At 44.7% G+C, this 247,495-nt stretch overlaps 1 protein-coding gene across 1 annotated transcript; it reads left to right on the top strand.

Annotated features, from left to right (window-relative positions):
• The first annotated feature begins 35,482 nt into the window (after positions 1-35,482).
• Positions 35,483-213,611, top strand: LOC138675002 (WD repeat-containing protein 64-like). The gene is made up of 18 exons (XM_069762941.1): positions 35,483-35,510; positions 35,757-35,887; positions 36,033-36,138; positions 44,995-45,104; positions 48,925-49,035; positions 53,138-53,352; positions 53,746-53,880; positions 55,105-55,184; positions 85,800-85,939; positions 87,546-87,672; positions 91,294-91,442; positions 92,868-92,991; positions 94,006-94,178; positions 94,541-94,711; positions 133,832-133,941; positions 135,016-135,195; positions 137,233-137,308; positions 213,516-213,611. Exons 1-18 carry the CDS (start codon positions 35,483-35,485, stop codon positions 213,609-213,611), a joined length of 2,262 nt encoding a protein of 753 aa, XP_069619042.1.
• Positions 213,612-247,495: the final 33,884 nt, after the last annotated feature.

Below are 247,495 nucleotides of genomic sequence, written 5' to 3'. Positions count from 1 at the left end.
TCTGACATATAGAGCCCAGCAGAAGCCCCTCATAACACAGCCCAGCAGAAGCCTCTCATACATATACAGCCCAGCAGAAGCCTCTCATACATATACAGCCCAGTAGAAGCCTCTGACATATAGAGCCCAGCAGAAACCTCTGACATATAGAGCCCAGCAGAAACCTCTGACATATAGAGCCCAGCAGAAGCCTCTCATATATATACAGCCCAGCAGAAGCCTCTCATACATATACAGCCTAGCAGAAGCCTCTCATACATATAGAGCCCTGCAGAAGCCTCTGACATATAGAGCCCAGAAGAAGCCCCTCATAACACAGCCCAGCAGAAGCCTCTCATACATATACAGCCCAGCAGAAGCCTCTCATACATATATAGCCCAGCAGAAGCTCCTCATATATAAACAGCCCAGCAGAAGCCTCTCATACATATACAGCCCAGCAGAAGCCCCTCATATATATATACAGCCCAGCAGAAGCCCCTCATATATATATACAGCCCAGCAGAAGCCCCTCATAACACAGCCCAGCAGAAGCCTCTCATACATATACAGCCCAGCAGAAGCCTCTCATACATATACAGCCCAGCAGAAGCCTCTCATACATATACAGCCCAGCAGAAGCCTCTCATACATATACAGCCTAGCAGAAGCCTCTGACATATAGAGCCCAGCAGAAGCCCCTCATATATATACAGCCCAGCAGACGCCTCTCATACATATACAGCCCAGCACAAGCCTCTCATACATATACAGCCTAGCAGAAGCCTCTGAAATAAAGAGCCCAGCAGAAGCCCCTCATATATATACAGCCCAGCAGAAGCCTCTCATACATATACAGCCTAGCAGAAGCCTCTGACATATAGAGCCCAGCAGAAGCCCCTCATATATATACAGCCCAGCAGACGCCTCTCATACATATACAGCCCAGCACAAGCCTCTCATACATATAGAGCCCAGCAGAAGCCTCTGAAATAAAGAGCCCAGCAGAAGCCCCTCATATATATACAGCCCAGCAGAAGCTCCTCATATATAAACAGCCCAGCAGAAGCCTCATACATATACAGCCCAGTAGAAGCCTCTCATAAATATACAGCCCAGCAGAAGCCCCTCATATATATATACAGCCCAGCAGAAGCCTCTCATACATATACAGCCCAGCAGAAGCCTCTGACATATAGAGCCCAGCAGAAACCTCTGACATATAGAGCCCAGCAGAAACCTCTGACATATAGAGCCCAGCAGAAGCCCCTCATATATATATACAGCCCAGCAGAAGCCTTTCATACATATACAGCCCAGCACAAGCCTCTCATACATATACAGCCTAGCAGAAGCCTCATACATATAGAGCCCTGCAGAAGCCTCTGACATATAGAGCCCAGCAGAAGCCCCTCATAACACAGCCCAGCAGAAGCCTCTCATACATATACAGCCCAGCAGAAGCCTCTCATGCATATATAGCCCAGCAGAAGCTCCTCACATATAAACAGCCCAGCAGAAGCCTCTCATACATATACAGCCCAGTAGAAGCCTCTCATAAATATACATCCCAGCAGAAGCCCCTCATATATATATACAGCCCAGCTGAAGCCCCTCATATATATATACAGCCCAGCAGAAGCCCCTCATAACACAGCCCAGCAGAAGCCTCTCATACATGTACAGCCCAGCAGAAGCCTCTCATACATATACAGCCCAGCAGAAGCCTCTCATACATATACAGCCCAGCAGAAGCCTCTCATACATATACAGCCTAGCAGAAGCCTCTGACATATAGAGCCCAGCAGAAGCCCCTCATATATATACAGCCCAGCAGAAGCCTCTCATACATATACAGCCCAGCACAAGCCTCTCATACATATACAGCCTAGCAGAAGCCTCTCATACATATAGAGCCCAGCAGAAGCCCCTCATATATATACAGCCCAGCAGAAGCCTCTCATACATATACAGCCCAGCAGAAGCCTCTCATACATATACAGCCAGCACAGCAACAGCCTCTGATATATACAGGTAAATAGCCTCTGATATATACAGCCCAGCAGAAGCCCCTGATATATATACAGCCCAGCAGAAGCCCCTCATATATATACAGCCCAGCAGAAGCCCTTCATATATATACAGTCCAGCAGAAGCCTCTCATACATATTCAGCCCAGCAGACGCCTCTCACACATATAGAGCCCAGCTGAAGCCTCTGACATATAGAGCCCAGCAGAAGCCCCTCATATATATATACAGCCCAGCAGAAGCCTCTCATACATATACAGCCCAGCAGAAGCCTCTCATACATAAACAGCCCAGCAGAAGCCTCTCATACATATAGAGCCCAGCAGAAGCCCCTCATAACACAGCCCAGCAGAAGCCTCTCATACATATATAGCCCAGCAGAAGCTCCTCATATATATACAGTCCAGCAGAAGCCTCTCATACATATACAGCCCAGTAGAAGCCTCTCATACATATACAGCTTAGCAGAAGCCCCTCATATATATATATACAGCCCAGCAGAAGCCTCTCATACATATACAGCCCAGCAGAAGCCTCTGACATATAGAGCCCAGCAGAAACCTCTGACATATAGAGCCCAGCAGAAACCTCTGACATATAGAGCCCAGCAGAAGCCCCTCATATATATATACAGCCCAGCAGAAGCCTTTCATACATATACAGCCCAGCACAAGCCTCTCATACATATACAGCCTAGCAGAAGCCTCTCATACATATAGAGCCCTGCAGAAGCCTCTGACATATAGAGCCCAGCAGAAGCCCCTCATAACACAGCCCAGCAGAAGCCTCTCATACATATACAGCCCAGCAGAAGCCTCTCATACATATACAGCCCAGTAGAAGCCTCTGACATATAGAGCCCAGCAGAAACCTCTGACATATAGAGCCCAGCAGAAACCTCTGACATATAGAGCCCAGCAGAAGCCCCTCATATATATACAGCCCAGCAGAAGCCTCTCATACATATACAGCCTAGCAGAAGCCTCTCCTACATATAGAGCCCTGCAGAAGCCTCTGACATATAGAGCCCAGAAGAAGCCCCTCATAACACAGCCCAGCAGAAGCCTCTCATACATATACAGCCCAGCAGAAGCCTCTCATACATATATAGCCCAGCAGAAGCTCCTCATATATAAACAGCCCAGCAGAAGCCTCTCATACATATACAGCCCAGTAGAAGCCTCTCATAAATATACATCCCAGCAGAAGCCCCTCATATATATATACAGCCCAGCAGAAGCCCCTCATATATATATACAGCCCAGCAGAAGCCCCTCATAACACAGCCCAGCAGAAGCCTCTCATACATATACAGCCCAGCAGAAGCCTCTCATACATATACAGCCCAGCAGAAGCCTCTCATACATATACAGCCCAGCAGAAGCCTCTCATACATATACAGCCTAGCAGAAGCCTCTGACATATAGAGCCCAGCAGAAGCCCCTCATATATATACAGCCCAGCAGACGCCTCTCATACATATACAGCCCAGCACAAGCCTCTCATACATATACAGCCTAGCAGAAGCCTCTCATACATATAGAGCCCAGCAGAAGCCTCTGAAATAAAGAGCCCAGCAGAAGCCCCTCATATATATACAGCCCAGCAGAAGCTCCTCATATATAAACAGCCCAGCAGAAGCCTCTCATACATATACAGCCCAGTAGAAGCCTCTCATAAATATACAGCCCAGCAGAAGCCCCTCATATATATATACAGCCCAGCAGAAGCCTCTCATACATATACAGCCCAGCAGAAGCCTCTGACATATAGAGCCCAGCAGAAACCTCTGACATATAGAGCCCAGCAGAAACCTCTGACATATAGAGCCCAGCAGAAGCCCCTCATATATATATACAGCCCAGCAGAAGCCTTTCATACATATACAGCCCAGCACAAGCCTCTCATACATATACAGCCTAGCAGAAGCCTCATACATATAGAGCCCTGCAGAAGCCTCTGACATATAGAGCCCAGCAGAAGCCCCTCATAACACAGCCCAGCAGAAGCCTCTCATACATATACAGCCCAGCAGAAGCCTCTCATACATATATAGCCCATCAGAAGCTCCTCATATATAAACAGCCCAGCAGAAGCCTCTCATACATATACAGCCCAGTAGAAGCCTCTCATAAATATACATCCCAGCAGAAGCCCCTCATATATATATACAGCCCAGCTGAATCCCCTCATATATATATACAGCCCAGCAGAAGCCCCTCATAACAAAGCCCAGCAGAAGCCTCTCATACATATACAGCCCAGCAGAAGCCTCTCATACATATACAGCCCAGCAGAAGCCTCTCATACATATACAGCCCAGCAGAAGCCTCTCATACATATACAGCCTAGCAGAAGCCTCTGACATATAGAGCCCAGCAGAAGCCCCTCATATATATACAGCCCAGCAGAAGCCTCTCATACATATACAGCCCAGCACAAGCCTCTCATACATATACAGCCTAGCAGAAGCCTCTCATACATATAGAGCCCAGCAGAAGCCTCTGAAATATAGAGCCCAGCAGAAGCCCCTCATATATATACAGCCCAGCAGAAGCCTCTCATACATATACAGCCCAGCAGAAGCCTCTCATACATATACAGCCAGCACAGCAACAGCCTCTGATATATACAGGTAAATAGCCTCTGATATATACAGCCCAGCAGAAGCCCCTGATATATATACAGCCCAGCAGAAGCCCCTCATATATATACAGCCCAGCAGAAGCCCTTCATATATATACAGTCCAGCAGAAGCCTCTCATACATATTCAGCCCAGCAGAAGCCTCTCACACATATAGAACCCAGCTGAAGCCTCTGACATATAGAGCCCAGCAGAAGCCCCTCATATATATACAGCCCAGCAGACGCCTCTCATACATATACAGCCCAGCACAAGCCTCTCATACATATACAGCCTAGCAGAAGCCTCTCATACATATAGAGCCCAGCAGAAGCCTCTGAAATAAAGAGCCCAGCAGAAGCCCCTCATATATATACAGCCCAGCAGAAGCTCCTCATATATAAACAGCCCAGCAGAAGCCTCTCATACATATACAGCCCCGTAGAAGCCTCTCATAAATATACAGCCAAGCAGAAGCCCCTCATATATATATACAGCCCAGCAGAAGCCTCTCATACATATACAGCCCAGCAGAAGCCTCTGACATATAGAGCCCAGCAGAAACCTCTGACATATAGAGCCCAGCAGAAACCTCTGACATATAGAGCCCAGCAGAAGCCCCTCATATATATATACAGCCCAGCAGAAGCCTTTCATACATATACAGCCCAGCACAAGCCTCTCATACATATACAGCCTAGCAGAAGCCTCATACATATAGAGCCCTGCAGAAGCCTCTGACATATAGAGCCCAGCAGAAGCCCCTCATAACACAGCCCAGCAGAAGCCTCTCATACATATACAGCCCAGCAGAAGCCTCTCATACATATATAGCCCAGCAGAAGCTCCTCATATATAAACAGCCCAGCAGAAGCCTCTCATACATATACAGCCCAGTAGAAGCCTCTCATAAATATACATCCCAGCAGAAGCCCCTCATATATATATACAGCCCAGCTGAAGCCCCTCATATATATATACAGCCCAGCAGAAGCCCCTCATAACAAAGCCCAGCAGAAGCTTCTCATACATATACAGCCCAGTAGAAGCCTCTCATACATATACAGCCCAGCAGAAGCCTCTCATACATATACAGCCCAGCAGAAGCCTCTCATACATATACAGCCTAGCAGAAGCCTCTGACATATAGAGCCCAGCAGAAGCCCCTCATATATATACAGCCCAGCAGAAGCCTCTCATACATATACAGCCCAGCACAAGCCTCTCATACATATACAGCCTAGCAGAAGCCTCTCATACATATAGAGCCCAGCAGAAGCCTCTGAAATATAGAGCCCAGCAGAAGCCGCTCATATATATACAGCCCAGCAGAAGCCTCTCATACATATACAGCCCAGCAGAAGCCTCTCATACATATACAGCCAGCACAGCAACAGCCTCTGATATATACAGGTAAATAGCCTTTGATATATACAGCCCAGCAGAAGCCCCTGATATATATACAGCCCAGCAGAAGCCCCTCATATATATACAGCCCAGCAGAAGCCCTTCATATATATACAGTCCAGCAGAAGTCTCTCATACATATTCAGCCCAGCAGAAGCCTCTCACACATATAGAGCCCAGCTGAAGCCTCTGACATATAGAGCCCAGCAGAAGCCCCTCATATATATATACAGCCCAGCAGAAGCCTCTCATACATATACAGCCCAGCAGAAGCCTCTCATACATATACAGCCCAGCAGAAGCCTCTCATACATATAGAGCCCTGTAGAAGCCTCTGACATATAGAGCCCAGCAGAAGCCCCTCATAACACAGCCCAGCAGAAGCCTCTCATACGTATATAGCACAGCAGAAGCTCCTCATATATATACAGCCCAGCAGAAGCCTCTCATACATATACAGCCCAGTAGAAGCCTCTCATACATATACAGCTTAGCAGAAGCCCCTCATATATATATATACAGCCCAGCAGAAGCCTCTCATACATATACAGCCTAGCAGAAGCCTCTGACATATAGAGCCCAGCAAAAACCTCTGACATATAGAGCCCAGCAGAAGCCCCTCATATATATATATATATATACAGCCCAGCAGAAGCCTCTCATACATATACAGCCCAGCAGAAGCCTCTCATACATATACAGCCCAGCAGAAGCCTCTGACATATAGAGTCCAACAGAAACCTCTGACATATAGAGCCCAGCAGAAGCCCCTCATATATATACAGCCCAGCAGAAGCCTCTCATACATATACAGCCCAGTAGAAGCCTCTCATACATATACAGCCCAGCAGAAGCTCCTCATATATAAACAGCCCAGCAGAAGCCTCTCATACATTTACATCTCAGTAGAAGCCTCTCATAAATATACAGCCCAGCAGAAGCCCCTCATAAATATATACAGCCCAGCAGAAGCCTCTCATACATATACAGCCCAGCAGAAGCCTCTCATACATATACAGCCCAGCACAAGCCTCTCATACATATAGAGCCCTGCAGAAGTCTTTGACATATAGAGCCCAGCAGAAGCCCCTCATAACACAGCCCAGCAGAAGCCTCTCATACATATATAGCCCAGCAGAATCTCCTCATATATAAACAGCCCAGCAGAAGCCTCTCATACATATACAGCCCAGTAGAAGCCTCTCATAAATATACAGCCCAGCAGAAGCCCTTCATATATATATACAGCCCAGCAGAAGCCTCACATACATATACAGCCCAGCAGAAGCCTCTCATACATATATAGCCCAGCAGAAGCCTCTGACATATAGAGCCCAGCAGAAACCTCTGACATATAGAGCCCAGCAGAAGCCCCTCATATATATACAGCCCAGCAGAAGCCTCTCATACATATACAGCCCAGCACAAGCCTCTCATACATATACAACCTAGCAGAAGCATCTCATACATATAGAGCCCAGCAGAAGCCCCTCATATATATACAGCCCAGCAGAAGCCTCTCATACATATACAGCCCAGCAGAAGCCTCTCATACATATACAGCCCAGCAGAAGCCTCTCATACATATACAGCCCAGCAGAAGCCTCTCATACATATAGAGCCCTGTAGAAGCCTCTGACATATAGAGCCCAGCAGAAGCCCCTCATAACACAGCCCAGCAGAAGCCTCTCATACATATATAGCCCAGCAGAAGCTCCTCATATATATACAGCCCAGCAGAAGCCTCTTATACATATACAGCCCAGTAGAAGCCTCTCATACATATACAGCCCAGCAGAAATCCCTCATATATATATATATATATACAGCCCAGCAGAAGCCTCTCATACATATACAGCCCAGCGGAAGCCTCTGACATATAGAGCCCAGCAAAAACCTCTGACATATAGAGCCCAGCAGAAGCCCCTCATATATATATATATACAGCCCAGCAGAAGCCTCTCATACATATACAGCCCAGCAGAAGCCTCTCATACATATACAGCCAGCACAGCAACAGCCTCTGATATATGCAGGTAAACATCCTCTCATATATATATAGCCCAGCAGAAGCCCCTTATATATATACAGCTCAGCAGAAGCCTCTCATACATATTCAGCCCAGCAGAAGCCTCTGACATATAGAGCCCAGCAACAGTCTTTGATATAGACAGCCCAAATTTCTACAATATACATACATACATATGTACATATTTTAATCTTTAACGCCCTTCCAGGACTTCAAGGGTTGACAAGGTCAGATATACTGCGTGAATTGGCCTTTAATGACATCATTAGTGATTTTGCAGCACAAAAATCAAGGAAAGTGCCCGGATTGTAAAAAATGAATGATTTTACTTGAATTACTCTGCGTAAATGATTTTTGTAAATAAACTTGCGTTTGTTTTTTTGTGTTTTTGCATTACATATTGCAGCACCTTGAAAAATGGGCCTCCCTCCAAAATGGGCCCCGGGCCACCCACCTCCTTAATCCGGCCCTGTACAGAGATAGTGGTTACACGAAGGTTCTTCTGACCGAGGGGTAAAAGGCTGCCACATTGTCACACAGCGCCCCGAGATAAGGGGGTCCATTTCTACCTTCTCTTTCTATCTCTACCTATATAGACCATATAAGACACCATCGTTATAATTGGTGTATGGTAGGCTCTAAAAACAGCATTTACTTACAGACATAGTGGTAATCTGCAGGTAAATACTGTTTAAAATAATCAGTCTAAGGTCTGTGTCACTCATTTGCAAAACACGCATCATTCACTCTTAGGCCGGCGTCACACTTGCGAGTTTTACGGACGTAAGAGCGCAGAATCTACGTCCGTAAAACTCGCAAAAAATACGGCACAATTATTCTCTATGCCCCTGCTCCTATTTGCCGTATTTTACTGATCAGTATTATACGGCTTTCTACGGCCGTACAAAATCGCAGCATGCTGCGTTTGTCACCGTACTGCGCAAGAAATACGCCAATGAAAGTCTATGGAAGCGTGAAAAATACGGATTACACACGGACAAGCAGTGTGACTTGCGAGAAATACGCAGCGCTGTTAGAGAGAAAAGCCGGCAATTCAGTGCGGTGTACAGTAAAATCACACTGACAGCTTACAGTCCAATAGGTAGAATAAATGTGTACACATAGAATAGGTATATATATATATATATGTCAGTGAGACACATATATGTATATATATTAATATTTATTCCAGCGCTATACAGCTTGAAAGCCGGTAATTCAATTACCGGCTTTTTCTTTCTCCTTCCTAAAACCCGACATGATTTGAGACATGGTTTACATACAGTAAACCATGTCTTCTCTCCATTTTTTTTGCAGATTCCACACTACTAATGTCAGTAGTGTGTATCTGCAAAATTTGGCCGTTCTAGCTCTTAAAATAAAGGGTTAAATGGCGGAAAAAATTGGCGTGGGCTCCCGCGCAATTTTCTCCGCCAGAGTAGTAAAGCCAGTGACTGAGGGCAGATATTAATAGCCTGGAGAGGGTCCACGGTTATTGGCCCCCCCCTGGGTAAAAACACCTGCCCCCAGCCACCCCAGAAAAGGCACATCTGGAAGATGCGCCTATTCTGGCACTTGGCCACTCTCTTCCCATTCCCGTGTAGCGGTGGGATATGGGGTAATGAAGGGTTAATGCCACCTTGCTATTGTAAGGTGACATTAAGCCTAATTAATAATGGAGAGGCGTCAATTATGACACCTATCCATTATTAATCCAATTGTAGTGAAGGGTTAAATAAAACACAAACACATTATTTAAAATTATTTTAATGAAATAAAAACAATGGTTGTTGCAGTATTTTATTCAACGCCCAATCCAGTCACTGAAGACCCTCGTTCTGTGAGTAAAAAAACATAATAAACCAACAATATACTTACCCTCCGCAGATCTGTAACGTCCAACGATGTAAATCCTTCTGAAGGGGTTAAAACATTTTGCAGCAAGGAGCTGTGCTAATGCAGGCTGCTCCTCGCTGCAAAACCCCAGGGAATGAGGCTAAAAATAGATCAATGATCTATATTTAGCTTCATTTGCGGTGAGGCGCCCTCTGCTGGCTGTTCATAGATCGTGGGAAATTACCTAGAAAGCCAGGGAGCTTTCTAGGTAATTTCCCACGATCTATGAACAGCTGTATAGCGCTGGAAAAAATATTAATATATATACATATATGTGTCTACTGACATATATATATATATATATATATATAGACAGTATATATATATTTTTTTTTCTTTTTGGGACACATGGATCACTTCTATAGCGGTATGTTGGTTTTGCAAGCCTGCGAGAAAACCACGCAGTACGGATGCCATACGGATTACATACGGAGGATGCCATGCGCAAAAAACGCTGACACACCCTGCCTACGGAGGAGCTACGGACCACTATTTTCGGGACATTTCAGCGTATTACGGCCGTAATATACGGACCGTATTTTCATACGCTGAGTGTGAAGCCGGCCTTAAGGTACCGTTACACTAAACGACTTACCAACGATCACGACCAGCGATACGACCTGGCCGTGATCGTTGGTAAGTCGTTGTGTGGTCGCTGGGGAGCTGTCACACAGACAGCTCTCTCCAGCGACCAACGATCAGGGGAAAGACTTCAGCATCGTTGAAACTGTCTTCAACGATGCCGAAGTCCCCGGGTAACAAGGGTGAATATCGGGTTACTAAACGCAGGGCCGCGCTTAGTAACCCGATATTTACCCTGGTTACCATTGTAAAAGTTGAAAAAAAACAGTACATATTCACATTCCGATGTCTGTCACATCCCCCGCCGTCAGCTTCCCGCACTGACTGTGTCAGCGCTGGCCATAAACCAGAGCACAGCAGTGACGTCACCGCTGTGCTCTGCTTTATGGCCGGCGCTGACAGTCAGTGCAGGGAAGCTGATGGCGGGGAACGTGACAGACATCGTAATGTGAGTATGTACTGTTTTTTTTTTTTACTTTTACAATGGTAACCAGGGTAAATATCGGGTTACTCAGCGCGGCCCTGCGCTTAGTAACCCGATGTTTACCCTGGTTACAAGTGAACACATCGCTGGATCGGCGTCACACACGCCGATCCAGCGATGACAGCGGGTGATCAGCGACCGAAAAAAGGTCCTGATCATTCCCCAGCTTCCAACGATCTCCCAGCAGGGGCCTGATCGTTGGTCGCTGTCACACATAACGATTTCGTTAACGATATCGTTGCTATGTCACAAATAGCGTGACGTTGCAATGATATCGTTAATGAAATTGTTATGTGTGAAGGTACCTTTAGGAGAAGCCATCTCCACTGTCAGGTCTCCTACCCTGAGCTAACTGCTACTGCTGATATCAGTAGTTTCTAAGTCTAATCACTAATGGTTTTACTTGGCTTGCAAGTAAGGAATGAGCAATAGTGCCATAACGCAGATGTTATCTATAAAGGAAGAACCAAATAAATGTGATATACAGTATAAGCCTAGATAGTATTCCCCCTTCAAAAGTAATATTTTATCTGTCACCTACAGAGGCACCCCTCAGCCTCTGGCAGCTGTGGCTATTGCTGTACCGTTGCGTGAAGGGTGTTTTATACAGGTTTTTGGTCTTTTCAATAGTTGCATAACATTTGATTATGTAAATATTAAGATTTATTTAGATCAAATAAATTGTTTTGAGAAAGTATTTTCTCCTATAAAACAAGCATTTAATGCTAACCCCCCCATAATTGTCTGTCTATCTATCCCATATCTATCTATCTATCTATCTATCTCATCTCTATCTACCTATCTATCTATATCTATTTATGTCTATCTATCTATTCCATAGCTACAGCTCTGGCAAAAATTAAGAGACCACTGCAAAATCTTCAGTTTCTCTGATTTTTCTCTTTATGGATATATTTTTGAGTAAAATGTAAATTGTTCTTTTATTGTATAAACTTCTGACAACATGTCTCCGAATTTCCAAGCAATACATTTTGTATTTTTTTTCTGAAAAAGAAAAATTCTCAAAATTAAAAAAAAAACCCAGGGCTTTCAGACCTCAAATAATGCAAAGAAAACAAGCTCATAATCATTTAGAAACAACAATACTAATGTTTTATCTCAGGAAAAGTTCAGAAATCAATATTTTGTGGAATAACCATGATATTTAATCACAGCTTTCATGTGTCTTGGCATGCTTTCCACCAGTCTTTCACACTGCTTCTGGGGCAACAATGTAAGCAGTTCTTCTTTGTTTGATGGCTTGTGACTATCCATCATCCTCTTGATTATATTCCAGAGGTTTTCAATGGGGTTCAGGTCTGGAAATTGGGCTGCCCATGACAGGGTTTTTGTGTGGTGTCTCCTAATTTTTGACAGAGCTCTATCTATCTATCTATCTATCTATCTATCTATCTATCTATCTATCTATCTATCCAATATCTATCTATATCTATTTATGTCTATCTATCTATCTATCTATCTATCTCATATCTATCTATCTATCTATCTATCTATCTATCTATCTATCTATCTATCCCATATCTATCTATCTATCTATCTAACTATCTATCCCATATTTATCTATCTACAGTTGTGCTCAAAAGTTTACATACCCCGGCAGAATTTTTGCTTTCTTGGCCTTTTTTCAGAGAATATGAATGATAACACCAAAACTTTTTCTCCACTCATGGTTAGTAGGGTTGAGCGACTTTTCTTTTTATAGGATCGGGTCGGGTTTCACGAAACCTGACTTTTTCAAAAGTCGGGTCGAGTGAAATCGGCCGATCCTATAGAAAAGTCGGGATCGGGGTCGGCCGAAACACGAAACCCAATGCAGTGCATTGGGTTTCTAATGGTTCCCAGGGTCTGAAGGAGAGGAAACTCTCCTTCAGGCCCTGGGATCCATATTTAAGTGTAAAATAAAGAATCAAAATAAAAAATATTGATATACTTACCCTCGGACGCGCCCTGGTTCTCACCGGCAGCCTTCCTTCCTAAGAATGAGCGCCTGAAGGACCTTCGATGACGTCGCGGCTTGTGATTGGTCGCGTGAGCGGTCACGTGGGCGTCACACGACCAATCACAAGCCGCGACGTCATCTAAGGTCCTTCAGGCGCTGATTCTTAGGAAGGAAGGCTGCTGGTTAGAACCAGGGCGCGTCCGAGGGTGAGTATATCAATATTTTTTTATTTTTATTCTTTATTTTACACTTAAATATGAATTCCGATACCGATTCCCGATATCTTAAACATATCGGAACTCGGTATCGGAATTCCGATTCCAGATAAGAAGATCGCCGACCTCATGGCCGACCCCACACAGGGGTTGGGTCGGGTTTCATGAAACCCGACTTTGCCAAAAGTCGGCGACTTCTGAATCTGGCCGACCCGTTTCGCTTAACCCTAATGGTTAGTGGTTGGGTGAAGCCATTTATTGTCAAACTACTGTGTTTTCTCTTTTTAAATCATAATGACAACCCAAAACATCCAAATGACCCTGATCAAAAGTTTACATACCCTGCTGATTTTGGCCTGATAATATGCACAGAAGTTGACACAAATGGTAGCCAGCATAAGTACATGTGGGGATTGCCTGATTGCTAGGGAATCCCCACATCTAATCAAGCTGGCTAGTAGCTGTAAATCATCCAGCTGCGGCAAAAAAAACTAAATTTACGAGCACTAAAAAATACTCGGAGGACACCCGTGCTTGCTCGGCAAATCTCGAATAACGAGTATAGTCGCTCATCACTAGTAACATCCTCACCTGTGACCTGTTCGCTTTTAATAAGTGTGTGCAAAAAAGCTGAGTGAGTTTCTGGGATCCAGACAGACTCTTGCATCTTTCTTCCAGCCACTGACATTTCTGGATTGTATGTCATGGGGAAAGCAAATGAATTGTCAACGGATCTACAGGAAAAGGTAGTTGAACTGTATAAAACAGGAATGGGATACAAAAAGATATCCAAGGAATTGATAATACCATTCAGCAACGTTCAAACTGTGATTAACAAATGGAAAATCAGGGGCTCTGTAAAAACAAAACCACTATCAGGTAGACCAACAAAAATGTCATCCGCAACTGCCAGGAAAATTGTTATGGATGCAAAGGAAAACCCACAAATAACATCAGCTGAAATACAGGAATCTCTGAAAACTAGCGGTGTGGCTGTTTCAAGATGCACAATAAAGAGGCACTTTTAGAAAAATGGGCTGCATGGTCAAGTTGCAACACCCGCAAGGGCCGTGGGGTACTAGAAAACGGGTCGCACGGCTCTTAAAGGGGTGGTCATGGCAGCGGTGAACCAGTCCATGGCCCTGAGCGTGCAATTAAAGGGATGGAGAATAGAAAATGGATGATGGTGAAAATGGGAATAAAGTTTGTATAGGAGAAAGGGGGAATTGTTTGTGACACCACCTGTGGTGTTCAGCTATAAATGGCCGACGCTGCTTAACCCATTACTTGCCAAATTAGAAATTTTATGGATTTTTCAGAAAATGGCGTCCCAATATTCAATTAAAAATGACAATGACATGATTTCCTATTTTGAAAACATTCATTTTACAAACACAACACAAAAAATTGGACCTAATTATAAAAATTATAAAATCTTAGTTGCTAGAAGCAAAAGATTAGGCATCCCAAAAAAGGACATTGGTAGATAATGGGTTAAGAAGACTGCTTGGGCCGATGATGATGCAGCTGGGATGGTTCTGCTCAGTACAGGTGGAGTGGGGCCCCAGGGCTACCAGAACAGTATATGAGGGATGGTGGACGTTGGGGGCAGGAATGAGGGTGCAGGAAATGAGTGGAGGAAAAAAGGTCTGTAGTTTTTTTACCATTAATCTCAGGTTGAAGGTGCAGTCTGGGGCACAAGTCACAGTTGGTGATGGAGATCTGGGAAGCCTGGAAGCAATTCAGAGTCCCCCTAGCCAGGTGGGGTTGGAGGCCTTCCTATTGTGCTGTTCTTTGGGTGCTTGGTGCTTTTAGCTCTCCTCAAGTCCCTCTCTCAACCTGTTCACTAAGTGAAACACTATCCACATGGCAGGCAGCTTGAGCCTGTTCCAGGTGTCACTCCCTCGTGGTGGCTCCAGGCTCTCGTATGCTGCTGTGCCTTCAGGTGTCACTCCCTCGTGGTGGCTCCAGGCTCTCGTATGCTGCTGTGCCTTCAGGTGTCAGCTGGGGCCAGAAGACCTGCAATCTCCTGTCCTCCGGATTTGATTGCAGGGCCTGAAGTTCCCCCACAAACATGGACTCCGGTGTCCAGTCTTCGGCGCTTAGTCCTGGAGTGAGCTCAGTCGCAGCTCCTATCCCCCAGATTCTCCTCACTTCTTACCTCTTCCTCCTTCATTGTCTGCTCTTTCACACTGAACTCAGTAATCCCGCCTCCAGGCCAGAATTTATAGGGAAGTTCCCCTAAAACAGGTGTTAGAGCTCCCCCTTCTTGTCTGGAGTCAGGAAAGGTGTTGTATGCTGAAATTACCTGGAAAGGGGACTCCTCTTGCTTCCAGGCATGGGATTGCCCCCCTGAAGAAGGCAATGCCACTGTGGCAACCAGACTCCTGGGGTGCCACAGAGTCGCCGAAAGAAAACCATTACTGTGCAAATGCTACAAAGTGTTTTGCCTATAATATGCAAAACAGAACAGAGACAAGCTTCAAAACTTCTGTAACAAGGAAATTTGGAGTGTTGAGACCAAAATTAAACTTTTTTGCCACAACCATAAACATTACAGTTGGAGAGAGGTCAACAAGGCCTATGATGAAAGGAACACCATTCCTACTATAAAGCTCAGAGGTGGATCGCTGATGGTTTGGGGATGTGTGAGCGACAAAGGCACAGGAAACTTGGTCAAAGTTGAAGGAAAGATAAATGCAGCACGTTAATAGCAAATACAGGAGGCAAATTTGCACTTATCAGCCGGGAAGCTGCGCATGGGATGTACTTGGACGTTCCAACATGACAATGATCCAAAACTGTAGGCCAAGTTGACCTGTCATTGGCTGTAAAGTGAAGGTTCTGGCGTGACCATCTCAGTCTTCTGACCTCAATATCATTGTGCCACTCTGGGGAGATCTGAAGCGCCCAGGAATTTACAGGAACTGGAGGCTTTTTTGCTTTCTTGGCCTCTTTTCAGAGAATATGAATGATAACACCAAACCTGTTCTCCACTCATGATTAGTGGTTCGGTGAAACCATTTATTGTCAAACTACTGTGTTTTCTCTTTTTACATCATAATGACATCCCAAAACATCCAAATGAGCCTGATGAAAAGTTCACATAACCCATTTCTTAATACCGTGTATTGCCCTCTCTAACTTCAACGACAGCTTGAAGTATTTTGTGGTATTTGTGGATGAGGTTCTTTATTTCATGGTATTTAACCCATCATTCATTTGTGTGCAGTCTGACAAGGGTGATCAGAACCATATCTAGCAAGCTTTTTTCATGGTGTTTAACCCATTACTCCTGTGGTGGTTCTTTTTTTTCTCTCTCTCTCTTTTTAGTTCCTGCTTTAAAGTGTTCAAAGCTATTTTTTTCCACTGTTTTATGGCCTTGTTCAGCATTGGTTGTTTACCCTTCATAGTAATGCCTGCTCTGGCCTTGTGCTAATTGGTTAATTACTGATTGTGGCCATTTGGTGCCTGATGCTAGCAGACATTTCATTTCATATATATTTAGCTCTGGCTGGGATAGCACGCGTGCAGGGTCACACGTGCAACAGATATTAAGGGCATAGAAACAAAAACCTCAGTGACATGTTGTTAACATCACAATAGGGCTAAAAATAGCCTACTCAAGAGAAAAGAAAAAAAGGGGATACCCATTCCAAAAAACATGTATCAAAAAGGAGAAATAGGAGTAATCAGGTATATAAAAAACATATTTTATTTAAACTTCAATCAAGCAAATATCATAAGTAACACCATCAAAAAAGTATATAATAAAACATATGCAGGAAGGAGACACAGAAATCAGGGACCAGAACAATTGCACCTGCCCAGCTTATGCCAATAATTAAATAATGTAAAGTGCCTATTGCAGTAGTATATCACATTAAAATGGCAAGCCAGTTCCCCACAATGCAAGTGTCAAGTGACTATATAAAAAATAAAGTAAAAAAGAGGACATAGGCTTACCAAAGGCAGGAATTGAAGTGTCCTGAACCAGGTGTGAACGCCCCAAATACCCCGACGCGCGTTTCGCGTGTCTATTGCCCCTTGAGAAAGCGGTTAATCTATATACTGAAATTGATGAGTCCGTTGGGTCTCAATGAACAGTTGTCCTTCTCGAGCTTCATCTAGCCATCTGATGTGGTGTTTTTGGAAATCTATGTGATGCCATGTATATTAATACCGTTCATTTCTCATCTATTTATCTGACGATTTATGCATTTTTTTGACTCATTTTTTGGTTCTTTTTCATTTCTTATTTATTATTGTCCGTTGATTTCTTTTTTGTGTAGTTACTCACCTTTGAGACCTTAAATACACCCTAATGTGATGATATACGGAGTTAGCTGTTTTTCTCCTTTTGTCTATGATCTGCTATAGTCCTATTTTTCTGTTTGTATAATCTAGCACATATGCGCTCTGAAACATTGCTATGTGGGCGCTTGTACTAATTAGTATTAGGTGATCTTCCTAAAGTGCATACAGTTAGGTCCATATATATTTGGACAGAGACAACATTTTTCTAATTTTGGTTATAGACATTGCCACAATGTATTTTAAACAAAACAATTCAGATGCAGTTGAAGTTCAGACTTTCAGCTTTCATTTGAGGGTATCCACATTAAAATTGGATGAAGGGTTTAGGAGTTTCAGCTCCTTAACATGTGCCACCGTGTTTTTAAAGGGACCAAAAGTAATTGGACAGATTCGATAATTTTAAATTAAATGTTCATTTTTAGTACTTGGGTTGAAAACCCTTTGTTGGCAATGACTGCCTGAAGTGTTGAACTCATGGACATCACCAGATGCTGTGTTTCATCCTTTTTGAAGCTCTGCCAGGCCTTCACTGCGGTGGTTTTCAGTTGCTGTTTGTTCATGGGCCTTTCTGTCTGAAGTTTAGTTTAACAAGTGAAATGCATGCTCAATTGGGTTGAGATCAGGTGACTGACTTGGCCATTCAAGAATATTCCACTTCTTTGCTTTAATAAACTCCTTGGTTGCTTTGGCTTTATGTTTTGGGTCATTGTCCATCTGTAGTATGAAACGACGACCAAGCAGTTTGGCTGCATTTGGCTGGATCTGAGCACACAGTATGGCTCTGAATACCTCAGAATTCATTCGGCTACTTCTGTCCTGTGTCACATCATCAATAAACAAAAGTGACCAAGTGCCACTGGCAGCCATGCATGCCCAAGCCATCACACTGCCTCCGCCGTGTTTTACAGATGATGTGGTATGCTTTGGATCATGAGCTGTACCACGACTTCGCCATACTTTTCTCTTTCCATCACTCTGGTAGAGGTTGATGTTGGTTTCATCTGTCCAAAGAATGTTCTTCCAGAACTGTGCTGGCTTTTTTAGATGTTTTTTAGCAAAGTCCAGTCTAGCCTTCTTATTTTTGATGCTTATGAGTTGCTTGCACCGTGCAGTGAACCCTCTGTATTTACTTTCATGCAGTCTTCTCTTTATGGTAGATTTGGATATTGATACGCCGACCTCCTGGAGAGTGTTGGTCACTTGGTTGGCTGTTGTGAAGGGGTTTCTCTTCACCATGGAGATTATTCTGCGATCATCCACCACTGTTGTCTTCTGTGGGCACCCAGGTCTTTTTGCATTGATGAGTTCACCAGAGATTTCTTTCTTTCTCAGGATGTACCAAACTGTAGATTTTGCCACTCCTAATATTGCAGCAATTTCTCGGATGGGTTTTTTCTGTTTTCGCAGCTTAAGGATGGCTTGTTTCACCTGCATGGAGAGCTCCTTTGACCACATGTTTACTTCAAAGCAAAACCTTCCAAATGCGTGCACCACACCTCAAATCAACTCCTGGCCTTTTATCTGCTTAATTGAGAATTACATAACGAAGGGATTGCCCACACCTGTCCATGAAATAGCCCTGGAGTCAATTGTCCAATTACTTTTGGTCCCTTTAAAAACAGGGTGGCACATGTTAAGGAGCTGAAACTCCTAAACCCTTCATCCAATTTTAATGTGGATACCCTCAAATGAAAGCTGCAAGTCTGAACTTCAACTGCATCTGAACTGTTTTGTTTAAAATTCATTGTGGTAATGTCTATAATCAAAATTAGAAAAATGTTGTCTCTGTCCAAATATATATGGACCTAACTGTACTACTATTAATCATGACTGAGAGAATATATATTTTGTTCATTGACTATTTCACATGTATTAATAACAAACATTGTTATCGTCCTTTCCCTTATATTATCAATTAAGGAGCATTTGTGCCCGTTGCATTGGTTGTTTTTTTTTCAGATTGCATTGTTTCCATCTTTGTTTACGCTCCATAGTGGGGGAACACATGTGCGCTGTATTGCCGAATAATTTCCGGTGAGTCATTCGGAGTTGGAACACAGTGTGCGCTCCACACAGCCAGATGACATCATTTCCGGTAATTCCACATGGTGGGCGGCGTGCGCACTCATGGACGGCTCCATGATAAAAGGGTGGAGGTGAGTGTCTCTCTGCACAAGCTTTTCTATCTCATATGTGGCTGCTGAACCCCTGATGAACCCCCCACTATTCCCTTGGGGGGAGAAATGCATTGGGCATTGTGTTTCATCTTGTGACCGCTATACTTGGGCTTACCTGGACAATGGCATCTGACACCACAGCAAATAGATGAGTACAGCTACTGAGGATGTTACATTACTCTTTTTCTTTTTAAAAGGATCATTGTATCCTCATACTATGTATTATTGTGCTGTGGTACTATTTTTTGGATAATTCTTTGTGTCTGAGGAACGCTATATGGCTATTATTGCTTTCTTTTCTGAACTATATGGTGGGACACCACAACAAACAGATTGGTATGGAATGCTGCACTAACTATTTCATGTTTAAAGGGATGATTGTGTCCTTTCAATATGCATTTCTATGCTGTGATGTCTCCTACTAAATAACTTTTACTGTCTGGGGAACCCTCTAGAAACACTATTGCTTGGACAATGATGCATTATAGTGTACATCCGATCTACCAGCATATATTTTTTTGATTTACCGGTACTTCCATTGCTGGATCAGTCTATTGCAACTACAATTCTGATCTAATATATAATTGCCTAGAATACTACTTCCTGCAATTTGTGCCAACTTCCGTGGCTTTGTCCGGAGCTAATGTCCGGAGCTAATGTCCGGAGCTAATGTCCAGAGCTAATGTCCGGAGATTAATTGCCTAGAATACTACTTCCTGCAATTTGTGCCAACTTCCGTGGCTTTGTCCGGAGCTAATGTCCGGAGCTAATGTCCGGAGCTAATGTGCGGAGATAATGTCCGGAGCTAATGTCCGGAGCTAATGTCCGGAGCTAATGTCCGGAGATAAGTGACGTCAACAGTGTCCAGTGTCTGATTGGTTGCCGCCTGCTGCGAGCGACCAATCAGAAACGTGCCGTACTGTGACACACTCCGCCCGCCATTTTGGTGTGATTTTTGAATTTTTACCTCACAGCAAGTTTCTACTGCGTGGAGGCGGGCCCAGTGACGTTGCTCTTCAAGCTCCTGCCGAATTTCGTCAAAAAAATGATAATACCATTTACCAAAACTATATATATTTAGTTGTGAAGTGGTTCAGTGACATTTTCACACCAATTTTGAACTTTTGTTTGGTGTTTTATCCATATACTGCCTATTATTCACTGACTGTTATACTGAGAGACTGCCGTTTATTAACCTCTTCTTTGCCACATTGGGTATATTGGTATTATTCTTACATTTGAATAAATAAAGTATATATGGATTCTAGACTCCCGATTCTTTAGAATCGGGCTGCCATCTAGTAATCTATATTTTATTAAAAAAAAATCACTTTTTTGGATTTTGGTTTTAAAAGGGTATTAGGGTGTATTGGGACACTTTTTGTTTATTTTTTTGTCTCCATTGCAGGGACTGGCAGGGACCTTAGGGCTACCCATCGAGGAGTGGTGGCACCTACCGCTGAAAATTAGGGTGTCTACCTCCACTGCTAGGCAGATCTGTTTTTAGGTACTTTTCCTAGGGCTCACCAGGTTTCCGTTATTGTAGATATTATTAGGGGCCTTTAGGGTGAGCCGTCGAGGAGTAGGGGCGCCTACCACAGTAATTTAGGGTGCCAACCTCCATTGCCAGGTAGGGTTCATTATAGTGACCTTTTAGGGTCCAATAGGCACACATTTTTGTCCCTTTGTATAATACTGTTTTAACTCCTTTACCCCCAAGGGTGGTTTGCACGTTAATGACCGGGCCAATTTTTACAATTCTGACCACTGTCCCTTTGTGAGGTTATAACTCTGGAACGCTTCAACAGATCCCAGTGATTCTGACATTGTTTTCTCATGACATATTGTACTTCATGACAATGGTAAAAATTCTTTGATAGTACCTGCGTTTATTTGTGAAAAAAACGGAAATTTGGCGAAAATTATGAAAATTTCGCAATTTTCCAACTTTGAATTTTTATGCAATTAAATCACAGAGATATGTCACACAAAATACTTAACAAGTAACATTTCCCACATGTCTACTTTACATCACCACAATTTTGGAACCAGCATTTTTTTTTGTTAGGGAGTTATAAGGGTTAAAAGTTGACCAGCAATTTCTCATTTCTACAACACCATTTTTTTTAAGGGACCACATCTCATTTGAAGTCATTTTGAGGGGTCTATATGATAGAAAATACCCAAGTGTGACACCATTCTAAAAACTACACCCCTCAAGGTGCTCAAAACCATATTCAAGAAGTTTATTAACCCTTCTGGTGCTTCACAGGAATTTTTTGAATGTTTAAATAAAAATGAACATTTAACTTTTTTTCACAAAAAATTTAATTCAGCTCCAATTTGTTTTATTTTACCAAGGGTAACAGGAGAAAATGGACCCCAAACATTGTTGCACAATTTGTCCTGAGTACGCCAATACCCCACATGTGGGGGTAAACCACTGTTTGGGCGCATGGCAGAGCTCGGAAGCGAAGGAGCGCCATTTGACTTTTCAATGCAAAATTGACTGGAATTGAGATGGGATGCCATGTTTCGTTTGGAGAGCCCCTGATGTGCCTAAACATTGAAACCCCCACAAGTGACACCATTTTGGAAAGTAGACCCCCTAAGAACTTATCTAGATGTGTGGTGAGCACTTTGACCCACCAAGTGCTTCACAGAAGTTTATAATGTAGAACCGTAAAAAAAAAAATCATATTTTTTCACAAAAATTAACTTTCCGCCCCCAATTTTTTATTTTCCCAAGGGTAAGAGAAGAAATTGGACCCCAAAAGTTGTTGTACAATTTGTCCTGAGTACGCTGATACCCCATATGTGGGGGTAAACCACTGTTTGGGCGGATGGGAGAGCTCGGAAGGGAAGGAGCGTCGTTTGACTTTTCAATGCAAAATTGACAGGAATTGAGATGGGACGCCATGTTGCGTTTGGAGAGCCCCTGATGTGCCTAAACATTGAAAGCCCCGCAAGTGACACCATTTTGGAAAGTAGACCCCCTAAGGAACTTATCTAGAGCTGTGGTGAGCACTTTGACCCACCAAGTGCTTCACAGAAGTTTATAATGTAGAACCGTAAAAATAAAAAATCATATTTTTTCACAAAAATTATCTTTTCACCCCCAATTTTTTATTTTCCCAAGGGTAAGAGAAGAAATTGGACCCCAAAAGTTGTTGTACAATTTGTCCTGAGTACGCTGATACCCCATATGTGCGGGTAAACCACTGTTTGGGCGGATGGGAGAGCTCGGAAGGGAAGGAGCGCCGTTGGACTTTTCAATGCAAAATTGACAGGAATTGAGATAGGACGCCATGTTGCGTTTGGAGAGCCACTGATGTGCCTAAACATTGAAACCCCCCACAAGTTACACCATTTTGGAAAGTACACCCCCTAAGGAACTTATCTACATGTGTCGTGAGTGCTTTGACCCACCAAGGGCTTCACAGAAGTTTATAATGGAGAGCCGTAAAAATAAAACAAAAATTTTTTCCCACAAAAATTACTTTTTAGCCCCCAGGTTTGTATTTTCCCGAGGGTAACAGGAGAAACTGGACCCCAAAATTTGTTGTCCAATTTGTCCTGAGTGCGCTGATACCCCATATGTGGGGGGGAACCACTGTTTGGGCGCATGGGAGGGCTCGGAAGGGAAGGAGCTCCATTTGGAATGCAGACTTAGATGGAATGGTCTGCAGGTGTCACATTGCATTTGCAGAGCCGCTAATGTACCGAAACAGTAGAAACCCCCCACAAGTGACACCATTTTGGAAACTAGACCCCCTAAGGAACTCATCTAGATGTGTTGTGAGAGCTTTGAACCCCCAAGTGTTTCACTACAGTTTGTAACGCAGAGCCGTGAAAATTTAAAAAAAAAATCTTTCCCCCAAAAATTATTTTTTAGCCCCCAGTTTTGTATTTTCCCGAGGGTAAGAGGAGAAATTTGACCCCAAATGCTGTTGTCCAATTTGTCCTGAGTACGCTGATACCCCATATGTTGGGGGGAACCACCGTTTGGGCGCATGGGAGGGCTCGGAAGGGAAGGAGTGCCATTTGGAATGCAGACTTAGATGGAATGGTCTGCAGGCGTCACATTGCGTTTGCAGAACCCCTAATGTACCTAAACAGTAGAAATCCCCCACAAGTGACCCCATATTGGAAACTAGACCCCCCATGGAACTTATCTAGATGTGTTGTGAGAACTTTGAACCCCCAAGTGTTTCACTACAGTTTATAACTAAGAGCCGCGAAAATAAAAAATCCTTTTTTTTCCCACAAAAATTATTTTTTAGCCCCCAGTTTTGTATTTTCCCAAGGGTAACAGGAGAAATTGGACCCCAAAAGTTGTTGTCCTATTTGTCCTGAGTACACTGATACCCCATATGTTGGGGTAAACCCCTGTTTGGGCGCACGGGAGAGCTCGGAAGGGAAGAAGAACTGTTTTACTTTTTCAACGCAGAATTGGCTGGAATTGAGATCGGACGCCATGTCGCGTTTGGAGAACCCCTGATGTGCCTAAACAGTGGAAACCCCCCAAATATAACTGAAACCCTAATCCAAACACACCCCTAACCCTAATCCCAACAGTAACCCTAACCACACCTCTAACCCTGACACACCCCTAACCCTAATCCCAACCCTATTCCCAACTGTAAATGTAATCTAAACCCTAACCGTAACTTTAGCCCCAACCCTAACTGTAGCCTTAACCCTAGCCCTAACCCTAGCTCGAACCCTAGCCCTAGCCCTAGCCCTAACCCTAACCCTAGCCCTAACCCTAGCCCTAACCCTAGCCCTAACCCAAGCCCTAACCCTAACCCTAGCCCTAACCCTAACCCTAGCCCTAGCCCTAACCCTAACCCTAGCCCTAGCCCTAACCCTAGCCCTAACCCTAACCCTAGCCCTAACCCTAACCCTAGCCCTAACCCTAGCTCGAACCCTAGCCCTAGCCCTAACCCTAGCCCTAACCCTAGCCCTAACCCAAGCCCTAACCCTAACCCTAGCCCTAACCCTAACCCTAACCCTAGCCCTAACCCTAACCCTAGCCCTAACCCTAACCCTAGCCCTAACCCTAGCCCTAACCCTAACCCTAGCCCTAACCCTAGCCCTAACCCTAGCCCTAACCCTAACCCTAGCCCTAACCCTAACCCTAGCCCTAAGCCTAGCCCTATATAATAATAATAATAATTTTTATTTATATAGCGCCAACATATTCCGCAGCGCTTTACAAATTATAGAGGGGACTTGTACAGACAATAGACATTACAGCATAACAGAAATACAGTTCAAAACAGATACCAGGAGGAGTGAGGGCCCTGCTCGCAAGCTTACAAACTATGGGGAAAAGGGGAGACACGAGAGGTGGATGGTAACAATTGCTTTAGTTATTCGGACCAGCTATAGTGTAAGGCTCAGGTGTTCATGTAAAGCTGCATGAACCAGTTACCTGCCTAAGTATGTAGCAGTACAGACACAGAGGGCTAATACTGCATAAAGTGTATGAGAACATGATGCGAGGAACCTTTTTTTTTTTTTTTTTATTATAAATAGGCCACACAGGGATCGTTAGGTTAATGCATTGAGGCGGTAGGCCAGTCTGAACAAATGAGTTTTTAGGGCACGCTTAAAACTGGGGATTTGGGATTAATCGTATTAACCTAGGTAGTGCATTCCAAAGAATCGGCGCAGCACGTGTAAAGTCTTGGAGACGGGAGTGGGAGGTTCTGATTATTGAGGATGCTAACCTGAGGTCATTAGCGGAGCGGAGGGCACGGGTAGGGTGGTAGACTGATACCAGGGAGGAGATGTAGGGTGGTGCTGAGCCATGGAGTGCTTTGTGGATGAGGGTAGTAGTTTTGTACTGGATTCTGGAGTGGATGGGTAGCCAGTGTAATGACTGGCACAGGGTAGAGGCATCGGTGTAACGGTTGGTGAGGAATATGATCCTGGCTGCAGCATTCAGGACAGATTGGAGCGGGGAGAGTTTTGCAAGAGGGAGACCGATTAGTAGAGAGTTACAATAGTCCAGACGAGAATGAATAAGTGAAACAGTAAGAGTTTTTGCAGAGTCGAAAGTAAGAAAAGGGCGAATTCTAGAAATGTTTTTGAGATGCAGGTAAGAAGAGCGAGCCAATGATCGGATGTAGGGGGTGAATGAAAGGTCAGAATCAAGGATGACCCCAAGGCAGCGGGCATGTTGCTTTGGAGTAATGGTGGAACCGCACACGGAGATGGCAATGTCAGGCAAAGGTAGGTTAGTAGAGGGAGAGAACACGATGAGTTCAGTTTTTGACAGGTTTAGTTTCAGATAGAGGGAGGACATGATGTTAGAGACAGCGGTAAGACAATCACTGGTGTTTTCTAAAAAGGTCGGTGTGATATCGGGAGCAGAAGTGTATAATTGGGTGTCGTCAGCATAGAGATGGTACTGGAAACCAAATCTACTGATTGTTTGTCCAATAGGGGCAGTATACAACGAGAAGAGTAGGGGGCCTAGGACTGATCCTTGAGGAACCCCAACAGTAAGGGGAAGGTGAGAGGAGGAGGAACCAGCAAAACATACAGTGAAGGATCGGTCAGAGAGATAGGAGGAGAACCAGGAGAGAACGGTGTCCTTGAGGCCGATGGAGCGGAGCATAGTGAGCAGGAGCTGATGATCCACAGTGTCGAATGCTGCAGAGAGATCCAAGAGAATTAGCATGGAGTAGTGACCATTAGATTTAGCTGTTAGTAGGTCATTAGAGACTTTAATGAGGGCAGTTTCAGTAGAGTGTAAAGAGCGGAAGCCAGATTGAAGAGGGTCGAGAAGAGAGTTATCTGAGAGATAGCGGGTAAGACGGGAGTGGACCAGGCGTTCGAGGAGTTTAGAGATGAAGGGAAGATTAGAGACAGGTCTATAATTAGCGGCACAGTTTTGGTCGAGGGACCCTAGCCCTAACCCTAACCCTAGCCCTAACCCTAACCCTAACCCTAGTCCTAGCCCTAACCCTAGCCCTAACCCTAACCCTAACCCTAGCCCTAACCCTAGCCCTAACCCTAGCCCTAACCCTAACCCTAGCCCTAGCCCTAACCCTAACCCTAGCCCTAACCCTAGCCCTAATGGAAAAATGGAAATAAATTCATTTTTTTAATTTTTCCCTAACTAAGGGGGTGATGAAGGGGGGTTTAATTTACTTTTATAGCAGGTTTTTTAGCGGATTTTTATGATTGGCAGCCATCACACACTGAAAGACGCTTTTTATTGCAAAAAAATTTTTTGCGTTACCACATTTTGAGAGCTATAATTTTTCCATATTTTGGTTCACAGAGTCATGTGAGGTCTTGTTTTTTGCGGGACGAGTTGACGTTTTTATTGGTAACATTTTCAGGCAAGTTACATTGTTTAATCGCTTTTTATTCCGATTTTTGTGAGGCAGAATGACCAAAAACCAGCTATTCATGAATTTCTTTTGGGGGAGGCGTTTATACCGTTCCACGTTTGGTAAAATTGATAAATCAGTTTTATTCTTCGGGTCAGTACGATTACAGCGACACCTCATTTATATCTTTTTTTATGTTTTGGAACTTTTATACGATAAAAACTATTTTATAGAAAAAATAATTATTTTTGCATCGCTTTATTCTCAGGACTATAACTTTTTTTATTTTTTGCTGATGATGCTGTATGGCGGCTCGTTTTTTGCGGGACAAGATGATGCTTTCAGCAGTATCATGGTTATTTATATCTGTCTTTTTGATCGCGTGTTATTCCACTTTCTGTTCGGCGGTATGATAATAAAGCGTTGTTTTTTGCCTCGTTTTTTTTTTTTTTTTCTTACGGTGTTTACTGAAGGGGTTAACTAGTGGGCCAGTTTTATAGGTCGGGCCGTTACGGACGCGGCGATACTAAATATGTGTACTTTTCTTGTTTTTTTTAAAGTTTAGATAAACAAATGTATTTATGGGAATAATATATATATTTTTTTTCATTATTTAGGAATATTTTTTTTTTTTTTTTTTTTTTACACATTTTGAATTTTTTTTAAACTTTTTTACATTGTCCCAGGGGGGGACATCACAGATCGGTGACCTGACAGTTTGCACAGCACTCTGTCAGATCACCGATCTGAGAGCAGTGCAGGCTGCTTCACAGTGCCTGCTCTAAGCAGGCTCTGTGAAGCCACCTCCCTCCCTGCAGGACCCGGATCCGCGGCCATCTTGGATCCGGGTCTGGAGCAGGCAGGGAGGGAGGTAAGACCCTCGCAGCAACGCGATCACATCGCGTTGCTGCGGGGGGCTCAGGGAAGCCCGCAGGGAGCCCTCTCCCTGCGCGATGCTTCCCTGCACCGCCGGTACATCACGATCATGTTTGATCGCGGTGTGCCGGGGGTTAATGTGCCGGGAGCGGTCCGAGTTTGCATCTCGGCTTTGGGAAAATGGCCGCCGCGATCTCTTCTGCGCACGCGCGGCATCCCGCGGCCATTTTCCTGAAGCCCCGTGCAGCAGAACACTCCATCTGCGCACGCGCGGCCCCAGGAAGATGGCCGCCCCCACCGATGACAGGGATAACAGCGCAGATCGCGCGCTGTTTCTTCACGTGCGCGCAGGGAATTCGGAACTTGGACATGCGCACACCACTACGCCACCAACGGAAAGCTGGGGAAGAAAAGAGCGATGTCACCACGCCCACCTGACCAGACCAGCCTGATTGACAGGCGAAAACGGCGACTTTGGTAATGTATTTCGCAGCATAGGTGGGGAATCAGGGTACACTACATACACTATTGTAACAAGTAACAACCACAGGTATACCAATCACTGAATACCAATAAATGATAGTATCAATATAAAATAGAATATATATACTAGTGTCAGTGGCTAGTGTCCTGTGGAGAAAGAAGTGTGAGAGACACCAACGTACCAGAGGAGAACAACCACAACCGATATATGGAACAATCCAAGAAAAAGCCACCAGGCAGGGATATAAATATAAGGATGTCTTTATTATATATAGTTTGGCAAATATTTAACAATAATAAAAAATCAAAACATGTGCGCACAAGAGGACAATATTATTAATTATTAAAACAAAATAAAAGAATGGTATAGGCTGACCCACAAAAAGTATATAAATATAGAGTAACAGGTTCATACACCCCTAAAAATAATGTCAATAGCTAAAATCATATGGCCCAGAAATTGCATATACCTATCACGGACGTGTTGTAATATGTGCAAAATATAACAAAGAATACTTAATCACATTTACCAGATGTACCTGCAAGGCTAAAATATAAAGTGCAAAGATATAATTGTGCAAAAAAATAATAAATAAAAGTTTTGTATATCTAAAATTTATATTGATCTAGCATATTAAAATATAATATAATTAACCATATGGCCCAATATTTTACATATACCTATCAATGTGTGCAAAGAATTTACTTGATCACAATTACGTGCAATACTGCAATATAAGGTGCAAAAAAAGGGGGAAGGAATTAATGTGAAAAAATATATATATTAATATGGCATATTGTAATATGCCATAAGGTGTATAGTGCAAAAAAAGTGCAATGTGCAATATTATACAAGGACTATCTGAATTATAACTGCCTCAAAAAAGTGCATAAATCTACCACACACAGAATTAGTGGCAATGTACAACTAAGCTAAAATATGCAGGAAGTGCCAAGAGTGGTCATATGTGATTAACTGGGCGTTTGTGCAGTTGTATTGCATAAGATGTTAATGCTGTCAGAAGACAGGAGGAGGCTGCCACAGTCCGGCTTCAATTCAGCCCAAATGCCACAGCAAGAGCCAAATGCCAATATGGCCAATATAGCACAATGAGAAGGGAGTGTACGTAATATTTAGTATACCTGTAAATAATGGGTCAGCCAGGTCCCGGAAAGGCGCACCCCGACGCGCGTTTCGGATCTCAGTCTTTCGTCAGGGGAACACTTCCTGCATATTTTAGCTTAGTTGTACATTGCCACTAATTCTGTGTGTGGTAGATTTATGCACTTTTTTGAGGCAGTTATAATTCAGAGAGTCCTTGTATAATATTGCACATTGCACTTTTTTTGCACTATACACCTTATGGCATATTGCAATATGCCATATTAATATATATATTTTTTCACATTAATTCCTTCCCCCTTTTTTTGCACCTTATATTGCAGTATTGCACGTAATTGTGATCAAGTAAATTCTTTGCACACATTGATAGGTATATGTAAAATATTGGGCCATATGGTTAATTATATTATATTTTAATATGCTAGATCAATATAAATTTTAGATATACAAAACTTTTATTTATTATTTTTTTGCACAATTATATCTTTGCACTTTATATTTTAGCCTTGCAGGTACATCTGGTAAATGTGATTAAGTATTCTTTGTTATATTTTGCACATATTACAACACGTCCGTGATAGGTATATGCAATTTCTGGGCCATATGATTTTAGCTATTGACATTATTTTTAGGGGTGTATGAACCTGTTACTCTATATTTATATACTTTTTGTGGGTCAGCCTATACCATTCTTTTATTTTGTTTTAATAATTAATAATATTGTCCTCTTGTGCGCACATGTTTTGATTTTTTATTATTGTTAAATATTTGCCAAACTATATATAATAAAGACATCCTTATATTTATATCCCTGCCTGGTGGCTTTTTCTTGGATTGTTCTATATATCGGTTGTGGTTGTTCTCCTCTCATACACTATAGGAACACACAGCGCAGGCCCTATTTAACAGTATTTTTATCTCAATCTGAAAAAACGGGGTGACAGGTTCCCTTTAAAAAGAGAAAACTCATATTTCCACAATAAATAGCTTTACCCAACCACTAACCATGAGTGGAGAAAAAGTTTTGGTGTCATCATTCATATTCTCTGAAAAAAGACCAAGAAAGCAAACATTCTATTGGGGTTTTTAAACTTTTGAGCACAACTGTATCTATCTATCTATCTATCTATCTATCTATCTATCTATTATCTATCTGTTGTAGTGCTGTGGTAGCACACTGTGCAGTGATGAGGCAGTGACCCAACAAAGTTCCAACACAAAAGTATCTTTAATGTGTTACGCCACAGCATTAAATGTCCAATTCACACAAGTACATAGCAATTAATGTTCAGTTGACACCAGTGCATATCTTTAATGTCCGATTCATAGCTCTACATAGTACCCAGTATCCTACGGATAGCAGCCGGGCACATATACTCTGGGTTACACAGTAATACACATGTCGGTCTACCTTCATGACCTGTTGCCATGGGCAACTGCACCGCCTTGTCAATGTCTCTTTACTCACAGCTTTTCCACAATACACGATATCCCTCAGTTTGCAGCTGTTACACACGCCAGTTCACCTCTGGGCACAAGACTGTCCACCTCTGAGACAAGTTGCTGTGGGCAACTGCACCGCTGTGTAAGCTGTGGGGGCCAGGCTATTCAGTTGCCTTGGCCGATTTGGCTCCGTTGGCCTGTGTTACCTCACACAGGTGGAGCTCTGCAATGCTGACTGCTCTGCACACTATCAAGCACCAACTGACTCTGGTCCTGACACTGACACACCCATACCCTTTACTGCAGTGATTGTAACTGGGATCTGTGGCCTTCAGCCTCATGGAAAACCCGGGCCTGGCATGAAATGGACTGCACGACTATCATTCTGCAGTCTGTTTCAAAATACAAAACCCAGAGCAGGTTTTCCCTAAACCTACCTTGGACACTAGCATGCCCAAGACTAAAACTTATTTTAAGTCTGCATTGCAATCACAGCTACGCCTGTGACTGCAATGCACTCTCATGGCCTCCATACGCCTCTGTGTGCATCCTGGGGGGAACACACAGTGCCCCTACATGAAACATTGGTCACTGCCTCACCATTGCAATCATAGCTATGCCTGTGACTGCAATGCACCCCCAAGGCATCAATACGCCTTCGTGCGCTTCCTGGGGAGAACACACAGCGACCCCTACCTGTAACACTGGTCACTGCCTCAGGCTGTGTATATCTTATCTCTCTATCTATCTATCTATCTATCTATCTATCTATCTATCTATTAGAAAAATAGGGAAGCAGCACACCATTCATTTACTACAAAGAGACTATTTTAATGGCCCATACGTGCAATGTTTTGGTTCCGTGTGAGAAGAAGGCTCACACACGGAACCAAAACGTTGCACTTCTGGGCCATTAAAATAGTCTTTTTCTACTAAAGGAATGGTGTGCTGCTTCCTTATTTTTCTATTATAAGGACTGGTATGTACCTATGAAGCTTTGCACCTAATTGGAGTTTTTTTCAGGTGCTGTTTTCTCTTTTTTTTGTTTATATATCTATCTCATATCTATCATCTATCTATCTATCTCATATCTGTCTACGGTATCTATCTATCTATCTATCTATCTCATATCTATCTATCTATCTATATATCTATCTATCTATCTATCTATCTATCTATCTCATATCTATCTATCTATCTATCTCATATCTATCTATCTATCTATCTATCTATCTATCTATCTATCTATCTATCTATCTATCTATCTATCTATCTCATATCTATCTATCTATCTATCTATCTATCTAGCTATCTTTTTATACATTTATGGATACACCTAAACTGAAACCAGTGATTAAGAGATGTGTACGAAATGCTACATATGTTTATTGACTACTGTATGTCGATTGCATGTGGAATAATTACAGGCAGTTGAGAAAAAAACATTGTCCAATAATAATTTACTGTGCATTAAATGAACAAGATTTCCAACCATCCAAAAAGTGCTGCAAGGTAAGTAAAAATAGGGCTCTTTTTCCCCCATCTCTATAATAAATAAATAAATGATGTGTCGGTGATTATATACAAGTAGGAGGATCCTATACAGGTATTATCCCTGTAATTATAATTCTACCGCTTACAGTGAATACTGCCAATGTGTTTATATCAGAATTATGGGCTGTAGACACACATCCCTTAAAATCATAATGATTTATTATGGTTTTCCAATGTGTCCGTGAAATACGTTGGCTGTCCTTGATTTTTGAATAAATTGTCCTGGCAGTCTTGGGTATAACTAAGCGTCATTATGAGCATGCTGAGGTCACAATGTGTGTGAAATCTTACTTCATTCTAGACCCACAGGTGACATTCTAACTGCAAACTGACAGAATGGCATCTGAGGTAGATGGTCCATCTCAGCTCCTTGACAGACCCAACTTCAAATCCTCTTTGGAAGTTTTCAAACGTTTAGTAAGATCAATCATTGCCAAAAATAAACGGAATGATTCTGAAAATGCTAATGCACCAAAAGGTAAGTTCTTCAAGTGATTGTCAAGGATTAGAAAACAGGATCTTCTCTTGTGTATGGACTGTGCTAGTACGTCAAGTTATTCCCATGCAAGTGAATGAGCTGCTATACCAGACAAAGCTCAGAGACAAAAATAAGGCTGTTACTGGAAAAGTCTTCTGAAAAGCCTGGAAAAACTCCTCAAGCCCACAGAAACAAATGCAGAGGGAATCTGCATATTTTATTCACTTACATAGTATAATTAATTCCACAGCGCTTTACAGACATTGCCATCACTGTCCCCATTGGGGCTCACAATCGAAGGAAAATCTTACAAACAGGGGAAGAACATACAAACTCCTTGCCTATGTTGTACTTGGTGGGATTTTAACTCAGGGAGTCAGTGCTGCAATAACTACAGTGCTAAGCTAACCACTGAGCCACTGTGTATACACTTTCCTTAATTGTATAGAAAATCAAAGTTGACTGTGCCTTTTTATACAAAAAGGTTTCTTGAAGACAAAATGTATACCAGTAATATACAGGTGCTTCTCACAAAATTAGAATATCATCAAAAACTCATATATTATATAGTCATTACAAACAGAGTGATGTATTTCAAGTGTTTATTTCTGCTAATATTGATGATTATGACTTACAGCCAACGGAAACCGAAAAAAGCCATTATCTCAGTATAACACCAGCGTGAAAAATTATTTAAAAATTCAAAATGTTGGCCTACTGAAAGGTATGTTCAGTAAATGCACTCAATACTTGGTTTGGGCTCCTTTTGCATCAATTAGTGCATCAATGCGGTGTGGCATGGAGGCGATCAGCCTGTGGCACTGGTGAGGTGTTATGGAAGCCCAGGTTGCTTTGATAGCAGCCTTCAGCTCATCTGCATTGTTGGGACTGGTGTCCCTCTTGACAATACCCCATAGATTCTCTATAGGGTTAAGGTCAGGTGAGTTTGCTGGACAATCAAGCACAGTGATACTGTTGTTTTTAAACCAGGTATTGGTACTTTTGGCAGTGTGGACAGGTGCCAAGTCCTGCTGGAGAATTAAATTTCCATCTCCAAAAAGCTTGTCGGCAGAGGGAAGCATGAAGTGCTCTAAAATTTCCTGGTAGATGGCTGCACTGACTTTGATCTTGATAAAACACAGTGGACCTACACCAGCACATGACATGGCTCCCATCCATCACTGATTGTGGAAACTTCACATTCGATCTCAAGCAGCTTGGATTGTGTGCCTCTCCACTCTTCCTCCAGACTCTGGGACCTTGATTTCCAAATGAAATGCAAAATTTACTTTCCTTGTGTAGTGTGTCAATGACTGCCTTCTCTATATCTGTTAAGTCAGTCTTCCCCATGATTGAGGAACCTACTGAAACAGACTAAGGGACCTTTTTAACGCTTAGGAAGCCTTTGCAGGTGTTTTTTGTAAATTTTTCTATTTTACTGAGATAATGAATTTTGAGTTTTCATTGGCTGCAAGCCATAATCATCAACATTAACAGAAATAAACACTTGAAATAGGTCAGTCTGTTTGTAAAGACTCTATATAATGTATGAGTTTCACTTTTTCTATTGAAGAAGTGAAATAAATTAACTTTTTGATGATATTCTACTTTTGTGAGAATCACCTGTATCTTTCTTTTTTTTTAACATGGGAATCTATAGGCATTGTATGACACCAAATACATACAGGTAAGAGACTTCCATCAAAGGTATATGTCAGGATGGCTGAATATAGCTTCAATGAGAGGCAGAAATGCAAAATGAACAGAACCTTAGCTAAATATATGACGTTAGTTTTGAGGGAAGTCTTGAAGGAAATTTGGATCTGTTTATCAATTCTTGCAAGGCCCTTTCTTGTTGTGTGTGATCACCTCCAGTTCGCAGATAGAAGACATTAGTGCAGCTTCACATACTGTTTGTACAAGGTATATGGACATGAATCATAAATGTTCCCGACAGCTTCAATAAAACCCATGAGCTAGAACGAGGCTATCACACTTACAATGAGATCTTGTAATTGTTACCTCTGACTTCCGATCAGCCAGAAGTTACCATCACAAGATGACGGCTCGGGATGGAAGTGGTGCTGGGAAGAGCTGAAGACGGAGGCTGGTGAATATAGTACTAGGGCCAGGGATCTTAGCTTAGTAGCACTATTACAGAACTGCTATAAAAAAGCAACAACACTGGAGTGGTGCTTTAAATGTAAGCCCCCTGCTCCCTGTCTAATGCTTGCCTTCCAGCGTTTTCATCTGTTTTCGCCGTCGCTCCCATCGGTCTTAGGCGAAAAGTGACTTGCCTGCATCTGCAGTGTTTCATGGAGCGGCGCAGAGGTCACTTTTCAATACAAGTCTATGAGAGCCTCATTCTGGCCTCGTCCTGGCTCTTATAGGCTTGTATTGGGAGATAAAGACGTAGCTTCTGACTTCTGGGCGGTCAGAAGCTACTGTCACAAGATGGCACGGTGGGACCGGAGCGATGCCAAAAATGTTAAAGATGCCAGATGGTGAGTATATGAACAGAGGAAGGGGGCTTGCATTTAAAGCACCACTCCAGTACTGAAAAAAAAACACTGGAGTGGTGCTAAAACCAGATAAACATACCCCGTTATGTACTCCTCTACCTTTCTGTATGTATAGATCACATATAACAGCAAAACTATACATTTTAAAGATGATAGATATTTCCTTTCTTGAATCCATGTGTTAGTTGTACATCATTATGTTCTTCGATTTTTATGTACTTTTCCTAGAAAACATCAACTATAGCCAGTTTTATAATATTGTTACAAGACTTTTTGGACATAGCTTGAAAACTCCAGATATCAAAGATTTTTACAGGAGGATTACTAATCATCCAGATGCTCCAATTGACTGGACTGAGGTGATTAAATACATTTCTTTATTCTGAAAAAAGCTATCTTAACCCCTTCCCGACATTTGCAGTATATCATATCAGAGGGGAGGAGAAATGAATTATTTTTTTTTACCTACAAAAAGAATCTAACATTTCTTCTATGTCTTTTTAGCTCTTTGGCTGCTTGCAGAGAGATGAGGACATCATTGGGGCATATTTGGACCCAGAGAATACAATCTTTTTTCTGTCCAAAAGAGAAACATTTAAAAATGCAACAGGTAATAAAATGATCAGTAGTGAAATGTGCACCTGCCATAAAACATCACAGCAAAAGTGCTGCACTCCCTGGCGACATGGCTTGTTAGTTCATGTGGCTGGAATACAGGGAAGATAAAGTCTAGGGCATTTGTGAAACAAGTTGTACTGCAAATTGATATGATGGAATATGTGTAGTTTATTTTGTAATGAACACAAATCTCAAATAAACAGATGTACGGTCTATTGTATTCCCCACCTAAGGGTGCTTTCCCACAGGCATCTGTTCAGTGGCTCCGTCAGAGCTTGCGTCCGAAACACCCCCAAAACGGGATATGCGCTGATGGGGCCATAGACTATAATGGTACCGAAAGAGTGGGTTCTGACGTGCATCATTTTTGGGTGGGTATGCCTACTGTAGGCGTCCCCTCATACGTAGTTGACTGCATCTGGGTGCCTCTCTCCAATCAAAGTACCCACCCAAAAATAATGCACGTGAGAGCACACGTTTACTCTGCGGGTGCCATAATAGTCTATAGCGCCATTGGCGCATACACATGAATTCCGTTTTGCGGGGGGTTTGGACATAAACACCAACAGGGCCACTGAACAGCACCCTTAGGTGTGGGATGTACATGGAATGTGTGCAGATTACCAGGGAATTAATATATATCTCATATAAAACAGGTGTATATATTTTATTCCCAGTACTTATTTGATTGGGAAAGAGCATAAAAGTGAACTTGACAGCTGCTCCAAGCTGCCGATCCAGGGGAAGCATGTATCAGGCACTGGCTGTATGAACACAGCCAAATGTGTTTGACTCTTAAATGTGGCATTGTTTCAGAGGAAAATATACTTTAAAAGTAGCGGGGGACCGAGCTGTGGACTAGTCGGACAGGCAGGCACCCAGCGGCTTCTCTACACCCTCTGCACTGGAGTGACAGGTCTTTCTCTATACACGCACGTAGACAGAGACCTGTCAATCTAGGGCAGCGGTCAGGGACCCGCCTGTCCGACTAGTTTTCACAACAGCCTAGTTTCTGGTGGCTTTTAAAGTATGTCTTTCTCTGAAACACCGCAATGTTTAAGCCAGTGCCTGATACATGTTGTCCACAGCTGTCAGGTTCACTTTAAATATACAGTATATACAGGTGTGTCTCACAAAATTGGAATATCATCAAAAAGTTAATTTATTTTAGTTCTTCAATGCAAAAAGTGAAACTCATATATTATAGAGTCATTACAAACAGAGTGATCTATTTCAAGTGTATATTTCTGTTAATGTTGAAGATTACGGCTTACAGCCAATGAAAATCCAAGAGTCATTATCTCAGTAAATTAGAATAATTAAAAAAAAAAACTCCTACAAAGGCTTCCTAAGCATTTAAAAAGGTCTCTTAGTCTGTTTCAGTAACTCCACAATCATGGGGAAGACTGCTGACTTGATAGATGTCCAGAAGGCAGTCATTGACACACTCCACAAGGAGGGTAAGCCACAAAAGGTCATTGCTACAGAAGCTGGCTGTTCATGGAGTGCTGTATATCAGGACTAGGAAGTGGACCCTCTGGGTCATGACTTCAGAGCCCCCGAGGACGAGTGAACCAGATGGTGCCATCCCCTGTACAGGGAGTGTTAGGGACAGGCCCAAGGAGGGTGAAGCCACAACAGCCGAAGCCAAAGGGGCGACTGAAGATAGAACAGAGAGAGAACAGAGGACGGAGGGAAGATGGAGCTACTGAAGAGGCTAGAATGGTGGAGGCACTGGACAGATAGAGGTAGTAAAAGACAAAGTACTGACCGGAAAGATGAAAGCACACGTAGACGAAAACAACGGAGACTCAGAACTAGCAGGCACAGCAGGAATACAGGACCGGCAGGTATGGTAGGAACACGGGACTGGAACTCACAGCAGGAACACATAACTGAAGGCACAGCAGGAATACGGAACTGGAAGGCACCACAGGAACACGGGACTGGAAGGCACAGCAGGAACACGGAACTGGAAGGCACGGCAGGACCACGGGACTGGAAGGCACAGCAGGAATATGGAACTGGAAGGCACAGCAGGAAGACGGGACTGGAAGGCACAGCAGGAACACGGAACTGGAAGGCACGGCATGAACACGGGACTGGAAGGCACAGCAGGAATACGGAACTGGAAGGCACAGCAGGAAGACGGGACTGGAAGGCACAGCAGGAACACGGAACTGGAAGGCACAGCAGAAACACGGGACTGGAAGGCACAGCAGGAATACGGGACTGGAAGGCACAGCAGGAATACGGAACTGGAAGGCACAGCATGAACACGGGACTGGAAGGCACAGCAGGAATACGGAACTGGAAGGCACAGCAGAAACACGGGACTGAAAGGCACAGCAGGAATACAGAACTGGAAGGCAGGGCAGGAACACGGGACTGGAACGCACAGCAGGAACACAATCTAGAGACAAAGCAAGAGACGAACGGAGCCTAGGAACCTAATGTGATGCTGTTAATAATCAGCAAACGCAATAGACGCAAAGGCGTCTTACCCGGTCAGATGCAGGAGAGAAATACCCGATGGGCGCTGCCATATTGGGGGCAGAGCCAGCAGGTCACGACCTCCCAGAAGCCCCGGCGGTGAAAGGAGCACGTCTGCGCCAGAGGCGTAGCTAGAGCTTTTGCCGCCTGGGGCTGTTCCCGAGTTTGCCCCCCCGGCTCAATACACACAAAGGTTACCAAAAATAGTTTTCCTGTTTTGTAGAACTTAAACTGGGCCTAATGGTGTCACCCCCACATGCCAAACCTGTGACTTTTAATTAATATCAGAGAGAACAAATGACCGCCATACACAACACAAATAGCACATACAAGGGACAAATACCACAACACCATTTCCAGACCACATATTACCACCACATAGTGACTGAATACTACAATACTGATCAGTAATAAAAAAAAACAAAAAAACCCCACAATACTATCACCATAAGTGCCAGTATTCACCAGAGATCTGTACTTAGTATGCAGTGTCTGTGTAGAGGTAATACAAAGATCACTGGTGGTATTATACACAGGAGCTCGGTATATAATGTATAGGTAATACAGTGATCACTGGTGACATTGTACACAGGACCACTGTATATAGTATATAGTGTATAGTGTCAGTGTATAGGTAACACTGACTCACCAGTGACGTCTCTAGATGAAGTCCTTCATCTTTCATCCAGCACAGACCGCCATCATTTCTTCCAGTCAGGACTCGTTTCTGCAGGAAATAACACAGTTATCTCGAGCTCCGCTTGCAGAACACATTACTTAATTTTTAACAACTTCTACATTACACTACATGAAGAAAAAAAGGTGATATAGTGTCACTTTGCACAGTAACAGGACCACCCCCCCATTTAAAACAGTATACTCAAAAAATAAAATAAATACATCACTGCAGTAATAATATCCCTTAATGAGCCCCTATGGTAATACTATTCCCCACCCTGGCCCCGTTTATCTCATTCCTGGCTCCAGCCATATGTTCTCGCATTCTCCCTCATGAGTATCCATCCTGCCCCATGATCCAATCCTGCCCCATATCTTTCATTCTGCCCCATGTCTCCAATCATGCCCCGTTTCTACATTCTGCCCATGCCTCAAGTCCTGCCCCCAGTGTGTCCAGCAATCTGCCCCAGTGTGTCCAGCATATTACCCCCAGTGTGTCCAGCAACCTGCCCCAGTATGTCCAGCATATTGCCCCAGTATGTCAAGCATATTGCCCCAGTGTGTCCAGCATTGCCCCCAGACAGTGTGTCCAGCAATCTGCCCCAGTGTGTCCAGCATATTACCCCCAGTGTGTCCAGAAATCTGCCCCAGGGTGTCCAGCAATCTGCCCCAGGGTGTCCAGCAATCTGCCCCAGGGTGTCCAGCATTGCCCCCAGACAGTGTGTCCAGCAATCTGCCCCAATGTGTCCAGCATATTACCCCCAGTGTGTCCAGCAATCTGCCCCAGGGTGTCCAGCAATCTGCCCAGGGTGTCCAGCAATCTGCCCCAGGTGTCCAGCAATCTGCTCCAGGGTGTCCAGCAATCTGCCCCAGGGTGTCCAGCAATCTGCCCCAGGGTGTCCAGCAATCTGCCCCAGTGTGTCCAGCAATCTGCCCCAGTGTCCAGCAATCTGCCCCAGGGTGTCCAGCAATCTGCCCCAGTGTGTCCAGCAATCTGCCCCAGTGTCCAGCAATCTGCTCCAGGGTGTCCAGCAATCTGCCCCATTATGTCCAGAAATCTGCCCCAGTATGTCCAGAAATCAGCCCCAGTGTGTCCAGAAATCTGCCCCAGGGTCTCCAGCATTGCCCCAGCGTGTCCAGCATTGCCCCCAGACAGACAGTCAGACATAATGAAAAATAAAAAGGAAAATCCTCACCTCTCCTGTTCCCAGCGCAGGTCCGGTGCACTCTCCGGCTCTGCAACGCTCAGGACAGATGCTGAGCGCGCAGTGATGACGTCATCGCACCCTCTGCCCTGAGACGTCGCAGAGTCAGAGGGCGCTGAAGACGCTGCAGCTACTGCGCAGCCGCAAGAACCAGGAGAGGTGAGTATTAGCGCTGGCACCGGGGGGGTTAGTGGGGGGCGCCGCCCGAAGATTTAAAGGGCCCACGTCTTTTTTTTTTCCTTCTCCTGCAGCGCCGGCTGCGGCCCGGTGACCCGCCCCCCACAGTGTGCCGCCCAGGGCGGCCCGCCCCCCGCACCTCCCTTCTTACGCCACTGGTCTGCGCATGCTCAGACCGCCGAAGAGACGAACACCAGGGAATCCAGACGGAGAGGAGCGAGGAGGAGCGTCGGGAGCGCGCCGGCCGTAGAGGTAAGTATTGAGTGGTGTAACACTGTATCCAAGCATATTAATGGAAAGTTAAGTGGAAGCAAAAAGTGTGGTAGAAAAAGGTGCACAAGAAACTGGGATAACAATAGCCTTTAAAGGATTGTTAAGAAAAGGCCATTCAAAAATTTGGGGGAGATTCACAAGGAGTGGACTGCTGCTGGAGTCATTGCTACAAGAGCCACCAAACACAGATGTATCCAGGACATGGGCTACAAGTGTCGCATTCCTTGTGTCAAGCCACTCATGACCAATAGACAACGCTACAAGCGTCTTACCTGGGCCAAAAAGAAATAGACTTGTGCTCAGTGGTCCAAGGTGTTGTTTTCAGATGAAAGTAAATTTTGTATTTCATTTGGAAATCGAGGTCCCAGAGTCTGGAGAAAGAGTGGAGAGGCACACAATCCAAGCTGCTTGAGGTCTACTGTGAAGTTTCCACAATCAGTGATGGTTTCGAGAGCCATGTCATCTGCTAGTGTAGGTCTGCAGTGTTTTATTAAGACCATAGTCAGCACAGCTGTCTACCATGAAATTTTAGAGCACTTCTTGCTTCCCTCTACCGACAAGCTTTTTGGAGATGGAAATTTCATTCTCCAGCCGGACTTGGCACCTGTCTACACTGCTAAAAGTGATAATACCTGGTTTAAAAACAACAGTATCACTGTGCTTGATTGTCCAGCAAACTCACCTGATCTTAATGCCATAGAGAATCTATGGGGTGTTGTCAAGAGGAAGATGAGAGACACCAGACCCAACAATTCAGATGAGCTTAAGGCTGCTATCAAAGCAACCTGGGCTTCCATAACACCTCAGCAGTGCCACAGGCTGATTGCCTCCGTGCCACGTCGCATTGATGCAGTAATAGATGCAAAAGGAGCCCAGACCAAGTATTGAGTGCATTTCCTGAACATACATTTCAGTAGGCCAACATTTCGGATTCTAAAATAATTTTTCAAGCTGGTGTTATAAAGTATTCTAATTTACTGAGATACTGACATTTGGGTTTTCATTGGCTGTAAGCCTTAATCATCAACATTAACAGACATAAACACGTGAAATAGATCACTCTGTTTGTAATGACTCTGTATATAATATATGAGATTCACTTTTTTGTATTGAAGAACTGAAATAAATTAACTTTTTGATGATATTCTAATTTTGTGAAAGGCACCTGTAGATAATAGGGGAATGAGCACATTCCCCAAACAAACAGGTGTATATTGAATTTCATGTACTCTGTGCAGACTATAGTGGAATAAACACCCCATCATACTTACCGATCCTGCCGGGGTCCGTCCGTCTTCTCCCCGGGCGCCGCCATCTTCCAAAATGGCGGGCGCATGCGCAGTGCGCCCGCCGAATCTGCCGGCCGGCAGATTCGTTCCAAAGTGCATTTTGATCACTGAGATAGATTATATCTCAGTGATCAAAATAAAAAAAATAATAAATGACCCCCCTCCCTTTGTCACCCCCATAGGTAGGGACAATAAAAAAATAAAGAATTTTTTTTCCCCACTAATGTTAGAATAGGGTTAGGGGTAGGGTTAGGGTTAGGGCTAGGGGTAGGGTTAGGGGTAGGGTTAGGGCTAGGGTTAGGGCTAGGGCTAGGGTTAGGGCTAGGGGTAGGGTTAGGGTTAGGGGTAGGGTTAGGGTTAGGGGTAGGGTTAGGGCTAGGGTTAGGGCTAGGGTTAGGGTTAGGGCTAGAGTTAGGGTTTCGGTATGTGCACACGTATTCTGGTCCTCTGCGGATTTTTCTGCTGCGGATTTGATAAATCCGCAGTGCTAAACCGCTGCGGATTTATGGCGGATTTACTGTGTTTTTTCTGCGCATTTCACTGCGGTTTTACAACTGCGATTTTCTATTTGAGCAGTTGTAAAACCGCTGCGGAATCCGCACAAAGAAGTGACATGCTGCGGAATGTAAACCACTGCGTTTCCGTGCAGTTTTTCCGCAGCATGTGTACAGCGATTTTTGTTTCCCATAGGTTTACATTGAACTGTAAACTCATGGGAAACTGCTGCGGATCTGCAGCGTTTTCAGCAGCGTGTGCACATACCTTTAGAATTAGGCTATGTGCACACGGTGCGGATTTGGCTGCGGATCCGCAGCAGTGTTCCATCAGGTTTACAGTACCATGTAAACATATGGAAACCAAATCCGCTGTGCCCATGGTGCGGAAAATACCGCGCGGAAACGCTGCGTTGTATTTTCCGCAGCATGTCAATTCTTTGTGCGGATTCCGCAGCGTTTTACACCTGTTCCTCAATAGGAATCCGCAGGTGAAATCCGCACAAAAAACACTGGAAATCCGCGGAAAATCCACAGGTAAAACGCAGTGCCTTTTACCCGCGGATTTTTCAAAAATGAAAAATCTCACACGAATCCGCAACGTGGGCACATAGCCTTAGGGTTAGGGTTGGAATTAGGGTTGTGGTTAGGGTTGTGATTAGGGTTATGGCTACAGTTGGGATTAGAGTTAGGGGTGTGTTGGGGTTAGTGTTGGAGGTAGAATTGAGGGGTTACCACTGTTTAGGCACATCAGGGGTCTCCAAACGCAACATGGCGCCACCATTGATTCCAGCCAATCTCGTATTCAAAAAGTCAAATGGTGCTCCCTCAATTCCGAGCTCCGACGTGTGCCCAAACAGTGGTTTACCCCCACATATGGGGTACCAGCATACTCAGGATAAACTGCGCAACAATTACTGGGGTCCAATTTCTCCTGTTACCCTTGTGAAAATAAAAAAATGCTTGCTAAAACATCATTTTTGAGGAAAGAAAAATGATTTTTTATTTTCACGGCTCTGCGTTGTAAACGTCTGTGAAGCACTTGGGGGTTCAAAGTGCTCACCACATATCTAGATAAGTTCCTTGGGGGGTCTAGTTTCTAAAATGGGGTCACTTGTGGGGGGTTTCTACTGTTTAGGCACACCAGGGGCTCTGCAAACGCAACGTGACGCCCGCAGACCATTCCATCAAAGTCTGCATTTCAAAAGTCACTACTTCCCTTCTGAGCCCCGACGTGTGCCCAAACAGTGGTTTACCCCCACACATGGGGTATCAGCGTACTCAGGAGAAACTGGACAACAACTTTTGGGGTCCAATTTCTCCTGTAACCCTTGGGAAAATAAAAAATTCTGGGCTAAATAATTATTTTTGAGGAAAGAAAATGTATTTATTATTTTCACGGCTCTGCATTATAAATGTCTATGAAGCACTTGGGGGTTCAAAGCGCTCACCACACATCTAGATAAGTTCCTTTCGGGGTCTAGTTTCCAAAATGGGGTCACTTGTGGGGGGTTTCTACTGTTTAGCCACATCAGGGGCTCTGCAAACGCAACGTGACGCCCGCAGAGCATTCCATCAAAGTCTGCATTTCAAAACGTCACTACTTCAATTCCGAGCCCCGGCATGTGCCCAAACAGTAGTTTACCCCCACATATGGGGTATCACCGTACTCAGGAGAAACTGGACAACAAATATTGGGGTCAAATTTCAAAATAGGCTGGGTCATGAAGGGGTTAAAGGGAATCTATTAGCAGTTTTTCCTATGTAATCTGACAGCAGCATGATGTAGAAAAAGAGGAAAGAGACCCTGATTTCAGTGATGTGTCCGATTATTTACTGGGGTAGCAATTGTGATCAAATCACATATAGTTTTCTTTGCAGTAGATTTAGCAGACCTTGCAATGCTGAGCTTTGTATAGTGTCACTCACACCACCGATTAGCAGGTTTCTTTGCACATTGCATATTGACAGAAAACTGCATGGTGGGGCATGGTTGAAATGGGAAGCCTGAGACACCTAGTCCTCTCATCATACTCTACTGCTGATAAAACACTCATTTTATTTAAACAGCAAAACACAGCCCAGTATATAGAATCACTCAAAAGTTTGGACACACCTTTGTGTAATGGTTTTCCTTGTTCTTATTGGAATGGGCATATAGTACATTCAGATGGAAGGCAGCACAACCATGAATGACTACATATGCTCTTACACTAAAGTTCAGCTTTCTTACTAACAGGAGCAGGGAAAAAGAAGAGAGATACTATCCAATGTGTTGTGAAAGTGCCATTATTGGATGCTGTCTTGACCGTTTCACAACATGGAACCATTTCGCTTTTTAATAGCAAGGTATACTATTAATCTATCTCACACTGAGCCTTTCTCAAGCCAAGCCATCCATTCCTTTTTTCTTCTATCTATCCATCTATCTATCTATCTATCTATCTATCTATCTATCTATCTATCTATCTATCTATCTATCTATCTATCTATCTATCTATCTATCTATCTATCGTAGTGCCGAGGTGTTCACACCGTGCAGTAATGAGGCAGTGACCCAGGAAAGTTCACAGCAAATGTATTTATTTTCCAAACAAGTCACACAGTGAACAGCACATGGTTTCCGCTGAATCACAGCTGGGGTGTCACAACAATCTGTATCCGAGACGGTTGTCGATGGCGACTGCCCACCGTATAACGCTGTGGGATGTGAGGCATTTGCTGCTTTTGGCTCTGTCTTACTTCACACAGTCCGGCTGTTGCAGAGCCACCTGCTCTGTCACTTTGAAACAAACACTGACACACCCAAACCCTTTACTGCAGGGTTGTAACTGGAATCTATGGCCATAGGCCACTTGTAAGACCCGGCTGGAGACAGCGAACCACATCACTACCATCCTGTAGTTCGCTCCAAAAATAAAAGCCCATACCGGGTTTTCTAAAAATCTGCCTTGGGCAAATAGCTTTTCCAAGACCACACTTACTTTTATTCTGCATTGCAACCACAGCTATACCTGTGACTGCAATACACTCCAGCGGCCCTAAAACGCTTTTATGTGCATCCTGGGGCATACATAGTGTTCCTCTCATATAATACCCGTCACTGCCTCACACTATCTATCTGTCTCTCTGCTGCACATCTCATATCTTCACAACATAGAAGATGTGAAGCATGTGAAGATACCAGATGTGCAACATCTGTGCTAGCATTTCTTCTGCGGTGTTGCTATCAGTGTGTCAAGAGTGGGAGAAGAGGATTGCATTGACAATCCAACACAATGGGCAGTACTTAGAACACATTTGTTGTCATAAACTTGTAAATGACTCATGAAAGAATAAAGTTATGATAAAACCAAGCACACCATTGTTTTTCTTGTGAAATTCTCAATAAGTTTGATGTGTCACATGACCCTGTTCCCATTGAAAAAAATAAAGTTGGATTCAAAATGGCCACCTTCAAAATGGCCGCCATGGTCATCACCCATCTTGAAAAGTTTTTCCCCTCCCATATACTAATGTGCCACAAACAGGAAGTTGATATCACCAACCATTCCCATTTTTCCAGCTCTCTGCACTGTGATTGTTCAGGCAGAGGGTGCACCATACTGACATCATTGCACCCTCTGACATGAACGTCACAGCCAGAAGACGTGGATGATGCCGCAACAGAGGAATGGGGGAGGTAAGTATAGCAAGTTGCGGGGCCCTAAGCAAGCTGGGGGACGGCCCATTTGCAAGTGCCGGCACTGGCACAGACACCAGGCACCCATAGCGTGTCGGTGTCCCCGACGGTGAGTGGGCCCCTCCAACTGCTCAGGGCCCCGGCAGTTGCCCGGATGTACCGGGTGCTGACGCCGACACTGGATAATGTTTACTGGGTAATATTGTGGAGCAACCTGAAGACACGCCCTCTGTATGCAACACCCCCCTTAGTAAAGACCAGAAAAATTAGCACTGCATAAAAAGTCCCATATCTTTAAAATCATATAGCGGGTTTAAGAAAACAAAGAAACAAAAAACACAATATTCAGGGCATCAATGTTAATAAAATAAGAGCAAACACTGGCCAGTTTTGACCTGGTCACAGGTCTTTTTAAAGAAATGTTTTTTTTTATGTGGATGCTTTTAAAATAATATACAGGGGCATACTCACCTTCCTGCAGGCCCACAGATCCAGTGCAGGCCTCTCTGTTCAGAAGTGACAGGATCAGCAATGCCTGCGATTGGCTTTAGAGGTTAGGTGACTAGAAGACCAAGTCATCAATGAAATATCCGATGTTGCGCTTTTCTTCTGACCTGAATACTGTAGCAAGTAACAGGCTTCAAGCAAGCATACCTGAACTTTTTTTTGTGCTGGACAACCACTTTAAAACACCCATACACATTAGATAAAAAGCCATGTAAACTATATGGCTGTCTGTGGGCCTCCTGACTCTTCCCAGACAGGTAGATGGAGTTCGGTTGCCTGATCCCTCTTTTCTGCAGGCAGGCACAGTTCTGGCATTGGATTAATCCACTATCCCCACAGAGAACACAGGAATGCTCGGCCAAGCTGGGCTTTCTTGTGTATTGGCGTGTATGGATAGACAGATGTCAGCAGATTGATCATTCAGCCGATAGTTATCTTATGTGTACGGTTAGTTTAAAGGAGTTACCCCCTACTAGGTCAACCCCTTTATGTTCATCATGTTTGGCCTCGTCAAAATGAAAACACATACTCACATTATAAAGGAAATCACATTATGAATTGTGTTTTCCTTAAATTACATCCACCACAGATATTTTTTATAAGCATTAATATCTATGTTTTTTTTTACAGATGAGGCAATATTCCTGTATACATGCCGCTGTAAGTACAATATTTTACAATGTTATTCTTGTATTAGGCCATGTTCACACAGTGCGTTTTTTACCGCGGAACCGCGGCGGTTTTGCCGCTGCGGTTCCGCAGCTGTTTTCCATGCAGGGTACAGTACACTGTACCCTATGGAAAACAGGACACACTGTGCACATGGTCCGGAAATTGTAAAAAAAAAGACGCACTGAATAGCTCCCGGAAAAAAGAAGGAGCATGTCAATTCTTTTTCCGGAGCCGCAGCGGTTCTGCACCCATAGACCTCCATTGTGAGGTCCAAACCGCAGTAAAACCCGCAGATCAAAAATATATCTGCGGGTTTTACTGCGGTTTGATGTGCAGAACCGCTGCAGCAGGAAGTGCGGGGAGCGGGCGGAAGTGCGTGGGCGGAGTGTGGCTGCCCCCCCCGTGTTCCGATCCCGCCCCCCCGTGCTCCGATGCCCCCCCCCAGTGCTCCGATGCCCCCCCCCCAGTGCTCTGATGCCCCCCCCGTGCCCTAATCTCCCCCCCTTATACTCACCCGGCGTCCCGGTGTCCGTCCGGCCGTCTTCTCCCTGGGCGCCGCCATCTTGCAAAATGGCGGGCGCATGCGCAGTGCGCCCGCCGAATCTGCCGGCCGGCAGATTCGTTCCAAAGTGCATTTTGATCACTGAGATATAACCTATCTCAGTGATCAAAATAAAAAAATAGTAAATGACACCCCCCCCCTTTGTCACCCCCATAGGTAGGGACAATAAAAAAAATAAAGAATTTTTTTTTTTTTTCACTAAGGTTAGAATAGGGGTAGGGGTAGGGTTAGGGGTAGGGTTAGGGGTAGGGTTAGGGTTAGGGGTAGGGGTAGGGTTAGGGGTAGGGTTAGGGTTAGGGGTAGGGTTAGGGGTAGGGTTAGGGTTACGGGTAGGGTTAGGGGTAGGGTTAGGGGTAGGGTTAGGGGTAGGGTTAGGGGTAGGGGTAGGGTTAGGGTATTTTCAGCCATTTTAACCCTAAAAAAATTCCTAGAAAACACACAGACTCTGGCTAGAAAACTGCATCAAAAAAACGCATCAAAAAACGCATCAAAAAACGCATCAAAAATGGACCAAAAAAGGACCAAAAAAAGGACCTGCGTTTTCTGCCAAGAGCTGCAGTTTTTTAAAAAACAGTCAGGAAAAAAAAAGGATGGAAATCCTGAACGTGTGAACATACCCTTAGTTTTCTTGTTGTAACATATTTAATTATGTATAGAGGAAACATGGAATATTGTACTTTTATAATTATCACATTTTTTTGGATAAGATTGTTTATGGCAGTTAACTTCCTCTTTTTCTGTCTTAGGAGAGTTCCTGGTTTTCTGGATGTGACTTCCTGAATCAGCTTAATAAAGTGGTCGCTGTGACAGAGAGCAGCATTGTCATATGGGATTACAAGTGTCATGGAAAGAATGAGGTAGTGCATTTTGGCTTGATACTAGTTACGGTTTATGCACTAAGGCTTAAGGAGATGGACATATTTCCCACGTTCCCCCTTGAAGGACAAGTGTATTATTTATATTGGGTAATGAGAACTGTGACATGTGTTAGTAATGTTAGTATTGTGTGTTGCCTGACGGTAGGGAGAGTTAGAGTTAACGATTGGGACTAGACTAGAGTGGGGGGGGCTAAGGTGAAGGGACAGAGACAGGTTCTTGTCAGGACGTCAGACAGGGCCCAGCGTTTGTAAGGTCTAGACAGTTGTATTGCTGCATCATTTGGGTGACCCGAACATGAGAGGAGTCTCTGACAGAGGATAGTGAGATCCTAGCGGAAAGAAAGAGATAAGTGTCCTAAAGGCAGAGTGGTCAATCTAAGACAGGTCCAGGGAAAGGACGCCTATCAGTACTGCCCAGAGTTTATAACTCAGAGAGGTAACGGACCAAGATGGGACAGAGTACGTGAGACAAAGAGAGTGCCCCAGGTGGGAGAGCCAGAGCATCAGGTACAGAGAAGTTAAGTCCCAGCCATACTGGAAATATAGTTCCCTAGAGGGGAAAGAAGATACAGAACTGAGGGTTGAGAATATAGGATTCTTGCTAACTGGATTGTAGTTCTAAGCAGGGTTGTAGTGAAGTAGACTAGAACAAAGAAGATAAAGAATAACAAGTAAAGAGGAAAGAATTGGATCTGTGTGTGGAAAATGCTCCGTGTTGTGAAGGAAACGTTCATAAAGTTGTGTCCTCGCTATTTACTGTACATAATATTTTTTAGTAAAAAGTTTCTACTGACCTTGTCTCCTGCTCAGCATTGGCGGCTGGCTTTAATCTACTTTCCTCCAGTATTTACAACTGTCACCATAAGGGGGAGCTTAGGAACGTTCAGCATGGTCTTTAAGAATTAAACTCAATAAGATATTAGCATATTGTAAGTGCCTAAGATCTTTCTTGTGGTGGCTGTAGGTTTCTGGAATTATATCTTTTAAATAGAATCTGTCAATAGGACCAACCCTCCTAAGCCGACTATATGGGCATGTAGGTAATTGAAAGTTTTATAAAACGATACCAAGATATCTGCGATTAGTGATGGGCGAACCCCCCCAATGATCGGGATGGGCGGGTTCGCCTGAGTTTTTCTGTAAAGTTTGAGTTTGGGCTGGAGATGATGCAAACTTGCATCTGAACCATGAGCTTGGACTTTACAGATAAGGGATGGAGCGGGGGGGCTGTAAAAGAAAGCATAAAATTAATAATAAACATTATAATTATACTTACTTGTCCAGCGACGCGTCCTCCCGTCCCGCTGTCTCCCGGCCGCATATGCTTCTGGGGCTGCTTATTACCTTTTGGCGGTATTCACTGCACTCGGCAGTCTTCGGCTTTTTCCGGCAGAGTTCATGCGGTGGTAATGAGCGACCCCGGAAGCAGATGCGGCCGGGAGACAGCAGGACGGGAGGACACTTTGCTGGACAGGTAAGTATAATATTTATAATGTTTATTATTAATTTTATGCTTTCTTTTACAGGCCCTGGACCCGAACTGAACCTGAACTGTAAACCGGGTTTCCTATGGAAACCTGTGTTCGGGACCTTGTGACCAAATGCTATGTGTTCATTACGAGTCCCGAACTTTACAGTTCAGGTTCGCCCATCCCTATCTGTGATCCAATGTCTTACTCCAAAGAAATTTATGTTTTTCTTAATATGTAAATAAGCTGTTAAGATCTATGGACAGGACACTGCTCTGCATAAGAATCTGCCTCCAGAGCTTATTGTAAATGAAAGTGGGCGTAATGAATGTGAGACATGTAATGACTGACAGTCAGCTCCACCGATCTCACTACAGAGCTGTCTGTGAGTACAACTAACACACTATAGCAGAGCTGAGGTTTTTCTCGTTACAAACACATCTTTCAATTAAAAAAGCAAAGGAGGTCAGGTCAGCGTCCGGTCAGAGTCCTGAACAGCTCAATTACTTGTAAGAAAAATATGGATTTCTCTGGAATAAGACATCAGATTTCAAATATCAAAGTATCATTTTATTTAGCTTCCTATGACCTGCATGTCAATACAGACAGCTTAAGAGGTTTGATGCTACTGACAGGTTCCCTTTAAGTAAATAGTCATGCAAAAATAAAGCTCCAACTGCTATGAAAAACTATGACAAAATTCAGCAACACAGACTCGAGGAGGTAAAATTGATATTTACATGTGAACATATAGCAGCTCATTTTCCTAACGGGAAAAAAAATCTCTGGAGTTATTGTGGTTGAAGCTGCAGTTTTCACTTAACCCCTTCATGACGGGGTCAATTTCCTTTTTTTGCATTTTAATAATAATCTTAATAATAATCTTTATTTATATAGCGCCAACATATTCCGCAGCGCTTTACAGTTTAACAGTTTCAAACACAACAGTCATAGGTAACAATGTTAACAATACAGTAATAAAGCAAAATAAGACAAAATAAGACAACCCTGCTCGTGAGAGCTTACAATCTACAATGAGGTGGGGGAGATACAAAGTACAGGTGTGTATTTACAATTATGTATTTACAATGATGGTCCAGCCATCTTCATGGAGTGGGGGGTAGATGGAGATACTGAATGGGCTACACACACAAACATAAAATGAGTTTGATTAGGGAACGTGATAGGCCGCTCTGAACAAATGAGTTTTGAGCGAGCGCCTAAAACTATGCAAGTTGTGGATGGTCCTAATATCTTGGTGTAGAGCATTCCAGAGGATTGGCGCAGCACGGGAGAAGTCTTGGAGTCGGGAGTGGGAGGTACGGATTAGTGCAGAGGTTAGTCGAAAGTCGTTTGCAGAGCGCAGTGGTCGGCTAGGCCGATAGACAGAAATGAGGGAGGAGATGTAAGGGGGTGCGACACTGTGGAGAGCTTTGTGGGTGAGAACAAGTACTTTGAATTGTATCCTGTAATGAATGGGCAGCCAGTGTAACGACTGGCGAAGAGCGGACACGTCCGAGTAACGATTAGCCAGATGGACAACCCTGGCTGCTGCATTAAGGATAGACTGGAGAGGGGAAAGTCGAGTAAGGGGGAGGCCAATTAATAGAGCGTTACAGTAGTCCAGACGGGAGTGGATTAGGGCTACAGTGAGAGTTTTTGTTGTCTCCATGGTGAGAAAAGGGCGGATTCTAGAGATGTTCTTTAGGTGTAAGCGGCACGAGCGGGCAAGAGATTGTATGTGGGAGGTGAAGGAGAGATCAGATCATTTTCATTTTTTTCCCTCCCCTTCTTCCCAGATTAACAACTCTTTAATTCTCCTGTTAAAGAATTACGAGAGCTTGATTTTTGCAGGATGATTTGTGGTTTTGAATTACATCCTTAATTTTACCACATGGTATACTGGAAAACGGGAAACAATTTCCAAGTGAGGAGAAATTGTGAAAAAACACAATTCTGGCATTGTGGCTTTGGGAATTTTTACGGTGTACATTTTGCGGTAAAAATGATTTCACAGTAAGATTCCACTCATCAATATGATTATGGCGATACTAAACGTCCATTTTTTTAAATTATTTTAGTGACAAAAAAAATCAGAAGCTTGCAAAAAAGCTTTGAGTTGTGTCACTATTGTCCAATACCTGTAACGTTTTCATTTTTGGGTCAACAGGGCTGTGTGATGGCTTATTTTTTTGGGGGGGCAAAACATCATTTTTTCAGATATTTCTGAACATGGCGATACCACATATGTGTATTTTTTTTATTAGCTTTATTTTTAATGGGGGAAAAATGGTCTTTGTCTTTTTAGGAAACTTTGCATAGATGAATAGTTCAAGTATCATGGTTCAACTCTATGGAGAGGGAAGGGGAGGAGGAACAGGTGACAGGGTGAGAAGCAGAATATAAATAAAAGGCACATAGGCACACTTAAATGCTTGATACTGAAAAATTACCTAAAATGACATTTAGTCTGTGGTTATGCAGTATATAGGGATAGGCATTGCATGGTTAAAAACCTTATTCTAGCTTGGTATATAGCAAAATAAAACATGACACTGAAAATGCAAATTGACTTTTTTTGTTAATTTTTGTAACTGTTTTTACTCTCTAAGGATAACTATGTCTGCATTAAGCCAATGGAGCACTGCCTTCTTTGCGTTTGCACTGTGGTTTCACAAGGCCAGTACTTGCAGGATGATATATTGATAGGAGATGACGCTGGATTTGTAAGTCTGTATTCTATTTCAAATGATGAACTAAAGGTAGAAGATCTAAAGTCCACAAAGATGTCTCATCCAGGTGTCTTAGATGCCAGAAGATTCAGGAGGTGAGGCAGTTGCTTTATAACATAAATCTGTAGTTATCAGGGTAAGAAAGTAAATATGCTGCATTCTTGTGAGGTCATTGAATCTGTTTTTCATAAATGATAAAAATATCTACCTACATACTGAAGGCTTCCTGCTCCACCATTGCATTCATCTGTCTCTACGCTTTGGGGGCAAAGATACAGTCGAAATTGAGACATGCCGCGCCCTCATGGCACAGTTTCCAAAATCTATGAAGGATCCGCTGGCTCCAGGATGGTTGAAAGCATTAGATAGAAGCCATTGGGAGTATCGGTTTTGCACCCGCCCATACAAAATGAAATAGCTGAGAATTTAGTAAATGTATAAAATGGTTTCAAAAGATTAGACAGCAATGACTTTGTTTGCATTTTTAGGTTCAGAAGAAAGCTGCACCATGATTGGGTTGTTAAAATAAAGTATTTCCCAGAGATAAACCTCTTTGCTTCATCCTCTCCAGACAGCATTCATTCCTTTGTTCTAGATCACGTGAATAGGATAAAAGATGATGGGTATGTTCATTATTAGATTTTCCTATCATTATGACAAAATCAGTTTTAAAATATTAAAACAATATATTGTTACTTTGAAACTTTGTTATTCTCTCATTGTTCTAATTCAGATGACTTCCTATCGTCTCTGAAATCCCTTACATTGATTACATAATTCCATAAAATATAAAATGTGAAAGCTGAGATTGCCTGAATGGAAAGTGTATGAATATTGTAGCATACATTCAGCTAATAAATGAACAGATATCATTTAAGTATCGTATGGAAAGTCAAAAACATTTTAGCAGTTTGGGGAGCACTGTGTACTGTTTAACTTAGATCAGAACATAAAGGGGTTCACAGTTGTTTGTACGAGGAAACATAGTTCCCTGCCTGTCAGTTTTATCACAGGAGTGAGTTTTGCTGCCGCATCCACAGCCCTCTGAGCTAATCATAAATCAGGTCTGTGACATACAGTATAAGCTCAGTGGCCACTGGAGCTTCTACATCACTGACTTGATTAATGATAAGCTCAGAGGGCTGAGAACGTGAAAGCAAAACTCACTCCTGTGATAAAACAAACAGGGAAATTTTTGACCACACAAAACAGTAGCTGTGGGCCTTCACTTATTATAAGTGACTTATGCTTTCCCCTGGAGCAATGGTATGTGCCCTGACCTGGAAGAGCTCTGCATGATTTGACAAAGTCACTGGCAAAGTACTGGAGGGGAGGTATGTTTTGCTAAGGGTGTTAGCTTCATTGATAGCAACTAGAGATGGCTGGACACCTGGATGTTCGGGTTCGGCTGAAGAGTTACAAAAAGTTCGGATTCGGGTACCAGTACAGTACCCGAACCCGGACCCCATTCACTTGAATGGGGGGTCCGCACATCCAGTGTTTGCCAAGCTGTCATTTGAGCAATCAGTGAGGTCTCAGGAAACAAACTCCTACCAAATCTACTTAATTTAGTTACTCTTTAAACTACCAATGATCTCACAGTGATGCATAACATCAAATATGTTTTTAAAGAAGTCATATGTAATGTCACTTCAAAGAATAGATTGTTAAACGGCATAGTTAGAACTGAAGGTGGAACATCTGCTGAACGTGCCTTTCCTAAAAGACTAAATGGTGACTCAAAACAATCGTATAGTTGATGGCCATGGAAGTGTCAAAACAGTGAGGTCTTACTGCCCCTATCAGAAAAGCAAAATATAATGTACTGTGGTTTTTTTAATACACAGATCAGTCAATGTATTCTCGGTTCCTGAAGGGGTCACTACATTTGCCTACTGCGTGAAAGCAAATATTATCGCAACAGGAGGTAAGACTATTCTCAATAAGGCCTCTGAAATGCAAAAGGTGGAACCTGATTGGTGATGTAACTCATTTAGATACATCTCGACTTATGTTATAATAATACAGAAGTCAACTACCTGGAAAGTATTATATAAATACACAAAGTACAGGTGCTTCTCAAAAAAGTAGAATATCATCAAAAAGTTCATTTATTTCAGTTCTTCAATACAAAAAGTGAAACTCATATTTTATATAGAGTCATTACAGAGTGATCTCCTTCAAGTGTTTATTTTTGTTACTGTTGATGATTATGGCTTACAGCCAATGAAAACCTAAAAGTCATTATCTCAGTAAATTAGAATATTTTATATCACAAGCTTGAAAAATGATTTTAAAATCCGAAATGTTGGCCTACTGAAATATATGTTCAGTAAATGCACTCATTACTTAGTAGGGGCTCCTTTTGCATCAATTACTGCATCAATGCATCATGGCATGGATGCCATCAGCCTGTGACACTGCTGAGGTGTTATGGAAGCCCAGGTTGCTTTGATAGCAGCCTTCAGTTTGTTTGCATTGTTGGGACTGGTGTCTCTCATCTTCCTCTTGACAGAGATTCTCTATGGGGTTAAGGTCAGGTGAGTTTGCTGGCCGATCAAGTACAGTGATACTGTTGCTTTTAAGCCAGGTATTGGTACTTTTGGCAGTGTGGACAGGTGCCAAGTCCTGCTGGAGAATTACATTTTCATCTCCAGAAAGCTTGTCGGCAGAGGGAAGCCTGAAGTGCTCTAACATTTCCTGGTAGACGGCTGCGCTGACTTTGGTCTTGATAAAACATAGTGGACTTACACTAGCAGTTGACATGGCTCCCCAAATCATCACTGATTGTGGAAACTTCACATTAGACCTCAAGCAGCTTGGATTGTGTCAAGTCAGCAGTTTTCCCCATGAGTGTGGAGCCTACTGAAACAGACTAAGGGGCCTTTTTAAACACTTAGGAAGCCTTTGCAGGTGTTTTTGTTAATTATTCTAATTTATTGAGATAATGACTTTTGGGTATTCATTCTTAAACTTTTTCTGCTTTTCACAGTGGTTTGTTAAATAAATAATTAATTGTAAAAAATGGTGTATATTTTAAAACCAGCGTTGTTAAAGCAGACAGCTGCAGCCTTCTATTATAAGGTTGGGATGCTCCATGTTTATTGGGCCATTCCCTGACAAAAAATAGAAGCCTGTATCCACCCCTGAATTGGCGAATCACATTAGATGCACCAATTCTGGCACTCTTCCCAGCTCATCCCGATTGCGCTGGTGCGGTGACAATCGGGGGATATATGGGATAGATGACAACTGTGATTTGTCAAAAATCACAGTTGTCATCAAGCCCTGGCGTTAATAATGGAAACATGTCAGTCATACACCCCATTACTAACCATGTAATTAAATATTAATAAACACACACAGGAAAGTCCTTTATTTAAAAAAATAAAAACCTCAGATGCCCTCTTTCACACATTTATTTCATGAGGCGACACTGATGACAGTTATAGTCAGCCTGGAGTAGTTGGAAGTTTTCTGCTTTTCATAGGTTAAAAAATGGCGTGGGGTCCCCCCTTTTAAAACCAGCACAGATAAAGCAGACAGCTGCGGGCTTCTATAATCAGGCTGGCACGGTCCATGGTTATTGGGTCCTTCCCAGCCAAAAAGTAGAAGTCCGTAGCCACCCCAGAATTGTCGCATCACAGTTCCGGCGGCCGTGTTCAGAGGTAATGTTACTGATATCACCGTTCATCACAGCCTTCAGATGAAGCAGTGTTGGGGATTAGGGTTGAGCAAAACGGATCGGACAAATTCAAAAATCGCCGACTTTTGGCAAAGTCGGGTTTCATGAAACCCGACCAGATCCTAGTGTGGGATCGGCCATGAGGTCGCCGATCTCCATGCAAAAGTCACATTTCATATGAGTCGCGTTTCGTATGATGATTTCAGCGCCATTTTTCAGCCAATGAAGGAGGACGCAGAGTTTGGGCAGCGTGATGACATAGGTCTCGGTCCCCACCATCTTAGAGAAGGGCATGACAGTGATTGGCTTGCTTTCTGCGGCATATAAAGGGGCGTGCATGCCGACCGCCATCTTACTTCTGCCGATCTTAGCATAGGGAGAGGTTGCTGCAGCTTCATCAGAAAAAGGGATATAGTTAGGGAGGGAAGATTAACCCCCAAACTGCTTGTGCTCTAGCGATTTCCACTGTCCAACACCACCATTTTTTTGCAGGGACAGGCTATATTTTTGTGCATCAGCTCTGTAGCTTATTAGGCTGCCTTATAAGGCTCCCTGATAGCTGCATTGCTGTTTGCACGCTGCTGTGCAAACCAACTGCTTTTTTAAAAGCAAAAATCCTGTTGCTCCTTTCTGCACAGTTATCTTGTTTATTTGTCCACACTTTTGTGTGCAGCAGTCCTTTTTATTGCTGCCATACTTGTCCTGAGATCATTGTAGGGAGATTGAAATTGTACTACAGTCCTTGTATTTTTTCATATATCTTCCAGCCACTTTCTGCCACTTGCATTGTGTTGTTTTATACAGTGGGCCTGAGATTTGGTTCAGTCTCCCCCCAAAAAAGTGAGATTCAAATTCTCACAAAGTAGATATACTTCAGTCCTGTTAGTTTGTCGTATGTCAGCCAGCCACTTTCTGCCACTTAGATTGCGTTGTTATATACACTGGGCCTGAGTTTTGGTTCAGTCTCCCCCAAAAAAAGGGAGATTCAAATTCTCACAAAGTGGATATACTTCAGTCCTGTTAGTTTGTCGTATATACACTGGGCCTGAGTTTTGGTTCAGTCTCCCCCAAAAAAAGGGAGATTCAAATTCTCACAAAGTGGATATACTTCAGTCCTGTTAGTTTGTCGTATATCAGCCAGCCACTTTCTGCCACTTACATTGTGTTGTTTTATTCACAGGGCCTGAGTTTTTGTTCAGTGTCCCCCCAAAAAAGTGAGATTCAAATTCTCACAAAGTGGATATACATCAGTCCTGTTAATTTGTCGTATATCAGCCAGCCACTTTCTTCCACTTACATTGTGTTGTTTTATGCACAGGGCCCGAGTTTTGGTTCAGTCTCCCAAAAAAAGGGAGATTTAAATTCTCAACAAGTTTATATACACCTTCTACCTTGTTTTATAGTACCATATAACGGTTGTTATTTGGTTAGATTTTCCAAAAAATGAGGAAGTCTGGTGGAAGAGCCTGTGGGCAGTGGTTGCCAGCTGGTACTGATGGTGGTGGTGGTGGTGCATCTGGTGGTAGAGGCAAAAGCACAATAGCACCTAAGGCTGGAGGTGTTGAGCCAGCGTCATCGTCTGGCTACACAAGGCCTCAAAGACTCCCTTATCTGGGAGTAGGAAAACAGCTTTTAAAGCTGGAGCAGCAGGAAAAAGTTTTGGCTTTCCTTGCTGACTCAACCTCTAGCTCTTTCGCCTCCTCTTCAGAAAGTTCCAAATATAAAAGCAGCGAGTCGTCAGTGGATGCTCCCGGTAAGGAACAAGACGTTTCCTTGTGTCCTTCACCCAAACCAAAAGTGAAGGATGCGTCAGGTGACACTACAGGTTACTCCATGGAGCTCTTTACACATACCGTGCCTGGGTTAGAAAGGGAAATTGTTAACTGCCCATTACAAGAGGAATCAGCCATGGAGTGCACTGATGCACAGCCACAGCTAGATTATTATGCTATTCCATTGACTCAGATCACTACATTGCCCTCGCAGTTTACTGAGCCAGAATCTGACCCTGATGAGACTATGGTGCCCTGTCCCAAATGCTATAGCACCTTACACGGTGACACAGAGGAAGGTGCACATGACATTGAAGAGGAGGTGATAGATGACCCAGTTGTTGACCCAGGTTGGCAGCCATTGGGGGAAGAGGGTGCTGCTGCCAGTAGCTCAGAAGCGGAGGAGGATGATCCGCAGCAGCCATCTACATCGCAACCGCTGTCATCTGGCAGGCCCGTATAAGGCAAAAAACGTTTGTCAAAAACAAAAACAGTTTTAGGACAGTGTGTCCATCCAGTGAAAGTAGCACAGCGTGCAATGCCTGAAAAGGTATTCCATAGTAGGAAGAGTGTAGTGTGGCAATTTTTTAACCAAGATTCGAATGATCAGTCAAAAGTTATCTGTAAGAAATGCTCAAAGACCTTTAGCAGAGGGAAGAATCTTCAAAATTTAAATACAGCGTGCATGCTTAGACATTTAACCAGCATGCACTTGCAAGCCTGGACTAACTACCAAACGTCCCGTACCGTTGGTGCACCTGCACAGAATGAAGGTAGTCAGCAATGCTACATTGCTTCCCTCACTGTAATCCCACCGGTTAGGACACCACCAGCAGCAAATGTGGAGGTATCGTCGCAAGGCCAAAGCAGTCAGGGAATCACAAGTTTATTGGTAGGAAACACTGTATGTAGGCCAACATCAAGAATACCATCACCAACCCTCTCTCAATCCGCCATGTCCACCACCACCACCGCTAGTTCCACCATATGCAGCTCTCCAGTCCAGCTCACCCTACAAGAGACTCTCGTTAGGAAAAGAAAGTACTCATCCTCTCATCCGCGTACACAGGGTTTGAACGCCTACATTGCTATACTAATCTCGTTAGAGATGATGCCCTACCGGTTGGTTGAAAGCGAAGCTTTCAAAGACCTGATGGTCTACGCAGTACCACGCTATGACCTACCAAGTCGGCACTTCTTTGCGAGAAAAGCCATCCCAGCCCTCCACCAGCATCTCAAAGACCACATTGTCCATGCACTGAGGCAATCAGTCAGTGGAAAAGTGCACCTCACAACAGATACATGGACCATTAGGCATGGCCAGGGAAGTTACGTGTCCATCACAGTGCACTGGGTTAATGTGGTGGATGCAGAGTCCACAGGGGACAGCAATAGTGGGACAGTTCTGCCTAGCCCACGATCTAGGAAACAGTTGGCTGTAGGTGTTCTCCACCCCTCCTCCTCCAGAAGCGAAAGCTCGTCCCACAGAGCGCAGTCGCACAACCACTCCATCCGCAGCTGCCAGTGTTGCACACAAGGTGTCCCATTATCGAACAGCTAGTGGTAAGCGTCAGCAGGCTGTGTCGCAAATGAAGTGTTTGGGCGACAACAGACACACCGCGGAAGTACTGGCCGAGTACTTGCAGCAACAAACTCAGTCATGGCTGGGCAGTGTACATCTTGAGGCAGGCAAGGTAGTCAGTGATAACGGAAGGAATTTTATGGCTGCCAAAGCCCTTTCAGAACTTAAACACATACCTTGCCTGGCTCACACCTTGAACCTGGTGGTGCAGTGCTTCCTCAAAAATTATCTGGAGTTATCAGCCCCGCTCCTGAAGGTGCGAAGACTTTGCTCGCACATCCGCCGGTCGCCCGTACACTCCAGCCATATGCTGAATCATCAGCGATCGCTGAATCTTCCGAAGCACCGCCTAATAATCGACGTTGCAACAAAGTGGAACTCCACACTGCACATGGTTCAGAGGCTGTGCGAACAGAGGCGTGCTGTAATTAATTTGTGGGAGGATACACATACACAGGCAGGCACTTGGATGGCAGACATGGAGTTGTCTGGTGTGCAATGTTCGAAGCTAAAAGACCTCTGTCAAGTCCTTCAGTGTTTTGAGGAATGCACACGGCTGGTAAGTGCAGATGACGCCATCATAAGCATGAGCATCCCACTAATGCATCCGCTGATGCAAAGTTTGACACACATTAAGGAGCTGGCGTCTGCAGCCGAGGAGGAGGGAAGCCTTGATGACAGTCAGTCATTGTCTGCTCAGGGAACTCTCCTGGACAAGGTGGTGGACGAAGAGGAGGAGGATAATGGGGATGAATATTTATGGGAGGAGGATGCTTCTCAGGGGGCAATAGAAACTGGTGGCGTTGCAAGGTCAGGAACAGGGTTTTTGCGGGACACAAGTGATGTTGATTTGCAAGAAAGTGCTCCTCAACCCAGCACAAGCAGTGAATTGACACCTGGAACATTGGCCCACATGGCTGAGTATGCCTTGCGTATCCTAAAAAGGGACCCCCGCATTATCAAAATGATGACCGATGACGATTACTGGTTGGCCTGCCTCCTGAATCCACGATATAAAGGAAAATGACAAAATATCATGCCATATGAGAACCTTGAGCAACTATTGGCTACCAAACAAGCAACTCTTGTAGACTGTTTGGTTCAGGCATTCCCAGCAGACAGCGGCGGTGATGGTTCTCACACGAGCTGTAGGGGGCAACATGGCAGAGGTGTTAGACGTGCATAAATCCAAAGTGGCGTTGGACAGAGAGGTTTTATGACCAGGTTGTGGAGTGATTTCGCAATGACCGCTGACACGACAGGTACTGCTGCTTCGATTCAAAGTGACAGGAGACAGCATTTGTCCAGTATGGTTACGAACGACTTTTCCTCCCTTATCGATGTTCTCCCTCACAGGTCATTCCCCCTTGATTACTGGGCATCTAAAATAGACACCTGGCCTGAATTGGCAGAATATGCATTACAGGAGCTCGCTTGCCCTGCTGCTAGTGTGCTATCAGAAAGAGTCTTCAGTAGGGTTGAGCGACCTTGACCTTTTTAGAGTCGAGCCGTGTTTCGCGAAACCCGACTATCTTAGAAGTCGAGTCGAGTGGAATCGGCCGATTATCGCGAAAAGTCGGGTATCGCCCGAAACACGAAACCCAATGCAAGTCAATGGGGGAGCATAGTCGGCAGTGAGTGGAGGCCAGGAAAACACCTACACTGCCCATTTTAATGGCAAAAACATCCATTCTTGTTACAGAAGCTTGTCAATCGTAATTTACCTTATAATAATTGGAAGGCATTTGAAATTGGGGGTCATTTGGCTAAAGTTGTGGGGGGTAGGGCTAGTTCAAGTAATTAGTGGGCCCAGGAAATCTGGAACACGTCACAGCAGTGGAGCAGGGAGAGGTAAGTATTTAAACTTTGCAAGTGCTGTGATCCTGAGCAAGCAGGGGGGGCCCACTCGTTGGCATTGGCACAGGGCCCCTCAAAGTACAGCGGTGTGTTTGCACGGCGGGGGCGCCTCCCACCGGCAGCAACACTTTTGCGTACTATGAGAGGCCCTGTGCCAGTGACATCGCCAACTAGTATTCCTCTCCCCACCTGATGAAGGAACCTGCACTTTCATCTGCACCTTCCTCTTTGTCCCCGTGTAAGGTGGTATGGTATGCGGGAAGAGGAACCTGACTTTCAGCAGGGTCACAATCTTGCTGTGTAGCGTGCACGGGGAATGTTGCGTTATGGGTCAATGTACCAGCAGACTCATCTATCACTGGCTGGGCAATGGGCAGGATGAGGAGGAAACACAGATATAGGCCCAAAGAATAAAGTGGGCTAAATGCAGTTCAAAATTGGTAACACAGGACTAACCAGGGGGCATTGCAGTGGAGGACAACTGGAATGAGAGTCTGACACAGAGAGTAGGCCCAAATCAGTAAGTAGTCGAAATGCAGTTCAAAATTGGCAACCGTAGTAAACAGGCGGCACAGCTTTGTTCAGTGGAGGAGAACAGCAAGGAGTGGCAGACACCGATAGTAGGCCCCAACCCAACTAGTATGCCAAATGCAGTCTAACATTAACAACTACTTAACGAGAGCCTGAAAATGGAATTTCAGGACAGGAAACCAGGAGAACAGCAAGGAGCGGCAGACACTGTTAGTAGGCCCCAAACCAACTAGTACGCCAAATGCAGTTGATCCATTTAACCACTATTTAACAAGAGCCTGAAGATAGAAGCTCAGGAAAGGCAACCTGGAGAACACCTTGGAGTGGAAGACACCGTCTCTACACCCCATACCCAATTTGTAGGCCTAATGCAGTGTAGTTTCCAACAACTACTAAACGAGAGCATTAAGATCGAAGCAATGGCGAGGAAACCTGGGGAACACCTTGGAGTGGAACACACCGTCTCTACACCCCATACCCAATTTGTAGTCCTAATGCAGTGTAGTTTCCAACAACTACTAAACGAGAGCATTAAGATTGAAGCAATGGCGAGGAAACCTGGGGAACACCTTGGAGTGGAACACACCGTCTCTACACCCCATACCCAATTTGTAGGCCTAATGCAGTGTAGTTTCCAACAGCTACTAAACGAGAGCATTAAGATTGAAGCAATGGCGAGGAAACCTGGGGAACACCTTGGAGTGGAACACACCGTCTCTACACCCCATACCCAATTTGTAGGCCTAATGCAGTGTAGTTTTCTACAACTACTAAACGAGAGTCGGAAGACCGAAGCAATGTGGACGAAACCTGGGGAACACCTTGGAGTGGAACACACCGTCTCTACACCCCATACCCAATTTGTAGGCCTAATGCAGTGTAGTTTCCAACAACTACTAAACGAGAGCATTAAGATCAAAGCAATGGCGAGGAAACCTGGGGAACACCTTGGAGTGGAACACACCGTCTCTACACCCCATATCCAATTTGTAGGCCTAATGCAGTGTAGTTTCCAACAACTACTAAACGAGAGCATTAAGATTGAAGCAATGGCGAGGAAACCTGGGGAACACCTTGGAGTGGAACACACCGTTTCTACACCCCATACCCAATTTGTAGGCCTAATGCAGTGTAGTTTCCAACAACTACTAAACGAGAGCATTAAGATCGAAGCAATGGCGAGGAAACCTGGGGAACACCTTGGAGTGGAACACAACGTCTCTACACCCCATACCCAATTTGTAGGCCTAATGCAGTGTAGTTTCCAACAACTACTAAACGAGAGCATTAAGATTGAAGCAATGAAGAGGAAACCTGGGGAACACCTTGGAGTGGAACACACCGTCTCTACACCCCATACCCAATTTGTAGGCCTAATGCAGTGTAGTTTCCAACAACTACTAAACGAGAGCATTAAGATCGAAGCAATGTGGACGAAACCTGGGGAACACCTTGGAGTGTAACACACCATCTCTCTACACCCCATACCCAATTTGTAGGCCTAATGCAGTGTAGTTTCCAACAACTACTAAACGAGAGCATTAAGATTGAAGCAATGGAGAGGAAACCTGGGGAACACCTTGGAGTTGAACACACCGTCTCTACACCCCATACCAAATGTGTAGGCCTAATGCAGTGTAGGTTCCAACAACTAATAAACGAGAGCATTAAGATTGAAGCAATGGCGAGGAAACCTGGGGAACACCTTGGAGTAGAACACACCGTCTCTACACCCCATACCCAATTTGTAGGCCTAATGCAGTGTAGTTTCCAACAACTACTAAACGAGAGCCAGAAGATCAAAGCAATGGAGAGGAAACCTGGGGAACACCTTGGAGTTGAACACACCGTCTCTACACCCCATACCAAATGTGTAGGCCTAATGCAGTGTAGTTTCCAACAACTACAAAACGAGAGCATTAAGATTGAAGCAATGGAGAGGAAACCTGGGGAACACATTGGAGTGTAACACACCGTCTCTCTACACCCCATACCCAATTTGTAGGCCTAATGCAGTGTAGTTTCCAACAACTACTAAACGAGAGCATTAAGATTGAAGCAATGGCGAGGAAACCTGGGGAACACCTTGGATTGGAACACACCGTCTCTACACCCCATACCCAATTTGTAGGCCTAATGCAGTGTAGTTTTCTACAACTACTAAACGAGAGTCGGAAGACCGAAGCAATGTGGACGAAACCTGGGGAACACCTTGGAGTGGAACACACCGTCTCTACACCCCATACCCAATTTGTAGGCCTAATTCAGGGTAGTTTCCAACAACTACTAAACGAGAGCATTAAGATCGAAGCAATGGCGAGGAAACCTGGGGAACATGTTATGAAAGGCAATTCAGTACCACAATGGACATAGCGGTCAGAGCACATACAGTGATCTGACAATAACCCAAAATCATAGAACGAGCTCTGAGATGTGGGAACTCTGCAGACCGCAATCCCTAATCCTCTCCAAACAACACTAGAGGCAGCCGTGGTTTGCGCCTATCTCTGCCTATGCAACTCGGCACAGCCTGAGAAACTAACTAGCCTGAAGATAGAAAATAAGCCTACCTTGCCCCAGAGAAATACCCCAAAGGAAAAGGCAGCCCCCCACATATAATGACTGTGAGTTAAGATGAAAAGACAAACGTAGAGATGAAATAGATTCAGCAAAGTGAGGCCCGACTTTCTTAACAGAGCGAGGATAGAAAGGTAACTTTGCGGTCTACACAAAACCCTAAAGAAAACCACGCAAAGGGGGCAAAAAGACCCTCCGTACCGAACGGAGGTACACCCTTTGCGTCCCAGAGCTTCCAGCAACAAATTAGACAAGCTGGACAGAAAAAATAGCAAACAAATAGCAAAGAAGAACTTAGCTATGCTGAGCAGCAGGCCACAGGAATGATCCAGGGAAAAGCAAGTCCAACACTGGAACACTGACAGGAAGCCAGGATCAAAGCATTAGGTGGAGTTAAGTAGAGAAGCACCTAACGACCTCACCAGATCACCTGAGGGAGGAAACTCAGAAGCCGCAGTACCACTTCCCTCCACCAACAGAAGCTCACAGAGAGAATCAGCCGAAGTACCACTTGTGACCACAGGAGGGAGCTCTGCCACAGAATTCACAACAGTACCCCCACCTTGAGGAGGGGTCACCGAACCCTCACCAGAGCCCCCAGGCCGACCAGGATGAGCCACATGAAAGGCATGAACAAGATCGGGAGCATGGACATCAGAGGCAAAAACCCAGGAATTATCTTCCTGAGCATAACCCTTCCATTTAACCAGATACTGGAGTTTCCGTCTAGAAACACGAGAATCCAAAATCTTCTCCACAATATACTCCAATTCCCCCTCCACCAAAACCGGGGCAGGAGGATCAACAGATGGAACCATAGGTGCCACGTATCTCCGCAACAATGACCTATGGAATACGTTATGTATGGAAAAAGAATCCGGAAGGGTCAGACGAAAAGACACAGGATTAAGAACCTCAGAAATCCTATACGGACCAATGAAACGAGGTTTAAACTTAGGAGAGGAAACCTTCATAGGAATATGACGAGAAGATAACCAAACCAGATCCCCAACACGAAGTCGGGGACCCACACGGCGTCTGCGATTAGCGAAACGTTGAGCCTTCTCCTGGGACAAGGTCAAATTGTCCACTACATGAGTCCAAATCTGCTGCAACCTGTCCACCACAGTATCCACACCAGGACAGTCCGAAGACTCAACCTGTCCTGAAGAGAAACGAGGATGGAACCCAGAATTGCAGAAAAATGGCGAAACCAAGGTAGCCGAGCTGGCCCGATTATTAAGGGCGAACTCAGCCAAAGGGAAAAAGGACACCCAGTCATCCTGATCGGCAGAAACAAAGCATCTCAGATATGTTTCCAAGGTCTGATTGGTTCGTTCGGTCTGGCCATTAGTCTGAGGATGGAAAGCCGAGGAAAAAGACAAGTCAATGCCCATCCTACCACAAAAGGCTCGCCAAAACCTTGAAACAACCTGGGAACCTCTGTCAGAAACGATATTCTCTGGAATGCCATGTAAACGAACCACATGCTGGAAGAACAATGGCACCAAATCAGAGGAGGAAGGCAATTTAGACAAGGGTACCAGATGGACCATCTTAGAAAAGCGATCACAGACCACCCAAATGACTGACATCTTTTGAGAAACGGGAAGATCAGAAATAAAATCCATAGAGATATGTGTCCAAGGCCTCTTCGGGACCGGCAAGGGCAAAAGCAACCCACTGGCACGCGAACAGCAGGGCTTAGCCCGAGCACAAATCCCACAGGACTGCACAAAAGCACGCACATCCCGCGACAGAGACCGCCACCAAAAGGATTTAGCCACTAACTCTCTGGTACCAAAGATTCCAGGATGACCAGCCAACACCGAACAATGAACCTCAGAGATAACTTTATTGGTCCACTTATCAGGGACAAACAGTCTCTCCGCTGGACAACGATCAGGTTTATTAGCCTGAAATTTTTGCAGCACCCACCGCAAATCAGGGGAGATGGCAGACACAATTTCTCCTTCCTTGAGGATACCCGCTGGCTCAGACAAACCCGGAGAGTCGGCCACAAAACTCCTAGACAGAGCATCCGCCTTCACATTTTTAGAGCCCGGAAGGTACGAAATCACAAAGTCAAAACGGGCAAAAAACAGCGACCAACGAGCCTGTCTAGGATTCAACCGCTTAGCAGACTCAAGATAAGTCAAGTTCTTATGATCAGTCAATACCACCACGCGATGCTTAGCTCCTTCAAGCCAATGACGCCACTCCTCGAATGCCCACTTCATGGCCAGCAACTCTCGGTTGCCCACATCATAATTTCGCTCAGCAGGCGAAAACTTCCTGGAAAAAAAAGCGCATGGTTTCATCACTGAGCAATCAGAACCTCTCTGCGACAAAACAGCCCCTGCTCCAATCTCAGAAGCATCAACCTCGACCTGGAACGGAAGAGAAACATCTGGTTGACACAACACAGGGGCAGAAGAAAAACGACGCTTCAACTCTTGAAAAGCTTCCACAGCAGCAGAAGACCAATTGACCAAATCAGCACCCTTCTTGGTCAAATCGGTCAATGGTTTGGCAATACTAGAAAAATTGCAGATGAAGCGACGATAAAAATTAGCAAAGCCCAGGAACTTTTGCAGACTTTTCAGAGATGTCGGCTGAGTCCAATCATGGATGGCTTGGACCTTAACAGGATCCATCTCGATAGTAGAAGGGGAAAAGATGAACCCCAAAAATGAAACCTTCTGCACACCAAAGAGATACTTTGATCCCTTCACAAACAAAGAATTAGCACGCAGGACCTGAAAAACTGTTCTGACCTGCTTCACATGAGACTCCCAATCATCCGAGAAGATCAAAATGTCATCCAAGTACACAATCAGGAATTTATCCAGGTACTCTCGGAAGATGTCATGCATAAAGGACTGAAACACTGATGGAGCATTGGCAAGTCCGAATGGCATCACTAGATACTCAAAATGACCCTCGGGCGTATTAAATGCAGTTTTCCATTCATCTGCTCGCCTGATTCGCACCAGATTATACGCACCACGAAGATCTATCTTGGTGAACCAACTAGCCCACTTAATCCGAGCAAACAAATCAGATAACAATGGCAAGGGGTACTGAAATTTAACCGTGATCTTATTTAGAAGGCGGTAATCTATACAAGGTCTCAGCGAACCATCCTTCTTGGCTACAAAAAAGAACCCTGCTCCTAATGGTGACGATGACGGGCGAATATGCCCCTTCTCCAGGGATTCCTTCACATAACTGCGCATAGCGGCGTGCTCAGGCACGGACAAATTAAACAGTCGACCTCTTGGGAATTTACTACCAGGAATCAAATTGATAGCACAATCACAATCCCTATGCGGAGGTAGGGCATCGGACTTGGGCTCATCAAATACATCCCGGTAATCAGACAAGAACTCTGGAACCTCAGAAGGGGTGGATGACGAAATTGACAGAAATGGAACATCACCATGTACCCCCTGACAACCCCAGCTGGACACCGACATGGATTTCCAATCTAATACTGGATTATGGGCTTGTAGCCATGGCAACCCCAACACGACTACATCATGCAGATTATGCAACACCAGAAAGCAAATAACCTCCTGATGTGCAGGAGCCATGCACATGGTCAGCTGGGTCCAGTATTGAGGCTTATTCTTGGCCAAAGGCGTGGCATCAATTCCTCTCAATGGAATAGGACACTGCAAGGGCTCTAAGAGAAACCCACAACGCTTAGCATACTCCAAGTCCATCAAATTCAGGGCAGCGCCTGAATCCACAAATGCCATGACAGAATACGATGACAAAGAACAGATCAAGGTAACGGACAGAAGAAATTTTGACTGTACCGTACCAATGGTGGCAGACCTAGCGAACCGCTTAGTGCGCTTAGGACAATCAGAGATAGCATGAGTGGAATCACCACAGTAGAAACACAGCCCATTCAGACGTCTGTGTTCTTGCAGTTCAACTCTGATCAAAGTCCTATCGCACTGCATAGGCTCAGGTTTAAGCTCAGGTAATACCGCCAAATGGTGCACAGATTTACGCTCACGCAAGCGTCGACCGATCTGAATGGCCAAAGACATAGACTCATTCAAACCAGCAGGCATAGGAAATCCCACCATGACATCCTTAAGGGCTTCAGAGAGACCCTTTCTGAACATAGCTGCCAGCGCAGATTCATTCCATTGAGTGAGCACGGACCACTTTCTAAATTTCTGACAATATACCTCTATCTCATCCTGACCCTGACAAAGAGCCAGCAAATTTTTCTCTGCCTGATCCACTGAATTAGGTTCATCGTACAGCAATCCGAGCGCCAGGAAAAACGCATCGATATTACTCAATGCAGGATCTCCTGGCGCAAGAGAAAATGCCCAGTCCTGAGGGTCGCCGCGCAAAATAGAAATAACAATCAAAACCTGTTGAACTGGATCACCAGAGGAGCGAGGTTTCAAGGCCAGAAACAATTTACAATTATTTTTGAAACTCAGAAACTTAGTTCTATCTCCAAAAAACAAATCAGGAATAGGAATTCTTGGTTCTAACATAGATTTCTGATCAATAGTGTCTTGAATCTTTTGTACTCTTGCCGAGAGCTGATCCACAAATGAAGACAGACTTCTAATGTCCATCGCTACACCTGTGTACTGAACCACCCAAATGTCTAGGGGAAAAAAAAGGCAAAACACAGTGCAAAGAAAAAAAAATGGTCTCAGAACTTCTCCTTTCCCTCTATTGAGAATCATTAGTACTTTTGGCTTCCTGTACTGTTATGAAAGGCAATTCAGTACCACAATGGACATAGCGGTCAGAGCACATACAGTGATCTGACAATAACCCAAAATCATAGAACGAGCTCTGAGACGTGGGAACTCTGCAGACCGCAATCCCTAATCCTCTCCAAACAACACTAGAGACAGCCGTGGATTGCGCCTAACTCTGCCTATGCAACTCGGCACAGCCTGAGAAACTAACTAGCCTGAAGATAGAAAATAAGCCTACCTTGCCTCAGAGAAATACCCCAAAGGAAAAGGCAGCCCCCACATATAATGACTGTGAGTTAAGATGAAAAGACAAACGTAGAGATGAAATAGATTCAGCAAAGTGAGGCCCGACTTTCTTAACAGAGCGAGGATAGAAAGGTAACTTTGCGGTCTACACAAAACCCTAAAGAAAACCACGCAAAGGGGGCAAAAAGACCCTCCGTACCGAACTAACGGCACGGAGGTACACCCTTTGCATCCCAGAGCTTCCAGCAACAAATTAGACAAGCTGGACAGAAAAAATAGCAAACAAATAGCAAAGAAGAACTTAGCTATGCTGAGCAGCAGGCCACAGGAATGATCCAGGGAAAAGCAAGTCCAACACTGGAACATTGACAGGAAGCCAGGATCAAAGCATTAGGTGGAGTTAAGTAGAGAAGCACCTAACGACCTCACCAGATCACCTGAGGGAGGAAACTCAGAAGCCGCAGTACCACTTCCCTCCACCAACAGAAGCTCACAGAGAGAATCAGCCGAAGTACAACTTGTGACCACAGGAGGGAGCTCTGCCACAGAATTCACAACAGGAACACCTTGGAGTGGAACACACCGTCTCTACACCCCATACCCAATTTGTAGGCCTAATGCAGTGTAGTTTCCAACAACTACTAAACGAGAGCATTAAGATTGAAGCAATGGCGAGGAAACCTGGGGAACACCTTGGAGTGGAACACACCGTCTCTACACCCCATACCCAATTTGTAGGCCTAATGCAGTGTAGTTTCCAACAACTACTAAACGAGAGCCAGAAGATCGAAGCAATGGCGAGGAAACCTGGGGAACACCTTGGAGTGGAACACACCGTCTCTACACCCCATACCCAATTTGTAGGCCTAATGCAGTGTAGTTTCCAACAACTACTAAACGAGAGCATTAAGATTGAAGCAATGGATAGGAAACCTGGGGAACACCTTGGAGTGGAACACACCGTCTCTACACCCCATACCCAATTTGTAGGCCTAATGCAGTGTAGTTTCCAACAACTACTAAACGAGAGCATTAAGATCGAAGCAATGTGGACGAAACCTGGGGAACACCTTGGAGTGTAACACACCATCTCTCTACACCCCATACCCAATTTGTAGGCCTAATGCAGTGTAGTTTTCAACAACTACTAAACGAGAGCATTAAGATTGAAGCAATGGAGAGGAAACCTGGGGAACACCATGGAGTTGAACACACCGTCTCTACACCCCATACCCAATTTGTAGGCCTAATGCAGTGTAGTTTCCAACAACTACTAAACGAGAGCATTAAGATTAAAGCAATGGCGAGGAAACCTGGGGAACACCTTGGATTGGAACACACCGTCTCTACACCCCATACCCAATTTGTAGGCCTAATGCAGTGTAGTTTTCTACAACTACTAAACGAGAGTCGGAAGACCGAAGCAATGTGGACGAAACCTGGGGAACACCTTGGAGTGTAACACACCATCTCTCTACACCCCATACCCAATTTGTAGGCCTAATGCAGTGTAGTTTCCAACAACTACTAAACGAGAGCATTAAGATTGAAGCAATGGAGAGGAAACCTGGGGAACACCTTGGAGTTGAACACACCGTCTCTACACCCCATACCAAATGTGTAGGCCTAATGCAGTGTAGTTTCCAACAACTACTAAACGAGAGCATTAAGATTGAAGCAATGGCGAGGAAACCTGGGGAACACCTTGGAGTGGAACACACCATCTCTACACCCCATACCCAATTTGTAGGCCTAATGCAGTGTAGTTTCCAACAACTACTAAACGAGAGCCAGAAGATCGAAGCAATGGAGAGGAAACCTGGGGAACACCTTGGAGTTGAACACACCGTCTCTACACCCCATACCCAATTTGTAGGCCTTATGCAGTGTAGTTTTCACCAACTACTAAATGACAGTAGGAAGATCGAAGCAATGTGGACGAAACCTGGGGCACACCTTGTGGCGGCAGACACCGTTAGTAGGCCCTACCAAAGTTGTAGCCCCAATGCAGTTTTAAAATTCCTAGAGGCTGAAAACAAGACTATTGACGCATAGCTTTTTTCAAAGGAACACAGCTGAATTGAGTGGCGCAGACAGACACAGGTAGTAGGCCTTAAACCAAAAATGTGGCTCACTGCAGCTTAAAAAAGGTTACAGGGGTACACAGGCAGCATTGCTCTGGGCAGTGGAGGACAATTTCAATAGTGGACCGCAGACAGACTTTGTATGCCTACTATTAAAAAAAGGATGCTCTATGCAATAAAAAATAGGTTCCAGGGGTACACGGGCAGCAGTGGTATGGTCAGTGTAGGAGTAGTAGAAAGAACGGGCCGCAGACAGGCTTCGAAGGCCTAACATAAAAAATTATTGGACTGTAGGCACTTTAACATTGGTTCCAGGGGTACACGGGCAGCAGTAGACTGGTCAGTGTAGTAGTAGTAGAAAGAACGGGCTGCAGACAGGCTTCGAAGGCCTAACATAAAAAAATATTGGGCTGTAGGCACTTTAACATTGGTTCCAGGGGTACACAGGCAGCAGTAGACTGGTCAGTGTAGTAGTAGTAGAAAGAACGGGCTGCAGACAGGCTTCGAAGGCCTAACATAATAAAATTGGGCTGGCTGTAGGCAATTTAAAATTGGTTCCAGGGGTACACGGGCAGCAGTAGACAGGTCAGTGGAGGCCTAGTGGAAGGAGGGACCGCAGACAGGCTTCGAAGGCCTAACATAATAAAATGGGCTGGCTGTAGGCAATTTATGATTGGTTCCAGGGGTACACGGGCAGCAGTGGTCTGGTCAGTGCAGGCCTAGTGGAAGGAGGGACCGCAGACAGGCTTCGAAGGCCTAACATAATAAATTGTGCTGGCTGTAGGCAATTTAAAATTGGTTCCAGGGGTACACGGGCAGCATTACACAGGTCAGTGGAGGCCTAGTGGAAGGAGGGACCGCAGACAGGCTTCGAAGGCCTAACATAATAAAATGGGCTGGCTGTAGGCAATTTATGATTGGTTCCAGGGGTACACGGGCAGCAGTGGTCTGGTCAGTGGAGGCCTAGTGGAAGGAGGTACCGCAGACAGGCTTCGAAGGCCTAACATAATAAAATTGGACAGGCTGTAGGCACTTTATAATTGGTTCCAGGGGTACACGGGCAGCAGTAGACAGGTCAGTGGAGGCCTAGTGGAAGGAGGGATCGCAGACAGGCTTCGAAGGCCTAACATAATAAAATTGGACAGGCTGTAGGCACTCTATAATTGGTTCCAGGAGTACACGGGCAGCAGTAGACAGGTCAGTGTAGTAGTAGTTGAAAGAACGGGCCGCAGACAGGCTTCGAAGGCCTAACATAATTAAATTGGACAGGCTGTAGGCACTTTATAATTGGTTCCAGGAGTACACGGGCAGCAGTAGACAGGTCAATGGAGGCCTAGTGGAAGGAGGGACCGCAGACAGGCTTCGAAGGCCTAACATAATAAATTGGGCTGGCTGTAGGCAATTTAAAATTGGTTCCAGGGGTACACGGGCAGCAGTACACAGGTCAGTGGAGGCCTAGTGGAAGGAGGGACCGCAGACAGGCTTCGAAGGCCTAACATAATAAAATTGGACAGGCTGTAGGCACTTTATAATTGGTTCCAGGAGTACACGGGCAGCAGTAGACAGGTCAGTGTAGTAGTTGAAAGAACGGGCCGCAGACAGGCTTCGAAGGCCTAACATAATTAAATTGGGCTGGCTGTAGGCAATTTATGATTGGTTCCAGGGGTACACGGGCAGCAGTGGTCTGGTCAGTGGAGGCCTAGTGGAAGGAGGGACCGCAGACAGGCTTCGAAGGCCTAACATAATAAAATTGGACAGGCTGTAGGCACTTTATAATTTGTTCCAGGGGTACACGGGCAGCAGTAGACAGGTCAGTGTAGTAGTAGTTGAAAGAACGGGCCGCAGACAGGCTTCGAAGGCCTAACATAATAAAATGGGCTGGCTGTAGGCAATTTAAAATTGGTTCCAGGGGTACACGGGCAGCAGTGGTCTGGTCAGTGGAGGCCTAGTGGAAGGAGGGACCGCAGACAGGCTTCAAAGGCCTAATATAATTAAATTGGACAGGCTGTAGGCACTTTATAATTGGTTCCAGGAGTACACGGGCAGCAGTAGACAGGTCAGTGTAGTAGTAGTTGAAAGAACGGGCCGCAGACAGGCTTTGAAGGCCTAACATAATTAAATTGGACAGGCTGTAGGCACTTTATAATTGGTTCCAGGAGTACACGGGCAGCAGTAGACAGGTCAGTGGAGGCCTAGTGGAAGGAGGGACCGCAGACAGGCTTCGAAGGCCTAACATAATAAATTGGGCTGGCTGTAGGCAATTTAAAATTGGTTCCAGGGGTACACGGGCAGCAGTACACAGGTCAGTGGAGGCCTAGTGGAAGGAGGGACCGCAGACAGGCTTCGAAGGCCTAACATAATAAAATTGGACAGGCTGTAGGCACTTTATAATTGGTTCCAGGGGTACACGGGCAGCAGTAGACAGGTCAGTGTAGTAGTAGTTGAAAGAACGGGCCGCAGACAGGCTTTGAAGGCCTAACATAATTAAATTGGACAGGCTGTAGGCACTTTATAATTGGTTCCAGGAGTACACGGGCAGCAGTAGACAGGTCAGTGGAGGCCTAGTGGAAGGAGGGACCGCAGACAGGCTTCGAAGGCCTAACATAATTAAATTGGGCTGGCTGTAGCAAATTTAAAATTGGTTCCAGGGGTACACGGGCAGCAGTGGTCTGGTCAGCGGAGGCCGATTGTAATGAGTGTCTGCCAGTTAGTAGTCCAAAACAATAAATAAATGTGAATGTCTCGCATTAAAACAAAACGAAAACACTAAAGGGTGCAATCATTAGGTACAGGGGTGGGATCCTCTGCGTAGTTTCAGACCTACTAATTTAGTGCAAAGTATTTACTGTGGTAAATAGAGGACACTGCCCCTGACTATGTTAAGTACCATCATACATGTCAACACAATGGTATTGTCAGTGGCAGGAATGGAAGGATGTCAGCGCATAGACTAAACATTGGTGGAAGTGTGAGAGATAACTGTGGAAGTGGTAGAGCAATGTTTGACCTGGGGGTGGGTGAACTCTCTTGTGGCCGGCGGTACAGGCCCAGGGCCCCTCATGTTACAACAGTGTGTCTGACGTTGGGTGCGCACCACCACCGCCAGAGACACTTTATTGTACTATGAGGGACCCAGTGGCAGTGCCGTCGACCAAAAGCGGGCACACCCACCTCTTCAGACAAACAGCACTCTCACGGGTGCTTGCGCCAAGTCGCGATACCACGGCCCCGTGTGGGGAGTTTGGCCATTTAGGGAGGTGTAAACATGTCGTATGCTGGACAATCAGCTGCAGCAAATTAGGCATTAGAAAAGTAATTCACAGTAGTCCACAGGCAAGAGCTTTTCATAGCTAGGTGTCGGCCGGGCAAGGTGGGGCAAAAGAATTCGAAATCCAGTTGTGGTTCATTTTAATGAATGTTAGATCATCAACATTTTGGGTAGCCAGACGAGTCCTTTTTTCGGTTAATATTGAACCTGCAGCACTGAATACTCTTTCTGATAGGACACTAGCTGCCGGGCAAGCAAACTCCTGCAATGCATATTCTGCCAATTCTGGCCAGGTGTCTAATTTTGATGCCCAGTAATCAAATGGGAATGACGGTTGAGGGAGAACATCGATAAGGGATGAAAAATAGTTTGTAACCATACTGGACAAATGTTGTCTCCTGTCACTTTCAATTGATGCAGCAGTACCTGTCCTGTCTGCGGTCATAGCAAAATCACTCCACAACCTGGTCAGAAAACCCCTCTGTCCAACGCCAATTCTGATGTGTGCACCCCTAACACTCCTGGTCTGCTGCCCCCTGGAGCTCGTGTGAGAACGATCACGTGCGCTGTGTGCTGGGAATGCCTGAAGCAAACGGTCAACAAGAGTTGATTGTTTGGTTGCTAATATTAGTTCCAAGTTCTCATGTGGCATAATATTTTGCAATTTGCCTTTATAGCGTGGATCAAGGAGGCAGGCCAACCAGTAATCGTCATCGTTCATCATTTTAGTAATACGTGTGTCCCTTTTGAGGATACGTAAGGCATAATCCGCCATGTGGGCCAAAGTTCCAGTTGTCAAATCTTCGGTTGTGATTGGTTGAGGGGCAGTTTCAGGCAAATCTACGTCACTTGTGTCCCTCAAAAAACCAGAACCCGGCCTTGCCACGCAACCAATTTCCAGTGCCCCCGGGAAAGCTTCCTCATTAAAAATATACTCATCCCCATCATCCTCCTCGTCCTCCACCTCCTCTTCGCCCGCTACCTCGTCCTGTACACTGCCCTGACCAGACAATGGCTGACTGTCATCAAGGCTTTCCTCTTCCTCTGGTGCAGACGCCTGATCCTTTATGTGCGTCAAACTTTGCATCAGCAGACACATTAGGGGGATGCTCATGCTTATTATGGCATTGTCTGCACTAACCAGCCGTGTGCATTCCTCAAAACACTGAAGGACTTGACACATGTCTTGTATCTTTGACCACTGCACACCTGACAACTCCATGTCTGCCATCCTACTGCCTGCCCGTGTATGTGTATCCTCCCACAAAAACATAACAGCCCGCCTCTGTTGGCACAGTCTCTGAAGCATGTGCAGTGTTGAGTTCCACCTTGTTGCAACGTCTACGATTAGGCGATGCTGGGGAAGGTTCAAAGACCGCTGATAGGTCTGCATACGGCTGGAGTGTACAGGCGAACGTCGGATATGTGAGCAAAGTCCACGCACTTTGAGGAGCAGGTCGGAGAACCCAGGATAAGTTTTCAATAAGCACTGCACCACCAGGTTTAAGGTGTGAGCCAGGCAAGGAATGTGTTTCAGTTGGGAAAGGGAGATGGCAGCCATGAAATTCCTTCCGTTATCACTCACTACCTTGCCTGCCTCAAGATCTACTGTGCCCAGCCACGACTGCGTTTCTTGCTGCAAGAACTCGGACAGAACTTCCGCGGTGTGTCTGTTGTCGCCCAAACACTTCATAGCCAATACAGCCTGCTGACGCTTGCCAGTAGCTGGCCCATAATGGGACAACTGGTGTGCAACAGTGTCAGCTGCCGATGGAGTGGTTGGCCGACTGCGGTCTGTGGAAGAGCTGTCGCTTCTGCAGGAGGACAAGGAGGAGGAGGAGGGGGTGCGAACGCCTACAGCCAACTGTTTCCTAGACCGTGGGCTAGGCACAACTGTCCCGAAATTCATGTCCCCTGTGGACCCTGCATCCACCACATTCACCCAGTGTGCCGTGATGGACACATAACGTCCCTGGCCATGCCTACTGGTCCATGCATCTGTAGTCAGGTGCACCTTTGTACTCACAGATTGCCTGAGTGCATGGACGATGCGCTGTTTAACATGCTGGTGCAGGGCTGGGATGGCTTTTCTGGAAAAAAAGTGTTAACTGGGTAGCTCGTAGCGTGGTTCAGCGTACTCCATCAGGGCTTTGAAAGCTTCGCTTTCAACTAACCGGTAGGGCATCATCTCTAACGAGATTAGTCTAGCTATGTGGGCGTTGAAACCCTGTGTACGCGGATGCGAGGATAAGTACTTCCTTTTTCTAACCAGAGTCTCATGTAGGGTGAGCTGGACTGGAGAGCTGGAGATCGTGGAACTAGCGGGTGTGCCGGTGGACATGGCAGACTGAGAGACGGTATTGTTTCCGCCGGTGCACTAGATGCAATATTTCCTCCTACAAAACTGGTGATTCCCTGACCCTGACTGCTTTTGGCTGGCAAAGAAACCTGCACAGATACTGCCGGTGGTGCGGAAAATGGTGGCCTTACAGTGACGGAAGGGATGTTGCGTTGCTGACTTGCTTCATTGGCCGAGGGTGCTACAACCTTAAGGGACGTTTGGTAGTTAGTCCAGGCTTGAAAATGCATGGTGGTTAAATGTCTATGCATGCAACTTGTATTGAGACTTTTCAGATTCTGACCTCTGCTTAAGCTAGTTGAACATTTTTGACAGATGACTTTGCGCTGATCAATTGGATGTTGTTTAAAAAAATGCCAGACTGCATTCTTCCTAGCATCGGATCCCTTTTCAGGGATTGCAGACTGAGCTTTAACCGGATGGCCACGCTGTCGTCCAACAGGTTTTGGCTTTGCCACGCGTTTTGGGCCAGATACGGGCCCGGCAGATGGAACCTGTTGCGATGTTGATGCCTGCTGCGGCCCCTCCTCCACCTCCGCTTCTGAACTACTGCCGCCTGCACCCTGTTCCCCCAATGGCTGCCAATCGGGGTCAACAACTGGGTCATCTATTACCTCCTCTTCTAGCTCGTGTGCAACTTCGTCTGTGTCACCGTGTCGGTCGGTGGTATAGCATTCGTGACGGGGCAACATAGTCTCATCAGGGTCTGATTGTGGATCAGTACCCTGAGAGGGCAATGTTGTGGTCTGAGTCAAAGGACCAGCATAGTAGTCTGGCTGTGGCTGTGCATCAGTGCACTCCATGTCAGAATCTACTTGTAATGGGCATGGCCTGTTAAGTGTTTCACTTTCTAAGCCAGGGGCGGTATGTGTAAAGAGCTCCATGGAGTAACCCGTTGTGTCGCCTGCTGCATCCTTCTCTCTTGTTGTTGTTTTTGCTGAAGAGGACAAGGAAGCGACTTGTCCCTGACCGTGAACATCCACAAGCGACGCGCTGCTTTTACATTTACCAGTTTCAGAAGAGGAGGCAAAAGAGCTAGAGGCTGAGTCTGCAAGGTAAGCCAAAACTTGCTGTTGCTGCTCCGGCTTTAAAAGCGGTTTTCCTACTCCCAGAAAAGAGAGCGTTCGATGTCTTGTGTAGCCAGACGACGAACCTGGCTCCACAGCTCCAGACTTAGGTGGAATATTTTTTTTCCCACGACCACCTGATGCTCCACTACCACTACCATCATTACCAGCTGACAATGAACGCCCACGGCCACGACCTCTTGCACCAGACTTCCTCATTGTTTTAAAAACTTAACCAAAGTAACTTTATTTGTTGCTGTCAAACAACTTACACGGTGAGCTATAACTTCAGTATGATTTCAATATCCCTTTACAGGTTGGTGAGACCACAAGGAAAATCAGGCACAATGTTACACACTCTGTTTTCTGTGGCACCAAATCACAGAGATGCCACACACGCAGGACTGACACTCAAGCACAAATGTCAATATTAATCTCCCACTGATTTTTTTTTTTTTTTTTTCAGGGAGACTTTAGAAACAAAATAAAATGATTTTTTCAGGAAGAATTTAGAAACCAAATAAAATAAAATGATTTTTTCAGGGAGAATTTAGAAACCAAATAAAAAAAAAAATAGGCTTTCTATGGCCCACTGAGTGAGAGATGGCACACACAGGAGTCAGGAGTGGCACACAAGCCCAGAGGCCAATATTTATCTCCCACTGATTGATTTATTGATTTTTTCAGGTAGAATTTAGAACCGAAATCAAGCAAAAAAATAAATAGGCTATCTATGGCCCACAATTTGAGAGAGAGAGAGAGATGGCACACCCAGGAGTCAAGACTGGCACACAAGCAGAAAGGGCAATATTAATCTCCCACTGTTTTTTTTTTTGTTTTTTTCAGGGAGACTTTAGAAACAAAATAAAATAAAATGATTTTTTCAGGAAGAATTTAGAAACCAAATAAAATAAAATTATTTTTTCAGGGACAATTTAGAAACCAAATAAAAAAAAAAAGGCTTTCTATGGCCCACTGAGTGAGAGATGGCACACACAGGAGTCAGGAGTGGCACACAAGCACAGAGGCCAATATTTATCTCCCACTGAATGATTTATTGATTTTTTCAGGTAGAATTTAGAACCCAAATCAAGCAAAAAAATAAATAGGCTTTCTATGGCCCACAATTTGAGAGAGAGAGAGAGATGGCACACCCAGGAGTCAAGACTGGCACACAAGCAGAAAGGGCAATATTAATCTCCCACTGTTTGTTTGTTTTTGTTTTTTTTTTCAGGGAGACTTTAGAAACAAAATAAAATAAAATGATTTTTTCAGGAAGAATTTAGAAACCAAATAAAATAAAATGATTTTTTCAGGGACAATTTAGAAACCAAATAAAAAAAAAAAAAGGCTTTCTATGGCCCACTGAGTGAGAGATGGCACACACAGGAGTCAGGAGTGGCACACAAGCCCAGAGGCCAATATTTTTCTCCCACTGATTGATTTATTGATTTTTTCAGGTAGGATTTAGAACCCAAATCAAGCAAAAAAATAAATAGGCTTTCTATGGCCCACAATTTGAGAGAGAGAGAGAGAGAGAGAGAGATGGCACACCCAGGAGTCAAGACTGGCACACAAGCAGAAAGGGCAATATTAATCTCCCACTGTTTTTTTTTTTTTCAGGGAGACTTTAGAAACAAAATAAAATAAAATGATTTTTTCAGGAAGAATTTAGAAACCAAATAAAATAAAATGATTTTTTCAGGGAGAATTTAGAAACCAAATAAAAAAAATAAAGAGGCTTTCTATGGCCCACTGAGTGAGAGATGGCACACACAGGAGTCAGGAGTGGCACACAAGCCCAGAGGCCAATATTTTTCTCCCACTGATTGATGTAGTGATTTTTTCAGGTAGATTTTAGAACCCAAATCAAGCAAAAAAATAAATAGGCTTTCTATGGCCCACTGAGTGAGAGATGGCACACACAGGAGTCAGGAGTGGCACACAAGCCCAGAGGCCAATATTTATCTCCCACTGATTGATGTAGTGATTTTTTCAGGTAGATTTTAGAACCCAAATCAAGCAAAAAAATAAATCGGCTTTCTATGGCCCACTGAGTGAGAGATGGCACACACAGGAGTCAGGAGTGGCACACAAGCCCAGAGGCCAATATTTATCTCCCACTGATTGATGTAGTGATTTTTTCAGGTAGATTTTAGAACCCAAATCAAGCAAAAAAATAAATAGGCCTTCTATGGCCCACTGAGTGAGAGATGGCACACACAGGAGTCAGGAGTGGCACACAAGCCTAGAGGCCAATATTTTTCTCCCACTGATTGATGTAGTGATTTTTTCAGGTAGATTTTAGAACCCAAATCAAGCAAAAAAATAAATAGGCTTTCTATGGCCCACTGAGTGAGAGATGGCACTCTAGCAGAAATGCCAATCTTAATCTCCCACAAAAAAAAACAAAAAACAGGGACTGTCCTACAATTATTATCTCCCTGCAGTAATCTCAGCCAGGTATGGCAGGCAGCAATAAGGAGTGGACTGATGCACAAATTAAATAAAAAGTGTGGACAAACAAAAAAGATAGCTGTGCAGAAAGGAAGGAACAAGAGGATTTGTGCTTTGAAAAAAGCAGTTGGTTTGCACAGCGGCGTACACACAGCAATGCAGCTATCAGGGAGCCTTCTAGGGCAGCCCAATGAGCTACAGCTCTGAGAAAAAGAAAAAAAATGTAGCTTCCACTGTCCCTGCACACCGAAGGTGGTGTTGGACAGTGGAAATCGCTACAGCACAAGCGGTTTGGTGGTTAATGGACCCTGCCTAACACTAGCCCTGCTTCTGACGAAGCGGCAGCAACCTCTCCCTAAGCTCAGATCAGCAGCAGTAAGATGGCGGTCGGCGGGAACGCCCCTTTATAGCCCCTGTGACGCCTCAGACAGCAAGCCAATCACTGCAATGCCCTTCTCTAAGATGGTGGGCACCAGGACCTATGTCATCACGCTGCCCACACTCTGCGTTCACCTTCATTGGCTGAGAAATGGCGCTTTTTGCGTCATTGAAACGCGACTTTGGCGCGAAAGTCGCGTACTGCATGGCCGACCCCGCACAGGGGTCGGATCGGGTTTCATGAAACCCGACTTTGCCAAAAGTCGGCGACTTTTGAAAATGAACGACCCGTTTCGCTCAACCCTAGTCTTCAGTGCTGATGGTTCAATACTGACCGAAAAAAGGACGCGTCTGGCTACCCAGAATGTTGATGATCTAACCTTCATTAAAATGAACCAATCATGGATTTCAAATTATTTTGCCCCACCTTCCCCTGCTGACACGTAGCTTGCCTGAAAAATGTCTTGCTTTTGGCCTCCTCTTACTGACTTCTCCAATTCCTCCATTTGCAGCTGCTGAATATCCACCATAGGCCATGTTTATACCTCCCTAAATGGGCTGACTCCCCCCACAGGGCCGTGGTCACCACCTGGTGCAAGCACCCTTGCGAGTGCAGTTTGCCTGGACAGGTGGGTGGGCCCACTCTTGGGTGACGGCACTGGCACAGGATCCCTCATAGTACAATGAAGTGTCTCTGACGGTGGTGGTGCACAACCAACGTCAGACACACTGTCGTAATATGAGGAGCCTTATGCCAGTACCGCCGCCCACAAGAGAGTGTTCCCCCCCCCAGCTCGAACAGTGCTCTACCACTTGCAATACTTACCTCTCCCTGCTCCACCACTGTGTAGTCTGTGCTATTAAATCCTTCAATGGCACTGCCAATACAAATTTGTTGAAATGATAGATGATAGTTAAAATATACAGAGGCCCTGGCCTCCATTTAGACCAGTTAATACTTTGCGCCTACTACCACTGTCTGCAACTCAGCAGAGGAGCCCACCCCTGTACCTAGCTATGCCACCTGTTTATTTATGAACAATTTTTTGGCAGACATTTAGGCCACTTTACTATTTGGGCCTTCTAACTTAGTCTGTTACTCATTACAATTTTCCGACACTGAGCAAAGCAATGTCACCTGTTTATTTATAAACAATTTTTTGGCAGACATTTCGCCCACTTTCTTATTTGGGCCTACTAACTGTGTCTGCCACTCATTACAGTTTTCCTCCACTGAACAAAGCAATGCCGCCTGTTTAGTCCTGTTACCAATTTTGAACTGCATTTAGCCTACCGTACTTTATTATTTGGGCCTATATCTGTTTTTCCTCCTCATCCTGCCCATTGCCCAGCCACTGCTAGATGAGTCTGCTCGTACATTGACCCAGACCACTACATTCCCCTTGCACTAGAATCTGACCCTGCTGAAAGTCAGGTACCCCTTCCCACATACTATACCACCTTACACGGGGACAAAGAGGAAGGTGCAGATGAAAGTGCAGGTTCCTTCATCAGGTGGGGGGGCATACTCGTTGGCGACGTCACTGGCACAGGGCCCCTCATAGTACGCAAAAGTGTCTCTGCCAGTGGGAGGTGCCACCTGCCGTCAAACACACCGCTGTACTATGAGGGGCCCTGTGCCAGTGTCAACGAGTGGGCCCCCCTGTTTGCTCAGGATCACAGCACTTGCAAAGTTGAAATATTTACCTCTCCCTGCTCCACCGCCGTTACATATTCCTCATTTCCTGGGCCCATGAAAATCTTGAGCCAGCCCTACCCCCCACAACTTTAGCCAAATGACCCCCAGTTTTCAATGCCTAGCTATTATTATAAAGTAAATTAAGATTGACAATCTTAAGTAATAAGAATTGATGTTTTTGGCATTAAAATGGGCACTGTAGGTGTTTTCCTGTCCTCCACTCACTGCCGACTTTGATTTCCCATTGACTTACATTGGGTTTCGTGTTTCATTCGGCTCCCGACTTTTCGCAATAATAGTCCGATTTCACCCGACCTGACTTTTGACAAAGTCGGGTTTCGCGAAACCCGACTCGATCCAAAAAAAGTAAAAGTCACTCAACTCTATTGGGGATCATCGTGGGATATTGATGTGGATTCAAGTGGACCTGCGGGACTGTTTTTTGAGAAATAAATGGGTGAAAAAGGGTGTCTGGGTTTTTATTTTACAATAATGGACTTTTGTGTGTGTATTTATTGATGTTTACTTACAGGGTTAGTAATGGGGGTGTTTGACTGACACTTCTCCATTACTAACCCCAGGGCTTGATAGTAGATGTGCTTTTTGACAAATCACAGCTGTCATCAAACCGATATACTACCCGATTGCCACCGCACCAGGACAATCGGGATGAGCTGGGTAAAGTGCCAGAATTGGCGCATCTAATGTGATACTCCAATTCTGAGGTATCTGCAGTCTTCTATTTTTTAGCTGGGAAAGGTCCAATAAAAATGGAACGTCCCAGCCTGATAATAAAATCCCTCATATGCCTGCTTTATGTGCGCTAGTTTCAAAATATAGGAGGGACCCCATGCCATTTTTTAACTTATTTTTTTGTATTTAATACGTAAAAAAACCTCCAAAAACAGTGTATATCCAGCTCTCTATTGCTCTCCCTCTCTCTATCATCTATATTCCTCATCGCTATCTCTATTGCTCTCCCTCTCTCTATCATCTATATTCCTCATCGCTATCTCTATTGCTCTCCCTCTCTCTATCATCTATATTCCTCATCGCTATCTCTATCTTTGCACATGTTTAGTACATAACTCTTTAATTTCTGTGCTGCATTTCATTCAATATGTCTCACACAATACTGACAGCACACGGATACGGACAGCGCACAGACACACGGATGTCACACGGAGAGCACACACATACACATGGATTGCACACAGACAAGGACCACAGATCTCACTGCTTTTTCCAGTACCGAAAACATCAGGACATGTGAAGGAGGCCTTATGCAGTTGGAAACGGATAAAAAATATGAGGTGTAGTCAAATGCCACCCAGATCAGTAATTTAGCGCAACTTCTTTATCAATAGACAGAAAAAGGGATCACAAAACTCTGTTAAATATATATATTAATATAACAAATATATATAAATTAATTAACATGGAATTGTGGATTTATTCAGTTAATGTTCCTGTTTGAAACCTTTTTCCTTCAGCACATTGTGTTGTCTGCACAGGATGTAATACTGCTCAATATAAAACACAATTTCCACTAATACGTTTTATGCAGTACACTCCCTAAGACTGCATTCTTTGCTATTCCTGATGACTTCAGTAATAAATTGTATGAATCATTGTTGAACCGCATGGATGCAGTCCTTCAAGCTCATGGGAGTCACACAAAATATTAATTATGACTCTAATAGCACCGCAACGTCATTCACCAATGTTATGCAACATATATTTGTATTTTAAGTTAATTATTTGTTTGAATATCACATTACTGTCTGTGGGCGACAAAACTTTTGTCTTGCCAAAATCTGACCATTCTGTGTCCATTAACTGATCAATATTTCTACATTGATGCCAATTTACTTTCTTAACCTAAACCACATTTCGGAGGGTTTCAGCTTTCAAATGAATAATTTATACAACCAATGGATGAATTTAACGTCAGGTTATAAGCTTTTATTTACATAACATGGATAATCGACATAATTTCTGTCAGGGAGTGTAAATGCAACATGTATCTTTTTGATGTTTTTGCTAGTTTGCACAAATCACTATAACAGCTTTTAAAAAACAACTGGATAATTTCTTCAGTACATATGACATTGTGGATAATATTTAATTTAGTGACAAAATGTATAATTGGTGGAGAAAAGCTAATCTTTTTTCAACCTATGTAATTATGTAACTATGAATAAAAAGTATTCTTGTAAATTTACTTTATTACAGGAGCTGATAAAGTTATACGCCTGTGGCATCCAAATTTTATGAAGAAATCTATGGAAAAATTAGTTGGCCATTTGTACTCAATTGCAGATATCTCAGTCAATGAAAAAGACCAGCACATTATTAGTTTGTCAACTGCAAGGGTAATTAATTCTATATTAGATGAAATGCTTCTGCTAATATGGCTTATACGTTGAAAGTCATAGCTATTCAAATTAATATGTTAGAGCGTTTCATATGGACACCATAGAGTTATAATGGAGAAGTCAATTCCTCCCATCATGCAGTTCTGAGATAAGCATAAAGGTATTATGAGCAGATAAGGAGCCCCACTATTGTCAGCCTCATTGTTCCTGCTTTACAGGGAAAACTAAGCATTATAATGTGGTTTATACCAAAATAGGTTACTTAACCTCTTAATGTACAATGTCTCTGTAGGATATGCCATCATTGTATTATTGGGTTGGTTTAAAGGGACACTGTCACCTGAATTTGGAGGGAACAATTTTCAGCCATAGAGGCGGGGTTTTCGGGTGTTTGATTCACCCTTTCCTTACCCGCTGGCTGCATGCTGGCTGCAATATTGGATTGAAGTTCATTCTCTGTCCTCCGTAGTACACGCCTGCACAAGGCGTTCCTATCCTATTAGCCACTGGAGATCCGGTTGCTGTCCGGGTGCTGATTACCTTTTGCCTTTTCATCCACTTCTTTCTTATAGCTGGTGTTTAACATAGGCCAAATAGCAAATCATATCACTCTGTAGGGCCTTCTATTTAAACCTAACTGTTACCTCTGTTTCCTGCTGGTGATAGCTTACTACCCAGTTTGTTGGTGAAGGAGTAGTTCTTATTTGTGACAATTAGTTGGTGCTTTCTCTAGAAGATAGCTGCGTAGTTTTGGTAGCGTGTGTATTTCCTTATTCTCTACCATTTGGTTGGTTTCTCCTACCATTCCCTTGTTTTCTACTTTGTTGTTTCATGAGCGTTTTTTTATGATTGCAGTTTTCTTTAATCCCAAGCTGTTTTCTCTGTCTGTCCGGTTTGTGCTATCTGTTTGACGTCAGTCCCATACCTCCATGGGTGGGGGATGGAATAGTTTCAGTGTGCATTTAGCAGCATAGTAAAGTTGGAGACCCAGGCCTCTCTATTTTCAAGCGTACCCCTGGGATAGTGATAGTGAGGGCTCCAGGGACAGTGGCATGCCCCCTCTCATTTACTTCAGACCGACACATCTTGACAATGATGCAAGGAAGGGAAGAAAAAAGCTTCCTAAAAAGGGCTGCTTTAATGGCCTGAGAAAAGAAAATTTGTGTAATTTGCTTTTCAAGTATGCAGTATTTGTGAAACCTAGACTCCTGGTTGTTATATAGCCAGGGCATTCACAATTCTGCAGGTCTCAGAACCAAAATATCTTAAGACACTCAACTGTCTCAATGTCGGCATAGCCAGCTTTGATGATATGCAGGGCTCCCAACTATCATGAGTCTTTAATAGTATTGGTCTACATATATTGGCCAAAGGAACCTTTTGGTCCCCTAGGCTCCAGGACCTGAGTGTGACTGCACCCCTTGCACCCACTGTAGTTACACCCCTGCAGCAGACTCTACACCATAATCTGTACAGAGGTGAAAAAACAAATGAATGTATGGCTATATACACTACGGAAAATGTACCTATATACAGACTAAAGTGTTCAAGGTTGAAATTGAATAATCTAGAGCAAATATGTTTATCCTTTTTTGGACTGCAGGGATTCAGAGTATGGGATATATACACACTTTCATTACTGCAAGTCTTCTCTGATACCCAACAGGGACCTTGTGACATGCGAATAAACTCCATGATATTTGATAATAAGCATCTTAGACTTATCACCGGTAAGAGATGTATATTAAGTAAATGGATTGATGGAAATAAGTATCAGCAGTAGAGACCATAAGACTGTGTAAAGCCTAACTCTTTTTAATCCCTTTATTAATAACCTTGTGGATGGGATTGATGGTTAAGTATCAGGCTTTGCTGGTGACACAAAACTATGTAGGATATTAAAAACGGAGCATAACAGTATGAAGGGGGAACCTAAAAAAACGAGAATTACTTATTTAATTTTTTTTTATTCAAGCTAACGTCTTGAAAACATTAATCCCCTTTAGCACAAGTGCATATCATCTAATGGACAGTATTTTGAAGGGGATTAATGTTTTCAATATGTTATATTGAATTAAAAAAAAATTTAAATAAGTAATTCCCATTTTTTGGGGGTAATACCTCAAATAATTACAAAACTATCTGGATAAGATATTTACATGGGCAAACACTTGGCCAGTGAGGTTTAACCCCTTTCTGCCGTGTGACATACTATCCCATAGAGGGGACCTGGGACTTAATTCTGAAGGACAGGATAGTATGTCAGGGGCGATCAGCCACGTTCACGGGGGGAGCGCACCGATCGCCGCCGGGTGTCTGCTGATTATTACATCTGACATCCGGCACTATGTGCCAGGAGTGGTCACGGACCGCTCCCAGCACATTAACCCCCGGAACACTGCAATCAAACATGATCGCAGCGTTCCGGCGGCATAGGGTATCATCGCGCAGGGAGGGGCTCCCTACGTGCTTCCCTGAGACCCTCGGAACAATGCGATGTGATTGCATTGTTCCAAGCGTCTCCTCCCTGCAGGCCCCAGATCCAAAATGGCCGTGGGGCTTCTTCTGGGTCCTGCAGGGAGGTGGCTTGCAAGCTTCCTGCACTGCCTGTCAGATCGCTGATCTGACACAGTGCTTTGCAAAGTGTCAGATCAGAGATCTGACACTATAAAGTCATGTCCCCCCGGGACAAAGTAAAAAAGTAAAAAAAAATATTTACATGTGTTAAAAAAAAAAGAATTCCTAAATAAAGAAAAAAAAATATTGTTCCAATAAATACATTTCTTTATCTAAATAAAAAAAAAAATAAAAGTACACATTTTTAGTAGTATCGCCTGGTCCGTAACGACCCGACCTATAAAACTGTCACACTAGTTCATCCCTTCAGTGAACACAGTAAAAAAAAAACGAGCCAAAAAACAACACTTCATTGTCATACCGCCGAACAAAAAGTGGAATAACACGCGATCAAAAAGACGGATATTAATAAACATGGTACTGCTGAAAACGTCTTCTTGTCCCGCAAAAAAACGAGCCACCAAACAGCATCATGAGAGAAAGAGTAAAAAGTTATAGTCCTCAGAATAAAGCAATGCAACAATAATTATTTTTTATATAAAATAGTTTTATCGTATAAAAACTTGGGATTAGGGTTAGGGGTGTGTTTGGATTAGGGTTTCAGTTAGAATTGGGGGGTTTCAACTGTTTAGGCACATCAGGGGCTCTCCAAACGCGACATGGCGTCCGATCTTAATTCCAGCCAATTCTGCATTGAAAAAGTAAAACAGTGCTCCTTCCCTTCTGAGCTCTCCCGTGCACCTAAACAGGGGTTTACCCCACATATGGGGTATCAGCGTACTAAGAACAAGTTGTACAACAACTTTTGGCGTCCAATTTATTCTGTTACCCTTGGTAAAAAAACAAATTGGAGGTGAAAAGATCATTTTTGTGAAAAAATATGATTTTTTATTTCTAGGCTCTACATTATAAACTTCTGTGAAGCACTTGGTGGGTCAAAGTGCTCACCACACATCTAGATAAGTTCCTTAGGGGGTCTACTTTCCAAAATGATGTCACTTGTGGGGGGTTTCAATGTTTAGGCACATCAGGGGCTCTCCAAATGCGACATGGCGTCCTATCTCAATTCCAGTCAATTTTGCATTGAAAAGTCAAACAGTGCTCCTTTCTTTCCGTGCTCTGCCATGCGCCCAAACAGTGGTTTACCCCCACATATGGGGTATCAGCGTACTCAGGACAAATTTTACAACAACTTTTGCAATCCAATTTCTCCTGTTACCCTTGGTAAAATAAAACAAATTGGAGCTGAAGTTAATTTTTTGTGAAAAAAAGTTAAATGTTCATTTTTTTTTAAACATTCCAAAAATTCATGTGAAATACCTGAAGGGTTAATAAACTTCTTGATTGTGGTTTTGAGCACCTTGAAGGGTGCAGTTTTTAGAATGGTGTCACACTTGGGTATTTTCTATCATAAAGATACCTCAAAGTGACTTCAAATGTGATGTGGTCCCTACAAAAAATGGTGTTGTAAAAATGAGAAATTGCTGGTCAACTTTTAACCCTTATAACTCTCTAACAAAAAAAAACATTGGTTCCAAAATTGTGCTGATGTAAAGTAGACATGTGGGAAACGTTACTTATTAAGTATTTTGTGTGACATATCTCTGTGATTTAAGGGCATAAAAATTAAAAGTTGGAAAATTGCGAAATTTTCAAAATTTTTGCCAAATTTCCATTTTTTTACAAATAAATGCAGGTAATATCAAAATTTAGCGTTATAACCTCATAAAGGGACAGTTGTCAGAATTGTAAAAATTGGCCCGGTCATTAACGTGCAAACCACCCTTGGGGGTAAAGGGGTTAATGTAGACAAATACAGAGTAATGCATCTAGGCTGGAGTTCTATTACTGCACATACATTAAATGGAAATATAGTAGGAACTACATAAATGGAGAATGACTGGGGTATTCTGGTTACAAGTAAGCTGAGCAACAGTACTCAATGTCAAGCAGCAGCTGCTAAAGCAAACAGGATTTTAGGATGTATAAAAAAAGATCTAAAATCTTGTATTATTACCCCTCTATAAACTATTTGCAAGGCCACATCTTAAATATGGGATCCAGTTTGGGTTCCACATGTTTTTTTTTGTAAGGTTCTATGTCAGTAAAGAAAAAAATATATGCACTACTTTACAAATTATTATGCAATTTCTATTTTTCTCTGATTTCCATAAATGTTCCATGCAAATGAGTCCGTATAATGTTCAAGTCATTAACCGTTAGAGTATAAATCAAATTTTATTGGACAAACCTCCCAATGATAAGTGTTTTTTTTTTTCAAAACTAAAAAAACTCTTGCTTGAGGATACTCCAAAGGTTATCAATATGGTTGAGGTCAGGGGAGGATGGTGGTCACCAAAATGAGTTTGTCTTACGCTTAAGTTTACGTGAAGTTTCTAATGATTTCATACCTTGTCCAAAGTATTGCACTATTTGACACTTTTTGGAAGCAGAAATCCTTTTTCTTTCCCATATTGCTTGAAACCTGCGGCCTACTTATTAATGTGGAATATTCTTTGTAAGTACTTTTTCTTGTGCTCACTTGGCAAACTAATTATCACAGGTGACGGCGATTGATTTCATTGATCCAAACACACAATAGCATCCATGAGTTTATTTGACAAACCAAAAATTACCGTACATATTTATGACACATGTCCAATTTGCATAATAATTTGGCACGCGGTGTACATACAATTCATTCCTTAAAGGCATTATTCAGGTCTAGATATTGATGAATAATGTTCTTTTGTCATGCATTCCTATTTTTTCAGGTTCATGTACATTAGATGTTTGGCCCCTAACACGAATGATTCAGGATACAAGACAAATCCCGCATACTCATGATCAGTCAATAAATGTTGTTGTATATAACAAGGTCTTTCATCAAGTTCTCAGTATCTGTTCAGAATCAATTTTAAAGGTAACTCTGAATGGAAAGAATTTATTAAAATCTAAAATATACTGTAAATGTATTAATAATAATGTGTATGTCATTAGACTGAATTTCTGACAAGACAAGCACACACTAGGGCAGCTGTTGAAGGTAAAAATGAGACGCACTGTAAATAACTATACAAATGCATATATATATATATATATATATATATAATGCAGATAGCCTACGCACTTGCTACGGAGTCTATGAAGTGTGGAGTCCATCCCCGATTATTGTCCTCTCCACTCACTGGTAAAGTCAAATAATTTGCTCTCAACGAACTTTGCAAAGATTCCACTGTCCTAATCTCCTGCAAAGGATTAACAGAGACTACCTCTGCTGTAAATTGTGGATGGGGATATTGGTAGTAAACATGTGTCATGGATGTTTTATGTCTTTTTTTTATTCACTCTTGAGTAGGTATGACTCTTTCTAGTTTCGGCTTATTATGAAATGCAAAGGTTGGTAATGGTATTAAGGCAGAGGCACAGACTTAATGGCAGCTGACAAATGAAAAACAGTCTTTGTTCCAATTATCAGCACCTACTAGATCCCAGTATTGACGACTGTCTCGTGGGCCTGGGAGCGGCTGACGCAGGGCATAGTTATGTGCTCCCATGCTCAGTAGGAGGATCTGTAGGGCTCACAATGTGGTAATACCTTACCATCTAAAAACAGTGTTCGTTGAGGTGCTCCACTATCTTACCTTTGTTGGCCTGGAATAGACCGTCCTATAGCAACATGGCAATAAAGATTGCGTAGCGGGTTTTCACACTGCGTTCTCTTCCATGTTTAGTTGTCTTGTCATGGCTCACATAAGAATCGCCCACAAAATGATATTCGGGCATATGCTCCGATGGGGCCATTGACTAAAATGCTGTGAACAGAGTAACTGTGAGCTCTGTCTTGCATGGTTTGTTGAGCATATACACCTACTGAAGGACTGCATCTGGATATCTACCTCCTGTAAGCATACACGCCCGATGCACGACAGAGCACACGGTAACTCCGTCTGCACCATTATAGTCAATGACCCTATTGGTGCATATGCCCAAATCTAGTTTTGCGAGGGAGGTTCAGACAAAAGCCTCGACGGGACCACTTAACGGAAAGTGGGGAAGAAAGTACTTTCAAAGGGCCCCTAGAGAGAGAATCAAAGCAAAAACAAAATGTCATGCATATGTGGTGGAAAATAAATTAGTAGAACTTTATCTCTAAAGTCTTGGTGCTGCTACTTTTACATTTCCCCACCAAACCAAAATATACCCCTCAGGTGAGTGAACAACAGTTGGCCATCCTAACAACTGGTGGGAATATAATGGAAGGTAGTTCACAAACATTTTTTGTATATTCCTGGAAGTAGAGGGATACGTTTACAACTAACCTTGATGATTCTTCTATTTATTGTAGGTTTGGGAAATGGAGACAGGTCTTCAAATATATGAAATTAAAGAGGCTCATGGAGCAACAATTGAAGTGACTTCTGCTGATATTCATATAAATGGATTCCATTTTGCTACCGGAGCTTATAATGGTTTGTTTTTGTTTTAAAAAATAGCTAGCAAAATGTAGATTTACCACCTGTATAATTGAGGGAAGAGGGGATTGATGAAAACAATGACACTGTAGATCCAAAAATTAAATAAACCTTTTAATGAAATAAAGGAGATTCACTAAAACAAAGTACTATATCTAACTTTGTGAGGTGGATCCTCAAGAACCCTAGGTCTGGATTGGTAGCTAATATGCAACGTGGACAGGTGACGTTGGTGCAGCAGGGCAGCAGAAATTGAACTATAAAGACTCTAGTTGCAACACTAGTAGCCTAACTGGAATTATGGAAACCGATGATAGAGTTGAAGCAACAGACATAGCAAAGTTGTATCCAGAAGGAAGTAGTGAATACCGAATGATGTGGTTGAGCTCTGCAGCAGAATCTAATGCAGATCATATACAGCAGTATAGGAAAGTTGACTCAGTGGCAGAGCTGAGTTTGTCAGAATGTCTTTATGCAGAGCTGGCAGAGTGGAAAAGCAAAGTAAAGTAGACTGAGCTGCAGAGCAAAGTTTGTCAGAGAGTCCTTTATCAGAACTCGTAGAGCAATTTTGCACTGTAGAAGCATGTATGTCAACTAACGGAATTCTCAGGTGGCATCTAAACACTTGGTTACATGGCCCATGAGAGGGATGACACCAGAGTACATGGGGTTGCAATAGCAACCTATCTGTAGAAGAGCAGAAGAAGCTGTCTTCTGCAGAAGGATGATGAAGCACTCGGTGCTGGATTCAGAAGAAGGGAGTAACAGAATGAATCCACCCAATAATATGACCACATAGATGGTATTCACTTTTATATGTACATACATTTTATATGTTTCTGACCTATTCATCCCAAAGTCTGGAAATTGAAGTTATAACCTAACTGCTACAGAAGCTTAAAGTGGTCTTCTTTAAAAAGGGTCCATTGCAGTTACAGTATATGTAATTAGAAATCTTTATCAAAGCACAAATGTAAAATCAACTATAGAGAACTGTTTATTCTTATGTAGGGTCATTGAAGATCTGGGATTTTGGAAATGGCTATGAAATCAAGGCTCTGCATCCCAATAGAAGATATAAAGATGACGATCAATGCTTCTGTCAGCTAAGTTTCCTGAGATGCGATGATAATCAGCATGCAGTTATTGCACTGGATGTCAGCGGGAATATAAAAATGATTCAGGTTCTTAATACCTTTACTGTCTCTAAATGACTGTAGGACATTATACCTGGTGTAACAATTCTGGGGCACCGTTCCTTACATTGCTGTGTCCTTCCTCTGCTATTTCTCCTGGATATGTAGAATTTCTTTGACATTTTTGGCTTGGCCACAGTATGATTGTATATATTCTAACACTGGAAAATAAAGGAGGAATGACAAAATGCTGATAAAAAAAGATGTCTCCGAATTGTATTTTTACAGATAGATTGACATGAGTGACCAAGAAATATATATAATGATATAACTTAGTGGATGGTTTACCAGTATTTGATTCAATGATAGCATCAAGCCAGATGAGTAACACAATTATTTATTTTTCTAAGGGAAGGGAGGATGATCCTGCCTTATATGTAACCATGGAATTTAATGAAGATAATGGTCTTTGGTTTAAGATATTCGAACCAGCGCACAACAAACCCATGGGGGGTACCAAACATTTTCCAGCCATCAAAATCCCATTTTGTGCAAAGATCGCTGGATATAATGAGCAACAGGTATTTGTAGTATTGGTCAAACCTATGGTACATAGCTTTGAGAAAGACATATATCTTGGATTTCACAAAGTTTGCTGCTTCAGTGTTTTTATATATTTTAGTTGGATGTTTCTATGATTGTTGAAATACTATTCTAAGAATTTCATGAGTTTTAGACTTTTATTGACAAAGTCTAAATTATTTACAGAGTTAACACTGATTTTTCAAGACTTTTTCATTTCTCCCTAGGATGCTGGATATCAGCTTTTAGGCCAAATCCTGAGTGATGACAACCCATTCTTGTCTAATCAGTGCTTAGAGTTTATCACAATTTCTGAGATTTTGTTAGTCCACTCACTTTTTCAGGATTTGCTACATGTTCTCAATGGATTGAGATCTGCCATTCACTAAAAATATTAAGGTTTTATGCAATGATTCACTTAGTCATCACTTTTGTCTTGTGACATCTCCATTTTGCTGGAAAAAGCATTATTCACCACCAAATTGCATCATTGGGAGAAGTTAATCCTGTAGGATGTTTACATACAATTCGTTATTCATGGCAATATTCTTAGGCAAAATTGCAAGCAAGCCAACTAGCTTGTATGAAAAGCAACTACACACATGAATGGCTCCAGAATGCTTTACTATTGGCATGATACAGGACTGTCATCTGTAAAAAAGCTCTACCATCTACAACCATATCCCATTTCATATATATGTATCAAGATCATCTCTTCTGTACTATCAGATATTTGTTACTGTTTGTCAATGAATAATACCCAATAAAAGTAGGGTATTAAAATGCAATGGGACATTGAGCCAGTTTTTATAAATGGTCCTACAGTTTGGAATCTGGAGATCCTAGACTAGCCTCTTATCCTCTTATTCAGTCTTAAAGGGTTAGTCCATCTGGGAACTTTTTTTAACCTTATATGCATGCACTAGATGGTGGCCCGATTCTAACACATCGGGTATTCTAGAATATGTATGTATGTATGTTGCGCTGTGAGTGGTGTTTAAATCCCACACCAATATCGCTGATTGGTCGCGGCCAGCTGGCCGCGACCAATCAGCGATGCGTGGCTCAAATCCCATGCCAATTCGTGGGAGGACTGCGCCTGTCGGGGTTGGAGGTGCAGGATGTCGGGTGTTCAGGGTAACGGAATGTTGGAGGTTTGCACATGCTTGAGGTAGCCACAGCTCTGCTCCCTGTTCCCGGCGCCCCTGCTTGTCACTTGGGCGCCTCTGCTCCCTCTCCTGGGGGACCCTGCTCCTTCTCCCCGGGTGCCCCGGCTCTCCGCACATGCAGGACAGGATAGGTAGTCACAGGCAGGCGTCCTCGCAGCGCCCTCTGCCCTCCACTCTTTGCCCTCTCCCGGTCCCGGCTTCCTCACCGCCTCCCTCGCTCACCTGGGCCAGTACACACACTCTCCGGGGTACCCTGCTCCTTCTCCCCGATGCCCCGGCTCCTGCGCCCCTGATGTCCGCACACGCAGGACTCCAGGGGCCTGAACACAATAGGTAGTCACAGGCCGGTGTCCTCGCAGCCCCCTCTACCCTCCACTCTTTGCCCTCTCTTGGTCCCCGGCTTCCTCCCCACCTCCCTCGCTCATCTGGGATGGTACATGCACTGTCCAGACGCCTCCACGTTCCATCCTGGTCGGTACACTCTCCTGCTCCTCTCTCCTGTACACCGGCAGTGATGGTGGAGACCACACCCCTTCCCGGGAATCCTGCGTCACTGATTGGTCAGAGCCCAGCCGGCCGCGACCAATCAGCGATGCAGGATTTCTGGGACAGACAGACGGAAGTGCCCCTTAGACAATTATATATATAGATCTGGTGCTATAAAAAAAATCATTGGTTTCTTTAAAAAGGTTACACTATTTTGCTCTTACAAAATCTTTGTTTCCATGGACATTCAACTTTAATGTGGTCTATGATTATAATTTAGCTGATAGGATGTAAAAAGAATGCATAAAAAAGTTACAAACTCTTTCATTGGACCGTCAGAAAGCATTTACTGATGGATTGTCAGTTAACTCACTCTTCAGCCTACAATTGTGCAACACAGAGCCTTTAGTCGGCAAACGATGCCACATTTTTAATTAAGCCCAGTGCTAAAAATATTTTTCTTGCCAAAAACATATACATTTAGATAAGAAAAAAAATCTCCTCTGAGGGAAAGGGTAATGCTTTAATGAGTAGATGAAACTCATAGTTTAACTCAATTTTTCTAACATCAGAGAGAGAAAATTAAATGATGGTCTTTTCAAAGCTCGAATACCATAGCGCATCATTTACATATGAATTAAAACTAAGCGCTATGAACTTGACAGAGAACTTTTCTGGGCCTTCAGGGTTGCTTCCCTGCCCAGCACCAGCCTCTTTAGCTTGATTGAGAGCTCATTCCATCGCAACGTCACACTGACAATGAGCTATCAATCAAGCAAAAGAGGCCGGTTGCTAGAGTAGAGAAACAAGTTTGGAAGGCATCTGCCCAGAAAGTGCTCTATAACGCCCAAAGCACTACACTCCCTGACAGAAGTTATGTCGCTTTTCCATGTTATGTAAATAAAAGCTTATAACCTGACGTTAAATTCATCCATTGGTTGTATAAATTATTCTTTTGAAAGCTGAAACCCTCCGAAATGTGGTTTAGGTTAAGAAAATAAATTGGCATTAATGCAGAAATATTGATCAGTTAATGGACACAGAATGGTCAAATTTTTGCAAGACGAAAGTTTTGTCGCCTGGTCATATAATGCAATCCTAGTTTACATCCTCACCTGTGCTCAATAAATGATCGGTTAATTAGTGTGTGTGTATAAAAAGAAACCCAGCACCCCAGACCTTCACTTGAACTGCAACTTGAGCTCTGACAACATGCCAAAAATCCACCTTGTGACCAAAGCCTGGATTATCAAGAGGCTGAAGACCAAATCCACTGCAGAGGTGGCTGGCACTTTTAATGTGTCTTAGCTTCAAGTACAAAGAATTAAAAAAAGATTTGAAGAGACTGGAGATGTGTTTGACAAGCTCAGGTCCGGCAGACCCCGCAAGATAACTGCTCAGGAGGAACGTTTGTTGGTTAGAAAATCCAAAGCAAGCCCCTCTTCCACTGCAGCAGAGCTCCAAAAGGCCTGGTTACCTCAAGTCCATGTGTCAACTAGAACAGTTTGAAGGATTCTGTCTCGAAATGGCCTCCATGGTCGAATCAGTGCCCAGAAACCAGCACTAAACAATAGACAAATAAAAACCTGTGTGGTATTTGCAAAGTCACACAGCCTGCTAAACAGATGGAAGCTGGAAAAGTGGCAGAAGATGGATTTCTCTGATGAATCTTCAGTAGAATTACACCACAGCTGCCACAAATATTGCAGGAGACCTACTGGAGCCCGTATGGATCCAAAATACACCCAAAAAACTGTTAAATTTGGCGGTGGAAAGATCATGGTCTGGGGTTACATTCAGTATGGGGGTATGCGAAACATTTGCAAGGTGGAAGGCAATATCAATAGCCTAAAATATCAAGAACTATTAGCTACCTCTTATATTCCAAATCATAAAAGGGGTCAAATTCTGCAGCAGAATGGTGCTCCATCTCTTACATCCATCTCTACAACAAAGTTCCTCCAGGCAAAAAAGATCAAGGTGCTCAAGTACATGAACATCATTGAGCATATTTGGGGGAGGATGAAAGAGGAGGCTTGGAAGACAAAACCAAAGAATCTAGATGAACTCTAGGAGGAATGTAAGACTGCATTCTTTGCTATTCCTGATGACTTCATTAATAAATTGTATGAATCATTGTTGAACCACATGGATGCAGTCCTTCAAGCTCATGGAAGTCTTGCAAAATATTAATTATGACTCTAATAGCACCACATCTTCATTCACCAATGTTATGCAACATATATTTGTATTTTAAGGTAATTATTTGTTTGAATATGACATTACTTTCTGCGGGCGACAAAACTTTTGTCTTGCCAAAATCTGACCATTCTGTGTCCATTAACTGATCAATATTTCTGCATTGATGCCAATTTATTTTCTTAACATAAACCACATTTCGGAGGGTTCCAGCTTTCAAAAGAATAATTTATACAACCAATGGATGAATTTAACGTCATGTTATAAGCTTTTATTTATATAACATGGATAAGCAACATAACTTCTGTCAGGGAGTGTAAATGCTTCATTTGCATTTGAAATAAAATATTGATTTCTTGAGATTGCAAAAAACAGAAGATATAAAGGTGTTGATAGATTTGGCATTTGCAGACCTGCATACCCATGTGTTTTGTTTGGGTTGGGGGGGATATTGATCTTAATGACAGATTCTTTTAAATGCTTAAAGAAGCAAAAAAAATAACAAGTAAACCATGTTATGTCATAACAATATTTTCAGACTAAATCTCATCAAAGAATGATCACATGTTTCCATGCAGTCAAGATGGAGGATAATCTTATTATTGTAACCGGAAGTCTAAATGGAGAAATAAACATGTATTCATCAACTATTCAGCTTGGGTAAGTTCTTCAACCGCTGCCTTGAAGTGTGTTGGGTGTTTATTAAATCTTACAGCTTAGAGGCTGATTATTTGCTGGAATAATATATTCATATTCTACCAAATTATGGCAACATAAAAGAAAATACGGCTAATCTGTGCCAGGTAATGCCATTCCTTACCCAGATAAATAGTGCATTATACACATTAGTATATGTCATACCTGAAGTCACATAAGGTGTAACCTTTTGCAAATTTGAGCCACAAACGTACATTATTCTCTTGAAAATGAACTGTACCCTGTATTTGATACATTCGTATCCTGCCATTTGTCACTTGCAATATATATATTTTTGTAAATCCTCAGCTTTGGGATTTAGACAGGACATGGATACATTGAATAGTGTCTATATTCTGTCACCTTTACTACACTTGGGATGCTTTGATAAGATGTTTTTAAATTCTTTAGCTAAAAGAAACAATTAGGTGTTAAAATATATCCCAAAATGCATAGGGGTCTCTAAAGAGAGTGCACACTATGTGATTGTTTGAGAGGCATCACATAACAATGCCCATGACATCTTTCTTGCTACGGTACTGTGGATGAGGCCACGTGATCTCTCTTTGGCAAATCAGCCGAAAGCAGCTGCATCTGGCAAGGAGACCGTGACTGAGGGTCTTATCTGTGTCCTGCTACGCCACAGAAAAAGGGTATCCTGGCTGTGTGTGCTTTGACCTTAGCAATACACCACTGCAGACCGCATGCTTCTGCTTGTCATGGCATATCAGGACCGAAAAAAGTAGGGACAGATGAGAGATACCATAGTTCAAAAGCAGACTTCCTTTACTGAATAAACTGATACGAAGTATATACATCAGATAGCAGGCAACACCTAAAGAATACATCTTCTGCACAATCCAGAGACAGGAACTTCATGGTTACACAAGGCAGTACTTTACTTCTGTTACATGTTGCACTAGACCAGCAAACCACTATGGGACCCTCCATTTTCCCTTCATGTGAGGACTTCACTAGCTGAGGTGCATCACTACTTCAGCTCCTCACTATTATTCTCAGAGTCCAATTGATGTGGGTCACACACTCATTGGTGTGCCACTGTATCTTCAATTCCCTGTAGGAGAACACCTGTCCCAGCCTGGCCATCTTCCACTCTAACACCCTCTGGTCTGGCTACACTTTCGCTTCTTATCTTGTATAGAAAACATTTGCTGATGGCCCCCACTTGCATAAGCTAGAAAATCTTTCTGCCACTTAATCAATGTTTATTTATGAACATGCTATCCAAGTATGGTCTCCCTTCTTTACACACAACACTCTTTTCAATACAGGTCTGATAAAATTAGAACTATTGGTCAATCTCTTTTCAGCACTCTTCCCTATTTATCTCCCTCACAGGAAACCATTTCCTATGCCCACATAACTCCTCCCTTCTTGTGCTGACCCACAACAGTTAACCCTGTCCAATGAATAGCTACGTGCTGCTGGCCACAAAATAAATAAAACATTCAAAACATGGCAATGCATTATATAACCATAGGATCTTCAAGGAGAGTGTCAACAGCTTCTCCACTACTTTAGGCTACGTTCACATTGGCGTTCTGCCAATGTGCGTCGCTGTTGCGCCGGCGACGCAGCGGCGACGCGCCCCTATGTTTAACATAGGGGACGCGTGCGTTTTTAGGGTGGCGTTTTTCGACACTTGCGTCGTTTCCGACGCTCGCGTCGGACGCAAGAAAATGCAACAAGTTGCATTTTCTGTGCGTCCGATTTTGGTCAAAAAACGACTCACGCGTCGCAAAACGCGCGCGTTTTTGCGCGCGTTTGCGCGCGTTTTTTCGTGCGTCGCGCGTTGCGTCGCCGACGCAGGGCGGCGCAACGCTAGTGTGAACGTAGCCTTACACAGCCACACTCATAAGCACGCTGTTGATCCAAAATATACAGTAAGTGTGAGGGGAACACATTGGTACTGCACTGGAACACATTGTGCAAAGAATTGTACCCAGAATTGTTTTAGTTTTTTTTTATCATGATTACTGTAGAACATGCTATTGAATTCCATCAGTGTGAATAAATGTAATATAAATGTCTTAAAATGCACAGATTCTAACACTATTGTCTGAATGATATGTCTAAATCATGTTCATCATCTAGAGAAAGTACAATGCAAAGGTAATACAGTATGTTTTCTTGTTAGCTGCAGCCAAAATCTTGAAGATGATGCTACTACATCCAATACATTTTCAGGCAACGCAAAGGCACAGAGGCAGAGGATAAATTCTGTGTTAATTCTCTTACTGGCAAACTTTAAAGATTCAAACATGACAAGGTAAGTTATATTTTAATCAGTCTATGAATGCATATACTGTGTATTGCAATGGTAATATAACACTGGCCTGATAATAACAGAAATACAAGATAAGTAACTCGCATATATTCATTCTTTCATCACAGTGTATGATTAGATCACTTTCAGGTAACCCTTGTCTAGGAATCAAATTCATTTACAAATTCAGGATTTGCTGAGGATGCTCATCAAATTCACTCTCAAAAGTCTCTTTAGCCCCATAGCGACTGAGACAATTTTGACCTTAATGACCAGGCCAAATTTTTTCAAATCTGACCAGTGTCACTTTATGTAACATAGTAACATAGTTATTAAGGTTGAAGGAAGACTTTAAGTCCATCTAGTTCAACCCATAGTCTAACCTAACATGCCCTAACATGTTGATCCAGAGGAAGGCAAAAAAAACCATGTGGCAAACAGTAAGCTCCACATTGGGAAAAAAATTGCGTCCCGACTCCACATATGGCAATCAGACTAGTTCCCTGGATCAACGCCCTAACAAGGAGTCTAGTATATATACCCTGTAACATTATACTTTTCAAGAAAGGTATCCAATCCCCTCTTAAATTTAAGTAATGAATCACTCATTACTACATCATATGGCAGAGAGTTCCATAGTCTCACTGCTCTTACAGTAAAGAATCCGCATCTGTTATTATGCCTAAACCTTCTTTTCTCCAGACGTAAAGGATGCCCCCTTGTCCCCATCTCAGGTCTATGAGTAAAAAGATCATCAGAAAGGTCTCTGTACTGTCCCCTCATATATTTATGCATTAAAATAAGATCACCCCTTAGCCTTCGTTTTTCCAAACTAAATAACCCCATGTTAGGAGTCGAGATTCCTCTGCTGAACAGAGGGAATCTCGATCCGTGTCTGCTGCGGTCTCCCATTCTGCAACGGCCGCAGTGGAGCCTGCTCAGCGGAGACGTCGCTCCCAGCGTCTCACTGAGACTGATACTGTGCTAAGGGTTACTACTGCCTCTCCAGGCTCTGCTATTGTACCCTGCACTGGTCTGCGGCGAGCAGGCTTTTCTGGGACTGGGTCCTGCTTTGCACACACTGAGCATGCCAAGGGCAAGATCTCTCAGTGGAGATCTAGGGTCACATGCTCAGGTACTGCAGCAACTTCCATTAGTCCTTCTTGGAAGGTCCTGTAGGTGCTAGGACTAAGTCCTGCTTTGCACACACTGAGCATGCCCAGGGCAAGATCTCTCAGTAGAGATCTAGGGTCACATGCTCAGGTACTGCAGCAACTCCATTGGTCCTTCTTTGAAAGGTCCTGTATGTACTGCGGCTATTTAAGGCTCGCATGGCCGCATGGCCATGCGCTAGTATCTTCTTTTGCTATGTGCTTTGCGCCAGTGTGGTCATGTGTTTGCATGTGTTCAGGGACCCGGCTGAAATAAGCTCCTAGAATGCTGGCACGTCCGGCGAGGAGTTTGTGTTTATGTGTGTTCAGGGACCCGGCTGAAATAAGCCCCTAGAATGCTGGCACCTCCGGCGAGGAGTTTTGTGTGCATGCATGACCACTGAGTGCTCTCATTTGGGTGGTTAGCCTGTGCCTCTGTGAAAGTCTAACAGGGCACAGAGCCTTGACTTCTCAGCTGCTCTGTGAAGCTAACAAAGCCAGTTCATACCGCCATATAGTGCCGCTATTCACTTAGCAGCAGGTTCTTTCCTGCACGGTGGATCCCGGGTTGTGAATGCACCAATCTCACTTAATAAATATATTCGGTGCATTCCGCCAACCCTAACAGTATACTAGCGCCAGGATCTGGCTAAGTAATTGCGGATGAACAGCGATTGCAGGGGTACATCCATCTGCTGGAGGGCCGGTTGGCGTCTCTTGAGCGTGCAACCTCGCCGGTGGATGTTACCGCAATAGCTGTTCAGGCTGCTAGCGTGGCTGCAGCAGCTTTACTCACTGCCACTTCTGTTCTGACCCTATCTCACCTCCCTTTGCCTGAGAAATACTCTGGGGACAGTAAGGCTGGTTTCACACTTGCGTTTCAAAACGCATGCGTTTTTAAAAAAAACGCATGGTGAAAAAACGCATGTAAATGCGTGCAAACGCTGAGTTTTTTTGACGCATGCGTTTTTGCATGTGGTGAAAAAAACGCGGCGTTTTGACGCGTTTACATGTGTTTTTTCATGCGTTTGCATTTTTAAACGCATGCAGATAAATGTGTGACAGCTGCCAATCATCAAAATAAAGTAAAAAACCCACTATAAACAGAAAGAGCTAGGGTTAGGGTTAGGGGTAGGGGTAGGGATCCTAACCCTGACCCTAACCCTAAAGGGATCCTAACCCTACCCCTAACCCTAAAGGGATCCTAACCCTAACCCTAATCCTACCCCTAACCCTAAAGGGATCCTAACCCTAACCCTACCCCTAACCCTAACCCTAAAGGGATCCTAACCCTAACCCTACCCCTTAACCTACCCCTAACCCTAACCCTAAATAGATCATACCTGTTGTGAATTCCGCTCTTGGGCTCCCTCCGGTGGTTGTAAGTGGCACTTTTGTGAGTTCTGCTCTTGGGCTCCCTCCGGTGGTTTTAAGTGGTATGGCTGCTCCTTGGATTTAGCTGTCTGCAGCTGCTTCCACTGATTGTCTATTCTGCTCAGCTATTTAGCCTGGCTCTTTCCTTCAGCTGGTGCCACTTGTCAATGGTTCCTGGTTGGATTTTCATCTCTTTGGATTTCCCTGTTATCCTGACCAGTTCAGCAAAACTAAGTCCTTGCTTGCTCTTTTCTGTCCACAGGTTGTGGACTTATCCGTTCTGTGCTTTCTATCTTTGTCCAGCTTGTCAGTATGAATTAATTCTGTTATGCTGGAAGCTCTGGGAAGCAGATTGACCCTCCACACCTTTAGTCAGGTGTGGAGATTTTGTAAACTCTACGTGGATTTTTTGTAGTGTTTTATACTGACCGCACAGTATTCCATCCTGTCCTATCTGTCAAGCTAGACTGGCCTCCTGTGCTCATCCTGGTTTCATTCTGTGTATGTCTTTTCCCTCTCCACTCACAGTCATTATTTGTGGGGGGCTATCTATCCTTTGGGGATTTTCTCTGAGGCAAGAAAGTTTTCCTGTTTCTATCTTTAGGGGTAGTTAGTTCTCAGGCTGTGACGAGGTGCCTAGGGAGTGTTAGGAGCATCCCACGGCTACTTCTAGTGTTGTGTTGAGCTTAGGGACTGCGGTCAGTACAGATACCACTTCCTTCAGAGCTCGTCCCATGTTGCTCCTAAACCACCAGATCATAACAGTACAAGTGGCCAAAAATGAAATAAATGCATCTTAAAAGAAGGAAAAAATTCTGAGCCATTTTTTTTTCTGTGCTTTCTTTTGTCTTTTTTTTCCTCTTGATCTCTGGGTGGCTCTGGATTTATGCTCTGGCATGGATGTTCAGGGTTTGTTTTCTCGTGTGGATCAACTTGCTGCAACAGTACAGAGTATCCAAGATTATGTTGTCCAGACTCCGGCTTTGGAGCCTAGAATTCCTACTCCTGATTTGTTTTTTGGAGACAGATCCAAGTTTTTGAACTTTAAAAATAACTGCAAATTGTTTTTTGCTTTGAAACCCCGTTCTTCTGGTGATCCCATTCAGCAAGTTAAAATAATCATATCCTTGCTGCGTGGTGACCCTCAGGACTGGGCATTTTCCCTTGAATCAGGGGATCTGGCATTGCTGAATGTAGATGCATTTTTTCAAGCGCTCGGATTATTGTATGACGAACCTAATTCTGTGGATCATGCAGAAAAAACCCTGTTGGCCTTGTGTCAAGGTCAGGAAGCGGCAGAATTATACTACCAGAAATTTAGGAAATGGTCTGTGCTCACTAAATGGAATGAGGATGCTCTGGCTGCTATTTTCAGAAAAGGTCTTTCTGAAGCCCTTAAAGATGTTATGGTGGGCTTCCCTGCGCCTACTGGTTTGAGCGAATCTATGTCTCTAGCCATTCAGATTGATCGGCGTTTGCGCGAGCGCAAAGCTATGCACCATATGGCAGTGTCCTCTGAGCAGAGTCCTGAACCTATGCAATGTGATAGGATTTTGACTAGAACAGAACGGCAGGAATTCAGACGTCAGAATAAGCTGTGTTTTTACTGTGGTGATTCTGCTCATATTATTTCTGATTGCCCTAAACGTACTAGGAGGGTCGCTAAGTCTGTTACCATTAGTACTGTACAGCCTAAATTTCTTTTGTCTGTGACCCTGATTTGCTCATTGTCGTCCTTTTCTGTCATGGCGTTTGTGGATTCAGGCGCTGCCCTGAACTTAATGGACTTAGAATTCGCCAGGCGCTGTGGTTTTTCCTTGCAGCCTTTACAGAGCCCTATTCCTTTGAGGGGCATTGATGCTACTCCATTGGCCAAGGATAAACCTCAGTACTGGACGCAGATGACCATGCACATGGCTCCTGCACATCAGGAAAATTGCCGTTTTCTGGTGTTGCATAACCTGCATGATGTTGTTGTACTGGGTTTTCCATGGTTACAGGAACATAATCCGATGCTGGATTGGAAAACTATGTCTGTGACTAGTTGGGGTTGTCAATGGATACATAGTGACGTTCCTTTGATGTCAATTTCCTCTTCCCCCTCTTCTGAGGTCCCTGAGTTTTTGTCGGATTTCCAGGATGTATTTGATGAGCCCAAGTCCAGTTCCCTTCCTCCACATAGGGACTGTGATTGTGCTATTAACTTGATTCCTGGTTGTAAGTTCCCTAAGGGCCGACTTTTCAATCTGTCTGTGCCAGAGCATGCCGCCATGCGGAGCTATGTTAAGGAATCTTTGGAGAAAGGGCATATTCGGCCATCTTCGTCACCATTGGGAGCGGGTTTCTTTTTTGTTGCTAAGAAGGATGGCTCCTTGAGACCCTGTATAGATTATCGTCTTCTTAATAAGATCACGGTCACATTCCAATACCCCCTGCCTTTGCTTTCTGATTTGTTTCCTCAGATTAAGGGGGCTAGTTGGTTTACTAAGATTGACCTCAGAGGGGCATATAATCTTGTTCGTATTAAACAGGGTGACGAATGGAAAACTGCATTTAATACGCCCGAAGGCCATTTTGAATACCTTGTGATGCCATTCGGGCTCTCTAATCGTCCATCTGTGTTCCAATCATTCATGCATGATATTTTCCGCAATTATCTTGATAAATTCATGGTCGTATATTTGGATGATATTTTGATTTTTTCCGATGATTGGGAGTCTCATGTGAAGCAGGTCAGGATGGTGTTCCAGATCCTTCGTGATAATGCTTTATTTGTGAAGGGGTCTAAGTGCCTATTCGGAGTTCAGAAGGTCTCTTTTTTGGGTTTTATTTTTTCTCCCTCGTCTATGGAAATGGATCCTGTTAAGGTCCAAGCTATTCATGACTGGATTCAACCCACATCTGTGAAGAGCCTTCAAAAATTTTTGGGCTTTGCTAATTTCTATCGCCGTTTCATTGCCAACTTTTCCAGTGTGGTTAAGCCCCTTATTGATTTGACGAAGAAAGGCGCTGATGTGACGAATTGGTCCTCTGCGGCTGTTGAGGCCTTTCGGGAGCTTAAACGCCGATTTACTTCTGCCCCTGTCTTGCGTCAGCCGGATGTTTCTCTTCCTTTTCAGGTTGAGGTTGACGCTTCTGAGATTGGGGCAGGGGCCGTTTTGTCTCAGAGGGATTCTGATGGTTCTTTGATGAAACCGTGTGCTTTTTTTTTCCAGAAAGTTTTCACCTGTGGAACGCAATTATGATGTCGGCAATCGGGAGTTGTTGTCTATGAAGTGGGCGTTTGAGGAGTGGCGACATTGGCTTGAGGGAGCTAAGCACCGCGTTGTGGTCTTGACTGATCATAAGAATCTGATTTACCTTGAGTCGGCCAAGCGGCTGAATCCTAGACAGGCTCGATGGTCCCTGTTTTTCTCCCGTTTTGATTTTGTGGTCTCGTATCTTCCGGGATTTAAGAATGGCTGATGCCCTCTCTAGGAGTTTTTTGCCTGATTCTCCTGGAGTCCTTGAGCATTCTTAAGGAAGGGGTGATTCTTTCTGCCATCTCCCCTGATTTGCAGCGGGTGCTTTGGGAATTTCAGGCTGATAGGCCTGACCGCTGTCCAGTAGGGAAGCTGTTTGTTCCTGATGGATGGACCAGTAAGGTGATTTCTGACGTTCATTGTTCAGTGTTGGCTGGTCATCCTGGGATTTTTGGTACCAGAGATTTGGTTGCTAGGTCCTTTTGGTGGCCTTCCTTGTCGCGCGATGTGCGTGCTTTTGTGCAGTCCTGTGGGACTTGCGCCCGAGCCAAGCCTTGCTGTTCCCGCGCTAGTCGGTTGCTTTTGCCTTTGCTGGTCCCTGAGAGGGCCTGGACGCATATTTCCATGGATTTTATTTCAGATCTTCCTGTTTCCCAGAAGATGTCTGTTATCTGGGTTGTTTGTGACCGGTTCTCTAAAATGGTCCATCTGGTACCTTTGCCTAAGTTGCCTTCCTCCTCAGATTTGGTTCCATTGTTTTTTCAGCATGTGGTTCGTTTGCATGGCATTCCGGAGAATATTGTGTCTGACAGAGGTTCTCAGAGGTTCTCAGTTTGTCTCTAGGTTTAGGCAGGCCTTTTGTGCTAGGATGGGCATTGATTTGTCTTTTTCTTCGGCGTTTCATCCTCAGACTAATGGCCAAACTGAGCGAACTAATCAGACCTTGGAGACCTATTTGAGATGCTTTGTGTCTGCTGATCAGGATGATTGGGTGGCTTTCTTGCCGTTGGCCGAGTTTTCCCTTAATAATCGGGCTAGTTCAGCTACTTTGGTTTCACTTTTCTTTTGTAATTTTGGTTTTCATCCTCGTTTTTCTTCTGGGCAGGTTGAGCCTTCTGATTGTCCTGGTGTAGATTCTGTGGTGGACAGGCTGCAGCAGATTTGGACTCATGTGGTGGACAATTTGACGTTGTCTCAGGAAAGGGCTCAACGTTTTGCTAACCGCCGTCGGTGTGTTGGTCCCCGGCTTCGTGTGGGGGATTTGGTTTGGTTGTGTTCTCGTCATGTTCCTATGAAGGTTTCTTCCCATAAGTTTAAGCCTCGGTTTATTGGTCCTTATAAAATTTCTGAAATTATTAATCCGGTGTCTTTTCGTTTGGCTCTTCCAGCCTCTTTTGCCATTCATAATGTTTTCCATAGATCTTTGTTGCGGAGATATGTGGTGCCCGTTGTTCCCTCAGTTGATCCTCCTGCCCCGGTGTTGGTTGAGGGAGAGTTGGAATATGAGGTTGAGAATATTTTGGATTCTCGTTTTTCGAGGCGGAGGCTTCAGTATCTTGTCAAGTGGAAGGGTTATGGCCAGGAGGATAATTCTTGCGTTGCGTTGTTGCCTCCGATGTCCATGCCACCGATTTGGTTCGTGCTTTTCACTTGGCTCGTCCTGATCGGCCTGGGGGCTCTGGTGAGGGTTCGGTGACCCCTCCTCAAGGGGGGGGGGGGTACTGTTGTGAATTCCGCTCTTTGGCTCCCTCCGGTGGTTGTAAGTAGCACTTTTGTGAGTTCTGCTCTTGGGCTCCCTCCGGTGGTTTTAAGTGGTATGGCTGCTCCTTGGATTTAGCTGTCTGCATCTGCTACCACTGATTGTCTATTCTGCTCGGCTATTTAGCCTGGCTCTTTCCTTCAGCTGGTGCCACTTGTCAATGGTTCCTGGTTGGATTTTCATCTCTTTGGATTTCCCTGTTATCCTGACCAGTTCAGCAAAGCTAAGTCCTTGCTTGCTCTTTTCTGTCCACAGGTTGTGGACTTATCCGTTCTGTGCTTTCTATCTTTGTCCAGCTTGTCAGTATGAATTAATTCTGTTATGCTGGAAGCTCTGGGAAGCAGATTGACCCTCCACACCTTTAGTCAGGTGTGGAGATTTTTGTAAACTCTACGTGGATTTTTTGTAGTGTTTTATACTGACCGCACAGTATTCCATTCTGTCCTATCTATCAAGCTAGACTGGCCTCCTGTGCTCATCCTGGTTTCATTCTGTGTATGTCTTTTCCCTCTCCACTCACAGTCATTATTTGTGGGGGGCTATCTATCCTTTGGGGATTTTCTCTGAGGCAAGAAAGTTTTCCTGTTTCTATCTTTAGGGGTAGTTAGTTCTCAGGCTGTGACGAGGTGCCTAGGGAGTGTTAGGAGCATCCCACGGCTACTTCTAGTGTTGTGTTGAGCTTAGGGACTGCGGTCAGTACAGATACCACTTCCTTCAGAGCTCGTCCCATGTTGCTCTTAAACCACCAGATCATAACACCTACCCCTAACCCTACCCCTAACCCTACCCTTAAAGGGATTAGGGTTAGGGTTAGGGGTAGGGTTAGGGGTAGGGTTAGGGTTAGGGGTAGGGTTAGGGTTAGGGGTAGGGTTAGGGGTAGGGTTAGGGTTAGGGGTAGGATCCCTTTATCAATTTTTTGGTGTGGGGTGGTTTATCAGTGTGTTTTTATGTTTTTTTTTTAAAAAAACGCATGCGTTTTTAAGGCATGCAAACGCATGTGGTTAAAAATGCATGCGTTTACATAGACAGCAATGCAATTTTTTGCCGCCAAAAAACGCATGCGTTTTTTCGCGGCAAAAAAAACGCCGCTAAAAATACTACATGTTGCATTTCTGCAACACAACGCATGCAGAAAAACGCATGCGTTGAAAAAACGCGTCAAAACGCATACAAAAAAACGCATGCGTTTTTAATGTTAAATATAGGGAAAAAACGCATGCGTTTTTTTTGCGTTTTTTGCCGCAAAAACACACAAAAAAAAACACAAATGTGAAACCACCCTAAGTCCTGTAGGGGTTTCGTGAGCCAGTGTGGTATACACCTCGAGCTCCTGGCTGCACGTTTTCCCACAGAGCGGGCAAAGGTGGGATTCATATTATCTATCTTGTCAGACAGGGCGTTGGAGTGGGCTATGCCGCTGTGGGAGCACAATGATCATGTGGTGCAGAGTGTTTCTCGGTTTCTGGACACTCTGAAACAGGTCTTTGTAGGACCTCAAGTCACCCATGATACAGCGCTCCAACTGCTGGCTTTGACTCAGGGTTCAACCATGGTCAGCCATTTTGCTGTTCACTTTTGGACATTAGTGTCTGAGTTGGAATAGCCAGATGAAACCCTCATTCCCGTATTTTGGAGTGGGCTGGCTGACCATGTGAAGGACGCTTTGGCTACTTGGGAGATTCCCGCCATACTGGAGGAGCTCATAGCTGTATCAACTCGCATAGACCTTCATTTTCACGAGCGAAGGTTGGAGCGAGCCCAGTGTAGGCAGAGGTTTTGGCTGGCTCCCACCTTCGCCAAACCTTTGGAATCTCCAGTCCAGGTGTCCGAGTCACATGAGGCCATGGAGGTGACACGAGCGGGATTCAAGTCCCAGTCCGCTCGTGCACATAAGGTCTGTCATGTTTGCCGACAGTCAGGACATCTTGCCTCCAAGTGTCCTCAGCGGTCGGGGAAACGTCAGTGTCTAGTGGCAGTAGGAGGAGGTACACTAGACACGGCGACGTTTGCCCCAAAGTTGTCCTTCAAGGGGACAATTACATTAGGCCCATCCACTCTTATGGTTGAGCTATGCGTGGATTCTGGGGTGGAGGGTAATTTTATGTCATCCACTTTCGCCCAGCGTCACGCAATACCCCTGGTGATGCTCACCAAACCAGTAACTGTTCAAGTGGTAAATGGGTTGACATTACCCTCACAGATTACCCACCAAACCATTCCTATCACGCTTTCTGTGTCTCCATCACATCAGGAGATTATCTCCTTATTAGTCATTCCTGAGGGAATTGATGATGTCCTGTTGGGGATACCATGGCTACGCTATCATTCTCCTCATATAGAGTGGTCCTCAGGGAGAATTTTGGGATGGAGTAAATCCTGCGAGGGTAGATGTCAGAGGGAGTGCGTTCAGGTTGCTACAACACAGGTACCCGCAGATCAATCCTCTCTCCCCAAGCATTATTGGCCCTATGCAGATGTGTTCTCCAAAAGGGCTGCGGAGACTCTTCCGCCTCACCGCCCCTATGACTGTCCTATTGCCCTTTTGCCTGGTGCTGTGCCTCCCCGGGGTCGAGTCTATCCGTTATCTCTCCCGGAGACGGAGGCAATGTCTCAGTACATCCAAGAGAATCTGGCAAGAGGATTCATTAGGAAGTCAGTGTCACCTGCAGGGGCTGGGTTCTTCTTCGTACAGAAGAAGACTGGATACTTACGTCCATGCATAGACTACAGGGGTCTTAACGCCATCACCGTTAAGAACAAGTACCCTTTACCCCTGATATCTGAGCTTTTTGATAGGCTACGGGGAGCAAGCGTATTTACAAAATTAGATCTGCGGGGTGCCTAGAACCTGATTTGCATCCGTGAGGGGGATGAATGGAAGACGGCTTTTAACACCAGGGATGGGCACTATGAATATCTGGTGATGCCCTTCGGGCTCTGTAATGCTCCAGCCGTTTTCCAAGACTTTGTGAATGACATTTTCCGGGATATGCTCACCACCTTGGTCGTAGTCTATCTGGATGATATTCTCATCTACTCTCCAGATATTGACTCCCATCGGAGAGATGTTCGCAAAGTCTTCGACCTCTTACGGGCAAACTCCCTCTACGCCAAGTTGGAGAAGTGTGTGTTTGAGCAGGAGTCCTTGCTTTTCCTTGGTTATATCATCTCTGCCCAGGGTTTGGCTATGGATCCTGCCAAGCTACAGGCTGTGATGGACTGGCAGGAACCCCATTCTCTTAAAGCGGTGCAGCGCTTTATGGGGTTCATTAATTACTATCGTCAGTTCATTCCACACTTCTTAACTTTGGTAGCTCCCTTGGTTGCCCTCACAAAGAAGGGAGAAAATCCCAAGTTGTGGTCAGAGGAGGTCTCCAAGGCCTTTTGTCTCGATTAAGTCATACTTCGCTAGCGCTCCCATCCTACATCGCCCCGATGTAGATAAGCCATTTATCATGGAGGTGCCTCATCCGTTGGTGCTAGAGCAGTCCTTTTCCAAAAGGATGCTCAAGGTTGGAAGCATCCTTGCTTCTTCTTCTCCAAGACCTTCACACCAGCGGAGAGGAATTATTCCATCGGGGACAGGGAGTTGCTAGCTATGAAGTTGGCTTTTTCAGAGTGGAGACACCTCTTGGAGGTGCTTTCCCTTCCAAGTGTTCACTGACCACAAGAACTTGGTATATATACAGACGGCTCAGCGGCTGAATTCTTGCCAGGCTAGATGGTCCCTGTTCTTCTTCCGGTTCCATTTTACTCGTCATTTTCTCTCGGGGGAGAAGAACATTCGTGCCGACGCTCTCTCACGCTACGTAGTGTCATCTGAGGAGGAGCCTCGGCTTATTGTCCCTTCTGAGAGCCTGAGAACTGTAGCTCCAGTTTCGATAGTCTGTGCCCCCGGGCAAGACTTTCGTGCCAGCAAATTTGCGACTGGAGGTTCTCTCTTGGGCTCACTCGTCCAGAGTGGGTGGGCATTTTGGGACCAAAAGGACATCCGAGCTTTTGTCGAGAAGATACTGGTGGCTGCATATGGCCCGTGATGTCGGGACTATATTGGGGCGTGCGTTTCCTGCGCCCAGAATCGGTCTCCTCGACAACGGCCTGCTGGGTTGCTTTACCCTCTACCGGTGGCAGACAGGCCCTGGGAAATGGTTGGGATGGACTTCGTGGTGGGCTTACCCAAGTCTCGTAGCTGCACCGTTATCTGGGTTGTCACCGACCATTTCTCTAAGATGGTACACTTGGTGCCGCTTCCACGGTTACCTTCTGCACGGGCCTTGGCGGCGTTATTCATTAAGCACATTTTCCGATTACATGGTATGCCTGATAAAATTGTCAGCGATCGGGGTCCCCAGTTCGTGTCTCAGTTTTGGAGAGAGCTCTGCCGTTTACTCAGCATTGAGTTGAACCTCTCCTCTGTATACCATCCCGAGACGAATGGGTTGGTGGAGAGAACCAACCAGACTCTGGTGACATACTTGCGACATTTTGCCTCTGGTAGGCAGGATGCCTGGGCATCTTTGCTACCTTGGGCAGAATTTGCCTTGAACAACGCCGTAGCCGATTCCACTGGTCAGACTCCTTTTCTCCTTAATTATGGCCAGCATCCGCGTGTCCCTGTTCCCATGCCCGTATCATCCACCGATTCTAGGGTGGCAGACTGGGCGGTGGAGGCACGTGACATCTGGGACCGCACACAGGATGCCATCCGGGCCTCCAAGGAGAGAATGAGGTTTTCGGCTGATACACACCGGCGCCCCGCTCTGACCTTTGCTCCTGGCAACTAAGTGTGGCTCTCCACCCGTAACATCAGGCTGCGAGTTGAGTCCACTAAGTTTGCTCCTCGCTACATTGTCCCATTCAAGGTTCTGGAACAGGTCAACCCTGTGGTCTACCGTTTGGCTATTCCTCCACGCCTTGCTATCACCAATACTTTTCACGTTTTCCTCTTAAAGCCCGTTCATTTGTCCTGGTTTTCTGAGTCATCTGCCGGGACATCGGGTTCATCCACTGATGAGTTTGAGGTGAATGCTATCGTGGGGTGCAAGGTGGAACGTGGCAAGAAATTTTATCTGCTTCCCTCTTCTGTGTATGTCCTCCCTGAGTTCCCCCGTTTATTGTATGTCCTCCAACAGTTCCCCTGTTCTGTGTTGTATAGATCCTCCCACAGCTCCCCCAGTTTATTGTATGTCCTCCCACAGCTCCCCATATTCTGTGTATGTCCTCCCACAGCACCCCGTTCTGTCCATGCACTCCAACAGCTCCCCCATTCTGTGCATGCACTCCCATAGCTCCCCCGCTCTGTGTATGTCCTCCCACAGCTCCCCCTGTTCTGTGCGTGCCATCCCACAGCTCCCCCGTTCTGTGTATGTCCTTCCACAGCTCCTCCCATTCTGTGTATGTCCTCCCACAGCACCCTGGTCTGTGCATGCCCTCCCACAGCTCCCGCGTTCTGTGTATGTCCTCCCACAGCTCTCCCATTGTTTCTATGTCTTTCCCACTGATCCCTGACTGTTCTCTCACTTACAGTTTTGTTTGAGGAGACAGACTTACTGGAAAAGCTTTCCAAAGTTTAAAAGTGTCACCTTTTTTTAAAATAGCTACTATATAATCTTCTAATTCTGTTTGCTTGCCTGTAAAGTTGGGTATCGTCTTATACGCCAGGTGTCGTCATATAGGGCAGGTGCGGAGTAATCTGCGGTCGCCGCATATTGTGGGGGGAGCAACCCCAATGACAAGGAGAGGGGGCACCTCACCGGGAAGGTGTAAGTGAAGCAGAGGCAGAGAAGGAGATAATAGGATACAAGGGTGAGCCAGATGAGTGAAAGAGGAGTGTTTTTCTAGGCACAGCACCGCTCTCTCTCTTTTTTGCATAACCCTGGCATCCCAGACGCTGACAGTTTGCTTCACTTACACCTTCCTGGTGAGGCGCTCCATCACCTCGTCATCGGGACCACTCCCCCCCACTATATACGTCGACCGCAAATTGCTCCACACCCACCCTATAAGACGACACCCGGCATATAAGACAACCCCCGACTTTTGAGAAGATTTTATATTTTAACTGGAAAAGTTGGGGTTCGTCTTATACGCCCAGTCGTCTTATACGTCGGAAAATACGGTAGATATTCTTGTAATGGTTTATATATTTTGATGATCTGTTTAATAATTTCGTTCAGTTGTATTAAATTCTATGAACAATAAAATTTAATGATAATGTATATATTTTACCCGGAAAATCCTGTGTATTCATTGCATTATTCTTAAATCTTCATAAATAAACTACATACCATACATATTCTAGATTACCCGATGCGTTAGAATCGGGCCACCATCTAGTTAAAATATAATAAGCTATTTTTTTTTTATAAACTAATGTTATTATTAACTTTTCTACATACTTTTTCTAACCTTAACTAGGATTAAGACTAAGATTAGGGTTAGGGCTAAGAATAAGACTACGACGAGGGTTAGGACCGAGATTAGGACTAGGGTTAATAAATGAAATGAGATATAAATTATGATTAGGATGAAGATAAGGCCGGTGTCCCACTTGCGACTGCAATGCGAGAAACTCACGCGAGTCTCTCGCCTTAATTCCTGGCACTGCCACCTGCGGTTCGGACCGAAGCGTACAGCTGCATACAAATACATGCAGCCACACATTCTGGTCCTGAGTGCCGGCGGTAGTGCCCGGTATTGAGGCGAGTGACTCGCCCGAGTTTCTTGCATTACAGTTGCAAGTGGGACATCGGCTTAACGATTTGGGTTAGTGGCTGATAATCAGGAAACTAGCATTTCTAGGAGTGCTTGTTCCAGATTATCAGCTTGTCTAAATGTGCCCTTATGAGGTTGGGGGCACAAAATACTTGTCATGTCCTGAGTGCCAGCATCCCATTATATGCTATTATATAGAGGCATTTTTAATCCCTTCCCATTGCAACCAATTTTCATTTTTTGGTTTTCTTTTCCTCCCCTTCCAAGATGCATAACTTCTTTATTTTTCTGTCCACATAGACCTATGAGGGCTTGTTTTTTGCGGGACTAGTTGTACTTTTTGAATTACACAGTTGATTTTACTATATATTGTACCAGAAAGCAGAAAAAATACAAAGAACTTTGAAATTGTGAAAGAAAACGCAATGTTTTTGGGAATTATTTTTATGGTGTACATTGTGTTGTAAAAATGACTTCACAATATGATTCCTCTCATCATATTACTGTGAGACCAAATGTCTTTATTTTTTTAAGATTATTTTAGTGTTGCAAAGAAAATCTGAAATTTTGGGGGGGGGGGGGGGGGTGTCGCCATTTTTGAAGACCCATAGCATTTTAATTTTTTGGTCATTGTAGCCTTGTGAGGGTTTATTTTTTGCAGGGAGAGACAATTTTTTATTGATACCATTATGGAACACATATATAACATTTTTATTTCTTGTTACAGCATTTTTGTAGTATTGTTGCTACCAAAAATTTAGATTTTGTTTTTAAATGATATTTAGCAACTGAATTAAGTTTTTAAAATATTTTCTTTGACCGGAGTTTTCTGGAAGTGGTGATACCAAATGTGTATTTTTTTTAAATTTTCTTCATTGTTAATGTGGGAAAAGGGGGGTGATTTCAACTTTAAAATTTTCATTTTTTTTCATACTTTAAAAAAAATAATTCTTTGCACTCTGTATTCTATATTTATTAGTCCCTTTAGGCAGCCTTTCAAGGGAACCTCTGCAATGACAAGCAACCCATCGACTGTCATAGCAACCCCTTGGTGACCCGCAATCACACTATGGATGCGCAGATGCATGTGTAGAGTAACGCGTGCCCATACCGGTGCGCTCTTAATGCCGCTGTCAAAAGTTGATAGTGGAATTAAACAGGTTAACAATCATCGGTGGAGATCTACATCATGTGTGGTTGTAGGAGGCAGGTCGTGCCTATAACACATAGCCATTATAGGGTGATCTCACCCCGTGAGCCCACTCCAATACACCCACTTCCGACTTGCACCATATATGTACTGCAGATGTCAGTAAAGGGTTAATGCATAAAGCGTTTAACACAACTGATGATGCGGATTTTAAAATGTCAATTTACAAGTGATGAAGGGACCACAAGTGAATCAGAGAACATAGAAAAAACTTTAAACATTTTGTTATGAACATTTACGGTAGACCTGATTAGGAGCTTTTTTCAACAAAGTGTGTTGTGGCATAACCCCATTTAAACAGTTTTATGAGGGGTTTCACTTCCATAGTGTACATAATACTTATCTATATGGGTATATTTTTCTGTTTTCACCAAAATATGGTGTTAGGGTATATGTGCACACCAAGTTGTATCTAAGCTAATTAATACCGTCTATATGTTGATGCACTTAGATTTAATGGGCTTAAAAAAAATATTAAATAAACATTTTTTTAAAGATAATGTATGAAAATATATGGGTAATAGCCATTGTTTAGAAACCTCACTTTTACAATTTTATATGATTGTAGTTGTCTCTAAAAATACTGTGTGATTGGATGATAGCTTGAAGCGTCTTAATTGGCAAGATCAAATGTCCAGTACATACTGCTTTTATATATTTGATAGTTTCTAATTACAGCGGTTATCAGAAATGTAATAAATCATATGTATAAATTATGTCCATTCTCCGTTTCTTTGTTTCATCTACAGTATAAATACTCCAATCTCAGATGTTTCAAAATGGAATGTAAGTAAGGAGTTAACAATATGTCATTAAACTTTAATTAGAAAAATCTTTAGCTTTCATATTTGGCTTTGAAGCCTTGAAGCAAAGCTCTTAAGCCTGTGACTCCAGTTTTTGCAAAACTACAACTTCCAGCATGCATTGGCAGATACAGGCTGCATATACAGCACTGGCAAAAGTTAAGAGACCACCACATGAAAACCCTGTCATGGGCAGCCCAATCTCCAGACCTGAACCCCATTGAAAACCTCTGGAATGTAATCAAGAGGATGATGGATAGTCACAAGCCATCAAACAAAGAAGAACTGCTTACATTTTTGTGCCAGAAGCAGTGTGAGAGACTGGTGGAAACCATGCCAAGACGCATGAAAGCTGTGATTAAAAATCATGGTTATTCCACAAAATATTGATTTCTGATCTATTCCTGAGTAAAAACATTAGTATTGTTGTTTCTAAATGATTATGAACTTGTTGTCTTTGCATTATTTGAGGTCTGAAAGCCCTGGGGTTTTATTTTTAATTTTGACCATTTCTCCTTTTCAGAAAAAAAATACAAAATGTATTGCTTGGAAATTTTGAGACATGTTTTCAGTTTATAGAATAAAAGAACAATTAACATTTTACTCAAGAGTATACCTATAAAAAGAAAAATCAGACAAACTGAACATTTGCAGTGGTCTCTTAATTTTTGCCAGAGCTGTAGATGTAGTTGTGTAACAGCGGGAGAGCCAAAGGTTGGAAACCACTGTTCCTCGTGGCTACAGTTGTGGTCACATGTTTGAGACTGACACAACTTTTTGTTTTCACAAAGTTTGCTGCTTTGTGTTTTTAGATCTTTTAGATATTTCCATGGTTAGCTTTTGTGTTAAGTTTTTACACTTTTGACAAATACATCAAGTTTATGTAATGACGGAATATTTACAGTGTTGATGCTTATTTGTGAAGACTTCTGTAATTCTCCTTAGGATGCTGGATATCAGCTTCTAGGCCGCATCATGGCTGATGACAACAAATTCTTGTCTAATCAATGTGTGGAGTTCACCCAATGTCTGTGTTATTGTTTGTACAATCGCTTTTTGAGAATTGACTATAGATTTTCAATGGGATTGAGATCTGGGGAGTTTCCTGGCCGTGGACCTAAAATTTCAATATTTTGTCCACTGAGCCATTTGTTTATTTCTTTTGCCTGGTGACACGATCCTCCTCTGAAAGCCAGTTCGTGGTTGATGTTCATAAAAGATTGTGATTTTCTTTAAATATTGCAGTGTTGACGATCGCAGCTTTAAGTCCCCGAAGGGGACTAGTAAATACAGTATAAAGTGGGAAAAAAAAAGTTTTAAAAAATATACAAAAAAATCCCAAACACAGAAGTTCAAATCACCCCTTATTGCCCCAGTAAAAATAAAACAATTAAAAAAATATGCATATTTGGCCTCACTGGGTTCAGAAATGTCCGATCTATCAAAATATAAAATAAATTAATCCAATCTATAAAAGGCATAATGATAAAAAAAAAATCAAAATGCCAGAATTACGTTTTTTGGCCCCCACAACATTGCAACAAAATGCAATAAGAAGTGAGCAGAACATTGTATCTACCCCAGGGCGGGGACGATGCGGGGGGGCGGCACCTGAGCAAGGTTTTTTTTTTTTTTTTTTTAAAGTCCCGGGTCACCTCCCGACCGACCGTTACGCGGCAGATGCAGAAAAACTGCCCGATCTGCTTCAAAAGGCTACTTTCACATCAGTGATTCTTGCCAAAGTCACTGCCGATAGTGTCATACTCACCAATGGGGGAGGCAGCGCTAAAAGTGCCTAGGGCAGCAGAAACTCTAAATACGGCCCTGATCTACCCTACCCCCAATGTTGTCATTAAAATTTCGGCTCAGGGCGCAAACAATCCTGAAATATGAGAATCGGAATAAAGCTATTTTTTTTTTCATACAAATTTACATATTTTGTTTCACCACTTAAATAAAAAAAAAAAACTATACATGTTTAGTATCTGCATACTTGTACTGACCTAGAGAATAATATTGCCAGGTCAGATTTACCATATAGTGAACATGGTAAATAAAAAAAACAAAAACAAACACTATTGTGTAATTGTACTTTTTTTGCAATTTCAACACCCTTGAACATTTTTTACTGTTTTCCAGTACACTATGTGGTAAAATCAACGGTGTCATTCAAAAGTAAAACTCATCCTGCAATAAACAAGCCATCATACAGCTATATTGACAGAAAAATAAAAAGTTATGGTTTTTGGAAGGATAAAAAAACAAAAACAATAAAATGGAAAATGGCATGAAGGAGTTAAAATACTCCTTTACTACAGACACTAACTTATGTTTCCTTATTTTATAGCATTATTGTACGGTGGAAATATATTGCACAGTTTGTTGCTTTGGTTGCTTTCCGTGGTTCTTACTTTAGTGTTAAACTATAACCCATACTTCTTATTTTCTTGTAGAAGGATGAGAAGAACTCAGAAATACCCTCAGGTCACTAAACATTTTCTTACATTAATAATTGCTGGTTATGAGTTTGGATTTATAAAATACAATAATTTGTGACTTTTTCATTTCTATTTAAACGTTCTTTTTCTTAATTCTGTTTTATATTTCTTCTGTACATACTCTGCACTATGGTGCTCCCGGCAAATTACTTGCAAAGGAAAAATTGGAATCTTGTCTCTTGACTCGTTACTGTTAATGGAGGAAAGTTTCTTTGATCACTTACAGGCAAAGCGTTCTTTAATTTAATATGTATAATTAATGTATACAATTTCTACAATATTTGCATGTGTTGAGTTGTATCTAACCGCTTAGCAATAAATATTGTATCCACTAAATTGCAATCACTTATTAGCAGAACATGTTGAGGAACCACATGGCAAAGATTCTCACTCACTGAATGACAGCTTTGAGACTTCGCTCATAGTCTCAGGTCATGAGAATGGACACCTCTGTTTGTGGAACGCTAAGGTAATGGTATTTTATTCTCAAGTTGTCTTACATTTCATCTCACTACCTGATATTACACATACCTGATAAATATTACATGGAAATCTTGGTTTACACTAATTAACCAAACATGAACTCTTCCATCCCTGTACGGTCTATACATGGCATGGGTTGGAGGACATTACATGAACCAGCCTATATGCACAACCCTTGCATGGCTCAAGCTCCTGCTCTGTAACATCTGCTTCATTTGTAGCTATCAACGATTGCAAATGGTTTACCCTTTATATGTTGTGGTCAATAACAAATGCAACATCAAGGAAGTTTGTTCCCTCTGTCAGCCCATTAGTGCCACTGTTATAACTTGCCTAGATGGCAGGCATGGTCGTTAATTTCTAGACAATCTCTAAAAATATTTTTAGGAAGTTGGAGAGGCTTGAATAAAATATTATGATTGCAATCATAATCATTTTATGATTCAGGATAAATGCTGCCAATGAGTTAATATTAGTATTCTTTGCTTACTAGTTGTTGTATCCAAAGTTTGTAAGTGTACTTTAGTAGTTCGGGTATCTAAAATTTAAAGACATTTTAATGAGCCGGTGTGTGCAATGGCAACGTTTCGAGTAAACATAGCCATCGTCGGCTGATTAAAACATCTTTCAATTTTACAAGTGCTGCCTACGCTTCCAAAGTTTAGATGGACAGGTTGCAATCTATCTATCTACCTATCTATCTATCTATCTATCTATCTATCTATCTATCTACCTATCTATCTATCTATCTATCATTTTTTGGCATGTTTAAGTTGACTAACATACAGTAGTTATTCTTGCAGGGAGAATTGATACGCAAAGAGCTACCTTATACAAAGCAGCCTCCTATTTCCCTGACAGTACTCTGTACAAATAAATCCAGTAATATTATCATAGCTGGTAACAAGGGTAAGTGCATATTATGGTTTTATAAGTTGCAATATATATTCCAAAAATGTTACATGTATGTCTGTAACTAGACTTCATAGTTCAATCCCCGAACTGAGCTTTCAATATGCAACTTGTTTTAATCAGCTGTCATGTGCCCCTGACAGCGATGAGTGGAATCGTAATCCACCCATGGCTATTAGCAAGGTAAATGACGCTGTCAATTAATAACAGCGTCATTTAACTTGCGCTAACAGGAAGCGCGTCACAAGCACCGCCCATTGCCACCACTGACACAAAATCGCTGTGCGTCGATGGGTTGGCATTACAACTGGGGGTCTGCAGAAGACCCCCTTTGCCATTGCAGGTCTGCTATGAATGCTGGCCCGTGTCAGGTGCTTATAGCAGTTCTATTACACATAGCAGGGCTTTAGCTCTGCTATGTATAGAACAAGCGATCAGAAGTTCCCAGCTTCATGTCTCCTAAAGGGACTATTGAAGCAAGTAGAAAAAAAAATGTTTTTAAAAATATTCTAAAATTAAAAAAAAATAAAAGCTCAAATCACGGTGCTTAGAAATGCCTATTAAAATATAAAAACAATTAATCCGACTGGAAAACTGTGTAATGAGAAAGAAGACTTTGGTGTTGATAACACACAGTGGACCTACACCAGCAGATGACATAGCTCCCCAAACCATTTCTGATTGTGCAAACTTCACACTGGACCTCAAGCAGCTTGGATTGTCTATCTCTACACTCTTCCTCCAGACTCTGGGACCTTGATTTCCAATCCAATCCACAATCAATGATGGTTTTGGGAGACATGTCATCTGCTGGTGTAGGTCCACTGTGTTTTATCAAGACCAAAGTCAGCGCAAGCCATCTACCAGGAAATTTTAGAGCACTTCATGATAAAAATTGGCCTGGTCATTAATGTGCAAACCACCTTTGGGGTTAAAGGGGTTAATTGTTTTTTTGGAAATTACAGTAAGGTTGTAAATTTTGCTAATAAAACTCATATACAATGGGGGTTGAATAATTTTGATTGTGTCAGATTCATTACCTATATTCATTATAGTCCTTGTTATGATATTGGAAAATGTATAGATTTGTTAGATAAGCAATTCACTATAACATAAATCTGGAGTTATTGTCCTTTCAATAAGCATAGATACAATGTTTAATATTTTTTAGAATGTAATTTATATTATGTTTCTGATTGCGCGAATTCCATTTATAAATAGAGGGTTACATTATAATATGGAGGTTCATCAACTGTGAAGATTACCATCAACTACAATCTGAGGTAAGACAGCAATCGTGCATTGTAATTTACATACATTCTGATTGGGAATGTCTGCCTGCAAATGAATGGTCATGTAAATCATGTAAGGAAACGGCCAACAAACAGTATAATGCCCCCCACATAGCCCTCCAAACAGTATATTGGCCCCCCTCATAGCCCTGCAAACAGTATAATACCCCCCTACATAGCACTGCAAAAAGAGTATAATGCAAAAGGGTATAAAGGCCCCCCCATAGCCTTGCAAACAGTATAATGGCTCCCATATAGCCCTGCAAACAGTATGATAGCCCTCACATAGCACTACAAACAGTATATTAGCCCCCACATAGCCTTGCAAACAGTATATAAGGCCCCACCATAGCCCTCAATATAATATAATGGCTCCACATGGCCTTCCACATAATATGATAACATAATATAATGGATTTCAAAAACCTGACCTGCACATCCAAACATAGACTAAGTGTGAACAGGTGCTGAACCTAGAGTCGCCAACTCGTATATAGTTAAATAAATAAGGCAGCACACTGCAGCGCTAGAACATACAAACTTGAAATACGAAATTTGAACTGCATTACTGCACTAGAAATATGAAAAATGAGAGCGTTTAGCGCATAAAAATGGCCAATTTTATGTGTACCTGGTAGCCACTTTACGGCATCTCTCTTATACCAGGTCCTACGCTTGCCCTACCTCGCTGAGAATAAACGTCTCCATCTGAATGGGTACATGTGAAACCTCTTCCTAGACTAAAATTCTCTCTCTCTATGGAGGGGTATTGGACCTGCTGTAATTAAAACACCTGTGGCTAGAAGGCGGAGTGCACGATCAGAAGGCTAGAGAATACATTTCAAAAACCTGACCTGCACATCCAAACATAGACTAAGTGTGAACAGGTGCTGAACCTAGAGTCGCCAACTCGTATATAGTTAAATAAATAAGGCAGCACACTGCAGCGCTAGAACATACAAACTTGAAATACGAAATTTGAACTGCATTACTGCACTAGAAATATGAAAAATGAGAGCGTTTAGCGCATAAAAATGGCCAATTTTATGTGTACCTGGTAGCCACTTTACGGCATCTCTCTTATACCAGGTCCTACGCTTGCCCTACCTCGCTGAGAATAAACGTCTCCATCTGAATGGGTACATGTGAAACCTCTTCCTAGACTAAAATTCTCTCTCTCTATGGAGGGGTATTGGACCTGCTGTAATTAAAACACCTGTGGCTAGAAGGCGGAGTGCACGATCAGAAGGCTAGAGAATACATTTCAAAAACCTGACCTGCACATCCAAACATAGACTAAGTGTGAACAGGTGCTGAACCTAGAGTCGCCAACTCGTATATAGTTAAATAAATAAGGCAGCACACTGCAGCGCTAGAACATACAAACTTGAAATACGAAATTTGAACTGCATTACTGCACTAGAAATATGAAAAATGAGAGCGTTTAGCGCATAAAAATGGCCAATTTTATGTGTACCTGGTAGCCACTTTACGGCATCTCTCTTATACCAGGTCCTACGCTTGCCCTACCTCGCTGAGAATAAACGTCTCCATCTGAATGGGTACATGTGAAACCTCTTCCTAGACTAAAATTCTCTCTCTCTATGGAGGGGTATTGGACCTGCTGTAATTAAAACACCTGTGGCTAGAAGGCGGAGTGCACGATCAGAAGGCTAGAGAATACATTTCAAAAACCTGACCTGCACATCCAAACATAGACTAAGTGTGAACAGGTGCTGAACCTAGAGTCGCCAACTCGTATATAGTTAAATAAATAAGGCAGCACACTGCAGCGCTAGAACATACAAACTTGAAATACGAAATTTGAACTGCATTACTGCACTAGAAATATGAAAAATGAGAGCGTTTAGCGCATAAAAATGGCCAATTTTATGTGTACCTGGTAGCCACTTTACGGCATCTCTCTTATACCAGGTCCTACGCTTGCCCTACCTCGCTGAGAATAAACGTCTCCATCTGAATGGGTACATGTGAAACCTCTTCCTAGACTAAAATTCTCTCTCTCTATGGAGGGGTATTGGACCTGCTGTAATTAAAACACCTGTGGCTAGAAGGCGGAGTGCACGATCAGAAGGCTAGAGAATACATTTCAAAAACCTGACCTGCACATCCAAACATAGACTAAGTGTGAACAGGTGCTGAACCTAGAGTCGCCAACTCGTATATAGTTAAATAAATAAGGCAGCACACTGCAGCGCTAGAACATACAAACTTGAAATACAAAATTTGAACTGCATTACTGCACTAGAAATATGAAAAATGAGAGCGTTTAGCGCATAAAAATGGCCAATTTTATGTGTACCTGGTAGCCACTTTACGGCATCTCTCTTATACCAGGTCCTACGCTTGCCCTACCTCGCTGAGAATAAACGTCTCCATCTGAATGGGTATATGTGAAACCTCTTCCTAGACTAAAATTCTCTCTCTCTATGGAGGGGTATTGGACCTGCTGTAATTAAAACACCTGTGGCTAGAAGGCGGAGTGCACGATCAGAAGGCTAGAGAATACATTTCAAAAACCTGACCTGCACATCCAAACATAGACTAAGTGTGAACAGGTGCTGAACCTAGAGTCGCCAACTCGTATATAGTTAAATAAATAAGGCAGCACACTGCAGCGCTAGAACATACAAACTTGAAATACGAAATTTGAACTGCATTACTGCACTAGAAATATGAAAAATGAGAGCGTTTAGCGCATAAAAATGGCCAATTTTATGTGTACCTGGTAGCCACTTTACGGCATCTCTCTTATACCAGGTCCTACGCTTGCCCTACCTCGCTGAGAATAAACGTCTCCATCTGAATGGGTACATGTGAAACCTCTTCCTAGACTAAAATTCTCTCTCTCTATGGAGGGGTATTGGACCTGCTGTAATTAAAACACCTGTGGCTAGAAGGCGGAGTGCACGATCAGAAGGCTAGAGAATACATTTCAAAAACCTGACCTGCACATCCAAACATAGACTAAGTGTGAACAGGTGCTGAACCTAGAGTCGCCAACTCGTATATAGTTAAATAAATAAGGCAGCACACTGCAGCGCTAGAACATACAAACTTGAAATACGAAATTTGAACTGCATTACTGCACTAGAAATATGAAAAATGAGAGCGTTTAGCGCATAAAAATGGCCAATTTTATGTGTACCTGGTAGCCACTTTATGGCATCTCTCTTATACCAGGTCCTACGCTTGCCCTACCTCGCTGAGAATAAACGTCCCCATCTGAATGGGTACATGTGAAACCTCTTCCTAGACTAAAATTCTCTCTCTCTATGGAGGGGTATTGGACCTGCTGTAATTAAAACACCTGTGGCTAGAAGGCGGAGTGCACGATCAGAAGGCTAGAGAATACATTTCAAAAACCTGACCTGCACATCCAAACATAGACTAAGTGTGAACAGGTGCTGAACCTAGAGTCGCCAACTCGTATATAGTTAAATAAATAAGGCAGCACACTGCAGCGCTAGAACATACAAACTTGAAATACAAAATTTGAACTGCATTACTGCACTAGAAATATGAAAAATGAGAGCGTTTAGCGCATAAAAATGGCCAATTTTATGTGTACCTGGTAGCCACTTTACGGCATCTCTCTTATACCAGGTCCTACGCTTGCCCTACCTCGCTGAGAATAAACGTCTCCATCTGAATGGGTACATGTGAAACCTCTTCCTAGACTAAAATTCTCTCTCTCTATGGAGGGGTATTGGACCTGCTGTAATTAAAACACCTGTGGCTAGAAGGCGGAGTGCACGATCAGAAGGCTAGAGAATACATTTCAAAAACCTGACCTGCACATCCAAACATAGACTAAGTGTGAACAGGTGCTGAACCTAGAGTCGCCAACTCGTATATAGTTAAATAAATAAGGCAGCACACTGCAGCGCTAGAACATACAAACTTGAAATACAAAATTTGAACTGCATTACTGCACTAGAAATATGAAAAATGAGAGCGTTTAGCGCATAAAAATGGCCAATTTTATGTGTACCTGGTAGCCACTTTACGGCATCTCTCTTATACCAGGTCCTACGCTTGCCCTACCTCGCTGAGAATAAACGTCTCCATCTGAATGGGTACATGTGAAACCTCTTCCTAGACTAAAATTCTCTCTCTCTATGGAGGGGTATTGGACCTGCTGTAATTAAAACACCTGTGGCTAGAAGGCGGAGTGCATGATCAGAAGGCTAGAGAATACATTTCAAAAACCTGACCTGCACATCCAAACATAGACTAAGTGTGAACAGGTGCTGAACCTAGAGTCGCCAACTCGTATATAGTTAAATAAATAAGGCAGCACACTGCAGCGCTAGAACATACAAACTTGAAATACGAAATTTGAACTGCATTACTGCACTAGAAATATGAAAAATGAGAGCGTTTAGCGCATAAAAATGGCCAATTTTATGTGTACCTGGTAGCCACTTTACGGCATCTCTCTTATACCAGGTCCTACGCTTGCCCTACCTCGCTGAGAATAAACGTCTCCATCTGAATGGGTACATGTGAAACCTCTTCCTAGACTAAAATTCTCTCTCTCTATGGAGGGGTATTGGACCTGCTGTAATTAAAACACCTGTGGCTAGAAGGCGGAGTGCACGATCAGAAGGCTAGAGAATACATTTCAAAAACCTGACCTGCACATCCAAACATAGACTAAGTGTGAACAGGTGCTGAACCTAGAGTCGCCAACTCGTATATCGTTAAATAAATAAGGCAGCACACTGCAGCGCTAGAACATACAAACTTGAAATACGAAATTTGAACTGCATTACTGCACTAGAAATATGAAAAATGAGAGCGTTTAGCGCATAAAAATGGCCAATTTTAGGTGTACCTGGTAGCCACTTTACGGCATCTCTCTTATACCAGGTCCTACGCTTGCCCTACCTCGCTGAGAATAAACGTCTCCATCTGAATGGGTACATGTGAAACCTCTTCCTAGACTAAAATTCTCTCTCTCTATGGAGGGGTATTGGACCTGCTGTAATTAAAACACCTGTGGCTAGAAGGCGGAGTGCACGATCAGAAGGCTAGAGAATACATTTCAAAAACCTGACCTGCACATCCAAACATAGACTAAGTGTGAACAGGTGCTGAACCTAGAGTCGCCAACTCGTATATAGTTAAATAAATAAGGCAGCACACTGCAGCGCTAGAACATACAAACTTGAAATACGAAATTTGAACTGCATTACTGCACTAGAAATATGAAAAATGAGAGTGTTTAGCGCATAAAAATGGCCAATTTTATGTGTACCTGGTAGCCACTTTACGGCATCTCTCTTATACCAGGTCCTACGCTTGCCCTATCATTTTTATGCGCTAAACGCTCTCATTTTTCATATTTCTAGTGCAGTAATGCAGTTCAAATTTCGTATTTCAAGTTTGTATGTTCTAGCGCTGCAGTGTGCTGCCTTATTTATTTAACTATATACGAGTTGGCGACTCTAGGTTCAGCACCTGTTCACACTTAGTCTATGTTTGGATGTGCAGGTCAGGTTTTTGAAATGTATTCTCTAGCCTTCTGATCGTGCACTTCGCCTTCTAGCCACAGGTGTTTTAATTACAGCAGGTCCAGTACCCCTCCACAGAGAGAGAGAATTTTAGTCTAGGAAGAGGTTTCACATGTACCCATTCAGATGGAGACGTTTATTCTCAGCGAGGTAGGGCAAGCGTAGGACCTGGTATAAGAGAGATGCCGTAAAGTGGCTACCAGGTACACATAAAATTGGCCATTTTTATGCGCTAAACGCTCTCATTTTTCATATTTCTAGTGCAGTAATGCAGTTCAAATTTCGTATTTCAAGTTTGTATGTTCTAGCGCTGCAGTGTGCTGCCTTATTTATTTAACTATATACGAGTTGGCGACTCTAGGTTCAGCACCTGTTCACACTTAGTCTATGTTTGGATGTGCAGGTCAGGTTTTTGAAATGTATTCTCTAGCCTTCTGATCGTGCACTCCGCCTTCTAGCCACAGGTGTTTTAATTACAGCAGGTCCAATACCCCTCCATAGAGAGAGAGAATTTTAGTCTAGGAAGAGGTTTCACATGTACCGATTCAGATGGAGACGTTTATACTCAGCGAGGTAGGGCAAGCGTAGGACCTGGTATAAGAGAGATGCCGTAAAGTGGCTACCAGGTACACATAAAATTGGCCATTTTTATGCGCTAAACGCTCTCATTTTTCATATTTCTAGTGCAGTAATGCAGTTCAAATTTCGTATTTCAAGTTTGTATGTTCTAGCGCTGCAGTGTGCTGCCTTATTTATTTAACTATATACGAGTTGGCGACTCTAGGTTCAGCACCTGTTCACACTTAGTCTATGTTTGGATGTGCAGGTCAGGTTTTTGAAATGTATTCTCTAGCCTTCTGATCGTGCACTCCGCCTTCTAGCCACAGGTGTTTTAATTACAGCAGGTCCAATACCCCTCCATAGAGAGAGAGAATTTTAGTCTAGGAAGAGGTTTCACATGTACCCATTCAGATGGAGACGTTTATTCTCAGCGAGGTAGGGCAAGCGTAGGACCTGGTATAAGAGAGATGCCGTAAAGTGGCTACCAGGTACACATAAAATTGGCCATTTTTATGCGCTAAACGCTCTCATTTTTCATATTTCTAGTGCAGTAATGCAGTTCAAATTTCGTATTTCAAGTTTGTATGTTCTAGCGCTGCAGTGTGCTGCCTTATTTATTTAACTATATACGAGTTGGCGACTCTAGGTTCAGCACCTGTTCACACTTAGTCTATGTTTGGATGTGCAGGTCAGGTTTTTGAAATGTATTCTCTAGCCTTCTGATCGTGCACTCCGCCTTCTAGCCACAGGTGTTTTAATTACAGCAGGTCCAATACCCCTCCATAGAGAGAGAGAATTTTAGTCTAGGAAGAGGTTTCACATGTACCCATTCAGATGGAGACGTTTATTCTCAGCGAGGTAGGGCAAGCGTAGGACCTGGTATAAGAGAGATGCCGTAAAGTGGCTACCAGGTACACATAAAATTGGCCATTTTTATGCGCTAAACGCTCTCATTTTTCATATTTCTAGTGCAGTAATGCAGTTCAAATTTCGTATTTCAAGTTTGTATGTTCTAGCGCTGCAGTGTGCTGCCTTATTTATTTAACTATATACGAGTTGGCGACTCTAGGTTCAGCACCTGTTCACACTTAGTCTATGTTTGGATGTGCAGGTCAGGTTTTTGAAATGTATTCTCTAGCCTTCTGATCGTGCACTCCGCCTTCTAGCCACAGGTGTTTTAATTACAGCAGGTCCAATACCCCTCCATAGAGAGAGAGAATTTTAGTCTAGGAAGAGGTTTCACATGTACCCATTCAGATGGAGACGTTTATTCTCAGCGAGGTAGGGCAAGCGTAGGACCTGGTATAAGAGAGATGCCGTAAAGTGGCTACCAGGTACACATAAAATTGGCCATTTTTATGCGCTAAACGCTCTCATTTTTCATATTTCTAGTGCAGTAATGCAGTTCAAATTTCGTATTTCAAGTTTGTATGTTCTAGCGCTGCAGTGTGCTGCCTTATTTATTTAACTATATACGAGTTGGCGACTCTAGGTTCAGCACCTGTTCACACTTAGTCTATGTTTGGATGTGCAGGTCAGGTTTTTGAAATGTATTCTCTAGCCTTCTGATCGTGCACTCCGCCTTCTAGCCACAGGTGTTTTAATTACAGCAGGTCCAATACCCCTCCATAGAGAGAGAGAATTTTAGTCTAGGAAGAGGTTTCACATGTACCCATTCAGATGGAGACGTTTATTCTCAGCGAGGTAGGGCAAGCGTAGGACCTGGTATAAGAGAGATGCCGTAAAGTGGCTACCAGGTACACATAAAATTGGCCATTTTTATGCGCTAAACGCTCTCATTTTTCATATTTCTAGTGCAGTAATGCAGTTCAAATTTCGTATTTCAAGTTTGTATGTTCTAGCGCTGCAGTGTGCTGCCTTATTTATTTAACTATATACGAGTTGGCGACTCTAGGTTCAGCACCTGTTCACACTTAGTCTATGTTTGGATGTGCAGGTCAGGTTTTTGAAATGTATTCTCTAGCCTTCTGATCGTGCACTCCGCCTTCTAGCCACAGGTGTTTTAATTACAGCAGGTCCAATACCCCTCCATAGAGAGAGAGAATTTTAGTCTAGGAAGAGGTTTCACATGTACCCATTCAGATGGAGACGTTTATTCTCAGCGAGGTAGGGGAAGCGTAGGACCTGGTATAAGAGAGATGCCGTAAAGTGGCTACCAGGTACACATAAAATTGGCCATTTTTATGCGCTAAACGCTCTCATTTTTCATATTTCTAGTGCAGTAATGCAGTTCAAATTTCGTATTTCAAGTTTGTATGTTCTAGCGCTGCAGTGTGCTGCCTTATTTATTTAACTATATACGAGTTGGCGACTCTAGGTTCAGCACCTGTTCACACTTAGTCTATGTTTGGATGTGCAGGTCAGGTTTTTGAAATGTATTCTCTAGCCTTCTGATCGTGCACTCCGCCTTCTAGCCACAGGTGTTTTAATTACAGCAGGTCCAATACCCCTCCATAGAGAGAGAGAATTTTAGTCTAGGAAGAGGTTTCACATGTACCCATTCAGATGGAGACGTTTATTCTCAGCGAGGTAGGGCAAGCGTAGGACCTGGTATAAGAGAGATGCCGTAAAGTGGCTACCAGGTACACATAAAATTGGCCATTTTTATGCGCTAAACGCTCTCATTTTTCATATTTCTAGTGCAGTAATGCAGTTCAAATTTCGTATTTCAAGTTTGTATGTTCTAGCGCTGCAGTGTGCTGCCTTATTTATTTAACTATATACGAGTTGGCGACTCTAGGTTCAGCACCTGTTCACACTTAGTCTATGTTTGGATGTGCAGGTCAGGTTTTTGAAATGTATTCTCTAGCCTTCTGATCGTGCACTCCGCCTTCTAGCCACAGGTGTTTTAATTACAGCAGGTCCAATACCCCTCCATAGAGAGAGAGAATTTTAGTCTAGGAAGAGGTTTCACATGTACCCATTCAGATGGAGACATTTATTCTCAGCGAGGTATGGCAAGCGTAGGACCTGGTATAAGAGAGATGCCGTAAAGTGGCTACCAGGTACACATAAAATTGGCCATTTTTATGCGCTAAACGCTCTCATTTTTCATATTTCTAGTGCAGTAATGCAGTTCAAATTTCGTATTTCAAGTTTGTATGTTCTAGCGCTGCAGTGTGCTGCCTTATTTATTTAACTGTATACGAGTTGGCGACTCTAGGTTCAGCACCTGTTCACACTTAGTCTATGTTTGGATGTGCAGGTCAGGTTTTTGAAATGTATTCTCTAGCCTTCTGATCGTGCACTCCGCCTTCTAGCCACAGGTGTTTTAATTACAGCAGGTCCAATACCCCTCCATAGAGAGAGAGAATTTTAGTCTAGGAAGAGGTTTCACATGTACCCATTCAGATGGAGACGTTTATTCTCAGCGAGGTAGGGCAAGCGTAGGACCTGGTATAAGAGAGATGCCGTAAAGTGGCTACCAGGTACACATAAAATTGGCCATTTTTATGCGCTAAACGCTCTCATTTTTCATATTTCTAGTGCAGTAATGCAGTTCAAATTTCGTATTTCAAGTTTGTATGTTCTAGCGCTGCAGTGTGCTGCCTTATTTATTTAACATAATATAATGGGTCCCGCAAGCACCCATTAATCTAAAAAATAAATTAAGTACTCACCTCTCCCTGGTCCGTTGCTGCTCTGGTCTGCTTAGCATGTCTCGGCACAGCAGGCACCTTGTAATGACGTCAACGTTCTCGCTGCATTTAGCCGTCAGATGAAAATGGAGAATGATGGAGGTGGGAGAATCACCTGACGCTCACTCCTCCATCATTGCCTTAAACTATATCGGCATCCTGGATGCCGATACGAGGTGGGTGCTGGCACTAGCAGGCTCGCAGGTCCCGTAGAGGCTGCATGGTACCCCACTGCCACCAGTTTAATGCTAAAAAATGCATATCTCATGCTAAATGCACTTATGTGGATATAGTGGAGATTATGATGTTTTAGGGCCTTGTGTTTTATATGGGGGATACTGAAGAAGCTAATATTGGGGTGCTGATATTTTATTTAACACTTCAATTTTCCACATGTCTATAGTGTTGAAGGGCTTTCAGACAATGGTCACAAGCAGTATAGAATAAAACTCCTCAGAGTGAGTGGGAACATTGTATGGGATTTGGTGCATTCACTGCTGGACCATAGTTGTTATTTCATCATCATCTTCATCCCAATGTACATATTTTGGCCAGAATTCCCAGAAATGGTAGCACCCCCACCATAGTAAGAGGTACCACTGCAGTGACCTCCAAGTCAGATTGCATCTCCAAGTACAATGAGTACATGAGGGCTTTGATAGCTTTAATCTAAATTGCTGGAGTCATACAGTGCCAAAAGCATAGAACAAAAAGCTTTCTCTACACATCGAATAGATGGCACTGTCTAACGATTACCGTCAATGATAGCTGAAAATACTCTTTGGTAATGTTTTTATTAATTAAAAAAACAAATAGAAAATCTGATGCATTGTGAAGTGATTCCCAATCGTTCTTTGTTACAAATGAAAACAACCAATCAGAAAATAAGATTCCACAATTTTTTTTTCTCTAAATGGTAATGGGTAGCTCAGTGCAACTCATAATCAGATTGCCACTTTTCGAATGGATGAGCCATTCTAGCTGCTTTTTTTTCTCATTTTTTCACTTTATGGATAAGAATTGCGCAGTTAAAGCTAGACAGTTTACATATGCGATTTCTACCTAAATTATATTATTCCTGCAGACATTAAAGCAGCAGCTTTGCTGGAAGGCCCATACTCTGAAAATAACCAGCATATATTATGAGGACAGCACGAGTATTGTGATATCTGCATCTGTTGATGGATCTATTAGGTAGCTGAGTTTATTTTATAGCTGATCGATTTTCCTTAAAGGAGTTGTCTCATCTTTTGATAAAAATCTGTAGTCAATCCTTGTGAGTGCAGACTTTTGACTTCTTACTGTGTGCACATTGCAAAAGTGGCGGTCGCAAGAGCTGGTGATAACTTGACTATACAAGTATGTAATTTATTATAATTCTTACTTTTTGGCTATGTTCACACGTTGCATTTTTTCTTATTATTTTTGTGTTAATTTTAATGTGCATTTTACAGTACCAGCAAACGCTATCAGGCTTCAGAAATCTCATGCATACACATTGTTTTTTTTTTCCTGACTGATTTGGAAATCTGCTGCACTTCTGCAAATTACAGAATGTCAATTCTTTCAGCATTTTTCACCCATAGAAAGCAATGGGTAAGCATAAAAATGCAGCAAAAACTCAAAAAGACTTGATTTTTGTACTCAGCTTCTTTACTGCTAAGAGAACAGGTTTTACCTGCAGAAAAAAACACAACATGTGAACAGAACCTTATAGCATCAACATTTTCTGCAGCGCTTTACAGACATCATCCTCACTGTCCCCATATGAGCTTACTATCTGAATTCCCTATCAGTATGTCTTTGGAGAGTGGGAGGAAACTGGAGAACCCAGAGGAAACCCATGCAAACACAGGGAGAACATACAAACTCCTTACAGATGTTGTCCTTGGTGGGATTGAACCCAAGACCTCAGCACTGGAAACCAACAGTGCTAACCACTGAGCCATCATGCTGCCCAATTTGCATACTTCTGGCCACATTCTGACTAGACATGCTCAGACTCACTAATCACTTGCATTGAGCAAGACCGAGCAAGGCTGAGCACGTCTAGTTAGCATGTGACCCCATACATTAAAATAGTATACTTTCGGTCATGTGAACCCTTACTTTTGATGTCAACACCAGAGAATCATAAGAGCATGCTACCTATAGAATTCTGCAGGCACGTAAAGTGGCTGAAGACTTTAATCGCAATACTGGACAACCCTTTGAACTATTAAGTTGTACACCTATATCTTACAAAACGTGTAAATGTTTTATCTGCAGACTGTGGCATGCTTCAAATGGGCATTACATTGGATACTTTGGGCAGAGAAGAGCTTATGTATTAACTGATCCCAAGGAATTAATTCTACCATTCGATATACATGAGATGCCTGCTCAAAGTGAATCCGAAATAGTTAAGAAGAAAAACTATGAATTGCCACTTGTCTTTGTCAATGAAAGGTACGGTACATTGTTTGCAAGTAATATGAAAAAAAATCTTTCTTGCATTTATAATTAATTACGGTATATGATCATATGGTATTGTACAAATGATACTTGAAATGTTGTAACTAACATTCTCTAAGAGTTTGCCATACCTGACCCCAGATCATAGGTTTTTATGGCTATGGGTGTGTATGTTTAAACATGCATACAATTCTATGAACCGTTGTTTTAATATTATTACATCTTGGGGCCAGGAGATTTTCTTTTTCTTTTAGGGAACATTATGTCTCCTGTTACCCTTGTGAAAGTAAAAAGTAAAAAAGTTACCGTAGGTCTAAAGGAAAATTTTAGTGAAAGAAAAGCAAATGTTTATTTTTTACTTCCACATTCCAAAAATTCCTGTGAATCACTTGAAGGGTTAATAAACTTCTTGAATGTTGTTTTGAGTACCTTGAGGGGTGCAGTTTTTAGAATCTTGTCATTTTTGGGTATTTTCTGTCATATAGGTCACTTCAAAGTCACTTCAAATTTAAGGTGGTCCCTAAAAAATGGTTCTGCAAATTTTGTTGTAAATATGAGAAATCGCTGGTCAACTTTTAACCCTTTTAACTTCCTAACAAAAAAAATTGTTTCCAAAATTGTGCTGATGTAAAATAGACATGTGTTATTTATTAACTATTTTGTGCGATATGACTCTTTGATTTAAGGGCATAAAATCTAAAAGTTTGAAAATTGCGAAATTTTCAAAATTTTCACCAAATTTCAGTTTTTTTCACAAATAAATGCAAGATATATCCAAAAAATGTTATCACTATCATAAAGTACAATATGTGACAAGAAAACTTTCTCAGAATCATCAGGATCCATTGAAGAGTTCCAGAGTTATGACCTCATAAAGTGACAGTGGTCAAAATTGTAAAAATTGGCCTGGTCAGGAAGGTGAAGACAGGCTTTGGGGCGAAGGGGTTAAACCCTATGCTGAATCCAGACAGTACTGTACGTGGTAAACCATTGTGGAAACTAGACCCCATTTGGAATTTATCTAGATGTGTATTGAGCACCTTGAACCCCCAGGTGCTTCACAGAAGTTTATAACGTTAAGCCGTGAAAATAAAAATACCACATTTTTCTTGCAAAAATCTTTTTTTAGCTTTACATTTTGTATTTTCACAAGGGTAACAGAAGAAAATGGACCCTAAAAACTGTTTTTCCATTTCTCTTGAGTTCACTGATACCCATATGTGGTCGAAAACTACTTTTGAGGCACAGTGCAAAGCTCAGAAGGGAAGTAGCGCCAAATTACAGTGCAAATTTTGCTGCACTGGTTTGAGGCTGCCATTTTACATTGGCAGAGCCCCTGAGGTGCCAGGACAGTAGTACACCCCTAAATGACCCCATTTTACAAACTAAATCTCTCAATGAATTAATGTAGGGGTGCAGTGATTATATTGACAACACAGGTGTGTCACAGTCTTTTATACGATTGGGCAGTGAAGAAAGAATAATTTACATTTTTACCACCAAATTTGCTTGTTAGCCCCAAATTTTACATTTTCATCCTGGGAAAACGGTAAAATGGCACCAAAATTTGTCCCACAATTTCTGCTGAATGTAGAAATACGCCATATGTGCACTGCAGAGTATTAGATCAGCATCTGACAGGCCAACTTGCGACAGGGGGTCTCCGTGGAGACAATCAGGACGTGATCGTGATCTGATTCCCTGTGCAATGCTCCTCTATGCCGCCGTCACTGACAGCGATATCGGAGGGGATAAATGCGCACAATTGGTGCTAACATTGATCATGGATGTTGCTGCGGGGTGTCAGCTCTCACACAGAGCTGACACCCGCAACAGATCATCAAGGTGCTCAGCATGAGGCCACGTAGTTGGTGCGCCATACCTGTACTGCTGTTTGCAGAAAAGCAGCTCCCACAGAGCAGTATATGTACAGCGCATGTCGAGAAGGGGTTACCGTAGTTATTTTGTGGCCTGGCAGTCTTTTAATAGAAATGTCTAAGATATAACAATTTGTTTAAAAAAAAATTTTAGATTCAAGTCAACAAGAAAATTTGATCCAGTACTGAACAAGGACTTGAAATATTTTGAAGCTCTTTCTCATCCCAAGGTAGGTGTAAAAACCTAAAATATGGAGTATATTGAGTATGTGAAAAGATTGACCTAAATTACTTGATGAATGTACTATATAACTGTACCTTTTTGTATGCTTTACTACCGTATAAATGTATATTGAGTTAACAAATCTGTCAAACACTGATAGCAAATTTGGTGCAAATCATATCCTGTGTTTTTTGGGCAATTAAGCTAGGTTCCCACAATGAGCTTTTGGTGAGTTTTTCCTGTTGCAGAATTTTTGCACATATTATTTAAATTGGGTAACTTTTGTTTTTTCATTGTGTTTTGTGTGCGTTTTTTTAACATGTATTTTTATTGCGGTTTTGATGCAGCAGTCTGTCTGTTTGGTGTGTTATTCTACCCTGCTTTGTTTTTTAAACTTTCTGGTATTTTGACTTCACTGAACTTAAACTGAACCTGCCATCGGAATTTTGCTATCTAAAGTACCGGCATTGTCAGGTTGGCGCTGTTACACTGATTAAAATGATAACTATCTTGAAGAAATCCGTCTTGTGGTTGTTGTTTAGTCTTTGTTTGCAGTTTTCAGTTAAAGGGAAAAGGAGGTTGTGTCAGTGCTGGTTCATTCACTCTCTGGGTATACAGAGCGGCGGCTGTAACTGCGCACCTGGCCCTGACTGATACTGGCTCAGCTGTCAGTCAGGACCGGCGGTGTTGTTACGGTGGCTGCTCTGTATACTCAGATAGTGACTGAACCGGCGCCACCCCGTCCCTACGGTTGAATACTCAATGCTGACAGGAAGAAAGAAGTTAATTTACTCCCAGCTGCATTCTGCTATGTGAATGCACTGGACAGCATTATAACGCTGATAATGTGCAGTTTAACCCCATATCTGCAGGTTAACAATGTTTTTCATGGTGACAGGTTCCCTTTAATGAGATTCTGGTGCTTCGGGGCGGGCCAGTGGGCAGGTCTTTTTTTTGGTGCTCTGACCTCATCGTTTCGTTATCCTTGTGGACTTAAATGACAAGTCACTGGACCTTCGCTTCAGGATAGATTATACTGCACATGCGCCACTGCCGGTGCCATTTTGCTGGAGACCAATTGTCTTTGCTCCAACAAAATGGCACCAGCGGCGCCTGCAGTAGCATCTGTTGGCAAGCGATGCTATCAGTCAGTGGGCAGGGCTTGCGCGGATTAAGGGAATCGCTTGCAGATAGATGCTACTGCTCATGTGCCACCACCAATGCCATTTTTGTTGGAGCAAAAAAAAAAAAATTAGTGCCAGCAAAAGGGCGGTGGTGCATGCGCAGTAACATCTATCAGCAAGCGATAGATGTTAGCGCCGCATCACCATTTTGGAGTTACATTTTTTTAAAGACCACAATATTAACAGCACACGCTTAGTATTTAAAATAGAAGGCAAGTCACTGAAGGCCCACAAGTATTAAGATGAGGCCAGAGCATCAAAATAAACCCTCCCCCACAGGCCCGCCCCAAAGTACGAGAATCTCATTAACTGAAAACTGCAAAGATTAAACAACAACCACAAGATGGATATTATAAACCAAGGTATCATTTTAATCAGTGTAACAGTGCCAACGCCTGTAGTTTATGACAGGATCACTTTAATTTACATACATATGTGCAGAATACACATGCGTTTCCGCAGCTGAAAAGCATTCAAAAATGTGTGTTTTTTATCTGCGGATTTTCTGCATCTAAAGTAAGTCTAGGGAAAATCTGCACATAAAACTCAGCATACCCACAAGAGAAACTGACATGCTGCAGATTTGAAACACGCACCACAGGTCAGTTTATGCTGAGTAAATAAGAAGCACAGTGGGCAGGAGTTTTCTATGAGATTTCTATAAATCCCATCCATTTGCTGGAACTGTAAAATGCTGCATTTTTGACCCAAGGAAAACACGTAGTGTGAAGAAAAGCGATAAAGGCTCATCGGTGGAGCATTATATACGGTCATCATTTAAGAATTTGTATGCATTTTTGATGCATGTTTACTGGCGTTTTTCCCCCAGTTCATTTGAATGGGAGACAAAACGCTGAAAGAATTGACACGCTGCATGAGATTTCAGAAATTACATTCGCTTTGTTGGTAATGTAAACTGCTGCCCATTTTTTTACCTTTTGAAAGATGAGTAGAAAAAAACCCATAGCAAAAGCACATCCCTAAGGCTACGTTCACATTGGCGTTCCGCCAATGTGAATCGCTGTTGCGCCGGCGACGCAGCGGTGACGCAGCGGCGACGCGCCCCTATGTTTAACATAGGGGACGCGTGCGTTTTTTGGGTGGCGTTTTTTGACATTTGCGTCGTTTACGACGCTAGCGTCGGACGCAAGAAAATGCAACAAGTTGCATTTTCTGTGCGTCCAATTCTCGTCAAAAAACGATGCACGCGTCGCAAAACGCGCGCGTTTTTGCGTGCGTTTGTGCGCGTTTTTTCGCGCGTTGCGTCGCCGACGCAGGGCGGCGCAACGCTAGTGTGAACGTAGCCTTAGAGCATAACAATATCATGAGAGCAGTTGGAGACCTGGAGCCGACATCATCCCAGCACTGCTGGCACCGTTCCAACGAGGGGTTGGCAGAGTAGGCACCTAGATTGCAATTGCTGTGTGTGCTGCTCGGGAAAGGAAAAGAGGAGCTGACATCTCCCCTGCTCCGGCGGGATCTCTAGCAAAGCGCAGGCCACTTCTGGCACGCGTCTTGTTGGAGAAGACGCATGCAGGGGACGTTGGATGGCGCGGTGCAGTGATATTATTGCACCATCCAGCATTCACTTCGGCACTTCACAGAAGAAGAGAAGTCAACAAGAGCCGGGATTCAGAGAGTATGAGGTTTTTTTTAAATATATTACTGTGCAGTGGGGCGTAAAATGAGGGTCTGTGCAGACGGGGGAATAAAATGAGGGGAGGGGCTGTGCTGATGTTGGGGAAATAAAATGAGGTTATGGGCTGTGCTGATGGGGGGATAAAATGATGGGCTGTGCAGATGGGGAATAAAGTGAGGGGAGGGCTGTGCTGATGGGGGGTCTAAAGTGAGGTGAGGGACTGTGCAGATGGGGTTAAAAAGAGGAGCTGTGCAGAGGGGAAGGAATAAAATGAGGGGCTGTGCAGAGGGCATGAAATGAGGGGCTGTGAAGAGGGGACAGCAAAATATATGAGGAGCTGTGGTGAGCATACTGTATATGGGGCTGTGGAGATCATTATACTGGGGGCTGTTGTGATTATCCTGTATAGAGGGCTGTGGTGAATATCATACTGTTTGGGATGTTGTTTGTGGGCCATAATACTGTATGGGGTGTTGTGGGAACCATCATAGTATACATGTAGGCTGTTTTGGACATCATACTTATATGGAGGGCTGTGGTGGTGACCATACTATATATGGAGGTACAATATGAAGAGGGTTTAGCATAGTGGTGGGACAGTGTGGAAATGTAGAAAGTATAATAGAAAATTAGAGAGTCGACAGCCATGGTATAGATCATGGTTCATAAGGACGGATGGTGTGGCGGTTATAGCTGATAATAGTAGATAATGTGGAGGTTATATACCATTGGAGACATATTTAGGGTCATAATATGGACAGATATTTTTAAGCAGAGGGCATTTTAATAACACTTTTATTGTTAAGGGCACTGTGTCGGAATGTGCTGCAAAAGACTGAAGAAGAGAAAGGTCTGAATAGAACAGCTGTGAATATGAAAAGTCATTATGGTATCTAGACTAGATTGAGATGAAAAGAAGAGACAAATCCAGAGAAGATGTAATTTATAAAGTACCTGGATGTAAATGTTTATTTGTGATACTGACTACCGTATATACTCGAGTATAAGCCGACCCGAGTATAAGCCGACCCCCCTAATTCTGCCACAAAAAACTGGGAAAACTTATTGACTCGAGTATAAGCCTAGGGTAGAAAATGCAGCAGCTACCGGTGAATTTCAAAAATAAAAATAGATGCTCCATACCGTTCATTATTGCCCCATAGCTGTGCCATATAGTGCTCTGCACCGTTCATTATTGCCCCATAGATGCTCCATATACAACTGTGCTATATAGAATGCTCTGCACCGTTCATTATTGCCCCACAGATGCTCCATATACAACTGTGCTATATAGAATGCTCTGCACCGTTCATTATTGCCCCATAGATGCTCCATATACAACTGTGCTATATAGAATGATCTGCACCGTTCATTATTGCCCCATAGATGCTCCATATACAACTGTGCTATATAGAATGCTCTGCACCGTTCATTATTGCCCCATAGATGCTCCATATACAACTGTGCTATATAGAATGCTCTGCACCGTTCATTATTGCCCCATAGATGCTCCATATACAACTGTGCTATATAGAATGCTCTGCACCGTTCATTATTGCCCCATAGATGCTCCTTATAATGCTGTGCCATATAGGCTCTGCACCTTTGATTATGGCCCCATAGGTGCTCCTTATAATGCTGTGCCATATATGCTCTGCACCTTTGATTATGGCCCCATAGGTGCCCCTTATAATGCTGTGCCATATATGCTCTGCACCTTTGATTATGGCCCCATAGGTGCCCCTTATAATGCTGTGCCATATATGCTCTGCACCTTTGATTATGGCCCCATAGATGCTCCTTATAATGCTGTGCCATATATGCTCTGCACCTTTGATTATGGCCCCATAGATGCTCCTTATAATGCTGTGCCATATATACTCTGCACCTTTGATTATGGCCCCATAGATGCCCCTTATAATGCTGTGCCATATATGCTCTGCACCTTTGATTATGGCCCCATAGATGCTCCTTATAATGCTGTGCCATATAAAATGTCCTGCACCTTTGATTATGGCCCCATAGATGCCCCTTATAATGCTGTGCCATATATGCTCTGCACCTTTGATTATGGCCACATAGATGCTCCTTATAATGCTGTGCCATATATGCTCTGCACCTTTGATTATGGCCCCATAGATGCCCCTTATAATGTTGTGCCATATATGCTCTGCACCTTTGATTATGGCCCCATAGGTGCTCCTTATAATGCTGTGCCATATATACTCTGCACCTTTGATTATGGCCCCATAGATGCTCCTTATAATGCTGTGCCATATATGCTCTGCACCTTTGATTATGGCCCCATAGATGCTCCTTATAATGCTGTGCCATATATACTCTGCACCTTTGATTATGGCCCCATAGATGCTCCTTATAATGCTGTGCCATATATGCTCTGCACCTTTGATTATGGCCCCATAGGTGCTCCTTATAATGCTGTGCCATATATGCTCTGCACCTTTGATTATGGCCCCATAGATGCCCCTTATAATGTTGTGCCATATATGCTCTGCACCTTTGATTATGGCCCCATAGGTGCTCCTTATAATGCTGTGCCATATATACTCTGCACCTTTGATTATGGCCCCATAGATGCTCCTTATAATGCTGTGCCATATATGCTCTGCACCTTTGATTATGGCCCCATAGATGCTCCTTATAATGCTGTGCCATATATGCTCTGCACCTTTGATTATGGCCCCATAGATGCTCCTTATAATGCTGTGCCATATATAATGCTCTGCACCTTTGATTATGGCCCCATAGCTGCCCCTTATAAAGCTGTGCCATATATGCTCTGCACCTTTGATTATGGCCCCATAGATGCTCCTTATAATGCTGTGCCATATATGCTCTGCACCTTTGATTATGGCCCCATAGGTGCTCCTTATAATGCTGTGCCATATATGCTCTGCACCTTTGATTATGGCCCCATAGATGCCCCTTATAAAGCTGTGCCATATATGCTCTGCACCTTTGATTATGGCCCCATAGATGCTCCTTATAATGCTGTGCCATATATGCTCTGCACCTTTGATTATGGCCCCATAGGTGCTCCTTATAATGCTGTGCCATATATGCTCTGCACCTTTGATTATGGCCCCATAGATGCTCCTTATAATGTTGTGCCATATATGCTCTGCACCTTTGATTATGGCCCCATAGATGCCTCTTATAATGCTGTGCCATATATGCTCTGCACCTTTGATTATGGCCCCATAGATGCCCCTTGTAATGTTGTGCCATATATGCTCTGCACCTTTGATTATGGCCCCATAGATGCTCCTTATAATGTTGTGCCGTATATGCTCTGCACCTTTGATTATGGCCCCATAGATGCCCCTTATAAAGCTGTGCCATAAATGCTCTGCACCTTTGATTATGGCCCCATAGATGCTCCTTATAATGCTGTGCCATATATAATGCTCTGCACCTTTGATTATGGCCCCATAGATGCTCCTTATAATGCTGTGCCATATATGCTCTGCACCTTTGATTATGGCCCCATAGATGCCCCTTATAATGTTGTGCCATATATGCTCTGCACCTTTGATTATGGCCCCATAGATGCCCCTTATAATGTTGTGCCATATATGCTCTGCACCTTTGATTATGGCCCCATAGATGCTCCTTATAATGCTGTGCCATATATGCTCTGCACCTTTGATTATGGCCCCATAAATGCTCCTTATAATGCTGTGCCATATATGCTCTGCACCTTTGATTATGGCCCCATAGATGCCCCTTATAATGCTGTGCCATATATGCTCTGCACCTTTGATTATGGCCCCATAGATGCTCCTTATAATGCTGTGCCATATATGCTCTGCACCTTTGATTATGGCCACATAGATGCCCCTTATAATGTTGTGCCATATATGCTCTGCACCTTTGATTATGGCCCCATAGATGCTCCTTATAATGTTGTGCCATATATGCTCTGCACCTTTGATTATGGCCCCATAGATGCTCCTTATAATGTTGTGCCATATATGCTCTGCACCTTTGATTATGGCCCCATAGATGCCCCTTATAATGTTGTGCCATATATGCTCTGCACCTTTGATTATGGCCCCATAGATGCCCCTTATAATGTTGTGCCATATATGCTCTGCACCTTTGATTATGGCCCCATAGATGCTCCTTATAATGCTGTGCCATATATGCTCTGCACCTTTGATTATGGCCCCATAGGTGCTCCTTATAATGCTGTGCCATATATGCTCTGCACCTTTGATTATGGCCCCATAGATGCTCCTTATAATGTTGTGCCATATATGCTCTGCACCTTTGATTATGGCCCCATAGATGCTCCTTATAATGCTGTGCCATATATGCTCTGCACCTTTGATTATGGCCCCATAGATGCCCCTTATAATGTTGTGCCATATATGCTCTGCACCTTTGATTATGGCCCCATAGATGCTCCTTATAATGCTGTGCCATATATACTCTGCACCTTTGATTATGGCCCCATAGATGCCCCTTATAAAGCTGTTCCATATATGCTCTGCACCTTTGATTATGGCCCCATAGGTGCTCCTTATAATGCTGTGCCATATATGCTCTGCACCTTTGATTATGGCCCCATAGGTGCTCCTTATAATGCTGTGCCATATATGCTCTGCACCTTTGATTATGGCCCCATAGATGCTCCTTATAATGCTGTGCCATATATGCTCTGCACCTTTGATTATGGCCCCATAGATGCTCCTTATAAAGCTGTGGCATATATGCTCTGCACCTTTGATTATGGCCCCATAGATGCCCCTTATAAAGCTGTGCCATATATGCTCTGCACCTTTGATTATGGCCCCATAGGTGCTCCTTATAATGCTGTGCCATATATGCTCTGCACCTTTGATTATGGCCCCATAGATGCTCCTTATAAAGCTGTGCCATATATGCTCTGCACCTTTGATTATGGCCCCATAGATGCCCCTTATAAAGCTGTGCCATATATGCTCTGCACCTTTGATTATGGCCCCATAGGTGCTCCTTATAATGCTGTGCCATATATGCTCTGCACCTTTGATTATGGCCCCATAGATGCTCCTTATAAAGCTGTGGCATATATGCTCTGCACCTTTGATTATGGCCCCATAGATGCCCCTTATAAAGCTGTGCCATATATGCTCTGCACCTTTGATTATGGCCCCATAGGTGCTCCTTATAATGCAGTGCCATATATGCTCTGCACCTTTGATTATGGCCCCATAGATGCTCCATATAAAGCTGTGCCATATATGCTCTGCACCTTTGATTATGGCCCCATAGATGCTCCTTATAATGCTGTGCCATATATGCTCTGCACCTTTGATTATGGCCCCATAAATGCTCCTTATAATGCTGTGCCATATATGCTCTGCACCTTTGATTATGGCCCCATAGATGCCCCTTATAATGCTGTGCCATATATGCTCTGCACCTTTGATTATGGCCCCATAGATGCTCCTTATAATGCTGTGCCATATATGCTCTGCACCTTTGATTATGGCCCCATAGATGCCCCTTATAATGTTGTGCCATATATGCTCTGCACCTTTGATTATGGCCCCATAGATGCTCCTTATAATGTTGTGCCATATATGCTCTGCACCTTTGATTATGGCCCCATAGATGCTCCTTATAATGTTGTGCCATATATGCTCTGCAACTTTGATTATGGCCCCATAGATGCCCCTTATAATGTTGTGCCATATATGCTCTGCACCTTTGATTATGGCCCCATAGATGCCCCTTATAATGTTGTGCCATATATGCTCTGCACCTTTGATTATGGCCCCATAGATGCTCCTTATAATGCTGTGCCATATATGCTCTGCACCTTTGATTATGGCCCCATAGGTGCTCCTTATAATGCTGTGCCATATATGCTCTGCACCTTTGATTATGGCCCCATAGATGCTCCTTATAATGTTGTGCCATATATGCTCTGCACCTTTGATTATGGCCCCATAGATGCTCCTTATAATGCTGTGCCATATATGCTCTGCACCTTTGATTATGGCCCCATAGATGCCCCTTATAATGCTGTGCTATATATGCTCTGCACCTTTGATTATGGCCCCATAGATGCTCCTTATAATGTTGTGCCATATATGCTCTGCACCTTTGATTATGGCCCCATAGATGCTCCTTATAATGTTGTGCCATATATGCTCTGCACCTTTGATTATGGCCCCATAGGTGCTCCTTATAATGCTGTGCCATATATGCTCTGCACCTTTGATTATGGCCCCATAGATGCTCCTTATAATGCTGTGCCATATATGCTCTGCACCTTTGATTATGGCCCCATAGATGCCCCTTATAATGTTGTGCCATATATGCTCTGCACCTTTGATTATGGCCCCATAGATGCTCCTTATAATGCTGTGCCATATATACTCTGCACCTTTGATTATGGCCCCATAGATGCCCCTTATAAAGCTGTTCCATATATGCTCTGCACCTTTGATTATGGCCCCATAGGTGCTCCTTATAATGCTGTGCCATATATGCTCTGCACCTTTGATTATGGCCCCATAGGTGCTCCTTATAATGCTGTGCCATATATGCTCTGCACCTTTGATTATGGCCCCATAGATGCTCCTTATAATGCTGTGCCATATATGCTCTGCACCTTTGATTATGGCCCCATAGATGCCCCTTATAAAGCTGTGCCATATATGCTCTGCACCTTTGATTATGGCCCCATAGGTGCTCCTTATAATGCTGTGCCATATATGCTCTGCACCTTTGATTATGGCCCCATAGATGCCCCTTATAATGTTGTGCCATATATGCTCTGCACCTTTGATTATGGCCCCATAGATGCCCCTTATAAAGCTGTGCCATATATGCTCTGCACCTTTGATTATGGCCCCATAGGTGCTCCTTATAATGCTGTGCCATATATGCTCTGCACCTTTGATTATGGCCCCATAGATGCCCCTTATAAAGCTGTGCCATATATGCTCTGCACCTTTGATTATGGCCCCATAGATGCTCCTTATAATGCTGTGCCATATATGCTCTGCACCTTTGATTATGGCCCCATAGATGCCCCTTATAATGTTGTGCCATATATGCTCTGCACCTTTGATTATGGCCCCATAGGTGCTCCTTATAATGCTGTGCCCCATATATGCTCTGCACCTTTGATTATGGCCCCATAGGTGCTCCTTATAAAGCTGTGCCATATATACTCTGCACCTTTGATTATGGCCCCATAGATGCTCCTTATAATGTTGTGCCATATATGCTCTGCACCGTTGATTATGGCCCCATAGGTGCTCCTTATAATGCTGTGCCATATATGCTCTGCACCTTTGATTATGGCCCCATAGATGCTCCTTATAATGTTGTGCCATATATGCTCTGCACCGTTGATTATGGCCCCATAGGTGCTCCTTATAATGCTGTGCCATATATGCTCTGCACCTTTGATTATGGCCCCATAGATGCTCCTTATAATGTTGTGCCATATATGCTCTGCACCTTTGATTATGGCCCCATAGATGCTCCTTATAATGCTGTGCCATATATGCTCTGCACCTTTGATTATGGCCCCATAGATGCTCCTTATAATGCTGTGCCATATATACTCTGCACCTTTGATTATGGCCCCATAGATGCCCCTTATAAAGCTGTGCCATATATGCTCTGCACCTTTGATTATGGCCCCATAGATGCCCCTTATAATGCTGTGCTATATATGCTCTGCACCTTTGATTATGGCCCCATAGATGCTCCTTATAATGCTGTGCCATATATGCTCTGCACCTTTGATTATGGCCCCATAAATGCCCCTTATAATGCTGTGCCATAAATGCTCTGCACCTTTGATTATGGCCCCATAGGTGCTCCTTATAATGCTGTGCCATATATGCTCTGCACCTTTGATTATGGCCCCATAAATGCCCCTTATAAAGCTGTGCCATAAATGCTCTGCACCTTTGATTATGGCCCCATAGGTGCTCCTTATAATGCTGTGCCATATATGCTCTGCACCTTTGATTATGGCCCCATAGATGCCCCTTATAAAGCTGTGCCATAAATGCTCTGCACCTTTGATTATGGCCCCATAGATGCTCCTTATAATGCTGTGCCATATATAATGCTCTGCACCTTTGATTATGGCCCCATAGATGCTCCTTATAATGCTGTGCCATATATGCTCTGCACCTTTGATTATGGCCCCATAGATGCCCCTTATAATGTTGTGCCATATATGCTCTGCACCTTTGATTATGGCCCCATAGATGCCCCTTATAAAGCTGTGCCATATATGCTCTGCACCTTTGATTATGGCCCCATAGATGCTCCTTATAATGCTGTGCCATATATGCTCTGCACCTTTGATTATGGCCCCATAGATGCTCCTTATAATGCTGTGCCATATATGCTCTGCACCTTTGATTATGGCCCCATAGATGCTCCTTATAATGCTGTGCCATATATGCTCTGCACCTTTGATTATGGCCCCATAGATGCTCCTTATAATGCTGTGCCATATATGCTCTGCACCTTTGATTATGGCCCCATAGATGCTCCTTATAATGCTGTGCCATATATGCTCTGCACCTTTGATTATGGCCCCATAGATGCTCCTTATAATGCTGTGCCATATATGCTCTGCACCTTTGATTATGGCCCCATAGATGCCCCTTATAATGCTGTGCCATATATGCTCTGCACCTTTGATTATGGCCCCATAGATGCTCCTTATAATGTTGTGCCATATATGCTCTGCAACTTTGATTATGGCCCCATAGATGCCCCTTATAATGTTGTGCCATATATGCTCTGCACCTTTGATTATGGCCCCATAGATGCTCCTTATAATGTTGTGCCATATATGCTCTGCACCTTTGATTATGGCCCCATAGATGCTCCTTATAATGCTGTGCCATATATGCTCTGCACCTTTGATTATGGCCCCATAGATGCCCCTTATAATGTTGTGCCATATATGCTCTGCACCTTTGATTATGGCCCCATAGGTGCTCCTTATAATGCTGTGCCATATATGCTCTGCACCTTTGATTATGGCCCCATAGATGCTCCTTATAATGCTGTGCCATATATGCTCTGCACCTTTGATTATGGCCCCATAGATGCCCCTTATAAAGCTGTTCCATATATGCTCTGCACCTTTGATTATGGCCCCATAGGTGCTCCTTATAATGCTGTGCCATATATGCTCTGCACCTTTGATTATGGCCCCATAGATGCTCCTTATAATGCTGTGCCATATATGCTCTGCACCTTTGATTATGGCCCCATAGATGCTCCTTATAATGCTCTGCCATATATGCTCTGCACCTTTGATTATGGCCCCATAGATGCTCCTTATAATGCTGTGCCATATATGCTCTGCAACTTTGATTATGGCCCCATAGATGCTCCTTATAATGCTGTGCCATATATGCTCTGCACCTTTGATTATGGCCCCATAGATGCCCCTTATAAAGCTGTGCCATATATGCTCTGCACCTTTGATTATGGCCCCATAGATGCCCCTTATAATGTTGTGCCATATATGCTCTGCACCTTTGATTATGGCCCCATAGATGCTCCTTATAATGCTGTGCCATATATGCTCTGCACCTTTGATTATGGCCCCATAGATGCCCCTTATAAAGCTGTGCCATATATGCTCTGCACCTTTGATTATGGCCCCATAGGTGCTCCTTATCATGCTGTGCCATATATGCTCTGCACCTTTGATTATGGCCCCATAGATGCCCCTTATAATGTTGTGCCATATATGCTCTGCACCTTTGATTATGGCCCCATAGGTGCTCCTTATAATGCTGTGCCCCATATATGCTCTGCACCTTTGATTATGGCCCCATAGGTGCTCCTTATAAAGCTGTGCCATATATACTCTGCACCTTTGATTATGGCCCCATAGATGCTCCTTATAATGTTGTGCCATATATGCTCTGCACCGTTGATTATGGCCCCATAGGTGCTCCTTATAATGCTGTGCCATATATGCTCTGCACCTTTGATTATGGCCCCATAGATGCTCCTTATAATGTTGTGCCATATATGCTCTGCACCGTTGATTATGGCCCCATAGGTGCTCCTTATAATGCTGTGCCATATATGCTCTGCACCTTTGATTATGGCCCCATAGATGCTCCTTATAATGTTGTGCCATATATGCTCTGCACCTTTGATTATGGCCCCATAGATGCTCCTTATAATGCTGTGCCATATATGCTCTGCACCTTTGATTATGGCCCCATAGATGCCCCTTATAATGCTGTGCCATTTATGCTCTGCACCTTTGATTATGGCCCCATAGATGCTCCTTATAATGCTGTGCCATATATGCTCTGCACCTTTGATTATGGCCCCATAGATGCTCCTTATAATGCTGTGCCATATATGCTCTGCACCTTTGATTATGGCCCCATAGATGCTCCTTATAATGCTGTGCCATATATGCTCTGCACCTTTGATTATGGCCCCATAAATGCCCCTTATAATGCTGTGCCATAAATGCTCTGCACCTTTGATTATGGCCCCATAGGTGCTCCTTATAATGCTGTGCCATATATGCTCTGCACCTTTGATTATGGCCCCATAAATGCCCCTTATAAAGCTGTGCCATAAATGCTCTGCACCTTTGATTATGGCCCCATAGGTGCTCCTTATAATGCTGTGCCATATATGCTCTGCACCTTTGATTATGGCCCCATAGATGCCCCTTATAAAGCTGTGCCATAAATGCTCTGCACCTTTGATTATGGCCCCATAGATGCTCCTTATAATGCTGTGCCATATATAATGCTCTGCACCTTTGATTATGGCCCCATAGATGCTCCTTATAATGCTGTGCCATATATGCTCTGCACCTTTGATTATGGCCCCATAGATGCCCCTTATAATGTTGTGCCATATATGCTCTGCACCTTTGATTATGGCCCCATAGATGCCCCTTATAAAGCTGTGCCATATATGCTCTGCACCTTTGATTATGGCCCCATAGATGCTCCTTATAATGCTGTGCCATATATGCTCTGCACCTTTGATTATGGCCCCATAGATGCCCCTTATAAAGCTGTGCCATATATGCTCTGCACCTTTGATTATGGCCCCATAGATGCTCCTTATAATGCTGTGCCATATATGCTCTGCACCTTTGATTATGGCCCCATAGATGCTCCTTATAATGCTGTGCCATATATGCTCTGCACCTTTGATTATGGCCCCATAGATGCTCCTTATAATGCTGTGCCATATATGCTCTGCACCTTTGATTATGGCCCCATAGATGCTCCTTATAATGCTGTGCCATATATGCTCTGCACCTTTGATTATGGCCCCATAGATGCTCCTTATAATGCTGTGCCATATATGCTCTGCACCTTTGATTATGGCCCCATAGATGCTCCTTATAATGCTGTGCCATATATGCTCTGCACCTTTGATTATGGCCCCATAGATGCCCCTTATAATGCTGTGCCATATATGCTCTGCACCTTTGATTATGGCCCCATAGATGCTCCTTATAATGTTGTGCCATATATGCTCTGCAACTTTGATTATGGCCCCATAGATGCCCCTTATAATGTTGTGCCATATATGCTCTGCACCTTTGATTATGGCCCCATAGATGCTCCTTATAATGCTGTGCCATATATGCTCTGCACCTTTGATTATGGCCCCATAGATGCCCCTTATAAAGCTGTGCCATATATGCTCTGCACCTTTGATTATGGCCCCATAGATGCTCCTTATAATGCTGTGGCATATATGCTCTGCACCTTTGATTATGGCCCCATAGGTGCTCCTTATAATGCTGTGCTATATATACTCTGCACCTTTGATTATGGCCCCATAGGTGCTCCTTATAATGCTGTGCCATATATGCTCTGCACCTTTGATTATGGCCCCATAAATGCTCCTTATAATGCTGTGCCATATATGCTCTGCACCTTTGATTATGGCCCCATAGGTGCTCCTTATAATGCTGTGCCATATATGCTCTGCACCTTTGATTATGGCCCCATAGATGCTCCTTATAATGTTGTGCCATATATGCTCTGCACCTTTGATTATGGCCCCATAGATGCTCCTTATAATGCTGTGCCATATATGCTCTGCACCTTTGATTATGGCCCCATAGATGCCCCTTATAATGTTGTGCCATATATGCTCTGCACCTTTGATTATGGCCCCATAGGTGCTCCTTATAATGCTGTGCCATATATGCTCTGCACCTTTGATTATGGCCCCATAGATGCTCCTTATAATGCTGTGCCATATATGCTCTGCACCTTTGATTATGGCCCCATAGATGCCCCTTATAAAGCTGTTCCATATATGCTCTGCACCTTTGATTATGGCCCCATAGGTGCTCCTTATAATGCTGTGCCATATATGCTCTGCACCTTTGATTATGGCCCCATAGATGCTCCTTATAATGCTGTGCCATATATGCTCTGCACCTTTGATTATGGCCCCATAGATGCTCCTTATAATGCTCTGCCATATATGCTCTGCACCTTTGATTATGGCCCCATAGATGCTCCTTATAATGCTGTGCCATATATGCTCTGCAACTTTGATTATGGCCCCATAGATGCTCCTTATAATGCTGTGCCATATATGCTCTGCACCTTTGATTATGGCCCCATAGATGCCCCTTATAAAGCTGTGCCATATATGCTCTGCACCTTTGATTATGGCCCCATAGATGCTCCTTATAATGCTGTGCCATATATGCTCTGCACCTTTGATTATGGCCCCATAGATGCCCCTTATAATGTTGTGCCATATATGCTCTGCACCTTTGATTATGGCCCCATAGATGCTCCTTATAATGCTGTGCCATATATGCTCTGCACCTTTGATTATGGCCCCATAGATGCCCCTTATAATGCTGTGCCATATATGCTCTGCACCTTTGATTATGGCCCCATAGATGCTCCTTATAATGCTGTGCCATATATGCTCTGCACCTTTGATTATGGCCCCATAGATGCCCCTTATAAAGCTGTGCCATATATGCTCTGCACCTTTGATTATGGCCCCATAGATGCTCCTTAGAATGCTGTGCCATATATGCTCTGCACCTTTGATTATGGCCCCATAGGTGCTCCTTATAATGCTGTGCCATATATGCTCTGCACCTTTGATTATGGCCCCATAGATGCCCCTTATAAAGCTGTGCCATATATGCTCTGCACCTTTGATTATGGCCCCATAGGTGCTCCTTATAAAGCTGTGCCATATATGCTCTGCACCTTTGATTATGGCCCCATAGATGCCCCTTATAATGTTGTGCCATATATGCTCTGCACCTTTGATTATGGCCCCATAGATGCTCCTTATAATGCTGTGCCATATATGCTCTGCACCTTTGATTATGGCCCCATAGGTGCTCCTTATAAAGCTGTGCCATATATACTCTGCACCTTTGATTATGGCCCCATAGATGCTCCTTATAATGTTGTGCCATATATGCTCTGCACCGTTGATTATGGCCCCATAGGTGCTCCTTATAATGCTGTGCCATATATGCTCTGCACCTTTGATTATGGCCCCATAGATGCCCCTTATAATGCTGTGCCATATATGCTCTGCACCTTTGATTATGGCCCCATAGATGCTCCTTATAATGCTGTGCCATATATGCTCTGCACCGTTGATTATGGCCCCATAGATGCTCCTTATAATGCTGTGCCATATATGCTCTGCACCTTTGATTATGGCCCCATAGATGCTCCTTATAATGCTGTGCCATATATGCTCTGCACCTTTGATTATGGCCCCATAGATGCTCCTTATAATGTTGTGCCATATATGCTCTGCAACTTTGATTATGGCCCCATAGATGCCCCTTATAATGCTGTGCCATATATGCTCTGCACCTTTGATTATGGCCCCATAGGTGCTCCTTATAATATTGTGCCATATATGCTCTGCAACTTTGATTATGGCCCCATAGATGCCCCTTATAATGCTGTGCCATATATGCTCTGCACCTTTGATTATGGCCCCATAGGTGCTCCTTATAATGCTGTGCCATATATGCTCTGCACCTTTGATTATGGCCACATAGGTGCTCCTTATAATGTTGTGCCATATATGCTCTGCAACTTTGATTATGGCCCCATAGATGCCCCATATAATGTTGTGCCATATATGCTCTGCACCTTTGATTATGGCCCCATAGATGCTCCTTATAATGCTGTGCCATATATGCTCTGCACCTTTGATTATGGCCCCATAGATGCCCCTTATAATGCTGTGCCATATATGCTCTGCACCTTTGATTATGGCCCCATAGATGCTCCTTATAATGCTGTGCCATATATGCTCTGCACCTTTGATTATGGCCCCATAGATGCCCCTTATAATGATGTGCCATATATGCTCTGCACCTTTGATTATGGCCCCATAGATGCCCCTTATAAAGCTGTGCCATATATGCTCTGCACCTTTGATTATGGCCCCATAGATGCCCCTTATAATGCTGTGCCATATATGCTCTGCACCTTTGATTATGGCCCCATAGATGCTCCTTATAATGTTGTGCCATATATGCTCTGCACCTTTGATTATGGCCCCATAGATGCTCCTTATAATGCTGTGCCATATATGCTCTGCACCTTTGATTATGGCCCCATAGATGCTCCTTATAATGTTGTGCCATATATGCTCTGCACCTTTGATTATGGCCCCATAGATGCTCCTTATAATGCTGTGCCATATATGCTCTGCACCTTTGATTATGGCCCCATAGATGCTCCTTATAATGTTGTGCCATATATGCTCTGCACCTTTGATTATGGCCCCATAGATGCTCCTTATAATGCTGTGCCATATATGCTCTGCACCTTTGATTATGGCCCCATAGATGCTCCTTATAATGTTGTGCCATATATGCTCTGCACCTTTGATTATGGCCCCATAGATGCTCCTTATACTGCTGTGCCATATATGCTCTGCACCTTTGATTATGGCCCCATAGATGCCCCTTATAAAGCTGTGCCATATATGCTCTGCACCTTTGATTATGGCCCCATAGATGCTCCTTATAATGTCGTGCCATATATGCTCTGCACCTTTGATTATGGCCCCATAGATGCTCCTTATAATGCTGTGCCATATATGCTCTGCACCTTTGATTATGGCCCCATAGATGCTCCTTATAATGCTGTGCCATATATGCTCTGCACCTTTGATTATGGCCCCATAGATGCTCCTTATAATGCTGTGCCATATATGCTCTGCACCTTTGATTATGGCCCCATAGATGCCCCTTATAAAGCTGTGCCATATATGCTCTGCACCTTTGATTATGGCCCCATAGATGCTCCTTATAATGTTGTGCCATATATGCTCTGCACCTTTGATTATGGCCCCATAGATGCCCCTTATAATGCTGTGCCATATATGCTCTGCACCTTTGATTATGGCCCCATAGATGCCCCTTATAAAGCTGTGCCATAAATGCTCTGCACCTTTGATTATGGCCCCATAGATGCTCCTTATAATGCTGTGCCATATATGCTCTGCACCTTTGATTATGGCCCCATAGATAGTGTTGAGCGATACCTTCCGATATCGGAAAGTATCGGTATCGGTTTGGATCGGCCGATATTCAAAAAATATCGGATATCGCCGATACCGATACCCGATCCCAATGCAAGTCAATGGGACCAAAATATCGGAATTAAAATAAACCCTTTCTTTCCTTGTAGGTTCATTCTACATGAAGGAAAACAACTAAGAATAATGTAGGATGTATTGTGGGAGGTGGCGGAGACATTAAAGGCAATGAGGTTTAGCCCAATCAAATAGAATAGCATGTTTTTTGTTTTTTTTAAGACGTTCGGAGTGAAAAAGATATTGAGTATGTAAATTTTTTTTTATTTTGTCAGATATTGATGTTTCACTATTCCACGCCCTTCCCCTTCTTTTTTTTTCTTTTTTTTTTTTACTTTTCCCACACTTTCATCTTCATCATCATCAGCATCTTTGACATCAACTTCTTCTTCACCTTATTCATCTTCTTCTTCATCTTCTACCTATTTTTTTTTTTATTACATTCTTCATATTCATTTTATTCAACTATTATTATTCTTCCTATTCTACATATTCTTTTTATTCCACTGTTATTATTCTTCCTATTCTACTTCTTCATCATATTCTCATTTGTGACAGGCATTCCCGTAGTTGTTATCTATAAAAGTTGGAAGATTACACCTTCCGTTCTGCCAGTCACAAAAGTTACATTTGTCCGCGTTCAGTTTGGCCTGCAGCATCAGGCTTTATCCAGGGGCACCACGAGGAGGAACGGACTCACCCCCATACACTGCTTAGTCTTCTTCTGCATATAATTTAGATAATATCTTTTGCTCTGATATTAAGTCTTATGCTTAATGTTCTTCTGCTCTTTGTTCTGCAGCCTCTTGTTCTTCTGCTTCTCGGTCTTCCATGTCGTCGTCTCCAGGGTCGTCGTCTCCAGTGTCGTCATCTCCGCCGTCGTCGTCTCAGCCGTCGTCGTCTCCGCCGTCGTCGTCGTCGTCATCGGGGTGGTCTTCCGGGTCGTCGTCATCGGGGTGGTCTTCCGGGTTGTCGACGTTAGGGTCTTCAACTTGGAAATGTAGCAGAAGGTACAAGAAGGCTGAGAAAATGCCAAGAACCAGCTGATGGAACTGGAACTCGGATGGCTACCCGAAGGTTCAAGAACCTATGGAACTACCGAGGACCAGCTGACGTTACTGGAACCCGGTTACTAAGCAGGAGGTACCCGTGCTAAAAAGCACTACCAAGGACCGCCTGACGTTGGCGGAACTCGGATACCCAGAAGGAGGCACCTAAGCCAAAGGCTCTGCCCGGAACCAGCTGACGTTACTGGAACCAGGATGGGGAGCAGAAGGTACAAGAGCAAAAGACACTGCCGAGAACCAGCTGACGGTACTGGAACCCGGATGGGTAGCCGAAGGTCCAAGAGCCAATGGAACTACCAAGGACCAGCTGACGTTACTGGAACCCGGTTACTAAGCAGGAGGTACCCGTGCCTGAAAGCACTACCAAGGACCACCTGACGTTGGTGGAACTTGGATACCCAGAAGGAGGCACCTAAGCCAAAGGCTCTGCCCGGAACCAGCTGACGGTACTGGAACCAGGATGGGGAGCAGAAGGTACAAGAGCAAAAGACACTGCCGAGAACCAGCTGACGGTGCTGGAACCAGGTGGTGGACCCGAAGGCCCACAGGAGAGGAGAGAACAGCTAGGCCGCGAGGCAGCCGCAGTTACCGAACCCCAACAGTCCTACAGGGGGAGCTGGGCCTACTGGCACTACAGAACCAGCCTTGACTACCAGTTCACGCAGCCCACATAGGAAGCTCCTAAACTGGAGGCACCCTGGAGTTGGCTAACTCGACCGCACCACGACGGGGCAAGCATAGGCGTCTCAGTGAAGTTGACACAACCCGGAAACAGCTGACGGTGCTGAAACCAGGCTTGGCACGAGGGAGTACCTGTGACAAGAACACTGCCGAGAACCAGCTGGCGGTGCTGGAACCCGGATGCGTTGCCCCAGTGTGCAAGAGCCAATGGCACGACCGAGGACCAGCTGACGGTGCTGGAACCCGGTTACTAAGCTGTAGGTGCCCGCGCTTAAAAGCACTACCAAGGACCGCCTGGCGTTGGCGGAACTCGGATACCCAGGAGGAGGCACCTAAGCCAAAGGCTCGGCCCGGAACCAGCTGACGGTGCTGGAACCAGGTGGTGGACCCCAAGGCCCACAGGAGAGGAGAGAACAGCTAGGCCGCGAGGCAGCCGCAGTTACCGAACCCCAACAGTCCTACAGGGGGAGCTGGGCCTACTGGCACTACAGAACCAGCCTTGACTACCAGTTCACGCAGCCCACATAGGAAGCTCCTAAACTGGAGGCACCCTGGAGTTGGCTAACCCGACCGCACCACGACGAGGCAAGCATAGGTGTCTCAGTGAGCTTGACACAACCCGGAAACAGCTGACGGTGCTGAAACCAGGCTTGGCACGAGGGAGTACCTGTGACAAGAACACTGCCGAGAACCAGCTGGCGGTGCTGGAACCCGGATGCGTTGCCCCAGTGTGCAAGAGCCAATGGCACGACCGAGGACCAGCTGACGGTGCTGGAACCCGGTTACTAAGCTGTAGGTGCCCGCGCTTAAAAGCACTACCAAGGACCGCCTGGCGTTGGCGGAACTCGGATACCCAGGAGGAGGCACCTAAGCCAAAGGCTCGGCCCGGAACCAGCTGACGGTGCTGGAACCAGGTGGTGGACCCCAAGGCCCACAGGAGAGGAGAGAACAGCTAGGCCGCGAGGCAGCCGCAGTTACCGAACCCCAACAGTCCTACAGGGGGAGCTGGGCCTACTGGCACTACAGAACCAGCCTTGACTACCAGTTCACGCAGCCCACATAGGAAGCTCCTAAACTGGAGGCACCCTGGAGTTGGCTAACCCGACCGCACCACGACGAGGCAAGCATTGGTGTCTCAGTGAGCTTGACACAACCCGGAAACAGCTGACGGTGCTGAAACCAGGCTTGGCACGAGGGAGTACCTGTGACAAGAACACTGCCGAGAACCAGCTGGCGGTGCTGGAACCCGGATGCGTTGCCCCAGTGTGCAAGAGCCAATGGCACGACCGAGGACCAGCTGACGGTGCTGGAACCCGGTTACTAAGCTGTAGGTGCCCGCGCTTAAAAGCACTACCAAGGACCGCCTGGCGTTGGCGGAACTCGGATACCCAGGAGGAGGCACCTAAGCCAAAGGCTCGGCCCGGAACCAGCTGACGGTGCTGGAACCAGGTGGTGGACCCCAAGGCCCACAGGAGAGGAGAGAACAGCTAGGCCGCGAGGCAGCCGCAGTTACCGAACCCCAACAGTCCTACAGGGGGAGCTGGGCCTACTGGCACTACAGAACCAGCCTTGACTACCAGTTCACGCAGCCCACATAGGAAGCTCCTAAACTGGAGGCACCCTGGAGTTGGCTAACTCGACCGCACCACGACGGGGCAAGCATAGGCGTCTCAGTGAAGTTGACACAACCCGGAAACAGCTGACGGTGCTGAAACCAGGCTTGGCACGAGGGAGTACCTGTGACAAGAACACTGCCGAGAACCAGCTGGCGGTGCTGGAACCCGGATGCGTTGCCCCAGTGTGCAAGAGCCAATGGCACGACCGAGGACCAGCTGACGGTGCTGGAACCCGGTTACTAAGCTGTAGGTGCCCGCGCTTAAAAGCACTACCAAGGACCGCCTGGCGTTGGCGGAACTCGGATACCCAGGAGGAGGCACCTAAGCCAAAGGCTCGGCCCGGAACCAGCTGACGGTGCTGGAACCAGGTGGTGGACCCCAAGGCCCACAGGAGAGGAGAGAACAGCTAGGCCGCGAGGCAGCCGCAGTTACCGAACCCCAACAGTCCTACAGGGGGAGCTGGGCCTACTGGCACTACAGAACCAGCCTTGACTACCAGTTCACGCAGCCCACATAGGAAGCTCCTAAACTGGAGGCACCCTGGAGTTGGCTAACCCGACCGCACCACGACGAGGCAAGCATAGGTGTCTCAGTGAGCTTGACACAACCCGGAAACAGCTGACGGTGCTGAAACCAGGCTTGGCACGAGGGAGTACCTGTGACAAGAACACTGCCGAGAACCAGCTGGCGGTGCTGGAACCCGGATGCGTTGCCCCAGTGTGCAAGAGCCAATGGCACGACCGAGGACCAGCTGACGGTGCTGGAACCCGGTTACTAAGCTGTAGGTGCCCGCGCTTAAAAGCACTACCAAGGACCGCCTGGCGTTGGCGGAACTCGGATACCCAGGAGGAGGCACCTAAGCCAAAGGCTCGGCCCGGAACCAGCTGACGGTGCTGGAACCAGATGGTGGACCCCAAGGCCCACAGGAGAGGAGAGAACAGCTAGGCCGCGAGGCAGCCGCAGTTACCGAACCCCAACAGTCCTACAGGGGGAGCTGGGCCTACTGGCACTACAGAACCAGCCTTGACTACCAGTTCACGCAGCCCACATAGGAAGCTCCTAAACTGGAGGCACCCTGGAGTTGGCTAACCCGACCGCACCACGACGAGGCAAGCATAGGTGTCTCAGTGAGCTTGACAGAACCCGGAAACAGCTGACGGTGCTGAAACCAGGCTTGGCACGAGGGAGTACCTGTGACAAGAACACTGCCGAGAACCAGCTGGCGGTGCTGGAACCCGGATGCGTTGCCCCAGTGTGCAAGAGCCAATGGCACGACCGAGGACCAGCTGACGGTGCTGGAACCCGGTTACTAAGCTGTAGGTGCCCGCGCTTAAAAGCACTACCAAGGACCGCCTGGCGTTGGCGGAACTCGGATACCCAGGAGGAGGCACCTAAGCCAAAGGCTCGGCCCGGAACCAGCTGACGGTGCTGGAACCAGGTGGTGGACCCCAAGGCCCACAGGAGAGGAGAGAACAGCTAGGCCGCGAGGCAGCCGCAGTTACCGAACCCCAACAGTCCTACAGGGGGAGCTGGGCCTACTGGCACTACAGAACCAGCCTTGACTACCAGTTCACGCAGCCCACATAGGAAGCTCCTAAACTGGAGGCACCCTGTAGTTGGCTAACCCGACCGCACCACGACGAGGCAAGCATAGGTGTCTCAGTGAGCTTGACACAACCCGGAAACAGCTGACGGTGCTGAAACCAGGCTTGGCACGAGGGAGTACCTGTGACAAGAACACTGCCGAGAACCAGCTGGCGGTGCTGGAACCCGGATGCGTTGCCCCAGTGTGCAAGAGCCAATGGCACGACCGAGGACCAGCTGACGGTGCTGGAACCCGGTTACTAAGCTGTAGGTGCCCGCGCTTAAAAGCACTACCAAGGACCGCCTGGCGTTGGCGGAACTCGGATACCCAGGAGGAGGCACCTAAGCCAAAGGCTCGGCCCGGAACCAGCTGACGGTGCTGGAACCAGGTGGTGGACCCCAAGGCCCACAGGAGAGGAGAGAACAGCTAGGCCGCGAGGCAGCCGCAGTTACCGAACCCCAACAGTCCTACAGGGGGAGCTGGGCCTACTGGCACTACAGAACCAGCCTTGACTACCAGTTCACGCAGCCCACATAGGAAGCTCCTAAACTGGAGGCACCCTGGAGTTGGCTAACCCGACCGCACCACGACGAGGCAAGCATAGGTGTCTCAGTGAGCTTGACACAACCCGGAAACAGCTGACGGTGCTGAAACCAGGCTTGGCACGAGGGAGTACCTGTGACAAGAACACTGCCGAGAACCAGCTGGCGGTGCTGGAACCCGGATGTGTTGCCCCAGTGTGCAAGAGCCAATGGCACGACCGAGGACCAGCTGACGGTGCTGGAACCCGGTTACTAAGCTGTAGGTGCCCGCGCTTAAAAGCACTACCAAGGACCGCCTGGCGTTGGCGGAACTCGGATACCCAGGAGGAGGCACCTAAGCCAAAGGCTCGGCCCGGAACCAGCTGACGGTGCTGGAACCAGGTGGTGGACCCCAAGGCCCACAGGAGAGGAGAGAACAGCTAGGCCGCGAGGCAGCCGCAGTTACCGAACCCCAACAGTCCTACAGGGGGAGCTGGGCCTACTGGCACTACAGAACCAGCCTTGACTACCAGTTCACGCAGCCCACATAGGAAGCTCCTAAACTGGAGGCACCCTGGAGTTGGCTAACCCGACCGCACCACGACGAGGCAAGCATAGGTGTCTCAGTGAGCTTGACACAACCCGGAAACAGCTGACGGTGCTGAAACCAGGCTTGGCACGAGGGAGTACCTGTGACAAGAACACTGCCGAGAACCAGCTGGCGGTGCTGGAACTCGAATGCTTTGCCTTGCCTATTAAAGATTGTCTTCCTAGAGCCCCAACTAGCGGTGTTGGAGCAAAGGGTAAGCAGGGGGAGATGAGTGTAGGCCGAAGCCTGCACTGGAGGCAGCTTTGTGTCTGCGTTGCGTTTGCAGGACACTTTGCCGGCTACACACTGGGGGAACATCTGGCGTTGCTGAACCCCACTAACACAATGGCGTGTGTTTTTCTCTGTGCAGCTAGCACTTGCGGGCAAAATCTAGCGATGTTAGAGCCCGTGTTGAAGCAGGAGGAGGAGGAGAGGAGCAGAGTGTAGGCCGAAGCCTAGTTGAACCAATTTCAAAGGAAACCTTTAACCCCCCCCTCAGGTGTTACAAAGTACAAGAGACACACCTTGTGCAGTATTAATGCTGCACAAGTGAAAGGTTGCTCTATTAATTTGTCTACTTGCACACGCTGAATGAAAGACATACACAATTTACCCCATTCTACAGTCAAACTGTAGTGGATGCGTGACTTGGTTTTTTGATGAGACGCAGCACAGGTGTCCAAAATAACGCCTTGGTGCTTGGCGCAGCTTCCTGAGCGTTGTTATTTGCTGTACAGGAGTCTGCGCTCTTGTGTTATCCCTTGGCAATGCCCTGTTAGCGCTGCCCATCTTATGACATCATTTCATGTTGGCCGGTGCGGTTAACGATGGCCATAAATCCCAGACCCACAGTGTCTTTTCATAAAGCCACACTGCGGTGCTGGGATTCGTGGCCTTGAGCAGTAAATATTTTGGCCGCTCACACACGTCCTTACACCTGCTTCAGACTGGGCGGCCTCTGCTGATCCCTTCTCGCATGCCGCGGCCATGAGGCTGCACAGTCTGAAGAAGGGGGAAGGAGATGAGTTAAGACAGGCGAAGATATGCACTGCTCGTGCCCATCAATCACACCCTCGCAGTCAAAATAATTAAGACAACGAGGAGCATTTTATTCAGGCAGGGCGGACGAACAGGCGCAAGTAGCCAACCAATGATGTCAGAAGACGGGAAGTGCTACCAAGGGGGGTGCTGCGTATCATTAGAAAGGAAAGTCACACCTCAGGGACAGTGGAATGGTCTCAAAGAGACACATTTTGTACGTGTTGAGTTCCACGTGGGCAAGGAGAAAACATCAGCCACCTTGTACAAATGCAGCAGTACTGCTGTACAAGGTGGCTGTTATACATATAAACACCTGGGAGTGGGGGCCAGGCTCCCTTCAATTTCAGTTCATGTGCCTGCGTGGCGTTTGCAGGTCACGTTGCAAGCTGCACAGCAGGGGAACAGCTGGCGGTGCTGAACCCCACTGACACATTGACTGGTGTTTTTCTCTGTGCAGATTGCATGTCCGGGCAAAAACTAGCGGTGTTAGAGCCCAGGGTCAGCAGGAGGAGGAGGAGAGGAGCAAAGTGTAGGCCGAAGCCTGCACTGGTGGCAGCTTTTGGTCGGTTGTGCCAGCGTGGCTTGTGCTGGACACGATGCCGGCTACACAGCGGGGGAACAGCTGGCGGTGCTGAACCCCACTAACACATTGGCTGGTGTTTTTCTCTGTGCAGCTGGCATTTCCGGGCAAAAACTAGCGTTGTTAGAGCCCAGGGTCAGCAGGAGGAGGAGAGGAGCAGAGTGTAGGCCGAAGCCTAGTTGAACCAATTTCAAAGGTTACCTTTAACCCCCCCTCAGGTGTTACAAAGTACAAGAGCCACACCTTGTGCAGCATTAATGCTGCACAAGTAAAAGGTTGCTCTATTAATTTTTCTACTTACACAAGCTGAATGCAACACGTAGACTATTTAGCCCATTATACTGTTAATCAGTAGTGGAGGCGTGACTTGTCTTTTTAAAGAAAAGCAGCACAGGTGTCGAAAACAACATCTTTTTGCATGGGCGCAGCTTCCTGAGCGTTGTTAGTTGCTGTACAGGAGTCTGCGCTCTTGTGATCCTTTGGCCATGCGCTGTGAGCGCTTCCTGTCTTATGACCTCATTTCATGTTGGCCGTTGCGGTTAGCGATGGACATGAATCCCAGACCCACAGTGTGTTTTTAAAAAATCACACTGCGGTGCTGGGATTCGTGCCCTGGTGCACTAAATATGTTTGCCGCTCACACATGTCCTTACACCTGCTTCAGACTGGGCGGCCTCATCTGATCCCTTATCGCCTGCCGCGGCCATGAGGACACCCAGTCTGAAGAAGGCGGAAGGAGATGAGTGAACACAGGCAAACATATGCACTGCACATGCCCATCAATCACACCCTCGCTGTCCAAAAAAATAAGACACCGAGGGCCGTTGTTTCGAGCGGGGGAGATGCACAGGCGCAGCCAGCTAACCAATGATGTCAAAAGACGGGCAGCGCTAACAAGGGTGGTGCTGCGTGTCATTACAAAGGAAAGTCACACCTCAGGGACATTGTAATGGTCTCTAATGAGACACATTTTGTACGTGTTGAGTCCCACATGGGCAAGGAGAAAAAGTCAGCCACCTTGTACAAATGCAGCAGTACTGCTGTACAAGGTGGCTGTTATACATAGAAACACCTGTGGGTGGGGGGCAGGCTCCCTTCAATTTCAGTTCATGTGCCTGCGTGGCGTTTGCAGGTCACGTTGCAAGCTACACAGCAGGGGAACAGCTGGCGTTGCTGAACCCCACTGACACATTGACTGGTGTTTTTCTCTGTGCAGATTGCATGTCCGGGCAAAAACTAGCGGTGTTAGAGCCCAGGGTCAGCAGGAGGAGGAGGAGAGGAGCAAAGTGTAGGCCGAAGCCTGCACTGGTGGCAGCTTTTGGTCAGTTGTGCCAGCGTGGCTTGTGCTGGACACGATGCCGACTACACAGCAGAGGAACAGCTGGCGGTGCTGAACCCCACTAACACATTGGCTGGTGTTTTTCTCTGTGCAGATAGCATGTCCGGGCAGAAACTGGCGTTGTTTGAGCCCAGGGTCAGCAGGAGGAGGAGAGGAGCAAAGTGTAGGCCGAAGCCTGCACTGGTGGCAGCTTTTGTTCTCTTGTGCCAGCGTGGCTTGTGCTGGACACGTTGCCGACTACACAGCAGGGGAACAGCTGGCGTTGCTGAACCCCACTAACACATTGGCTGGTGTTTTTCTCTGTGCAGCTAGCATTTCCGGGCAAAAACTAGCGGTGTTTGAGCCCAGGGTCAGCAGGAGGAGTAGAGGAGCAGAGTGTAGGCCAAAGCCTAGTTGAACCAATTTCAAAGGTTACCTTTAACCCCCCCCTCAGGTGTTGCAAGGTACAAGAGCCACACCTTGAACAGCATTAATGATGCACAAGTCAAAGGTTGCTCTATTTAATTTTGCTCCTTGCACACGCTGAATTAAACACGTACACTATTTAGCCCATTATACTGTCAAACAGTAGTGGAGGCGTGACTACTAGTCTTTTTAAGGAGACGCAGCACAGGTGTACAAATTTACACCTAGGTGCTGTGCGCAGATTCCTTACCGTTGTTATTTGCAGTACAGGAAACTGCGCTCTTGTGTTATCCCTTGGCAATACCCTGTTAGTGCAGGCCGTCTCATGACCTCATTTCATGTTGGCCGGTGCGGTTAACGATGGCCATAAATCCCAGACCCACAGTGGCTTTTCCTAAAGTCACACTGCGGTGCTGGGATTCGTGGCCTTGTGCAGTAAATATGTTCGCCGCTCACACATGTCCTTACACCTGCTTCAGACTGGGCGGCCTCGGCTGATCCCTTATCGCATGCCGCGGCCATGAGGCCGCACAGTCAGAAGAAGGCGGAAGGAGGGGAGTGAAAACAGGGGAACATATGCACTGCTCGTGCCCATCAATCACACCCTCGCAGTCAAAATATATGAGACAACGGGGGGCGTTGTGTCGGGCAGGGGGGACGCACAGGCACAGCCAGCCAACCAATGATGTCAGGAGACGGGCAGCGCTAACAATGGGGGTGCTGCGTGTCATTAAAAAGGAAAGTCACACCTCAGGGACATTGTAATGGTCTGTAATGAGACACATTTTGTACTTGTTGAGTTCCACGTGTGCAAGGAGAAAAAGTCAGCCACCTTGTACAAATGCAGCAGTACTGCTGTACAAGGTGGCTGTTATACATAGAAACACCTGGGGGGGTGGGGGGCAGGCTCCCTTCAATTTCAGTTCATGTTCCTGCGTGGCGTTTGCAGGAAACGTTGCAAGCTACACAGCAGGGGAACAGCTGGCGGTGCTGAACCCCACTAACACATTGGCTGGTGTTTTTCTCTGTGCAGCTAGCATGTCCGGGCAGAAACTGGCGTTGTTTTAGCCCAGGGTCAGCAGGAGGAGGAGAGGAGCAAAGTGTAGGCCGAAGCCTGCACTGGTGGCAGCTTTTGGTCAGTTGTGCCAGCGTGGCTTGTGCTGGACACGATGCCGACTACACAGCAGAGGAACAGCTGGCGGTGCTGAACCCCACTAACACATTGGCTGGTGTTTTTCTCTGTGCAGCTAGCATGTCCGGGCAGAAACTGGCGTTGTTTGAGCCCAGGGTCAGCAGGAGGAGGAGAGGAGCAAAGTGTAGGCCGAAGCCTGCACTGGTGGCAGCTTTTGTTCTCTTGTGCCAGCGTGGCTTGTGCTGGACACGTTGCCGACTACACAGCAGGGGAACAGCTGGCGTTGCTGAACCCCACTAACACATTGGCTGGTGTTTTTCTCTGTGCAGCTAGCATTTCCGGGCAAAAACTAGCGGTGTTTGAGCCCAGGGTCAGCAGGAGGAGTAGAGGAGCAGAGTGTAGGCCGAAGCCTAGTTGAACCAATTTCAAAGGTTACCTTTAACCCCCCCTCAGGTGTTGCAAGATACAAGAGCCACACCTTGAACAGCATTAATGATGCACAAGTCAAAGGTTGCTCTATTTAATTTTGCTCCTTGCACACGCTGAATTAAACACGTACACTATTTAGCCCATTATACTGTCAAACAGTAGTGGAGGCGTGACTACTAGTCTTTTTAAGGAGACGCAGCACAGGTGTACAAATTTACACCTAGGTGCTGTGCGCAGATTCCTTACCGTTGTTATTTGCAGTACAGGAAACTGCGCTCTTGTGTTATCCCTTGGCAATACCCTGTTAGTGCAGGCCGTCTCATGACCTCATTTCATGTTGGCCGGTGCGGTTAACGATGGCCATAAATCCCAGACCCACAGTGGCTTTTCCTAAAGTCACACTGCGGTGCTGGGATTCGTGGCCTTGTGCAGTAAATATGTTCGCCGCTCACACATGTCCTTACACCTGCTTCAGACTGGGCGGCCTCAGCTGATCCCTTATCGCATGCCGCGGCCATGAGGCCGCACAGTCAGAAGAAGGCGGAAGGAGGGGAGTGAAAACAGGGGAACATATGCACTGCTCGTGCCCATCAATCACACCCTCGCAGTCAAAATATATGAGACAACGGGGGGCGTTGTGTCGGGCAGGGGGGACGCACAGGCACAGCCAGCCAACCAATGATGTCAGGAGACGGGCAGCGCTAACAATGGGGGTGCTGCGTGTCATTAAAAAGGAAAGTCACACCTCAGGGACATTGTAATGGTCTGTAATGAGACACATTTTGTACTTGTTGAGTTCCACGTGTGCAAGGAGAAAAAGTCAGCCACCTTGTACAAATGCAGCAGTACTGCTGTACAAGGTGGCTGTTATACATAGAAACACCTGGGGGGGTGGGGGGCAGGCTCCCTTCAATTTCAGTTCATGTTCCTGCGTGGCGTTTGCAGGAAACGTTGCAAGCTACACAGCAGGGGAACAGCTGGCGGTGCTGAACCCCACTAACACATTGGCTGGTGTTTTTCTCTGTGCAGCTAGCATGTCCGGGCAGAAACTGGCGTTGTTTTAGCCCAGGGTCAGCAGGAGGAGGAGAGGAGCAAAGTGTAGGCCGAAGCCTGCACTGGTGGCAGCTTTTGGTCAGTTGTGCCAGCGTGGCTTGTGCTGGACACGATGCCGACTACACAGCAGAGGAACAGCTGGCGGTGCTGAACCCCACTAACACATTGGCTGGTGTTTTTCTCTGTGCAGCTAGCATGTCCGGGCAGAAACTGGCGTTGTTTGAGCCCAGGGTCAGCAGGAGGAGGAGAGGAGCAAAGTGTAGGCCGAAGCCTGCACTGGTGGCAGCTTTTGTTCTCTTGTGCCAGCGTGGCTTGTGCTGGACACGTTGCCGACTACACAGCAGGGGAACAGCTGGCGTTGCTGAACCCCACTAACACATTGGCTGGTGTTTTTCTCTGTGCAGCTAGCATTTCCGGGCAAAAACTAGCGGTGTTTGAGCCCAGGGTCAGCAGGAGGAGTAGAGGAGCAGAGTGTAGGCCGAAGCCTAGTTGAACCAATTTCAAAGGTTACCTTTAACCCCCCCCTCAGGTGTTGCAAGGTACAAGAGCCACACCTTGAACAGCATTAATGATGCACAAGTCAAAGGTTGCTCTATTTAATTTTGCTCCTTGCACACGCTGAATTAAACACGTACACTATTTAGCCCATTATACTGTCAAACAGTAGTGGAGGCGTGACTACTAGTCTTTTTAAGGAGACGCAGCACAGGTGTACAAATTTACACCTAGGTGCTGTGCGCAGATTCCTTACCGTTGTTATTTGCAGTACAGGAAACTGCGCTCTTGTGTTATCCCTTGGCAATACCCTGTTAGTGCAGGCCGTCTCATGACCTCATTTCATGTTGGCCGGTGCGGTTAACGATGGCCATAAATCCCAGACCCACAGTGGCTTTTCCTAAAGTCACACTGCGGTGCTGGGATTCGTGGCCTCGTGCAGTAAATATGTTCGCCGCTCACACATGTCCTTACACCTGCTTCAGACTGGGCGGCCTCAGCTGATCCCTTATCGCATGCCGCGGCCATGAGGCCGCACAGTCAGAAGAAGGCGGAAGGAGGGGAGTGAAAACAGGGGAACATATGCACTGCTCGTGCCCATCAATCACACCCTCGCAGTCAAAATATATGAGACAACGGGGGGCGTTGTGTCGGGCAGGGGGGACGCACAGGCACAGCCAGCCAACCAATGATGTCAGGAGACGGGCAGCGCTAACAATGGGGGTGCTGCGTGTCATTAAAAAGGAAAGTCACACCTCAGGGACATTGTAATGGTCTGTAATGAGACACATTTTGTACTTGTTGAGTTCCACGTGTGCAAGGAGAAAAAGTCAGCCACCTTGTACAAATGCAGCAGTACTGCTGTACAAGGTGGCTGTTATACATAGAAACACCTGGGGGGGTGGGGGGCAGGCTCCCTTCAATTTCAGTTCATGTTCCTGCGTGGCGTTTGCAGGAAACGTTGCAAGCTACACAGCAGGGGAACAGCTGGCGGTGCTGAACCCCACTAACACATTGGCTGGTGTTTTTCTCTGTGCAGCTAGCATGTCCGGGCAGAAACTGGCGTTGTTTTAGCCCAGGGTCAGCAGGAGGAGGAGAGGAGCAAAGTGTAGGCCGAAGCCTGCACTGGTGGCAGATTTTGGTCAGTTGTGCCAGCGTGGCTTGTGCTGGACACGATGCCGACTACACAGCAGAGGAACAGCTGGCGGTGCTGAACCCCACTAACACATTGGCTGGTGTTTTTCTCTGTGCAGCTAGCATGTCCGGGCAGAAACTGGCGTTGTTTTAGCCCAGGGTCAGCAGGAGGAGGAGAGGAGCAAAGTGTAGGCCGAAGCCTGCACTGGTGGCAGCTTTTGGTCAGTTGTGCCAGCGTGGCTTGTGCTGGACACGATGCCGACTACACAGCAGAGGAACAGCTGGCGGTGCTGAACCCCACTAACACATTGGCTGGTGTTTTTCTCTGTGCAGCTAGCATGTCCGGGCAGAAACTGGCGTTGTTTTAGCCCAGGGTCAGCAGGAGGAGGAGAGGAGCAGAGTGTAGGCCGAAGCCTAGTTGAACCAATTTCAAAGGTTACCTTAACCCCCCCCTCAGGTGTTACAAAGTACAAGAGCCACTCCTTCTGCAGCATTAATGCTGCACAAGTAAAAGGTTGCTCTATTAATTTTTCTACTTGCACAAGCTGAATGCAACACGTAGACTATTTAGCCCATTATACTGTTAATCAGTAGTGGAGGCGTGACTTGTCTTTTTAAAGAAAAGCAGCACAGGTGTCGAAAACAACACCTTTTTGCATGGGCGCAGCTTCCTGAGCGTTGTTAGTTGCTGTACAGGAGTCTGCGCTCTTGTGATCCTTTGGCCATGCGCTGTGAGCGCTTCCTGTCTTATGACCTCATTTCATGTTGGCCGTTGCGGTTAGCGATGGACATGAATCCCAGACCCACAGTGTGTTTTTAAAAAATCACACTGCGGTGCTGGGATTCGTGCCCTGGTGCACTAAATATGTTTGCCGCTCACACATGTCCTTACACCTGCTTCAGACTGGGCGGCCTCATCTGATCCCTTATCGCCTGCCGCGGCCATGAGGACACCCAGTCTGAAGAAGGCGGAAGGAGATGAGTGAACACAGGCAAACATATGCACTGCACATGCCCATCAATCACACCCTCGCTGTCCAAAAAAAAAAGACACCGAGGGCCGTTGTTTCGAGCAGGGGAGATGCACAGGCGCAGCCAGCTAACCAATGATGTCAAAAGACGGGCAGCGCTAACAAGGGTGGTGCTGCGTGTCATTACAAAGGAAAGTCACACCTCAGGGACATTGTAATGGTCTCTAATGAGACACATTTTGTACGTGTTGAGTTCCACGTGGGCAAGGAGAAAAAGTCAGCCACCTTGTACAAATGCAGCAGTACTGCTGTACAAGGTGGCTGATATACATAGAAACACCTGTGGGTGGGGGGCAGGCTCCCTTCAATTTCAGTTCATGTGCCTGCGTGGCGTTTGCAGGTCACGTTGCAAGCTACACAGCAGGGGAACAGCTGGCGTTGCTGAACCCCACTGACACATTGACTGGTGTTTTTCTCTGTGCAGATTGCATGTCCGGGCAAAAACTAGCGGTGTTAGAGCCCAGGGTCAGCAGGAGGAGGAGGAGAGGAGCAAAGTGTAGGCCGAAGCCTGCACTGGTGGCAGCTTTTGGTCGTTTGTGCCAGCGTGGCTTGTGCTGGACACGATGCCGGCTACACAGCGGGGGAACAGCTGGCGGTGCTGAACCCCACTAACACATTGGCTGGTGTTTTTCTCTGTGCAGCTAGCATGTCCGGGCAAAAACTAGCGGTGTTTGAGCCCAGGGTCAGCAGGAGGAGTAGAGGAGCAGAGTGTAGGCCGAAGCCTAGTTGAACCAATTTCAAAGGTTACCTTTAACCCCCCCCTCAGGTGTTGCAAGGTACAAGAGCCACACCTTGTGCAGCATTAATGCTGCACAAGTAAAAGGTTGCTCTATTTGTTTTGCTCCTTGCACACGCTGACTAAAACACGTACACTATTTAGCCCATTATACTGTCAAACAGTTGTGGAGGCGTGACTTGTCTTTTTAACGAGACGCAGCACAGGTGTCAAAATTTGCACCTAGGTACTGGGCGCAGATTCCTGAGCGTTGTTATTTGCTGTACAGGAGTCTGCGCTATTGTGATCCCTTGGCCATGCGCTGTGAGCGCTTCCTGTCTTCTGACCTCATTTCATGTCGGCCGTTGCGGTTAGCGATGGACATGAATCCCAGACCCACAGTGTGTTTTCAAAAAATCACACTGCGTGGCTGGGATTCGTGGCCTTGTGCAGTAAATAGGTTTGCCGCTTACACATGTCCTTACACCTGCTCCAGACTGGGCGGCCTCAGCTGATCCCTTATCGCCTACCACGGCCAGGAGGCCGCACAGTCTGAAGAAGGCGGAAGGAGATGAGTTAAGACAGGCGAACATATGCACTGCTCGTGCCCATAAACCACACCCTCGCTGACAAAATAAATATGACAACGAGGGGCGTTGTTTCTAGCAGGGCGGATGCACAGGCGCAGCCAGCTAACCATGATGACAAAAGACGGGAAACGCTACCAAGGGGGGTGCTGCGTATCATTACAAAGGAAAGTCACACCTCAGGGACAGTGGAATGGTCTCAATGAGACACATTTTGTACGTGTTGAGTTCCACGTGGGCAAGGAGAAAAAGTCAGCCACCTTGTACAAATGCAGCAGTACTGCTGTACTAGGTGGCTGTTATACATAGAAACACCTTGGGGGGTGGGGCCAGGTTCCCTTTTAATTTCAGTTCCTGTGCCTGCATGGCGTTTGCAGGTCACGTTGCCGGCTACACAGCAGGGGAACAGCTGGCGTTGCTGAACCCCACTAACACATTGGCTGGTGTTTTTCTCTGTGCAGCTAGCACTTCCGGGCAAAAACTAGCGGTGTTTGAGCCCAGGGTCAGCAGGAGGAGGAGAGGAGCAGAGTGTAGGCCGAAGCCTGCACTGGTGGCAGCTTTTGTTCTGTTGTGCCAGCGTGGCTTGTGCTGGACACGTTGCCGACTACACAGCAGGGGAACAGCTGGCGGTGCTGAACCCCACTGACACATCACCTAGTGTTTTTTCTGTGTAGACAACACTTCCAGGTGGCAACTGACAGTGTTGAAACCCAGGGAATCAAAGAGGAGCAGAGTGTAGGCCGAAGCCTGCAGTGGAGCAAGTTGAAAGGGAACCTTTAACCCCCCCCCCCAGGCATTTGTTGCTGAAAGAGCCATCTTGTACAGCAGTAATACTGCACATGGAAAATGGTGGCTCCGAAAATTATGCTCCTTGCAAACGCTGAAGTACACACTCATATAATGTGTCCCCTCACACCGTCAAACCATCCCGGAAGTGGGACTTTCCTTTGTAATGTGACACAGCACAGCCGTCATTCCAACCCCCTTGGTGCCGGGCGCCACCTCCTCAACGTTGTTTGGTTCTGTCACAGAGCCCGCGCTGTAATGTTATCCCTTGGCCATGCACAGTTAGCGGTGCCCGTCTTCTGACATCATGTAGGTGTCAGGCTGGCAGTGCCTGTGCGTCCAAGCTGCCCGAGATCCAACCTTGCAGTGTCATCTAATGTAGTCCCACTGCGGGCCAGGGATCCATGGGCATGCGCAGTGCATATCATCGCCTCTCACTCACCTCCTTCCTGCTTCTTCAGACTGTGCGGCGTCACGGCCGTGGCATGCTATTAGGGATCAGCTGACGCCGCCTAGTCTGAAGAAGCGTGAAGAAGGGGAGTGAGAGGCTAGTATATGCACTGCGCATGGCCATGGATACCAGGCCCACTGTGGGATCACATTAGACGACACTGCGAGGTGTGATTTCGGGCAGCGTGGACGCACAGGCGCAGCCAGGACGACAACAAATGATGTCAGAGGACGGGCAGCGCAAACTGTGCATGGCCAAGGGATAACATAACAGCGCAGGGTCCATGACGGAATCAAACAACGCTAAGGAGGCAGCGCACGGTGCCAAGGGGGTAGCAATGACGGCTGTGCTGCGTCACATTACAAAGGAAAGTCCCACCTCCGGGACGGTTGGACGGTGTGAGGGGACACATTACATGAGTGTATAGTTCAGCGTTTGCAAGGAGCATAATTTCAAGAGCGACCTTTCCCTTGTGCAGTATTAGTGCTGCACATGGTGGCTCTTTCAGTAACAAACGCCTAGGGGGGGGGGGGACAGGTCCCCTTACATTTTAGTTGTGCCAGCGTGGCGGTCGCATGACACGTTGCCGGATACACAGCTGGGGATCAGCTGACGTTACTGAACCCCAATAACAGAGGAGCGACTGTTGACTGTGCACACAGCACTTCCAGGCACCAACTGGCGGTGTTAGAGCCCAGGGACAGCAGGAGGAGCAGATTGGAGGTATTGCCGCACACACAGCTGGGGATCAGCTGACGTTACTGAACCCCAATAACAGAGGAGCGACTGTTGACTGTGCACACAGCACTTCCAGGCACCAACTGGCGGTGTTAGAGCCCAGGGACAGCAGGAGGAGCAGATTGGAGGTATTGCCGCACACACAGCTGGGGATCAGCTGACGTTACTGAACCCCAATAACAGAGGAGCGACTGTTGACTGTGCACACAGCACTTCCAGGCACCAACTGGCGGTGTTAGAGCCCAGGGACAGCAGGAGGAGCAGAGGAACAGAGTGTAGGCCGAAGCCTGATTGGAGCAAGTTGAAAGGAAACCTTTAACCCCCCCCCCCCAAGACGTTTGTAGCTGAAAGAGCCATGTTGTGCAGCACTAAGGATGCAAAAGGAAAAGGTTGCTCTTTTAATTATGCTCCTTGCAAACACCGAAGTAAACACTAAAAATGTGTCCCTTTATACCGTTAAACCGTTCCGGAGGTGCGAATTTCCTTCGTAATGGGACACAGCACAGCTGTCATTCCTATCCCCTTGATGCCGTGCGCTGCCTCCTCAGCGTTGTTTTAAGCTGTCACGGAGCCTGCGCTGTTCTGTTAGCCCTTGGCCATGCCCAATTAGCGCTGCCTGTCTTCTGACATAATTTGGTGTCAGGCTGTCAGTGCCTGTGCGTCCACGCTGCTCCAGATCCCACCTCGCAGTCTCATCTAACGTAATCCCACTGCGGGCCTTGGAACCATGGGCATGCACAGTGCATAACCTCGACTCTCACTCCCCTCCTTCCCTCTTCTTCAGACTGTGCGGTGTCACGGCTGTGGCATGCTAGGGATCAGCTGACGGCGCACAGTCTAAAGAAGGCGGAGGGAAATGAGCGAGAGCCCGAGGGGAAGATATGCACTGCGCATGCCCATGGATCCCAGGCCCGCAGTGTGACTCAATCAGAAGACACTGCGAGGCGGGATCTCGGGCACCGCGGCCGCACAGGCGCAGCCAGCCTGACACCAAATTATGTCAGAAGACAGGCAGCGCAAATAGGGCATGCCCAAGGGATAACAGAACAGCGCAGGCTCCGTGACAGCTTAAAACAACGCTGAGGAGGCAGCGCATGGCACCAAGGGGGTAGGAATGACGGCTGTGCTGCGTCACATTACGAAGGAAAGTCCCAGCTCCGGGACGGTATAACGGTATCAGTGAACACATTTTATAAGTGTTAAGTTCTGCGTGTGCAAAGAGCTAAAAAAAAAGAGCTACCTTTTCCTTGTGCAGCATTACTGCTGCACAAGATGGCTCTTTCAGTAACAAACGACGGGGGGGGGGGGGGGGGACAGGTTCCCTTACATTTAGGTTGTTGTGCCAGCGTGGCGGTCGCAGGACACATTGCCGGCTACACAGCTGGGGATCAGCTGACGTTACTGAAACCCAATAACACTGGGTCGTATGTTTTTACTGTGCAGCCTGCACTTCTGAGCCGCAACTGGCGGTGTTGGAGCCCAGGAATAGCAGTTCAGGTGGTAGAAAGATGAACACAGCAGGAGACCTGGATGACACCCAATTACTTAATCAGGCAGAGGAGTGGCAAATTCCTGCGAGATCCAGGCCTGGTTCATTTTCAGGAAAGTAAGCCGGTCAACGTTATCGGAGGATAGTCGCATGCGACGGTCTGTTAGTACACCACCTGCGGCACTAAAGACACGTTCCGATAAGACACTAGCCGCAGGGCAAGCCAGCACCTCCAATGCATACTGGCTTAGCTCTGGCCATGTATCCAGCTTAGAGACCCAAAACTTGAACGGGGAAGAGCCGTCTGGGAGTACAGTAAGAGGGCAAGCCATGTAGTCTGTCACCATCTGACGGAACCGTTGCCTCCTGCTGACTGGAGCCGCCGGTGATGGTGTAGACATTTGGGGCGGGCACACAAAAGTGTGCCAGAGTTGTGCCATACTGGGCTTGCCTTGGGCAGAGGCACTGCTTCTGCTCCCTCTTTGGGCAGAGCCTCCCCCACTGCCTCGACGCACTGAGCTGCTTTGTAAAGCACTAGCAGCACTCCTCTCAGTTGGACAGGAGAAGATGATGGAATTCACCAGTGTGTCGTGGTACTCCCGCAATTTACGCTCCCGGGTCAACGCAGGGATGAGGTTTTGGACGTTGTCCCGGTAGCGAGGATCGAGGAGGGTGAACACCCAATAATCAGGCATGTTGAGAATGTGGTCGATGCGGCGGTCGTTTCTCAGGCACTGCAGCATGAAATCCACCATGTGCTGCAGAGTGCCAACCGGCCCAGAAACGCTGTCCCCTGCTTGAGACATGATCTCTGCCCGCTCGTCATCACCCCACCCTCGCTGTACACACTGACCACTGGACAATTGTGTCGCTCCCTCCTCTGGACGGAGCTCTTCCTCCTCCATTGACTCCTCCTCATCCTCCTCACAAATTGGCCCCTGCGTACCCCTTTGTGAGGAACCACGTGGCGCTGACTCTCCAGAAGCTGATGGAAAAGGTGACTCCTCATCCTCCACCTCTTCCACCACATCATCCCTTAACCCTTGCAAAGTTTGCTGAAGCAGGCAGATAAGGGGGACAGTCATGCTGACTAGTGCATCATCTGCACTTGCCATCCGCGTGGAATAATCAAAAGGACGCAAAACCTGGCAGACGTCCTTCATAGTGGCCCACTCTGTGGTTGTGAAGTCTGATCGGCGCTGACTGCGACTTCTTTGCGCCTGATGCAGCTGGTACTCCATAACTGCTTGCTGCTGCTCACACAACCGCTCCAACATATGTAACGTGGAATTCCACCGGGTAGGTAGGTCACATATGATGCGGTGTTCCGGAAGGCGGAATCGGCGCTGCAGAGCAGCAATGCGGGATCTGGCCAAGCTGGAACGCCGCAAGTGAGCACACTCTAGGCGGACCTTGTGCAGCAGGGCATCAAGATCCGGATAGTCCCTCAGAAAACTCTGCACAACCAAATTGAGCACATGTGCCAGACATGGGATGTGAGTGAGGTTGCCAAGGGCCAAAGCTGCCACCAGATTTCGGCCATTGTCACACACTACCATGCCTGGCTGGAGATTCGCTGGCAGTAACCACACATCGCTCTCCTGCTTTATGGCATTCCAGAGCTCCTGCGCTGTGTGGCTTCGATGCCCCAATGAAACTAGTTTCAAGACGGCCTGCTGACGTTTGGCCACGGCTGTGCTCATGTCGGTCATAGGTAAACGTTCACGGGTCCATGTGGGGGTGGACTGTGACGGATCCTGCAGAGAGGAATCAGAGGAACTGGTGTAAGAGGAGGAGTCGATGCGTACAGACTGGATTCCTGCAATCCTTGGAGTGGGCAGGACACGTCCTGCGCCACTCGCACGATCTGTACCTGGCTCAACAACATTAACCCAATGGGCAGTGAGGGAAACATATCGCCCCTGTCCATGCTGACTGGTCCACGCATCGGTGGTGAGGTGGACCTTGCTACTGACGGCGTTCAGTAGCGCATGTTTTATGTTTGCCTCAACATGCCTGTGCAGGGCAGGGACAGCCTGCCTGCTGAAGTAAAAGCGGCTGGGCACCTTGTACTGTGGGACTGCCAATGCCATCAAGTCACGGAAGCTGTCAGTCTCCACCAGCCTGAACGAGAGCATTTCCAGGGACAACAGTTTGGCAATGCCTGCATTCAGAGCCTGTGCTCGGGGGTGGTTGGCCGAGAATGCCCGCCTTTTCTCCCATGCCTGTACTACCGATGGCTGTAGAGTAGACTGGGAGTGTGAGGATGACTGGGAAGGTGGTGCTGTGGGTGGAATTACACAAGGTCTCTGGGAGGAAGCCAAACCAGCTGTGCGTGAGCTGGAGGAAGAGGCAACACGAGCTGAAGAGGTGGTAGCTGCCGCTGTTGGTTGGCCTACATCTTCAGTGTGTTTCTGTAACTCCACCGCGTGCCTGGTCCGCACATGTTTCCACATATTTGTGGTATTGAGGTTGCTGACATTTTTCCCTCTTTTTACTTTATGATGACACAGCTTGCATTTGACAAAACAAATGTCATCTGCAACTGTGTCAAAAAAGGACCAGGCACTGCAAGTCTTGGGAGCGCCCTTTTTGGCTTTGGAAAGAGACAGGCTCCTAACTGGTGCCAAAGTGGAGGCTACAGGCTCCGCAGTCTTCCCCCTCCCTCTCCCTCTTTGGCCCGTAAGAGGAAGCTCTTCCTCTGAGCTGCTCCCACCACCTTCCTGTTCCTCACGCCACGATGGGTCAAGGACCTCATCATCTCCACTACCCTCTGCCACCAACTGCTCCTCCTGGGTAGTCTCAGCAGCACAGTACGCACGAGAAAGCGGCACCTGAGTTTCATCATCAGATGCGTACTGCGCTGTGGTCACCGGAGGCACTGGCCCACCTGCCTCTTCAGAGTCAGAGAGAAAAAGGTGTTGGGCATCACTGCACACTGCCTCTTCTTCCATTTCTCCAATGCTGCTTGGCTGGCCCCCTGTTTCCAAGCCAAGAGATTCAGAGAACAGAAGTAGAGACAGCTCCTGTCCTGGGCTCTCTGACTGCCTGGCCAATTTGGCAGGTGGTGAAGAGACAGATGGCTGCTCTCCAGTGCTCTGTGCCTGAGAGGATGTGGCACTAACTGAAGTCGATGCCGAGGCGTTAGCTGCCATCCACCCGACAACGGCTTCAATTTGGTCTTCACGCAGCAGCGGTGCACGGCGCTCTCCGACAAAGCTGCGCATGAAGGACTGTTCCCTGCTGAAACTGAGTGACGACGAGTCACCGGCGCCCGCAGCAGGCACAGAATCACCACGTCCTCTCCCTGCTCCTCTCCCTGCTCCGCGCCCACGCCCACGTGCCTTACTCCCTGCCCTCTTCATCTTGGTTGACAGATAAAGATAAGCAGAAAAGTACTAAGGCCTTAGTGTGCTTATTCCTGTAATGCTCCTCCTAACAGGTGTAAGAAACACTAATGTTGTAAATTGTGGACTAAACTTTATTATTTTTCAAATGTGGCCTACACAAGTGTTAAGTTGTGTTTGGTGAACTTAACCTTTTTTTTGGTGCAGATCGGGCTACAGAGCTAGTTTAAATCACACGGAGACCGTGCAGACAGCCGTAAACGGCGCTGCAAGGCCAAAAAACCCTCCTCTAGGTTATCCTATATAGTGTTTTTCCACTATTTAGCTGGATACAAGTGGAAAGACACTAATAGGAATTTTTTTTTTCAAATTTTAAACTGGCTGCACTATTTGAAAAAAAGGAAATTGTTTTTCAAGGTATGAGGCAGTAACGCACCCTGAGCTGAATCCAACCGGCTATGGCTGCACACAGACTACAGGGCGAGCTGCGCTCACACAGAGACCGTGCAGACAGCCGTAAACGGCGCTGCAAGGCCCCAAAAAAACCCTCTAGGTTATCCTATGTAGTGTTTTTCCACAATTGAGCTGGAGACTGGTGGAAAGACACTAATAGGAATTTTTTTTTTTTTCAAATTTTAAACAGGCTGCACTATTTGAAAAAAAGGAAAATTTTTCTCAAGGTATGAGCCAGTAACGAACCCTGAGCTGAATCCAACCGGCTATGGCTGCACACAGACTACAGGGCGAGCTGGGCTCACACGGAGACCGTGCAGACAGCCGTAAACGGCGCTGCAAGGCCAAAAAACCCTCCTCTAGGTTATCCTATATAGTGTTTTTCCACTATTTAGCTGGATACGAGTGGAAAGACACTAATAGGAATTTTTTTTTTTCAAATTTTAAACAGGCTGCACTATTTGAAAAAAAGGAAAATTTTTCTCAAGGTATGAGCCAGTAACGAACCCTGAGCTGAATCCAACCGGCTATGGCTGCACACAGACTACAGGGCGAGCTGGGCTCACACGGAGACCGTGCAGACAGCCGTAAACGGCGCTGCAAGGCCCAAAAACCCCCCTCTAGGTTATCCTATGTAGTGTTTTTCCACAATAGAGCTGGAGACTGGTGGAAAAACACTAATAGGAAATTTGAGAAAAAATGTGCAGCAGGCTGCACTAAGAGCAAAAAAGAACAACTGTGTGAGGCAGTGTGAACCCCCCCTGAGCTGAATACAACCGGGTATATGGCTGCACACAGACTACAGAGTGAGCTGCACACACACACACACACACAGAGACCTTGCAGAACGCTGTTAAAACAGCGCTGCAAGGCAAGAGCAAGGTGAACAGTGAAGAACACACAGCGTTTTGCTAAATTAGCCTTTGGAAAGGAAAATAAAGCAATTAGCTAGCTCGACTGGCCCTCAGTTAGAACACAGCGTCCTGTCCCTAACTGAAATCACAGCAGAGTGAGCGCAAAATGGCGGCAGCGCTTTTTTATAGTGCAGAGTGACATCATTTCAGCAGCCAATCACAGCCTTGCTAGTACTTACATGCCCACCATGCTAAACAGGATGTGCCCACACTTTCATTCATTCCTCATTGGCTGCTGCGTTCAATTTGAATTCTGGGAACTTCCGATTCCGGTATCCGATACGCGGGAAGTATCGGAATTCAGTATCGGAATTCCGATACCGCAAATATCGGCCGATACCCGATACTTGCGGTATCGGAATGCTCAACACTACCCATAGATGCTCCTTATAATGCTGTGTCATATATGCTCTGCACCTTTGACTATGGCTCCATAGGTGCTCCTTATAATGCTGTGCCATATATGCTCTGCACCTTTGATTATGGCCCCATAGATGCTCCTTATAATGCTGTGCCATATATGCTCTGCACCTTTGATTATGGCCCCATAGATGCCCCTTATAATGCTGTGCCATATATGCTCTGCACCTTTGATTATGGCCCCATAAATGCCCCTTATAATGCTGTGCCATATATGCTCTGCACCTTTGATTATGGCCCCATAGGTGCTCCTTATAATGCTGTGCCATATATGCTCTGCACCTTTGATTATGGCCCCGTAGATGCTCCTTATAATGCTGTGCCATATATGCTCTGCACCTTTGATTATGGCCCCATAGATGCCCCTTATAATGCTGTGCCATATATGCTCTGCACCTTTGATTATGGCCCCATAGATGCTCCTTATAATGCTGTGCCATATATGCTCTGCACCTTTGATTATGGCCCCATAGGTGCTCCTTATAATGCTGTGCCATATATGCTCTGCATCTTTGATTATGGCCCCATAGGTGCTCATTATAATGCTGTGCCATATATGCTCTGCACCTTTGATTATGGCCCCATAGGTGCTCCTTATAATGCTGTGCCATATATGCTCTGCACCTTTGATTATGGCCCCATAGGTGCCCCTTATAATGCTGTGCCATATATGCTCTGCACCTTTGATTATGGCCCCATAGGTGCTCCTTATAATTCTGTGCCATATATGCTCTGCAACTTTGATTATGGCCCCATAGATGCTCCTTATAATGCTGTGCCATATATGCTCTGCACCTTTGATTATGGCCCCATAGGTGCTCCTTATAATGTTGTGCCCTATATACTCTGCACCTTTGATTATGGCCCCATAGATGCCCCTTATAATGCTGTGCCATATATGCTCTGCACCTTTGATTATGGCCCCATAGATGCCCTTTATAAAGCTGTTTCATATATGCTCTGCACCTTTGATTATGGCCCCATAGATGCTCCTTATAATGTTGTGCCATATATACTCTGCACCTTTGATTATGGCCCCATAGATGCCCCTTATAAAGCTGTGCCATATATGCTCTGCACCTTTGATTATGGCCCCATAGGTGCTCCTTATAATGTTGTGCCATATATACTCTGCACCTTTGATTATGGCCCCATAGATGCCCCTTATAAAGCTGTGCCATATATGCTCTGCACCTTTGATTATGGCCCCATAGGTGCTCCTTATAATGCTGTGCCATATATGCTCTGCACCTTTGATTATGGCCCCATAGTTGCTCCTTAGAATGCTGTGCCATATATGCTCTGCACCTTTGATTATGGCCCCATAGGTGCTCCTTATAATGCTGTGCCATATATGCTCTGCACCTTTGATTATGGCCCCATAGATGCTCCTTATAAAGCTGTGCCATATATGCTCTGCACCTTTGATTATGGCCCCATAGATGCTCCTTATAATGCTGTGCCATATATGCTCTGCACCTTTGATTATGGCCCCATAGATGCCCCTTATAATGTTGTGCCATATATGCTCTGCACCTTTGATTATGGCCCCATAGATGCTCCTTATAATGCTGTGCCATATATGCTCTGCACCTTTGATTATGGCCCCATAGATGCTCCTTATAATGCTGTGCCATATATGCTCTGCACCTTTGATTATGGCCCCATAGATGCTCCTTATAAAGCTGTGCCATATATGCTCTGCACCTTTGATTATGGCCCCATAGATGCTCCTTATAAAGCTGTGCCATATATGCTCTGCACCTTTGATTATGGCCCCATAGATGCCCCTTATAATGCTGTGCCATATATGCTCTGCACCTTTGATTATGGCCCCATAGGTGCTCCTTATTATGCTGTGCCATATATGCTCTGCACCTTTGATTATGGCCCCATAGGTGCTCCTTATAATGCTGTGCCATATATGCTCTGCACCTTTGATTATGGCCCCATAGGTGCTCCTTATAATGCTGTGCCATATATGCTCTGCACCTTTGATTATGGCCCCATAGATGCCCCTTATAATGCTGTGCCATATATGCTCTGCACCTTTGATTATGGCCCCATAGATGCTCCTTATAATGCTGTGCCATATATGCTCTGCACCTTTGATTATGGCCCCATAGATGCCCCTTATAAAGCTGTGCCATATATGCTCTGCACCTTTGATTATGGCCCCATAGATGCTCCTTATAATGTTGTGCCCTATATACTCTGCACCTTTGATTATGGCCCCATATATGCCCCTTATAATGCTGTGCCATATATGCTCTGCACCTTTGATTATGGCCCCATAGATGCCCCTTATAAAGCTGTTTCATATATGCTCTGCACCTTTGATTATGGCCCCATAGATGCTCCTTATAATGCTGTGCCATATATACTCTGCACCTTTGATTATGGCCCCATAGATGCCCCTTATAAAGCTGTGCCATATATGCTCTGCACCTTTGATTATGGCCCCATAGGTGCTCCTTATAATGTTGTGCCATATATACTCTGCACCTTTGATTATGGCCCCATAGATGCCCCTTATAAAGCTGTGCCATATATGCTCTGCACCTTTGATTATGGCCCCATAGGTGCTCCTTATAATGCTGTGCCATATATGCTCTGCACCTTTGATTATGGCCCCATAGTTGCTCCTTAGAATGCTGTGCCATATATGCTCTGCACCTTTGATTATGGCCCCATAGATGCTCCTTATAAAGCTGTGCCATATATGCTCTGCACCTTTGATTATGGCCCCATAGATGCCCCTTATAATGCTGTGCCATATATGCTCTGCACCTTTGATTATGGCCCCATAGTTGCTCCTTAGAATGCTGTGCCATATATGCTCTGCACCTTTGATTATGGCCCCATAGGTGCTCCTTATAATGCTGTGCCATATATGCTCTGCACCTTTGATTATGGCCCCATAGATGCTCCTTATAATGCTGTGCCATATATGCTCTGCACCTTTGATTATGGCCCCATAGGTGCTCCTTATAATGCTGTGCCATATATGCTCTGCACCTTTGATTATGGCCCCATAGATGCCCCTTATAATGCTGTGCCATATATGCTCTGCACCTTTGATTATGGCCCCATAGGTGCTCCTTATAATGCTGTGCCATATATGCTCTGCACCTTTGATTATGGCCCCATAGATGCTCCTTATAAAGCTGTGCCATATATGCTCTGCACCTTTGATTATGGCCCCATAGATGCTCCTTATAATGCTGTGCCATATATGCTCTGCACCTTTGATTATGGCCCCATAGATGCTCCTTATAATGCTGTGCCATATATGCTCTGCACCTTTGATTATGGCCCCATAGGTGCTCCTTATAATGCTGTGCCATATATGTTCTGCACCTTTGATTATGGCCCCATAGATGCCCCTTATAATGTTGTGCCATATATGCTCTGCACCTTTGATTATGGCCCCATAGATGCCCCTTATAATGTTGTGCCATATATGCTCTGCACCTTTGATTATGGCCCCATAGGTGCTCCTTATAATGCTGTGCCATATATGCTCTGCACCTTTGATTATGGCCCCATAGGTGCTCCTTATAATGTTGTGCCATATATGCTCTGCACCTTTGATTATGGCCCCATAGATGCTCCTTATAATGCTGTGCCATATGTGCTCTGCACCTTTGATTATGGCCCCATAGATGCTCCTTATAATGCTGTGCCATATATGCTCTGCACCTTTGATTATGGCCCCATAGATGCCCCTTATAATGCTGTGCCATATATGCTCTGCACCTTTGATTATGGCCCCATAGATGCTCCTTATAATGCTGTGCCATATATGCTCTGCACCTTTGATTATGGCCCCATAGATGCTCCTTATAATGCTGTGCCATATATGCTCTGCACCTTTGATTATGGCCCCATAGTTGCCCCTTATAATGCTCTGCCATATATGCTCTGCACCTTTGATTATGGCCCCATAGGTGCTCATTATAATGCTGTGCCATATATGCTCTGCACCTTTGATTATGGCCCCATAGATGCCCCTTATAATGCTGTGCCATATATGCTCTGCACATTTGATTATGGCCCCATAGATGCTCCTTATAAAGCTGTGCCATATATGCTCTGCACCTTTGATTATGGCCCCATAGATGCTCCTTATAATGCTGTGCCATATATGCTCTGCACCTTTGATTATGGCCCCATAGGTGCTCATTATAATGCTGTGCCATATATGCTCTGCACATTTGATTATGGCCCCATAGATGCTCCTTATAAAGCTGTGCCATATATGCTCTGCACCTTTGATTATGGCCCCATAGATGCCCCTTATAATGTTGTGCCATATATGCTCTGCACCTTTGATTATGGCCCCATAGGTGCCCCTTATAATGCTGTGCCATATATGCTCTGCACCTTTGATTATGGCCCCATAGGTGCTCCTTATAATGTTGTGCCATATATGCTCTGCACCTTTGATTATGGCCCCATAGATGCTCCTTATAATGCTGTGCCATATATGCTCTGCACCTTTGATTATGGCCCCATAGGTGCCCCTTATAATGCTGTGCCATATATGCTCTGCACCTTTGATTATGGCCCCATAGATGCTCCTTATAATGCTGTGCCATATATGCTCTGCACCTTTGAATATGGCCCCATAGATGCTCCTTATAATGTTGTGCCATATATGCTCTGCACCTTTGATTATGGCCCCATAGATGCTCCTTATAATGCTGTGCCATATATGCTCTGCACCTTTGATTATGGCCCCATAGGTGCCCCTTATAATGCTGTGCCATATATGCTCTGCACCTTTGATTATGGCCCCATAGATGCTCCTTATAATGCTGTGCCATATATGCTCTGCACCTTTATGGCCCCATAGGTGCTCCTTATAATGCTGTGCCATATATGCTCTGCACCTTTATGGCCCCATAGGTGCTCCTTATAATGCTGTGCCATATATGCTCTGCACCTTTGATTATGGCCCCATAGATGCCCCTTATAATGCTGTGCCATATATAATGCTCTGCACCTTTGATTATGGCCCCATAGATGCTCCTTATAATATTGTGCCATATATGCTCTGCACCTTTGATTATGGCCCCATAGGTGCTCCTTATAATGCTGTGCCATATATGCTCTGCACCTTTGATTGTGGCCCCATAAATGCTCCTTATAATGTTGTGCCATATATGCTCTGCACCTTTGATTATGGCCCCATAGGTGTTCATTATAATGCTGTGCCATATATGCTCTGCACCTTTGATTATGGCCCCATAGATGCTCCTTATAATGCTGTGCCATATATGCTCTGCACCTTTGATTATGGCCCCATAGATGCTCCTTATAATGCTGTGCCATATATGCTCTGCACCTTTGATTATGGCCCCATAGATGCTCCTTATAATGCTGTGCCCCATATATGCTCTGCACCTTTGATTATGGCCCCATAGGTGCTCCTTATAATGCTGTGCCCCATATATGCTCTGCACCTTTGATTATGGCCCCATAGATGCTCCTTATAATGCTGTGCCATATATGCTCTGCACCTTTGATTATGGCCCCATAGATGCTCCTTATAATGTTGTGCCATATATGCTCTGCACCTTTGATTATGGCCCCATAGATGCTCCTTATAATGCTGTGCCATATATGCTCTGCACCTTTGATTATGGCCCCATAGGTGCTCCTTATAAAGCTGTGCCATATATACTCTGCACCTTTGATTATGGCCCCATAGGTGCTCCTTATAATGCTGTGCCATATATGCTCTGCACCTTTGATTATGGCCCCATAGATGCTCCTTATAATGCTGTGCCATATATACTCTGCACCTTTGATTATGGCCCCATAGGTGCTCCTTATAATGCTGTGCCATATATGCTCTGCACCTTTGATTATGGCCCCATAGGTGCTCCTTATAATGCTGTGCCATATATGCTCTGCACCTTTGATTATGGCCCCATAGGTGCTCCTTATAATGCTGTGCCATATATGCTCTGCACCTTTGATTATGGCCCCATAGGTGCCCCTTATAATGTTGTGCCATATATGCTCTGCACCTTTGATTATGGCCCCATAGATGCTCCTTATAATGCTGTGCCATATATGCTCTGCACCTTTGATTATGGCCCCATAGGTGCTCCTTATAATGCTGTGCCATATATGCTCTGCACCTTTGATTATGGCCCCATAGGTGCTCCTTATAATGCTGTGCCATATATGCTCTGCACCTTTGATTATGGCCCCATAGGTGCCCCTTATAATGCTGTGCCATATATGCTCTGCACCTTTGATTATGGCCCCATAGATGCTCCTTATAATGCGGTGCCATATATGCTTTGCACCTTTGATTATGGCCTCATAGGTGTTCCTTATAATGCTGTGCCATATATGCTCTGCACCTTTGATTATGGCCCCATAGATGCTCCTTATAATGCTGTGCCATATATGCTCTGCACCTTTGATTATGGCCTCATAGGTGTTCCTTATAATGCTGTGCCATATATGCTCTGCACCTTTGATTATGGCCCCATAGATGCTCCTTATAATGCTGTGCCATATATGCTTTGCACCTTTGATTATGGCCTCATAGGTGCTCCTTATAATGTTGTGCCATATATGCTCTGCACCTTTGATTATGGCCCCATAGATGCTCCTTATAATGCTGTGCCATATATGCTCTGCACCTTTGATTATGGCCCCATAGATGCTCCTTATAATGCTGTGCCATATATACTCTGCACCTTTGATTATGGCCCCATAGATGCCCCTTATAATGCTGTGCCATATATGCTCTGCACCTTTGATTATGGCCCCATAGATGCTCCTTATAATGCTGTGCCATATATGCTTTGCACCTTTGATTATGGCCCCATAGGTGCTCCTTATAATGCTGTGCCATATATACTCTGCACCTTTGATTATGGCCCCATAGATGCCCCTTATAATGCTGTGCCATATATGCTCTGCACCTTTGATTATGGCCCCATAGATGCTCCTTATAATGCTGTGCCATATATACTCTGCACCTTTGATTATGGCCCCATAGATGCCCCTTATAATGCTGTGCCATATATGCTCTGCACCTTTGATTATGGCCCCATAGATGCTCCTTATAATGCTGTGCCATATATACTCTGCACCTTTGATTATGGCCCCATAGATGCCCCTTATAATGCTGTGCCATATATGCTCTGCACCTTTGATTATGGCCCCATAGATGCCCCTTATAATGCTGTGCCATATATGCTCTGCACCTTTGATTATGGCCTCATAGGTGTTCCTTATAATGCTGTGCCATATATGCTCTGCACCTTTGATTATGGCCCCATAGGTGCTCCTTATAATGCTGTGCCATATATGCTCTGCACCTTTGATTATGGCCCCATAGGTGCTCCTTATAATGCTGTGCCATATATGCTCTGCACCTTTGATTATGGCCCCATAGGTGCTCCTTATAATGCTGTGCCATATATGCTCTGCACCTTTGATTATGGCCCCATAGGTGCTCCTTATAATGCTGTGCCATATATGCTCTGCACCTTTGATTATGGTCCCATAGGTGCTCCTTATAATGCTGTGCCATATATGCTCTGCACCTTTGATTATGGCCCCATAGATGCTCCTTATAATGCTGTGCCATATATGCTCTGCACCTTTGATTATGGCCCCATAGGTGCCCCTTATAATGCTGTGCCATATATGCTCTGCACCTTTGATTATGGCCCCATAGATGCTCATTATAATGCGGTGCCATATATGCTCTGCACCTTTGATTATGGCCCCATAGATGCCCCTTATAATGCTGTGCCATATATGCTCTGCACCTTTGATTATGGCCCCATAGGTGCTCCTTATAATGCTGTGCCATATATGCTCTGCACCTTTGATTATGGCCCCATAGATGCTCCTTATAATGCTGTGCCATATATGCTCTGCACCTTTGATTATGGCCCCATAGATGCCCCTTATAATGCTGTGCCATATATGCTCTGCACCTTTATGGCCCCATAGGTGCTCCTTATAATGTTGTGCCATATATGCTCTGCACCTTTGATTATGGCCCCATAGATGCCCCTTATAATGCTGTGCCATATATGCTCTGCACCTTTATGGCCCCATAGGTGCTCCTTATAATGCTGTGCCATATATGCTCTGCACCTTTGATTATGGCCCCATAGATGCCCCTTATAATGTTGTGCCATATATGCTCTGCACCTTTGATTATGGCCCCATAGATGCTCTTTATAATGCTGTGCCATATATGCTCTGCACCTTTGATTATGGCCCCATAGATGCTCCTTATAATGCTGTGCCATATATACTCTGCACCTTTGATTATGGCCCCATAGATGCTCCTTATAATGCTGTGCCATATATGCTCTGCACCTTTATGGCCCCATAGGTGCTCCTTATAATGCTGTGCCATATATGCTCTGCACGTTTGATTATGGCCCCATAGGTGCTCCTTATAATGTTGTGCCATATATGCTCTGCACCTTTGATTATGGCCCCATAAATGCTCCTTATAATGCTGTGCCATATATAATGCTCTGCACCTTTGATTATGGCCCCATAGATGCTCCTTATAATGCTGTGCCATTTATGCTCTGCACCTTTGATTATGGCCCCATAAATGCTCCTTATAATGCTGTGCCATTTATGCTCTGCACCTTTGATTATGGCCCCATAGATGCTCCTTATAATGCTGTGCCGTATATGCTCTGCACCTTTGATTATGGCCCCATAGATGCTCCTTATAATGCTGTGCCATTTATGCTCTGCACCTTTGATTATGGCCCCATAGATGCTCCTTATAATGCTGTGCCATATATCCTCTGCACCTTTGATTATGGCCCCATAGATGCTCCTTATAATGCTGTGCCATATATGCTCTGCACCTTTGATTATGGCCCCATAGATGCCCCTTATAATGCTGTGCCATATATGCTCTGCACCTTTGATTATGGCCCCATAAATGCCCCTTATAATGCTGTGCCATATATGCTCTGCACCTTTGATTATGGCCCCATAGATGCTCCTTATAATGCTGTGCCATATATGCTCTGCACCTTTGATTATGGCCCCATAGATGCTCCTTATAATGCTGTGCCATATATGCTCTGCACCTTTGATTATGGCCCCATAGGTGCTCCTTATAATGCTGTGCCATATATGCTCTGCACCTTTGATTATGGCCCCATAGGTGCTCCTTATAATGCTGTGCCATATATGCTCTGCACCTTTGATTATGGCCCCATAGGTGCTCCTTATAATGCTGTGCCATATATGCTCTGCACCTTTGATTATGGCCCCATAAATGCTCCTTATAATGCTGTGCCATATATGCTCTGCACCTTTGATTATGGCCCCATAGATGCTCCTTATAATGCTGTGCCATATATGCTCTGCACCATTCATTAAGGCCCCATAGATGCTCCTTATAATGCTGTGCCATATATGCTCTGCACCTTTGATTATGGCCCCATAGATGCCCCTTATAATGCTGTGCCATATATGCTCTGCACCTTTGATTATGGCCCCATAAATGCCCCTTATAATGCTGTGCCATATATGCTCTGCACCTTTGATTATGGCCCCATAGGTGCTCCTTATAATGCTGTGCCATATATGCTCTGCACCTTTGATTATGGCCCCATAGGTGCTCCTTATAATGCTGTGCCATATATACTCTGCACCTTTGATTATGGCCCCATAGATGCTCCTTATAATGCTGTGCCATATATGCTCTGCACCTTTGATTATGGCCCCATAGATGCCCCTTATAATGCTGTGCCATATATGCTCTGCACCTTTGATTATGGCCCCATAGATGCTCCTTATAATGCTGTGCCATATATGCTCTGCACCTTTGATTATGGCCCCATAGATGCTCCTTATAATGCTGTGCCATATATGCTCTGCACCTTTGATTATGGCCCCATAGGTGCTCCTTATAATGCTGTGCCATATATGCTCTGCATCTTTGATTATGGCCCCATAGGTGCTCCTTATAATGCTGTGCCATATATGCTCTGCACCTTTGATTATTGCCCCATAGGTGCTCCTTATAATGCTGTGCCATATATGCTCTGCACCTTTGATTATGGCCCCATAGGTGCTCATTATAATGCTGTGCCATATATGCTCTGCACCTTTGATTATGGCCCCATAGGTGCTCCTTATAATGCTGTGCCATATATGCTCTGCACCTTTGATTATGGCCCCATAGATGCTCCTTATAATGCTGTGCCATATATGCTTTGCACCTTTGATTATGGCCCCATAGATGCCCCTTATAATGCTGTGCCATATATGCTCTGCATCTTTGATTATGGCCCCATAGGTGCTCATTATAATGCTGTGCCATATATGCTCTGCACCTTTGATTATGGCTCCATAGATGCTCCTTATAATGCTGTGCCATATATGCTCTGCACCTTTGATTATGGCCCCATAGGTGCTCCTTATAATGCTGTGCCATATATGCTCTGCAACTTTGATTATGGCCCCATAGATGCTCCTTATAATGCTGTGCCATATATGCTCTGCACCTTTGATTATGGCTCCATAGATGCTCCTTATAATGCTGTGCCATATATGCTCTGCACCTTTGATTATGGCCCCATAGATGCCCCTTATAATGCTGTGCCATATATGCTCTGCATCTTTGATTATGGCCCCATAGGTGCTCATTATAATGCTGTGCCATATATGCTCTGCACCTTTGATTATGGCCCCATAGGTGCTCCTTATAATGCTGTGCCATATATGCTCTGCACCTTTGATTATGGCCCCATAGATGCTCATTATAATGCTGTGCCATATATACTCTGCACCTTTGATTATGGCCTCATAGGTGCTCCTTATAATGCTGTGCCATATATGCTCTGCACCTTTGATTATGGCCCCATAGATGCTCCTTATAATGCTGTGCCATATATGCTCTGCACGTTTGATTATGGCCCCATAGGTGCTCCTTATAATGCTGTGCCATATATGCTCTGCACGTTTGATTATGGCCCCATAGGTGCTCCTTATAATGCTGTGCCATATATGCTCTGCACCTTTGATTATGGCCCCATAGGTGCTCCTTATAATGCTGTGTCATATATGCTCTGCACCTTTGATTATGGCCCCATAGTTGCTCCTTATAATGCTGTGCCATATATGCTCTGCACCTTTGATTATGGCCCCATAGATGCTCCTTATAATGCTGTGCCATATATGCTCTGCACCTTTGATTATGGCCCCATAGATGCCCCTTATAAAGCTGTGCCATATATGCTCTGCACCTTTGATTATGGCCCCATAGGTGCTCCTTATAATGCAGTGCCATATATGCTCTGCACCTTTGATTATGGCCCCCTAGTTGCTCCTTATAATGCTGTGCCATATATGCTCTGCACCTTTGATTATGGCCCCATAGATGCTCCTTATAATGCTGTGCCATATATGCTCTGCACCTTTGATTATGGCCCCATAGGTGCTCCTTATAATGCTGTGCCATATATGCTCTGCACCTTTGATTATGGCCCCATAGATGCTCCTTATAATGCAGTGCCATATATGCTCTGCACCTTTGATTATGGCCCCATAGGTGCTCCTTATAATGCTGTGCCATATATGCTCTGCACCTTTGATTATGGCCCCATAGGTGCTCCTTATAATGCTGTGCCATATATGCTCTGCACCTTTGATTATGGCCCCATAGGTGCTCCTTATAATGCTGTGCCATATATGCTCTGCACCTTTGATTATGGCCCCATAGATGCCCCTTATAATGCTGTGCCATATATACTCTGCACCTTTGATTATGGCCCCATAGGTGTTCCTTATAATGCTGTGCCATATATGCTCTGCACCTTTGATTATGGCCCCATAGGTGCTCCTTATAATGCTGTGCCATATATGCTCTGCACCTTTGATTATGGCCCCATAGGTGCTCCTTATAATGCTGTGCCATATATGCTCTGCACCTTTGATTATGGCCCCATAGATGCCCCTTATAATGCTGTGCCCCATATATGCTCTGCACCTTTGATTATGGCCCCATAAATGCTCCTTATAATGTTGTGCCATATATGCTCTGTACCTTTGATTATGGCCCCATAGGTGCTCCTTATAATGCTGTGCCATATATGCTCTGCACCTTTGATTATGGCCCCATAGATGCTCCTTATAATGCTGTGCCATATATGCTCTGCACCTTTGATTATGGCCCCATAAATGCTCCTTATAATGCTGTGCCATATATGCTCTGCACCTTTGATTATGGCCCCATAAATGCTCCTTATAATGCTGTGCCATATATGCTCTGCACCTTTGATTATGGCCCCATAAATGCTCCTTATAATGCTGTGCCGTATATCCTCTGCAACTTTGATTATGGCCCCATAGATGCTCCTTATAATGCTGTGCCGTATATGCTCTGCACCTTTGATTATGGCCCCATAGGTGCTCCTTATAATGTTGTGCCATATATGCTCTGCACCTTTGATTATGGCCCCATAGATGCTCCTTATAATGCTGTGCCATATATGCTCTGCACCTTTGATTATGGCCCCATAGGTGCCCCTTATAATGCTGTGCCATATATGCTCTGCACCTTTGATTATGGCCCCATAGGTGCCCCTTATAATGCTGTGCCATATATGCTCTGCACCTTTGATTATGGCCCCATAAATGCTCCTTATAATGCTGTGCCATATATGCTCTGCACCTTTGATTATGGCCCCATAAATGCTCCTTATAATGCTGTGCCGTATATCCTCTGCAACTTTGATTATGGCCCCATAGATGCTCCTTATAATGCTGTGCCGTATATGCTCTGCACCTTTGATTATGGCCCCATAGGTGCTCCTTATAATGTTGTGCCATATATGCTCTGCACCTTTGATTATGGCCCCATAGATGCTCCTTATAATGCTGTGCCATATATGCTCTGCACCTTTGATTATGGCCCCATAGGTGCCCCTTATAATGCTGTGCCATATATTCTCTGCACCTTTGATTATGGCCCCATAGGTGCCCCTTATAATGCTGTGCCATATATGCTCTGCACCTTTGATTATGGCCCCATAGATGCTCCTTATAATGCTGTGCCATATATGCTCTGCACCTTTGATTATGGCCCCATAGATGCTCCTTATAATGCTGTGCCATATATGCTCTGCACCTTTGATTATGGCCCCATAGATGCTCCTTATAATGCTGTGCCATATATGCTCTGCACCTTTGATTATGGCCCCATAGATGCCCCTTATAAAGCTGTGCCATATATGCTCTGCACCTTTGATTATGGCCCCATAGGTGCTCCTTATAATGCAGTGCCATATATGCTCTGCACCTTTGATTATGGCCCCATAGTTGCTCCTTATAATGCTGTGCCATATATGCTCTGCACCTTTGATTATGGCCCCATAGATGCTCCTTATAATGCTGTGCCATATATGCTCTGCACCTTTGATTATGGCCCCATAGGTGCTCCTTATAATGCTGTGCCATATATGCTCTGCACCTTTGATTATGGCCCCATAGATGCTCCTTATAATGCAGTGCCATATATGCTCTGCACCTTTGATTATGGCCCCATAGGTGCTCCTTATAATGCTGTGCCATATATGCTCTGCACGTTTGATTATGGCCCCATAGGTGCTCCTTATAATGCTGTGCCATATATGCTCTGCACCTTTGATTATGGCCCCATAGGTGCTCCTTATAATGCTGTGCCATATATGCTCTGCACCTTTGATTATGGCCCCATAGATGCCCCTTATAATGCTGTGCCATATATACTCTGCACCTTTGATTATGGCCCCATAGGTGTTCCTTATAATGCTGTGCCATATATGCTCTGCACCTTTGATTATGGCCCCATAGATGCTCCTTATAATGCTGTGCCATATATGCTCTGCACCTTTGATTATGGCCCCATAGATGCCCCTTATAATGCTGTGCCCCATATATGCTCTGCACCTTTGATTATGGCCCCATAAATGCTCCTTATAATGTTGTGCCATATATGCTCTGCACCTTTGATTATGGCCCCATAGGTGCTCCTTATAAAGCTGTGCCATATATGCTCTGCACCTTTGATTATGGCCCCATAGATGCTCCTTATAATGCTGTGCCATATATGCTCTGCACCTTTGATTATGGCCCCATAGATGCTCCTTATAATGCTGTGCCATATATGCTCTGCACCTTTGATTATGGCCCCATAAATGCTCCTTATAATGCTGTGCCGTATATGCTCTGCAACTTTGATTATGGCCCCATAGATGCTCCTTATAATGCTGTGCCGTATATGCTCTGCACCTTTGATTATGGCCCCATAAATGCTCCTTATAATGCTGTGCCATATATGCTCTGCACCTTTGATTATGGCCCCATAAATGCTCCTTATAATGCTGTGCCGTATATCCTCTGCAACTTTGATTATGGCCCCATAGATGCTCCTTATAATGCTGTGCCGTATATGCTCTGCACCTTTGATTATGGCCCCATAGGTGCTCCTTATAATGTTGTGCCATATATGCTCTGCACCTTTGATTATGGCCCCATAGATGCTCCTTATAATGCTGTGCCATATATGCTCTGCACCTTTGATTATGGCCCCATAGGTGCCCCTTATAATGCTGTGCCATATATGCTCTGCACCTTTGATTATGGCCCCATAGGTGCCCCTTATAATGCTGTGCCATATATGCTCTGCACCTTTGATTATGGCCCCATAAATGCTCCTTATAATGCTGTGCCATATATGCTCTGCACCTTTGATTATGGCCCCATAAATGCTCCTTATAATGCTGTGCCGTATATCCTCTGCAACTTTGATTATGGCCCCATAGATGCTCCTTATAATGCTGTGCCGTATATGCTCTGCACCTTTGATTATGGCCCCATAGGTGCTCCTTATAATGTTGTGCCATATATGCTCTGCACCTTTGATTATGGCCCCATAGATGCTCCTTATAATGCTGTGCCATATATGCTCTGCACCTTTGATTATGGCCCCATAGGTGCCCCTTATAATGCTGTGCCATATATGCTCTGCACCTTTGATTATGGCCCCATAGATGCTCCTTATAATGCTGTGCCATATATTCTCTGCACCTTTGATTATGGCCCCATAGGTGCCCCTTATAATGCTGTGCCATATATGCTCTGCACCTTTGATTATGGCCCCATAGATGCTCCTTATAATGCTGTGCCATATATGCTCTGCACCTTTGATTATGGCCCCATAGATGTTCCTTACAAAGCTGTGCCATATAAAATGCGGCTGCAATAAAAAAAAAAATCACATTCTCACCTCTCTTCTCAGGACGCCGGCGCTTTCAATAATTACCTGCTCCTCTGCGGCTCCGTCTCCAGCACTGACGCTCAGCAGAGGGCGCGCACTGACTACGTCACAGCGCCCTCTAACCTGAGCGTCACTGCTAGAGGACGCTGCAGACGGAGCCGCACCGGAGCGAGGAGCAGGTAATTATAGCGCTGCGCTCCCTTTACCTGCTGCGGCGCGGTCCCTGCAGTCCCTGGCTTCTCCGGCGCTGCAGCTTCTTCCTGTAATTGAGCGGTCACATGGCACCGATCATTTACATCAATGAATATGCGGCTCCTCCCCTATGGGGGTGGAGCCGCCTATTCATTTCTGTAATGAGCGGTGCCATGTGACCGCTCAGTACAGGAAGAATCTGCAGCGCCGGGGAAGCCAGGGACTGCAGGGACCGCGCCGCAGCAGGTAAGTATGACTACACAGCCCCCGCACCCCCTCCCCTGCCGACACCCGGGTATATGACTCGAGTATAAGCCGAGAGGGGGACTTTCAGCCCAAAAAAATGGGCTGAAAATCTCGGCTTATACTCGAGTATATACGGTAATTCTTATCAGTACTGTGCTTCCTGTGTGGTCCACAGTCTGATGATGGCTGTTAATAACAACTCCCAGTGTCTCCTGACTTTATATTACAACTAGCTGAAGAGCCCGGCGTTGCCTGGGCATAGTAAATATCTGTGGTTAGTTATAGCACCTCACTTCTCTTATTTTCCCATCATGCCTCTCATTTTCTCCCTTACACCTCTCATTTTCTCCCTTACACCTCTCATTTTTCCCCTCACTCCTTATTTCCCCCCTCACTCCTCTCATTTCCCCCTAACACTTGTCATTTCGACCTCACATCTGTCATTTTCCGATCACTCCACTATTTTCCCTCACTCCTCTCATTTTGCACTCACACCTTTTCATTTTCACCTCAGTATATACATGTTTGTCATCTCTCTTATATATAGTATACACCTGTATGTCTTCTCTTGTATATAGTATATACCTGTATGTCATCTCCCCTGTAAATAGTATATACCTGCTGTATGTCATCTCCTCCTGTATATTGTGTATACCCATGTGTCATTTCCTCTATTATATACCTGTATGTCATCTCTTCTGTATATACTATATACCTGTATGTCATCTCCTACTATATATAGAATATACCTGTATGTCATCTCCTGTATATAGTATATACCTGTATGTCATCTCCCCTGTATATAGTATATACCTTGCTGTATGTCATCTCCTTTATATACCTATGTCATCTCATCTTTTATATAGTATATACCTGTATGTCATCTCCTCCTGTATATAGTACATACGTGTGTCATCTCCTTCTGTATATAGTATGTACCTGTAAGTCATCTCCTCCTGTATATAATATATACCTGTGTATCATCTGCTCCTGTATATAGTATATACCTGTGTCATCTCCAGTATATAGTATATACCTGTATGTCATCTCCTCCTGTATATAGTATATACCTGTGTGTCATCTCCACTCTATATAGTATATACCTGTGTGTCATCGCCCCTATATATAGTATGTACCTGTATGTCATCTCCTCCTGTATATAGTATATACCTGTGTGTCATGTCCCCTGTATATAGTATATATGTGTGTGTCATCTCCTCCTGTATATAGTATATACCTGTGTGTCACCTCCTCCTGTATATAGTATATACCTGTATGTCATCTCCTCCTATATATAGTATATACCTGTATGTCATCTCCTGTATATAGTATATACCTGTATGTCATCTCCCCTGTATATAGTATATACCTGCTGTATGTCATCTCCTCTATATACCTATGTCATCTCATCTTTTATATAGTATATACCTGTATGTCATCTCCTCCTGTATATAGTATATACGTGTGTCATCTCCTTCTGTATATAGTATGTACCTGTAAGTCATCTCCTCCTGTATATAGTATATACCTGTGTATCATCTGCTCCTGTATATAGTATATACCTGTGTGTCATCTCCTCCAGTACATAGTATATACCTGTATGTCATCTCCTCCTGTATATAGTATATACCTGTGTGTCATCTCCACTGTATATAGTATATACCTGTGTGTCATTGCCCCTGTATATAGTATGTACCTGTATGTCATCTCCCCTGTATATAGTATATACCAGGTTGTCATCTCCTCTTGTATATAGTATATATCTGTATGTCATCTCCTGTATATAGTATATACCTGTGTGTCATGTCCCCTGTACATAGTATATATGTGTGTGTCATCTCCTCCTGTATATAGTATATACCTGTGTGTCACCTCCTCCTGTATATAGTATATACCTGTATGTCATCTCCTCCTGTATATAGTATATACCTGTGTGTCATCTGCTCCTGTATATAGTATATACCTGTGTGTCATCTGCTCCTGTATATAGTATACACCTGTGTGTCATCTCCTCCTGTATATAGTATATACCTGTGTGTCATCTCCTCCTGTATATAGTATATACCTGTGTGTCATCTCTCCTGTATATAGTATATACCTATGTGTAATCTCCTGTATATAGTATATATCTGTGTGTCATCTCCTCCTGTATTAGACCGCATTCCCACATTATTTGGTCAGTATTTTTACCTCAGTATTTGTAAGCTAAATTGGCAGTCTGATAAATCCCCAGCCAACAGGAAGCCCTCCCCCCTGGCAGTATATATTAGCTCACACATACACATAATAGACAGGTCATGTGACTGACAGCTGCCATATTTCCTATATGGTACATTTGTTGCTCTTGTAGTTTGTCTGCTTATTAATCAGATTTTTATTTTTGAAGGATAATACCAGATTTGTGTGTGTTTTAGGGCGAGTTTCATGTGTCAAGTTGTGTGTGTTGAGTTGCATGTGGCGACATGCATGTAGCGACTTTTGTGAGATGAGTTTTGTGTGGCAACATGCGTGTAGCAACTTTTTGTGTGTCGAGTTGCATGTGACAGGTTAGTGTAGCAAGTTGTGTGCAGCAAGTTTTGCGCATGGCAAGTTTTGCGCGTGGCGAGACTTATGTGTGGTGCCTTTTGAGTATGTGCAAGTTTTGTGTGAGGCAACTTTTGCATGTGTTGCAACTTTTGTGCATGTGGCAATTTTTCCGTGTGTGCTAGCTTTGCGTGTGGCGAGTTTTCCATGAGGTGAGTTTTGCACTTGTGGCGAGTTTTGCGTGAGCCTAGTTTTTGCATGTGGCGAGTTTTGCGCGTGGTGAGTTTTGAGCGGCGACTTTTGTGTTTCGACTTTTATGTGGCGAGGTTGGTGTATGTGTGGTGAAATGTGTCCTGAGGGTGGTATATGTGTTCAAGCACGTGGTAGTTTGTGGCGCATTTTGTGTGTGTGTTCATATCCCCGTGTTTGATGAGTATCCCATGTCGGGGCCCCACCTTAGCAACTGTATGGTATGTACTCTTTGGCGCCATCTCTCTCACTCTTTAAGTCCCCCTTGTTCACATCTGGCAGCTGTCAATTTGCCTCCAACACTTTTCCTTTCACTTTTCCCCATTATGTAGATAGGGGCAAAATTGTTTGGTGAATTGGAAAGCGCGGGGTAAAAATTTCACCTCACAACATAGCCTATGATGCTCTCGGGGTCCAGACGTGTGACTGTGCAAAATTTTGTGGCTGTAGCTGCGACGCCTCCAACACTTTTCCTTTCACTTTTTCCCCATTATGTAGATAGGGGCAAAGTTGTTTGGTGAATTGGAAAGCGCGGGGTTAAAATTTCACCTCACAACATAGCCCATGATGCTCTCAGGGTCCAGACGTGTGACTGTGCAAAATTTTGTGGCTGTAGCTGCGACGCCTCCAACACTTTTCCTTTCACTTTTTTCCCCATTATGTGGATAGGGGCAAAATTGTTTGGTGAATTGGAACGCGCGGGGTTAAAATTTCACCTCACAACATAGCCTATGACGCTCTCGGGGTCCAGACGTATGACTGTGCAAAATTTTGTGGCTGTAGCTGCGACAGTGCAGATGCCAATCCCGGACATACATACATACATACATACACACACACACACACACATTCAGCTTTATATATTAGATTGATTGTTGTGCTAAGCTTGGTTCTTGTATTCAAGTACTCTTGGTTCTAGTGATGTATTCATGTACTGATGAATGTTCTGGTGACGTAGTCAAGTACTGATGGTGGGTCTGTTGATGTATTCATGTACTGACTGTTAATCTAGTGATGCATTCATATACTAATGGTGGTTCTTTTGACTTGTATATCTACTAAAAGTGGTTCTGGTGATGTATTTATTTACTTCAACTCTGACTCCACAGCACTGCCTCACTACTGAACATGTACATAAAGTGCAGCACAGATGCATCTCAACTAAAAGCCTAGATCTTTAGATCAGGAATAGAACAGACATTTATAGGACATTTTATAACTTTCCTATATTATTCTGAAAACATTTACAGCACATTCAGCACTGAACAACTGAACCAAATTTATTAGATATTTTAATAGTCGGAGTCGGTCCAAAATGGACACCGACTCCACATCTATAGCACTGGTTTCTGATGCTAAATTCATGTACTATTGATGGCCCTTGTGCTCTAATTATGTACTGATGAGGATTTTGGCTTCATATTCATGTATGGATGATGGTTCTGGTGATGAATGTATCACCAGAATCATCATCGCTACATGAATGCAGCACCAGAACAACTAGCACTACATGAGTATGTCACCAAAACCGGAATACATCACTAGAACCACCTTCAGTTTTGTGCAAGCTGTATTTGCTGTATGATGGACGCAAAAACCATCAGACATATCCTTTTATTTATAAAAAGGGTCTGTTTATTTTCCATTAGGGTATTTGCCAAAAGCTGGACACGTTAATTTAAACCAAACGGCCTTGATTATAGTCACGCTTTGTTAGCTTCCATAACTATCCTTGGGTTCTACATTTAAAATATAGGACGTCAGGGATGAATATCGCTATTTTACTTCTGTATTGTGTAAATGGTCAGCAAAAAATGATTCATTCTTTATTTAACTTTAAAATTGCACCACCTGTTAAGTCACATTCCTAAAGTGCAACACTTTTGTTTTTTTGCTAAAAAATTTTTGTGAAAAGGTAACAGTTCTAGTGGAAGAGGTCATCAGCGTTTGCTAGCTAACCTATCTGAGGGGATGTGCATTAGGGGTCATATTATATTAGTCTCTGAGCCAATCGTTTGCTTTGGGGTGGCACCATTGTCTTCATCTACTTAGGGCATCAAAATACTTTGTCACTGCCCGGGGTGCCAGTGTGGGAGATAAGTATCTCTTATTTTTATTTTACACTGGGGAATACAGTAACTAAGAAGGGGTTGCCCCAGTAGTGGTCAGCTTTTTATTCTGGATTGTCATGTATCAAATAACCAAAAAGTGGCCACAAGTAGTAGCTGTGGAGTACTTAAAACTATAGCATTACATAGATAGCCCATTGATTTTAATAAACACATGTGTAATGCTTCATTTTCCCTGCAGCTTATTATATGATAACATGCTTCTAATTTCATCAAATGATTACCGCTAAGGCTGGGTATACATTGGGACAAGTGTCATGTGATCCTGACATCACAGTGTCGCATTGTGACATTGCAACAAAAGATTTCCTATAGTGTGGCTCAGAGTCGCATATATTTACAAATATGTTGGATTTTCTGTTGCAAGTCAGATGAAGCTAAGTTACCAAAGTCTTAATTGCAATGCCACTGCAACTTAAGTGCAACTTATCTATGATTTGACTATGTAACAGCAAAATTACAGTCATGCAGCCGAAAGTCAAAGACAAGTTGTACAAGTGTTTTTGATCATGCAACTTGTCTGAGAATTGGTGTTATGCCTAATTGCAGAAGGTTTGAGCAGTTAGACACCATGTGATCAGATTAGTTGTCAAGGGACAACAAATTCCAACACAAAGGGATAGTACAAAGTTGAAAATTTCTTTAGATGAAATGTATTACCTACTGTTTATTTTTTTAATAAATAAAACCAGGCAAGATGCATACGTTCTCTAGATGGTTTAAATTTTCTGATTGTAGACTTTTTATTCTACTTTCTGCACATGATTATGGTGGTAGACCTCTTGTTTGAGCAGCTGTTAACATAAATTCAAAGATCTACTTTTACAGTCACATGGATGAGGCCAGATATGCCATCTGCTAATTCTGGCAAATGCTAGATAGGACGGTCTGGCTCGTAAATGCCAGATAGGCCAGTTACATTTTTATCAGTATTGGTGTCCTCAGTATGTTGAAACTGTTAAAAAATTTGGTGGAGCTGAGACCCATTGACTCACTGCTCCCCTGCTTAGTTAAGCAGGCCGAAGCGAAATTCCAGCCTGCAGCTTGAAAGAGGCCACAGCGCCACACACAGAGGACATCAGGTGGCACGATGGCATAACATTGCACCACCTGTGCCGGCCCATAGACTGCATTGGAGGAGCATGTGACTACTTGGTGTGAGCAGGGTTAGGTTAGTTTGAGTTGATTTTTATTCTGTAAGAAATCACAGGGAGGCTTTATAATTTATAACAGTGGATTACTAGAGGTCATTATCACAAGAAAACAACACATGCAAAGTTGTTATCAAAAGGGGGTATTTATCAAAAGGCAGGGAGTCACATAGGGGTGCATTATCAAAAGAGACACACTGGATGGGTCATAATTAGAGATGGGCAAATCCGAACAGTAAAGTTTGGGATCCGTACCATCAGGAAGTTTGTGTTAGGCTGGAGTCACTCTAGCGTATGGCACGCAATGCGAGAGCATCGGATGCGATATGCAAATGACCCTTGGCTCCTGCTCTGCTGCGAACGGGAGCCGAGTGTCATGCATCTATGCTCTGAGCCTCTCGCACAAAGAAGATCGAAGCACAGCTATGGAGGAGGCGGAGAAATGAATTTCTCCATCTCCTCCATTGCCGGGGTCAGTGTATAACGCACATCACTCGGATGAGATCCATGTGATGTGCGTTGTCTCTCTTGCACCCATAAACTTATATGGATGTGAGTGAGCCGAGACTCGGCCAAGTGTCGGTGACAATCACAGCATGCTGCAATTTCACTCGCACACTGAAAATGGCTGAGAAAAAATACCACAGGACAGAGCACTGGGGCTCCCACACTGTCAGATAACAGCATGAGCCCACAGCTGTGATCGAAGGTAAAATGTTTACCTACGGTCACAGGCGTCGGCTGCTGGCACTACTACTCTCATCAACTTATGTCTGCTACCACTAATAATAGTGAGAGCGGGCATCGGCTGATGGGAGTAATCATTAGCCAGTCCCTGTGCTATAAATAATACAAACAATAGCGTGGGTTCCCCTGTATTTTTGATAACAAGTCAGGCAAAACTCACAGCAGCGGGCTGCAACGCTCAGCTGTCAGTTTTAGCAAGGCTTGTTATCAAGAATAGAGGGGTCCCAATGCCATTTTTTAAAATTATTTAAATAAATAATAAAAAAACAGCATGCAGTTCCCCCCATTTTTGACAACCAGCCAAGCTAAAGCAGACAGCTGGGGGTTGGTATTCTCAGGCAGGTAAGGGGCCATGGATATTGATGCCCCCCAGCCAAACATTAGCAACTGGCAGCAGCTTCAGAAAAGGCATATATATTACAGCTTTGCCTGGCCTTTTTTAACTGTTTGGCTGAACCCGCCGGACCCGAACATCCAGGGGTTTACCAATAACTAGTTATTGTTAAAAGGAGGGGTGGCACTCTGTTTGATTATTATTAAATGATGGGGAGCTACATGTGGGTGCTTATCCAAAGGCGAGGGAGGCACACAGAGGGTCATTATCAAAAGAAGGCACACTGGGGGAGCTGTTGTGAATTCTGCTTTTGGGCTCCCTCCGGTGGTTGTAAGTGGTAATGCAGTTGTCCCAGAAGTGCAGTCTTGGTCAGGTGTTTCTGCTGATTGCAGTTCTGACTGGGGTATTTAGGTGTGCAGGATTCATTAGTCCTTGCCAGTTGTCCATGGTTCAGGGATGTTTTGGATCTTGGTCTGGTTCCTCCTGCCTTGCTGCCAATTCAGCAAAGATAAGTGTTTTTTTTTTTTCTGTGGCACACTTGCTGTGTGCTGAATGATTTTGTGCTGTTCATTTGTTTTCTCTTGTCCAGCTTAGATTGGGTCAGTGTTTTCTCAGTCTTGTTGGGTTCTCAGGAGTTGCAGATATACGCTCCACATCTTTAGTTAGATGGTGGAATTTTTTGTATCATCTGCTGTGGATATTTTTGGAAGGGTTTTAATACTGACCGCTTAGTATTCCGTCCTATCCTTTCCTATTTATTTAGAAGTGGCCTCTTTTGCTAAAACCTGTTTCCTGCCTGTGTGTGTCTTTCCTCTACCACTCACAGTCAATATTTGTGGGGGGCTGCCTATCCTTTGGGGTTCTGCTCTGAGGCAAGATAGAATTCCTACTTCCATCTATCATTTAGTCCTCCGGCTGTGTCGAGGTGTCTAGGTTTTGTTAGGCACACCCCACGGCTACTTCTAGTTGCGGTGTTAAGTTCAGGATTTGTGGTCAGTATAGTTTCCACCAACTCCAGAGAAAGTTCCATGCAGCTCCATGGCCACCAGGTCATAACAGTACAACTGGCCAATAATGAGGTAAATGCATCTCAGAAGAAGGGAAGAAAGGTGTTGAGCCATTTTTTTTTCTGTAGTCTGCTTTTTCTACTCTTCCCTCTTAATCTCTGGGTGGCTGAGGAGTCTTGTGCTAACATGGATGTTCAGGAATTAGCTTCTCGTGTAGACCAGCTTGCTGCTAGGGTACAGGGTATTTCTGATTATATTGTTCAGACTCCTGCTTTAGAGCCGAAGATTCCTACTCCTGATTTGTTTTTTGGGGACTGGTCCAAATTTTTGAGTTTTAAAAACAACTGTAAACTGTTTTTTGCTCTGAGACCTCGATCCTCTGGTGATTCCATTCAGCAGGTTAAAATCATCATCTCCCTGCTGCGTGGCGATCCACAGGATTGGGCATTTTCCCTGGAATCTGGGAATCCAGCTTTGCTTAATGTTCACTCCTTTTTTCAGGCTTTAGGATTATTATATGATGAACCTAATTCTGTGGATCAAGCGGAGAAGACCTTGTTGGCCCTGTCTCAGGGTCAGGAGGCGGCAGAATTGTATTGTCAGAAATTTAGAAAATGGTCTGTGTTGACTAAATGGAATGATGATGCTTTGGCGGCAATTTTCAGAAAGGGTCTTTCTGAATCCGTTAAAGATGTTATGGTGGGGTTTCCCACACCTTTCGGTCTGAGTGATTCTATGTCTCTGGCCATTCAGATTGACTGGCGCTTGCGGGAGCGCAGAACTGTGCGCGCTGTGGCGTTGTCCTCAGAGCAAATTCCTGAGCCTATGCAGTGTGATAGGATTCTGTCTAGAACGGAACGACAAGGATTCAGACGTCAGAATAAGTTGTGTTATTATTGTGGCGACGCTTCTCATGTCATTTCAGTCTGCCCTAAGCGTACACAGAGGATCGCTAGTTCATTTACCATCAGTACTGTACAACCTAAATTTCTGTTATCTATGTCCTTGATCTGCTCATTGTCATCATTTTCTGTCATGGTGTTTGTGGATTCAGGCGCCGCCTTGAACTTAATGGACTTTGAGTTTGCCAGGCGTTGTGGTTTTCCCTTGCAGCCTTTGCAGAACCCTATTCCTTTAAGGGGCATTGATGCTACACCTTTGGCTAAAAATAAGCCCCAGTTTTGGGCACAGGTGACCATGCGCATGGCGCCAGCCCATCAGGAAGATTGTCGATTTCTGGTGTTGCATAATTTGCATGATGCTATCGTACTGGGTTTTCCGTGGTTGCAGGTACATAATCTGTGTTGGACTGGAAGTCTATGTCTGTGACTAGTTGGGGTTGTCAGGGGATTCATAATGATGTTCCTTTGATGTCAATCTCCTCTTCTTCCTCTTCTGAAATTCCTAAGTTTTTGTCTGATTTTCAGGATGTATTCGATGAGTCCAGTTCCCTTCCACCGCACAGGGACTGTGATTGTGCTATTGACTTGATTCCAGGCTGTAAGTTTCCTAAGGGCCGACTTTTCAATCTGTCTGTGCCTGAACATACCACCATGCGGAGTTATATTAAGGAGTCTTTGGAGAAAGGGCATATTCGGCCATCTTCTTCACAGCTGGGAGCGGGATTTTTTTTTGTTGCTTAGAAGGATGGCTCCTTGAGACCCTGTATTGATTATCGCCTCTTGAATAAGATCACTTTCAAGTTTCAATACCCTTTACCTTTGCTTTCTGATTTGTTTGCTAGGATTAAGGGGGCTAGTTGGTTTACGAAGATTGACCTTCGGGGGGCATATAATCTTGTTCGTATTAAGCAGGGTGATGAATGGAAAACTGCATTTAATACGCCCAAAGGCCATTTTGAATACCTTGTGATGCCATTCGGGCTCTCTAATGCTCCATCTGTTTTTCAGTCCTTCATGCATGATATCTTCCGGACTTATCTTGATAAATTCTTGATTGTATATTTGGATGATATTTTGATTTTTTCAGATGATTGGGAGTCTCATGTGGAACAGGTCAGGATGGTATTTCAGATCCTTTGTGACAATGCTTTGTTTGTGAAGGGGTCTAAGTGTCTCTTTGGGGTGCAGAAGGTTTCTTATTTGGGCTTCATTTTTTCTCCCTCATCTATGGAGATGGATCCGGTTAAGGTTCAGGCCATTCATGATTGGATTCAACCCACGTCCGTGAAGAGCCTTCAGAAATTTTTGGGTTTTGCAAATTTTTATCGCCGTTTCATTGCTATCTTCTCCAGTGTGGTTAAACCCTTGACCGATTTGACTAAGAAAGGCGCTGATGTGGCGAATTGGTCCTCTGCGGCTGTCTCTGCCTTTCAGGAGCTTAAACGCCGATTTACTTCTGCTCCTGTGTTGCGCCAACCGGATGTTTCGCTTCCGTTTCAGGTTGAGATTGCCGCTTCTGAGATGGGGGCAGGGGCCGTTTTGTCTCAGAGGGATTTTGTTGGTTCCGTGTTGAAACCGTGTGCCTTCTTTTCCCGTAAGTTTTCGCCTGCTGAACGCAATTATGATGTTGGCAATCGGGAGTTGTTGGCTATGAAGTGGGCGTTTGAGGAGTGGCGACATTGGCTTGAGGGAGCTAAGCACCGTATTATGGTCTTGACCGATCATAAGAATCTGATTTACCTCGAGTCTGCCAAACGGCTGAACCCTAGACAGGCTCGATGGTCCTTATTTTTTTCCCGTTTTGATTTCGTGGTTTCGTATCTTCTGGGTTCTAAGAATATTAAGGCTGATGCAATCTCTAGGAGTTTTTTGCCTGATTCTCCTGAGGTCCTTGAACCGGTCGGCATTCTGAAAGAAGGGGTGGTCCTTTCTGCCATTTCCCCTGATTTACGACGGGTCCTTCAGGAATTTCAGGCTGACAGACCTGACCGGTGTCCAGTGGGGAAACTGTTTGTTCCTGACAGATGGACTAGTAGAGTGATTTCTGAGGTTCACTGTTCTGTGTTGGCTGTTCATCCTGGTATTTTTGGTACCAGAGATTTGGTTGCTAGGTCCTTTTGGTGGCCTTCTTTGTCACGTGATGTGCGTTTTTTTGTGCAGTCCTGTGGGACTTGTGCACGGGCCAAGCCTTGTTGTTCCCATGCTAGTGGGTTGCTTTTGCCATTGCCGGTCCCTGAGAGGCCCTGGACGCATATTTCTATAGATTTTATTTCTGATCTTCCGGTTTCCCAGAAGATGTCTGTTATCTGGGTTGTTTGTGACCGGTTCTCTAAAGGTACCTTCACACATAACGATATTGTTAACGATATCGTTGCTATTTGTGACGTAGCAACGATATCGTTAATGAAATCGTTCTGTGTGACAGCGACCAACGATCAGGCCCCTGCTGGGAGATCGTTGGTCGCTGAACAAAGTCCAGAACTTTATTTCGTCGCTGGACTCCCTGGAGACATCGCTGGATCGGCGTGTGTGACACCGATCCAGCGATGTCTTCACTGGTAACCAGGGTAAACATCGGGTAACTAAGCGCAGGGCCGCGCTTAGTAACCCGATGTTTACCCTGGTTACCATCCTAAAAGTAAAAAAAAACAAACACTAGATACTTACCTACCGCTGTCTGTCCCCGGCGCTGTGCTCTGCACTCCTCCTGTACTGTCTGTGAGCCGGAAAGCAGAGCGGTGACGTCACCGCTCTGCTTTCCGGCTCACAGACAGTACAGAAGGAGAGCAGAGAAGCAGAGCACAGCGCTGGAGGACAGACAGCGGTAGGTAAGTATCTAGTGTTTGTTTTTTTTTACTTTTAGCATGGTAACCAGGGTAAACATCGGGTTACTAAGCGCGGCCCTGCGCTTAGTTACCCGATGTTTACCCTGGTTACCGGCATCGTTGGTCGCTGGAGAGCGGTCTGTGTGACAGCTCTCCAGCGACCAAACAGCGACGCTGCAGCGATCCGGATCGTTGTCGGTATCGCTGCAGCGTCGCTTAATGTGAAGGGGCCTTAAGATGGTTCATTTGGTGCCTTTGCCTAAATTGCCTTCCTCTTCAGATTTGGTTCTGTTGTTTTTTCAGCATGTGGTTCGTTTGCATGGTATTCCGGAGAATATTGTGTCCGACAGAGGTTCCCAGTTTGTTTCTAGGTTCTGCCGGGCCTTTTGTGCTAGGCTGGGCATTGATTTGTCTTTTTCTTCTGCATTTCATCCTCAGACAAATGGCCAGACCGAACGAACTAATCAGACTTTGGAGACTTATTTGAGATGCTTTGTGTCTGCTGATCAGGATGATTGGGTGGCCTTCTTGCCATTGGCCGAGTTTGCCCTTAATAATCGGGCTAGTTCGGCTACTTTGGTTTCGCCTTTCTTTTGTAATTTTGGTTTTCATCATCGTTTTTCTTCTGGGCAGGTTGAGCCTTCTGACTGTCCTGGTGTGGATTCTGTGGTTGACAGGTTGCAGCAGATTTGGGCTCATGTGGTGGACAATTTGATGTTGTCTCAGGAGGAGGCTCAACGTTTTGCTAACCGTCGTCGGTGTGTTGGTTCCCGGCTTCGGGTTGGGGATCTGGTCTGGTTGTCTTCCCGTCATGTTCCTATGAAGGTTTCTTCCCCTAAGTTTAAGCCTCGGTTTATAGGATTTCTGAGATTATTAATCCGGTGTCTTTTCGATTGGTGCTTCCGGCCTCTTTTGCTATCCATAATGTCTTCCATAGATCTTTATTGCGGAAATATGTGGTGCCCGTTGTTCCCTCTGTTGATCCTCCGGCCCCTGTGTTGGTTGATGGAGAGTTGGAGTATGTGGTTGAGAAGATTTTGGATTCTTGTTTTTCGAGGCGGAGGCTTCAGTACCTTGTCAAATGGAAGGGTTATGGCCAGGAGGATAATTCTTGGGTTTTTGCCTCTGATGTCCATGCTGCTGATTTGGTCCGTGCCTTTCATCTGGCTCGTCCTGATCGTCCTGGGGGCTCTGGTAAGGGTTCGGTGACCCCTCCTCAAGGGGGGATACTGTTGTGAATTCTGCTTTTGGGCTCCCTCCGGTGGTTGTAAGTGGTAATGCAGTTGTCCCAGAAGTGCAGTCTTGGTCAGGTGTTTCTGCTGATTGCAGTTCTGACTGGGGTATTTAGGTGTGCAGGATTCATTAGTCCTTGCCAGTTGTCCATGGTTCAGGGATGTTTTGGATCTTGGTCTGGTTCCTCCTGCCTTACTGCCAATTCAGCAAAGATAAGTGTTTGTTTGTTTTTTTCTGTGGCACACTTGCTGTGTGCTGAATGATTTTGTGCTGTTCATTTGTTTTCTCTTGTCCAGCTTTGATTGGGTCAGTGTTTTCTCAGTCTTGTTGGGTTCTCAGGAGTTGCAGATATACGCTCCACATCTTTAGTTAGATGGTGGAATTTTTTGTATCATCTGCTGTGGATATTTTTGGAAGGGTTTTAATACTGACCGCTTAGTATTCCATCCTATCCTTTCCTATTTAGCTAGAAGTGGCCTCTTTTGCTAAAACCTGTTTCCTGCCTGCGTGTGTCTTTCCTCTACCACTCACAGTCAATATTTGTGGGAGGCTGCCTATCCATTGGGGTTCTGCTCTGAGGCAAGATAGAATTCCTACTTCCATCTATAGGGGTATTTAGTCCTCCGGCTGTGTCGAGGTGTCTAGGTTATGTTAGGCACACCCCACGGCTACTTCTAGTTGCGGTGTTAAGTTCAGGATTTGCGGTCAGTATAGTTTCCACTAACTCCAGATAAAGTTCCATGCGGCTCCAAGGCCACCAGATCATAACAGGGAGCCATGATCAAAAGGAGTGGAGGCACACATGATCATTTATAAAAGGCAGGGTCAAATACAGAAGGTCATTATGAAAAGGAAACTCCCTGGGGGATGTCTTTTCAAAAGGAGGAGAGGCACATAGAGGCAGCATTATTAGAAAGAGATTCACCAAGAGGGCTATTATCATAAGAAAACACACTGTGGAGTCATCAAAAGGGACACACTGGGGGTTATTATCAAAAAGAGGAAAACTTGAGGAGTTGAGTAATTAATAAAGGGAGGGGCAGTATAATTAATAATAATATTTTCATTATTATTATTAGGAGGCACAGAGGGACAGTATTATTTGTTGTTTTTATATTGCATATTTGATAAAATCATAGAATGTTAAAGTTGGAAGAGACCTCAAGGGTCATCGTGTCCAACCCCCTGCTTTATGCTGGATTCACTAAACCATCTCAGATGTCTGTCCAGCCTCTGCTTGAAGACATTCATTGAAGGAGAACTCATTACCTCTCGGGAAAGCCTGTTCCACTCATTGACCACTCTCACTGTCAAAAAGTTTTTTTCTAATATCTAATCTATATCTTCGCCCTTTCAGTTTCATTCCATTGCTTCTCGTGTTTCCATGAGCAAATGAGAATGATGATGCCTCTACACTGTGACATCTCTTCAGATATTTGTAGACAGCTATTAAGTCTCCCCATAGCCTTCTTTTTTTGAAATCTAAACATTCCCAGATCCTTTAGCAGTTCCTTGTAGGACATACTTTGCAGTCCACTCACCATTCTGGTCACTCATTATTCTGGTCACTCTTCTCTGAACTTGCTCCAGTTTTTCAATGTCTTTTTTAATATGTGATGCCCAGAACTGGACACAGTATTTCCGATAAGGCCTGACCAAGGATGAGTACAGGAGGATAATTACTTCAAGTGATCTAGGAAATGCTTCTCTTAATACATCCTAGAACTGTGTTTGCCTTATTTGCTTCTGAATCACATTGTTGAGTCATGTACAGTCTGAGATCTATTAGTGTACCCAAGACTTTTTCACGCATGCTGTTGCTTAGTTCTATTCCTCCCATTCTATAGATGTAATTTTCATTTTTCTTGCCCAGATGTAGAATCTTGCATTTCTCCATGTTAAATACCATTCTATTAGTTGCTGCCCATTGTTCAATCTTATCTAGATCCTTCTGAATCCTTTTTCTGTCTTCTCTAGTGTTAGCTATCCCTCCTAGCTGTGCGTCATCTGCAGATTTGATTAGTTTACCTTTAGCTCCCTTATCTAGATAATTTATAAAAATGTGGAACGACACTAGGACCAGGACAGAGCCTTGTGGTACCCCACTTGAAAGACTTTTCCAATTGGATATGAAACCATTTATTACCACTCTTTGAGTACGATCACTAAGCAAGCTATGAATTAATCTAACCATAGCCTTGTTAATCCCATACTTTGTAATTTTTTCTATAAGGATAGTATAAGATACTTTACCAAATGCTTTGCTGAAGGCGATGAAGTATGATGGTGATATTAGTTTTGGTACAGAGGTGCTTTGTTAGCGATCAGTCTGGTGGCAATATTCCATCATTATGTTATGGTATAATAAGGCCATTGCAGGGTCGTATTATTTAGTTTAATTTTGCATAGCAGTATTATTGCTACTAATGGTCTTGCATTACATCTTTATTTTCTTTAGGATCAGACAGCGTCACACTTGTAATAGACAACCTCCATGAAGGGAAGTGTGTGTCTATGTACAGTTAGGGCCAGAAATATTTGGACAGTGACACAAGTTTTGTTATTTTAGCTGTTTACAAAAACATGTTCAGAAATACAATTATATATATAATATGGGCTGAAAGTGCACACTCCCAGCTGCAATATGATAGTTTCCACATCCAAATCGGAGAAAGGGTTTAGGAATCATAGCTCTGTAATGCATAGCGTCCTCTTTTTCAAGGGACCAAAAGTAATTGGACAATGGACTCTAAGGGCTGCAATTAACTCTGAAGGCGTCTCCCTCGTTAACCTGTAATCAATGAGGTAGTTAAAAGGTCAGGGGTGGATTCCAGGTGTGTGGTTTTGCATTTGGAAGCTGTTGCTGTGAGCAGACAACATGCGGTCAAAGGAACTCTCAATTGAGGTGAAGCAGAACATCCTGAGGCTGAAAAAAAAAGAAAAAATCCATCAGAGAGATAGCAGACATGCTTGGAGTAGCAAAATCAACAGTTGGGTACATTCTGAGAAAAAAGGAATTGACTGGTGAGCTTGGGAACTCAAAAAGGCCTGGGCGTCCACGGATGACAACAGTGGTGGATGATCGCCGCATACTTAATTTGGTGAAGAAGAACCCGTTCACAACATCAACTGAAGTCCAGAACACTCTCAGTGAAGTAGGTGTATGTCTCTAAGTCAACAGTAAAGAGAAGACTCCATGACAATAAATACAAAGGGTTCACATCTAGATGCAAACCATTCATCAATACCAAAAATAGACAGGCCAGAGTTAAATTTGCAGAAAAACACCTCAAGAAGCCAGCTCAGTTCTGGAAAAGTATTCTATGGACAGATGAGACAAAGATCAACCTGTACCAGAATGATGGGAAGAAAAAAGTTTGGAGAAGAAAGGGAACGGCACATGATCCAAGGCACACCACATCCTCTGTAAAACATGGTGGAGGCAACGTGATGGCATGGGCATGCATGGCTTTCAATGGCACTGGGTCACTTGTGTTTATTGATGACATAAGAGCAGACAAGAGTAGCCGGATGAATTCTGAAGTGTACCAGGATATACTTTCAGCCCAGATTCAGCCAAATGCTGCAAAGTTGATTGGACGGCGCTTCATAGTACAGATGGACAATGACCCCAAGCATACATCCAAAGCTACCCAGGAGTTCATGAGTGCCAAAAAGTGGAACATTCTGCAATGGCCAAGTCAATCTCCAGATCTAAACCCAATTGAGCATGCATTTCACTTGCTCAAATCCAGACTTAAGACGGAAAGACCCACAAACAAGCAAGACCTGAAGGCTGCTGCTGTAAAGGCCTGGCAAAGCATTAAGAAGGAGGAAACCCAGCGTTTGGTGATGTCCATGGGTTCCAGACTTAAGGCAGTGATTGCCTCCAAAGGATTTGCAACAAAATATTGAAAATAAAAATATTTTGTTTGGGTTATGTTTATTTGTCCAATTACTTTTGACCTCCTAAAATGTGGAGTGTTTGTAAAGAAATGTGTACAATTCCTACATTTTCTATCAGATATTTTTGTTCAACCCTTCAAATTAAACGTTACAATCTGCACTTGAATTCTGTTGTAGAGGTTTCATTTCAAATCCAATGTGGTGGCATGCAGAGCCCAACTCGCGAAAATTGTGTCACTGTCCAAATATTTCTGGCCCTAACTGTATGTGTAGTGGGGTGACGGCATTGGCCTGTGTGCTTTTAAATGCTAATGTTAAATTTCAGTTGTTGTCCATTCCTGCACATAACCAAAGGAAACAATATACTGGAGATGTTTCTATAGGATAGTATTCCATAGAATGTAGGATGAACTAAAAATAAACTTTAATTTTTTTTCGTAAACAGTTTAAACGAAGACCAATGGAGAAGGAAATTCATACATTAAGAGAAAAAGAATCTAATGCATTTTTCAAAACAATTCCCATCTACAAGGCAAGCTAAAGAAGAAAATATGTTTCTTATGTAGTTTTGGTAAAAATGAAAAGCTCTAGCATACAAGCATTAAAGCTACTGCTATAAAAGACCAAATTTGCCAAAATACGATTTGTCCGATTCACATCAAATTAAGTACTGGTAAATGCCATTTATATTGCTCTGAGGTCTCTCAGGACCCAGAGCATAGTAAGTGGAGGTGGCAGGGAGTTGTCCTAGTGCCGTAAATTCCCATCAGGATCTCCACTTCCTAATTTTCTCTCTCCACGTCCAATCATCTTTTCCATCTTCACTGACTTGTTCACTTGTTGGCACCTTAATGCCTGACTACCAGGCCTCACATGATTTCAATACATGTGTTGGAGGTAGAAAAAAGAATGCTCTCAGTGGGAAAAACGAGATAACTATAAGATTATACCTTTTAATGGCTAACAAAAGTGAAATAATTGATGATATAAAGCAAGCTTTTGAGATTTCTTAGGTCCCTTTTTATTATTATTATTATTATTATTACGAGCAGCCATTTTGCTTGATTTGAGCTTATTGAAGTGCAAGAAATCTGGGTTCTAGCAAATGCAAATGTTTGGTGAAATTTTATTGACCTCAAATCAATTTACTAATCTCTATCCACTACACATTTACTTTAAGATACAGGTAACGTTCACATAGAAAAATTTGAAAACGTTTTCTATGGAAAGAAATCTTCATAAAAAAGGATATGAATAAAAACTAACTGCATTTTTATTTATTCTTCATATGACATCAATAGCATTTATTACTTATTAACACTATAGCTTATAAATGTATGCTCTGCCAGTCTGGCAGCTGAAGTTCCCATTGATTCCGAGAAGTGAAGGCCCAAAGCCCCCTGCATTGATGTAGTAAGAAGGCATCACCTCTTTTACAGCATGATTTTCTTTACCATTGACTTCACTCAAACCAATCAAAAATGCAGGACAAAAAAGTGTGTTTTTGCTACTGCGTTTTTCCTGCCAAGAGGTGCAGAAATGGTGCAGAAATATCTGCATCCATTTACTCAATGCGTGCACACATCCTAAAGATCAATGAATGGAGCAGTGGTCACACATACTCACAATCTCTCCATTTGCACAGGGGAATTTTGGACCCCTATTCTCCTGACTGGTGGGGGGTCCCAGCAGTGGGATCTCTAGCAATTATACATTTGAGTATCCTGTGGAAAGATGGATAAATGTGGTTTCTGGGATAACCCCTTATCCATTGATAACCCCTTGTCCATTGTATGAGCATTCCTTGCATGTTCATATGCTTGAACGGCATTTAATTTATACATTGCCACAAAAATCACCTAAATGTAAATGGTGTTAGAATTTCGATTGATTCACATCAGGAAATCATATACCACAGGAGTTTAGCATACGGTTTAATATACAGATAGGAGCCAGAGAGTAATTTTCTATTTTTTTTAGACTCATTTTCTTGAAAAATGTGTAATAAACCACACAGCATACCGCATTGTCAGAGCATTATATAATTATTCCAGAGGTATAGAATACAGTAAGTTATAGTACCATAGGAATTGGAAGGTTTTTGCTATATAAGCTGAGGACAGCATACTATAGGGGTTAGAATACAGATTTCAGGGATGCCTCTCTCATCAAGCTCTGAGGTTTTGCTTGCTTACAATGATTGTTTAGCACTTGTGATGAGCGAACACGTGCTCGGATAATGTGCTATCGGAGCCTCTGCGACAGCATCTTTTGCGGCGGTAGACAGCCTCAACACAAGCAGGGATTGCCTGTTTATTTGGCAGTCCCACATATATTGCGGCAGTCTACCGCTGCAAAACATGGAGCCGCAGGGACTCGAATATATTATCTGAGCACACCCAAGATACTCAGATAACACATTATCCCAGCAGGTTCGCTTATCATTGTTTTGAATAGTGGGTGGTACCTCCTGGCCTGACACACACCCTTCTGTGACAGGCACCTCGCGACATATGGATTTTGTACATGGAGAGCTTGGTGTGGGCGGGGTTAGGTTGGTCAGCTCTGCTTCATTGCTAAATCTAAAAACTTAGATTATGTCAGAACGGTTGCACCTAGTAATCTAAGTCATACATTGTTGGATTCAGCTTCACTTTGCCTACATCAGAGCGCTCTCAGATGAGGTTGCAAAAACCTGCTGAAAGATTCCCTTTTATGCATTCCCGCTGTTCCCCATAAGTAAGGCGCTTTTTAAAAAAATATTCCATACGGTTTCAGAGATATGGGCCTTTTTATCTGGTGTTGAATTTCATGGTCTTTAGGGTAATAATACAGAGCAGCTGAAAGACACTCCCCCCCAGAGAATCCTGTGAGCCATGGCCCCCAGAGAATCCTGTGAGCCATGGCCCCGGAGAATCCTGTGAGCCACGGCCCCCGAGAATCCTGTGAGCCACGGCCCCAGAGAATCCTGTGAGCCACGGCCCCCAGAGAATCCTGTGAGCCATGGCCCCAGAGAATCCTGTGAGCCATGGCCCCTGAGAATCCTGTAAGCCACAGCCCCAGAGAATCCTGTGAGCCACAGCCCCTGAGAATCCTTTGAGCCACATCCCCCCAGAGAATCCTGTGAGCCATGGCCCCTGAGAATCCTGTGAGCCACAGCCCCCAAGAATCCTGTGAGCCACGGCTCCCAGAGAATCCTGTGAGCCATGGCCCCAGAGAATCCTGTGAGCCCCAGCCCCAGAGAATCCTGTAAGCCACAGCCCCCAAGAATCCTGTGAGCCATGGCCCCAGAGAATCCTGTAAGCCACGGCCCCTGAGAATCCTGTGAGCCACAGCTCCGAAGAATCCTGTGAGCCACGGCCCCCAGAGAATCCTGTGAGCCACGGCCCCCAGAGAATCCTGTGAGCCACGGCCCCCAGAGAATCCTGTGAGCCACGGCCCCCCAGAGAATCCTGTGAGCCCTGGCCCCAGAGAATCTTGTGAGCCACAGCCCCCAAGAATCCTGTGAGCCACAGCCACAAAGAATCCTGTGACCCATGGCCCCCCAGAGAATCCTGTGAGCCATGGCCCCAGAGAATCCTGTGAGCCATGGCCCCCAAGAATCCTGTGAGCCACAGCCCCAGAGAATCCAGTGAGCCATGGCCCCCAGAGAATCCTGGGAGCCATGGCCCCAGAGAATCCTGTGAGCCACGGCCCCTGAGAATCCCGTGAGCCACAGCCCCAGAGAATCCTGTGAGCCACAGCCCCAAGAATCCTGTGAGCCACAGCCCCAGAGAATCCTGTGAGCCATGGCCCCCCAGAGAATCCTGTGAGCCATGGCCCCAGAGAATCCAGTGAGCCATGGCCCCCAGAGAATGCTGGGAGCCATGGCCCCAGAGAATCCTGTGAGCCACGGCCCCTGAGAATCCTGTGAGCCACAGCCCCGAGAATCCTGTGAGCCACAGCCCCAGAGAATCCTGTGAGCCATGGCCTCAGAGAATCCTGTGAGCCACGGCCCCAGAGAATCCTGCACATATTTTTATATTAACCAGCAGAAGTGCATTTTTTTTACCAAATTATATGTTATTTTCAGATTCATAGTGTCAAGTTTCCATTGTTACCTACATATGAGGAGCAACACTACGAGACAGACGAGGACCCAAGGATTACTGAAGAAGTAACGAAAGACAAAAAAGTAAGTACACTACTACAGACCTATTTCCTCTAAAAAGCCCTTTCTCTTATGATGACCCATGCTTATTTCCAAACTGTGGGTTCTAGAGATATTTGTGGAAACTACTAAAGGATTTTTTACATGGGATGATGAATTGTTCGTCTGAATGTCTGTTTCCAATCCTTGCAACGTGTAAACAGGCCCAGCGATTAAACAACAAATGCTAGTTTGTCAGTAATGGCATCTTTAATGCTGGCATAAAAATAGTAGTATTTGTCAATCGCACATCCACCTGTGTTAATGGGATGTCGGGCTGAGTATAATGTAAAGTGCATGACAGGAAGGGGAAATGAACGATCGATAGTAAGACACCCATGATCATTGGTACATAAAAAGGAAAGTAAATTAGTGCCAATCATCTTCATACAGTTGTGCTCAAAAGTTTACATACCCCGGCAGAATTTTTACTTTCTTGTTTTTTTTTCAGAGAATATGAATGATAACACCAAAACTTTTTCTCCACTCATGGTTAGTGGTTGGGTGAAGCCATTTATTGTCAAACTACTGTGTTTTCTCTTTTTTAATCATATTGACAACCCAAAACATCCAAATGACCCTGATCAAAAGTTTACATACCCCATTGCTTAATACCGTGTATTGCCCTCTCTAACATCAATGACAGCTTGAAGTATGTTGTGGTAGTTGTGGATGAGGTTCTTTATTTTCTCAGATGGTAAAGCTGCCCACTCTTCGTGGCAAAAAGCCTCCAGTTCCTGTAAATTCCTGGCCTGTCTAGCATGAACTGCATGCTTGAGGTCAGGAGACTGAGATGGCCAATTCAGAACCTTCACTTTGTTCTGTTGCAGCAAATGACAGGTCAACTTGGCCTTGTGTTTTGGATCGATGTCATGTTGGAAGGTCCATGTTCGTCCCTTGCACAGCTTCCGGGCTGATGAGTACAAATTTGCCTCCAGTATTTGCTGATGACGTGCTGCATTAATCTTTCCTTCAACTTTTACCAAGTTTCCTGTGCCATTGTAGCTCACACATCCCAAAACATCAGCAATCCACCTCCATGCTTTACAGTAGGAATGGTGTTCCTTTCATCATAGGGCTTGTTTACCTCTCTCCAAATGTAACATCTATGGTTGTGGCCAAGAAGTTAAATTTTGGTCTCATCACTCCAAATTACCTTGTTCCAGAAGTTTTGAGGATTGTCTCTGTGCTGTTTTGCATATTGTAGGTGTGATACTTTGTGGCAGTTGAACAGTAATGGCTGTCTTCTGGCGACTCGACAATGCAGCCCATTTTTCTTCAAATGCCTCCTTATTGTGCTTCTTGAAACAGCCACACCACTAGTTTTCAGAGTCCAGTATTTCAGCTGATGTTATTTATGTTTTTTTCTTTGCATCCCGAACAATTTTCCTGGCAGTTGTGGACAAAATTTGTGTTGGTCTACCTGACCACGGTTTTCTTCTTACAGAGACCCTAATTTTCCATTTGTTAATCACAGTTTGAATACTGCTGACTGACATTATCAATTCCTTGGATCTCTTTTTGTATTCCTTTCCTGTTTTATACAGTTCAACTACCTTTTCCTGTAGATCCGTTGACAATTCTTTTGCTTTCCCGATGACATACAATCCAGAAATGTCAGTGGTGTATGAAAGATGCAAGAGTCTGTCTGGATCCCAGAAACTCACTCAGATTTTATGCACACACTGATTACAAGCAAACAGGTTACAGGTGAGGATGTTACCGTTAGTAGCCATTCAAACCCATTTGTGTCAACTTCTGTGCATATTATCAGGCCAAAATCACCAGATTATGTACACTTTTGATCAAGGTCATTTGGATGTTTTGGGTTGTCATTATGATTTAAAAACAGAAAACACAATAGTTTGACAATAAATGGCTTCACCCAACCATTAACCATGAGTGGAGAAAAATATTTTGTGTTATAATTCATATTCTCTGAAAAAAGACCAAGAAAGTAAAAATTCTGCTGGGGTATGTAAACTTTTGAGCACAACTGTCTATTGCTATTTAATATACAGGACCCACTAGATAACCCCTTCAGTGAACACCGTAAAAAAAATAAATAGACGAGGCAAAAAACAATGCTTTATCATCATACCGCCGAACAAAAAGTGGAATAACACGCAATCAAAAAAACGGATATAAATAAGCATGGTCCCGCTAAATAAACACAATACCGCTGAAAACGTCATCTTGTCCCGCAAAAAACAAGCTGCCATACAGCGTCATCAGCAAAAAAATAAACAAGTTATAGCCCTCAGAATAAAGTGATGCAAAAATAATTATTTTTTGTATAAAATAGTTTTTATTGTATAAAAACGCCAAAACATAAAAAAATATAAATGAGGTATCGCTGTAATCGTACTGACCCGAAAAATGAAACTGCTTTATCAAATTTACCACACGCAGAATGGTATAAATGCCCCCCCCCCCCAAAAGAAATTCATGAATTGCTGGTTTTTGTTCATTCAGCCTCACAAAAATCGTAATAAAAAGCGATCAAAAAGTGCCCCAAAATGTTACCAATAAAAACGTCAACTCGTCCCACAAAAAACAAGACCTCACGTGACTCTTTGGGCCAAAATATGGAAAAATTATAGCTCTCAAAATGTGGTGATGCAAAAACTATTTTTTGCAATAAAAAAGCGTCTTTTAGTGTGTGACGGCTGCCAACCAAAAACCCGCTATAAAACCCGCTATAAATAGTAAATCAAACCCCCTTCATCACCCCCTTAGCTAAGGAAAAATAATAAAATAAAAAAATGTATTTATTTCTGTTTTCCCATTAGGGTTTGGGTTGTGGCTAAAGTTAGGGTTAGGGTTGGGGCTAAAGTTAGGGTTAGGGCTGGGGCTAAAGTTAGGGTTAGGGATGGGGCTAAAGTTAGGGTTAGGAATGGGGCTCGAGATTGGGTTAGGGTTTGGATTATGTTTATGGTAGGGATTAGGGTTGGGATTAGGGTTACGGATGTGTCAGGGTTAGGGGTGTGGTTACGGTTATGGTTAGGGTTGGAATTAGGGTAAGAGGTGTGTTGGGGTTAGGGGTGTTTTGGGGTTAGGGGTGTGGTTAGGGTTAGAATTAGGGTTAGGGGCGTGTTCAGGTTAGGGGTTTGGTTATGGTTAGGGTTGATATTAGGGTTAGGGTGTGTGTTGGGGTTAGGGTTGGAGTTAGATTTGGGGGGTTTCAACTATTTAGGCACATCAAGGGCTCTCCAAATCCGACATGGCGTCCGATCTCCATTCCAGCCAATTCTGCGTTGAAAAAGTCAAACGGCGCTCCTTCCCTTCTGAGCTCTGCCATGGGCCCAAACAGTGGTTTACCCCAACATATGGGGTATAAGCGTATTCAGAACAAATTGCACAACAACTTTTGTGGTCCAATTTCTCATGTTTCCTTTGGGAAAATAAAAAATTGGGGGCGAAAAGATCATTTTTGTGAAAAAATATAATTTTTTTTTGGCTCTACATTATAAACTTCTGTGACGTACGTGGGGGTTCAAAGTGCTCACCACACCTCTAGATAAGTTCCTTAAGGGGTCTACTTTCCAAAATGGTGTCACTTGTGGTGCTTTTTCACTGTTTAGGCACATCAGGGGCTCTCCAAACATGACATGGCGTCCTATCTCAATTCCAGCCAATTTTGCATTGAAAAGTCAAACAGCGCTCCTTCCCTTCCGAGCTCTGCCATGCGCCCAAACAGTGGTTCCCCCTACACATGGGGTATCTGCGTACTCAGGACAAATTGTACAACAACTTTTGGGGTCCAATTTCTCCTGTTACCCTTGGTAAAATAAAACAAATTGGATCTGAAATAAATTTGTTGTGAAAAAAGTTAAATGTTCATTTTTTTTTTAAACATTCCAAAAATTCCTGTGAAGCACCTGAAGGGTTAATAAACTTCTTGAATGTGGTTTTGAGCACCTTGAGGGGTGCAGTTTTTAGAATGGTGTCACCTTTTGGTATTTTCTATCATATAGACCCCTCAAAGTGATTTTAAATGTGATGTGGTCCCTAAAATGGTGTTGTAAAAATGAGAAATCGCTGGTCAGATTTTAACCCTTATAACTTCCTAACAAAAAGAAATTTTGGTAACAAAATTGTGCTGATGTAAAGTAGACATGTGGAAAATGTTACTTATTAAGTACTTTGTGTGACTTATCTCTGTGATTTAAGGTCATGAAAATTCAAAGTTGAAAAATTGCGAAATATTCAAAATTTTCGCTAAATTTCCATTTTTTCCACAAATAAGCGCAAGTAATATGGAGGAAGTTTTACCACTATCATGAAGTACAATATGTCACAAGAAATCAATGTCAGAATCGCCAAGATTTGTTGAAGCGTTCCAGAGTTATAATCTCATAAAGGGACAGTGGTCAGAATTGTAAAAATTGGCCCGGTAATTAACATGCAAACCACCCTTGGGGGTTTAGGGGTTAATGGGGTTGCCTACTACTTGGCTAAATGCAACAGTGCCTGTACAATAAGCAAATTACCTCTTCAGAGAGGAAGGAAGAGGACTGAAACTCTATTGTCACCTATTGGATGTAGCAATGCTAAAAGTCAATAGGAACCCTTGAAAAGGGCCTTGCCACATGACTTAGGGTATGAAGCCAAACCAAAAACTCCATTTGCAGATACTTGTTTTGGCATGTTTTTTCCTCACCATGTAAAATAAAAACAGAAGTTCTTCCTGGACTGGTGATGTTCCAGCGATGGCGGCGCTCACATAAATTTGTTAGGTCACGTGAGCGACGCAACCCAGCTAGGTAGTTGCCTCTGTTAGGATCTACATACCTTTTTTTTAAAGTCCCAGATATCCCCTTTTAAAGAGGACCTGTCATAAGATCAAAAGAGATCAGCTTCATCTCTTCTTATATTTCGGCTGCTCCTCAAGTTTTTTTTTTTCTAATTCACAAAAAAAAAAAAGAATATTCCAGGGCGCAGCTGGAGTAAAATAAAAGCAAACTGGCTACTTTTAACCTAGTGTCATGTAGGGTTGAGCGAAACGGGTCGAAATTGTTCAAAAGTCGCCGACTTTTGGCAAGGACGGGTTTCATGAAACCCGACCCGACCCCAGTGGGGGGTCGGCCATGAAGTCGGCGATCTTTTGAATCTGGAATCGGAATTCCGATCCCGATTCCCGATATGTTTAAGATATCGGGAATTGGTATCGGAATTCAGATTAAAGTGTAAAATATAGAATTAAAATAAAAAATATTGCAATACTTACCCTCTGACGCGCCCTGGTACTAACCGGCAGCCTTCCTCCTTCGAATCCGCGCTTCTAGGACCTTGCCGTGACGTCGCGGTGACGTCGCGGCTTGTGATTGGCCGCGCGGCCGCCCATGTGACCGCTCGCGCGGCCAATCACAAGCCGCGACGTCACCCGCGACGTCACCGAAGGTCCTGGAAGGGCTGATTCTTAGGAAGGAAGGCTGTCGGAAGGAAGCAGGGCGCTTCCTATTAGGTATATACTCACCCTCGGAAGCGCCCTGCTTCCTTCCGACAGCCTTCCTTCCTAAGAATCAGCCCTTCCAGGACCTTCGGTGACGTCGCGGGTGACGTCGCGGCTTGTGATTGGCCGCGCGAGCGGTCACATGGGCGGCCGCGCGGCAAATCACAAGCCGCGACGTCACCGCGACGTCACGGCAAGGTCCTAGAAGCGCGGATTCGAAGGAGGAAGGCTGCCGGTTAGTACCAGGGCGCGTCAGAGGGTAAGTATTGCAATATTTTTTATTTTAATTCTATATTTTACACTTAAATATGGATCCCAGGGCCTGGAGGAGAGTTTCCGCTCCTTCAGACCCTGGGAACCATGGAAACCCAATGCACTGCATTGGGTTTCGAGTTTCGGCCAACCCCGACCCCGACTTTTTTATAGGATCGGCCGATTTCACTCGACCCGACTTTTCCAAAAGTCGGGTTTCGTGAAACCCGACCCGATCCTATAAAAGTGAAGGTCGCTCAACCCTAGTGACATGTCCTTTTCCCAAAAAACTGTAATTGAAATGTCTTTATTCCGCCTATATAGAATGTAGGGTCCGAATCATATTACACATTTGTAATCCTGTTTCCTGTCTTAGGTTACATTTCCGCGTTCATGTGAAGGTGTCAATGCCACGGAGAACTCAAGAACGCGTTTTCCTCAAACTCAAGACAAATAATAAAAACGCATTCTCCAGCAGTAACATTTGGGATTATGTTTTTTTTGAACATCGTAAAAGACAATATAAACATTAGTTTTCTTGTTTTGCTTTCTAACATCATTAGCGCTTCGCTAAAAATGAGTGATCACAGATGAAGTTTTAGTTACCAGTATGTCATTTATATATCCTTAGGATATCTTTGTCTTAGAAAAACTATATGATACATGAAAAATATATCTTTGTACCATGTTAGCCAGTAGATAGATAGAAACATGTTAAAGGGACTCTCAAATTTTAATAGTCAGTAAAATGATAGATTTTTCTGTTTTAAATGTATAGTAAATGCAGGCAGCACCATCTAATGGTTGATTAGCAGTACTACAGCAGTGGCAGACATTAATTCCAAGCACCACTACTACATTTACAAATTACAACTCAATGTGTATTTCAATACTAGTATGTGGTACAGCAATGCTTGGTAATATACATTGCCACATATTTCCATTCTTATTGATTTCTATAGAATCACTCAGAACTCTGTGTTACAGAATAAAATGAGAATCACACATACATAGTTCTATAGTATTTCTTCTGTAATAAAGATGAATTTAGCTCAGTCAGTTTTGTGGCTATGGAAAGATGCTCATCATCATTTTTTACTCTTCTCGATTGTCTGGGAGTGGCTCAGCATAGGGGAGGTATCTAATAGCCCAGATTTGTAGGGATGTGACATTTAGGGTTGAGCGACCTTGACCTTTTTAGAGTCGAGTCGTGTTTCGCGAAACCCGACTATCTTAGAAGTCGAGTCGAGTGGAATCGGCCGATTATCGCGAAAAGTCGGGTATCGACCGAAACACGAAACCCAATGCAAGTCAATGGGGGAGCATAGTCGGCAGTGAGTGGGGGCCAGGAAAACACCTACACTGCCCATTTTAATGGCAAAAACATCCATTCTTGTTTCAGAAGCTTGTCAATCGTAATTTAGCTTATAATAATTGGAAGGCATTTGAAATTGGGGGTCATTTGGCTAAAGTTGTGGGGGGTAGGGCTGGTTCAAGTAATTAGTGGGCCCAGTAAATCTGGACCACGTCACGGCAGTGGAGCAGGGAGAGGTAAGTATTTCAACTTTGCAAGTGCTGTGATCCTGAGCAAGCAGGGGGGGCCCACTCGTTGGCATTGGCACTGGCACAGGGCCCCTCAAAGTACAGCGGTGTGTTTGCACGGCGGGGGCGCCTCACACCGGCAGCGACACTTTTGCGTACTATGAGGGGCCCTGTGCCAGTGACGTCGCCAACTAGTATTCCTCCCCCCACCTGATGAAGGAACCTGCACTTTCATCTGCACCTTCCTCTTTGTCCCCGTGTAAGGTGGTATGGTATGCGGGAAGGGGAACCTGACTTTCAGCAGGGTCACAATCTTGCAGTATAGCGTGCACGGGAAATGTTGCGTTATGGGTCAATGTACCAGCAGACTCATCTATCACTGGCTGGGCAATGGGCACGATGAAGTGGAAACACAGATATAGGCCCAAAGAATAAAGTGGGCTAAATGCAGTTCAAAATTGGTAACACAGGAGTAACCAGGGGGCATTGCAGTGGAGGACAACTGGAATGAGAGGCTGACACAGAGAGTAGGCCCAAATCAGTAAGTAGTCGAAATGCAGTTCAAAATTGGCAACAGTAGTAAACAGGCGGCACAGCTTTGTTCAGTGGAGAAGAACAGTGTAACACACAGTCTCTCTACACCCCATACCAAATTTGTAGGCCTAATGCAGTGTAGTTTTCACCAACTACTAAACGAGAGTAGGAAGATCGAAGCAATGTGGACGAAACCTGGGGAACACATTGGAGTGTAACACACCGTCTCTCTACACCCCATACCAAATTTGTAGGCCTAATGCAGTGTAGTTTGCAACAACTACTAAACGAGAGTAGGAAGATCGAAGCAATGTGGACGAAACCTGGGGCACACCTTGGGGCGGCAGACACCGTTAGTAGGCCCTACCAAAGTTGTAGCCCCAATGCAGTTTTAAAATTCCTAGAGGCTGAAAACAAGACTATTGACGCTCAGCTTTTTTCAAAGGAACACAGCTGTATTGAGTGGCGCAGACAGACACAGGTAGTGGGCCTTAAACCAAAAATGTGGCTCACTGCAGTTTAAAAAAGGTTACAGGGGTACACAGGCAGCATTGCTCTGGGCAATGGAGGACAATTTCAATAGTGGACCGCAGACAGACTTTGTACGCCTACTATTAAAAAAAGGATGCTCTATGCAATTAAAAATAGGTTCCAGGGGTACACGGGCAGCAGTAGACTGGTCAGTGGAGGAGTAGTAGAAAGAACGGGCCACAGACAGGCTTCGAAGGCCTAACATAAAAAAATATTGGGCTGTAGGCACTTTTAAATAGGTTCCAGTAGGGTTGAGCGAAACGGGTCGTTCATTTTCAAAAGTCGCCGACTTTTGGCAAAGTCGGGTTTCATGAAACCCGATCCGACCCCTGTGCGGGGTCGGCCATGCGGTACGCGACTTTCGCGCCAAAGTCGCGTTTCAATGACGCGAAAAGCGCCATTTCTCAGCCAATGAAGGTAAACGCAGAGCGTGGGCAGCGTGATGACATAGGTCCTGGTCCCCACCATCTTAGAGAAGGGCATTGCAGTGATTGGCTTGCTGTCCGCGGCGTCACAGGGGCTATAAAGGGGCGTTCCCGCCGACCGCCATGTTACTGCTGCTGATCTGAGCTTAGGGAGAGGTTGCTGCCGCTTCGTCAGAAGCAGGGATAGCGTTAGGCAGGGTCCATTAACCACCAAACCGCTTGTGCTGTAGCGATTTCCACAGCCCAACACCACCTTCGGTGTGCAGGGACAGTGGAAGCTACATTTTTTTTTTTTTCCTCAGGGCTGTAGCTCATTGGGCTGCCCTAGAAGGCTCCCTGATAGCTGCATTGCTGTGTGTACGCCGCTGTGCAAACCAACTGCTTTTTTCAAAGCACAAATCCTCTTGTTCCTTCCTTTCTGCACAGCTATCTTGTTTGTTTGTCCACACTTTTTATTTAATTTGTGCATCAGTCCACTCCTTATTGCTGCCTGCCATACCTGGCTGAGATTACTGCAGGGAGATAGTAATTGAAGGACAGTTCCATTTTTTTTTTTTTTTTGTGGGAGATTAAGATTGGCATTTCTGCTAGAGTGCCATCCCTGTCTGTGTCATCTCTCACTCAGTGGGCCATAGAAAGCCTATTTATTTTTTTGCTTGATTTGGGTTCTAAAATCTACCTGAAAAAATCACTACATCAATCAGTGGGAGAGAAATATTGGCCTCAGGGCTTGTGTGCCACTCCTTACTCCTGTGTGTGCCATCTCTCACTCAGTGGGCCATAGAAAGCCTATTTATTTTTTTGCTTGATTTGGGTTCCAAAATCTACCTGAAAAAATCACAACATCAATCAGTGGGAGAAAAATATTGGTCTCAGGGCTTGTGTGCCACTCCTGACTTCTGTGTGTGCCATCTCTCACTCAGTGGGCCATAGAAAGCCTATTAATTTTTTTGCTTGATTTGGGTTCTAATTTCTACCTGAAAAAATCAATAAATCAATCAGTGGGAGATTAATATTGGCCTTTGGGCTTGTGTGCCAGTCCTAAGCGTGCCATCTCTCTCTCTCAGATAGTGGGCCATAGAAAGCCTATTTATTATTTTTTTTATTGGGTTTATAAATTTTCCCTGGAAAAAAAAAAAAAAAGTGGGAGATTAATATTGGCCTCTGGGCTTGTGTGCCAGTCCTGAGCGTGCCATCTCTCTCACAAATAGTGGGCCATAGAAAGCCTATTTATTTTTTGGGTTGATTTGGGTTCTAAATTCTACCTGAAAAAATCAATAAATCAATCAGTGGGAGATTAATATTGGCCTTTGGGCTTGTGTGCCAGTCCTAAGCGTGCCATCTCTCTCTCTCAGATAGTGGGCCATAGAAAGCCTATTTATTATTTTTTTTATTGGGTTTATAAATTTTCCCTGGAAAAAAAAAAAAAAAGTGGGAGATTAATATTGGCCTCTGGGCTTGTGTGCCAGTCCTGAGCGTGCCATCTCTCTCACAAATAGTGGGCCATAGAAAGCCTATTTATTTTTTTGATTGATTTGGGTTCTAAATTCTACCTGAAAAAATCACTAAATCAATCAGTGGGAGATAAATATTGGCCTCTGGGCTTGTGTGCCACTCCTGACTCCTGTGTGCGTCCTCTCTCACTCAGTGGGCCCTACAAAGCCTATTTTTTTTTTATTTGTTTTCTAAATTCTCCCTGAAACAATCATTTTATTTTATTTTGTTTCTAAATTCTTCCTGAAAAATTCATTTTTTTGTATTTTTTTTTTCTAAAGTCTCCCTGAAAAAAAAAAAAAAATCAAATCAGTGGGAGATTAATATTGCCATTTTTGCTTGTGTGCCAGTCTTGACTCCTGGGTGTGCCATCTCTCTCTCTCCAATTGTGGGCCATAGAAAGCCTATTAATTTTTTTGCTTGATTTGGGTTCCAAAATCTACCTGAAAAAATCACTAAATCAATCAGTGGGAGATAAATATTGGCCTCTGGGCTTGTGTGCCACTCCTGACTCCTGTGTGCGTCCTCTCTCACTCAGTGGGCCATAGAAATCCTATTTTTTTTTATTTGTTTTCTAAATTCTCCCTGAAACAATCATTTCATTTTATTTGGTTTCTAAATTCTTCCTGAAAAATTCATTTTTTTGTATTTTTTTTTCTAAAGTCTCCCTGAAAAAAAAAAAAATCAAATCAGTGGGAGATTAATATTGCCCTTTCTGCTTGTGTGCCAGTCTTGACTCCTGGGTGTGCCATCTCTCTCTCTCTCTCTCCAATTGTGGGCCATAGAAAGCCTATTTATTTTTTTGCTTGATTTGGGTTCCAAAATCTACCTGAAAAAATCACTAAATCAATCAATGGGAGATAAATATTGGCTTCTGGGCTTGTGTGCCACTCCTGACTCCTGTGTGCGTCCTCTCTCACTCAGTGGGCCATAGAAAGCCTTTTTTTTTTTTATTTGTTTTCTAAATTCTCCCTGAAACAATCATTTCATTCTATTTGGTTTCTAAATTCTTCCTGAAAAATTCATTTTTTTGTATTTTTTTTTTCTAAAGTCTCCCTGAAAAAAAAAAAAAAAATCAAATCAGTGGGAGATTAATATTGCCCTTTCTGCTTGTGTGCCAGTCTTGACTCCTGGGTGTGCCATCTCTCTCTCTCTCTCCAATTGTGGGCCATAGAAAGCCTATTTATTTTTTTGCTTGATTTGGGTTCCAAAATCTACCTGAAAAAATCATTAAATCAATCAGTGGGAGATAAATATTGGCCTCTGGGCTTGTGTGCCACTCCTGACTCCTGTGTGCGTCCTCTCTCACTCAGTGGGCCATAGAAAGCCTATTTTTTTTTTGTTTTCTAAATTCTCCCTGAAACAATCATTTCATTTTATTTGGTTTATAAATTCTTCCTTAAAAAATCATTTTTTTTTATTATTTTTTTTTCTTCTAAAGTCTCTCTTTTAAAAAAAAAAAACCAAATCAGTGGGAGATTAATATTTACATTTGCGCTTCAGTGACAGTCCTGCGTGTGTGGCATCTCTCTCATTTGTTGCCACCAACAACAGAGTGTGTAACATTGTGCCTGATTTTCGTTGTGGTCTCACCCACCTGTAAAGGGATATGAATATATAGATTAGAGCACCATATAATCTAATGCGGAGCAACTCCCAATAGTCTATACACAATAAAGCAAATGGAGTCAAAGAGGCTCATTCATGAATACAAAAGTATAACATTTATTAAATACATCGTCATAAAACAATCTAAGCATAATAATACAAAAGTTAGTTATACAAAAAGAGGATTTCTCACTATTTGTACAAGGATCCAAGTAAAGATGTTCCTACACCCACACAAACATAAAGTGTATCGGCCAGAGGTTCAAGTTCTCAATGCTATGATATTACAATTGCGTGTAGCCACTATACAGGGGCTGCCGTTACAAGGTGGTACAATATTAAAAAGACTGAACCTCACCCATGTTTGCCGTAGTGTGGATGCGGAACCGCCAGCCCCTACGCGCGTTTCGCGTAGGCTTCTTCAGGGGGCCATGTCAAGTGTGTCACTACGAGGTCTTAAATAGTGCTACCGCACCTGATGTGGATGACCGGACCTGAACGGCGCATGTACGCGCGACGCAGGCGCCGGAAATTGCATCATCCCCGGCCTCCCGAGCGACGCGCGACGCCAGGGAGCCATCTCCATGGCAACCATGGTCGGCGTGCATCACCCAATGGGCGCCAAGAACGATGCTCCGAAGCACCGACGTCACGATCATGCGCACTGGTCCGTAGTAGAAAAAATGAGAGCGGGAGCTATAAACATATGTAAAGTGCGAAGTGCTGTGCAAATGGGACGCTGAAACAACCCTTAGTGCGTACTGAATTTCCAAGTGCCTAACACCAGAGTCATGGAGAATACATGAGTCCGTACTGAATAGGACGCAAGGTGTCCCTAAATATGTACCAATCCAGGCACATCACAGTGTAATCATAAAAGTGCATAGAAGCGTGCCAAATGCAACGTTAAGACGTCACTAATTATGTGCACATAAGGTTACATTTGAAAATGCATACTACTGTGCTAGATAGGACGCACAAGCGTTCCAAAAATATACTAAGTAAAGTTACATAAAAACTAATGTCAAAAAAACAAAATAATATTGATTCACATAACTCTTATATGCATATATAATTATATATAGAAAATCAACAATAAACATATTATAAATACATATAGAAACTTCAGTGCAGTTCTTTCTTGAAATATAGAAGTGAAGAAGTGAATCGAATTCCCGCATCACTCATCATCCACTCGGTAAGATGGCTATTGTAAATAGATTTAGTCCCTTTATGGTACAACTAGAAATAAACATAAAAATAAAATGAGACATCACATAAAACATAAAAGACACACGGATGTAAAATACCAAATCCAGAGGTAATCTGTACAATCTAAAGGAACGGGGCGAAACTAATTTGTTCGTTCAATCCGTGAGGTACCAATGTATTAAGGATCGTAATCCATCTACATTCGCGCTGGAAAAGAAGACGTTTTAAATTACCACCCCTGATCCCGGCGTGGACCCTATCAATCCCACATACTCTCAAATCATTGGGATTGCAGTTGTGTTTCTCCCTGAAATGTCTTGGGATGGTTTTGAGGTTCCCTGTTTCCTTTTCCAATCTTGCGGCTGTGATTTCCCTCACGTGTTCGCGTGTCCTCACACGTAACTCCCGTGAGGTGAGGCCTATATATATGAGGTTACAGGTGCATTTCGCATAGTATATAACAAATGTGCTCTTGCACGTTATAAATTCTCTGATTTTATATTCCTGTACCCCATCTGAAGAATAAAAGGAAGAGGCTCTCTGATGGTTTTTGCATGCCAGGCACTCAGTACAGGGGAAAAATCCCACTCTTGGTTTCCCAATGCCAGGGATTGTGGGTGGTTTTGCCACATAGTGACTCTTAACGAGAATGTCACGTAGGTTCCGGCTTCGTTTAGCCGTCATCAGTGGGTATTCAGAGAGGTGTTGTTTCAATATTGGATCGGTTGTAAGAACCGACCAATATTTTGATAGGATGGAACGTAATTCGTCCCAATTCGAATTAAAAGTTGTAATGAATCTTGTTGACACTTGTGTCTTATCCATTCCCTTTTTGTTGGCACAACTCTGTCCCTGTTGGTTCTGGGATAGCAGCGAAGTCCTGGGTGTTCTTTTTGCTCTTTTATATCCCTTTTTAATACACCTCCTGCTATACCCACGTTCTCTAAATCTCTCCCCAAGGTCCACAGCTTGACGCTCAAAATCCTCATCAGAGGTACAAATTCTTCTCATCCTGAGAAATTGTCCCACAGGTACAGCCCTGATGGTTGACTCCGTATGTGCCGATGAGGCATGTAGAAGTGCATTCACTGAGGTATCCTTTCTGTGCACATCGGTGCCCAGTGAACCATCAGGCTGCACCTGTATCTTGATGTCCAGAAATGAAACCTCATGAGCATGGTAAGTATGGGTGAGTCTGATGTTGTAATTGTTGCGGTTCAAACTGGAAACAAAATGATCTAAATCCCTGACCGACCCCTGCCAAATGAAAAAAATGTCGTCAATGAAGCGGTACCAGCTAAGGATTTGGGGGACGGCATGTGCGTCATCAGGAAAAATCTCCCTCTCCCAAAATCCCAAAAATAAATTAGCATATGAAGGCGCACATGCCGCCCCCATTGCGGTACCACGCTTCTGCAGAAAGAAACGTTCCTTAAACGTAAAAAAATTGTGTTCCAAGATGAACCGCAACAAGTCCAACACCAGCTCACGGACGTCTGGATCAAGATTGCTAACCTCAAGGAAAAAGCTCGCTGCCCGCATGCCATCCTCGTGATCAATGCATGTATATAGCGTTTCAACGTATGTGGTGTTGTGGCCGGTTGAGAAATATGAAAAAGAGGTGTTTAAACAACTGAGGGACAAAAATACCTATACCATACTTACAGAAAATCCGACAAAACAATTTCAAACAGAGTTGTGTCACATATTGGAGATAGCATTTGAAAGGGGGGTCATCACGAAAAAACTACGTAATGGCCTGACTGTGGACTGCCCTAGAACACCGACACTCTACCTCCTCCCCAAGGTCCACAAGGATGCTCAAAATCCTCCTGGGCGTCCTATTGTCTCTGGCATGGGAGGGCTAAACGAACCAATTTGTAAATATATTGACCACTATTTGAAATCACAGGTCGAGACGTTGCCCTCCTATGTCAGGGACACTATGGACGTCCTTAGACGTCTGGATGGATTGCACCTCGAGCCTGACATGCTCCTCGTGACAGCAGACGTTGAAACGCTATATACATGCATTGATCACGAGGATGGCATGCGGGCAGCGAGCTTTTTCCTTGAGGTTAGCAATCTTGATCCAGACGTCCGTGAGCTGGTGTTGGACTTGTTGCGGTTCATCTTGGAACACAATTTTTTTACGTTTAAGGAACGTTTCTTTCTGCAGAAGCGTGGTACCGCAATGGGGGCGGCATGTGCGCCTTCATATGCTAATTTATTTTTGGGATTTTGGGAGAGGGAGATTTTTCCTGATGACGCACATGCCGTCCCCCAAATCCTTAGCTGGTACCGCTTCATTGACGACATTTTTTTCATTTGGCAGGGGTCGGTCAGGGATTTAGATCATTTTGTTTCCAGTTTGAACCGCAACAATTACAACATCAGACTCACCCATACTTACCATGCTCATGAGGTTTCATTTCTGGACATCAAGATACAGGTGCAGCCTGATGGTTCACTGGGCACCGATGTGCACAGAAAGGATACCTCAGTGAATGCACTTCTACATGCCTCATCGGCACATACGGAGTCAACCATCAGGGCTGTACCTGTGGGACAATTTCTCAGGATGAGAAGAATTTGTACCTCTGATGAGGATTTTGAGCGTCAAGCTGTGGACCTTGGGGAGAGATTTAGAGAACGTGGGTATAGCAGGAGGTGTATTAAAAAGGGATATAAAAGAGCAAAAAGAATACCCAGGACCTCGCTGCTATCCCAGAACCAACAGGGACAGAGTTGTGCCAACAAAAAGGGAATGGATAAGACACAAGTGTCAACAAGATTCATTACAACTTTTAATTCGAATTGGGACGAATTACGTTCCATCCTATCAAAATATTGGTCGGTTCTTACAACCGATCCAATATTGAAACAACACCTCTCTGAATACCCACTGATGACGGCTAAACGAAGCCGGAACCTACGTGACATTCTCGTTAAGAGTCACTATGTGGCAAAACCACCCACAATCCCTGGCATTGGGAAACCAAGAGTGGGATTTTTCCCCTGTACTGAGTGCCTGGCATGGAAAAACCATCAGAGAGCCTCTTCCTTTTATTCTTCAGATGGGGTACAGGAATATAAAATCAGAGAATTTATAACGTGCAAGAGCACATTTGTTATATACTATGCGAAATGCACCTGTAACCTCATATATATAGGCCTCACCTCACGGGAGTTACGTGTGAGGACACGCGAACACGTGAGGGAAATCACAGCCGCAAGATTGGAAAAGGAAACAGGGAACCTCAAAACCATCCCAAGACATTTCAGGGAGAAAAACAACTGCAATCCCAATGATTTGAGAGTATGTGGGATTGATAGGGTCCACGCCGGGATCAGGGGTGGTAATTTAAAACGTCTTCTTTTCCAGCGCGAATGTAGATGGATTACGATCCTTAATACATTGGTACCTCACGGATTGAACGAACAAATTAGTTTCGCCCTGTTCGTTTAGATTGTACAGATTACCTCTGGATTTGGTATTTTACATCCGTGTGTCTTTTATGTTTTATGTGATGTCTCATTTTATTTTTATGTTTATTTCTAGTTGTACCATAAAGGGACTAAATCTATTTACAATAGCCATCTTACCGAGTGGATGATGAGTGATGCGGGAATTCGATTCACTTCTTCACTTCTATATTTCAAGAAAGAACTGCACTGAAGTATCTATATGTATTTATAATATGTTTATTGTTGATTTTCTATATATAATTATATATGCATATAAGAGTTATGTGAATCAATATTATTTTGTTTTTTTGACATTAGTTTTTATGTAACTTTACTTAGTATATTTTTGGAACGCTTGTGCGTCCTATCTAGCACAGTAGTATGCATTTTCAAATGTAACCTTATGTGCACATAATTAGTGACGTCTTAACGTTGCATTTGGCACGCTTCTATGCACTTTTATGATTACACTGTGATGTGCCTGGATTGGTACATATTTAGGGACACCTTGCGTCCTATTCAGTACGGACTCATGTATTCTCCATGACTCTAGTGTTAGGCACTTGGAAATTCAGTACGCACTAAGGGTTGTTTCAGCGTCCCATTTGCACAGCACTTCGCACTTTACATATGTTTATAGCTCCCGCTCTCATTTTTTCTACTACGGGCCAGTGCGCATGACCGTGACGTCGGTGCTTGAGCATCGTTCTTGGCGCCCATTGGGTGATGCGCACCGACCATGCTTGCCATGGAGATGGCTCCCTGGCGTCGCGCGTCGCTCGGGAGGCCGGGGAAGATGCAATTTCCGGCGCCTGCGTCGCGCGTACATGCGCCGTTCAGGTCCGGTCATCCACATCAGGTGCGGTAGCACTATTTAAGACCTCGTAGTGACACACTTGACATGGCCCCCTGAAGAAGCCTACGCGAAACGCGCGTAGGGGCTGGCGGTTCCGCATCCACACTACGGCAAACATGGGTGAGGTTCAGTCTTTTTAATATTGTACCACCTTGTAACGGCAGCCCCTGTATAGTGGCTACACGCAATTGTAATATCATAGCATTGAGAACTTGAACCTCTGGCCGATACACTTTATGTTTGTGTGGGTGTAGGAACATCTTTACTTGGATCCTTGTACAAATAGTGAGAAATCCTCTTTTTGTATAACTAACTTTTGTATTATTATGCTTAGATCCACCTGTAAAGGGGTAGCTAAATCATACTGAAGTTATAGCTCACCGTGTAAGTTGTGTGACAGCAACAAATACCGTTAGTTTGTTTACATTTTTAAAACAATGAGGAAGTCTGGTGGAAGAGGTCGTGGCCGGGGGCGTTCATTGTCAGCTGGTAATGAGGGTAGTGGTAGTGGTGGAGCATCAGGTGGTCGTGGGAAAAAAAATATTGCACCTAAGTCTGGAGCTGTGGAGCCAGGTTCGTCGTCTGGCTACACAAGGCCTCGAACGCTCCCTTTTCTGGGAGTAGGAAAACCGCTTTTAAAGCCGGAGCAGCAAGAGCAAGTTTTGGCTTATCTTGCTGACTCAGCCTCTAGCTCTTTTGCCTCCTCTCGTGAAACTGGTAAAAGTAAAAGCAGCGCGTCGTTAGTGGATGTTCACGGTCAGGGACAAGTCGCTTCCTTGTCCTCTTCAGCAAAAACAACAACAGAGAAGAATGCAGCAGGCGACACAACGGGTTACTCCATGGAGCTCTTTACACATACCGTCCCTGGCTTAGAAAGTGAAGCAGTTAACAGTCCATGCCCATTACAAGTTGAATCTGACATGGAGTGCACTGATGCACAGCCACAGCCAGACTACTATGCTGGTCCTTTGACTCAGACCACAACATTGCCCTCGCAGGGTGCTGATCAAGAATCAGACCCTGATGAGACTATGTTGCCCCATCACGAACGCTATACCACCGACCGACACGGTGACACAGACGAAGTTGCACACGAGCTACAAGAAGAGGTAATAGATGACCCAGTTCTTGACCCCGATTGGCAGCAATTGGGGGAACAGGGTGCAGGCGGCAGCAGTTCTGAAGCGGAGGAGGAGGGGCCGCAGCAGGCATCAACATCGCAACAGGTTCCATCTGCCGGGCCCGTATCTTGCCCAAAACGCGTGGCAAAGTCAAAACCTGTTGGAGGACAGCGTGGCCATCCGGTTAAAGCTCAGTCTGCAATGCCTGAAAAGGTATCCGATGCTAGAAAGAGTGCAGTCTGGCATTTTTTTAAACAACATCCAATTGATCAGCGCAAAGTCATCTGTCAAAAATGTTCAACTACCTTAAGCAGAGGGCAGAATCTGAAAAGTCTCAATACAAGTTGCATGCATAGACATTTAACCACCATGCATTTTCAAGCTTGGACTAACTACCAAATGTCCCTTAAGGTTGTAGCACCCTCGGCCAATGAAGCTAGTCATCAACGCAACATCCCTTCCGGCAGTGTAGGGCCACCATTTTCTGCACCACCTGCAGTATCTGTGCAGGTTTCTTTGCCAGGCCAAAGCAGTCAGGGTCAGGGAATCACCAGTTTCGTAGTAGGAAACACTGCATCTAGGGCACCGGCGGCAACAATACCATCTCCCACCATCTCTCAGTCTGCCATGTCCACCGGCACCCCCGCTAGTTCCACGATCTCCAGCTCTCCAGTCCAGCTCACCCTACATGAGACTATGGTTAGAAAAAGGAAGTACTTAGCCTCGCATCCGCGTACACAGGGTTTGAACGCCCACATAGCTAGACTAATCTCGCTAGAGATGATGCCCTACCGGTTAGTTGAAAGCGAAGCTTTCAAAGCCCTGATGGACTACGCTGTACCACGCTACGAGCTACCCAGTCGACACTTTTTTTCCAGAAAAGCCATCCCAGCCCTCCACCAGCATGTTAAAGAGCGCATCGTCCATGCACTCAGGCAATCTGTGAGCACAAAGGTGCACCTGACAACAGATGCATGGACCAGTAGGCATGGCCAGGGACGTTACGTGTCCATCACGGCACACTGGGTAAATGTGGTGGATGCAGGGTCCACAGGGGACAGCAAGTTTGGGACAGTTCTGCCTAGCCCACGGTCTAGGAAACAGTTGGCTGTAGCCGTTCGCACCCCCTCCTCCTCCTCCTCGTCCTCCTGCAGAAGCGAGACCTCGTCCACAGACCGCAGTCGCACAACCACTCCATCCGCAGCTGCCACTGTTGCACACCAGGTCTCCCATTATGGGGCAGCTACTGGCAAACGTCAGCAGGCTGTATTGGCTATGAAGTGTTTGGGCGACAACAGACACACCGCTGAAGTTCTGTCCGAGTTCTTGCAGAAAGATACGCAGTCGTGGCTGGGCACTGTAGATCTTGAGGCAGGCAAGGTAGTGAGTGACAACGGAAGGAATTTCATGGCTGCCATCTCCCTTTCCCAACTGAAACACATTCCTTGCCTGGCTCACACCTTAAACCTGGTGGTGCAGTGCTTCCTGAAAAGTTATCCGGGGTTATCTGACCTGCTCCTCAAAGTGCGTGGACTTTGCTCACATATCCGCCGTTCGCCCGTACACTCCAGCCGTATGCAGACCTATCAGCGTTCTTTGAACCTTCCCCAGCATCGCCTAATCATAGACGTTGCAACAAGGTGGAACTCAACACTGCACATGCTTCAGAGACTGTGTGAACAGAGGCGGGCTGTTATGTTTTTGTGGGAGGATACACATACACGGGCAGGCAGTAGGATGGCAGACATGGAGTTGTCAGGTGTGCAGTGGTCGAAGATTCAAGACATGTGTCAAGTCCTTCAGTGTTTTGAGGAATGCACACGGCTGGTTAGTGCAGACAACGCCATAATAAGCATGAGCATCCCCCTAATGCGTCTGCTGATGCAAAGTTTGACGCACATAAAGGATCAGGCGTCTGCAGCTGAGGAAGAGGGAAGCCTTGATGACAGTCAGCCATTGTCTGGCCAGGGCAGTGTACAGGACGAGGTAGCGGGCAAACAGGAGGAGGAGGACGAGGAGGATGATGGGGATGATTAAATTTTTAATGAGGAAGCTTTTCCGGGGCCAGTGGAAATTGTTGGCGCGGCAAGGCCGGGTTCTGGTTTTTGGAGGGACACAAGTGACGTGGATTTGCCTGAAACTGCCCCTCAACCAAGCACAACCACAGATTTGAGAACTGGAACTTTGGGCCACATGGTGGATTATGCCTTACGTATCCTCAAAAGGGACACACGCATTACTAAAATGATGAACGATGACGATTACTGGTTGGCCTGCCTCCTTGATCCTCGCTATAAAGGCAAATTGCAAAATATAATGCCACATGAGAACTTGGAACTAATATTAGCAACCAAACAATCAACTCTTGTTGACCGTTTGCTTCTGGCATTCCCTGCACACAGCGCCCGTGATCGTTCTAACACGAGCTGCAGGGGCCAGCAGACCAGAGGTGTTAGAGGGGCAGAAATCAGAAGTGGCGTTGGCCAGAGGGGTTTTCTGACCAGGTTGTGGAGTGATTTTGCTATGACCGCAGACAGGACTGGTACTGCAGCATCAATTCAAAGTGACAGGAGACAACATTTGTCCAGTATGGTTACTAACTATTTTTCATCCCTTATCGACGTTCTCCCTCAACCGTCATTCCCATTTGATTACTGGGCATCAAAATTAGACACCTGGCCAGAATTGGCAGAATATGCATTGCAGGAGCTTGCTTGCCCGGCAGCTAGTGTCCTATCAGAAAGAGTATTCAGTGCTGCAGGTTCAATACTAACAGAAAAAAGGACTCGTCTGGCTACCCAAAATGTAGATGATCTAACCTTCATTAAAATGAACCACAACTGGATTTCGAAATCTTTTGCCCCACCTTGCCCGGCTGACACCTAGCTTTCCTATGTAAAGGTCTTGCCTGTGGACTATTTTGAACGACTTTTCCAATCTCGTAATTTGCAGCACCTGATTGTCCAGCATCCGACATGTTAACACCTCCCTAAATGGCCAAAGTCCCCACACGGGGCCGTGGTATCGCCACTTGGCGCCAGCACCCGTGAGAGTACTGTTTGTCTGAGGAGGTGGGTGTGCCCGCTTTTGGTCGACGGCACTGCCACTAGGTCCCTCATAGTACAATAAAGTGTCTGGCGGTGGTGGTGCGCACCCAACGTCAGACACACCGTTGTAATATGAGGGGCCCTGGGCCTGTACCGCCGGCCACAAGACAGTCCCCCCCCCAGCTCAAACAGTGCTCTACCACTTGCAAAATTTTCTCTCACAGCTCCACCAATGTTTAGTCTATGCACTGACATCCTTCAATGCCTGGCACTGTCAATACCATTGTATTGACATTTTTCTTATGTTAGGCCTTCGAAGCCTGTCTGCGGTCACTCCTTCCACTAGGCCTCCACTGACCTGTCTACTGCTGCCCGTGTTCCCCTGGAACCAATTTTAAATTGCCTACAGCCCAATTTTTGTTATGTTAGGCCCTCGAAGCCTGTCTGCGGCCCGTTCTTTCCACTACTACTACACTGACCAGGCCACTGCTGCCCGTGTTCCCCTGGAACCAATTTTAAATTGCCTACAGCCAGCCCAATTTATTATGTTAGGCCTTCGAAGCCTGTCTGCGGTCCCTCCTTCCACTAGGCCTCCACTGACCTGTCTACTGCTGCCCGTGTTCCCCTGGAACCAATTTTAAATTGCCTACAGCCAGCCCAATTTATTATGTTAGGGCTTCGAAGCCTGTCTGCGGTCCCTCCTTCCACTAGGCCTCCACTGACCTGTCTACTGCTGCCCGTGTTCCCCTGGAACCAATTTTAAATTGCCTACAGCCCAATTTTTGTTATGTTGAGCCTTCGAAGCCTGTCTGCGGCCCGTTCTTTCCACTACTACTACACTGACCAGGCCACTGCTGCCCGTGTTCCCCTGGAACCAATTTTAAATTGCCTACAGCCAGCCCAATTTATTATGTTAGGCCTTCGAAGCCTGTCTGCAGTCCCTCCTTCCACTAGGCCTCCACTGACCTGTCTACTGCTGCCCGTGTTCCCCTGGAACCAATTTTAAATTGCCTACAGCCCAATTTTTGTTATGTTAGGCCTTCGAAGCCTGTCTGCGGCCCGTTCTTTCCACTACTACTACACTGACCAGGCCACTGCTGCCCGTGTTCCCCTGGAACCAATTTTAAATTGCCTACAGCCAGCCCAATTTATTATGTTAGGCCTTCGAAGCCTGTCTGCGGTCCCTCCTTCCACTAGGCCTCCACTGACCTGTCTACTGCTGCCCGTGTTCCCCTGGAACCAATTTTAAATTGCCTACAGCCAGCCCAATTTATTATGTTAGGGCTTCGAAGCCTGTCTGCGGTCCCTCCTTCCACTAGGCCTCCACTGACCTGTCTACTGCTGCCCGTGTTCCCCTGGAACCAATTTTAAATTGCCTACAGCCCAATTTTTGTTATGTTAGGCCTTCGAAGCCTGTCTGCGGCCCGTTCTTTCCACTACTACTACACTGACCTGGCTACTGCCGCCCGTGTTCCCCTGGAACCAATTTAAAATTGCCGACAGCAAGCCCAATTTATTATGTTAGGGCTTCGAAGCCTGTCTGCGGTCCCTCCTTCCACTAGGCCTCCACTGACCTGTCTACTGCTGCCCGTGTTCCCCTGGAACCAATTTTAAATTGCCTACAGCCCAATTTTTGTTATGTTAGGCTTTCGAAGCCTGTCTGCGGCCCGTTCTTTCCACTACTACTACACTGACCTGGCTACTGCCGCCCGTGTTCCCCTGGAACCAATTTAAAATTGCCGACAGCAAGCCCAATTTATTATGTTAGGGCTTCGAAGCCTGTCTGCGGTCCCTCCTTCCACTAGGCCTCCACTGACCTGTCTACTGCTGCCCGTGTTCCCCTGGAACCAATTTTAAATTGCCTACAGCCCAATTTTTGTTATGTTAGGCCTTCGAAGCCTGTCTGCGGCCCGTTCTTTCCACTACTACTACACTGACCTGGCTACTGCCGCCCGTGTTCCCCTGGAACCAATTTAAAATTGCCGACAGCAAGCCCAATTTATTATGTTAGGGCTTCGAAGCCTGTCTGCGGTCCCTCCTTCCACTAGGCCTCCACTGACCTGTCTCCTGCTGCCCGTGTTCCCCTGGAACCAATTTTAAATTGCCTACAGCCCAATTTTTGTTATGTTAGGCCTTCGAAGCCTGTCTGCAGCCCGTTCTTTCCACTACTACTACACTGACCTGGCTACTGCCGCCCGTGTTCCCCTGGAACCAATTTAAAATTGCCGACAGCAAGCCCAATTTATTATGTTAGGGCTTCGAAGCCTGTCTGCGGTCCCTCCTTCCACTAGGCCTCCACTGACCTGTCTACTGCTGCCCGTGTACCCCTTGAACCAACATCAGAAAATATAAAAATAAGTATTTTGCTTATAAAAAAGAAAATACTGGAGAGATATCAAATGCAGACATTTTAACATTAAAAACAAACACATACAACAAACATCTGGTACAGTACTAAAAATGGCCACCAGCTACAATAACTTTCTCCTGCAAGTAGTTAACTGAAAGATTTTTTCAATTTAAAACACAGATATGGCATCCACCGAGTGTTGTCCTGTCGCGTCTTCTTTATATTATTGCCAAGAAGATGCAAAACAATGAAAATAATAAAATCATTATTTACCAAAAAAATAGAGTAAGTCAAAACCACATTGCAAATAAACATTCATTACAAATAAAGAAGCAGGGCGCGTCCGAGGGTGAGTATATACCTAATAAGAATATAATCACCCTCGGACGCGCCCTGCTTCTTTCCGACAGCCTTCCTTCCTAAGAATCAGCCCTTCCGTGGTGTAGAGAGAGGGTGTGTTACACTCCAAGGTGTTCCCCAGGTTGCCTTTCCTGAGCTTCGATCTTCATGCTCTCGTTTAGTAGTTGTCGGAAAGTAGGCTGCATTAGGCCTACAAATTGGGTATGGGGTGGAGAGAGATGGTGTGTTACACTCCAAGGTGTTCCCCAGGTTTCCTTGCCATTGCTTCGGTCTTCCGACTCTCGTTTAGTAGTTGTAGAAAACTACACTGCATTAGGCCTACAAAATGGGTATCGGGTGGAGAGAGATGGTGTGTTACACTCCAAGGTGTTCCCCAGGTTTCCTTGCCATTGCTTCGGTCTTCCGACTCTCGTTTAGTAGTTGTAGAAAACTACACTGCATTAGGCCTACAAAATGGGTATCGGGTGGAGAGAGATGGTGTGTTACACTCCAAGGTGTTCCCCAGGTTTCCTTACCATTGCTTCAGTCTTCCGACTCTCGTTTAGTAGTTGTAGAAAACTACACTGCATTAGGCCTACAAAATGGGTATCGGGTGGAGAGAGATGGTGTGTTACACTCCAAGGTGTTCCCCAGGTTTCCTTGCCATTGCTTCGGTCTTCCGACTCTCGTTTAGTAGTTGTAGAAAACTACACTGCATTAGGCCTACAAAATGGGTATGGGGTGTAGAGAGATGGTGTGTTACACTCCAAGGTGTTCCCCAGGTTTCCTTGCCATTGCTTCGGTCTTCCGACTCTCGTTCAGTAGTTGTAGAAAACTACACTGCATTAGGCCTACAAAATGGGTATCGGGTGGAGAGAGATGGTGTGTTACACTCCAAGGTGTTCTCCAGGTTGCCTTTCCAGAGCTTCGATCTTAATGCTCTCGTTTAGTAGTTGTTGGAAACTACACTGCATTAGGCCTACAAAATGGGTATGGGGTGGAGAGAGATGGTGTGTTACACTCCAAGGTGTTCTCCAGGTTTCCTCGCCATTGCTTCGATCTTCCGACTCTCGTTTAGTAGTTGTAGAAAACTACACTGCATTAGGCCTACAAAATGGGTATCGGGTGGAGAGAGATGGTGTGTTACACTCCAAGGTGTTCCCCAGGTTTCCTTGCCATTGCTTCGGTCTTCCGACTCTCGTTTAGTAGTTGTAGAAAACTACACTGCATTAGGCCTACAAAATGGGTATGGGGTGTAGAGAGATGGTGTGTTCCACTCCAAGGTGTTCTCCAGGTTGCCTTTCCTGAGCTTCTATCTTCAGGCTCTCGTTAAATTGTGGTTAAATGGAACAACTGCATTTGGCGTACTAGTTGGTTTGCGGCCTACTAACAGTGTCTGCCGCTCCTTGCTGTTCTCCTGGTTTCCTGTCCTGAAATTCCGTTTTCAGGCGCTCGTTAAGTAGTTGTTAATGTTAGACTGCATTTGGCCTACTAGTTGGGTTGGGGCCTACTATCGGTGTCTGCCACTCCTTGCTGTTCTCCTCCACTGAACAAAGCTGTGCCGCCTGTTTACTACGGTTGCCAATTTTGAACTGCATTTCGACTACTTACTGATTTGGGCCTACTCTCTGTGTCAGCCTCTCATTCCAGTTGTCCTCCACTGCAATGCCCCCTGGTTAGTCCTGTGTTACCAATTTTGAACTGCATTTAGCCAACTTTATTCTTTGGGCCTATATCTGTGTTTCCTCCTCATCCTGCCCATTGCCCAGCAAGTGATAGATGAGTCTGCTGGTACATTGACCCATAACGCAACATTCCCCGTGCACGCTACACAACAACATTGTGACCCTGCTGAAAGTCAGGTTGCTCTTCCCGCATACCATACCACCTTACACGGGGACAAAGAGGAAGGTGCAGATGAAAGTGCAGGTTCCTTCATCAGGTGGGGGGAGGAATACTAGTTGGCGACGTCACTGGCACAGGGCCTCTCATAGTACGCAAAAGTGTTGCTGCCGGTGGGAGGCGCCCCCGCCGTGCAAACACACCGCTGTACTTTGAGGGGCCCTGTGCCAGTGCCAATGCCAACGAGTGGGCCCCCCCTGCTTGCTCAGGTTCACAGCACTTGCAAAGTTGAAATACTTACCTCTCCCTGCTCCACTGCCGTGACGTGGTCCAGATTTCCTGGGCCCACTAATTACTTGAACCAGCCCTACCCACCACAACTTTAGCCAAATGACCCCCAATTTCAAATGCCTTCCAATTATTATAAGGTAAATTACGCTTGACAAGCTTCATTAAGAAGAATGGATGGTTTTGACATTAAAATGGGCACTCTAGGTGTTTTCCTGGCCCCCACTCACTGCCGACTATGCTGCCCCATTGACTTGCATTGGGTTTCGTGTTTCGGTCGATCCCGACTTTACGTCATAATCGGCCGATTTCACTCGACCCGACTTTTGAGATAGTCGGGTTTCGCGAAACCCGGCTCGACTCTAAAAAGGTCAAGGTCGCTCAACTCTAGGTTCCAGGGGTACACGGGCAGCAGTGGTCTGGTCAGTGTAGGAGTAGTAGAAAGAACGGGCCGCAGACAGGCTTCGAAGGCCTAACATAATAAAATATTGGGCTGTAGGCACTTTTAAATAGGTTCCAGGGGTACACGGGCAGCAGTGGTCTGGTCAGTGTAGGAGTAGTAGAAAGAACTGGCCGCAGACAGGCTTTGAAGGCCTGACATAATAAAATTGGGCTGTAGGCACTTTTAAATAGGTTCCAGGGGTACACGGGCAGCAGTGGTCTGGTCAGTGGAGGAGTAGTAGAAAGAACGGGCCGCAGACAGGCTTCGAAGGCCTAACATAATAAAATATTGGGCTGTAGGCACTTTTAAATAGGTTCCAGGGGTACACGGGCAGCAGTGGTCTGGTCACTGTAGGAGTAGTAGAAAGAACGGGCCGCAGACAGGATTCGAAGGCCTAACATAATAAAATTGGGCTGTAAGCACTTTTAAATAGGTTCCAGGGGTACACGGGTAGCAGTGGTCTGGTCAGTGGAGGAGTAGTAGAAAGAACGTGCCGCAGACAGGCTTCGAAGGCCTAACATGAAAAAAAATTGGGCTGTAGGCACTTTTAAATAGGTTCCAGGGGTGCACGGGCAGCAGTGGTCTGGTCAGTGTAGGAGTAGTAGAAAAAACGGGCCGCAGACAGGCTTCGAAGGCCTAACATAATAAAATATTGGGCTGTAGGCACTTTTAAATAGGTTCCAGGGGTACACGGGCAGCAGTGGTCTGGTCAGTGTAGGAGTAGTAGAAAGAACGGGCCGCAGACAGGCTTCGAAGGCCTAACAGAAAAAATATTGGGCTGTAGGCACTTTTAAATAGGTTCCAGGGGTACACGGGCAGCAGTGGTCTGGTCAGTGTAGGAGTAGTAGAAAGAACGGGCCGCAGACAGGCTTCGAAGGCCTAACATAATAAAATATTGGGCTGTAGGCACTTTTAAATAGGCTCCAGGGGTACACGGGCAGCAGTGGTCTGGTCAGTGTAGGAGTAGTAGAAAGAACGGGCCGCAGACAGGCTTCGAAGGCCTAACATTAAAAAAAATTGGGCTGTAGGCACTTTTAAATAGGTTCCAGGGGTACACGGGCAGCAGTGGTCTGGTCAGTGTAGGAGTAGTAGAAAGAACGGGCCGCAGACAGGCTTCGAAGGCCTAACATAATAAAATATTGGGCTGTAGGCACTTTTAAATAGGTTCCAGGGGTACACGGGCAGCAGTGGTCTGGTCAGTGTAGGAGTAGTAGAAAGAACGGGCCGCAGACAGGCTTCGAAGGCCTGTACAACGAGGTCAACCATCAGCACTCAGACAACGGATGCACGCTCCAAAATCCAAGGATCCGATCGGACAAAAACGTATATGAAGAAGAAAGAGCAGCATCCATACCAGGTGATGTCAATCCAAAAAAGTTCTTTATTCCGCCATGATAAAAGTACAACGTTTCGGCCTGGTTGGCCTTTGTCAAGTATACACACTGTCCAAAGTAGCCATCTTAAATAGTGTGAAACCCACATGAGCTCCAATCACCATCAAGGGGCGGCCTTTATTAAATAAACATTTAATGTGCTTAAATCTCAAATACTATACATATATCTACTAAATAGCAGCTAAACAGCACCATCCCTACCCATATCGTATAAAAATATATACAGGAAAAACATATAATTCAAAATCACATATATAAACAGACATCACATAGGTGTACGGTCCAATGATTGCATTTGTTGTCCGGTTGTCATATCGACATCTCCACCAATCGCAAGATGTCCATGGGCCAATCCCCCTTCTCATCCAATCCCTGTGGGTTAGGAGAAAAGGCGCAAAAAATAAACCCCCCAATCAGAGCAGAAAGTACAAGGATGCATGCGAGCGCCATAGGACGCCGGCGCACGCGCACGGCACACCGCAGGGCCGATCACCTGACCGCCCCACAGCGATTACCAAATGCGCAAGCGCCGGACGTCCCCGACGTCATAGAGCGGAGGAGCGCACGCGCAAGGCGCACCAAGCGGACGACCAACAGGCCGCCCCCCAGCACAACCAAGCGCGCCCGCGCCAGACGCCCCAGAGTCAGCGTCTACATCAGAGCGCCAGACCCGGCAGCGAATCGCATGACCGGACCAGGTGCCACAGCCCATTGCTACGGCAACCAGCCCGCCCACACGCCGCACCAGGCCAGCGCTCCAAGATAGACGCAAGCATAGCCAACTCCATGGCAACCATCCCTCACAAATAACCGCAATGAAGCAGGCAGGGAGCGCAGGGAGAAAGAAATACAAAACATATCAACATATAAACCATACGCTATAAATAGCAGATAAGGCACCTCCATCCACTCTCTGACTGCCAAATCACGACCCTATGTGTACAAAAGAGAAAAAAAACCAAAAAACAGATTACAATAAAAACAAAATACAAAAACAGCACAATATTAAAACACACGGAATAGAGTGCGCACACTATGTCAAGAGGGAGAATCCTATACATCTGAACATAACTATCACACTACCTGTAGCACATCAATATTGCAAATAATTATGTAGTGCAAATCTGTAGATTATAGTCCAGATTAAGCCCCTTGGGCTGTAGTGTTCCCAAAACTGAAATCCACCTTAGTTCCTTTTGTTTCAGTATAAGATTCCTATCACCCCCTCTCCTCAGTGTCGGGACCCCATCGATTACTCTAAAACGCAACTGATTAACAGAATGTCTACACTCACTGAAATGTTTAGGTATTGGTAGGTCAGTTAGATTCGTACGTATCGTGCTCTTATGTTTGCTTATTCGTTGTCTCACTTCCATTGTCGTCTCACCGACATACATAAGTCCACATGGACAGACTATCAGATACACGACAAACTTTGATGAGCACGTATACCGTTCTTTAATTGTAAATTTTTTACCAGTATGCGGGTGACAGAAACTGTCACCCTTAAGCATATTCCCGCAACACGCACAATTGAGACAAGGGAAGTTGCCCATCCGAGGGGGGCACAAAGTCCTCTGGATGGCAACTCTCCCAGCCCCAATATCTGATTTGACCAATAAATCTTTAAGGTTACGTCCTCGTCTATAAGAGAGAATGGGGCGTGAGCAAAAATCTGAAATCTGAGGTAAACTCCTATGCAAAATCCCCCAATGCTTATTAAGGATATTAGCAATACCATTACTGGCCGGGCAATAAGTGGACACAAATGGTACCCGTTTCTGTTTGTCCCCCTTCTGGCGTAGAGTCGCTCAACTCTAGGTTCCAGGGGTACACGGGCAGCAGTGGTCTGGTCAGTGTAGGAGTAGTAAAAAGAACGGGCCGCAGACAGGCTTCGAAGGCCTAACATAATAAAATATTGGGCTGTAGGCACTTTTAAATAGGTTCTAGGGGTACACGGGCAGCAGTGGTCTGGTCAGTGTAGGAGTAGTAGAAAGAACGGGCCGCAGACAGGCTTCGAAGGCCTAACATAATAA

The sequence above is a fragment of the Ranitomeya imitator genome, chromosome 1 (genome assembly GCF_032444005.1).
Source record: "Ranitomeya imitator isolate aRanImi1 chromosome 1, aRanImi1.pri, whole genome shotgun sequence".
NCBI classification, from domain to species: domain Eukaryota; kingdom Metazoa; phylum Chordata; class Amphibia; order Anura; family Dendrobatidae; genus Ranitomeya; species Ranitomeya imitator.
This window is presented reverse-complemented; position numbering and strand designations above follow the sequence as displayed.

Coding starts and splice junctions, on each gene's coding strand:
- LOC138675002 (XM_069762941.1), top strand. CDS start 35,483: ATGCCAAAAATGTTAAAGATGCCAGATG. Junction 35,511..35,756: donor AATGTTAAAGATGCCAGATG/GTGAGTATATGA, acceptor TACTTTTCCTAG/AAAACATCAACTATAGCCAG. Junction 94,712..133,831: donor CTGGATATAATGAGCAACAG/GTATTTGTAGTA, acceptor TTATTCCTGCAG/ACATTAAAGCAGCAGCTTTG.